This window comes from Dendrobates tinctorius, unplaced genomic scaffold, assembly GCF_039654945.1.
Source record: "Dendrobates tinctorius isolate UK_male_01 unplaced genomic scaffold, ASM3965494v1 ptg000308l, whole genome shotgun sequence".
In the NCBI taxonomy this organism is placed as follows: Eukaryota; Metazoa; Chordata; class Amphibia; order Anura; family Dendrobatidae; genus Dendrobates; species Dendrobates tinctorius.
Genome location: NW_027361975.1, coordinates 1,346,797 through 1,630,232, shown reverse-complemented (window position 1 = coordinate 1,630,232; position 283,436 = coordinate 1,346,797). Strand labels below are relative to the sequence as shown.

The 283,436-nt window shown below is 45.9% G+C and overlaps 1 protein-coding gene across 6 annotated transcripts; it reads right to left on the bottom strand.

Moving 5' to 3' along the window:
- Positions 1–56,817: 56,817 nt before the first annotated feature.
- LOC141073608 (uncharacterized) lies at positions 56,818–241,375 on the bottom strand. 6 transcript variants are annotated; one of them, XM_073560906.1, is made up of 6 exons: positions 241,276–241,375; positions 71,298–71,334; positions 64,088–64,191; positions 62,654–62,750; positions 62,463–62,489; positions 56,818–58,128 (listed from the first exon to the last, which is right to left on the bottom strand). In XM_073560906.1, exons 2-6 carry the CDS (start codon positions 71,320–71,322, stop codon positions 57,332–57,334), a joined length of 1,050 nt encoding a protein of 349 aa, XP_073417007.1. In that variant the 5' UTR covers positions 71,323–71,334; positions 241,276–241,375; the 3' UTR covers positions 56,818–57,331. The 6 variants fall into 6 exon arrangements, with proteins under 6 accessions (XP_073417007.1, XP_073417004.1, XP_073417008.1 ...); XM_073560903.1 differs by lacking the exon at positions 241,276–241,375 and adding an exon at positions 218,317–218,373; XM_073560907.1 differs by lacking the exon at positions 241,276–241,375 and adding an exon at positions 182,392–182,478.
- Between the last annotated feature and the right edge of the window lie 42,061 nt (positions 241,376–283,436).

The following is a 283,436-nucleotide window of genomic DNA, read 5'->3' as shown; positions in this document are numbered from 1 at the left end:
TCCAGCTCCACCATTGTTTCCCAACCATAATTTGTGCACGTTACTGTTACGGAGCGTTACTTCTCCTCGTCATGAGACGGTGGGAGTCTTGTACATACAACCAGACACGTGTGAAAGGGGCAGCAATCTTTAAGTTCCTCCAAGAACCGAAGGCGTCCATACTTGTCATCATTGAACATCAATAACTAGTGGGGCCGACACAATCTGCATATGGGAGATTTTCAGGCGGACTACAATGACCAGTTTTGAAGTGAAAACAGCGTGAGGAAACATTAGGGACTTTTTGAAGGAAATTTGCATAAAGTTTCATTGTAGCAGCAAAATGATTGAGATTGGTGACAGCATATTTTTTTCTTTGCGGGTTTTGACCTGCGATGTTTCTTTTTTCCAAAACCCAGCATGTCAATTATTTTAGCGTTTTTTCTGCATTTGTTAGGGTGGTTTCACATTAGCGTTTCAGGGTGCCACCGCTAAGCCCCGCCCCTGCCGTGCCTCCTCCGGTAGCTCCACCTACCAGCGCATGACGCTGCATGCATCCCCTATCTTTATTACTGGTTACACAGGCTGTGCGCAGTATGCGTTTGGCGGCTCATGCGTCCTTTTGACGGTGCGCCGAGCGCAACCAAATTGCAACAGTTAGCGTTTGGCGCTGGTCAGCACACAGTCAAAAGGACGCATGCGCCGCGAAACGCATACTGCGCACGGCCTGCGTCCCCAGTGATAAAGATAGGGGGCGCAGGGTGCATGCAGCGTCATGCGTTGGTAGGCGGAGCTACCGGAAGAGGCGCGGCAGGGGCGGGCCTTAGCGGCGGCCGTGCGCAGGCCGTCGCTGCGCCCTGAGACTCTTCAAAAACAGAGTAAAAGCGCAGTTGACAGCCAAAAGATTGTATCAAAAGCACATGTAAATTAAATGCATTTTTTTAATTGCTTTTTTGAGTAATGAGCCATTTTGATCTCAATAGGGAAAAACTACAGTAAAAACACACAGAATTGACATGTTGTGTATGCAAAAAAAATGCTCCCTAGGTCAACCTACAACTGAAAAAAATGCACTGTGTGAATGGGATTTTACAAAACTCATTCAGAAAACTGTGACAGTAAAACAAAACCTTTTTTCCACAGTATTAGATATGCATTAAAAAACTGTTAAAAACCCTATGAGTGAACAATACCTGTATTTGTTGCCAATGACAACTAACCATACATCAACTTTCAATTTTTCAGTGCAGTATAAGAAAATAAAAGCTTGGCCCTCAATGGTCGCTATTGGCAATAAAAGCAATTTTACTAACACATAGTCTTGATAAATGTGGCCCTGAGCATGTGGATAAAATGTCTTTTTGAGGAATCAAAAAATGAATATGATGCACAACAATGTCATTATGTCAAAATGAAATGTGCACATATTCCATCTTATGTCACTTCTTTTCCACACTTCAACTTTTTTTTTACACCTGTGAGGGAGACTCCATTTTGGATTTATGAATTCAGGCCCCATAGATTATCCAGAGATCTACCTCCACTCCTGAAATGTGGCCCCCACCCTTGGGAAGAGTACACAATTCCCAAAAGATCCGAACTTCACCAATTGGCCAGAGAATTACAGGCCACTTGTTAATGAAGGCAGGGAGGAGACCCCCTGCTGTCTTTTGTGCAAGTTTGCTTAGAGTACCGTTACACCTAGCGATGCACCAGCGATCCCGACCAGTGATATGACGCGGTCAGGACCGCTGGTGCATCGCTAGGTGGTCGCTAGTGAGCTGCCACACAGGCAGATCTCACCAGCGACATCGCAGGGGACGGGGATCGCTACTTACCTGTCAGACGCGGCGATCCTGCGTCCTCCCGCCCGGCTCCACACGTCGCTCGTCTCTCCACAGGAAGCCCAGCAGGAAGTGACCGACGAGAAATGATCCAGGAGCTTCTCGCGCGATCAGCGATAACCAGCGGGGGAGCCGGTCGGAGGTAAGTATCACATGCAGCGATATCGCTAGCAATATCGCTGCAACGTCACAAAATCGGTGACTTTACAGCGATATTGCTAGCGATATCGCAGTGTGTAACGGGGGCTTTACATCAAGGGAAAACGTCAGACCAAGCATCACTGACTTCTAGAGATGAATTATGAAAGTGCTGTGCATCTCAAGGTGAAATCCAATATACCACCAGATCCCTGGGAGCCCCCTGCACGCACCCCTGCATCTCATATTTCTCTAGCTATCCCGAGCTATCGAGACTGGCTCTCCAAAACCACTTAGCCGACCCAAGTTTGGACTTTCTGTATCGGACCAGCTCCAACGAACCTGTTGACACATTAGTCGTCCCATTTGTACCTCTTGCTAGGAAGTTATGATCCATCCTAGATATTGGGAATTATTTCAGCGAGGAGGTAAAGGGAGGAGAATTCAGTCCAACCCAAAGGGGCGGTGGAATATATGGGAGGGGGCGCGCTAAGGGTTAAAAGCTAGCTACACACAAATGTGTAGCCACTGTCTTTGTTCCACCATAGCAGAAACGTTACGTTACGTGTGGAGATGGACCAGAAACTAAAAAGGTGCCAGTGGATATGAGAGCGTCCTTCATCCACAAGTGATAAGAATGGTAACGTGACACATACAGCTAACTGCTATCCCCAACTTGTATCCTACTTTTATCTGTACCTCTGGCTGTAATTTCTGTATATTACTCTGTATATATTTGTTGTATCTAGTGCGCCTATCGGCAATTAAAATATCAATTAATTTTTATCTCGAAACCCGATTTCCCACGTCTGTGAGTCCGGCTAGTACTTATACGATACCTGGAGTTGGTTTGTGACCCGATATAAGCTTGTTAACGGACCAGGCTTATATCTGACGAGGAACTTGTGGCAGCATACCGTTCTGGTGATATTGGGGGATCCTGGCAGTGACGGACTGGAGGTTTTTATATATATATATATATATATATATATATATATATATATATTCCCGACCGAGGACTGGTGATATACAGGGTGGGCTATTTATATGGTTAAACCTAGGTAGGCCATTTATATGGATACACCTAAATAAAATGGGAATGGTTGGTGATATCAGCTTCCTGTTTGTGGCACATTAGTTTATGGGAGGGGGAAAACTTTTCAAGATGGGTGGTGACCATGGCGGCCATTTTATAAATGGCCCACCCAGGTGTATCCATATAAATTGCCCACTCAGGTGTATCCATATAAATGGCCCACCCTGTATATATCTCCCTCACTGCAGAGTGCCCCAATAACCAGTACATGACAGGGCAGCCTATGCGGCTACTTATCCTAGATGCAGTTCCTTGACTGACCTGAGAGTAAGGGAGGTGCCAGAGGGATGCGACTGCATAAGCTCCGTCACAAATTGGTGACGGCGGGGGGATATCCGTATCCCCCGGCTCCCCGTGTGTGTTTTCCTTACAACACCTTATTGACTGAGCCCATTTTGACCTTAATTACTGTATCAAGCCACATTTTACAATTCTGACCAGTGTCACTTTATGATGTTATAACTCTGGAATGCTTCAACGTATCCCACTGATTCTGAGACAATTTTTTCGTGACATGTAACACATGAAGTATAACATGTCACAAAAAAACGGTCTCAGAATCAGTGGGATACGTTGAAGTTATGTCTATCTAGTGCATATCGAGGTTAAACTATTTTGTGTGACATATCTATCTGATTTAAGAGCATAAGAATTAAAAGTTAGAGAACTGTTGAATTTTCTAATTGTTTGCCAAATTTTCATTTTTTTTCACAATTAAATGCAAGTCATATCGAAGAAATGTTACCACTATCATGAAGATAGTAGTAACATTTCTTCTACAGTTGTGGCCAAAAGTATTGACACCCCTGCAATTCTGTCAGATAATACTCAGTTTCTTCCTGAAAATGATTGCAAACACAAATTCTTTGGTATTATTATCTTCATTTAATTTGTCTTAAATGAAAAAACACAAAAGAGAATGAAGCAAAACATTGATGATTTCACACAAAACTCCAAAAATGGGCCAGACAAAAGTATTGGCACCCTCAGCCTAATACTTGGTTGACCAACCACTTCCGGTAACCATCAGTGAGTTTCTTACAATGCTCTGCTGGAATTTTAGACCATTCTTCTTTGGCAAACTGCTCCATGTCCCTGATATTTGAAGGGTACCTTCTCCAAACTGCCATTTTTAGATCTCTCCACAGGTGGTCTATGGGATTCAGGTCTGGACTCATTGCTGGCCACCTTAGAAGTCTCCAGTGCTTTCTCTCAAACCATTTTCTAGTGCTTTTTGAAGTGTGTTTTGGGTTATTGTCCTGCTGGAAGACCCATGACCTCTGAGGGAGACCCAGCTTTCTCACACTGGGCCCTACATTATGCTGCAAAATTTGTTGGTAGTCTTCAGACTTCATAATGCCATGCACACGGTCAAGCAGTCCAGTGCCAGAGGCAGCAAAGCAACGCCAAAGCATCCGGGAACCTCCGCCATGTTTGACTGTAGGGACCGTGTTCTTTTCTTTGAATGCCTCTTTCTTTCTCCTGTAAACTCTATGTTGATGCCTTTGCCCAAAAAGCTCTACTTTTGTCTCATCTGACCAGAGAACATTCTTCCAAAACGTTTTAGGCTTTTTCAGGTAAGTTTTGGCAAACTCCAGCCTGGCTTTTTTATGTCTCGGGGTAAGAAGTGGGGTCTTCCTGGGTCTCCTACCATACAGTCCCTTTTCATTCAGACGCCGAAGGATAGTACGGGTTGACACTGTTGTACCCTCGGACTGCAGGGAAGCTTGAACTTGTTTGGATGTTAGTCGAGGTTCTTTATCCAACATCCGCACAATCTTTCGTTGAAATCTCTTGTCAATTTTTCTTTTCCGTCCACATCTAGGGAGGTTAGCCACAGTGCCATGGGCTTTAAACTTCTTGATGACACTGCGCACGGTAGTCACAGGAACATTCTGGTCTTTGGAGATGGACTTGTAGCCTTGAGATTGCTCATGCTTCCTCACAATTTGGTTTCTCAAGTCCTCAGGCAGGTCTTTGGTCTTCTTTCTTTTCTCCATGCTCAATGTGGTACACATAAGGACACAGGACAGAGGTTGAGTCAACTTTAATCCATGTCAACTGGCTGCAAGTGTGATTTAGTTATTGCCAACATCTGTTAAGTGCCACAGGTAAGTTACAGGTGCTGTTAATTACACAAATTAGAGAAGCATCACATGATTTTTCGAACAGTGCCAATACTTTTGTCCACCCTCTTTTTTATGTTTGGTGTGGAATTATATCCAATTTGACTTTAGGACAATTCTTTTTGTGTTTTTTCATTTAAGACAAATTAAATGAAGATAATACCAAAGAATTTGTGTTTGCAATCGTTTTCAGGAAGAAACTGAGTATTATCTGACAGAATTGCAGGGGTGTCATTACTTTTGGCCACAACTGTATATGACTTGCTTTTAATTGTGGAAAAAAAGAAAATTTGTCCAAAAAATGATAAATTTCACATTTTTCTAACTTTTAATTCTTATGCTCTTAAATCATATAGATATGTCACACAAAATAGTTAATAAATAAATAAAATTTCCCACATCAGCACAAAACAGCAACACAATTTTTTAAACATAATTTTTTTGTGAGAATGGTTAAAAGCTGACCAGCGATTTGTCATTTTTCCAACAATTTTACAAAACCAAATTTTTTAGGGACAATCTCACATTTGAAGTGCGTTGTGGGGTCAATATGACAGAAAATACCCCAAAGTGACGCCACTCTAAAAACTGCACCCCTCAAGGTGCTCAAAACCACATTCAAGAAGTTTATTAACCCTTCAGGAGCTTCACTGGAACTGAAGCAATGTGGAAGGAAAGAATGAACATTTAAAGTTTTTCACAAAAACTTTTTTAGACCCAAACTTGTTTTATTTTCACAAGGGTAACAGGAAATATGGACCCCAAAATTTGTTGTGCAATTTCTTCTGAATACGCCAATACCTTATTCGTGGGAGAAATCTACAGTTTGGGCGCACGGCAGGGCTCAGAAGGGAAGGAGCACTGTTTGACTTTTTGAATGTTTTCTGGAATAATTAATGGACACCATGTCACATTTGGAGAGCCCTGGATGTGCCTAAACAGTGGAAACCCCCCACAAGTGACCCCATTTTAGAAACCACACCCCTCAAGAATTTTATCCAGGGGTATAGTGCGCATTTTTAACCAACAGGTACGATACAGAATTTGATAACATTAGGTTGTCATATTGAATATGTCATCATTAGTGTTGAACACAAGTGCTCACTACTCGAATTTGCAATGGGTGCTCAGGTATGCACCAAATATCATGGGTGCTGGGTGACATGCTTGAATCCCTGCCCCGCAAGTTCTGCGGCTGTTAGACATCCCCCCCAAAAAAAATTCAGATATCCGCAATACTCCGTGCATACCTGAGCACCCGATGCAAACTTGAGTAGCAAGCACTTGTTCTCAACACTAGGCATCAGATCGTCATTTTATTTTTTATTTTTGAAAAAACAATTCTAACCCTAACAGAAACCTAACCCAACCTAAACCCTACCCTAACCAACTGCAAAAAATGAAAAAGATAAAAATTATAATATATATATATGTAAGTGGGTGACAAAGGGGGATTTGACAATTTTTTTATTTTGATCACTGTGATAGAGTCTATCACAGTGATCAAAAGGAACCAATAGGTAAATTTTCTTATTGTTGCCGGGTATTGGACAGCAGATCTTGGAGGGAGTACTGCCCATGCGCCCACTATTTTTTTTTCCCAGGAAGATGACGCCGGGTCGGGGGACGGTTCAGGAGGGCCTTGGGATGGCAAAGTTACCAGGGTGTCTCGGGGGCATCATTTATCTCTCCTCTGACATATCATGTCAAAAGAGAGAGAAATCATTGAAACAGCAGGCACACTTTTTTTTGTGATTGGCGTTATCCAGTGAATAACGGCAATCACGTTATCGTACACCGGAAAATCCAGCCCTAATCATGTTTTGTGGGATCTCAGCTACTTCCGGTAGCTGTGACCCTGGCGATTTTCTGACTCTGGGGGACACTACAGCCTTTTTCCTAAACGCCATTTTAAAATTGCGATGAGGGAATAAGTACTCGTAGCAGCCGCTGTTTTAATGCGTATCGGCTAAGGGTTAAGTCCAAGTGGAAGATATCAGACAGTTTTCACTGTGGGCATGTACAAAAATCACAGAAAATAAATTTATTCCCCATCCAAACTTTTGAATGCACTTGTCCAACAGTTCAATGTTTCAGTATTTTTTGAATGCAAATGTTCAATGTTTCAGTACTTTTTGCACAACTTGCTGTTCTTTAACATGGAGCTTAATGGCAAAATTCACAAAAGGTGTTTTGATCCATGAATCGGTCAATAAATTTCAGTAGTCAATTAGAATTGGTATTAAACAGTCCTCCTAATCATGCTGTTCACATTTTGACATCATGAGACCAAGAAGACACCTAACTATTGATCAACAGTATGTCAACGTAATGAGGCTTCAAGCAGGATGTTCCCAGATGGAAGTGGCCACTGAGCTTAGTGTCACAGAAAGGCAGAGAAGTGGACGTCCTTTAGCCCACAATGATGATCGCTTCATTCTGAACAATGCTCTTTGGAATCGGATGATGCATGTGAAACAACTACAGGCATATTTAAGGGAGGTGAGAGTCACCCAATTGTTACATCAGACTATTTAAAACAGTTTACATCAGCGTGGTGTGTGTGCTAGATGACTTGCAAGGGTACCTAACCACCACACCAGGCCCAGGTGTCATCGTCTTACATGTGCCAGGGAGCACCATGCATCCGCCACTGTTGTGAACAAACGAGCCTTTGGTGGCAGGGTTACAGTGTGGGTAGGTGTGTCTAATCAATTCAAAACAGCCCTAAACTTTGTGAATTGAATAATGACAAGCCCCTACTACTTGAATAACATCATTAATCCTGTCATTTTGCCTCTACAAGTGTAGAGCACAGGATAAATGTGATCTGATCGAAAATGTTATGTGCCACAAAATGCTTCCAATAAAAGCTTCAACTCAACCCACAAAAACAAGCCTCCACTAATGTCTGTCATCTGTTAACAAAAATATAAAGTCTACCCATTACTGGTAGCACAAACGCTCTGAAAAAGCAACATAGCTCACACCAAAAGAAAAGCAGGGATATATGGGTATCCAAATACCCCCCCTTCCATCTGAGTGCCACAATGTGTCTAAACCACAGTTAGCGCCCATGTGTTTGGCATTACTATAGCAAGGTGAACCCACTTAATTTTATGGGTATGCTGCTCCAAAAGAACGAGCTGGGCACAATGTATTGGCACTGCAATGGAATATTTGCCTTTCTGCTCTGCAACTTCTACTGCGTGTTTGTTTCTGGAAATCACCCCAAAATCAAAACCGTTTCTCCGCCCATAGATTAATTCCCAGAAGAGGTGTTAATCCCAAAAAGCAGTCAATTGAGTGAGTTTCTGCTGTTTTTGCACTTGGGGGCTCTGCAAATGGATTCTACAAACTATTCTAGGAAAATCTGTGTCGCAAAAGTCAATTCGTTCTCCTTCCCTCCCGAGCCCTGCTGTCACATTGATACCGTGACAGAGAGGGGCCCAAAGACTGCAGTGTCTGGTTTCACCAACTCCTGCACTGGTTAGAAGTACTTCACCGTCTTATTAAGCAGTGCAGATTTTTTCCTTGCTAGCGGTGCAAGGGTTAAACTGTTCAGTTGCCGCTCCTGGAGCTTTCCTACTTGGACTGTCTCAGCTGTTCAGAGTGGGCCACTCCCCTATGCTATATATGCTCAGCTCTTGCACTTACAGATTGTCAGTGTTAGCTCTTGGCACCTGGTTCTGGAGTTGGTGGTATAGTTTGTGAATGGAATTGGAGTTGGCTTTTGGAAAGTTGTTCAAGAGATTGTAGCTAGAAGTTTGTGTGCACATCCTTATCCTCTCCTATTTAGTTTATCCTTCCCTTAACTCCCATGTGTGCCACTCTGTTATTTGGTGAGTGTATTTTGCATGGTTGGTATTTTCATTTATCCCTGTCCGTCTTCCCTTATTTGTCTGATTAGTGTTAGGTGTCGGATTCCTGCCTCTGCACAGGAGGAATCTCGAGCCTTGGCTTCTGCGGTCTCCCATTCAGTCCCAGAGGATCCTGCTCAGCAAAGACATCGTTCCCAGCATCTTGCTCAGGCTAGTGCTGTCAGGTTGGTTGCTGCTGCCACCTCTGGGTCAGCTTTGGCAATCCACATTAGCCAACAGCGAGCAGCTCAAGAGGCTAAGTCCTTTTTGCAGCCTTCTGAGCATGCCCGTGGGACGACCTCTCATTTGAGGTCGGGGGTCACACGCTCAGGTCCTCAAGCAGCACTGATTGGGCCATCAGGAAGGTCCCAGATGGATTGCACGGCCGTGCGCTAGTATAGTCTGAAATTAGTAGTGGTATGTGTGATGATGGATGCTTGTGAAACGCTGACTGACTCATTATGAAACACCTTCCCTCTGATGCGCATGTTAGTAGGGTTTAGAGTTTCAAGTCAGCTCCGAGTAGAGGCACTGCCTAGCGCCGCAGTGCTCTCAGCTCCTATCACATGTTAGCACCAGTGTGCGCCACGCTACATTAGGCACTACGGTACCGCACGTTCAGCAACTACAGAGTGGCGCCATGCGCCAATAATGCTCTTTCAAGACCAAAACTTAGGTTGGTTAGTGGCGTCTGCCAGAGCTGCGCTGTAGGTACTTTGTGCGGTATTTACCTAACAGCTGAACCCTGTGACTGTTAACAGGGCACAGTGTTCAGTAAGGGTCTATCCTTGGCGTCGCAGTTCCGGCGCCGAATGCTAGTGGGTCTAGAGGGACTCTAACCCCGTGTCCTTGGGGCAGGGTCCTGTGACCAAAACACTAGTGTTCACTCTGTGGTATCGCGGCCCTGTAAAGCAACAGGGTCCGCCTCCTATTCACCGGGTGAAGTTAACCCATGTGTGTTTGCTATACCGCCAGTTTCCATCCGCCATTACCGAGCAGCAGTCTACCATCTCTGCATGGTGGACCCCGGGCTGCGAACGCACCTCTTCACCATCTTTTATTATTTGGTGCATTCCGCCAGCCCTAATATTATACTAGCTCCAGGGTCGGGCTAGTAATGGCGGACGAACAGCGACTGCTGCAATACATCCGGCAGCTTGAGGGCAGGTTTGCGGCTCTCGAGCGTTCAGCCTCAGCTGCGGATGTTCCTGCAGTCGCTGTTCAGGCAGCCACAGAGGCTGTCTCCTGTGTGACAACTGCCATCCCCGCCCTGACTTTGTCCTGCCTCCCACTGCCCGAGAAGTTCTCTGGTGATAGTTCTTCATGTAGGGGCTTCGTGAGCCAGTGCTCTATACAGCTAGAGCTGCTGGCGGCACGATTACCCTCAGAGCAGGCTAAGGTGGGATTTGTTGTTTCCCTCTTGTTGGGCAGGGCTTTGGAGTGGTCCATACCGCTGTGGGAACGCGGTGATCAGGTGGTGCAGAGCTGTCATGATCCAGGTTGGATATGACAGATTAAATGCACAAAGTAACCTTTTTTTTTCCCTTGGCTATGTGCCAAGGTTTGTTTTTTGCCCCCGGTGGCCATTACGATTATTGCACTGTGGTGTCTTTTGTTCTAAATTTGTCCCCTGGTGGTGGTGAGCATCATTGCACTTGGTTACTTTAGTTTGTGCACGCAATTATGTAACAGGTGTGATTGCTCTATAAGAGAGTGTCAGGTGTGTCAATCACGGTTGGTGATTAGTCCTCAGTTTCAAGCAAGCCTGGGTGAAGGATGGAGCTGAAAGAGAGTCCCGGGCAGCTCAGTGAGAGTCCTGGAGTGGCAGCTATGGTGTCTGCGAGGAGGGCTGGCATGGCTTGGTGGAGTTGCAGCTATGGTGTCAGCAAGGAGTTCTTGCATGGCTTGGTGGAGTGGCAGCTATGGTGTAGAGCTGCACTCATGATGCTGGATTCGGTTGCTGAAAAGCTGGACTCAAGATGCTGGACTCTTTTGCGGAAAGCTGGATTCATATGCTGGACTCTGTTTTCTGGACAGCTGCACGCAGGTGGTGGACTCTGTTCGCTCCAAGGCTGCACTATGGTGTTGGACCCGGTCGGAGGAAAAGATGCACGCAGGTGGTGGGCTCTGTTGCTGGGAGAGTAAGCAACAGAGCAAAGCTAAGTGGTGTTCCCCTGTTTTGTCTCTTTTCCTTATGTGTGTTTAGTGCAGTGGTGGGATTAGTTTCCGCACCGACCAATTCCCTAGTGAGGGTTTAGGTGCAGGGCGAGCTAGGGTTTAAAGGTATCCTGAGCGGCGCCCAGTGCGGAACCGGCCTAGGGAACGCTAGGAGTGTAGAGACACTGACTCAGGGGAGTGCAGGAGGTCTCCGCTTCCCCGTTTCCCTATCGCAGGGCCACCATTGATATTGTTACCCAGGTTTCCCCTTTATTGTTTAAATTCGCCCAACTGGAGGCGGTGTTTCCAGGGTCACGCGTGTCATCTAAATCCTCCCTGCTGGGGGCGCTGTGTCCAGCCACGCGTGACCGTGACAAGAGCGCTTCTCAGTTCTTGGCCGCTCTGAAGCAGGTCTTCTTGGGACCGCGAGCCACCCATGATACCGTGCTCCAGCTGCTGGCACTGTCACAGGGCTCGTTCTTGGTCAGCCATTATGTCATCCGGTTCCGGACCCTGGTCTCTGAGCTGGAATGGCCAGACAAGGTCCTCATCCCAGTGTTCTGGAGAGTCGTGGCTGACCACGTGAAGGACGCCCTGTCAGCTGCACCCTGTAACTGTTAACAGGGCACAGGGTTCAGTAAGGGTCTCTCCTTGGTGTTGCAGTTGCGACGCCGAACGCTAGTGGGTCTAGAGGGACTCTAACCACGTGTCCTTGGGGCAGGGTCCTGTGACCAAAACACTAGCGTTCACTCTGCGGTATTGCGGCTGTGGTGTAATTACTACTGTGTCCGCTAGGGGGCGCTGTGTGGATGTCCCAAGAGAGAGGATGAGTGGCAGAATGCTGAGTGGCCGTTGTGTATCTCAAAGTGGGTGGCTTTGAGATGAAGGCTTGGTTATGTGCTGATCAGCAGAGCTGATCTTTTGTGCCTATGTGTTAGGGAGAAGCCTTCAGGCAGCTGGAGAGATGGGCGGGTTCTAGCTGCTTACAAATCCACCCAGGGGTGTGTCTGATAACACCTATAGTAAAAGGCTATGTGAGTATGTGAAGGACCTGTGATGAGGTCATAGCCATGTGACCCGGTGGGCGTGGCCACGGACCATATATGGTGGCCAGGGTAGGTCACATGGGTGAATGCAGGGACCTGGTTGGTCCAGAGCGGAAGGTCCCGTGCTCAGGATTGTCTCCTGGCGAACAGCCTGTGTGTGTATTGGCTGCCAGAGCTTGAGAGTTCCCTGGAGGGATATGGACATCTGCAGCGTGAATGAAGGAACCATGTGCAGACCCTGACGTGGGTGAGAAAGCCTCCTAAGCATAACCTGTATGATCACAGGCTTAACAGAGGGAAGCTCTGTAATGGACGCTATGCTGTGGTGAACTTTATGTTAATTGCTTTGGATTATGCTACGGATATGAGCTGTATGGTGCTGCTGTGGCTCTATGATGATGAATAAACCGCAAGGACTATGATTTGGTTTTATGGAAAACCCGTACCGGATGTGATTTAATTTGCTGCCAAGCAAGTGTCCCCCAACCTTGAATGACAGCGTTACCTCACACGGCCCTATGAAGCAACAGGGTCTGCCTCCTATTCACCGGGTGGAGTTAACCCGTGTGTGTTTGCTATACCGCCAGTTTCCGTCCGCCATTACCGAGCAGCAGTCTACCATCTCTGCATGGTGGACCCCGGGCTGCGAACGCACCTCATTACCATCTTTTGTTATTTGGTGCGTTTTGCCAGCCCTAACAGTTAGTGTGTTCCTATACACTGCTGCTTTCTACTGCCCTGGGTGTAGGAAGGGACACATAAGAGTTGATATAGAAGCATAGCAAGGCACGTGAATCCGGCGTCTCCACCTTCAGGAGTAATCTGGGGAACAAGCATAGACTAGGGTGCCCCTAGTTCTAGGGACCTGGTTAGTGCTATAGTCCAAAAGTCACTGCGTGACACCTGCCATGTGGCTAAACAGTACTGTACAGTTACATATATCTTGTATTATCACATTCAGGAGAAATAGTGTAATAAATTATGGGGCCTTTTTTTCCCTATTTCTCCTTGTGAAAATTATGGGGCTAAAACAACATTTTAGTAGCAAAAAATGTAATTATTATTTTGTCACCACCCAATGATATAAAATTCTGTGACACAACTGTGGTGTTAATATGCTCTCTGCATCACAAGATGTATTCCCGGAGGGATGCAGCTGGTAAAATAGGGGCACTTTTGGAGAGTTCAGCTGTTCTGGCATCCCAGGGGCTCTGCCAATGTGACATGGCACCCACAAACCATTCCAGCAAAATCTACCCTCCAATATGGTGATCCTTCCCTTCTGAGCTTTGCACTCTGCCTGAAAAGTAATTTCCGTCTACATATATGGTATTGACGAACTCAGGAGAAATTGTGTTAACAAATGTTGTGGTCCAACAACATCATTTTTCATTTCCACAGCCCAATTTTACACTACTCTGATCTGTTAATCATCTGTGGGTTTAAAATGCTCAATTCAAACCTTGATGAATTTCTCAAGAGGTGGAGTTTCCAAAATTGGTCATTTAAAGGAGGTTACTGCTGATTTGTAACCTCAGTGGCTCTTAAAATGTAAGATAACGCCCGCAGTCTATTTCTGCCAAATCTGTGTTCAAAAAGTCAAATAGCAATTCTTCCCTTCAGAGCCCTACCGTGTGCCAAAACAGTAATTTTACCCCATATATGGGGAATTGGCTTACAGAGAAGAAACTGCACAAATTAGGTGGTCTACTTTCTTCCGTTACCCTTGCAAAAATAAAAAGTTGGGGGCTAAAGCAACATTCCATTTTTGTAGAAAAAAATTTTTTGTACATTTTCCAGTCCAATGTTTTAAAATTTTGTGAAGCACATGTGAGTTTAAAGCTATGTGCACACATAAGCAGATTTTTCCTGAGCAAAACCTGACTCCTTCCCAGGAAATTGTTAGCGTGGGTAGTCTGGAGCCGGAAACTCCAGGAGTGGACCCTCTGGACCGTGGCACCGAGGGGCCCCGGGCGAGCTGCCAGGTGGAACCGACCCCTATACAGGGACCGTTAGGAGCAGGCCCAGGGGTTCGAGTACCACGGTAGCCGGTACCGAGAGGGGCGGCTCAGGAGGGACCGGAGTAGGACTGAGGGACAGAAGTATAGATGACGGAACAGGAACACTGGAGGCAGGACTGGAGTAGGACGGCAGGACTGGAGTAGGATGGAACAGGAACACTGGAGGCAGGACTGGAGAAGGACGGCAGGACTGGAGCAGGATGGAACAGGAACACTGGAGGCAGGACTGGAGTAGGATGGCAGGAACACCGGAGACAGGACTGAGAGGCTGCTGCGGAGAGCAGGCAAGAACAGAACTGCAGGAGCTGAGAGCACACGATGCAGCGAGGCCAGTGTGCTTGGAAACACAACAATCAGGCACCTCCCACAGGGGGAAGCGGCCTGATATGCTCCTATCTGGTCTGCCATTGGTCAGGGAGGTGCTTCCGGGTCAGGGCATAGCCGGAGCACAAGAGGCAGGAGGGAGGCGCGGCCTATGGCGCATGCGCAATGCATGCAGGGACGCCGCCGACCGCGCACCTGCCAGAGGCGACCTCCGTGGATGTCGGGCGGCGGGAGGCTGCGGCATGAGAGCGATGGCCGGGTGAGTACGCAGGGACGGTGTAACAGAAATTCTCATTTTTATTTTTTGCATTTTTTTTTCCGGAGCATCAACCTTCTCATTGAAATGCGAATTTTTCCGCAAAATTAATGAACATGCTGCGTTTTTTTTTGCTTAATGCGTTCTAAGAATGGGATGCTTAACCCCTTCCTGACATCTGCCGTACTATCCCGTCCACCAGGGGCGTAACTAGAACTGATTGGGCCCCATAGCAAACTTTTAAACGGGGCCCCCTCCAAGACACACCCCTCCAAGACACACACCCTTACCGATAATGCATACTAGAGTCACATTAAGTAACATAATTAGAAAGAGCAGGTAGCTGTGGGCAGCAGGTAGCTGTGGGCAGCAGTCGCCCTGCTCTCTCCGCTGCTGGCAGATTGATGGGCTGTGTCAGCGCCGGGCTGTGATCGGTGACAGGGTGAGGGGCGGGCTCTGTGGAGCGCTGTAGCTCTGCCTCTCTGCACATGCTGCTCTCTGTATAAGGCGGCAGAGGATCTGGAGGGAGCAGACTAGTGATGGGTAACATGCGTTTTTTTGGTGAGCCGGCTCTTTTGGATCGGCACACCAAAAAGAGCCGTCTCTTTTAGCTCCGAAAACGGCTCTTCATTTCCTATTACCTTTGGCTTTAAATTTGAAGCCAAATTCTGGTATGTGTTAACCCATGATTGTATACCTTTTAGTAAAAATCTACACATGTGCCAATTTATGACATGTGCCAATTTATGACATATGATTTTATATTTGCTGTAAAAACTTTAACAAACACAAAATGAACATGCAAAATAGCAACAAGATCCTAATTATCAGTGCCACATTTTAAAGCTACCTTCACACTTCGCAAGTTCGCTGTGGGCTGTCTGCTGCAAACAGTCTGCAGCAAAACTGCAGTGTCACATGTCGCATCTGCATCCAGGCGGATTTAGATAAGGAATTTGTGCCGTTGTGGGTCGGGCGGTGACAGCACGGAGCTGTGCGATCGGTCCCCGGAGGCCAATCACGGAGTTCTGTGCGCATGTCATGCGTGCGCACAGAACTGCCTGTCGCATCTCCGGCCCCGCCCCCTGAGGCAGGGGCATAAGAGAAAATGCAGCGCTGGAGCCGGGAAAGGTAAGAATTGAGCCTACCCCTTTAAACCTGATAATTTCCAAAATAACTGCGTGTGTGTTAACTTAAAAACAATCACAAGAGGGCAAGGAATGCTTGTCACAGATTGGTGGGGGGCGGGGCTGTGAGTCAGTGCTATGTGAGGCAGCAGGAGGAGCATGCATTCTTTCTCGGTCTCCTGGATAAGATCAGAGTGACTACTGCCGGGAGGGGCGGGGCAAGAGGGGACTGACTGTGGAACGTGAACTGGCAAAGAGCCGTTTAAATTTCAATTGGCTCCCTGCCAGGAGCCGGCTCATATGATTCACTATAAAGAGCCGGCTCTTAGAGCCGGCTCCTTCGGGAGCTACCCATCACTAGAGCAGACTCCAGGAGCCCGGCTCTGAGCGCACACTCCGCACCATCCTCATAGGCAGCAGTGCAAGTGCTCACCACAGACAGCCAGGGACTGCACTGGCCACACTAGCCCGGGAGCCACCGTCACTGGACACTAGTTCCATCCCCTGTGTCTGGGGCAGGAAACTCCTCTGTATCCCTGGCGAGTGCGGATATTACACCCATACCCGGAATATCACCAACATCACCCAGGACCTTACTGGCATTGTGCACAGGCTGAAGCCCAGCATTGCCCCATCTCCATGACTCAGTGGCAGTGAAGACAGACATGTGTGCCCTCACCATGGAGCTGCTGGCGCTGCTGGTTGGAGTTATTGCTCTGCACTTTTCAGGATGCTCAGTGTCAGGACAAGAAGGTAAGAGCCCAGCGGCTCGTATACAGAGCCATCCCCAGTGCGGCTGCTCTGCCTGCCTCTAGACTCTGCTGGATCTTGTCACATCTGGACTAAATCAAAGGTTTACAATCCTCCAGCGCCTTGTGCGGGGCGCTCCGTGTTGTGGAGCAGAGGATGTCTCCCCCGAGTGTTACCTAGAATCCCAAGGACCCTTAATAGCAGCATTGCAGGGCAAGCAGAGTGAGGGTGGCATGTGTGGGGCATGGGGCTGGCAGCAGTGCCCGGTGCCTGCGATCCTAGCTGCCACTCTCCATGTGCTGGCAGTCTGCTGGGGAGAGAGAGGGGAAGTGACAGCTCAGAGACCTAAATCTGCATCAGGAGAGACATACTAGAGTGCCTGTTTGCGCCTGACATCTCCAAAAGCGGAGTTCTAAGCAGGATGTGAGAGTAAAGTGGCCCTGGGTAGAAGTTGAAAGCTAGAGCTAACATTACCATTAGTAGCTCCATGTGAAGTGTTGTGATGCGGGCATAGGAGGACTGGATCGGCACCAGAGAGGAGGTGTGTGCAGACATTACTGTCCAGGCTGGATAAAGAGCAAGCCTCGGATCCCATGGCTGTGTCCCGCAGTGAAGTCCTGATGCCATAATGTGGGGTGTCCACAGCTCCATTCCGCTGCCAGCCACCCTGATCTCTGCCTTTCATTCAGCAGAACTTGTCAATAAGATTAGACCCCATTGTATGAGTGGTTGTGGGGTGAGGGTACAATAAAACAATGCACACACAGCCTGCTATCTGCACTTCACACACTCCACCCGCAGATAACATAAACCCCATGTACAGGTGTCATCAGAGCAATGCACCGCCAGGATATAGCACCGTGTTACAGGAGGGGGCACTACAAGTGTCAGCATGCCCTGCAGCCCCACTACAGGACATACACGGTACACACAGTGCAGTGATGTAACCGCCAGTGCTCACCGTCCACTCCCGTCCCGTGTTTCCCGCATTGAGATGCGACGCACAAGTCACAGGAGAGAAAAAAATTATATAAAGTAAAGGCATGTGTACTGCGCATGCGTCATCTCCTACACACTGCCCCTGAGCTTCACTGCAGTCAGAGATGGGAGGAGAGAGCTCCTCTGCTGGTGACTGGGTGTAATAGCACGGGCTCACTGCCGGCGTCTAGGAGGATTAGTGACTGAGGTGAGGGCCGGGAATTCACAGCACCGGCTGAAGCCGAGGAGCAGCCCCGTAATAACGCGCAACACGGGGGAATGGCAGCACAGCACTACCGGGTAGCGCCGATCGGAGCCGGGGACCCGTGCGGGCCCCTATATGGACTGGGCCCCAAAGCAACCATTTCGGCTGCTACCCCGGTAGTTACGCCCCTGCCGTCCATGGGACCCGGGCCCAAATGCCCATGGATGGGATAGTACGGTACGTCATAGCGATCAGCGGCACTCACGGGGGGAGGGAGCGCCGCTAATCGCGGCCGGGTGTCAGCTGTGATAATCACTTATGGCATTATGTGTCAGGGGTGGTCATGGACTGCCCCGGCACGTTAACCCCTGGCACACTGCGATCAAACATGGTCGCAGTGTACCGGGGGTTTAGGGAAGCATCGGCAGGGAGGGGGCTCCCTCCGTGCTTCCCTGAGACCCCGAAGCAGCGCGATGTGCAGCGCTGCTGCGGGGGCCTCCTTCCCTGCAGGTCCCCGGATCCAATATGGCGGCGATGCCGCTGAAAACATCATTTTGTCCCGCAAAAAACGAGCCACCACACAGCGTCATCAGCGAAAAAATAAAGTTCTAGCTCGCAAAATAAAGCGATGCAAAAATAATTATTTTTTATATAAAATTATTTTCATTGCATAAAAGCGTCTAAACATAAAAAATGACAAATGAGGTATCGCTGTAATCGTAGTGACCCGAAGAATAAAACCGCTTTATCAATTTTACCGCACGCGGAACTGTGTAAACGCACCCCCGAAAATAAATTCTTGAAATGCTGGTTTTTGTTCATTCTGTGTCCCAAAAATCGGAATAAAAAGCGATTAAAAAAAAAAAAAGTCACTTTCCCGGAAATGGTACCAATAGAAACGTCAACTCGTCCCGCAAAAAATAAGACCTCACATGACTTGGTGGGTCAAAATATGGAAAAATTATAGCTCTTAAAATGTGGTGATGCAGAAACTATTTTTACAATAATAAGCGTCTTTTAGCGTGTGACAGCTGCCAAACATAAAAACCCGCCATAAATAGTAAATCAAACCCCCCGTTATCACCCCCTTAGTTAGGGAAAAATAATACAATTAAAAAAATGTATTTATTTCCACTTTCCCATTAGGGTTAGGGGTGTGTTGGGGTTAGGGTTGGAGTTAGAATTGGGGGGGATTCCACTGTTTGGGCACATCAGGTGCTCTCCAAATGCAACATGGCGTCTGATCTCAATTCCAGCTAATTCTGCGTTGAAAAGGTCAAATGGTGCTCCTTCCCTTCCAAGCTCTGCCATGCGCCGAAACAGTGTTTTACCCCCACATATGGGGTATCAGCCTACTCAGGATAAATTTCAACTTTTCGTGTCCAATTTCTCCTGTTACCCTTAGGAAAATAAAAAATTGGCAAAAATATCATTTTTGTGGAAAAAAAAATATGATTTTTTTTATTTTCTCACAAGGGTGTTATAAACTTCTGTGAAGCACTTGGGGGTTCAAAGTGCTCACCACACATCTAGATAAGTTCCATGGGGGGGTCTAGTTTCCAAAATGGGGTCACTTGTGGGGAGTTTCAACAGTTTAGGCACATCAGAGGCTCTTCAAACGAGACATGACACCCGCAGACCATTCCATCAAAGTCTGCATTCCAAAACGTCACTACTTCCCTTCCGAGCCCCGACGTGTGCCCATACAGTAGTTTTCTCCCACATGTAGGGTATCAGCGTACTAAGGACAAATTGGACAACAACTTTTGGGGTCCAATTTCTCCTGTTACCCTTGGGAAAATAAAAAAATTGGGGACTAAAAGATCATGTTTGTGGAAAAAATGATTTTTTAATTTTCACGCCCAGGCGTTATAAACTTCTGTGAAGCCCTTGGGGGTTCAAAGTGCTCACCACACATCTAGATAAGTTCCTTGGGGGGTCTAGTTTCCAAAATGGTGTAATTTGTGGGGGATTTCCACTGTTTAGGCACATCAGGAGCTTTCCAAACGCGACATGGTGTCCAATCCCAATTCCAGCCAAAAAAGTAAAATAGCGCTGCTTCCCTTCCGAGCTTTGCCATGCGCCCAAATAGTCGTTTACACCCACATATGGGGTATCAGCGTACTCAGGACAAATTGCACAATAACTTTTAGGGTCCTGTTACCCTTGGGAAAATAAAAATTGGGGGTGAAAAGATAATTTTTGTGGAAAAAATATGATTTTTTAATTGTACGGCTGTACGTTATAAACTAATGTTAAGCCCTTGTGGGTTCAAAGTTCTCACCAGATATCTAGATAAGTTCCTTGGGGGGTCTAGTTTCCAAAATGGTGTCACTTGTGGGGGGTTTCCACTGTTTAGGTACATCAGGGGCTCTCCAAACGTGACATGGCATCCGATGTGAATTCCAGCCAATCGGCGCTCCTTCCCTTGAACTCTGCCATGCGCCGAAACAGTGGTTCCCCCCACATATCAGGTATCGGCGTACTCAGGACAAATTGCACAATAACTTTTGCAGTCCAATTTCTCCTGTTACCCTTGGTAAAATAAAAAAAATTGGACCTGAAGTAATTTTTTTGTTAAAAAAAGTTAAATGTTCATTTTTTTTTAAACAATCCAAAAATTCCTGTGAAGCACCTGAAGGGTTAATAAAACCTCTTGAATGTTGTTTTGAGCACCTTGAGGGGTGCAGTTTTTTAGAATGGTGTCACTTTTGGGTATTTTCTATCATATAGACCCCTGAAAGTGACTTCAAATGTGATGTGGTCCTTAAAAATAAAATGGTGTTGCAAAAATGAGAAATCGCTGGTCAACTTTTAACCCTTATAACTTCCTAACAAAAAAATATTTTGGTTCCCAAATTGTGCTGATGCAAAGTAAACATATGTGAAATGTTACTTATTAAGTTTTTTTGTGTGTCATATCTCTGTGATTTAAGGGCATAGAAATTCAAAGTTGGAAAATTGCGAAATGTTCAAAATTTCCGGTTTTTCACAAATAAACGCAAGTGATATCAATGAAATTTCACCACTAACATGAAGTACAATATGTCACAAGAAAACAATGTCAGAATCAGTGGGATCCATGGAAGCGTTTCAGAGTTATTACCTCATAATGGGACAGTGGTCACAATTGTAAAAATTGGCCCGGTCATGAACATGCAAACCACCCTTGGGGGTAAAGGGGTTAATGTATGCGATTTTTAAGTGTTTTTTTTGCAGGGAAAAAACCGCTTAAAAACACGAAAAAAAACGCTAACGTGTGAACACAGCCTAAGAGGCTTACTTCACCACTAGATAAATTCCTTGAGGCGTGTAGTTTCCAAATTGGGATCATTTGGGGGGTTTTCTGCTTTTTTGGTATCTTAGAGGCTCTTCAAATGCGACATGGCATCTGCAGTCTATTCCAGCTAAATCTGAGCTCAAAATGTAAAATAGCACTCCTTTCTTTCCGAACCCTGCCGTGTGCGCAAATAGTATTTTTCCCGCACATATGTATCTGTGTGATCAGGAGAAATTGCACAATTAGGACTCATACTCACTTGCAAGAAATACGGACGAGTGAAATCCGATAAAAAAATCGGATGACACTCGGACCAATGTTATTCAATAGGTGACATCTAATTTGCAAGTTTTTTCTCAGCCGAAATCGGACTGACAAAAAAATCACAGCATGCTGCGTATTGCTGCAATTCTCGGACGAGACTCGCCAATGCAAGTCAATGGGTGCGAGGAAAAAAATCGCACATCACTCGCACCATGCGAGTGCTGTCCGATTTTTACGCACTGGTATCCTTTGAAAAGCCGGCAATTCATGTGCGGCTACTGTAAAATAACACTGACAGCTCACAAAACATTACATATATACACATAGAATACATATAATCTATATATATATATATAATATATATATATATATCTCATATATGTGTAATATATAAATCTGAATGTGTGTGTGTGTGTGTATCACCAACCAGTCACGAAGCAGCAGAGTGCAACACCAACCAATCACGAAGCAGCAGAGTGGGACGCGGTTGGAGAGCAGGGCTGAGGACGGATACAGCAGGACAGTGCATGGAGAGCAGGGCTGTGAGGAAGACAGTCTTCAGGTCAGGGGCCGAATAGTGCCGGCACCCACCCAGCCCTGTCCCGGCTCAGTCGGCGCTCCCCGTCGACAACTGCGCTATTCCCCCTCTCCCCTGCAGCTTCTTGGCCTAAATTTAGTCCCCGGCTTCTACTGCGGCCTACTACAGCGTTAGGCCACGCCCCCTGCAGGCTGCCCAATCACACGCGCTGCAGCTCCGCCCACCCCCACAAGTTCCGCCCACTCCAGCCGCCCGCGCTAGGTCACGCCCCCCGCAGGCCGCCCAATCACATGCGCTGCAGCTCCGCTCTAGCTCCGCCCACTCCAGCCAAACGAACAATATGCGCACCTCTCTGTCCTGGTCCCAGTATAACTGCGTGTGGTGCATGGAGAGCGGGGCTGTGGAGGAAGGAAGACAGCGGGGCTGTAGAGGGAGAGAGCGGGAGAGCAGGGCTGTGAAGGAAGAGAACGGGGCTGTGGACGGAGAGAGCGGGAGAGCAGGGCTGTGAAGGAAGAGAACGGGGCTGTGGACGGGGAGAGCAGGGCTGTGAAGGAAGAGAACGGGGCTGTGGACAGAGAGAGCGGGTGAGCAGGGCTGTGAAGGAAGAGAACGGGGCTGTGGACGGGGAGAGCAGGGCTGTGAAGGAAAAGAACGGGTCTGTGGAAGGAGAGAGTGGGAGAGCAGGGCTGTGGAAGAAGAGAGCCAGGCTGTGGAGGGACACCGGGACATGGATGTAGAGCGCGGCTGCGGAGGGATAGAAAGGGACGGCGGGTGGAAAGCGGGGATGTTAAGGAAGACAGCGGGACCCACAGTTAGGCACTATGCCCGGGCAACGCCGGGCTCTTCAGCTAGTATAATATATATATATATATATATATATATATATATATATAGGATATATACTGTATGTAATATACATAGAATATGTACACATAAAATAATATATACGTAATACGTATACACAGTATAATATATACATATTGTGGGAATAGATAGCTCAGCTGGGATCTTTGCTTTGGCACAAGCGTGTGGCTATGGAGTCACTACAGCAGACTAGCAAGTTCCACATGGATATGGACACGGCATATTTATTGTGCACACTTGTTATTCAATGTTACACATGCCAAACATGAAATAAAACATCTAAGGCCGTCTGGCCACTAACAATAGCAGGCTAACTACAAAATAAACCTATATAACAGCAAAGAAGTCCATGTAATCTTACTGTGTCAGCTCCCAGCTCAGCAGACGAGATAGACTGAGAGATCCCAGCTCCTCCTGATTATATCAGCTGGACCAGTCAGGAAACCAAAACCTGGATTGAATTAGTGGAGGGGGAACTACCAGTCCTTTCCATGCTGATCACTAAGGAAACCAGGACTGGATTACAATGAAATAAACTGGCTTCATCATCAGTACAGGGAGACATATGAAATGAAACGGGGAGAAATATACCTGTTTTCTAGCACCTCTCCCCTTGGCACCTCACACACCCCCCTCCTCTGTTCGAGCCCGTGGGGTCGGATACGACGAGTCACCAAGCAGTGCGTTCTAGACAACGCATCTGCATTTCTGTGCGCTGTGCCCGCCCTGTGCTCAACGGAAAATTTAAACCCTTGTAATGCTAAGAACCAGCGTGTCACCCGCGCATTGCCCTCTTTTGCCCGGGACATCCACGTTAGGGGCGAATGGTTCGTCACTAGCCTAAACTGGCGACCTAGTAAATAATAGCGCAAGGTGCGCAGGGCCCATTTCACAGCCAGGGCTTCCCGCTCAACTACACTGTAGTTCTTTTCTGCTCTCGTAAGCTTTCTGCTTAGATAGGCCACTGGGTGTTCCTCGCCATTTACTTCTTGAGACAAAACCGCGCCGAGGCCCACCCCAGAGGCATCCGTTTGGATAATAAACTCCCGTTTAAAGTCTGGTGCAACCAACACTGGTTGGTCACAGAGGACTGTTTTCAATCGTTGAAAGGCCTCCTCTGCTTCTGTGTTCCACTTTATTGTGACAAATTTCGACCCCTTAGTAAGATCTGTGAGAGGAGCTGCGATGGTCGCAAAATGTTTGATGAACCGCCTATAATAACCAACGATCCCTAAAAAAGCTCCAACCTGTTTTTTGGTTACCGGTCGTGGCCAATTTTGAATAGCGTCCACTTTATTGGCTTGAGGCTTCACGACGCCTCTCCCTATGCTATATCCCAGATAGCGAGCCTCTTCCAATCCCAACGTACATTTCTTGGGATTGGCAGTCAACCCAGCTGTTTTTAGGGAGTCTAAGACGGCTTGTACTTTTGACAAATGCGTGTCCCACTCATCGCTAAAGATAATGATGTCGTCCAAGTATGCGGACGCATACTGGCCATGGGGTTTTAGGACAATATCCATTAGACGTTGGAAGGAGGCTGTGGCACCATGCAACCCAAATGGCATATCTCGGTACTGGAATAATCCCTGGGGCGTAACAAAGGCAGTTTTCTCTTTGGCTGATTCCGTGAGGGGAATCTGCCAATAACCTTTTGTTAAGTCAATAGTGGATATGTACCTGGCCGAACCCAGTCTCTCTATCAGTTCATCGACTCTTGGCATCGGGTAGGCATCGAATTTCGATACTTCATTTACTTTCCGAAAATCGTTACAAAATCGGATAGTCCCATCGGGTTTGGGCACCAGTACAATAGGGCTAGCCCAATCACTCCGGGACTCCTCAATGACCCCGAGCTCTAACATCTTCATTTCCTGGGCAATGGCTTGTCTCTGAGCCTCCGGAATTCGATATGGTTTTAGCCGTACCCGCGCCTGTGGATCAGTAACAATGTCATGTTTAATTAGGTGAGTCTGGCCAGGAAGTTCCGAGAAAACATCTGCGTTCCTCTGTATGAACGCCCTGGTCTCTCGTTTTTTGCTTTCGGATAGCGTGTCTGCAATACCCACTTCTGGCGGAGCTACCTGGGGGTCCATTACCTTAGAAGGTGGTGCCCCTCGAGGCCCATCATCAAGGGCAGCTCCTGCCACCAGACTCTCCCTGTCCCGCCAGGCCTTAAGCAAGTTTATGTGTTATATTTGTTCGGGCTTTCTCTTGTCTTGTTGGTGTATGTTATAATTTACTTCACCTATTCGTTCCAGCACTTCGTATGGTCCCTGCCATTTCGCAAGAAATTTATTTTCTACGGTAGGTACCAATACCAACACCCTGTCTCCGGGTTGAAAGACTCGTGTTTTAGCCACTCGGTTGTATACCGTGCTTTGGGCATGTTGTGCGCGCTCTTTAACACTCTTTAACTATTGGCATAACTGCTGCAATTCGGTCCTGCATAAGTGTTATGTATTCAATTGCACTGCGATAAGGAGTCACCTCTTGTTCCCAAGTCTCCTTGGCAATATCTAACAGGCCTCTAGGACACCGCCCATAAACCAACTCAAAAGGTGAAAAGCCTGTGGAGGATTGGGGTACCTCACGTATAGCGAACAGGAGGTATGGTAGTAGGGCATCCCAATCTCTCCCGTCCTTATCCACCACCCTTTTCAACATTCCTTTTAGGGTTTTGTTAAAGCGCTCCACCAAACCGTCAGTCTGAGGGTGATATACTGAGGTACGCAAATGGGAGATTTTTAGTAGTTTACATAAATCCTTAAGTATACGAGACATAAAGGGGGTCCCTTGATCCGTAAGTATTTCTTTCGGAATGCCGGTGCGGGAAAACATATTAACCAGCTCCTTTGAAATTGATTTCGCTTGGCATTCCGCAAGGGCACTGCTTCGGGATAACGCGTGGCATAATCCAATACTACCAAAATGTACTGATGACCCCTGGCAGATTTAACTAACGGACCGACTATATCCATTGCTATCCTCTCGAAGGGCACCTCTATTATTGGTAAGGGCACTAAGGGGCTTCTAAAATGTGACATAGGTGCGGTCAATTGACACGTAGGACATGACCGACAGTACTGGGTCACGTCTCCCACAAGACCCGGCCAAAAGAAAAGTTGCAGAATACGGTGTTTTGTCTTTTCTACCACCAGGTGTCCTCCCAAGGGATGTTTATGTGCCAACTCCAAAACTACCTGGCGAAAGGACTTGGGTACCATTAGTTGTTCTACCACCACTCCTCGCACCTTGTCTATGTGATACAGCATATTCTGCTGCACCGCCATGTGTGGGAACTCGTTTTGAGCCCCTGGGTACAATGGTCTTCCCTCGGAGACCTTTACGTTTTCCCACGCCCTTGCTAGAGTAGGGTCCTGGTGCTGAGCGGTCCCGAACTTACAACGGGCCACCTCAAGATCATGCATTTCTAAAACATCCTCTAGCTGGTGTGCCTCGCCTGCATACACAGCCAGAGGAGAGTCCACAGATTCTAGTACTTCCTCTGAGATGGGTTCTCTGTCATCTTGCTGCAATGGTTTCAGGGGCTAGCTCCGGAGTACCATCTTCAACTAGAGGGTTCATGCCACTTTTGAAGTTTCACAAGTCCCAAAATAAGGGAAAGTCTCTCCCCAGGATTACACTGTGTCCCATAGACTTAATGACTGCCGCCTGATGTCTTTTGGTCCCTACTGGCGTGGCAAGAGTAACCCAGGCAGTGGGGTAGTTCTTAGTATCCCCATGGATGCAACTAATGCCCACGGTTAAGTTCATTAGGGTGCTAGAGTCCACCAAACTGGCATGTACCAAAGTTACTTGACTGCCGGAATCCAAGACGGCATTCACACTATAACCGTCAACCTCGACGTGGCACACGTGTTGTTCATTTCCCGTGAGGGTCTCTGCCACACAGACTGACTGCACATATAACGAAAGACGCCTCATAGCGTTACAGTCCATTGGCTCTGTAGTCATTGGGCAGTTAGCTGCTACATGGCCAAGCCCGCGACATCGCCAACATTGTATAGACCCTTGTCTCCTCGATGGAGATCCCAGACGAGGTCTGCTGGCTTGCTGTGAGCCCGTACCACCTCCATAGTCCTTTGTAGGTCTGCTACCCTTCATTGTGACGTTCTCTTCTTTTGAAGATGAAGTAGGTTTCGCAGGACTCTCCAGCGATTTCTTGGGGAGCCAGTGGGGTGCTAACGTCCCTTGGAGTAGGCTTTCAGAAGCATTGTAGCGTTCGACCACATTCACCAACTGGTCAGCGGTAGTTGGGTCACCCTGTCCAACCCACCTCTGGATCTTAGCGGGTAAGGACCGCAGGTACTTGTCTAGAACAACGCGCTTCACCATCTGTGCGGACGTCAAAGCCTCTGGTTGCAGCCATTTTTTTACTAGATGGATGAGATCATGCATTTGTGAGCGGGCTGGCTGATGCTCCACAAAAGTCCATAAATGCACCCTCTGTGCCCGTACATACGTGTTTACTCCCAGCCTTGCCAGGATTTCGCCTTTGAGTTTGATATAGTCCATAGCATCCGCTCCACTGAGATCGTAATAGGCCTTTTGTGGATCTCCGCTCAGAAATGGAGCAACTACCTCAGCCCATCTGTCCAGCGGTAAGTGCTCACTTTCTGCAATACGTTCGAACACGGTGAGGTATGCTTCCACATCATCGTCTGCGGTCATTTTAAGCAAAGTCTTCTGTACGGCTTTCTGCGCACTAGCAGTGCTTTGTGCACGGTCTCCCTCATCTCGGGGTTGCTGAACCAAGACCTGTTTTATTGCCTCCAACTGCTCTTGCTGCATCTGGTCTTGCTGCTCCAGAGCCTTCTGGAAGCAAGTATTAGTCTGCTGTTGTTGCACATTTGCTTGCAATAACTGCTTCACTAGTTCCTCCATATTATTGGACTCTTGGCTCTTCAAAAGCGCAGAAGCTTTCAGCCAGGACATACACAGCGTTTTCTCTGCAGTCACAGTCCAGCAGCCACAGTTGCCCGCATTCGAAACACCATTTGTGGGAATAGCTCAGCTGGGATCTTTGCTTTGGCACAAGCGTGTGGCTATGGAGTCACTACAGCAGACTAGCAAGTTCCACATTGGACACGGCATATTTATTGTGCACACTTGTTATTCAATGTTACACATGCCAAACATGAAATAAAACATCTAAGGCTGTCTGGCCACTAACTAACAATAGCAGGCTAACTACAAAATAAACCTATATAACAGCAAAGAAGTCCATGTAATCTTACTGTGTCAGCTCCCAGCTCAGCAGACGAGATAGACTGAGAGATCCCAGCTCCTCCTGATTATATCAGCTGGACCAGTCAGGAAACCAAAACCTGGATTGAATTAGTGGAGGGGGAACTACCAGTCCTTTCCATGCTGATCACTAAGGAAACCAGGACTGGATTACAATGAAATAAACTGGCTTCATCATCAGTACAGGGAGACATATGAAATGAAACGGGGAGAAATATACCTTTTTTTCTAGTACCTCTCCCCTTGGCACCTCACAATAAATGTGTGTGTATATATATATATAATATATATATTAATGTATTATATATACATATAATATATTTACAGTGCCTTGCTAAAGTATTCGGCCCCCTGGAACTTTTCAACCTTTTCCCACATATCATGCTTCAAACATAAAGATACCAAATGTAAATTTTTGGTGAAGAATCAACAACAAGTGGAACACAATTGTGAAGTTGAACGAAATTTATTGGTTATTTTCAATTTTTGTGGAAATTCAAAAACTGAAAAGTGGGGCGTGCAATATTATTCGGCCCCTTTACTTTCAGTGCAGCAAACTCAATCCAGAAGTTCATTGTGGATCTCTGAATGATCCAATGTTGTCCTAAGTGACAAATGATGATAAATATAATCCACCTGTGTGTAATCAAGTCTCCGTATAAATGCACAGAGAGCATCATGAAGACCAAGGAACACAACAGGCAGGTCCGTGATACTGTTGTGGAAAAGTTTAAAGCCGGATTTGGATACAAAATGATTTACAAAACTTTAAACATCCCAAAGAGCACTGTGTAAGCGATCATATTGAAATGGAAGGAGTATCATACCACTGAAAATCTACCAAGACCCAGCCTTCCCTCTAAACTTTCATCTCCAAGGAGAAGACTGATCAGAGATACAGCCAAGAGACCCATGATAACTCTGAATGAACTGTAGAGATCTACAGCTGGGGTGGGACAGTCTGTCCATAGGACAACAATAAGTCGTACACTGCACAAATCTGGCCTTTATGGAAGAGTGGCAAGAAGAAAGCCATTTCTCAAAGATATCCATAAAAAGTGTTGTTTAAAGCTTGCAACAAGCCACCTGGGAAACTGTTACGCCGCGCTCACCAGGAGGCGGGGCTTCGGTCCCGACGTCTCTCCCTCCGGTATGGCGGTCCCTCGGGGGCTCCCGTCGGGTGCGCACGCGCAGCTCTCGTCCCCGGGGTTCCTCCCCCATGTCACGTTTGCGCTTGCGCGCTCCTGTCAGTGCTGTATAGGGGTCGGTCCTCTTTATGGTAATGGAGGACCTGACCCGGAACCTGCAATGGTCATGTGCTTTCTGGCTAGGTCCTGACCCGGAACTAGTAGGAGTCATGTGCTATATTAGGCGACCTCCCCCTAGGGGAGGTGCCTGATTATTGTGCTTCCTGGCTGGGACGTCTGTGTCTCTGCCAGGCTGTTCGCTGTACTCAGGTCCTCTGTTCCGCCTTGTGTTCTCGGTGCTCCTGGGCACCCTTTCTGAACTTCCATTCCACTCTGTCTTTGCTCAGTCGTGCCCTCTGGCATCCTCTCGGATCTTGTGCTCTGTCTCTTGCTCCGTTGTGCCTCCGGGCACTCTCTCTGTCCCTATACTCTAAGACTCCTCTTGGCACGACTGCTGCTTCATTCTGTACTCTGTCGTGCTCCTCGCACGCGTCTTGCTGGGTTTATCTCTGGGCGAATTCCTCACCACACGCCATACGTGCTCACGTCTACCTGTTTCGCACTATCCTATAATTAGCGCACTTCCGTGTACACACCTGGTGTTCCTAGTATCCAGTACCGTCCCTCACACATACCCATCCTTGTCTCCTGTGAGCCGTCCCTCTTGGTACTGGCTGTTGCGGTTCTAACCTCTGCGGTCCTGCCCCTAACGATCCCTGTTGTGAGTTCATTTTTCCCTTCACCATTGAGGTCTGATGAACTCCCTCCTCTGGTGAAGGAAGGTAGTGAGGCTGATTACCAAACACCTGGGCAGCTAGATGATGACTGGGTGGCTGGATATAAGGCAGCCGACGTCCTTCTGCCTTGCTGGTGATCCTGCTGGATTCTTGGAGACCAGTCTGATTCCTGCGTCTCAAAGCTAAGTTTTTCTGCTCTGCTTTGTACTCTTCAGTTTTGTTTTTGTTTTGCCTTGTTTTTTGGGAGTTCTGCCATCCCCGGCCGGGGATGAGCTGAATTCCATTTTTGTCTCTGATCTGTTGATCTTTTTCTCTGTCTTCAGAATATACCTGAGTGCTGATATAGTCTTTTGAAGCCTAGCGACTTCAGGGCCTGTTTTTCCTATCAGTCGGTTGGCTCATTTTGGATAGGGTTTTTGCGGATAGCAGACAGCAGCTTTCCTATCCTGTCCTATTTAGTTAGCTTGGGCCCCATCATTTGCTCAACCTATTTTTCTATCTGTGTTAGTGTTTTCATCTTGCTTCACCACCATTATATGTTGGGGGCTGCCTATTGCTTTGGGGTCTGCTCTGGGGCAGTTTAGTTTTTCCCCTTTCTGTCTTTAGGCTATGTAGTTCTCCGGCTGTGATCGAGGGGTCTAGGCTAGTATTTTGTTTTTTCCTCCTTCGGTGACTCATCATAACAGAATCACCAGCCATACCGCAGATCCTAGGGTACTCAATAGCAGGAGAGAATTGTAAAAAAAAAAAAAAAAAAGTGTGTCAATTTTTTTTTTTTGTGCATATTTTTTCCTCTATATCTCTGAGGCCGTAGGGGGAATTTTTCTCTCAATGGAGATGAAGCAATTGTCTGATCGTGTGGAGCAGCTCGCTGCTGAAGTGCGGGGAATTTCCGCCTATCTTGCTCATTCACATGCTGCTGAACCAAAGATTCCTACTCCTGATGTGTTTTTGGGGATCGGTCTAAATTCTTGAATTTCAAGAAAAATTGTAAATTATTTTTTACCTTGAAGCCTAACTCGTCGGGGAACTCTGCGCAGCAGGTTAAGATTGTCATCTCTTTGCTGCGCGGCGATCCCCAGGATAGGGCGTTTTCTTTGAAACCTGATGATCCTATTCTGAATAATGTGAATGCATTTTTTCAAGCCTTGGGTTGTTGTATGATGAACCTAATACTATTGAACAGGCTGAAAAGACCCTGTTGGCATTAAGCCAAAGTCGGGATTCGGCAGAGTTGTACTGTCAAAAATTCCGAAAGTGGGCGGTCCTTACTACCTGGAATGATGGTGCCTTGGCAGCCCTCTTTCGGAAGGGTTTGTCAGAAACTGTAAAAGATACTATGGTGGGATTTCCTGTTCCCTCTGGTCTTGACGATTCTATGTCATTAGCCATGCAGGTGGATCGGCGTTTACGTGAACGCAAAACTACACGAGAGATGTTGCCACCTGTTGAACAAATGTCTGAACCTATGCAGTGTGATAGAGTTTTGTCTAGGGCGCAACGTCAGGAGTTCAGAAGGCGTAATAAGCTGTGTTTTTTTTTTTGTGGAGATGCCTCGCATATTATTTCTGTCTGCCCTAAACGAGAGAAACGTTGTGCACACACGTTTTATGTGGGTGGTGTTCAACCGAAGTTTCTTCTGGCAATTACTCTGATCTGCTCCCTGTCCACATTTTCCGCCAAGGCTTTTGTGGATTCGGGAGCAGCTCTGAACCTGATGGACTTGGATTTTGCTAAACGGGGGGCAGTGCTCTAGAATCACTGCGTTGAGAAACACGTGATGGTGTCTCCGCAGTGTCGGATGTTGATCTCCATGAGTTCATTCATACTTCTTTTCATAGTCTTTTTACTAGGCATTGCTCCTACCAGCCAGTTTCCTACTCCACACTGATGAGGGGCAATACCCCGAAACAGCTGTATGTGGATGGATACCATGTTTTGGCATAGGTGGTTTCCTTCATTGGAGACTGCCCTTCCCGTGGTTGTTCCTTCCCGGGCAAAGACCTGGCTGGTCATTGCTTGAGTTGAGAAACACGTGATGGTGTCTCCGCGGCTTCTGTTTTGCATGTTTTACATATTTCCCATAAGGGATGGGGGCAGTGCTCTAGAATCACTGCGTTGAGAAACACGTGATGGTGTCTCCGCAGTGTCGGATGTTGATCTCCATGAGTTCATTCATCCTTCTTTTCATAGTCTTTTTACTAGGCATTGCTCCTACCAGCCAGTTTCCTACTCCACACTGATGAGGGGCAATACCCCGAAACAGCTGTATGTGGATGGATACCATGTTTTGGCATAGGTGGTTTCCTTCATTGGAGACTGCCCTTCCCGTGGTTGTTCCTTCCCGGGCAAAGACCTGGCTGGTCATTGCTTGCGTTGAGAAACACGTGATGGTGTCTCCGCGGCTTCTGTTTTGCATGAACCTATGCAGTGTGATAGAGTTTTGTCTAGGGCGCAATGTCAGGAGTTCAGAAGGCGTAATAAGCTGTGTTTTTTTTTGTGGAGATGCCTCGCATATTATTTCTGTCTGCCCTAAACGAGAGAAACGTTGTGCACACACATTTTCTGTGGGTGGTGTTCAACCTAAGTTTCTTCTGGCAATTACTCTGATCTGCTTCCTGTCCACATTTTCCGCCAAGGCTTTTTTGGATTCGGGAGCAGCTCTGAACCTGATGGACTTGGATTTTGCTAAACGTTGTGGATTTCCTATGACACCTCTGCGGACGCCTATCCCTTTGAAGGGTATTGATGCTACTCCTTTGGCGAAGAATAAACCTCAGTTTTGAACCCAGGTGGTAATGCGGGTCGCCCCAGACCATCAAGAAAATTGCAGATTTTTGGTGTTGCATAATTTGCATGATACCATTGTTCTGGGGTTTCCCTGGTTGCAAATCCATAATCCAGTTCTGGATTGGAAATCTTGGTCTGTGGTGAGTTGGGGTTGTCGGTGTGCCCTTAGTGATGCTCCTGTTTTCTCCACCTCTCCCCAGTCGCATGATGTTCCTGACTATTTGGCTGATTTTTATGATGTATTTAGTGAGAATGAGTCTGCGTCTTTGCCTCCTCATAGGAGTTATGACTGTGCAATTGAGCTGAACCCGAGGTGTAAATTCCCCAAGGGTCGGCTTTTCAATTTATCTGTACCCGAGCACGAGGCTATGCGATCCTATATTAAGGAGTCATTGGAGAAGGGTCATATTAGACCATCCTCTTAACCCTTAGGTGGTTTTTTTTTTTTCCATGGTTAAAAAGGATGGTTCATTAAGGCCTTGTATTGACTATCGTGCCCTCAACAAAATTACTGTTAAATATCAGTATCCGTTACCCCTGATTTCTGATCTATTCTCCAGAGTTAAAGGTGCTTGCTGGTTTACCAAGCTTGACCTCAGGGGGGCGTATAATCTTATTCGCATTAAGCATGGGGATGAATGGAAGACGGCGTTTAATACTCCAGAGGGACATTTTGAGTACCTGGTGATGCCTTTTGGGCTCACTAATGCCCCTTCTGTCTTCCAGTGCTTCATGAACGATATATTCCGAGACATTGTGGATAAATTTTTGATTATCTATCTGGATGATATTTTGATCTTCTCCAAGAATTGGGACTCTCATGTGGAACATGTTCGGACTGTGTTCCGGATTTTGAGGGAGAATTCCTTGTATGTCAAGGGATCGAAATGCCTTTTTGGTGTACAGAGGATTTTTTTGGGATTTATTTTGTCTCCGTCAACTATTGAAATGGACTCAGCCAAGGTACAGGCCATTTATGATTGGGTTCAGCCCACTTCTTTGAAGGCCCTCCAGAAGTTTTTGGGTTTTGCTAATTTTTATCGGAAATTTATAGCTAATTTTTCTGGTATTGCCAAGCCATTGACTGATTTGACTAGGAAGGGTGCTGATGTGCTGAATTGGTCTCCGGAAGCTGTTTCTTCCTTTCAGGAGCTAAAGTGAAGATTCACTTCTGCTCCGGTTTTGCGGCAACCTGATGTCTCACTCCCGTTTCAGGTGGAGGTGGACGCTTCTGAGATTGGTGCAGGAGCGGTGTTGTCCCAAAAAGATCCTGTGACATCTAAAATGAATCCTTGTGCTTTCTTTTCCCGAAAGTTCTCCCCATCCGAATGTAACTACGATGTGGGGAATCAGGAACTGTTGGCCATGAAATGGGCATTTGAGGAGTGGAGACATTGGTTGGAGGGAGCCAAACACCAAGTCGTGGTCCTTACTGACCACAAGAATTTGATTTACCTGGAGTCGGCCAAGCGCTTAAATCCTAGACAGGCTAGGTGGGCCTTGTTTTTCACACGTTTTGATTTTGTGGTCTCTTTTCTTCCAGGCACTAAGAATGTCAAGGCAGACACCCTCTCTAGGAGTTTCCTTGCTGATTCTCCTGTTGTGACTAAGTCTGCTACCATCTTAGGCGAGGGGGTAGTTCTTTCTGCCATCTCGCCCGATTTGAGACGTGCTCTGGAAGAGTTTCAGGAGGACAAACCTGAGCGTTGTCCCAGTGGAAAGTTGTATGTTCCTGACCAGTGGAGGAAGAGAGTGATGTCTGAAGTTCATTGCTCTGCATTGGCTGGTCATCCAGGTATTTTTGGTACTAGAGATCTGGTGAGTCGGTCTTTTTGGTGGCCCGCCTTGTCTCATGATGTCAGGAATTTTGTGCAGTCCTGTGGGACTTGCTCCCGGTCTAATCTTTGTTCTCGCTTTAGTGGCTTGTTGATGCCTTTGCCGGTGCCCAGGAGGCCATGGACCCATATTTCAATGGATTTTATCTCTGATATGCCTGTCTCTCAGAGAATGACTGTTATTTGGGTGATTTGTGATAGATTCTCTAAGATGGTCCATCTTGTACCACTCCCTAAGTTGCCATCTTCCTCTGAGTTGGTGCCCTTGTTTTTGCAACAGGTGGTTCGCTTGCACGGGATTCCTGAGAACATTGTATCTGACGGAGTTCAGTTTGTGTCTAGATTTTGGAGGACTTTCTGTTCCAAGCTGGGAATTCAGTTGTCCTTCTCCTCTGCGTTTCACCCTCAGACCAATGGGCAGACGGAGAGAACAAACCAGACTTTGGAGTCGTATTTGAGATGTTTTATTTCTGCCGATCAGGATGATTGGGTTTCATTTTTGCCTTTGGCCGAATTTGCTTTAAATAATAGAGCTAGTTCTGCCACTTTGATGTCACCTTTTTTTTGTAACTTTGGGTTTCACCCTCGATTTTCTTCAGGGCAGGTGGAGCCTTCTGCCTGCCCAGGTGTTGACACTGTGGTGGAGAGAATGCACCAGATCTGGGATCAAGTAGTGGATAAGTTGTCTCTCTCCCAGGAAAAGGCCCAGCGGTTTTCCAACCGGCGTAGGACCGTTGGTCCCCAGTTTAAGGTGGGTGATATGGTTTGGTTGTCATCAAAAAATATCGCTATGAAGGTGGCTTCTCCTAAGTTTAAGCCTAGATTTATTGGACCTTACAAGATTTTGGAGATTATTAATCCGGTCTCTTTTCGGTTGGCTCTTCCTGTCACATTTAAAATTCATAATGTGTTTCATAAGTCCTTGTTGAAGAGGTTTGTTGAACCAGTAGTTCCTGTGGTGGCACCTCCTGACCCTATATTGGTTGAAGGTAACATGGAATATGAGGTAGACAAGATACTGGATTCCCGTCTGGCTAGACGGAGACTCCAGTATTTGGTTACGTGGAAGGGTTATGGCCAGGAGGATAATTCCTGGGTCTCTGCCTCTGATATTCATGCCGAAAGATTGGTTCGTGCCTTTCATCGGGCTCACCCGGATCGCCCTGGTGGCATGGATGAGGGTTCGGTGACCCCTCCTCAAGGGGGAGGTACTGTTGTGAGTTCATTTTTCCCTTCACCATTGAGGTCTGATGAACTCCCTCCTCTGGTGAAGGAAGGTAGTGAGGCTGATTACCAAACACCCGGGCAGCTAGATGATGACTGGGTGGCTGGAATTGAGGACTGGATATAAGGCAGCCGACGCCCTTCTGCCTTGCTGGTGATCCTGCTGGATTCTTGGAGACCAGTCTGATTCCTGCGTCTCAAAGCTAAGTTTTTCTGCTCTGCTTTGTACTCTTCAGTTTTGTTTTTGTTTTGCCTTGTTTTTTGGGAGTTCTGCCATCCCCGGCCGGGGGTGAGCTGAATTCCATTTTTGTCTCTGATCTGTTGATCTTTTGCTCTGTCTTCAGAATATACCTGAGTGCTGATATAGTCTTTTGAAGCCTAGCGACTTCAGGGCCTGTTTTTCCTATCAGTCGGTTGGCTCATTTTGGATAGGGTTTTTGCGGATGGCAGACAGCAGCTTTCCTATCCTGTCCTATTTAGTTAGCTTGGGCCCCATCATTTGCTCAACCTATCTTTCTATCTGTGTTAGTGTTTTCATCTTGCTTCACCGTCATTATATGTTGGGGGCTGCCTATTGCTTTGGGGTCTGCTCTGGGGCAGTTTAGTTTTTCCCTTCTGTCTTTAGGCTATGTAGTTCTCCGGCTGTGATCGAGAGGTCTAGGGCACCGTAGGAACCCCCCACGGCTACTGCTAGTTGTTGTGGATAGGTTCAGGGGTCTGCAATCTGATAGCTGCCAACCTCTCTGGTTTTTCTGGACTTAGCTAGTATTTTGTTTTTTCCTCCTTCGGTGACTCATAATAACAGATCCCTGTAGAGGGGTCGGTCATCACCTGGCGCGCTCGGCCCAGGGGCTCCAGATCCGCGACCCAGAGGGTCCACTCTTGGACGTTGTCTGCTGCTGAACGTCACAGAAACACACCAAACATGTGGAAGAAAGTGCTCTGGTCAGATTAAATCAAAATCGAACTTTTTGGCAACAATGCCAAACGATATGTTTGGCGTAAAGGCAAAACAGCTCATCACCCTGAACACACCATCCCCACTGTCAAACATGGTTGTGGCAGCATCATGGTTTGGGGCTGCTTTTCTTCAGCAGGGACAGGGAAGATTGTTAAAATTGATGGGAAGATGGATGTAGCCAAATACAGGACCATTCTTGAAGAAAACCTGTTGTTGTCTGCAAAAGGCCTGAGACTGGGATGGAGATTTGTATTCCAACAAGACAATGATCCCAAACATAAAGCAAAATCTATAATTGAATGGTTCACAAATAAACGTATCCAGGTGTTAGAATGGCCAAGTCAAAGTCCAGACCTGAATCCAATCGAGAATCTGTGGAAAGAGCTGAAAACTGCTGTTCACAAACGATCTCCATCAAACCTCACCGAGCTCGAGCTGTTTGCCAAGGAAGAATGGGCAAGAATTTCAGTCTCTCAATGTACAAAGCTGAGAGACATATCCCAAGCGACTTGCAGCTGTAATAGCAGCAATAGGTGGCGCAACAAAGTATTAAATTAAAGGGCTGAATAATATTGCACGCCCCACTTTTCAGTTTTTGAATTTCCACAAAAATTTAAAATAACCAATAAATTTCTTTCAACTTCACAATTGTGTCCCACTTGTAGTTGATTCTTCACAAACAATTTACATTTGGTACCTTTATGTTTTAGGCATGATATGTGGGAAAAGGTTGAAAAGGTCCAGGGGGCCGAATACTTTCGCAAGGCACTGTATGTCAGTGTGTAATCGTGTTAATAGTATGTATGTGTTAAATTTTGGACCTGTATGTACTAAAAGAATGTATTCATGGAAAAAAAATTGCGTGGGCTCCCACACAATTTTCTCCAATACAATACAATAATTGTAATACAATAGCAAGGTGACATTAACCCCTTATTACCCCATATACCACCACTACACAGCAGTGGGATGAGAGAGGCTAGGTGCCAGAATTGGCGCATCATACAGATGTGCCTTTTCTGGTGTGGCTGGGGGCAGATGTTTTTAGCCGGGGGGGGGGGCAATAACCATGGTTCCTCTCTAGGCTATTAATATCTACCCTCAGTCACTGGCTTTCCCTCTCTGGCGGAGAAAATTCCACGGGAGCCCACTCAATTTTTTTCTGTGATTATATTCTTTCATTTAACACCTACAGCTCCAAAATTGTACACAAACACACTAATAACATTAGTAGTCACTGACATATATAAATCTCCCTGATATGCAATGGTTTACTATATGTAAATCATGTCTCCTATACTGTCGGCTTTTGCAATTATTTTACAAAAGCCGACAAATGAATTAAGGGCCATTCTGCTATCGATCTATCTCTCAAATATACAGCCCCTGGCAAAAATTATGGAATCACCGGCCTTGGAGGATGTTCATTCAGTTGTTTAATTTTGTAGAAAAAAAGCAGCTCACAGACATGGCACAAAACTAAAGTAATTTCAAATAGCAACTTTCTGGCTTTAAGAAACACTAAAAAATCAAGAACAAAAAATGTGGTAGTCAGTAATGACTTTTTTAAACCAGAATTGAGAGTCCTCAGTGGTTGATACCATCTTTTCAGTTAGCCATTAACAGGTAACACATTGCAAGCTTTCGAGACTACTCAGGTCTTTTCATCAGGCATAGACTAATACAAAATCTGAAGATCTTAGTCTATGCTTGATGAAGAGACCTGAGTAGTCTCGAAAGCTTGCAATGTGTTACCATCTTTTCAGTTAGCCATTAAAAGGTATCAACCACTGAGGACTCTCAATTCTGAATATTTTTCTATCTACTGGCTAACACAGTACAAAGATATACATCTTCCCTTTTTTAAACCAAGCATAGGGGAAAAATTATGGAATCACTGAATTCTGAGGAAAAAATTATGGAATCATGAAAAACAAACCAACCAAAAAAACACTCCAAGACATCACTAGTATTTTGTTGCACCACCTCTGTCTTTTATAACAGCTTGCTGTCTCTGAGGCATGGACTTAATGAGTGTCAAACAGTACTCTTCATCAATCTGGCTCCAACTTTCTCTGATTGCTGTTATCAGAAGGTTCAGTGCATTGAAGCATGTGAAATATATGACGAAAAAATGCACATAAAAGAACCAAAAGTAGATTAAAAATTGTATTTTATTGAAAAGATTATATTGAAAAATATGGAACAATTTATATGAAGCAAAAAGGGTGATCAGACTATGAAAATAAACAAACAAGTAGGACCGCAGCTCAGAGGTAAAGAGGTAAATCCAAAATGCCTATTGTGACAAGAGTTCACATACATACAAGGTAAATATCAATTCAATAATTAAGGGGAATAAAACCACATCTTACTTTTCATTTAAGTTCTTTATTTTAAAATTTAAACCACACCATTAAACACAACACCATTTCACAAATACAGCTGGCGGAGTATTGATTAGGAATTGGTCCAAGGTGAAAGGAAAGGAAAGAGGGGAGGGAAATGTGGGTAGGAAAAAGAGAGAAGGAAGGAAAGGATAAAGGGGGATACATAATAATGAACAGTATCAATAATAACAACAAAAAGTAGCCGTCGGCATGGTCACAAGCATTCGATGGGTGTATTTAAGAAAATAGCATGGGTGGACTGTTCTGTATGCACCCGTGGGATCAGGTACCCTAGTATAAAGGCCGTCAGGTCAAGTAAGACTTCAAGCGACATTAGATTTCACACCAAGAGGATTATCCTCTAGATATTTAGTCCACGGGGCCCAGGTCGACACATAAGATCTATGATTAAAAATCTCCCAGCTAGACAGCTCTTCCAGACGAGAAACCTGATTTATCTTAACGTGCCACTCCTCCAATGTGGGGGGGCAACATCTTTCCAATGTACAGCTATCAGCTGTTTTGCAGCACTTAGCATCAGTGGGAGTAGACCATGCTTTTTTGGCAAGAAATCTTTTGACGGGCATGAAAGAAGAACTTCCGTAGCCCTAAGATTAGTCTTTATTAGTTGTAATTTTTTGAGAACTAGCTCAACGCCATCCCAAAAATGTCTCAGTTTAGGACAGTCCCAGAATATATGTGAGTGATGTCCCCCAGAGTTGAGGCATCTCCAACAAGCATCATTATCAGCAAGACCCATCTGAAAGAGCTTTGCGGGACTCAAATGCCACCTGGTCAATATTTTATAAGAATTTTCCTGCAAAAGTACACACCTAGAAAATCCCCGAGCACTAGATAGCATTCTAGAAATTTGTTCCTCTGTGAACGTAGTGTTGAGTTCCATTTCCCAGGAGTAAATAAATGAGGGTTTAAAATGTGCACTCGGAGCGATAAGATGTGAGTAAATACAAGATAGAATTTTTAGCCGTGGAGGTGGAAGTTTGATCATAATATCTAACCAGGACCAATTGGATTTGGTCGGGAATTTTTTCCTAAATTGTAGAAGCGTACGTCGAATGTGCTGGCTCTGAAGAAAATTAGTTGGTTGAGTCGTTGCACTTGGTGGCCAAACCCCTCTCTGTAATATTTTATTACCATAAAAGCTACTCAATGTTTCTCTAGGGAGGGTAGACCATAAATTATATGGATCCTGAAAATCGATATCTATTAGATAGGTTATTGAGCCAATCGGCGTTAACGTCGAGGGAAAAGTGTCCCCCGGGAGTTCCCCCAACACCAATCTTTTAATACATAGTGTAGTTGAAGTTATCTTGTCTAGCCTAAGAGTGACTGGTGGTTTAGCTTTAGTCCAGAGATAAGCTAAACCCCTAGGGCCCAATAGAGCCAGGTCAACACTAATTCCCTCCACACCTTCAGCACAAGACACCACCTTAACCATCTGCTAAGATGAATTGCTTTATAATATAAAAGGGGATCTGGGACTCCCAATCCCCCAGAGGAGACTGGATAAGAAAGAAGCCTATATGACAACCTAGCCGGTTTAGATTTCCAGATAAATTTTCCTATTAGTGATTTTAACGACCCGAAAAAGGTCAGGGGTATCTGAATCGGAACCATATTCATGGCATACAATATGATAGGCATGATATACGCCTTAAACACATTAATGCGACCCATCCAGGATAAAGTGGGTAGGTTATATTTATGCATCAGGTTTGTAACCTTTTTAATTAAAGGAATGAAATTACTTTTAAATACGTTAGTGGGGTCTCTAGTTATGAATATTCCTAAATATTTAATAGACCTATTAGCCCAAGAGAAGGGAGTCTGTGTACGAATGGTGGAGAATTGAGAATGAGGGAGAGTAATATTTAACGCTTCAGATTTAGCTAAATTAATTTTAAAATTAGAGAGGAAGCCAAACTGTTGAAAAATTTGAAGGATGATCGGGAATGCCAGAGACGGGTTGGAAATGAGGAAAAGCAGATAGTCTGCGAAAGCTAGTGTTTTGAGTATCCCCCGACCCACTGACAACCCCTCTATGCGTTGTTCTTGTCTGATGCTTTGTATCAAAGTTTCTATAACTAAAATGAACAAGGATGGAGACAAAGGGCATCCCTGCCTAGTCCCGTTGTGAATCTCAAAGCTGTTTGACAGGGTGCCATTAATCCTGACCTTGGCCGTCGGTTGAGAGTAGAGAGAGAGAACTGCTGTTATATATTGAGGAGGGAAGCCAAACTCAATCAATACCTGTTCCATAAACCTCCAGCACACTCTGTCAAAAGCCTTCTCGGCATCCGTTGACAGGAGTACTAAGGGGACCTGCCGGGTCTTGGCAAATATTATAGACTGTATGGCCCTAGTGGAGTTGTCCTTCCCTTCCATACCCCTCACAAAGCCCGCTTGATCCACATGAATTAGTTTGGGTAAGAAATTACTTATTCTGCCCGCTAATATTTTAGCCCACATTTTGATGTCAGCATTAAGCAATGAGATTGGTCTGTAGCTGGTGCACAAGTTGGGATCCTTACCCTCCTTCAGGAGAACTGTGATGTATGCCTCCAGGGATTGCTTAGGGGGGAGCTGGCCCTCCAAATAGGAATTAAACAAGGACACCAGATGGGGTAAGAATGATTTTATGAACTTTTTATAGTATACAATGGGAAGACCATCTGGGCCTGGGGCCTTTCCGTTTGGAATGGTAGAGAGGGTGTCTAAAATTTCTTTAGGGGTAACCGGAGAAGTCAGTAAAGATTGGCTTTCCGGGGTTATTTTAGGGAGATTTAGTGGAATCAGGAACTCTTTGATTTTTTCTATAACTGTTATTGGGTCTTGCATGCTATCTGATATGTTTAACTTGTATAAACTGTCATAAAAGGATCTAAACTCCTCGGCAATATCTGCGGTCTCGAAAATTGAAGAGCCGTCCAGAGCGTTGAGTTGTCTAATAAACGTCTTGTCTTGCTGCTTTTTAAGTAGTGAAGACATAAGCTTACTACTTTTATTGCCGTGGAGATAGAACCTCTGTTACACTTCTCATATAAGTTTTGGCCGATTGAATATTTAAAAGATTCTTTAGTGAATTCCTTAGACCCGTCAGTTCAGTTTGTATCTTATTTACTTGAGATCTCTTGTGCAATCTTTCCAAGGAATTAATTTGGTGCGAGATAGACACAACCTGTTTTGTTCTTTCTTTTTTGAGATGGGAACTCAAAGCTATAATTTCTCCCCTCATTACCGCTTTATGTGATTCCCACACCACAGGTAAGGACGGGCCGGAGTGTAAATTTGTCTGGAAAAAGAATTCAAGAGTGCCAGTCAGTTTCGTAATGTGGGAATCAGAATCTAGTAATGTCTCGTTAAGTGACCATCATGACTTGGCTGGCCGCGGAAGAGTTACTATGCCTATGTCGAGAAAAATAGGAGCATGGTCTGAGAGAGAGATGATGTCTATAGTCGCATTTTTAACTAATGGGAGATTAGCTGTTTGTGTCAATAGATAGTCAATTCTGTGATAGCTACCGCACGGGTGGGAATAAAAAGTGTAGTCTCTGCCCAAAGGAAAGAGTGTTCTCCAGGGATCTATCAAATGCAATTCTTGTAAAGAAAGGTGTAATTTTCTCAGTGCCCTTTGAGAAAGGGTCGACTTGCCCGTTGAGGTATCTAGGGATGGGTTAAATGACACATTAAAGTCCCCCCCCCATCAACAACAAACCCTCAGAAAATAGTTTTAAGGTATTCATTGTTTTGCACAGCCATCCAATCTGATTCATATTTGGGGCATATAGGTTACACAGAGTAACTTTAGTATTGGCTATAAGGCCCTGCTCACTCCTCTAGACGCCGAACCACCCGTACTATAATACCAGGTCGGGTAACGGGATCTAGACATATCCGGGACTCTCCCCACTTTAAAATATGTCTCCTGCAGGAAGACTATACTAGCCTTTTTTGAATATAAAAGGTTCAATACCTGGCTCCTCTTACACGGGGAACGTAAGCCCTTTACGTTGTATGAAGCCACTACCATAGTGGCGAAATTAACTTTATCACCCATAGCATAATAGATGGAGCAAACAAAATAAATGAATATGTGTTCCATGCCAACGAACCACAAAAAATACAAGATAAAGTAACATATAACAATAACCAACTACCTGCCTGTGGCAGGGGTAGGGGGTCAAACATACCCCCCATAGCAGAGCAGGGAATTACATCGCCAATACACGAGTGGTATATGTTAGCTTATAAGGCAGTTAAATGAAAACAGCAACACATAGGCAGGTGCCAATCAAGGCAAACTAAAGTGATCTAAAACATTGCAGAGTTAAACAAAAATTTCCGGGTCTATATGTGAGAAAATACGGCTAGACAGAGCACAAGAGATCTCAGGGGGGTATCTCTTTCCTCGCCCCAGATTTCCCTCGTTTAGGGGGCATGCGTCTCTTCACTGAGGCCCAGTCCCCCTGACCTCCTGCATAAGAATTGATAGGGGGAGGCGTGCGAAGATCCATGTCTAAAGGTAACCATGAAGGAATATCAATAGGAGCAATGTCAAATGTGTCCCATATTTTGGTTAAATCTTCGGGGCTCCTTACTGTTATTTGTTTGCCGTCTCCATGTACAGATATTCCAAACGGAAATAGCCATTTGTAAAGGATTTTACGCAAGCGTAACACTTCCAAGAGGGGCCTTAGGATTCTTCTTTTTGCAAGGGTCGACGGCGCAATGTCTTGATAAAGTTGGATAGCAGATCCTTCATAGGAGAGATTTTTAACGTCTCTTGAGGCAGACAAAATAATATTGGTGTCCAAATAGCTCAACAAGCCGCAGATCACATCCCTCGGGGGTTCAGAAGGCTTAGGCTTGGGTCTTAGCGATCTATGGACCCTCTTTATTACAATTTGGTCGCATTTTTCTTGCGAGATTAAGAGGGTAAAGATCTCTTTCGTGGATTTTTCTAATATTTCTGTAGAGACACTTTCAGACAAGCCTTTAATCCTTATATTTTTTCTGCGACTCCGATTTTCTTGATCTTCTAAAGCCAGAAGAGAGTTGTTAAGCTGTGTTCTGTGGTAGTCCAGATGATCTCTCATGGCGTTGGAGTGGCTAATGAGAGAGGACTGAGATGATTCCAGGGACTCCACTCTATTACCAATATGTAACAAATCTGCTCTCATACCAGATATCTCCGTGACCAGAGGTTTTAAAGCTTGGGCCAGTAATTTTTTGAAGACTGATCTAGATAACTTCCCAGAGTCTGATTGGGTAATATCACTGCCCGAGGCATCGTCACTTGAGTCTGAATCCTCGACATGTTCCTCCACCTCAGCATTTGTATGCAGCTTTTTAGGTGTGGACCTAGCCGACACAGGTTTATTTTTCAGAAATTTCTCCATTTCACTCTGCCTGCCCTGATGTACATAAGTAGCCAGCGGTTTTGCACGCTCTTTATTAGATTTAACCATACTGCTTAATTAAAGCGTGCGTTTGAATCACCACTCGTGCATTCAGGAAAAGTCTACTAATGCATGTTCATAGATGAAGATAACCCCATGCATCTTGAAAGATGATGAGCTGACATAAGTGGATATCCGTGGGGATAGGGCGGTATCAGCGCTCTAATGTGGTGCACTATATAAAAAGTCTCACACTTCCGTGGCACAAGACTAGGCCGGTTTCAGCGCCTCTGAAAGGGGAGAGTGGTATCCCCAAACCCCAGGTCGCCCCAGTTCCCAGGTAGACGTCTCCCTCAGCGAGACAAGACCGTCATCAGATAAGCTCTGCGGACCCAGGCAGAGTTAATGCCCGTCACTGTGTGCAGCAGGAGCGTCCACCTCAGATTCCCCGGGCAATGTACCAGGAACACCAAGCACCGCGGTCACCCTCCGCTTACCAGCCAGGCAGAGAGCCCTTCGGGTGTCTCCAGAATCTCCACCAGTGCACGTGCGACCGGCTCACCTCCCTCTCGTCCGGTAAGCGAATCCGTTCCTTCCCTTCCTTATTATTCAGCGGTCTCTCTTCCAGCAGAGGCCACGGGCCCCCCACCACTTCCAAGGGCTCTCTGCAGACTGCTGTCCAGGCTCTGGCCGCAGGTACACTGGACACCGGACTCTGAAGTCTTCCGACGCGGCAGCCTGGGTAAACACCGCAGGAAGAAGCAGTAAAGATGGCGCCTGACCTCCGCTGGCGCCAAGGCCCACTCCCCGAGACTGTTCTGTGTCCCGGAGTCCGTGCAGAGAGCCGCGATTCTCCATCTCTTCACCGTCCATCACCCTCTCCTCTAAGCCCAGCTCTCTTTGAGGGGTATTTTGTCACTTTCGTTGGGGTCAGAAGGGGTATATTTTGTGGCTGGCAGCGGGAGCTGCAACAAAGCACGTCTTCCCTACAAGCGATTCAGGCCACGCCCCAAAACCACATCTTACTTTTATTTTCCAGCCGTCATTTCGTAGCCCTACTTTGTTGATGCCTTATGGTTCTTGGATATCTCTTTTGCAGCGCAAAGAGGAATCTTCTCTATATGGGCTATTTCACTTGGACTTTCCTATTAACTTTTTTTTTTAAATTCATTTATTAAGCAAAAGAAAATAGAATGTACACAATTGTATTAAGCAGGAAGCAGAATGTACATGTTCGTAGATCATACAAAGCATTTACAGATGGACAATAAGTTTTGCACAATAAACTAAGGTTATACAAGTTTCATGTTATTACATAAGTAATAAACCAATTAACAATTGAACAAGGAACATTGAGTATCATTCAATCTTATACATGCTCGGTAGTACACGACTCATCGGAGTTCCTTAAACTTTAACTACTATCTCGCCGCCTAACACTTTACACCGCATTGTCCCCCATGTGATGCCCTAAAATGTAAAGTTTAACATTTTACAGTGGTGTCATTACGTGTTGCTACAGTAAGATGAGAAGAGTTCCACCTATCCCAGATTCTGTCAAATTTTTCCGAACAACCACTATTCTGATATGAGGTACGCTCGTATGGAATGACCGAGTCCACCAATTCAAGGCTCTAAGAGAGGGGTGCGAGTCCCCCATCCAGCACACCTATTAAATTTTTTACTATCCATATTTTTATTTATTATAACATGTATCAATATGTGGCCATGTTTCACCTTTTTAGGTATTCTTTTTTACATATATTTATCAATGTTCACTTTTTTATCTATTTCAATATGTATTTTCAGATCACGTCCATGATTAGGCCAAGCCATTCCTTTATCTTTGCTTAATTAATGATATATTTAATAATTGCTGGCACTGCACTTTGTCACCTTGGTTGGTCTTTACATGCAATATTTTATATTTGCAAAATATATTCACTCATTTAGGGTAGTTTTTCTCCCTGAAATATTATCACTTTGCACTTCATGGATTGGTTATGCATGTTTATTCTCCTTATTTTACTCTCCTTCATTCATGACTTTTTCCTTTCTAATTCTCTTAACCTTCTGGCTCTTACTGAAACCTGGATCCAGCAGTCAGACACTACCGCTGCTGCTGCTCTTTCATATGGTGGACTAAACTTCTCTCATACCCCAAGATTAGACAATAGAGCAGGTGGAGGCGTTGGTCTGCTCCTATCACCAAAATTTACCTTTCAGGTTATCCCTCAAGTACCCTCACTTGTCTTCCCTTCTTTGAGGTCCATGCCGTCAGACTCTACACCCCCTTCTCCATGCGAGTGGCAGTGGTATATCGTCCTCCCGGCCCTTGTCAACAGTTCCTGGATCATTTTGCCACTTGGCTTCCACATTTTCTCTCCTTTGACATCCCTACCCTCATCATGGGCGATTTCAACATCCCCATTGCTCTTCCCCTCTCCCCATCTGCTTACTCACCTTTTATCTCTAACCTCCTCTTTTGGCATTTCACAGCTTACTAATTCTCCAACGCATGAAGACGGAAACTCCCTTGACTTGGTCTTCTATCGGCTTTGTGCATTGGATGATTTTGCAAACTCCCCTCTCCCGCTCTCTGACCACAACCTTCTTTCATTCTCTATCAAGAACTGCCAGGCTGCTCAGGTCACCCCCACTGTCCATATTTATAGAAACACAGGCCATTAACACCCAGAAACTTATGAAGAACTTGCAGTCTTCATTGGCCCCTATCTCCTCCCTCTCATGTCCTGATTCTGCATTGAAGCATTACAATGAAACACTTCAAAGTGCCCTGGATGAAGTTGCACCTCCTATACAAAGAACACCACAACACAGATGGCGACAACCCTGGCACACCCTGCAAACATGTTTTCTGCAGCGGTGCTCCAGGTGCGCCGAACGTCTGTGGAGAAAATCCAACCTACCCGAAGATTTCATCCATTATAAGTTTATGCTTCGAACATACAACACTGCCCTTCACCTCTCAAAACAAACCTATTTCAACACCCTCATCACCTCACTGTCCAATAACCCTAAACGTCTCTTTGACACTTTTCATTCTCTACTCAACCGCAAGAGTACAGGCCCCAACCACGGATCTTCGAGCTGATGATCAGGCCAATTACTTCAAAGAAAAAACTGACCAGATCCGACAGGAAATTATCTCCCAATCACCTCATACCATGCACTGTCCTCCCTCCCTGCATCTAGCTCACTCTCTGATTTTGAACCAGTCACAGAAGAAGTAAGCAGGCTCCTTGCATCTTCTCGCCCAACCACTTGCACCAGTGACCCATGTCCGTCACATCTACTCCAGCCCCTTTCCCCTGCTGTCACCCCTCACCTAACTAAAATATTTAACCTCTCTCTCTCTTCTGGTATCTTTCCCTCCTCATTTAAGCATGCCGTCATACATCCACTACTTAAAAAACCATCCCTCGACCAAAACTGTGCTGCTAACTATAGACCTGTCTCTAATCTTCCCTTCATCTCTAAACTCCTGGAACGCCTGGTCCACTCCTGTCTTATCCACTATCTCTCTTCTCGACCCTCTCCAATCCGGTTTCCGCTCTTTACACTCTACTGAAACTGCCCTCACTAAAGTCTCTAATGATCTACTAACAGCTAAATCAAATGGTCATTACTCCATGCTACTTCTTTTGGATCTCTCTGCAGCATTCGACACTGTGGATCATCAGCTCCTCCTCACTATGCTCCGTTCTATAGGGCTCAAGGACACCGTTCTCTCCTGGTTCTCCTCCTATCTCTCTGACCGCTCCTTTACTGTATCTTTTGCTGGCTCCTCCTCCTCTCGTCTTCCCCTTACTGTTGGGGTTCCTCAAGGATCAGTCCTAGGCCCCCTCCTCTTCTCTTTATACACTGCCCCTATTGGTAAAACAATCAGATTTGGTTTCCAGCACCATCTCTATGCTGATGACACCCAATTATACGCTTCTTCTGACATCACGCCAGCCTTTCTAGAAAACACCGGCGATTGTCTAAACGCTGTGTCTAACATCATGTCCTCACTATATCTGAAACTGAACCTGTCAAAGACTGAACTCCTTGTGTTTCCTCCCGCTACTAATGTACCTATACCCGACACTGCCATTTCCATGTGTGGTTCCACTATTACTCCCCAGCAACATGCCTGCTGTCTTGGGGTCATGCTTGACTCCGAGCTTTCCTTTGTCCCCCACATACGATCACTGGCTCGCTCTTGTTATCTGCACCTCAAAAACATTTCTAGAATTCGACCTTTTCTTACTTTTGACTCCGCAAAAACTCTTACTGTTTCTCTTATTCATTCTCGTCTCAACTATAGTAACTCTCTTCTAATCGGTCTCCCTCTTACCAAACTCTCCCTCCTCCAATCTGTCTTGAATGCTGCTGCCAGGATCATATTCCTCGCCAATTGTTACACCGATGCCTCTACCTTGTGCCAGTCATTACACTGGCTACCCATCCACTCCAGAATCCAGTACAAACTTATTACCCTCACCCACAAAGCTCTTCATGGCTCAGCACCACCCTTCATCTCCTCTCTTGTTTCAGTGTACCATCCTACCCCGCGCCCTCTGTTCTGCTAATGACCTGAGGTTAGCATCCTCAATAATCAGAACCTCCCACTCCCGTCTTCAAGACTATACACGTGCTGCGCCAATTCTTTGGAATGCACTTCCCAGGTCAATACGATTAGTCCCCAATCCCCACAATTTTAAGCGTGCCCTGAAAACTCATTTATTCAGACTGGCCTACCGCCTCAACACATTAACCTAATCTATCCCTATGTGGCACAGCCAAAAGTTTTTACCATAACCAGGTTCCCGGCATCATGTTCCCACATGCTTTATGCATCCATTAGCCCTCTGCGTCTGTACTGTTACACATTTAACATTATGGCTGGTCCATACAATCAGGGCAACTGTTACCACCCACCTTTCGTGTCTCCCTTTTTTTCCCTCATAGATTGTAAGCTTGCGAGCAGGGCCCTCATTCCTCTTGGTATCTGTTATGATCTATGCGATTATTGTTATGCTGTAATGTCTATTGTCTGTACAAGTCCCCTCAGAAATGTGAAGGCTGCGGAATATGTCGGCGCTATAGAAATAAAATTTATTATTATTGTTTATTCCCTTTCTTTTGCTAGGATTGTCCCTAGATATTTTTATCTGGTTTTATTCCTTTACCCCCTAATTCAATTATACCCATATGTGATCTCTTGGTATCTATAGGTTAAACATGCATATCCATTCTTTATATAATGGACCTAATACAGTCATATGTAAAAGTTTGGGCACCCCTATTAATGTTAACCTTTTTTCTTTATAACAATTTTGGTTTTTGCAACAGGTATTTCAGTTTCATATGTCTAATAACTGATGGGACTCCGTTATATTTCTGGATTCAAATGAGGTTTATTGTACTAACAGAAAATGTGCAATCTGCATTTAAACAAAATTTGACCGGTGCAAAAGTATGGGCACCCTTATCATTTTCTTGATTTGAACACTCCTAACTACTTTTTACTGACTTCCTGAAGCACTAAATTGGTTTTGTAACCTCATTGAGCTTTGAACTTCATAGCCAGGTGTATCAAATCATGAGAAAAGGTATTTAAAGTGGCCACTTGCAAGTAGTTCTCCTATTTGATTCTCCTATGAAGAGTGGCATCATGGGCTCCTCAAAACAACTCTCAAATGATCTGAAAACAAAGATTGTGCAATGTGACATAAAAGAATGAAGACTTACTAGTTCAAGAACTTGTTTTAGGCAAATTGTATCAGTCATGTGGCCTACTAGGGTGTGAGTTCTACCCAGGGTGGCATATAGCATTGCTGCAACCAGGCCAGATACACAGGGCCACAGTAGCTCATGTGGCAATTAGCAACTCTTTAAACTGTTTTTGCTCGGCATTATGAGGAGCTTGGGGACATAGTAACATTCTCTCAGGGTCAAACAGTGTGTCCAAAAATAATTTACAAGATACAAGAGCCCAATATCAGAAGCACAGGATGTGGGGGGGCCTACTTATAACATTTTTTGGGGATGGCAGGTAATTTGACATACATAATTTATGTGCACGTACTTATGTGCTGCTGCTCCTCACGTGGCCGATCACCAAAATCAAGGAACATTTTGCAACATATGCAGACTCCTTTCTTGCCCGGTCGGCATAATGTGCATCCCGTTGGTCCCATAATTCCGGGCGATCATGCACAAGAACAATTAGCAGCTCCGCATTCAGATTCTGGTAGGGTGCCATGATGCTGTACTCCGTGGAGGCGTACTTCCTGTATGTCTGGAGCGCTTTTTGAGATAATTTGCATGTCTAAGCTTCCTGATGATGGATTGACCCATTTCTTGTCACCAGGAAAAGTCTTGCGTATTTCTCACAAGTCACACGGGTGGTCCGTGTGTAATGCGACGTTTTTGCGCACCCATAGACTTGAATTGGCGTACTACGGTCGTAATACGCTGACAATCACAGCATGCTGCGATTGGCACAGACCGTAGAAAATACGAGAGAAAAATACGGCTGATGGGAGCTACCCCATAGAGAATCATTGGTCCATGTGCAATGCGTTGTTTTATCGCCTCTCACTCGTCCGTATTCCTCTCTAGTGTGACGCCGGCCTTAGTTTGACTGGTGTGCGACCTTAAGGGACTCCTCATAACTTTAAGCCTTTAAAGGAAAGCTGCCGGCACCACCATCAGGGGCTTATATACAGCATTCTGCAATGCTGTAGATAAGCCCCCCGATGTAACCTGAAAGATAAGAAAAACGAGTTAGATTATACTTACCGTGGCACGGGGTCGGTGGGTGTCATGGTCCGGTCCGGCAACTCCCATCTTCTAGCGATGACGTCCTCCTTCTTACTTCTTCCGCGGCTCCTGCGCAGGCGTACTTTCTCTGCCCTGTTGAGGGCAGAGTAAAGTACTGCAGTGCGCAGGCGCCAGGAAAGGTCAGAGAGGCCTGCGCACTGCAGTACTATACTCTGCCCTCAACAGGGCAGATAAAGTACGCCTGCGCCGGAGCTGCGGTAGCAGTAAGAAGGACGGTATCTCTAGAAGATGGAGGCGCCGGAAACGGACCGTGACACCCATCGGACCAGACCGGACGCCCGGGTGAGTATAATTAACTCGTTTTTCTTATCTTTCAGGTTTCATTGGGGGCTTATCTACATTATAGAATGCTGTAGAGATAAGCCCCTGATGGCTGTGCCGGCAGCTGATAGGGCTAAAAATAGGTGACAGATTTCCTTTAAGGTATGTGCACACGTTGCGGTTTCCAGTGCGGATCCACAGCGTATTTGATGCTGCGGATCTGCAGGTGTTCTCCAAGTGATTTATAGTACAATGTAAATCAATGGAAAACAAAAACCGCTGTGCACATGCTGCAGAAAAATCAGCACGGAAACACTGTGGTTTATTTTCCGCAGCATGTCAATATCTTTGTGCTGATTCCGCAGCGTTTTGACACCTATTCCACTATAAGAATCCGCAGGTGTCAAAATGCAGGGCAAATCTGCACAAAAACCGCAGAAAATCCGCAATTAATCCACAGGTAAAACGCAGGTCATTTTACCAGCAGATTCCGCACGGAAAATTCCGCACTGGAATCCGCAACGTGTGCACATACCCTTAAGCTATCATTTACACATATATAAACTTATATTTTCTCTACAATCAACGAATGTTGCACACTTCTGCTCCTTTTATATATTTTACAGCACAATTATTGCATTTTTGCACATAACCCCATAGTGACAGAGCCAATTTGGCACTTAACCCCTTTACCTCCAAGGGTGGTTTGCACATTAATGAAAAATTTTGTAATTTTCCAACTTTGAATGTTTATGCCCTTAAATCACAGAGATATGGCACACAAAAAACTTAATAAACATTTCCCACCTGTTTACTTTGCATCAGCACAATTTGGGAACCAAAATATTTTTTTGTTAGGAAGTTATAAGGGTTAAAAGATGACCAGCGATTTCTCATTTTTACTACACCATTTTATTTTTAGGGACCACATCACATTTGAAGTCACTTTGAGGGGTCTATATGACAGAAAATACCCAAAAGTGACACCATTCTAAAAACTGCACCCCTCAAGGAGCTCAAAACCTTCAGGTGCTTCACAGGAATTTTTTGAATGTTTAAAAAAAAATAAAAACGAACATTTAACTTTTTCACAAAAAAACTACTTCAGGTCCAATTTTTTTTTTTATTTTACCAAGGGTATCAGGAGAAATTGGACTGCAAAAGTTATTGTGCAATTTGTCCTGAGTACGCTGATACCTGATATGTGGGGGGGGGGGGAACCACTGTTTCAGCACATGGCAGAGCTTAGAAGGGAAGGAGCGCCATTTGACTTTTTCAACGCAACATTGGCTGCAGTTCAGATCAGATTACATGTCACGTTTGGAGAGCCCCTGATGTGCCTAAACAGTGGAAACACCCCCCAAGTGACCCCATTTTGGAAACTAGACCCCCCCAAGGAACTTGCCTAGATATGTGGTGAGAACTTTGAACCCCCAAGGGCTTCACAGAAGCTTATAACGTACAGCCGTACAATTAAAAAAATTCTTTTCACCCCCAATTTTTATTTTCCCAAGGGTAACAGGACCCCAAAAGTTATTGTGCAATTTTTCCTGAGTACGCTGATACCCGATATGGGGGGGTAAACGACTATTTGGGCGCATGGCAGAGCTCGGAAGGGAAGCAGCGCCATTTGACTTTTTGACTGGAATTGAGATCGGACGCCATGTCGCGTTTGGAAAGCCCTGATGTGCCAAAACAGTGGAAACCCCCCACAAATGACACCATTTTGGAAACTAGACGCCCCCAAGGAACTTATCTAGATGTGTGGAGAGAACTTTGAACCCCCAAGGGCTTCACAAAAGTTTATAACGCCCGGGCGTGAAAATAAAATCATTTTTTGCACAAACATGATCTTTTAGTCCCCAATTTTTTTATTTTACCAAGGGTAACAGGAGAAATTGGACCCAAAAAGTTGTTGTCCAATTTGTCCTGAGTACGCTGATACCCCATATGTGGGAGAAAACTACTGTATGGGCACACGTCGGGGCTCGGAAGGGAAGTAGTGACGTTTTGGAATGCAGACTTTGATGGAATGGTCTGCGGGTGTCATGTTGCCTTTGGAGAGCCCCTGATGTGCCTAAACTGTGGAAAACCCCCACATCTGACCCCATTTTGGAAACTAGACCCCCCAAGGAACTTATCTAGATGTGTGGTGAGCATTTTGAACCCCCAAGTGCTTCACAAAAGTTTATAACGTAGAGCCATAAAAATAAAACATTTTTTTCCACAAAAATATTTTTGCCCCCAATTTTTTTATTTTCCCAAGGGTATGTGGGGGGTAAGCCACTATTTGGGCGCATGGCAGAGCTTGGAAGGAGCACCATTTGACTTTTGCAACGCAGAATTGGCTGGAATTGACATCAGACGCCATGTTGTGTTTGGAGAGCCTCTGATGTGGCCAAACAGTGGAAACCCCCCACAATTCTAACTTCAACCCTAACCCCAACACACCCCTAACCCTAAGGATGTGTGCACACGTTGCGGATTCTGCTGCGGATCCGCAATGGATTTGGTCCTGCGGATCCGCAGCAGTTTCTGCTGCGTTGTACAGTATCTTTATATGCAATGGCATATGAAAAACGAAGTGCACATGCTGCAGATTTTTCCACGCGGATTTGCTGCGGTTTTAAATCCGCAGCATGTCACTTCTTCGTGCGGAATCTGCAGCGGTTTGACACCTGCTCCATTACCAGGTGTCAAAACGCAGGGGAAAACTGCAGGCTAATCCGCACTAAATCCGCAGGTAAAACGCAGGTCATTTGACCTGCGGATTTAGCCAATCTGCGCAGAAAAATCCACAGCAGAATCCGCATCGTGTGCACACAGCCTTACCCTAGCCCTAACGGGAAACTGGAAATAAATATTTTTTTTTATTTTATTATTTTTCCCTAACTTACGGGGTGATAAAGGGGGGTTTGATTTACTATTTATGGCGGGATTTTATGTTTGGCAGCTGTCGCACGCTAACAGACGCTTTTTATTGTAAAAATAGTTTTTGCATCACCGCATTTTGAGAGCTATAATTTTTCCATATTTTGACCAACAAAGTCATGTGAGGTCTTATTTTTTGCGGGACGAGTTGACGTTTTTATTGATACCATTTTCGGGCACGTGACATGTTTTGATCGCTTTTTATTCCGATTTTTGGGACGCAGAATGAACAAAAACCAGCATTTCAAGAATTTCTTTTGGGAGGTGCGTTTACATCGTTTCGAGTGTGGTAAAATTGATAAAGCAGTTTTATTCTTCGGGTCAGTACGGTTACAGCGATACCTCATTTATGTCTTTTTTTAATGTTTTGGCGCTTTTATGCAATGAAAACAATTTTATATAAAAAATAACTTTTGCATCGCTTTATTCTGCGAGCTATAACTTTATTTTTTCGCTGATGACACTGTGTGGCAGCTCATTTTTTGTGGGACAAGATGACGTTTTCAGCGGCACCATGGTTATTTATATCCGTCTTTTTGATCGGCGGTATGATGATAAAGCATTGATTTTTGCTTTTTTTTTTTTTGGAAGGGGTTAACCAAAGGGGTTAACTACTGGGACAGTTTCATAGGGCGGGTCATTACGAACGCGGCAATACTAGATATATGCTTTTTTTTTTATAAATTATTTTTACACTTTTTTTTTTTTTGTTTACTTTATTATATTGTCCCAGGGGGAACAACACTATAAGGTGTCAGATCACTGATCTGACACTTCACACAGCGCTGTGTCAGATCAGCCATCCGACAGGCGCTGCTGCAGGCTTCCTTCCTGTGCACCTCTCTCCTATGCCCCCGGTACACTGCGATCATGTTTGATCGCAGTGTGGCAGGGGTTAATGTGTCGGGGGCGCCGCTGATCGCTATGACGTTCTATCCCGTCCTTGGGAATTAAGTCCCAGGGCAGAAAGGCGTTAATGACCAGGCCAATTTTTACAGTACTGACCAATGTAAATTTATGAGGGTATAGCTCTGGAATGTTTCAACGTATCCCACAGATTCTGAGATTATTTTTTCATGACATATTGTTCTTCATGTTAGTGATAAAAGTTTCTTCAATATAACTTGTGTTTATTTCTGAAAAAACGGAAGTTTGGCAAAAATTTTGCAATTTTCAAACTTTTAATTTTTGTGCCCTTAAATCAAAGAGTCATATCACACAAAATAGATAATCAATAACATTTCCCACATGTCAACTTTAGGTCAGCACAATTTCGGAATTTTTTTTGTTAGGACGTTAAAAGGTTTAAAAGTTGATCAGTGATTTCCAATTTTCCCAACAAAACTTACACCAATTTTATTTTTTTTTTTTTTTTTTTTTTTTTAGAGACCACATCACATTTGAAGTGAGCTGGGGGGGGGGGGTCAATATAACAGAAAATACCCAAAAGTGACACCCCTCAAGGTGCGCAAAACCACATTCAAGATGTTTATTAACTCTTCAGGTGCTTCACAAGAAAAAAATGAACATTTTACTTTTTTCACAAAAAATTTACTTTGGAACCAAACTTTTATTTTCACAAGGGTATCAGGAGTAAATGGACTATAAATTTGTTGTGCAATTTCTCCTGAGTACGCCAATACCCCGTTATGTGGAGTCGTGGTATGTGAACGATCAACAGTGTCACAGCTGACCGAGGCTTCCTGATGCATTCAGTGAGAGAAGGTTAGCTTACATAGGCCCGTTTCACAGAAGGGCTACTGTAGCACGAATTTTCCTATATGCAAGTTGCCTCTTCAAAGAGAAAGAGGACTTGAACTCTACAGCGCCACCTGTTGGAGGTAGCGATATTATGGCAACTGTACCTTCTTCTAGAATTGGCTCCTGCCAAATTGTACAAATTGTTCCAGAATTAGTTAAAGGAACACGAAAAAGTGTTGTAGATGTTGAAAGGGTTGCGAGACCCTAATCTGAAGAAGCTTCTGTGATTTACTGGAAATGCATGTTATATCCAATAAGACTCCATCATCATGCAACTTACAGGACTTAGTACAACTTTCCTGACCTAAACCAGGACCCCAGACAGGAAATACAAGGACAAAATGTAATAATTCATTTTGTTTCCATTTATTTACACTTATAAAGCAATGACTTGCACAATTCATGTTTACAGGATCATATAGCTATTGTTTACATTATTCAGACAATTCATCAGACTGTGTCCCAGAGACTTATGGTGAATGGATCCCTCCTTTCTACATTAATAAACAGGGCATAGAAAATTACTAAATATACTGCATACAACAAGTACCATGAAATATTTTCCTATGTTATATAAATAAGTTGCCTATATACAGGGCAAATTAAAAACTACCTGCTATAGTTGATGTCTTAGCAAGGAGTATTGTGGTTCAAATAAATACTTATTATTGGCTACAGTCAATCCTTTTCATTTTGTATGAGCTCACAAGATTGATACATATAAATCTAATAAAAAAGTCAATTTCCAATACAAATATATACATATCTAAATTATATGTATTTTACATTTTATTTCCACTTCTGTTTATGCAGATGATTAAATATGTTGTTCCCAGAAATTGGTTCTTATAATTGTATTCAAAATTCTAATTTTTTTTTGTGTATTCTTTCATAATGTTTGGAAAGGCCGTCTTTTCTGGAGAATACATTTCCACAATCACCACATACAAATGGTTTGTCGTCGGTGTGGGTTAACTTATGCTTTGCGAGATTGGATTGATTGGCAAAACCCCGTCCACATACTGGGCACACATATGGTTTTTGTCCTGTGTGTATTATCCGATGAGAAATTAGGTTGGATTGATTGGCAAATGCTTTTCCACATTCGCTACAGACATAAGGCCTTTCTCCAGTGTGAAGGACCAGATGCGCGTTAAGACATGACCGGCTGGAAAAGACTTTCCCGCATTCAGTACAAGGGAAAGGCTTCTCACCTGTGTGTATTCTCATATGTTTCACCAGGGCTGGATTATTGCTAAAACATCTCCCACAGGCTGGACATTCAACAGGCTTCTCCCCAGTGTGAACTTTCTCGTGTGCTTTTAGGTTGAACTTGCTGACAAAGAGCTTTCCACATTCAGTACAAGAAAAAGGCTTTTCTCCAGTGTGAACCCGTTGATGAGTAACAAGACTGGGTTTGTAAGCAAAACATTTACCACAAAGGGCGCAGGAAAAAGGTTTCTCCCAAGAATGAGACCTCTGGTGCTTCGTCAGGTAAGAATAGAGGCTAAAACCCTTACCACACTCGGAACAAATAAATTGCTTGACTGTGGTCGTAGACTGTCCGTATTCATCCGTTTCCCAGTTTTTCTCACTGGACTTTGCTGGAGGCTGATATGCTTTTTTAGGAAGATCTTCCTCATCGGGTAAAACACCTTTACGAGAGAGTAAAATTATTGTACATTGTAGGTTCTCTATTGGGGCTATCACCCACATTTGTATTTCGTGTGCTGCTTTTTTGTACATATAACAACTTGAAAGCAGGAAAATAAAGCAATTTATCTATCTCTCAACGAGGGGGCAATGTTTTCTCCCCTCAGACACTAGTGGACACGAACCCAGAAATTGAGGAGGGGGGCTCTGGGCTTTGGCACCTGGTTGCTGTCCAAATGATATTGTAGTACATATAATATAAAATTATATATATATATTTATTATACACACACAAACATTTTCTATGTTATACCATGTTACAAAATATTCCCACAAATGTGGGCCTTTGATTGCAAACAAGATGTATTATTTTACACACCCAAAAAAAAAAAAAAAAAAAGTACAGTGGCTTGCGAAGATATCCACCCCCCTTGGCATTTTTTTGTGTCTTGCCACCTCACAATCTGGAATTTCACTGTTTTTTTCAGGGTTTGCATCAGTTAACCAATTCATGACCCAGCCTATTTTGACCTTAATGACCACCTTAATGACCAGACCATTTTTAGCAATTCTGACCAGTGTCCCTTCATGAGGTAATAATTCAGGAACGCTTCAACGCATCCTAGCGATTCTGAGATTCTTTTTTGTGACATATTGGGCTTAATGTTAGTGGTAAATTTAGGTCGATAATTTTTGCGTTTGTGAAAAAAAATCGGAAATTTGGCGAAAATTTTGAATCATTATTCTGTTAAACCAGAGAATTATGTGACACAAAATAAATAACATTTCCCACATGTCTACTTTACATCAGCACAATTTTGGAAACAAAGTTATAAGGGTTAAATAAAAGTTGACCAGCGATTTCTCATTTCTACAACAAAATTTACAAAACCATTTTTTTTTTAGGGACCACCTCACATTTGAAGTCACTTTGAGGGGGTCTATATGGCAGAAAATACCCAAAAGTGACACCATTCTAAAAACTGCACCCCTCAAGCTACTCAAAACTACATTCAAGAAGATTATTAACCTATGGAGCATAATCTATGGATCATCTTATGGGGGCATAATCTAGGGAGCAGCATATAGGGCATATTATTCTATGGCGCACCTTATGGGGCCATTATTAACCTTTGTGCAGCATTATATGGGGTGTATTTTGTACAGAGCATCTTATGGGGCCATAATGAACTGTATGGAGCATTATATGGGGCTCCTGATTCAATATGGATATTCAAAAACATTTAACCTACTGATGTCTCAATTAATTTTCCTTTTATTGGTATCTATTTTTATTTTTGAAATTTACCAGTAGCTGCTGCATTTTCCACCCTAGGCTTATACGCGAGTCAATAAGTTTTACCAGTTTTTTTGTGGCAAAATTGGGGGGGGGGGGGGTCTTATACTCGAGTATATACGGTAAATGTTTCACCTTAAACTACTCAAGTGTTGCATTAGCAGTATGCTTTGGGTCTATGTCTTGTTGCAAGGTGAACCTCTGTTCCAGTCTGAAATCACTGACAGAATGAAACAGGTTATGCTCAAGAATATCCCTGTATTTCGCACCATCCATCTTCCCTCGACTAAAACCATTTTCCCTGTCCCAGCTGCCGAAAAATATCCCCACAGCATGATGCTGCCACCAGGTTTCCCTATGGGGATGGTGTTATTGGTATAATGAGCTGTTTTGGTGACAAACATAGCATTTACCTTGGTGGCCAAAAAGTTCAATTTTGTCTCATCTGACCACAGAGCCTTGGGAGTCTTCAACATCTTTTGACAAACTCAAAACGTGTCTTACAATTTTTATTTCTAAGTAAAGCCTATTTTCTGCCCACTCTTCCTTAACCCCTTCATGACCGAAGCCTTTTTTTCGGTTTTGCGTTTTCGTTTTTCGCTCCCCATCTATCCAGAGCCATAACTTTATTTTTCTGTCAATATAGCCATGTGAAGGCTTATTTTTTGCAGGTCGAGTTGTACTTTTGAACGCCTTCATTGGTTTTAGCATGTCATACTCGAAAACTGGAAAAAAAAACTCAAGTGCGGTGAAATTGCAAAAAAAAGTGCAATCCCACACTTGTTTTTTGTTTGGCTTTTTTACTAGGTTCACTAAATGCTAAAACTGACCTGCCATTATGATTCTCCAGGTTATTATGAGTTCATAGACACCAAGCATGCCTAGGCTCTTTTTTTTATCTAAGTGGTGAAAAAAAAATTCCAAAGTTTGCTAAAAACAAAGAAAAAAAAAATTGCACTATTTTCTGATATCCATAGCATCTCCATTTTTCATGATCTGGGGTTGGGTAAGGATTTATTTTTTGCGTGCCGATCTGATGTTTTTAATGCTACCACTTTTATGCAGAAACATTCTTTTGATCGCCCGTTATTGCATTTTAATGCAATGTTGCGGCGACCAAAAAAAAACGTAATTCTGGCGTTTTGATTTTTCTCGCTATGCTGTTTAGCGATCAGGTTAATCCTTTTTTATATTGATAGATTGGGCGATTCTGAACACGGCGATACCAAATATGTGCATGTTTGATTTTTAAACTTTTATATTTTTCTTATTTTTTTAATATTTGTAAAACTATTTTTCTTTAAGTTTTGGCATGCTTCAATAGTCTCCCTGTGAGACTAGACGCTGCCACAATTTGATCAGCTCTGCTACATAGAGGCGATGCTCAGTTTGCCTCTATGTAGCAGACTTACTGCATTTCTATGAGCGCCGACCACAGGGTGGCACTCATAGCAATCCGGTATCGACCACCATAGAGGTCTCCAGGAGACCTCTGGTTGTTATGCCAACGAACAGATGACCCCCGATCGTGTGAAGGGGTCAGCGGTGCACGTATTTCCGGCATGATCGGAAGCGAGCGTCAGAGTTTGACAGCGGCATTTCACTAGTTAATACGCAAGGGTGGATCGCAATTCCACTTGCGCCTATTGCGGGCACATGTCAGCTGTTCAAAAGAGCTGACATGTTCCGTCTTTGATGCGGGCTCACATCAAAGCGAGGGTACTGCCATTGGACATACTATCCCGTCCATTTGCAGTAAGGGGTTAAAGGCCACATGTCAATTTTCAGTTTGTTTGAACCCATAAATGTAAATTTTGCCTCTGTTTCTTCTCAGTTCATTTCACCAACTTAAGACTATTTAGTGCTGATGCATCATACACAAATAGGATTACAAAAATAATTAAAAAACAGGTTGTAATGTAACAAAATAGGTAAAAAGCCAGAGGGTGAATACTTTCACAAGCCACTGTAATTACCTTACAAATTTATTTAAGACTATGGTGCAAAAATGAGTACACCCCAATGAAAATCTTGGGAGCAAAGTTAAAGTTTAGACTATAAAATCTAATTAACAAGAATTCACAGGCAAGACTAATTACTTGTTAAAAAGCTGTCCCATGGACTATGAAAGGGCATTACTTAAAGAAAACCAGCAATGGCACCACATGAAAGAAATATCACAAGACCTGATAAAGAAAATTTCTTTACACTAGAAAGATAAAGGCTACAAGAAGATCAGCAAAACTTTACTTTCTCAGAATACTTTAGCAAAAGTGCTAAAAAAAAAAAATAAAAAGATGGGCTTGCAATCATCTCATGGAGAAGTTCAGGTCAACCATGGAAGAACTAAATAGGAGTCATTTCTGATGAGAACGGTTAAAGACAATTGGTCTTCACTACGGTTAGATAAAGAAGCAGAAAGACAAATTGGGGTGAATATTTCCCATGAGAAAATAATGCGTACACTGCAGAGGAATAGCATGTATGGGTGTCATCCATGAAGGAAGCCTCTCAAAGCCCATGCACAAAAAGTCTGCCTACAATGTGCAAAGTCCCATGATGAAAAATATGAAGACTACTGGGACTCTATACTCTGGAGTGATGAGACCAAGAAACATTTTTTTGGAAAGGACATCAAAACTATACGGTGTCGCAAAAGTGAGGAGGGCAAAGAAAAATGCATGTGCCTACAGTGAGACATGGTGGTGGCATCCTTATGTGGGGCTGCATGAGTGTTGGGGGAGCGAGATTTCATTGATGATATCATTAATTCACAGATGTATTGTGGCAATAGGACTTTCCAATTGATGACCTATTTCCATATGAGATCAATGAGGGTGTAAATCTGGCCACTGATCAGCTAAAAAGTGCTCTGGCAGCATCCCAATCTAAGCAATGTACAGGCTGTACAGCATCACTGTGCATTACTTGATGGCTGTTGCAGTACAGGAGCAAAATGCACCCCATTTGTCTGAGATTGCCAGAAGGAAGATACTCCCTACAGGACAGAGAGAAGAGAATGGGATAATCTTCACTTACCGGTTCCGTATCCCAGCCAATTACTTCCTGCAGTGAAATAAAGAAACACATTGCTTTACCCATAGAGCACGATATGTACATTGGTGTGTAACTAGTGCAGATTATAGTCATACTGTCGTCTAGGTCACACGTGTGATTATACGTCTTATATTAGAGCGCTATATGGGGTGGATATTATGATTTCTAGTTACCTGCGTTACAATCGATCGGTAAATCATCAAATTCCTCCTTTTTCACTGGCAGAATGTCCTCTGTCTGCGTAGATGCATCACCACAACAATGTGCTGCCTACAGATCAAAAAGCACATCATTAAACATTCTTAACAATACAGTGGGCTGTGCCTACACACAGTTACAAAGGACTGGTAACACCCCATTGTCAGTATATGCAAACAGAGTGAAAAAGAATAATGTCCAACATGAAAACTAAGGTGAATACAAGGAAGTACTGAAACAAGCATGTCAGAAATAGTCAACAGGCCCTCTCGGAAGGATATTTATAAGATCTATATTTTAAACCAAGGTGGTTGTTTTTAACTTATTTGGGATATACATTTATTTTATCCCTCAAATAACAGCTATATGACCGAAACAAAATTCAAATTCAATTAAAGTGTTCTACATTTTCCAGATGGCCAATAATTTTAGGTGAGAGCTTCCTGTTCGGTAGAGATCACAATTCAGTAATCATCTTGATATCATCACACAGAAAACCATTTACAGATAACACAGGATCCAGCATACACATTAGGGGGTGGTCACAGCTCTCTGCACAATGACATCTGCTCAGGTCACAAACAATGCCAAGAAAATTCTCCTTTAAAAAAAGTTTCTCCACCTTCTCGCTCTACTGTAATAATCTGTGAAAGTGGAACCGCACATGGATGGTATCTGAGTGCTCACTGAGGTTTTCACGGACCCATAGGCTTGCTTTGCTGATTTTGATCTGACACTAAAATCAAGATTGGATATCTTAATCAGAACAGCATGTGAACAGCCTCATTCCCAATGGCGTATGAGAAAAACAGGAATCGCACTTGTCAAAGAAAAACAGACATGTGAATGAGGAATCATTCACAAGTCCGATTTTCTTGTACGAGTGCGCTCTCAAGTTTTCACGGATAGCACAAGTACCAGAGATAGTCTATGGGGCCATTTACATGTCTGTGATTTTTCACAAACTGAGAGCTGCGCGAAATATCGAGGTGACATGTTTGATCTTGATCTGAGGGTCGGATCAAAATGGTCAATGCAAGGCAATGAGTCTGTGAAAAAAAATTGGACCACACTCCGATGACATGGACTGTCAGAACAGAGAAACTTTGTTTTATTTTTTATTTCTCCATATAAGAGAAAAGCAGATGACAAATGGGCTACACTCTGATCAGAATAAATTGCCCCATTTTTTTCCTGCGAGGTAAAAAAAAAAGATGTATGAATGAGGTCTTAGTCTGAGCCTGTTTATTGCAATTTATGGTATATGCAGTGGTTGCATGTCATATCCCTAAATGCTGGTTACAGCAGTTCAGGCAAGATGGCAGCCTCCATAATCATGTACAGAAAAAAAAGAAGAACACTCAAAAACCGAAAAGTTTCACCAAGCCATTATTTTCACTACACAGTACCTGCTCATCTATCAAGGAATCTTCATTTTCAGCTTTAATGTTCAAAAACTGAGGGCTGGGCAACGTAGGCGTTCTCTCTAGTGTATCAGAACTGCTGGATTCCTCTGTAATAACCATGAGATGAAATTCACATTTATTAAACCCTTTATGGATATGGATGCACTAACATTTCCATCTCTCTCAATTAGGCCGGGATCACACTACCATGTCTCCGAGTCTCACACATTACACACGGTAGTGTGATCCCGGCTTCACACTCTGGAACACAGAAAATTGACACAAGCAACCAACATCGTCTGGCTGTGGTCTCAAATACATATTTATAAGATGATCACGTAATCCTTTTTTGCCAAATGCACTATTTATAGGGAACCAGCTGTGTTGTCAATGCGCATAAATGCAGATTTATCTGCATAGTGTAGAGCAAAAGCCAAGCAGAATGGTGTGTGGGAGAAAGTTCTGTATTAGAGGTGTATATTCATTGAAATTTCGGCTTTATCTGTGTTTTTCGGTCAATTGGGTGGCCTAATCAGTGGTCGACAGTCTCTCGTGTCTTTGGAAGCTTTCAATCATGAAGTAGAACCGTCCACTGGACTCAGTTATACAAACATACAAGTTATTTTGACTGTTTCAAGCTGAAGTTGAAAAGATGATGGCTTCTACAAAAATAGACTACTTCAAAAGGTGCCAGCTGAAGGTTTTACAATGGCCCTCACCGATCTGAGCATCATTGAAAATCTGTGGCTAGACCTCAAAATAGCAGTGCATGCAAGACGACCCAGGAATCACAGAACTGGAAGAATTTTCCCAGGAAGAATGGAGGAAAAACCCTCAAACAAGAACTGGAAGACGCTTGGCTGGCGACAAAAAGTGTTTACAAGCTGTGATGCTTTCAAAAGGGGGTGCTACTAGGTACTAGCCATGTCAAACTTTTGCATTGGCCCATTTTACTTTTTGTAATTTTTAAAATGTAAAGATGAAAATATTTTTTTTGCCTAAAATACAAAGGAAATGTGTCAGCTATAGCCATTTTATAGATAACTAGCTGAAGAGCCCGGCGCTGCCCGGGCATAGTAACTAACTGTGGTTAGTTATAGCAAATTATAATAATCCTCCATCCCATAGTCCCGTGCCCATATACCCATAGTCCCATGCCCATATACCCATCATACATATTCTCCATCCCATAGTCCCATGCCCATAATACATATTTTCCATCCCATAGTCCCATGCCCATATACCCATCATACATATTTGCCATTTCCATAGTCGAGTGCCCATATACCCATCACACATCCTTCACCTCATAGTCCCACGCCCATATACCCATCATACATATCCTCCATCCCAGTCCCCATATACCCATCATACATATCCGCCATCCCAGTCCCGTGCCCATATACCCGTCATACATATCCTCCATCCCATAGTCCAGTGCCCATATACCCATCACACATCCTCCATTCCATAGTCCCGTGCCCATATACATATCCGCCATCCCATAATCCCGTGCCCATATACCCATCACACATCCTCCATCCCATAGGCCCGTGCCCATATACCCATCATACATATCCTCCATCCCATAGTCCCATGCCCATATACCCATCCTTCATCTCATAGTCCCGTGCCCATATACCCATCACACATCCTTCATCTCATAGTCCCATGCCCATATACCCATCATACATATCCTCCATCCCATAGTCCCGTGCCCATATACCCATCACACATCCTCCATCCCATAGTCCCGTGCCCATATACCCGTCATACATATTCTCCATCCCATAAAAAAATTGAGCTGGGGGGTCGCATTCCTTTCAAACTTAATACACCTCATACACACACGGCTCCGCGCCGTACACCTTGTACACACGCGGCTCCGGTCCGTGCACCTCGAACACATGTGGCTCCACTCCATACACATTGTACGCACATGGCTCCACTCCATACACCTCGTACACACATGGCTCCGCTCCATATACTTTGTACACACACAACTCTGATACATGCACCCTGTAAACCCCTCCTGACCCCACACAAACTTCCCCTCATCCAGCACCATGACAACCAGCAGCGTCCTGCATATACTGAGGCCCCTGATCATGTGACCCCTGACTCCTCCCGTCCTGTGACCTCATCCCAGGTCCTGTGCAGCCATAGCGCGCTCCTGAATGTGTGCCTTCCCACTGCCTCAGGGAGTGAGAGATGTGGTGCACCGCGGGCCGCAGATGCCTCTCTCAGGGGCTTGTTTGCGTTTATTTGGACCATCATTTATTTTTCAACAGGACAATTACCCCAAACACACCTCCAGGCTGTATAAGGGCTATTTGACCAAGAAGGTGAGTGATGGGGTGCTACGCCAGATGAACTGGCCTCCACAGTCACCAGACCTGAACCCAATCGAGGTGGTTTGGGGTGAGCTGGACCGCAGAGTGAAGGCAAAAGGGCCAACAAGTTCTAAGCATCTCTGGGAACTCCTTGAAGACTGTTGGAAGACCATTTCCGGTGACTACCTCTTGAAGCTCATCAAGAGAATTCCAAGAGTGTGCAAAGCAGTAATCAAAGCAAAAGGTGGCTACTTTGAAGAACCTAGAATATAAGACATATTTTCAGTTGTTTCACACTTTTGTGTTAATTATATAAATTCCACATGTGTTAATTCAGTTTTGATGCCTTCAGAGTGAATCTACAATTTTCATCAGGGCTGTGGAGTCGGTATAAAATGGACCGACTCCTAAAATATATAATAAATTGGGTACAGTAGTTCAATGCAGAATGTGCTGAATATTTTTTCATAGGAATTTGGGAAAGTTATGAAATGTCCTATAAATGGCTGTTCTATTCCTGATCTAAGGCTACATTCACACACAGCGTTTTTGAGGTTATGTTTTTCAGCTGCAAAGAAGACAAATCAGCTTTTTAAAAAAACTGCATCACCTGAAAGGTTTTTGAGCTCATAGATAATGTTTTCAATAGCAAAAGTAGATTAGAAAAACGCTGCACCAACTGACATGCTCATTCAGCCCAAAAACGGATCCTCACAAAACGATGTGTCTGAAAGTCATATCTTGAAATCCATTGACTTTGCTGGGATGCCCAGAGTCACTGCATTTTACTGCAAAAAAACAGATCCGCAAAAACTCTGTGTGTGAATCATGGCCGTAGCCAGTGAGGGGCAGGGGGGGGGCAGCTACCCACCCCCCATAGAAGCAGGGGAACGCACCTATCAAAACTCACATGTATGCTGCAGGGCTCCTGTCCTGCACCAGCTCCAGACTGCAGGGGGCAATCTCCCCTCCTCTGTCCTGTCTTCTGCCACCAGAGAGAGGAGGGGGAGGGGTGTCTGCCCTGCACAGGATCCGATTTCTGGGCCCCGAGCTGGAGAAAGTGATAAAGTTGTGCACACGCTGCAGCTGGCAATAAGAGATAGTCTGAAAGAGGGACATGCTGGAAATCTGATTGGAAAAGTGAGAAAATTGGTTATTGTCGCCAGAACCCCTAAAATTGATTCCATCTTGAAGAGACGTGTTGGGAAAGGGGCAATTGTCGAGATCTCAGTCCCGAGATCACCATCAGCGCATGCGCCGCCCCCGGCGGCGGCCGCCATATTGCCGGAGCCAATACAGAGGGAAGCGAGAGGGAGCCCCGGGGCTCTGGCCTGTCGCAAAATGTCGGCAGAGCCCCGGGATGGAAACCGGAGACACGGCTGGCCACCCGGAGACACCCACAGCGCCGGACACCCGGACACCCCTGCGGCCTACACCCGGTAAATGTCGGCAGAGCCTTGGGCTGCTGCACAGACCCCCCTGGCAGCAGTACAGCCCCCCTGGTAGCAGCACGAGCCCCCCTGGCAGCAGCACGCTGCACATCTGAGCACCCTCTCATCCCTTCCTGCGGCCTGCCGTATCACCCCACTCCTGCCTCCTCCAGCAGCGACCCTGGGACCCCGCTTCACCGCAGCCACCACCCCGGGTAAGCAATAAGACGCCTGGATTATAAGAGGCACCACCATTTTATTAAAAAAAAACATTTTTTTCCTATTTTTCTCCTCAAAATTTGGGGTGCGTCTTATAATCCGGAGCGTCTTATAAAGCGAAAAATACTGTACATAGTTTATTACATAGTGAATATATAATATATATATATTTATTCACTATGTAATAAACTATATATGTAATCGATATTACATAGTGTATTACATATTTACAATTTATTACAGTTTTGTGTTCTAAAGTTGTATTCCAATAAATATATATTATGTTGTATCTAAATATCTTGATTATCTAATATATAGCTCAGTGTGTGTGTGTGTGTGTGTGTCCGGGATTGGCATCTGCACCGTCGCAGCTACAGCCACAAAATTTGGCACAGTCACACGTCTGGACCCCGAGAGCATCATAAGCTATGTTGGAAGGCGAAATTTGAACCCCGCGCGTTCCAATTCACCAAACAATTTTGGCCCTATCAACATAATGGGGAAAAAGTGTATGTACTGGCATCTGCACCGTCGTAGCTACAGCCACAAAATTTGGCACAGTCACACGTCTGGACCACAAGAGCGTCATAGGCTATGTTGTGAGGCGAAATTTTAACTACGCGCATTCCAATTCACCAAACAATTTTGCCCCTATCTACATAATGGGGAAAAAGTGAAAAGGAAAAGTGTTGGAGGCAAATTGACAGCTGCCAGATGTGAACAAGGGGGACTTAAAGAATGAGAGCGATGGCGCCAAACAGCATATACCGTACAGTTGCTAAGGTGGGACCCGGACATGGGATACTCACCACACACGGGGATATGAACACACACAAAATGCGCCACACACTACCACGTGCTTCAACACATATACCACCCTCAGCACACATCTCACCACACATACACCAACCTCGCCACATAAAAGTCAAAACACAAAACTCACCACACTTTCCCAGAGCTGTTTAAAAGATGAAAGCTGAGCTGTGATTGGTTGCTATCAGCAACAGTTTTCTTTGTAGACAGTTGTGGTAACTGAGGCCTATTATTCTTATCATTTCTATGGTGTTATCGTCCTTCTGTAAAGCTGGAAATAACACAATTTATTACCGTGCCAACACAGACCACCCTCTGACACAGACTGCAGGGGGAGCCCAGTATCACACAGGATAGGATTAGATACACGGCTGAGCAGACGGTATCACACAGGATAGGATTAGATACACAGCTCAGCAGAAAGTGTCACAGGATAGGATTAGATACACGGCTGAGCAGACGGTATCACACAGGATAGGATTAGATACACAGCTCAGCAGAAAGTGTCACACAGGATAGGATTAGATACACGGCTGAGCAGACAGTATCACACAGGATAGGATTATATACACGGCTGAGCAGACGGTATCACACAGGATAGGATTAGATACACAGCTCAGCAGTGAGTATCACACAGGATAGGATTAGATACACGGCTCAGCAGGCAGTATCACACAGGATAGGATTATATACACGGCTGAGCAGACGGTATCACACAGGATAGGATTAGATACACGGCTCAGCAGACATTATCACACAGAATAGGATTAGATACACGGCTCAGCAGTATCACACAGAATAGGATTAGATACACGGCTCAGCAGTATCACACAGAATAGGATTAGATACACGGCTCAGCAGTATCACACAGGATAGGATTAGATACACGGCTGAGCAGACGGTATCACACAGGATAGGATTAGATACACGGCTCAGCCCACAGTATCACACAGGATAGGATTAGACACATGGCTCAGCAGACGGTATCACAGAGGATAGGATTAGATACACGGCTCAGCAGACAGTATCACACAGAATAGGATTAGATACACGGCTCAGCAGTATCACACAGAATAGGATTAGATACACGGCTCAGCAGTATCACACAGAATAGGATTAGATACACGGCTCAGCAGTATCACACAGAATAGGATTAGATACACGGCTCAGCAGTATCAGACAGGATAGGATTAGATGCACGTTTTTTATTTGCAATATAATCATTATAATTTGTTATAACTAACCACAGTTGGTTACTGTGCCCAGGCAACACCGGTCTCTTCAGCTAGTTGTATCATAAAAATGATTAAATGTCTGATGTTCACATTGTACTACAATAAATTTTTCACTTAAATATAAGCAATATATGTGGGAGGTGGAGTCGGTGTAAGGGAAATTGAGGAGTCGGAGTCGCAGTTTTGTCTTACTGACTCCACAGCCCTGATTTTCATAGTCATGAAAGTAAAGAAAACTCTTTGAATGAGAAGGTGTGTCCAAACTTTTGGTCTGTACTGTATTTATACCAACAAACAAAATAAATAAATGCACATTATACATGTGATCATGCTGCAGGTGATTTTTTCCTAATATATATAATATTCAGTATGTAAACAAGGGGGCAGGTCACTGCGGGATTAGTGACCTGTCTGCATTATGAATATCTAAGCAGAGCACCATGTGAAGACCCCCGGCCACAACCCCACCAGCGCAAGCATATCATTAACTCAAAACCGAAAATAAAGATTTAACAACCACAAAATGGATTTCGCCAACCAAGGTGTGAATGTAATCAGGATATTGGCGCCAACTGGACAGTGTGTGTAGGTTACTCAGCACAATCCTGCTGACAGGTTCCGTTTAAATGGTGGGTGCATCTTTAAGGGGTTGTCCGGCCTTGCAGTATAAGTGTGCAGTCACTCACAATGTGGCGCGCAGTGAAAATTCTCTGGTGCTGGGAGCGAGCAGGCGCATGACAGCAAGTATGCGATTACATACACGCGGTCACATGCAGACTAGACATGTGTGGCCTGACTGAATACAAGTGTTTTGCGAGAGGTTGGACACATCTAGTCAGAATGTGGCTGGGAGTGCACAAATCGCACACTTGAGGTCACACACCTGCCGTCTCTGGCGCCGGATGATCCTAGCAGCGTCACAGGGTAAGGGAGATAAAGATGAGAGCTGCCCTCAGCACCCGGGAACAGCGAACTGTACTGCTTTTCCCAGGTGCCTACGCTTGTCATGGTGATGACGCAGATGTCAGTGTGTGGAACGCAATTTGACCGTGCTGTGTGAAAAAAAGGATACGTGTGCGGGTTTTTTGCAAGGATACACAGTCCGTGTGAAAAACCTGACATGCGACACCACCAGTGAATACAATGGGACCCAACAGAGGCTGACGGCCAGCTATGCCCTTACCTGCTGCGCGCCGCTGCTCCTGCATCTTCTGAGAGGTCTGTAGGGGAGACAGGGAAGAATTAGACAGGACATGACTGACAACAATTAACATGTGCCCAAGCTGCAGCAGACACACGGCAGTAACTTGGCATCAGTCTACCAGGGGGCAGACCACCAAAAGTGGGCACACAAAATAGCTGCCATGAGGACTGGCGGCACAGTATAGGCAGAACACAGCCACCCACCTCCCAGCCTGCCCGCCCGGAGCCTGCAGCTCCACAGCAGCCAGCTATGCTAAGCGTCAACCAGAGGAGCCGGATGTGAGCAGACGTGCCTGCGATGACGTCACATCCTATAGCCTACGGACGCTGGGAAATGTAGTTCTCTTTCTCAAGTTCTCCCAACTCCAAAGTGCTACCGCTAGAGGGCGTGCGTCAACGCTGTGCGCCGCGATCCTGCAGGTCACATGACACGTGTCGCGTTTACTTACAGCGCTGATCATCCGTGTGCGGGTGGTTGTGTTCACATTGTACGTGCCAGTGTCTGCCAGGCACGTTTCCTGAGGGCTGATGGCTTGCAGAAGAGCCTCCTGGATTCACCCACAGCTATTTGCAGAATAGTCTTTTAGCAGGCAGCCATTCATGGCAGGACTGGGGGATATCGGTGGGGCTCATGGCGGACCCTTCTTCCCTCTGTAAAACTAAGCGCCACATTGAGCTCTGGTCGTTTCCAGCACCGCTCCTAGTCTTCTAGGTACCCGCCGCGGCCCCAGTATGGCTCCTGCAGGTCGGGACCAGTGATTGCTGGCCGAGCAGGAGGTCGCCCCTCTATGGGAGTCTATGGGAACCGCGCTCTGGCTCAGAGACTTCCATTGCGAGCTTGTGACTGCTGGCTCCGGTCAGTCAGACGTTGTGGTGACAAGATGGTAGTGTGACCCAAGCGGCGTTGCCAAAAGGTGAAGCATCTAAGAACAAGACAACGTTCAGGGACCGTGGATTAGAAGCAAGGCACTGGAGTGGTGTTTTATGGGGTTACATTGGTGGAATTGGAGTAGAACACCTGGCACCAGCCAGCTCCTAATCCAGAGTCATCACTGCACATAAGCGAATAACCCCTCGCCATCGGCTGAAAGGGGTTTTCCAGTAATGACAAGGCAGCACCTATCCGCAGGCTACCGAGTTACCGCTGGGACCCGCGGTGATGGGGCAGAATGGCCAATCTTTATCCCCTTTAGAATGGAGCAGTATGTTAGATGCCTGACCTCCGCTCCTTTCATTCTCTACAGGATTGACGCTAAGGCTATGTGCCCACGTTAGCGTTTTAAAACGCTCAAAAAAACCGGACTCCTTCCCAGAAAACACGCATTTTGTTTCCGCACGTTTTTTGCCCGATTTTTGCACAAAAACCACGCGTTTTTGATGCGTTTCTGGAAAGCTTGGAAACATCTAAAAACGCGGACCTATGCGGAAATGAATGAGCATGCTGCGTTTTTAGCCACTAATGAGCGGAAAAAAACGCATGCATTGGCACAAAAAGCCCAAAATGCATTAAATTGAATGGGAAGCTTCTTTTAAGCGTTTCTGAAGCGTCTGATCCGGCACAAACGCTTCAAAAAATGCAACATGGGCACACAGCCTAATAGCCACAGCCCCTTCAGAAATGAATGAAGCACGGGTCACACACGCACTCTGCCGCTCCTTTCTAAGAAGGTCAAAAGTTCCCCGCTCTGCCCAGCAGTCGGACTCCCACCAAGTCACCTGTGGACTACCCCTTTATCTATCTTTCTGCCATGTGATGACATGGCAGAAAGAGGTACGTCTAATTGCAGCTGCACAGACATGACCGCTGCAGCCAATCACAGGCCATAGTGGTGATTTGCTGTTCACTGCTGCAGAAATCTGTGGCCATGATGAAAGTAGAGCTTTGGATACCGGTAGGGGACCAGAAGGTCAATATATGTGATTTTTTGCAAAGCTGGTGAATTTTTTTCCGAAAAAAGTACTTTACAACCCATTTACTATATATTCTCCTACTCATTAGATTAATAGTAAAGACACTAAGGGTGGTTTAACACTTACCACATTTTTTGCCCCAAAAAATGCTTGTGGATCGCTGTTTTTTTCCCCCAATACTATGGAAATAGTATTGGAGAAAAAAAACGGTGTTCCGCAAAACCAGAAGTGACGGCGCACTGCAAAAACAAACTTCCGGTTTGTTTTTGCTGTTTGTTTTTTCATGGCGGTATATACGGCCCTCACAGCCGTATGGCACACCATTGAATTTGTGCAGGCCGATTTTGCGGCCCCATAGAAAGCTATTGGGGCCACAAAATCGGCTCGCAAAAATACTGTAAGTGTATAACCAGTCAAAAGATTAGCGAACACAAAAATATAGACACGTATATAAAGGCAGAAATCTGTAAGACACGACGCAATACAGGAGCCTCAACATGGTGCAGTGCTACGCTGAGGCCATGTGCACACGGTGCGGATTCTGCTGCGGATCCGCAGCGTTCAGGCTCTGCGGGTCCGCAGCAGATTTAGGTGCGTTGTACAGTTCCTTTGTTTTCAATGGTAAACTGAAAAACGCTGTGCACATGCGGATTTTTCCGCGGGTTCAAATCATGTCAATTCTTTGTGCGGATTCCGCTTTGATTTAACACCTCCATTGTAGAGGTGTGAAACCGCAGGGCTAAACCACAGGCTAATCCGCAGGTAAACTGCAGGTCTTTTAACCTGTTACCTGCGGATTTTTCCAAATCCGCGCTGAAAAATCCACAGGACCCAAAACTACATGTGCACATAGCCTTACAGAGTGCTGCCATGCCCTCTCTCCATCCCTCTATATGATGTTCCCAGAAACTCAGGCTATGGAGTATGTGCTGCATGCAATGTACCGTAAGTAATCCTCAGTAAGAACTCAGCTGCACTTATCTATGGGACACGCAGGTGGGATCCCCTGAGGGCCCAAACCCAAAATCATGGAATGGACAAAATGCCAGAAAAACACACAAAAAAACAAACATTGTACTACATTCAAAAACATCACAAAAACTGCTATGAAAAAAGGTTCTAATTTACGGCGATAATAGTACAAATTAAATAATTTTGGATTGGACTTTTGCAGATGCAGCAATAACAGATATGATTCTGTTATCTCACTGATTCTGAGAATGCTTGTTTGTGACATATTGTACTTCATGATAGTGGTAACGTTTGGTTGAAATTATTTGCATTTATTTATGAAAATATAAATAATTTGTGCACATGCGCCACCCCCCGGCAGCCATTTTCCCAGAGTCCACCACATCGGAAACCATGGGACTGCGGGGGGCTCCGGCTTTTCACAAAATTTTGGCAGAGACCCCCACAGCAGGACCGGACACCCGTAGCAGCGCCCCAATAAGGTATATCCGCATTATAAGACGCATCATTTCCCCCCCCCTAATTTTGGGGGTAAAAAAGTGCGTCTTATAATCCGAAAAATACGGTATAATCTTTACCACAAAAAAATTTTTAGGTCCAAATTTTTGCATTTACAGAGAGTTAAAAGAGAAAATGCACCATACATTTTCTTTTTTAAACAACTGACCTCGTTTGGAAACTACAACCCTCAAAGATTTTATCCAGGGGTGTAGTGAGGATTTTGAACCTACAGGTGCTACACACAATTTGATACCGTTAGGTCGTCATATAGAAATATTTCAATTGTTTTCACAAAAATGTTGTTTTAGTCCCAATTTTTTCACTTTTGCAAGAGATTACAAGAGAAAATGGGCCACTCAGTTTGTTACCCACTTTCACCTGAGCACAGCAATACTCCAGATGTTGTCAAAAACCACTGTTTGGACAACAGCAGGGATCTGAATGGAAGGAGCAATATTTGAATTTTGGAACAAAAATTTGGCTGAAATAGGCTTCTTGACATGCCAAAACTGCAGAAACTCCACAATTGACCCCATTTTCTAAACTGCATCCCCTTAAGAATTCATTTCTGAATGTAATGAGTCTCTTAAGCCCACATTTATTAAAGGATTTAGTTCAAAATGAGTGTGAAAAATATATTTTTTTTTTCACATTTTTAGAACAACTTTTTAATACATAGTAGTCAGGGCCGGTTTTAGGCAAAGTGGGGCCCTAGGCAAAGTTTAAAATGGGGCCCCAAATGCTAACATATTGCACATCACACAGAAGCATTTCGATTGTATTTACATGTGCTGAGTTCAGGCCGCTAAATGATCGACAAAATTGAAGAAGTCGTTCAGTACTTGTTTCCCGGCCTCTTTCCACCGTCTGAGAAGGAATGATGGGAACAGAGCAATCACTAATGGATCACCAAGGGTGTGTGCACACTTTGCGGTTTTTGCTGCTGATCCGCAGTGGATTTGGTCCTGCGGATCCGCAACAGTTTCGATGCGGTTTACAGTACCATGTAATCCTATGGAAAACAAAATCCGCCGTGCACATGCTGCGGAAAATTCAGCGCAGATTTGCTGCGGTTTATTTTCCGCAGCATGTTACTTCTTTTTTGTGGAACCGCAGCTGCAATGTACGTTCCGGGACATACAAATCAATCAATCTCTTATCCGCACTGCCAAACCTCACTAGAACCTGCATCAAATCTGCTGTACACATGCTGGGAATCCGCAGGAAAAATGCATGTGTTTTACCCTGCGGTTTCTGCCAAGAGATATGGATTCTCTGCAGAAAAAGCCGCAGACTAATCCGCAATGTGTGCACACACCCTAACAGATCACCATACAGTATCATGTTATTAGCAGCACATCTACAGTTTACACCCCATAGTCCTCCATACAATATAATCTGCCCCATAGTCCTCCATATAGTATAATACACTCCTCAGTACTCCATATAGTATAATACACTCCTCAAAACCCTACATATATTAAAATACTCTGCTCAGTCCTCCATATAGTATAATACACTCCCCATAGTCCTCCATATAGTATAATACACTCCTCAGTCCTCCATATAGTATAATACACTCCCCATAGTCCTCCATATAGTATAATACACTCCTCAGTCCTCCATATAGTATAATACACTCCTCATAGTTCTCCATATAGTATAATGCACTTCCATAGTCACCCATGTAGTACAATTCACTTCCCATAGCATAATGCACTCCATAGTTCTTCATATAATCTATTCCCCATAGTCCTCAATACAGTATAATGCAGCCCACATATAGTATAATGCAGCCACCCAATAGAGCATAATGCAGCCACCCCACACAGAATAATGCAGCCCCGCCATACAATATAATGTAACCCCCATAGAATATAATGCAGCCCCCCGCTTATAGTATAATGCAGCCACCCCTTAGAGAATAATGCAGCTACCCCAGAGTATAATGCAGCCACTCCACAGAATATAATGTAACCCTCCATAGAATTTAATGCAGCCCCACCCCCCATATAGTATAATGCAGCCCCTCCATAGAATATATGGCAACCCCCTCATAGGATATAATGCAGCTCCTTATATAATATAATGTAGCCCCTCCATAGAATACAATGTAGCTCTCCTCATATAGTATAATGCAGCCCCCATCGAATATAATAAATATAATACAACCCTCCATAGAATATAATGAATCCCCAAATAGAATATAATACAGCCCACCTCCCCATAGAATATAATGTAGCCCCCATGTTATATAACACAGCCTCCCCCTATAGAATATAATGTAAAATGTACCCCCCATGGTATATAACACAGCCGCAGAGTATATAGCCCAGCACCACATGGTATATAGCCCAGCCCACCATGGTATACAGCACAGCCTACCATGGTATACAGCACAGCATGGTATATAGCCCTCCATGGTATAATACAGCCCACCATGGTATACTGTTATGATTGGGTCACCGAGGAGGAAAACAAAACCAAGCTAAGTCACAGAAAACCAGAGAGGTTGGTAACTACGCGGATTGCAGACCCCTGATCCTAATCACACAACTAACAGCAGCCGTGGAGCGTACCTACGATGATTCTAGACGCATCATCACAGCCAGAGGACTAAATAAGCCTAAAGCAAGAAAAGGGGAAATCTAAACTGCCCCAGAGCAGACCCCAAAGGAATAGACAGCCCCCACTGTTATGAACGGGTCACAGAGGAGGAAAAAAAACAAGCTAAGTCTCAGAAAACCAGAGAGATTGGTAACTATGCAGATTGCAGATCCCTGATCTTAACCACACAGCTAGCAGCAGTCGTGGAGCGTTCCTACGATGGTCCTAGACGCCTCGTCACAACCGGAGAGCTACATAAGCCTAAAGCAGGAAAAGAGGAAAACTAACTGCCCCAGAGCAGACCCCAAAGGAAAGACAGCCCCCCACATGTATTGACGGTGAAGAAAGATGAAAACACAAACAAAGGCAGGAAAATAGGCTGAGCAAACGATGGGGCCCGACTAACTAGAAAGGACAGGAAAGGAAAGCCACTATCTGCAATCTGCCAAAAAACCCTACCAAAATAATGTCCAACATGTCTGATAGCAAAATTAACCCTGAAGTCACTAGACGACTTCTCCCACTATATCAGCACTCTGAAATATTCTGAAACAGAGCAAAAAGAGGCCAATCTAATAAGGGACAAAAAGGCAAATTGGCAAATACAGATAAATAGGAGTGGAAGTTCAGCATAGCCCCAGCAGGGGCAAGCTGACCATACAAGAAACTGAATTGACCAACAAGCGCAAGTGTGAACATTAGCAAAAAACAAACTTAACTTGAGAAGACTGGAAGAGAGCTGAAGTCCAAGACCTGAGAAGCAGACTGAATCACCAGGATAGGGTGTCGGCTGTCTTATATCCAGTCTGATACTCCAGAGATCCAGTCGTTATCCTCCTCATCAGGTGGCAGATCACTACCACTTAAACCAACCTCACTACCTCCTGTCATCACCAGAGGGAGAACGGAAGGAGAACTCTCAACTGGTGGAGCAGAAAATGAGCTCATAACACCCCACACATGTATTGACGGTGAAACAAGATGAAAGCACAAACAGGTAGAAAAATAGGCTGAGCAAATGATGGGTTCCACACTAACTAGAAAGGACAGGAAAGGAAAGATACTGTCTGCAATCACGCCAAAAAACCCTGCAAAAAATGTCCAACACTTCTGATAGCAAAAAAAAACCCTGAAGTCACTAGACTTCACCCACTATATCAGCACTCTGGCATATTCTGAGAACAGAGCAAAAAGAGGCCAATCTAATAGAGGACAAAAAGCAAACTGGCACATACAGTAACATAAGAGTGGAAATTCAGCACAGCCCCAGCCGGGGCTGGCTGACCACACAAACACTGAATAGACAAAACCAAATCAAATGTGAACATTAGTAGAGAAAACTTAGCTTGAGAAGGCAGGAACTGAGCTGGAAACCAAGACCTCAGGAGGCAGGAAAAAATCACCAGCATGGGAATAGGGAGTCGGCTGTCTTAAATCCAGTCTGAGACTCCAGATGTCCAATCGTCATCCTCATTATCAGGTGGCAGGTCTCTGTTAATTAGATCAGCTTCATTACCTCCTGCGACCACCAGAGGGAGCCCGGAAAGAGAACTCACAACTCCTCTGTCAACACAAAGAGTTCCCTCACCAGAAACCAGAGGCAGACCAGAAAATAAGTTCACAACAGTATACAGGCTGTATACCATGCTGGGCTGTATACCATGGTGGGCTGTATAATACAGCCCACCATGGTATAATACAGCCCAGCATGGTATATAGCCCCCCAGAATGGTATAATACAGCCCAGTATGGTATAATACAGCCCAGCATTGTATATAGCCCCCCCAGAATGGCATAATACAGCCCAGCATGGTATATAGCCCCCCCAGAATGGTATAATAAAGCCCAGCATGGTATAATACAGCCTAGCATGATATATACCCCCCCCAGAATGGTGTAATACAGCCCAGCACGGTATAATACAGCCCAGCATGGTATATAGCCCCCCAGAATGGTATAATACAGCCCACCATGGTATATAGCCTCCCCAGAATGGTATAATACAGCCCAGCATGGTATAATACAGCCTAATATGGTATATAGCCTGTTATGATTGAGTCACCATAGGAGGCAAAAACAAAAATGCTAGCTAAGTCCAGAAAACCAGAGAGGTTGGCAGCTATTGGATTGCAGACCCCTGATCCTATCACAACAACTAACAGTAGCCGTGGGGGGTTCCTACGATGCCCTAGACCCCTCGATCACAGCCGGAGAATTAAATAGGCCTAAAGAAAGAAAGGGGAAATCTAAACTGCCCCAGAGCAGACCCCAAAGCAATAGGCAGCCCCCAACATATAATGACGGTGAAGCAAGATGAAAACACTAACACAGACAGAAAGATAGACTGAGCAAAGACGGGGCCCAAACTACCTAGATAGGAAAGGACAGGAAGGCTGCTGTCTGCAATCTGTGAAAAACCCTATGAAAATAAGAGCCAACAGACTGACAGTGAAAAAGGCCCTGAAGACGCTAGGCTTCAAAAAAGCTATGTCAGTACTCAGGAATATTCTGAAGACAGAGCAACCGGCAAAAGGAGATTCAGCTCATCCCAGCAGGGAACGGCAGAATCCAGAAAAGCAAGGAAAACAAACACAAAACATAAATGCAAACAGGCAAAGCAGAAAACTTAGCTTTGGGGAAGCAGGAATCAGACTGGTGTCCTAGAAGTCCACAGAGAAATCACCCGCAGGGCAGAAGGGCGTCGGCAGCCTTATATCCAGTCAGTGACTCCACTCAGCCAGTCATCCTCATTAGGCTCAGGTGCCTGATAATCAGGCTCATTACCTTCCTTTACCAGAATAGGGATTTCACCAGACCTCAGTGACGAAGGGGAAAATGAACTCACAACAGTACCTCCCCCTTGAGGAGGGGTCACCGAACCCTCAACCACGCCACCAGGGTGAGCCCGCTGAAAGGCACGCACCAATCTTTTGGCATGAATATCAGAGGCAGAGACCCAGGAATTATCCTCCTGACCATAACCCTTCCACTTAACCAAATACTGGAGTCTCCGTCTATCCAGACGGGAATCCAGTATTTTCTCTACCTCATATTCCATGTTACCTTCAACCAATACAGGGTCTGGAGGTGCCACCCCAGGAACAACTGGTTCAACAAACCTCTTTAACAAGGACTTATGGAACACATTATGGATTTTAAATGTGACAGGAAGAGCCAAACAAAAAGAGACCGGATTAATAATCTCCAAAATCTTGTAAGGTCCAATAAATCTAGGCTTAAACTTAGGAGAAGCCACCTTCATAGCAATATTTTTTGATGATAACCACACCATATCACCAATCTTAAACTGGGGACCAATGGTCCTATGTCGATTGGAAAACCGCTGGGCCTTTTCCTGGGAGAGAGATAACTTATCCACCACTTGGTCCCAGATCTGGTGCATTCTCTCCACCACAGTGTCAACACCTGGGCAGGCAGAAGGCTCCACCTGCCCTGAAGAAAATCGAGGATGAAACCCAAAGTTACAAAAAAAAGGTGACATCAAAGTGGCAGAACTAGCTCTATTATTTAAAGCAAATTCTGCCAAGGGCAAAAATGAAACCCAATCATCCTGATCATCGTAAATAAAACATCTCAAATACGACTCCAAGGTCTGGTTTGTTCTCTCTGTCTGCCCATTGGTCTGAGGGTGAAAAGCAGAGGAGAAGGACAACTGAATTCCCAGCTTGGAACAGAAAGTCCTCCAAAATCTAGACACAAACCGAACTCCTCTGTCAGATACAATGTTCTCAGGAATCCCGTGCAAGCGAACCACCTGTTGCAAAAACAGGGGCACCAACTCAGAGGAAGAGTGGTACAAGATGAACCATCTTAGAGAACCTATCACAAATCACCCAAATAAGTCATTCTTTGAGAGACCGGCATATCAGAGATGAAATCCATTGAAATATGGGTCCATGGCCTCCTGGGGACCGGCAAAGGCATCAACAACCCACTAGAGCGAGAACAAGATTTAGACCGGGAGCAAGTCCCACAGGACTGAACAAAATTCCTGACATCATGAGACAAGGTGGGCCACCAAAAAGAGCGACTCACCAGATCTCTAGTACCAAAAATACCTGGATGACCAGCCAATGCAGAGCAATGAACTTCAGACATCACTCTCTTCTTCCACTGGTCAGGAACATACAACTTTCCACTGGGACAACGCTCAGGTTTGTCCTCCTGGAACTCTTGCAGAGCAAGTCTCAAATCGGGCGAGATGGCAGAAAGAACTACCCCTTCGCCTAAGATGGTAGCAGGCTTGGTCACCACAGGAGAATCAGCAAAGAAACTCCTAGAGAGGGCGTCTGCCTTGACATTCTTAGTTCCAGGAAGAAAAGAGACCACAAAATCAAAATGTGTAAAAAACAAGGCCCACCTAGCCTGTCTAGGGTTCAAGCGTTTAGCCGACTCTAGGTAAATCAAATTCTTGTGGTCAGTGAGGACCACAACTTGATGTTTAGCTCCCTCCAACCAATGTCTCCACTCCTCAAATGCCCATTTCATGGCCAACAGTTCCCGATTCTCCACATCATAGTTACGTTCAGATGGAGAGAACTTTCGGGAAAAGAAAGCACAGGGATTCATTTTAGATGTTACAGGATCCTTTTGGGACAAAACAGCTCCTGCACCAATCTCAGAAGCATCCACCTCTACCTGGAACGGGAGTGAGACATCCGGTTGCCGCAAAACCGGGGCGGAGGTAAATCTTCGCTTCAGCTCCTGAAAGGAAGCAACAGCCTCCGGAGACCAAATCAACACATCAGCACCCTTCTTAGTCAGATCAGTCAATGGCTTGGCAATACTAGAAAATTTTGCTATAAATTTCAGATAAAAATTAGCAAAACCCAAAAACTTCTGGAGGGCCTTCAAAGAAGTGGGCTGAACCCAATCATAAATGGCCTGTACCTTGGCCAGGTCCATTTTCAATAGTTGACGGAGACAAAATAAATCCCAAAAATGAAATCCTCTGTACTCCAAAAAGGCATTTCGATCCTTTGACATACAGGGAATTCTCCCTCAAGATCCGGAACACAGTCCGAACATGTTCCACATGAGAATCCCAATCCTTGGAGAAGATCAAAATATCATCCAGATAATCAAAAATTTATCGACAAAGTCTCGGAAAATATCGTTCATGAAGCACTGGAAGACAGAAGGGGCATTAGTGAGCCCAAAAGGCATCACCAGGTACTCAAAATGTCCCTCTGGAGAATTAAACGCCATCTTCCATTCATCCCCCTGCTTAATGCGGATAAGATTATACGCCCCCCTGAGGTCAAGCTTGGTAAACCAGCAAGCACCTCTAACTCTAGAGAATAGATCCGAAATCAGGGGTAACGGATACTGATATTTAATAGTAATTTTATTGAGGGCACGATAATCAATACAAGGCCTTAAAGAACCATCCTTTTTGGCCACAAAAAAAAACCCGGCACCTAAGGGTGAAGAGGATGGTCTAATATGACCCTTCTCCAACGCCTCCTTAATATAGGACCGCATAGCCTCGTGCTCGGGTACAGATAAATTGAAGAGCCGACCCTTGGGAAATTTACACCCCAGGCTTAGTTCAATTGCACAGTCATAACTCCTATGAGGAGGCAAGGACGCAGACTCATTCTCACTAAATACATCATAAAAGTCCGCCAAATAGTCAGGAACATCATGCGACTGAGGAGAGGTGGAAAAAACCGGAGCCTCACTAAAGGCACACCGACAACCCCAACTCACCACAGACACAGACTTCCAATCCAAAACTGGATTATGAATTTGCAACCAGGGAAACCCCAGAACAACGGCATCATGCAGACCATGCAACACCAAAAATCTGCAATTTTCTTGATGGTCTGGGGCGACCCGCATGACCACCTGGGTCCAAAACTGAGGTTTATTTTTAGCCAAAGGAGTAGCATCAATCCCCCTCAAAGGGATAGGCGTCTGCAGAGGTGTCATCGGAAAACCACAACGTTTAGCAAAATCCAAGTCCATTAGGTTTAGCGCTGCTCCCGAATCCACAAAAGCCTTGGCGGAAAATGTGGACAGGGAGCAGATCAGAGTAATTGCCAGAAGAAACTTAGGTTGAACACCACCAACAGAAAACGTGAGTGCAAAACGTTTCTCTCGTTTAGGACAAACAGAAATAATATGCGAGGCATCTCCACAGAAAAAACACAGCTTATTACGCCTTCTGAACTCCTGACGTTGCGCCTTAGACAAAACTCTATCACATTGCATAGGTTCAGACGTCAGTTCAACCGGTGGCAACACCTCTCGTGCAATCCTGCGTTCATGTAAACGCCGATCAACCTGAATGGCTAATGACATAGAATCGTCCAGACCAGAGGGAACAGGAAATCCCACCATAGTATCTTTTACGGCTTCTGACAAACCCTTCCGAAAGAGAGCAGCCAAGGCATTATCATTCCAGGTAGTAAGGACCGCCCACTTTCGGAACTTTTGACAGTACAACTCTGCAGAATCTCGACCCTGGTTTAATGCCAACAGGGTCTTTTCAGCCTGATCAATAGCATTAGGTTCGTCATACAACAACCCCAAAGCTTGAAAGAATGCGTTCACATTAGTCAGAATAGGATCATCTGGTTTCAAAGAAAACGCCCAATCCTGGGGATCGCCACGCAGCAAAGAGATGACAATTTTAACCTGCTGCGTGGAGCTCCCTGACGAGTTAGGCTTCAAGGCAAAAAATAATTTACAATTATTTTTGAAACTCAATAATTTAGATCGATCCCCAAAAAATACATCAGGTGTAGGGATCTTTGGTTCAACAGCATGCGAACGAGCAAGGTAGGCGGAAATTCCCAGCACTTCCGCAGCGAGCTGCTCCACACGATCAGACAGTTGCTTCATCTCCATTGAGAGAAAAAAAAATTCCCCCTACGGCCTCAGAGATATAGAGGAAAGAATATACACACACTTTTTTTTTTTTTTTAAACACAATTCTTTCCTGCTATTGAGTACCCTAGGATCTGCGGTATGGCGGGTGATTCTGTTATGATTGAGTCACCATAGGAGGCAAAAACAAAAATGCTAGCTAAGTCCAGAAAACCAGAGAGGTTGGCAGCTATCGGATTGCAGACTCCTGATCCTATCACAATAACTAACAGTAGCCGTGGGGGGTTCCTACGATGCCCTAGACCCCTCGATCACAGCCGGAGAATTAAATAGGCCTAAAGAAAGAAAGGGGAAATCTAAACTGCCCCAGAGCAGACCCCAAAGCAATAGGCAGCCCCCAACATATAATGACGGTGAAGCAAGATGAAAACACTAACACAGACAGAAAGATAGACTGAGCAAAGACGGGGCCCAAACTACCTAGATAGGAAAGGACAGGAAGGCTGCTGTCTGCAATCTGTGAAAAACCCTATGAAAATAAGAGCCAACAGACTGACAGTGAAAAAGGCCCTGAAGACGCTAGGCTTCAAAAAAGCTATGTCAGTACTCAGGAATATTCTGAAGACAGAGCAACCGGCAAAAGGAGATTCAGCTCATCCCAGCAGGGAACGGCAGAATCCAGAAAAGCAAGGAAAACAAACACAAAACATAAATGCAAACAGGCAAAGCAGAAAACTTAGCTTTGGGGAAGCAGGAATCAGACTGGTGTCCTAGAAGTCCACAGAGAAATCACCCGCAGGGCAGAAGGGCGTCGGCAGCCTTATATCCAGTCAGTGACTCCACTCAGCCAGTCATCCTCATTAGGCTCAGGTGCCTGATAATCAGGCTCATTACCTTCCTTTACCAGAATAGGGAGTTCACCAGACCTCAGTGACGAAGGGGAAAATGAACTCAACAATAGCCCCCCAGAATGGAATAATACAGCCCAGTATGGTATAATACAGCCCAGCATGGTATATAGCCCCCCCAGAATGGTATAATACAGCCCAGCATGGTATATAGCTCCCCCAGAGTGGTATAATACAGCCCAGCATGGTATATAGCCCCCCCAGAATGGTATAATACAGCCCAGAATGCCATGGTATAATACAGCCCAGCATGGTATAATACAGCCCAGCATGGTATATAGCCCCCCCAGAATGGTATAATACAGTCCAGCATGGTATAATACAACCCAGCATGGTATATTGCCCCCCCAGAATGGTATAATACAGCCCAGCACGTATAATACAGTCCAGCATGGTATATAGCCCTCCCAGAATGGTATAATACAGCCCAGCACGGTATAATATAGCACAGCCTGGTATATTGCCCCCCAGAATGGTGTAATACAGCCCAGCATGGTATATGGCCCCCCAGATTGGTATAATATGGCCCAGCATGGTATATAGTCCCCCCAGCATAGTATGATACAGCCCAGCATGGTATATAGCCCCCAGAATGGTGTAATACAGCCCAGCATGGTATATAGCTCCCCAGCATGGTATATAGTCCCCCCAGAGTGGCCCCACAGTCCAGTACTCACACTGATTAAAAAAAAAAAAAAAACACTCCACTTTCTCCTCGTGCCTGCGCTGCTGGCTGCTCCTGTCTCCTCCTGCTCTGTCTGGCACACAGTGAGAGCGAGATGACGTCATCGCACCCCCGCTGTGTCAGAAGCAGAGCGGTAAATGATGGGAGAGGGAGCGTCAGCTGACGCTCTCTCCTCCATCACTGCCTCCTTCAGTGTGGCGGCGGCGGGAGTCGGCGCTGGGGGCAGGCGGGCCCCCCTGCCTCACAGGGGCCCCATAGCGGCTGTGTGATGTGCCGCTGGCTAGGGCCCCTGGAGGAGCGGGGGGCCCTAGGCAGCTGCCTCGTCTGCCTGCCCATAACGCTGGTCCTGATAGTAGTGAGAGGTGAGGAAATGGACCTCAAAATTTATAGAATTATTCCTCCTGTGCTCAAACATAAACCTATTAGTATAGTTTGAGTCAACAATCGGGCCCAAAAGGGATTGGCACCCTGTTTTTTTTTAGGTCATACAGTCATATACAGTTGTGTGAAAAAGTGCCCCCTTCCTGATTTCCTATTCTTTTGCATGTTTGTCATACTCAATGTTTGAGATCTCCAAAGTTAAGTATTAGACAAAGATAACACAAGTGAACACAAAATGTAGTTTTTAAATTAAGGTATTTATTATTAACTCCTTAAGGACCAAGCCACTTTGTAAATAATGACCAGGCCTCATTGATTAAATCTGACCACAGTCCCTTTATGAGGTAATAATGGATCCCACTGTTTCTGAGATTGTTTTTTCGTGACATATTGTACTTCATAATAATAGTAAAATTTATTCGATAAGACTTGGGTTTATTTGCAAAAAAAAATGTTGTAAATTTTTAAACTTTTAATTTTTATGTCCTGAAATCAGAGATATATGTCACGCAAAACAGTTAATTAATAACATTTCCCACATGTCTACTTTACATCAGCACAATTTTGGAAACATAATTTGTATTTGTTAGGATGTTATAAGGGTTAATTGTTGACCAGCGATTTCTCATTTTTACAACAAAATTTACAATACCATTTTTTTTTAGGGACCACCTCACATTTGAAGTGAGTTTGGGGGGTCAATATAACAGAAAATACCCAAAAGTGACACCATTCTAAAAACTACTGTGATATTACTGTACGCGGCAGATGAATTGCCTGCTTTCGGTTTGATCGGTGTGTAAAAATTGGAAAATTTTATTTATTAACTATTTTGTGTGACATGTCTCTGTGATTTAAGGGCACAAAAATTCAAAGTTTGAAAATTGTAAAATTTTCTACATTTTTGCCAAACTTCCGTTTTTTTCATAAATAAGCGCACTTTATATCGAATAAATTTTACCACTATTGTTCTGCCTTCATACACATTGACACGGTGTGCACTCTAGCATACAGCATAAACCACTGCTCTGTTGTTATGATTGGGTCACCGAGGAGGAAAAACAAGACCAAGCTAAGCCACAGAAAACCAGAGAGGTTGGTAATTAAGCGGATTGCAGACCCCTGATCCTATCCACACAGCTAGCAGTAGCCGTGGAGCGTACCTACGATGATTCTAGATGCCTCGACACAGCCGGAGGACTAAATAAGCCTAAAGCAAGAAAAGGGGAAATCTAAACTGCCCCAGAGCAGACCCCAAAGGAATAGATAGCCCCCAAACACACATTGTTGGTGAGACAAGATGAAAACACAAACACATAGGAAAATAGGCTGAGCAAACGATGGGGCCCACACTAACTAGAAAGGACAGGAAAGGAAAGATACTGTCTGCAATCACGCCAAAAAACCCTGCAAAAATGTCCAAGACTTCTGATAGCAAAAAAAACCCTGAAGTCACTAGACTTCACCCACTATATCAGCACTCTGGCATATTCTGAAAACAGAGCAAAAAGAAGCCAATCTAATAAGGGACAAAAAGCAAACTGGCACAAACAGTAACATAACAATGGAAATTCAGCACAGTCCCAGCCGGGGCTGGCTGACCACACAAAACTGAATAGACAAAACCAAATCAAATGTGAATAGCAAAGAACACTTAGCTTCAGAAGGCAGGGACTGAACTGGAAACTAAGACCTCAGGAGGCAGGAAAAATCACCATCAAGGATAGAGGGAGTTGGCTGTCTTAAATCCAGTCAGAGACTCCAGATGTCCAATCGTCGTCCTCATTATCAGGTGGCAGGTCTCTGTTAATTAGATCAGCTTCATTACCTCCTGCAACCACCAGAGGGAGCCCGGAAAGAGAACTCATGACTCCTCTGTCAATACAACCAGCTCCACCACCCTCACCAGCAACCAGAGGTAGACCAGAAAGTGAATTCACAACATTTGTCTTCCAAATAAGCAGACTGTTCTCTGTAGTCTAACTTGTTTATTGATGAAGAGTATAGAACATGTGGTAAAACTATAAAGAATACATGACGTGTCTGATTTGAGATATCTAGGATTACAAGCTTGTTTTGTCCCTCACAATGTTGTATCTTACCTGTCTGTATATTCTGATGTATTCATATGTATATCATCTTTCTGGATTGTTGTATCTTATTTTGAAAAGTTTAATAAACACATTTATGGAAAAAAAAACTAAAGAATACAAACGACATGGGTAAGTATTGGGCAGATGATAACACAGCTAACACAATAACAGGAAGTATAACAGTGTGATGCAACTTTACATAGAAACACACAGGTGTCTAATTACATCTACTGAGCACTGGCTGCTGTAAAGTTAAACATCTCTGTAACACTGCATTGCAAGAAAGATAGTTAATCTTACCAGATATGCTTTACCCGGATAACGAACTCAAGTAGGGAGTTAACAGGAGGACAAGTAAACAACGTGTGTCCTTATGAGATAGACAGAATTAAATGGCATCTTCTTTATCCAGGAATACACTGCCTCATTCCTCAATGCAATGCTTCAATCCCACATGCATTGCTTCTGTTAAAGAAACAGGCTGTAAATGCTATTTAGACACAGCTATAAATTCAGCCACCACTAGATGGTGCTATAACTAAACCAGCACATAATACAAACACATTTGCCCTATTCAGAGGGCAGAACACTCCCCGCTTGGCATTAACTAATGCCACTTCATTTTCCAGGTTTGGAGCGGTAAAGGTGTGCTTGCAGTGGTGCCAACCTTTACAAGACTTCTGACTGGTGGGTGATGTTGATTTGTAAGACTGAGCCACATGTATTAAACAAGCAATGGCATGAACAAGTGAGTTCCAGGTTGAAAACCTGCTGAAATGGTGGGATTTGAGGTGATTGTCTGAAGTCACCGTACTTAGAATGGATACCTGAGGGCAGATTTCTTCATCTGCATCTGGATCTACCAGTTCAAAGGTGTCTGATTCATTACTGTAACGCGTTGAACGGTATAGGAATGCAGGGCCCGTAAACCAGGTTGTGTCCTTGAGGTGTCTAGATTCAACAAATCTAGTTGCGTGGTCCGCAGGATTGAGGTGTGTGGACACATAGTGCCACTGTTTAGGGCAAGTTGATCTCCTGATCCTTAGCACCCGATTGCTGACGTAAAAGCGTTGAGTTTCATTGCAAATGTACCCAGCACTGTCTTGCTGTCTGAGTAGAACTCAATGTCCTTGATTTCCAGGTCAATTTCTGTCGAGGTAAGTTCAGCTAACTCTACTGCTAGCACAGCCGCATAGAGTTCCAGTCTGGGTATTGTGTGCTCCTGGACTGGCACTTTGGTTGAGGCATCATAGAAGATACAGAGCCTTTGCGTCTTGACTTCTGTTGATGGCACGGAAGCGTATGGTCGTGCCACGTAAAGATCTGACAAGGCTTCTAAAGATTTCTTCCATCTTACCCACAAATCTATCTTCTCCATGGCAAGCGGATCATCCCATTTAGACATCTCTTGGGTGAAGTCTCAACATCTTTTTACCTTGGATAGTTACTGGGTTTACAAATCCTAGAGGATCGTACAGTATCACGGACAGGACGCCTCTACGTGTGAAAGGTTTTTCTTCTTCGTTAATCCGAAAGGTAAATGCATCTCTCTTCAAATCCCAGAGTAAACCAACGCTTTGTTGCTTGTGAAGGGAGTCTTTGTTTAAATCCAAGTCTTTTAAATCAGTTGAGTAATCTTGAGAGGGAAAAGCTGCCATCATTTTTTGGCTGTTGGAAGCAATTTTGTGCAGCCTTAAATTGGACAAAGCGAGCATTTCTTGTGTCCTCTTTAGGAGATTAACTGCCGATTCATCTGTAGGTGTGGATTTCAAGCAGTCGTCCACGTTGAAATCCTTCTCCACAAACGATCTAACATCTGACCCGTACTTTGCTTCACCCTCTGTGGCTGAATGTCTAAGACCATAGATGGCGACAGCAGGGGAAGGGCCGTTCCCAAAGATGTGTACTTTCATCCGATACTCCACAATGTCTTTGTAGGGGTCGTTATTGCGGTACCAGAAAAACCTCAAAAAGTTTCTATGTTCTTTTTTTGACAAGGAAGCAATGAAACATCTGTTTTATGTCAGCCATGAATGCCACTGCATCTTTGCGGAAGCAAAGAAGTACTCCTAGAAGTCTGTTATTGAGGTCTGGGCAAGGCAAAAAGACATCATTTAGCAAGACACCTTTATATCTGGCGCTTGAGTTAAATACTACTCTTATCTGACCAGGTTTATTAGGATGATACATGCCAAAAATGGGTAGATACCAACATTCCTTGGAATCTTGAAGTACAGGTGCAAATTCTGCATGGCCATTCTGAAGCATTTTCTCCATGAAGGCAAAGAAGTTCTCTCTCATTTCAGGTGCCTTCTGAAATTTGTGTTTGAGGGAGACAAATCGACTGTAGACAGGTTCTCTGTTGGGTAAGCGTTGCCTCTGGGGTTTAAACGGTAGAGGGGCCATCCAACTCTTTGACTCATCTCTTACCATCTCTCGATCCATGATGTCCAAAAACAGTCTGTCTTCTATGCACATTCTACCTTGTTGTCTTCTCTTATTCTGTGGAAAACTGTGCACCCTATGTGATCTTGGTCGCCGTCACATGTGTGGTCTTCACAGGAAGGCTAATGGACAAGGTAGAGGAGCATTGTGTGGCAACTCTTTTACCAGGAAGCTACTCTTACATGGTTGGAAGAGAGACGGACGTCCATTTTCAAGAGTATTGGTAAGCATACTGTCGACTAAGGCTGGCATGTGTGCTCCTCCTAGGCAGATATCTCCTATGATGATCCATCCAAGGTCGTGCCTCTGTGCGTACGGAGCGTTCCTGGAGCCGTTTATACATTCTCTAGCCTTGTGGACTTGTAGTATATCTCTTCCCAGAAGTAGAGTTATTGGGGTTCCTGGATCCATCTCAGGTATCAGGTTGGCTATACGCTTTAGACTGGGGTGATGTGTCGCCACTTCCTGTGAAGGTATTTCTGACCTGTTGTCAGGAATCTGGTTGCACTCCAGGATGGTCGGTAATGATAGGCAGGTTTGGCCATCTATGGACTCCACCTTGTATCCGGTAGCTTTTCTCCCTGCCGTTTCAACAGTACCTGAACACGTCTTCAGGGTGTAGGGAGAACCAGGGACTACAATGCTGAAGTTGTCAAAGAAGATGGACCTGGCTAGAGACCTGTTACTTTGGTCATCCAGAACTGTGTATATCTTGAGGGCTTTGTCCTTGCGGCATGCAGGATAGACTCGGACAAGGCAGATTTTTGAACAGGACCGTCCTCTTGTGAGTCCCGTACAGATCTCCATACATTTAGAGCTGACCCCAGGGGTGTCTTCGTCGGTGTCTTTCTGCTTCTCATCGTGCTCCTCTGCTCGTGACAACACTCGTGGACTTGATCCAGGGTGCATAGCTGTATTATGATCTGTGCTGCTGCCTTCTGCACATTTCACTCTAGTTTCACAGTTCCTAGCGAAGTGAAAGGTTGTGGCGCAACATTTGAAGCAGATGTTGTTCTTCTTGAGGAAACCTTTGCGATCCTCTAAAGACTTCTCCCTGAAGGCACTGCATTTTAGTAGAGGATGTGGTTTCTTGTGTAGAGGACAATGTTTACTGACATCCTGAGGCTTGCTCTCGTCCAGAGGAGGTTTATTCACATTGTGAGGAGGGCCTGTGGAAACAATGTTAGTTTTGTGGACTGCCACGGGTGTCCTACTGGGTTTGACATCGGGGGCAGAGGAACATGACAGAGTAAAGTCAAAACTGGGTCATTTCTAATCCTAGATTGTTTGGTGACAAAAGCAACAAATACAGTGATAGGAGGGAATGATACATTATGATTTTGTTTATACTGTGAACCACGTGTAATCCACTTTTCTTGTAGGTTGTAAGGAAGTTTCTGTACTATCGGATTGACACCCTTAGCGATGTCTAAGAATGCCAATCCGGGCAAGTCTCCTTCCTTCTGGGCAACCTGTAACTCATTCAATAAATCATTCAGTTCTCTAAGCTTTAGATACCCTTTAGGTCTTATCTTAGGAAAATCATCAATTCTTTTATATAAAGCATTCTCTATGACTTCTGTCCCATAGCATTCATCAAGTCTTTCCCACACTTTATGTAGGGCTGTGCGAGGATACTTTACATTAATGTCTCTCAGTCTTTTGGCATGCTCGACTGACTCACTTCCGAGCCACTTTAACAGGAGATCTAACTCCTCACTACAAGAAAGGTCCAGACCATGAATGGCATTCTGAACGAGGCTTGCCATGACCAATAGTTCTCGGGTTTGTCAGTGAACTTTACAAGTCCTTTTGTAACCAGTCCTCGGCGGGCAAAGAACTTTGCAAAGTCCATGGTGGCCCGGTCAGTGCTGGCATGAGCTGGTGTGTTATAGTCATGTCTAGTGTGGGGTGTATCACCATACCTGTAAGACGCTTCTGACTCCGGATAGTTTGTGCGGTACCTTCTCGGAGAAGAAGGTGGCTCTTTAAGGCGGGATGGGAGCAGTACCTTCTGCTCAGTGGAATGGTAGCTGTGGTCGACATCTCTGTGCTGGACGTCTCCTCACCTATGGTAATGAAGCTTGGGGTTGGGTCGCTGGTAATCGGCATAGGCTGATCGATATGATGCATCAGGGCTGTCATCCACTCCAGAATGATGACGGACGTACTCTGCGACGTGCTGGATCTTGCTGCTCTAGATCTGGTCCGGGATTGCTGCTGCGTCTCTCAGAATCAGGATTCTTCATATCTTCCAAACACTCAGCCTTAGCTATTGCAGCTGCTGTCTCTTTGCCGCAAGTCTTTCTCTCTCTGCCTGCAAACGTCGGCTTCCAACTCTTGCTCTGTTTGTCTCAGCTTTAGATGCATCTCTCATTCAGCGAAGGAGGATCTTGCTTTGGCCGCTTCAGCCTCGGCACGAGCAATAGCAGTGCACTCTGCTATTGATGACTTGCCAGAACTTGCTTGTGACCTCATTTTGAGTGAGGATGTGCTGCTTCGAGACATTGTGTGTTTGGCTGCGTACTGCTGAGTATACTGGCGGGAAACTGAGTCTATGCTTGGCGGGAAAGATGAAGCACTTGTTGGCGGGCTGCACTCTCGGTACTTGTGACTGTATGGCGGCTGCTGCAGTATCCGCAGGCAGTGCGGTGTGGGTACAAGTGGCTCCTTAAGTCGTATTCACTATCTCAAGCGTCTAGCTTCTGTTTTACTGGGCCCTGGACTCTTGTCCCCTGCAGCTGTATGGCGGCTGCTATAGTACCCATATGCGGAGCAGTCTTGGTGATAGCGGTCCCTTACAGCCTGAATTCACTATCGCAGGTGTCTAGCATCTGTTTTACTGTTCTGCCTTCATACACGTTGACACGGTGTGCACTCTAGCATACAGCATAAACCACTGCTATGTCTTCCAAATAATCAGACTGTTCTCTGTGGTCTAACTTGTTTATTGGTGAAGAGTATAGAACATGCGGTAAAACTATAAAACAAACGACATGGGTGAGTATTGGGCAGATGATCACACAGCTAACACAATTACAGGAAGTATAACAGTGTGATGCAACTTTACATAGAAACACACAGGTGTCTAATTACATCTACTGAGCACTGGCTGCTGTAAAGTTAATAACATCTTTGTAACACTGCATTGCAAGAAAGATAGGTAACCTTACCAGATATGCTTTACCCGGATAACAAACTCAAGTAGGGAGTTAACAGGAGGACAAGTAAACAACGTGTGTCCTTATGAGATACACAGAATTAAATGGCATCTTCTTTATCCCAGAATACACTGCTTCATTCCACAATGCATTGCTTCTGTTAAAGAAACAGGCTGTAAATGCTATTTAGACACAGCTATAAATTCAGCCACCGCTAGATGGTGCTATAACTAAACCAGCACTTAATACAAACACATTTGCCCTATTCAGAGGGCAGAACAACTATCATGAAGTACAATATGTCACAAAGAAAACAATCTCAGAATCACCAGGATCCGTTGAAGTGTTCCAGAGTTATTACCTCATAAAGTGACAGTGATCAGAATTGTAAAAATTGGCCTGGTCATTAAGCTGCAAATTGGCTCTGTCACTAAGGGGTTAATAAAGGCCTTCATTTATAAACTGCATTTTTTGTTTATTTGTGTTATCTTTGCCTAATATTTAAATTTGCTGATCTGAAACATGTAAGTGTGACAAACATGCAAAATAAGAGGAAATCAGGAAGGGGCAAACACTTTTTCACACAACTGTATATATATATATGAGGTATAATGTCCCCAGCATCATATTTGCCAGTAAATAAGACTATACTGTGCTGGCAAAGCATAGCACTGTAATTTCATTAGAGATTGAAAAATTTGCATTGAAATGAAAGGCAACATGTTTCAAAATGGAGGAGTGGAACAATGTTGAAAAGCAGAGCAGTTTACAAGGTAATAGAGCATCCAGGGCTACTGCCACTCTTTTTTAACCCTTTAATGACCGGAGCTTTTTCATTTTTCGCTCTCCTTTCCAGAGCCATAACTTTTTTATTTTTCCGTCAATATAGCCATGTGAGGGCTTATTTTTTGCACAACGAGTTGTACTTTTGAATGACGCCATTGGTTTTACCATGTCATGTACTCAAAAATGGGAAAAAAATTCCAAGTGCTGTGAAATTGCAAAAAAAGTGCAATCCCACATTGTTTCTTTGCTTGACTTTTTTGCTAGGTTCATTTAATGCTAAAACTGACCTGCCATTATGATTATCCAGGTCATTACGAGTTCATAGACACCAAACATGTCTAGGTTCCCTTTTATCTAAGTGGTGAAAAAAAATTCCAAAGTTTGCTAAAAAAAAAAGCACAATTTTTTCGAGACCCGTAACGTCTCCATTTTTCGTGATCTGGGGTCGGTTGAGGGTTTATTTTTTGCATGCCAGGATGACGTTTTTAATGCTACCACTTTTGTGCAAGTTTGTTCTTTTGATCGCCCGTTATTGCATTTTAATGCAATGTCGCGGCGACAAAAAACCCCCCGTAATTCTGGGGTCTTGATTTTTTTCTCACTACGCCGTTTAGCGATCAGGTTAATCCTTTTTTTATTGATAGATCGCTCGATTCTGAACACGGTGATACCAAATATGTGTATGTGTGATTTTTTTTTTTTTTTTATTGTTTTATTTTGATTGGGGCGAAAGGGGGGCAATTTAATAATAATAATAATAATCTTTATTTATATAGCGCCAACATATTCCGCAGCACTTTACAGTTTAACAGTTTCAAAACGCAAGTCATAAGTAACAACGTTAACAATACAATAATCAAAGCAAAATAAGACGACCCTGCTCGTGAGAGCTTACAATCTACAATGAGGTGGGGGAGATACAAAGTACAGGTGTGTATTTACAGTGATGGTCCAGGGATGGATGGAGATAGTGAATGGGCTACACACGCACACTTACACATAGAATGACTTTGATTAGTGAACGTGATAGGCCGCTCTGAACAAATGTGTTTTGAGGGAGCGCCTGAAACTATGCAAATTGTGGATAGTCCTGATTTCTTGGTGTAGAGCATTCCAGAGGATAGGCGATTTGAACTTTTAGGCTTTTTTTAATTTTTAAACACTTTTTTTAACTTTTGGCATGCTTCAATAGTCTCCATGGGAGGCTAGAAGCATGCCATACTTGATCGGCTCTGCTACATATAGGCGATGCTCAGATTGCCTATATCAAGCAGATTTACAGCATTGCTATGGTGCTCATAGCAATGTGCCGACAAGAACCATAGAGGTCTCTATGAGACCTCTGGTTGTCAGTGCAACGCGTTGCTGACCCCCGATCACGTGACGGGGGTCAGCGATGCGCTCATTTCCGGCCCGGCGGCCGGAAGCGGTAGTTAAATGCCCGCTGTCGGCGTTTCACAGCGGGATTTAAATAGTTAATAGGCGCGGGCGGATCGCGATTCAGCTTGCGCCTATGGCGGGCACGTCAGCTGTTTATAACAGCTGACATGTCGCAGCTTTTTGGTGGGCTCACTGCTGGAGCCCACCTCAAAGCAGGGGACACCGACCGCTGACGCACATGCTGCGGATTCTGCTGCGGATCCGCAACGGATTTGGCTGCTGCGGATCCGCAGCAGTTTCTGCTGCGTTGTACAGTACCTTTATACCCTATGGAAAAAAAAACACTGTGCAGACGCTGCGGAATTTTCCGTGCGGATTTGCTGCGGTTTCAAAACCGCAGAAAGAATTGACATGTCAATTCTTTCTGCGGATTCCGCTGTGGTTTGCCATCTCCTCCATTGTGGAGATGAAAAACCGCAGGGCAAAACCGCAGGCCAATCCGCAGGTAAAACTGCAGGTCTTTGACCTGCAGATTTACCTGCGGATCCGCGCAGCCAAATCCGCAGAGCATTCCGCAGCGTGTGCACATACCCTAACAGATTTTATAATACCTGAATAAAATCAGAAAGCCCATTCTTTATAGACCTGGAACAGCTCGTGTGCTAGTTATCTTCCATGAAAAACCACCATAAGCATGTCTATATCACCAAACAGTAGAGAGGTTCAGAATGACTGCTTTAGATGGCACGGAATAGTCAAACTGGCGGAAAACTAAAAAGGTATGCTAGTTCAGCAAATTCGCATTACAGTATTCATCTAGGGGTATAGTGAGCAGTAACATTTTCATTTTGTTTGTTTTTTTGTATTCCAATTTATAAATGAGCGATGAAGGAATAGAAAGTGAATAAAGAGAAAATGGCAGAAGGTGGCAAGGGAACAAACAAAAACATAAATCCAGTATGGTAGTGATGGAAACATTCCCTAATGCAGAGGCCAGACTTATCAAGACACGTGTCACACTGGTAGGCTATGTGCACATGTACTTTTGAGAGCTGCGGATTTGTCCCAGCGGATTTGTAAAAAAAACGCAGGTAAATCCGCAGGTCAAAAATCCTGCGGTTTAGCCCTGCGGTTTCACACCTCATAATGGATAAGGTGTGAAACCGCAGTGGATTCCGCACAAAGAATTGAAATGCTGCGGTTTGTAACCCGCAGCAAATCCGCGCGGAAAAATCCGCAGCATGTGCACAGCGTTTTTTGTTTTACCATTGAAAACAATGGTACTGTACAATGCAGCAGAAACTGCTGCAGACCCGCAGGGCCAGAAACGCTGAAGATCCGCAGCAGAATCCACACCGTGTGCACATAGCCGTAATTGGTTTCCCTCGTAACTCCAGCTTTGTAACATACCCTGCATCTCTTTTGGGGTAGGCCTTTTTTGGTTGTCGGCAGCACTTGTGAGGGAAAATGCTGACCAGGGATTATTCTGCTGACCTCGCCATTTTTTTATAAAATTAAAAAAATATGAAAGTTCAAATTACCCCCCATTTGCCCCCTTGAAAATAAAATAAAGAAAAAAATACACATATTTGGTATTGCCACATTCAGAATCACCCGATCTATCAATATATAAAAAGAATTAATACGAACGGTAAACGGCGTAACGAGAAAAAAAGTTAAAATGCCAGAATTACGTTTTTTTGGTCACCGTAGCATTGCATTAAAATGCAGTAACGGACGATCAAAAGACCATGTCTACACCAAAATGGTATCAATAAAAATAGCTATGGGTCTCGGAACATGGTGACTTTTTTTTTATTTTTTAGAAACTTTGGATTTTTATCACCTAGACATGTTTGGTAGCTGAACTCGTAATGACCTGGAGAATCATAAAGGCAGGCCAGTTTTAGCATTTTGTGAACATGGTAAAATAGCAAAACAAAAACAATTGTGGAATTGCCCTTTTTTGCAATTTCACCGCACTTTGAATTATTTTCCCATTTTCCAGTACACTATATTGCAAAACCAATGGTGTCGTTCAACAGTACAACTCATCCCGCAAAAAACAAGCTCTCAGGTGGCCATAATGATGGAAAAATCAAAAAGTTATGGCTTTGGGAATAAGAGGAGCAAAAAACAAACTCAAAAATGGATTAAAACAAGGTTGCGAAGGGGTTACATTTAGTAATTCTTCAGATAAGAAATTTTATAAAAAATCAACTTCCCTAAAACCTGTAGTGTCCACATGGACGCTTGTGGCAGAAATAAAATATGGCCTGCACGGAGTGTAGGATTCCGTGGGCACCCAATCACTTAGAGCAGCAGTAGCGCTAGCATGATCTCGCCCGCTGCGCTGTTGCTGAGACTCATCATCACTAGAACTAGCAGACGAGGATGACAACAGCAAAATCTGTTCGTCTGTCTCACTGGCGTGGTCTGTATTTGAACAGATCATGGTATAAGCCTCATCTTCCATATACATAAGCGCAGTCATTTCAATATATACAGTATATGTGTGTATAAATACAGCTCTGGCAAAAATTAAGAGATCACCACAGTTTTATAAAAGTCAGCTTCTCTACATGTCTGACAGCCATTCCATTCCAGTGTCAGTTGAATTCCAACCAGAGTACATCCCATTCTACTTCATGTGCTTCTGATTAGGTGATCACCTGAACCAAATCTTATTTAACGAAGGAAAGTTTAAAAAACCCTGCTGTGGTGTTCACAATCCTCTTGCAATAGGACAAGCTGGATGGCAAAACAAGTGCTAGTAATATCCCAAAAGTAATAGGAATGAAAAAATAACTTTTAATCATGCTAAACGAGTTGAAAAGTCTTGAGTGAGGAAAAGAAGGGCTTAATTCTGGCTTTACTAGCAGAGGGATACAGTGAGCAGGGCCGTATCTGCCACTAGGCACTTGAGGGCACGTGCCTAGGGCGCCAGGCTGCAGGGGGGCGGCACCTAAGCAAGATTGTTTTTTTTTTAAGTCGTACCCTCCGAGTGTCCCCCTCCTCTCATGCCCGGTGTCTCCCTCATTCTGTGGCCGCTGCTCTCCTATGACTTCTCCTCATAGACCCCCGCTCCTGTATATGATCTGCCCTGCATACCCTCGGCTGTATCCCAGAAGCCTCAGGTTTCGGGGCCGCACCGGTGTGGACTCCGGCATTATCATTTCTGCTTGGACACGTAGTGCAGGAGGATAAGACAGGAAGACAAGCCACAAGTGCAGGCGGCAGTGTCCCGGGTTGGTCGCAGGAGCGGGCATCACTGGGGTGAGTGACCCGCAGGCGGGGAGGCCGGACCTGGCGGCTGCAGACTCGGCCGACAAACTTGGTAGTTGTGGAGTGTGAGGAATCCGTGCAGGGTGAAGAGGTGCAAGTGTCCTTCTGTCAAGTATATGCACAGGGTAGGGTGGGCATGGTATCTGCAGCATGCACACAGGGACGTGGATGAGTGGGGGTTTCCTCCTTTCAACATTTGGGGGTCTCCTTGACCTATTGTGGGGGTCACCTGCTTTCAGCATTTGGGGGTCTCCTTGCCCTATTGTGGGGGTCTCCTTGCCCTACTGTGGGGGTCTTCTGCTTTCAGCATTTGGGGGTCTCCTTACCCTATTGTGGGGGTCTCCTGCTTTCAGCATTTGGGGGTCTCCTTGCCCTATTGTGGGGGTCTTCTGCTTTCAGCATTTGGGGGTCCCCTTGCCCTATTGTGGGGGTCTTCTGCTTTCAGCATTTGGGGGTTTCCTGCTTTCAGCATTTGGGGGTCTTCCTGCCCTATTGTGGGGGTCTCCTGCTTTCAGCATTTGGGGTCTCCCTGCCCTATTGTGGGGATCTCCTGCTTTCAGCATTTGGGGATCTCCTTGCCCTATTGTGGGGGTCTCCTGCTTTCAGCATTTGGGGGTCTTCTTGCCCTATTGTGGGGGGCTCCTGCTTTCAGCATTTTGGGGTCTCCTTGCTCTATTGTGGGGGTCTCCTGCTTTCGGCATTTGGGGTCTCCTTGTCCTATTTTTTTTTTCTATCTTCAGCCAGAGCAGACTTGTTTTGCATCTTTGCACTATGCAGTGACTGTCGGGGTGTGAGCTCCCTTAACCCTAAGGTGAGCCCCCTTAATCCTAAGGGTATGTGCACGCGCTGCGGATTTAGATGCGGATCCTCATTGTTTTTAGAAGTGCGGAATTGCATCAAATCCGCAGTGTTATTCTATGTGAATTTGAGGTTTGGTGTTCACATGCTGCGGAAAAGTACGTGCAGATTTGCAGAGTTTTTATTTCCGCAGCATGTTAATTCTTTCTGCAGATCTGCAGCCTTTCTGCACCCTTTGACTTGCATTGAGTCAGTCAAAGATGCAGCAAAACCACAGGTTTAGAAAGATCTGCAGATTTGCTGCGGATGTGCGTGTGAGAAACGCTGCAGATAGGGAGGATGAGTGTGTGGGGCGAAGACTGTGTGCGGTGAATATGTGCGTGTTTCTGTATCTGTGTGTCTGCAGGTCTGAGTCTAGGCAGGCATCGTCCAAAGGGACTACTAGTCCCATACGGCTATGTCTGCTACAGTGACATCAGTAGCCGATGATGGGACAGTAGTAGTCCCATCATCCAGCTACTGTGTTGAATAGTAAAAAAAAAAAACCACATACACACATAGAGTTCCATACTACAAATCCCCAATGCCCTCGATCCCCTGTAAAGAAAAATAAATAAAAAAATAATCTCAACCGTATACTCCCTGTTCCGACGTAATCCATATAATTACTGTCCCACGACATTGGCAGATGTGATAGCTCTCCTGGGGCTTCCGGTGATACAATGAGGAAGGTATCCTTCCGCAGTGTATCACTCCGCCGTCAGGTCACAGGAGTTCGTCCTGTCACTTGCGGCAACGCTGCGTGGGAAAATTCTCACACAGAATTGTCGTCAAGTGAGAGGATGAACTCCAGTGAGACCTCAGTGATAACACTGCAAGAGCCATTGTCTCCTGTCAGTGTGTCACTGGATGCCCTGTAGAGCGGTCACATCTCCAGATGTGACAGCTCTATAGGGGAGATCGTCGTGGGACACTTGTTATTACATGGATTACGTCGGAACAGGGAGTATACGATTGAGTTTATTATTTTATTTTTTTGGCAGGTGAATGAGGGCGTCGCAAGAATTAGGTGTATAATAAAGATGGGAAAAGGTGTTGTGTTTTATTTCATTAAAATACTTTATTCTGGCTGTGTGTTTATTTTACCCATCTACAACTATAGGATTAGTAATGAATAGGCGTCTTATTGATGCCTCTCCATTACTAACCGAGCTTGATGTCACCTTACAATACAAAAGTGACATCAACCCCCTATTACCCCATGTGCCACCGCTACAGAGCAGTGGGAAGAGAGAGGCCAAGTTCCAGAATTGGCGCATCTTAGAGATGCGCCATTTCTGGGCAGCTGCAGGCTAGTGTTTGTAGCCGGGGAGGCAATATCCATGGCTCCTTCCTAGGCTATTAATATCAGCCCGCAGCTGTCTGCATAGCCTTTCTGGCTATTAATTATAGGGGGACCCCACATCATTTTTTTGGGGGTCCCCCTATTTTAATAGCCAGTAAAGGCTAAATATACAGCTGCGGGCTGATATTCATAGACTGGGAAGATCCATGGTTATTACCCGCTTCCCAGGCTATAAACATTGGCCCCCAGTCACTGGCTTTCCCTCTCTGGGGCAGAAAATTGTGCGGGAGCCCACGCCATTTTTTCTTCCCTTTTTTAAATTAAACAGATATTGCATTTAAGGCCGGGTCACACTTGCGAGAAACTCGCACGAGTCTCGCACCTCAATACCCGGCACTGTCGCCGACACTCGGGACTGGAGTGTGTGTCTGCATGTATTTCTATGCAGCTGAATGCTTCGGTCCGAGTGCCAGCGGCAGTGCCGGGTATTGAGGTACGAGACTCGTGCTATTTTCTCGCAAGCGTGACACCGGCCTAACGCAGATTTTTTCTGTGTATAGATATTCAGTTATATTTGTTTTGTGTGTAAACATTACTTTAGAACATGGTATGTGATGATATTATGCTGCTCAATGGAGTATATAAAAGAAGAGGTTGGACAAAGAAATTACATAACATTTCTTTTTTTGTTAACCCCTTTCTGACTGCTGACGGGATAGTATGTCAGCAGTCAGACTCCCCTACTTTGAGGTGGGCTCCAGCGGTGATCCCACCTCAAAGCCGCGACATGTCAGCTGTTATGAACAGCTGACATGTGCCCACAATAGGTGCGGGTGGAATAGCCATCCGCCAGCGCCTATTAACTAGTTAAATCCCACTGTCAAGTGCTGACAGCGGGCATTTAACTAGAGCTTCTGGCCGCCGGTCCGGAAGTGAGCTCATCGCCGACCCCCGTCACGTGATCGGGGGTCGGCGACACATTGCCTGGACAATCAGAGGTCTCCTAGAGTCCTCTTTGGTGTTGCAGTCGGATTGCTTTGAGTGCTGCCCGGTGGCCAGCGCTCAAAGCACTGCAGTAAATCTTCTACATATGGGCGATCTGCTCATTGCCCATATGTAGCAGAGCCGATCGGCTTGTGCATGCTTCAAGCCTCCTATGGAGGTTATTGAAGCATGCCAAAAGTAAAAAAAATGTTTAAAAAAAAAAAAAAAAAGTTCTGTAATGATCCCAGTGCAGGTTTTTGAGCTGCATGTCAGGGGTTAATGTCTGTAGCTCAGTGCAGGTTTTGACCTGCACACCTCGGGTTAATTATTGTGGCCTCTTTTTGGTTCTGGGAAAGCTTCTTAAACCCCTGGGAAGCTCCAGTCCCTGCCAGTTATACTTTTGCCTTTGGCCGAGTGTGCTGACCTCTGTGTGCCTGTTTGTTGCTATAGCTTGTTTATATGGTTCTGACCCGGTTCTGTTTCCCGTTGTGAGTTTGCCTGTTGATTCTGTACTGTGCTATCCTCTCTGTGTATGACTCATTGCCTGTGATCTGACTACTCTCTGCTCGCCCCTCTTGTACCTTGCAGCTATCTCTGTGTATGACTCATTGGCTACGTCCTGACTATCCTCCCTGTCTATGCCCCTTGGTAACTTTGTCTCGCAGTTACCCTGCTAGGAGTTCTCTTGCAGCTCCTAGCTCTCTGGAGTTTAGTCCACGCCCCTAGCAGTCACGTGCTTCAGGTCCTGCGGCTCTGAAGTACGCATCTACTCGGCTGCTGCCCGCTCCACAGTTTGCTTTACTCAGGACACGCGCACTGGCTCAGTGAGCAAGTTCAGTGCGGTGTTTCTGACAAGTTCAAATCAACCCCCTTTCAACCCCAATCAAAATAAAGCTATTAAAAAAACCACACATACACATATTAGGTATTGCCGCGTTCAGAATCGCCCGATCTATCAATAAAAAAAAAAGCATTAACCTGATCACTAAACGGCATAGCGAGAAAAAAATTCAAAACGTAAGAATTGGGGAGTGACCTGAGCTGGCGATTGTGTAACACGCACGGCTCAGGATCTCTGAGGAGGCATCTCCTAAAGTGACAAATAAAGCAAAATAAAATCGCTCTCTTCGATAACCCACGGAAGGATTGTTTTCTCGTTACTCAGAGGTACATTCTGATACCCCTTGTCTGAGCTTTGGACATTTAAAAAGACATTTTTGAAATCTGAGGCCTTTTCCCGCCATTTTACTGCAAGGTGACACCATTTTGAACCGTGAGTGAAAAAATCCTTTCCCTGCTCCCTCCATTACCCACCGGCTGTCCTTGTCCTCAGAAAAAGTATCTCCACGCTTGTCTACCACATTTTAAACATTTTTATTGTCTTTTGGAGATATTTTTTTACAAAAATCCTGTCAGCTGATTTGGCGGAAGGATACAAAATAGTCCCCACCCTGTGCCTAATCTGACAGGATTTCTCTCGTTGCATAATTAAGACATTGACTTTTTTTGGAATCTCCTCTTGTCTGTTTTAGACCCTTTGGAAGTCCCATGGTGTCCTAATTTAGCTATATTCCCCTGCTTTGTGCGAGGCTGCGGGAGCTATAACGGCTGCGGAGGGATCTCTTTCATCTCAACGTCCTATCTCAAGTACACCATTTTCCTGTCATAACAGATCTGTGAGGCGGAAGGACACAAAATAGTTCTTGATTTGTGGCTATTTCTATGTTACCTTCGCTCCCCACCGCTCCTGTGCGGCTCCATTGGGGTGATCTGCCTTTCTTCAGCGGTGCCGTGTATCAGCTGCCGGCTCCCCTGTTGCATATTTTATGAGTGGTGACTGACGTCACTGAGCCCTGTGTGAAGACTAGCCGCCTGTCACGGCTGCATTTAAAGTCACAGGGAGTGCGTCTATATCGGCGCGCAGTTAATAAAGGATTTTACTGTATGCATCATACAATATTAAAAGTGCCATCTGATTCTGTGGTGTATCTCATTCCTCACGGTCCCTTTTATAAAAAGGCATAGAAAGACTTAGAATTTTCTATATTTTTAACATTTATTCAGTATAAACATCACCAATAATATCAATTCTCTCTAATATAATCCCTGCGAGGCAGGATTCAAAAAAGGGCACAAGATGAGTCACAAGGCTACTCCAGTGTCCAAATCAACGAAAGTGTCTAATACGACTCCTCAAAAAGCACGAAAATTTCAGGATTCTTACAATCCTCACTTTAAAGATCAAGTGGATATCGTTAACGCATTTAAGGCCAGATCTCCTCAGAAAGAGGTCATGGATACATCTCTCTCATCAAAAAGGAAAAATCCTGGTAAAACTTCTGAAAAATTCACATCGCCAGCTGACGCTTCAAGTCCTGAGTCTGGAGATAATTCACCAAACTTTTCGCCGGAAAGGTCAAAATTTAAGATGGATAACACCAATCCTTCTCTTACCCAAAATCTGGATGTTATATCCATACACTCTTACATGGATACTCTCGCCCAGAAAATCACGTCCAGTATGTCTCAATCATTTGAAAACCAAAATAAAATTTTACAGTCCACCTTGGATAAACTTAGCAGCAGGTTAGACAACCACGAAAAACGGCTAACTGTAGTGGAAGAACACACTGATGATTTATCAAAAGACACCCATGACCTCAAATCAGAATTTCACAAACTTAAAATTAAAGTTGCGGATATAGAAGACAGGAACAGACGAAACAACTTGAAAATAAGAGGAATACAAGAATCTATCTCACCGGATAAACTAGAAGACTTTGTCAAGACAGTTTTCAAAAAATTACTACCGACTCTTACAGACCAAGATCTCATCATAGATAGGATCCACAGACTTCCCAAACCACGGAATATCGATAAAGATCTACCTAGAGAGATACCATCTTAAGGGTACACAGTCGGTTAAAGATCTAGGAGGTTTTCCAGAACCCTATGCTCACCTTCAGCTATTTACGGATCTTTCAAAGGAAACGATTGAAGGAAGAAAGTCTTTTAAGCCAGTCACTTCCACCTTGAGGGAAAATAATATCCCCTATAAATGGGGCATTCCCACTTTAACTTTTGATAATCTACAAAGGAAAGACAACCGTCCTATTCTCATCTAAAGAAGGAAGAGATTTCCTGCCCTACTGTCATGATCCATGCTGGATCATGGCAGATAAAAGCACATTTAACCTTTTTTTTTCCCTTAAGCTTGTGCTTAAGTTTTGTTTTTGCACCCGGTGGCCATTAGGATTATTACACAGTGGTGTCTTTTGTTCTAGTTTGCCCCCGATGGTGGTTAGCATCATTGCACTCTGGTTTCTTTAGTGCACGATTATAAAGCAGGTGTGATTGCTCTGGCTCTGCTATAAAAGAGTGTCAGGTGTTGCAATCACTGTTGGTGGTGATAGTGTTCATTTCAACCATCCTTGGTGGAGGAAGGATCTAGAGAGAGGTCCTGGCAGCTCAGTCAGAGCCCTATTGTGGAAGGAGTCAGAGGGGATTTCCTTGCAGCTCTGACAGAGCTTGGTGGCAGCTATTCAGGAGGAAAGCTGCATTCTGGTGGTGGACTCTGTTGCTGGGAGCAAGAGCAACAGAGCAAAGCTAAGTGGTGTTACCCCGGTTTTGTGACTTCCCTTGTGTGTGTTTCAGTGCAGTGGTGGGATTAGTTTCCGCACCGTCCATTGCACTAGTGAGGGATAGGTGCAGGGCGAGCTAGGGTTTAAAGGTTTCCTGGGTGGCGCCCGGTGCGGAACAGGCCTAGGGATCGATAGGAGTGTAGAGACACTGACTCAGGGGCATGCAGAAGATCTCCACATCCCCGTTCCCTATCGCAGGGCCCACCGTTGTAACTGTTTCCCCTTCCCCCGTGTCTTGTTGTTTTAGTTACCGGCCTGTGGGCCATGTCACACAGGACAGTTTCTCGTGCCGTGTCTTGTTGTTTCAGTTACCGGCCTGCTGGTCGCGTCACACAGGATGGGTCCACGTGACATTATCACCAACCGCAACATTTTTTTCTCTCTGATGAGCCATGGGCCAAGTTCAGACCAGTGAGCAGTTGTTGTTGGCCCTCACTGAGATTAGTGAGGAGCTGAATGGTGCGGTTCAGCAGCATCTGCAGCGGAATTATGGGTCTGAGGCCTATCCTCTGCCTCAACTAGAGGGTCTATATACGGCTTTGGCGAGGATGTGCCGTGGAGTCCCTGCTGGGGAGCAGGACTTGCTTATACAGGCGTACGTACCCAGGCAGGTGGGTGGAGTCGGTGTCCCCATGGTACTGCCTGGTGTTCCTCAAGGTGAAGGGGTACGTCCCTGTAGTGAGCAGACTAATGATTTAGTCCTGGGCACTGACGCTGAAAATTCTGTACTGTCAGAGAAGCCGTGCCCCCCTGGTCGTGTGGAGGAGGATGACCTGGGAGTGTATATTTCCTCCTTGCCCTCAGAAGGTACTATGTCAGCAGAGGTGATGGTTGGCGAGGTACCTGAGGGCATACCGGTGCTTGTGAACAGTGGAGCTGAAGTCAGTCTGGTGGATGCTCAGTTTGTCCAGACTCATGGTCTGAGGTGTGAGACGCCGGACAGAACCATAAGCGTCCAGACTATTAACTCTGTCCCACTGAGCCAGGGGGGTTAAACCAAGTCGTAGAAGACATTGAGCTGCATAGCGGACATCAGGATGTGTCCCAGCCATACTACGTCTTGGAGGGAAATCCAGCGCCTATCGTTGTGGGCCCCCCTTGGTCTAAAAAACACACCCTGGTTTTAGATTGGCGCATGAGGGAAGTAGTCAGCTGGGAGCAGTCGTGTGAGGGCTGCTGCCTAGGGGCTACTGTCCCTGCCGTCTCTCTTCAAGCATCCCCTTCCTCTCCAGTGGGAGCAGTGGAGGTGCTGCAGGAGAGTAGGGGCAAGTCTCAACCCTCGCCATTAGCCAACCCTGGGAGGCGGAGACCTCATGGTGGAAGGGGTTGGAGGGTGGTGTTTCCCTTGGTGAATTGCAGGGCTGTGAGTGTGAAGACACAGGGGGACGCCTCTGCTGTCAGTGCCAGAAAGAGTTCACCCTATTTTGACAAATGAATGTGTGGCAATAAACGTTCAGGTCCGGACCTGTGAGTGAACGAGCATGTATGGGTGGCCACCAAAAACATCCAGTGGAAGTGTGTTGCGGGGGTCTGGAATTCTCAGGTGATCGGGCCGTATCTGGTGTCGGTTGTCCAGGTCCCGGAGACTTACCAGCTGGAGTTGCCCACATACTTGCCCATACACCTCTCTACTGTGAGTTCATTTTTCCCTTCACCATTGAGGTCTGATGAACTCCCTCCTCTGGTGAAGGAAGGTAGTGAGACTGATTACCAAACACCTGGGCAGCTAGATGATAACTGGGTGGCTGGAATTGAGGACTGGATATAAGGCTGCCGACGCCCTTCTTCCTGGCTGGTGATTTTCCTGCTGGATTCTTGGAGACCAGTCTGATTCCTACGTCTCAAAGCTAAGTTTTTTCTGCTCTGCTTTGTACTCTTCAGTTTTGGTTTTGTTTTGCCTTGTTTTTTGGGAGTTCTGCCATCCCCGGCCGGGGGTGAGCTGAATTCCATTTTTGTCTCTGATCTGTTGATCTTCTGCTCTGTCTTCAGAATATACCTGAGTGCTGATATAGTCTTTTGAAGCCTAGCGACTTCAGGGCCTGTTTTTCCTATCAGTCGGTTGGCTCATTTTGATAGGGAATTTGCGTATGGCAGATAGCGGCTTTCCTATCTTGTCCTATGTAGTTAGCTTGGGCCCCATCATTTGCTCAACCTATCTTTCTATCTGTGTTAGTGTTTTCATCTTGCTTCACCGTCATTATATGTTGGGGGCTGCCTATTGCTTTGGGGTCTGCTCTGGGGCAGTTTAGTTTTTCCCCCTTTCTGTCTTTAGGCTATGTAGCTCTCCGGCTGTGATCGAGGGGTCTAGGGCACCGTAGGAACCCCCCACGGCTACTGCTAGTTGTTGTCGATAGGTTCAGGGGTCTGCAATCCGATAGCTGCCAACCTCTCTGGTTTTCTGGACTTATCTGGTATTTTGTTTTTTCCTCCTTCGGTGACTCATCATAACAGAATCACCAGCCATACCGCAGATCCTAGGGTACCCAATAGCACGAGAGAATTGTAAAAGAAAAAAAAAGGAGAAAAAAAAAAAAAGCGTCAGAATTTTTTTTTTTTTGTGTGTGCATATTTTTCCTCTATATCTCTGAGGCTGTAGGGGGAATTTTTCTCTCAATGGAGATGAAGCAATTGTCTGATCGTGTGGAGCAGCTCGCTGCTGAAGTGCGGGGAATTTCCGCCTATCTTGCTCATTCACATGCTGCTGAACCAAAGATTCCTACTCCTGATGTGTTTTTTGGGGATCGGTCTAAATTCTTGAATTTCAAGAATAATTGTAAATTATTTTTTGCCTTGAAGCCTAACTCGTCGGGGAACTCCACGCAGCAGGTTAAAATTGTCATCTCTTTGCTGCGCGGCGATCCCCAGGATTGGGCGTTTTCTTTGAAACCTGATGATCCTATTCTAAATAATGTGAACGCATTTTTTCAAGCCTTGGGGTTGTTGTATGATGAACCTAATGCTATTGATCAGGCTGAAAAGACCCTGTTGGCATTAAGCCAGGGTCGGGATTCGGCAGAGTTGTACTGTCAAAAATTCCGAAAGTGGGCGGTCCTAACTACCTGGAATGATGGTGCCTTGGCAGCCCTCTTTCGGAAGGGATTGTCAGAAACTGTAAAAGATACTATGGTGGGATTTCCTGTTCCCTCTGGTCTTGACGATTCTATGTCATTAGCCATTCAGGTGGATCGGCGTTTACGTGAACGCAAAACTACACGAGAGATGTTGCCACCTGTTGAACAAATGTCTGAACCTATGCAATGTGATAGAGTTTTGTCTAGGGTGCAACGTCAGGAGTTCAGAAGGCGTAATAAGCTGTGTTTTTTTTGTGGAGATGCCTCGCATATTATTTCTGTCTGCCCTAAACGAGAGAAACGTTGTGCACACACGTTTTCTGTGGGTGGTGTTCAACCTAAGTTTCTTCTGGCAATTACTCTGATCTGCTCCCTGTCCACATTTTCCGCCAAGGCTTTTGTGGATTCAGGAACAGCTCTGAACCTGATGGACTTGGATTTTGCTAAACGTTGTGGATTTCCTATGACACCTCTGCGGACGCCTATCCCTTTGAGGGGTATTGATGCTACTCCTTTGGCGAAGAATAAACCTCAGTTTTGGACCCAGGTGGTAATGTGGGTCGCCCCAGACCATCAAGAAAATTGCAGATTTTTGGTGTTGCATAATTTGCATGATACCATTGTTCTGGGGTTTCCCTGGTTGCAAATCCATAATCCAGTTCTGGATTGAAAATCTTTGTCTGTGGTGAGTTGGGGTTGTCGGTGTGCCCTTAGTGATGCTCCTGTTTTCTCCACCTCTCCCCAGTCGCATGATGTTCCTGACTATTTGGCTGACTTTTATGATGTATTTAGTGAGAATGAGTCTGCGTCTTTGTCTCCTCATAGGAGTTATGACTGTGCAATTGAGCTGAACCCGGGGTGTAAATTCCCCAAGGGTCGGCTTTTCAATTTATCTGTACCCGAGCACGAGGCTATGCGATCCTATATTAAGGAGGCATTGGAGAAGGGTCATATTAGACCATCCTCTTCACCCTTAGGTGCTGGGGTTTTTTTTGTGGCTAAAAAGGATGGTTCATTAAGGCCTTGTATTGACTATCGTGCCCTCAACAAAATTACTGTTAAATATCAGTATCCGTTACCCCTGATTTCTGATCTATTCTCCAGAGTTAAAGGTGCTTGCTGGTTTACCAAGCTTGACCTCAGGGGGGCGTATAATCTTATTCGCATTAAGCATGGGGATGAATGGAAGACGGCGTTTAATACTCCGGAGGGACATTTTGAGTACCTGGTGATGCCTTTTGGGCTCACTAATGCCCCTTCTGTCTTCCAGTGCTTCATGAACGATATATTCTGAGACTTTGTGGATAAATTTTTGATTATCTATCTGGATGATATTTTGATCTTCTCCAAGAATTGGGACTCTCATGTGGAACATGTTCGGACTGTGTTCCGGATTTTGAGGGAGAATTCCCTGTATGTCAAGGGATCAAAATGCCTTTTTGGGGTACAGAGGGTTTCATTTTTGGGATTTATTTTGTCTCCGTCAATTATTGAAATGGACCCGGCCAAGGTACAGGCCATTTATGATTGGGTTCAGCCCACTTCTTTGAAGGCCCTCCAGAAGTTTTTGGGTTTTGCTAATTTTTATCGGAAATTTATAGCTAATTTTTCTGGTATTGCCAAGCCATTGATGGATTTGACTAGGAAGGGTGCTGATGTGCTGAATTGGTCTCTGGAGGCTGTTTCTTCCTTTCAGGAGCTGAAGCGAAGATTCACTTCTGCTCCGGTTTTGCGGCAACCTGATGTCTCACTCCCGTTTCAGGTGGAGGTGGACGCTTCTGAGATTGGTGCAGGAGCGGTGTTGTTCCAAAAAGATCCTGTGACATCTAAAATGAATCCTTGTGCTTTCTTTTCCCGAAAGTTCTCCCCATCCGAACGTAACTATGATGTGGGGAATCGGGAACTGTTGGCCATGAAATGGGCATTTGAGGAGTGGAGACATTGGTTGGAGGGAGCCAAACACCAAGTCGTGGTCCTTACTGACCACAAGAATTTGATTTACCTGGAGTCGGCCAAGCACTTGAATCCTAGACAGGCTAGGTGGGCCTTGTTTTTCACATGTTTTGATTTTGTGGTCTCTTTTCTTCCGGGCACTAAGAATGTCAAGGCAGACGCCCTCTCTAGGAGTTTTCTTGCTGATTCTCCTGTTGTGACTAAGCCTGCTACCATCTTAGGCGAGGGGGTAGTTCTTTCTGCCATCTTGCCCGATTTGAGACGTGCTCTGGAAGAGTTTCAGGAGGACAAACCTGAGCGTTGTCCCAGTGGAAAGTTGTATGTTCCTGACCAGTGGAGGAAGAGAGTGATGTCTGAAGTTCATTGCTCTGCATTGGCTGGTCATCCAGGTATTTTTGGTACTAGAGATCTGGTGAGTCGGTTTTTTGTGGCCCGCCCTGTCTCGTGATGTCAGGAATTTTGTGCAGTCCTGTGGGACTTGCTCCCGGTCTAAACCTTGTTCTCGCTCTAGTGGCTTGTTGATGCCTTTGCCGGTGCCCAGGAGGCCATGGACCCATATTTCAATGGATTTTATCTCTGATATGCCTGTCTCTCAGAGAATGACTGTTATTTTGGTGATTTGTGATAGATTCTCTAAGATGGTCCATCTTGTACCACTCCCTAAGTTGCCATCTTCCTCTGAGTTGGTGCCCTTGTTTTTGCAACAGGTGGTTCGCTTGCATGGGATTCCTGAGAACATTTTATCTGACAGAGGAGTTCAGTTTGTGTCTAGATTTTGGAGGACTTTCTGTTCCAAGCTGGGAATTCAGTTGTCCTTCTCCTCTGCGTTTCACCCTCAGACCAATGGGCAGACGGAGAGAACAAACCAGACTTTGGATTCGTATTTGAGATGTTTTATTTCTGCCGATCAGGATGATTGGGTTTCATTTTTGCCCTTGGCCGAATTTGCTTTAAATAATAGAGCTAGTTCTGCCACTTTGATGTCACCTTTTTTTGTAACTTTGGTTTTCACCCTCGATTTTCTTCAGGGCAGGTGGAGCCTTCTGCCTGCCCAGGTGTTGACACTGTGGTGGAGAGAATGCACCAGATCTGGGACCAAGTAGTGGATAAGTTGTCTCTCTCCCAGGAAAAGGCCCAGCGGTTTTCCAACCGGCGTAGGACCGTTGGTCCCCAGTTTAAGGTGGGTGTTATGGTTTGTTTGTCATCAAAAATATCGCTATGAAGGTGGCTTCTCCTAAGTTTAAGCCTAGATTTATTGGACCTTACAAGATTTGAGATTATTAATCCGGTCTCTTTTCGGTTGGCTCTTCCTGTCACAGTTAAAATTCATAATGTGTTTCATAAGTCCTTGTTGAAGAGGTTTGTTGAACCAGTAGTTCCTGTGGTGGCACCTCCTGACCCTATATTGGTTGAAGGTAACATGGAATATGAGGTAGAGAAGATACTGGATTCCCGTCTGGCTAGATGGAGACTCCAGTATTTGGTTAAGTGGAAGGGTTATGGTCAGGAGGATAATTCCTGGGTCTCTGCCTCTGATATTCATGCCGAAAGATTTATGCGTGCCTTTCATCGGGCTCACCTGGATCGCCCTGGTGGCATGGATGAGGGTTCGGTGACCCCTCCTCAAGGGGGAGGTACTGTTGTGAGTTCATTTTTCCCTTCACCATTGAGGTCTGATGAACTCCCTCCTCTGGTGAAGGAAGGTAGTGAGACTGATTACCAAACACCTGGGCAGCTAGATGATAACTGGGTGGCTGGAATTGAGGTCTGGATATAAGGCTGCCGACGCCCTTCTTCCTGGCTGGTGATTTTCCTGCTGGATTCTTGGAGACCAGTCTGATTCTTGCGTCTCAAAGCTAAGTTTTTTCTGCTCTGCTTTGTACTCTTCAGTTTTGTTTTTGTTTTGCCTTGTTTTTTGGGAGTTCTGCCATCCCCGGCTGGGGATGAGCTGAATTCCATTTTTGTCTCTGATCTGTTGATCTTCTGCTCTGTCTTCAGAATATACCTGAGTGCTGATATAGTCTTTTGAAGCCTAGCGACTTCAGGGCCTGTTTTTCCTATCAGTCGGTTGGCTCATTTTGATAGGGAATTTGTGGATGGCAGACAGCAGCTTTCCTATCCTGTCTTATGTAGTTAGCTTGGGCCCCATCATTTGCTCAACCTATCTTTCTATCTGTGTTAGTGTTTTCATCTTGCTTCACCGTCATTATATGTTGGGGGCTGCCTATTGCTTTGGGGTCTGCTCTGGGGCAGTTTAGTTTTTCCCCTTTCTGTCTTTAGGCTATGTAGCTCTCCGGCTGTGATCGAGGGGTCTAGGGAACCGTAGGAACCCCCCACGCCTACTGCTAGTTGTTGTGGGTAGGTTCAGGGGTCTGCAATCCGATAGCTGCCAACCTCTCTGGTTTTCTGGACTTATCTGGTATTTTGTTTTTTCCTCCTTCAGTGACTCATCATAACACCCCTCGTTCCCCAGATTGGTGCTTTGGAGCTGGGTGGTGCCCCTGGAACATACATTGCCAATACCAGCGGTGCTCGTTTTTCATAAACCAGAAGTGGAGGTAGTTGCTGGGTGAACTCTGGACCGGGGCGTCCCCGCTCTAGTTGGTTCCTTGATGAGGAGCGGTCTTGAGGGTCCAGAGGCCCCTCATTAAGGGAAGGGTACTGTCATCACCCATGCTGGATCATGACAGATAAAAGCACATGTAACCTTTTTTTTTCCTTAAGCTTGTGCTTAAGTTTTGGTTTTACCCCCGGTGGCCATTAGAATTATTACACAGTGGTGTCATTTGTTCTAGTTTGCCCCCGGTGGTGGTGAGCCTCATTGCACTCTGGTTTCTTTAGTTTAGTGCATGATTATAAAGCAGGTGTGATTGCTCTGGCTCTGCTATAAAAGAGTGTCAGGTGTTGCAATCACTGTTGGTGATAGTGTTCATTTCAACCATCCTTGGTGGAGGAAGGATCTAGAGAGAGGTCCTGGCAGCTCAGTCAGACCCCTGTTGTGGAAGGAGTCAGAGGGGATTTCCTTGCAGCTCTGACAGAGCTTGGTGGCAGCTATTCAGGAGGAAAGCTGCATTCTGGTGGTGGACTCTGTTGCTGGGAGCAAGAGCAACAGAGCAAAGCTAAGTGGTGTTACCCCGGTTTTGTGACTTCCCTTGTGTGTTTCAGTGCAGTGGTGGAATTAGTTTCCGCACCGTCCATTGCACTAGTGAGGGGTAGGTGCAGGGCGAGCTAGGGTTTAAAGGTATCCTGGGCGGCGCCTGGTGCGGAACCGGCCTAGGGATCGGTAGGAGTGTAGAGACACTGACTCAGGGGAGTGCAGGAGGTCTCCACGTCCCCCTTCCCTATCGCAGGACCCACCGTTGTAACTGTTTCCCCTTCCCCCGTGTCTTGTTTTAGTTACCGGCCTGCGGGCCGCGTCACACAGGACAGTTTCACGTGCCGTGTCTTGTTGTTTCAGTTACCGGCCTGCTGGTCGCATCACACAGGACGGGTCCACGTGACACCTACTACAGGATACCTGACCGCCATAGTATCTCCAACTCTCAAGACCCTGGGCCCTCGTCAGAGAAGGGATGATCCAACGGAGAGACCTGGCCAATATATTTTCTCACCTTGTTATAAGGCCTCTCTACACTTCTTGATTATTTGGTCAATGTATTGTACTGTACTGCTTATTATTCTTCTTTCCACAGGTTTTCTCACTTCTCTACTACTTTACGGACTCATATATCCCATGAGATTATCTTCCTTCCGGGAATAGTGTTGTTATGCCAAGGGATGCCTCCAATGGGATCCATACACAAACTTTCCCCACTAAGGAATTAGAGCCTTCCGGATCGGCTCTTGCTGAAGGACAATTTTGTTCTTATTGTTTTTGTGTATCTTTTGTTTTTGGTTTCAAATAGGTATATAGTTTGAGGTTTTTGGACAACTAAGTTCTACAAAGGTAGGTGCACTCTGGTTTCTGCATTTCCTCTACCCCACTTCATACGAACCCAGCTATTCTTGTAACATGAAAATAAAATTCGTATCATACAGTGTCAGGGGGCTAAATAGCCCTTGGAAGAGATTTTCCATTGGTAGGGAGATTAACGGGATGCATCCTGAGGTTGTATGCCTTCAAGAAACCAAGTTCAAAAAAGACAGCCACCCTTCTATAAATCTCAAAAATTTCCCATTTGTATTTGAATCTTGCGGCCCACGAAAGAAAGCTGGGGTTTTAACCCTGACTAGTAACTCAATTTCCTTTGAATTGCTTTCTGAAGTAAAAGACGAAAAAGGACATTATCATATTCTACTGTGCAAATTGAACGGCCAAACCTTCACAATAGTTAATACCTATGTTCCCACCATCAGACAAATTAGCTTCCTGAATAAGCTAATGAAAAAATTAGACACCTTACTATCAGGAACCCTACTTTTGTTAGGGGACTTTAATATGGTGCCAGATGGTGTACTAGACTCCACCCCTCCCAGCAGACAAAAAACGCAATCCTTGAAAAGCTGGATTTATAATCACGAGCTATTCGACTCATTCCGCTGTTTGAACACCACATCTAGAGAATTTACTCATTTTTCTGATGGCCATCAGTCGGCATCTAGAATAGATCTGATACTCACAGATGTCTTCTCCTTGCCAAGGTTCTCCTCCAGCTCCATACTTAATAAATCTATTTCAGATCATTCCCCGGTAACTGCAGAACTGATGATGGGGTCCCCAATTCATGTGGAAATTCAACTCCTCTCTGCTTCATAACCCCACCATCAAATCTGAAATCAGCTCAGCCTTACAAAATTATTTTAGTGAAAATGAATCAAACCTCCTCAATCCGTTTACCTATTGGAATGCTCACAAGGCGGTGTTGAGGGGAGTCTTGATTCAAATTTCCTCCAGACAAAAAAAAAATAATAGGGATAAAATCCTTACTCTACAACAGTCTATTATATCTAAAGAAGAGGAACTATGTCGATCCTCTGTTTCCTCTAACAAACAAGCTGTATTATCAGAACTTACTGATCTCAGGTTGCAGTTGAGGAAAATCATATTCAATTTTTACGACTCAGCTATTAGATCAGAAAAATGCAAACATTACTTATCTATAAATCGCCCTTCAAAATACATGTCAAACAGAACTAAGAATATACGGAAACGGAGTAGAATTGACAGTATAACTTCCTCTAATGTCTAATGGTAAATCCCTGGTCCACCCTAAAGATATTGTAGGAGCTTTTGCCAATTATTACAAAAATCTGTACAATATCAACCAAGACAGCCACAATATGCAGCCATCTACCTCAGAGATTGGATGAACCTTCCAAAGCTTAACCCTGAAGACTTATCATTTTTGTCTTCTCTCTTCAATGAACAAGAAGTCCTAGATACCATAAACAAACTTAAAACATTCAAATCATCCGGCCCAGACGGGTTTAGTAATGATTATTTCAAGTCTTTTAGTAATATATTAACCCCCCACCTTGTCAAAGTATTTAACTCAGCTTTCCAAACAGGTTAATTTCCTAAAGAGATGCTGGAAGCGACATTATCGTAATGCCAAAACCAAATTCTGACACTAGCCAAATTTTTAATTATAGACCTATATCCCTCATCAAGACAGACGTAAAAATTTATGCAAAGATCCTGGCCAATAGACTAAATCAATTCCTCAGAGTTTAATTTCCAATGATCAGATAGGCTTCATCAAAGGAAGACAATCCATAGATGGTACAAGAAGACTCATTAACATAATTAAGCTTATTTCCTCGAACAAACTCAGGGCCATTGTTATCTCTCTTGATGCTGAGAAAGCGTTCCACCGCCTTAATTGGTCATATCTTGAAGCAACTCTCAAAAAATTTGGAATGGCTTCTCAGATCACGAGAGGTATTATGGCTTTGTACTCCGGCCCTGGTGCGAGGGTTTATTCCAACAATCATCTTTCCTCTACGTTTAATATAGCTAATGGGACCAGACAGGGTTGCCCATTGTCACCATTGCTTTTTGCATTAGCTATTGAACCTCTGGCCCAACTAATCACGAACAGCACAAAGATCTCGGGAATCAAAACTTTGCACAGAGATTTTAAAATAGCGTTGTATGCAGACGATATTATTCTTACCCTCACAGATCCAAGCAACTCTATCTCTGCCTTACAAACCTTAATCCAGACTTCTGCTAAAATCTCTTATTTTAAAATAAACGACTCAAAATCCAAAATACTTGGCTTTACCCTTGGGGATGGGCCACTGATGGGCTGACATATCTAGGCCTAAAATTAGTCAAAAGCGTAAACTCTCTAATAAAAATAAACTTAGAGCTGCTTACTAAAAAGCTTTTTAATGAATTCCGTACATCTAGAGATGATGGGCTTTCTTGGTGGGGAAGAATCATGATGGTCAAGTCATATATTTTCCCAAAAATCCTATACCTACTTCGCTCACTGCCTTTAAAAATACCCACTTCCTCTCTCACAAACCTTCAAGCCTCATTAAACTCCTTTATATGGAATAACAAAAGACCCAGAATAGCAAAAAATATTCTATACAACCATAAATCTTATGGTGGAGCTGGTTCCCCAAATATTACGGCCTATTACATTGCATATTTAGTCAAACAAAGCTCATACTGATGGCCTCATGATACGACACAAGCTTGGCATGAACTAGAACTGTTCTTTAATAATTATAAACCTCTTCACCTACCAATTCTGAACCAACTCCTTCATAAAAAATTAATTACAAATTCTCATCCAATTTTTCAAGCTATTTCTGAAGCTTGGAAAAAATTTTCTGCTCCAAAAAGAGGCTCTAACAAAGAAGTCACAATAAAAAAATCTGGCTCTATCAGTTATCTTTCAAGCGTCTAATCAGACCATTGACCCCATTTGGTCTGAACTTGGACTTAAAAAATTAAAGATTTATACGATGGTGTTACTTGTACACCTTACAATAAACTCAAGGAAAGATTTCAATCTACTACCCCTCCTTTCTTACAATATGTTATCCTCAAAGACATAATCCATGAGTTCCTTACTATCTACCCGAGAATCTCTGAACCAGCAGTTAACCTTATTTGTAATATAGATCATAATATTTTTTGGAGTTTTGAATACACGTACAAATGGTGTAACAATAGCTTTGAAGCGGTAAAGACTCAAAATATTGACAAATGGCAAACCGAATTGCATGCGACAATTGACCCTTCTGACCTTGAACAGGCATGTACCCTCTCGTATGCCTCTTCCATTTCCTTATCACTACAAGAGACCCACTTCAAGCTTTTAACGAGATGGTATTATACCCCCGTTAGACTTCATAGAATCAACCCTGACAATTCTCCGCTCTGTTGGAGGGGGTGTGGAAGGCCAGGAAATATCTTGCATATATTTTGGCAATGTCCCAAAATTGTTCCCTTTTGGAGAAAGATTTCTAACCTTATCGATTTTATCCTAGGAGCACAACTTATTTTGTCTCCTCGTCTGGCCCTTCTTTCTCTGGACGCAGACAAAATTGATACTTCTAACAGGCTATTGATTATGCACATTTTATTAGTCTCCAAACATAGTATTGCCTTTCTTTGGAAAGACCCAAAACCGCCACAAATTAATTAAATTATAGACAAACTTAGCCTTCATCATTCTTTTGAATTGAAATTTGCGAATGTGCATGATCAATTTGCTAAATATTCTAGGAAATGGTCTAGATGGCTGGAGTTGTTCTCTTAAGTCTTCACCCATAGTGCACCTGCCTAAGGCCCCTTGTGTTTGGGTCTTTGGAACATACAGTATATATTAATATATGCTTAAATACCTACCTTTGTAATAATTCACTGCATAATATGCTTCTGCATTAACTTGTTTCATTTTATGTCTTCTTTATATTTGGACTTTATTGTCCTTCCTTTTTCCTTCTTTCTCTTTACATTTTTCCCTCCTCCCCTTTTTTTCCCCATCTTTCCTCCCCCATCCTCCCCATTTATTGAAACTCAAATAAAACATTTAGAAAACAAAACGTAAGAATTACGGTTTTTTGGTCGCCACAACATTGCATTAAAATGCAATAACGGGCGATCAACAGATTGTATCTGCACATAAGTGACATCATAAAAGCTTCACCCTTCACCTCGGCCTGCAAAAAATAAGCCCTCACTCGACCCCAGATCACGAAAAATGAAGACACTACGGGTCTCAGAAAATTGCGCATTTTCTTTTTTTTTTTTTTATTTAGCAAACTTTGGAATTTTTTTTCACCACTTAGATAAAAGAGAACATAGACATATTTGGTGTCTATGAACTTGTAATGACCTATAGAATCATAGTGGCAGGTTATTTTTTGCATTTATTGAACCTAGCAAAAAAGCCACTTTTTTTGCAATTTCACCGAACTTGGAATTTTTTTCCCATTTTTGAGTACACAACATGCTAAAATCAATGATGTTGTTCAAAAGTACAACTCATCCTGCAAAAAATAAGCCCTCACATGGCCATATTGATGGAAAAATAAAAAAGTTATGGCTCTGGGAAGGAGGGGAGCAAAAATGAAAACGAAAAATCGAAAAAAGCTCTGGTCATTAAGGGGTTAAATAACATATCTATTTAGCTTATAAAACCGCATGAAAATCCGCATGAAAATCCGCATCAAAAACGCGTGGATTTTTACCTGCGGTTTCTGCCAAGAGAGGAAAAATCTGCGCAAAAAATTCCACAGGCAAATCTGCAACGTGTGCACATACCCTAAACCTGCCAGTGTTGAGACGTTTGAGCTCTCAGGCACATGTGCTGGCTGCACCTGGGGGGCTGTGTAGGAGCATCCCCTATAACGACCAATAATCACCCACTTATATCACATCTTAGAAATGAAAACTAGTGTCCGTCTCTAATTAATGTATTATCTTGAAAATAAAATCCCATATTATAGACTATTTTATAGGTCATTTTATTACTTTTAAAACTTTTATTGGACACATCTCGTCACTTCCACGTCCCTGATGATGGTATCTTTAATTGTTCTTTGTGCATTATGTACCTGAACCTGTCGGCCTGATAAGATGGATATAACCCTTGTTGATTCCAGTCCCCATTGGATATTTTGCATCCTTTTTAGGGATGAACTAGCAAGGTGCAGGGACAGGTAGTGATGGCTACTTGCGGATATATACGGCACTTGCGGTTTTGCACCTGCGGTGAGACAAAAAAACATTGCTAGCAATGTTTTTTTTCTGTTGCTGCAAGTACCGTATTTGCCAGGTTGCGGCAAAACTGTAAGTTCCGCACATATCCGCAAGTCCCAGAGGGATTGAATGAGGCCGAACACAGTGATCTGTTACACTGCAGATGCGGAAAAACTGCTGGATCTGCCGCAAATGGCAAAAATCGCTGATGTGACAATAGCCTAAGTTACTGCCAACTGTGTCTGCAGTAGTCATACTCACCAATGGGGGAGGCAGCACGAAAAGTGCCTAGGGCAGCACAAACTCTAAATACGGACCTGACAGTGAGCGTCATGTTGCCTCCATCCTTAAAATTTCTTAGACGGCAGTCCATTACAACAAGGTCAAGCAGCAGACATTGGGGACAACAAAGCTACAGACCGGCAGTGGGCGAAAACAACTCTCCACTGACTAGGATAACCGTCATCTTAATCGAATGTCACTCAGCAACCGCAGTATGACATCAAGTGACCTACAAAAGGAATGGCAAATGGCAGCAGGGGTGAAATGCACTGCAAGAACAGATCGTAACAGGCTCTGGATCGCCCTCCCAGAGCTGTGGGGTACTCGGAGCTGGGCCCGGTGGATTTCAATGGGAGTCGTCACAGTAGCGGTGACCCAGTCCGTGGCCCTGGGTGTCCATTGTAAAAGCGGGATGTTGAGTGTGCGAATACTGATTAAAGTTTATGGGTGAATGATTCGTGACGCCACCTGTTTTGTTCAGCAATGAAGGTGTTAAGCCGACGCTGCAGACAGATCCTCTGGGACAGATGGTGGGGGTGCAGCAATGATGGTGTAGCCCTCCACAGGCAGGGTTGTAGTCCCAGGGCAGTGTAGGTGAGGAGAGAGGGAGGAGATGTAGATGGTGCGGTGCCAAGCACAGCGATGTAGCAGTGCTGAGCGGGTTGGTGCAGGAATAAGTGGAGGACACCAGGGCATGTAGTTCCAAAGCTTTACTCACAGTCTGTTGTGCATACAGGTGCCCGCATCCATGCTGTGTCCTCCAGGTCAGGAGCTCAGTCAACCCCCAGGCAAGATGAAGTACTCCGTTCCAACACTCCGCCAACATAAGTGCCTTTTCTGAATGTCTCCCTTTTGCGCCTATATTGAAGTACTCTCAGTACTGAGTTACACTGGAGTTCCTCCTGTCAGATATTCTTATGAACTCTACTTGTACGGCAGACAGCTGTAGCCTGCTTCGGGGACTCCTTGCTACCAAGTCCCGGCTCACTATTGTTGCTGTTGTGCCCCCAAGTCTTGTGTGGGAATAAAGTGGTGACAACTTCTATTCCTCCGATGTCTGCTGCAGGACCATTAGTATCCATACAACCTTGGGGACCGGACCCCGGCCTTGCGCTGTGAACTTGGGAAGGGTTCTGCTCTAACCCTAATCCTTAGTCCTCCTTTCCTTACATTCCGTACTAATCCTTCTTTCTTATGGAGAGAGTCAGGCTTCCCATCAATGTCTCTTTCCTGTGCCAGCGGACCCAGGTCACTGTGGTCGGCTGCAGCACTTCCTTCATCCATCCCACTCAGGGGATCTTCACTCCTAGACTCTCTGAGTCAGACTCCCCAAATCCTAAACTCTTCCCGCTCTTTTGTTGCCAACTAACTCCACCCGCCTCCCAGCACGCTTCGTGTTCCAAGCGGGGAGCCACCAAAGGGTGCTTTGCTACACTACTATGTTGTGTGGAATGCAGGTGTTGGAGCGTGGTCAGGTGTCTCCACCTTACCTGGATGGTGGGGTACTACACCTCAGGAGGAGTTGCAGTACCTCTGTGGCGACTGAACCCTCAGGGGCGCCACAGCTCCTAGAGGTAGGGCTCAAGTCATGTAAAGCTAGAAAAAAGCCTTTCATCAATGAGAAGCAAAGGAGAGCCAGGCTGAAGTTTGCCAAAGACCATAAGGATTGGACCATAGAGGACTGGAGTAAGGTAATCTTCTCTGATGAGCCTAATTTTCAGCTTTGGCCAACACCTACTCATCTAATGGTTAGACGGAGTCCTGGAGGGGCTTACAAGCCACAGTGCCTTGCACCACTGTGAAATTTGGTGGAGGATCAGTGATGATCTAGGGATGCTCAGCAAGGCTGGAATTGGGCAGGTTAATCTTTGCGAAGGACATACGAATCAAGCCGCATACAAGGTTATCCTGGAAAAACAGTTGATTCTTTCTGCCCAGGCAATGTTCCCCAACTCTGAGGACTGGTTTTTCCAGCAGGACAATGCGCCATGCCACACAGCTAAATCAATCAATGTGTGGATGAAGGACCACCACATCAAATCCCTGTCATGGCCAGCCCAATCTCCAGACCTGAACCCCTTTGAAAACCTCTGGAATGTAATCAATAGGAAGATGGATAGTCACAAGTCATCAAACAAAGAAAAACTGCTTAAATTTTTGTACCAGCAGTGTGAAAGACTGGTGGAAAGCATGCCAAGACGCATGAAAGCTGTGATTTAAAATCATGGTTATTCCACAAAATATTGATTTCTGAACTCTTCATGAGTTAAAACATTAGTATTGTTGTTTCTAAATGATCATAAACTTGTTTTCTTAGAATTATTTGAGGTCTGCGAGCACTACTTTTTTGTTATTTTGACCATTTCTCATTTTCTAAAAATAAATACAAAATTAAGTGCTTGGGAATTCGAAGACATGTTGCCAGTAGTTTATAGAATAAAAGAGCAATTTACATTTTACTAAAAAATATACCTATAAAGAGAAAAATCAGGCAAACTGAACATTTGGAAGTGGTCTATTAATTTTTGACAGAGCTGTATATACTGTAGGTAGACCACAACTATGAGAGTCAAATGAGAAAACAAATCCATAAAATTACCTTGTCTGATTTGGCAAGATTTATTTTTCAAATTATGGTGGAAAATAAGTATTTGGTCATTAACAAAAGTTCATCTTAATATTTTGTTATATATCATTTGTTGGCAAAGACAGAGGTCAAATGTTTTCTGTAAGTGTTCACAAGGTGGGTACACACTGTTGGTGGTATTTTGGCCCATTCCTCCAAGCAGATCTCTAGAGCAGTGATGTCTTGGGCCTGTCACTGAGCAACACAGATTTTCAAATCCCTCCAAAGGTTTTCTATGGAGTTGAGATCTTGAGACTGGCTAGGCCACTCCAAGACCTTCATATGCTTCTTACGAAGCCACTCATTCGTTGCCCTGGCGGTGTGCTTGGGATCATTATCATGCCAAGGCTGGGGTCACACTGTGTTATGGCAGTCCGTTAGATGGACTGTGTTACGCCGCAATGTAACAGTCCGTTAACGCTATTAACCCCTATTATCGGGTGCATAGCCAATGCATTCCATAATATGCATGCCATAATCGGCATGCGCTAGCGATGTGCCGTCATTCAGTGACGGACCCTCGGACGTGGGCTGCAGCATCTGTGGGTCCATCACCGCTAGCGCAGATGAAGCATCTGCGCTAGCGGTATAGCATAACACCATCGCGTTATGGTATAGCGTTAACGAAGCCCGTCATGAACCTGGCCTGAAAGACCATCCACGTTTCATCTTCAATGCCCTTGCTGATGGAAGGAGGTTTGCACTCAAAATCTCATGATACATGGCCCCATTCATTCTTTCATGTACACAGATCAGTCATCCTGGTCCCTTTGCAGAGAAACAGCCCCAAGGCATGATGTTGCCACCCACATGCTTCATAGTAGGTATGGTGTTCTTTGGATGCAACTCCGCATTCTGCCTCCTGCAAACACGATGAGTTTTGTTTGTACCAAACAATTGTACTTTGGTTTCATCAGACCATATGACATTCTTCCAATACTCTTCTGGATAATCCAAATGCTCTGTAGCAAACTTCAGATGGGCCCAGACATGTAGTGGCATAAGCAGGGGGACACATCTGGCAGTGCAGGATCTGAGTCCCTGGCGGCATAGTGTGTCACTGATGGTAGCCTTTGTTATGGTGGTCCCAGTTCTATGCAGGTCATTCACTAGGTCCCCCCATGTGGTTTGGGGATTTTTGCTCACAGTTCTTGTGATCATTTTGACCCCATGGGGTGAGATCTTGCGTAGAGCCCCAGATCGAGGGAGATTAATCAGTGGTCTTGTATGTCTTCGATTTTCTTATTATTGGAGGACAGAGGAGTCTCCCAAAGAAGAAGTTAGAGGTCTGTGAGAGCCAGAAATCTTTCATGTTTTAGGTGACCAAATACTTATTTTCCACCATAATTTGAAAAATAAATCTTGCCAAAATCAGACAAGTTGATCTTCTGGATTTGTTTTCTCATTTTGACTTTCATAGTTGTGGTCTACCTATGATGTAAATTAACAGCCTCTCTCATCTTTTTAAGTGGGAGAACTTGCACGATTGGTGGCTGACTAAATACTTTTTTCCCCACTGTATGTATGTGTATCTATAATATAACCGTGGGAGCGTCACTGTCTGAAGCCTTTATAGACTGCGCAAGCGCGAAGTGCCTGCGCAGTCTGGCTCCAGACAGAATGAGGCATCCAGCGGTGAGGAGTGTGTATGGCGCTGGAGATGACGGTACTGTACACACTGCATACCGCAATTTCCGGTGCCATACTTGCATATTTACCTGACCGGGAGGCGCGTTGCCGGAGAACGGGGCTAGAGTACGTCTGAGTATCGCGCATGTGCATAGCGCTATCCGGCACCATTTCACTGAAGAGACATTTGCAGTGTGTCGTCAGCAATATGGCGCCAGACCGCACGGTATGGGCATGCGCGTACTCCAGCGCCGCACTCCTCCCCTGGCCTCCAGCAGAATGTGACAGCGCTGGAACACAGGGAAGAAAGGTGAATATAATTTTTTTGGTATGTGTTCAGTTTAATAGGGGTGAGGGGACCATGCAGAGCAGAAAAGGGGGGTGAGAGGACCATGCATACCAGGAAAAGGGGGGATGAGGGGACCATGCCATGCATACCAGGAAATGGGTGGTGAGAGGACCATGCATACCAGGAAAGGGGGGGTGAGCGGACCATGCATACCAGGAAAGGGGGGGTCAGAGGACCATGCATACCAAGATTTGGGGGGTGAGGGGACCATGCATACCAGGAAAGGGGGTGAGGGGACCATGCATGCCAGGATTGAGGGGTGAGGGGACCATGCATACCAGGATTGGGGGGTGAGGGGGCCATACATACCAGTATTGGGAGATGAGGGGTACCATGCATGCCAGGATAGGGGGGTGAGAGGACCATACATACCAGGATAGGGGGGGCGAGAGGACCATGCACACCAGGATTGGGGGGCGAGGGGACCATGCATACCAGGATTGGGGGGCGAGGGGACCATGCATTCCAGGATAGGGGGGTGAAGGGACCATGCATACCGGGGTTTGGGGACCATGCATACCAGGATAGGGGGTGAGGGGACCATGCATACCAGGATAGGGGGGTTCGGGAACCATGCATACCAGGATAGGGGGGTGAGAGGACCATGCATATCTGGATAGGGGGCTGAGGGGACCATGCATTCCAGGATAGGGGGGTTCGGGGACCATGCATACCAGGATAGGGGGGTGGGGGGACCATGCATTCCAGGATTAGGTGGTGAGGGGACCATGCATACCAGGATAAGGGGGTGAGGGGACCATGCATACCAGGATAGGGGGATGAGGGGACCATGCATACCAGGATAGGGGGGTTCGGGGACCATGCATACCAGGATAGGTGGGCAAGAGGACCATGCATACCAGGATGGGGGGCGAGAGGACCATGCATACCAGGAAAGGGGGGTGAGGGGACCATGCATACCAGGATAGGGGGGTGAGAGGACCATGCATACCAGGAAAGGGGGGTGAGGACCATGCATACCAGGATAAGGGGGTGAGGGGACCATGCATACCAGGATGTGGGGGTGAGAGGACCATGCATACCAAGAAAGGGGGGTGAGGACCATGCATACCAGGATAGGGGGGTATGGGGACCATGCATACCAGGATGGCGGGTTGAGAGGACCATGCATACCAGGATTGGGGGGTGAGGGAAACATACATACCAGGATTGGGGGGGTGAGGGGACCATGCATTCCAGGATAAGGGGGTGAGGGGACCATGCATACCAGGAAAGGGGGGGTGAGGACCATGCATACCAGGATAGGGGGGTATGGGGACCATGCATACCAGGATGGCGGGTTGAGAGGACCATGCATACCAGGATTGGGGGGTGAGGGGACCATACATACCAGGATTGGGGGGGTGAGGGGACCATACATACCAGGATAAGGGGATGAGGGGGCCATGCATACCAGGATAGGGGAGTGATGGGACCATACATACCAGGATTGAGGGGTGAGGTGACCATACATACCAGGATTGGGGGTTGAGGGGACCATACATACCAGGATTGGGAGGTGAGGGGACCATACATACCAGGATAGGGGAGTGAGGGGACCATGCCTACCAGGATAGGGGGGGTGAGGGGGACCATGCATACCAGGATAGGGGAGTGAGGGGACCATACATACCAGGATTGAGTGAGGGGACCATACATACCAGGATTGAGTGAGGGGACCATACAAACCAGGATTGGGGGGTGAGGGAACCATGCATACCAGGATAGGAGGGGGGCAGCACATACCAGGATAGGAGACCATGTACCAATAAAAATGCTCGCCAACCAGGCGTAGAACGGGTTCATAGCTAGTATATATATATATTTAGATAGATATATAGATATATAGACACACACGCACAAAGTACGCGTATATATATATTTGTATGTATGAATCTATATATATGTATATATTTTTAATGAAAAAAAGATATTAGAGCAGCACAGCGAAAAATAGAGAAATCCGAGTGCAGAGCCCCCCAGACAAAAACCAAACCTTTAATGCAGAAAATCCAGTAATCAGAGCAGCGCACCGTTCTTAGAATAAAAAAAGGAGCTATTTTATTCAGCTCATCATGGCTGTTAGGCGTCAGGTTTCTGCATCTGCTCTGCAGAAATCCAGAGCCTCACATTCTGCGGTCTCCTGCTGTCTATCTACGGCAGAGGAGATTGCTTTGCAGCAGATCGCTCCAGAGACTAAGTCCCTCTGTTCTCCTACTGGACAAGCTCACGAGACGATCTCCCATTGGAGATCGGGAGTCATGTGCCCAGGTCCTGCTCCAGATCTCATTGGTCCATCTCGGAGATCTGGAAGCTTCCGGAAGGTCCCGGCTATAAAAAGCGCGCATGACCGTTTGGCCATGCGCTAGTATAGTCTCTAGTTGCTACTGTGTGAATGATGATGGATATATGAGCCTGTGAATGACTCATTAAGATCCCCTTCCTTTAATATTACAAATGTGTACAGGGACTTAGATTAGAGTCAGCGACAGCGCGTGGCAAGCCTCAAGCCACTATAGCATCATCCACAGTGCTAGCGTCCGACATTGCGCCTGCTCCCTTGCTTTGTCGACTAGCGGCAGTGTTCTACGCCACGCTGCAGCCCTCCTTGGCGTCCGCAGTAGCGACGCCGCACGCACGGTAGGTCTAGACGGACGCAGCTCCTCTGTCTTGGGTCCTGCTCCTGTGACCAGATACCGTGTGTGCATTTACCTGAGTCCTGTGACACTAACAGGCTCAGCCTTTTGTGTTTACCTCTGCTGATATCTCTGTGAGCAAACAGAGATTGCTTACTGCACTTGGGTGACGTTCAACCCGTGCGCGATATACCACCATATTGTGCGTCTGCCATTACCTAGCAGTGGTGTAACACCTACTGCACGGTGGACCCCGATCGGCGAACGCACTTTATTATTTATTTTTATTTAGTGCGTTCCGCCGTTCCTAACAATGGCGATGGGCCACTTTTAACTCTGCTAAGCTGTGACTGTTCAGTCTTTATAGCTACAAGCTGAGTGTAATCATGGCCACTGCACTCTGTAACGCTACTCTTATGATTTCAAGGGACGATTTATTATTCTGGAATCATCCGCAATTTCTCATGAACTCCCCTTCATGGAGCATGAATGCTAATTCAACAATTGAGTACATAAAATCCATTACTTCTGTGAAACCTGTGGAGGTGTACTGCAAGAGAGGTAGGAGAGGAGGCGTCCTGGCACGCCTTCGGAGGAGAGGGTTCAGAACAGCTCTTCCTTCACTCCACTTGGCTAATGTCCGTTCCTTATCTAACAAAATGGAGGATCTGAGCTTACTTTGTAACATGAGATCTGATATGGCCAATTCAGCTGCTCTTTGTTTTACTGAGACCTGGTTGAATGAGACCATCCCTGATTGTAGTCTGGATCTACCTGGTTTTGTTATCTACAGAGCTGACCGTGATTGTGTAGCTTCAGGTAAACAAAGGGGGGGTGGGGTATGTCTCTACATCAACACTAGCTGGTGCTGTGATGTTAACATACTGGGAAAAGGTTGCTCTCCAGATCTAGAGTACCTTGCACTCAATTGTAGACCATTTTACTCTCCAAGAGAGTTTTCATCTATGGTTCTGGTTGCAGTATATATTCCCCCTCAAGCATCTGTTAAAGCTGCTATTGGTGAATTAGCTTGCAAAATATCAGAATGGGAGAAAGGATCTCCAGAAGCATTTGTGATCATAATGGGGGACTTTAACAAAGGAAAACTCAACCTGGATCTCCCCAAATTCACTCAACATATAAACTGCTTCACGAGAGAGAACAATACGCTTGATCACTGCTATACAGTCATAAAAGGGGCCTACAGGGCAGTGAGGAGAGCAGCAGTGGGCTTTTCAGATCATTGTCAAATTCATTTAATTCCAGCCTACAGGCAAAGGTTGAAAACATCCAAACCTAAAGTTTATACAAAGAAGACATGGTCTGAGGAGGCAAAATTGCAACTACAAGCATGCTTTGAATGCACAGACTGGGAGGTATTCCAGGAAACATGCTCGGGTCAGGATGAATGGGTTGATGCAATGTCCTCATATATCCGTTTTTGTGAAGACACGTTTATTCCATCCAAATCTGTCCACTTTCAGGGAAACAACAAGCCGTGGTTTACAAATAAAGTCAGGTTGATCCGTAAGAGAAAAGAGGAGGCTTATAAAGCAGGCGATATTACTGAATTCAAGAAACTTAGGAACTCGCTATCTAAAGAGATCAAGTTAGCCAAACACGAGTATGCAAAGATTCTGGAGGAAAGGTTCTCATCAAAAGATACTAGATCTGCATGGAGAGGATTAAGAGAGGTCACCAATTATAAAAGCCACCCCACTATAGTGAACCCCAGCAGAAGTCTGGCAGCAGAGTTAAATGAATTCTACTGCAGATTTGAGGCAAGCTCTACACACAGTGGCTATTCATCTCTAAGCTCCTCAGTCTGTTCATATAAAGATCATTCATTGTGCAACACCCAAGTAGTGATCTCTGAGGCAGAGGTGATACGCATCCTGAAGGGACTTAAGGTCAAAAAGGCACCTGGCCCTGATGGTGTATCTCCAATGTGTCTGAAAGTATGTGCTACCCAGCTTGCCCCTATACTGACAAATATATACAATGTGTCACTGAAAGAGTGCGTTGTACCTCAGTGTTGGAAAAGTTCCACAATTATCCCTGTCCCCAAGAAAGTGGGATCCTCTGAGTTGAACGACTATAGACCAGTAGCACTCACATCTGTAGCTATGAAAGTCTTCGAAAGAATTATGATGTCCCACCTGATAAAATTCACGCAGAAGCTATGGGACCCGCTTCAGTTTGCCTATAAGGAGAATCGTTCGGCAAACGACACTGTCAATCTGGCACTGAAGTACATTTTGGATCATACAGATGAACTGCACTCATATGTCTGGATTCTTTTCATGGACTTTAGCTCAGCGTTCAATACCATTGATCCGAATTTACTTCATAAGAAAATGGTAGCTCTTGGAGTCCCTCTCAACTTATGCTTGTGGATTTATAACTTCCTGACAGCCAGGATACAGAGTGTAAAAGTTGGACCATTCACTTCGGACACCTTGGTCACAAACATCGGGGCACCTCAGGGGTGTGTTTTGTCCCCGTTACTGTTTTCTCTCTATACGAATGATTGCATCTCTTCAGCAGACTCAGTAAAAATCTTGAAATTTGCAGAAGATATGACACTGATTGGTCTCATCAGGGGAAATGCTGAAGACTTGTATCGGAGTGAGGTGAAAAGAATATGTGACTGGTGTAAAGCCAATAATCTTGTACTCAACACTAAAAAAACTACTGAGATGGTTGTGGATTTTAGGAAAGATCAACATGAGATACTTCCAATCTACATCCATGACGAAGTGGTTCTTAGGGTCACAGAGACCAAATTCCTTGGTGTTATCATCTCTCATGATCTTAAATAGGGGAAAAACGTGGATGCTGTTATAAGAAAAGCACAACAGAGGATGTTCATCCTGCGTCAGCTGAAAAGATATGGTTTGTCTAAGAATCTGCTGATCTTATTCTTTAATGCTGTCATCAGATCTGTGATTTGTTCCTCTCTGATAGTCTGGTATGGGGGAGCCACTGCGCATGACAAACTCCGCTTACAAAGGACTTTCAGAACAGCAGAGAGAATTATAGGTTCCCCCGCCTAAAATCCAGGATCTTTATGATAAGAGTATTCGATCCCACGCATTGAAAATTTCATCCGATCCCTCTCACCCGGGACACTCCTCATTCCAACTACTCCCTTCAGGACGTCGCTTCAGAGTCCCCAAATGCAGCACCAACCGCCATATGAACAGCTTCTATCCACTCTCTGTTCAACAATTAAATCGTCATGTGTAGACTATATACTGTATCTGTCTTGTTAGATGTTACTTGTTGTATCTGTTGTTATATATTATGTTGCCTCTTTGCCACAAAGAATTCCTTGTATATATGTAATATGTACTTGGCGATAATAAATTTGATTGATTGATGAGCTGAATAAAATGGCTTTTTTTTCACTCTAAGAACGGTGTGCTGCTCTGATTACTGGATTTTCTATATACCGTATATATATATATATATATATATATATATATATATATATATATATATATATATATATATATATATATATATACACATACATACATCTCTGGGAAAAATTAAGAGACCATTTTCAAATGTTCAGTTTGTCTGATTTAGCTCTTTATAGCTATATGTTTGAGTAAAATGTAAATTGTTCTTTTAGTCTCCAAACTTCTGACAACATATCTCCTAATTTCCAAGTGTTCCACCGTTCCTAATATTACACTAGCGCCAGCGTCTGGCTAGTAATGGCAGATCAGCAGCAACTCCTACAGTACATTCGGCAGCTAGAGGGCCGGTTGGCTACTCTTGAGAGTGCTATCTCAGCTGCAAAGTCTACTGAGGCTGCTGTACAGGCAATCGCAGAGGCGGTTTCACGTATGTCCACGTCCTCCCACGCACCGACAGTTTCCCACCTCCCGTTGCCCGATAAATTTTCTGGTGATTATGCCTCCTGTAGGGGTTTCATGAGCCAGTGCTCTATCCAGCTGGAGTTACTGGCTGCGCGATTCCCTACGGAATGGGCTAAGGTGGGGTTTATTGTTTCCCTACTGTTTTGGGCAGGGCGTTGGAGTGGGCCACGCCACAATGGGAGCGTGGTGACCCAGAGGTTCGGACCGCTCCTCAGTTCTTAACATCTATCAAGCAGGTCTTCCTGGGACCACGGGTCACGCACGATACCTCTCTTCAGCTACTTGCATTAACTCAGGGATCTCTCTCGGTTAGCCTGTATGCTGTTCTTTTTCGGACACTGGCTTCCGAGCTGGAGTGGTCTGATAAAGCCCTTATCCCTGTGTTTTAGAGAGGTTTAGTGGAGCATGTTAAGGATGCTCTGTCTACCAGAGAGGTGCCTGTAAGTCTGGAGGAGCTGATTGCCATTGCCACCCGCATTGATCTCTGTTTTTCGGAGCGCGGGCTGGAGCGTGCTCAAACCAGACGGAAGGTTACTTCGGCTCCCAATCTTTTTGAACCTCCGGAATTACCCGAGCCAGAGTGTTCACTCCCAGAGCCCATGGAGGTGTCGCCTGCCAGTCTCGAGGCGCATCTGGCACTAGGCTCCACTCGCGGTTACCACTGTCAGCACTCGGTTCCCCAGGATAACGGGGCCCTGCAATGGCCAAACTCTATGCTGCCGGGCAAGACCTTTGTCCCCCCTTGCCTTCGGCCAAAGGATCTCGCTTGGGCACATGCGTCAAGGGCGGGTGGTCACTGTGGCTACATGCAGACCACAAGACTCCTGGCAGGGTCTTATTGGTGGCCGCACAGGGCTCGGGACACTAAAAAATATATTCGGGCATGTGCCTCTTGTGCTCGGAATAGCTTCCTTAAACAGAGAGTGATGATGCCCGCCGACACACTGTGGCGTTCCACTACTACTTCTGCTCCTGGCAATTTTTCCGCTCCCGTTGTCTCCCACGTGTCCCTTCTTAAACCTGACGATCTTGTCGCCTCTGATACCTTCCACGTGTCTCGGTTTTCCGTGTCACCTGCCAGGACATCAGACTTGCCTTCGGATGAGTCTGAGGCCTTTGCCTCTGATGGGCGCAAGGTGGTGTGTTGTGAACTCATTTTCTGGTTTACCTCTGGCTTCTAGTGAGGGTGATGGAGCTGGATGTGTTGACAGAGGAGTCGTGAGTTCTCCATCCGGGCTCCCTCTAGTGGTAACAATAGGTAATGAAGCTGATCTAAATGGCAGAGACCTGCCACCTGAGGAGGAGGACTGTGAGTGGACATCAGGAGTCTCTGACTGGATTTAAGACAGCCGACTCCCTAATTTTGTGCTGGTGATTTTTTCCTGCCCTGAGGTTCTGGTTTCCAGTTCTGTTCCTGCCTTCTCAAGCTAAGTGTGCTCTGCAATTTTTTCACATGAGATTTGGTCTTGTTTACTCAGTTTTTGTGGTCAGCCAGCCCCTGCTGGGGCTGTGCTGAATTTCCATTCTTATGTCTCTGTTTATGCCAGTTTTCTTTTTGTCCCTGATCAGATTAATCTCTTTTTGCTCTGTCTTCAGAATATACCAGAGTGCTGATATAGGGAATTGAAGTCTAGTGACTTCATGGTTTTTGTTATCAGAAAGTGTTGGACATTTTTTGGCAGGGTTTTATGCGTGATTGCAGTCAGCATCTTTCCTTTCCTGTCCTTTCTAGTTAGTGTGGGCCCCATCGTTTGCTCAGCCTATTTTTCTATCTGTGTTTGTGTTTTCATCTTGTCTCACCGACAAAACATGTTTGGGGGCTGTCTATTGCTTTGGGGTCTGCTCTGGGGCAGTTTAGATTTCCCCTTTTCTTGCTTTAGGTTTATTTAGTTCTCCATCTGTGACAAGGCATCTAGGATCATCATAGGTACGCTCCACGGCTACTGCTAGTTGTGTGGATAGGATCAGGGGTCTGCAATCCGCTTAGTTACCTGTTATGATGAGTCACCGAAGGAGGAAAAAACAAAATACCAGCTAAGTCCAGAAAAACCAGAGAGGTTGGCAGCTATCGGATTGCAGACCCCTGAACCTATCCACAACAACTAGCAGCAGCCGTGGGGGGTTCCTACGGTGCCCTAGACCCCTCGATCACAGCCGGAGAGCTGCATAGCCTAAAGACAGAAAAGGGAAAAACTAAACTGCCCCAGAGCAGACCCCAAAGCAATAGGCAGCCCCCAACATATAATGACGGTGAAGCAAGATGAAAACACTAACACAGATAGAAAGATAGCTTGGGCCCCATCATTTGCTCAACCTAACTACATTGGACAGGATAGGAAAGCTGCTGACTGCCATCCGCAAAAATCCTATCAAAATGAGCCAACCGACTGATAGGAAAAACAGGCCCTGAAGTCGCTAGGCTTCAAAAGACTATATCAGCACTCAGGTATATTCTGAAGACAGAGCAAAAGATCAACAGATCAGATACAAAAATGGAATTCAGCTCACCCCCGGCCGGGAATGGCAGAACTCCCAAAAAACAAGGCAAAACAAAAGCAAAACTGAAGAATACAAAGCAGAGCAGAAAAACTTAGCTTTGAGATGGAGGAATCAGACTGGTCTCCAAGAATCCAGCAGGAAAATCACCAGCCAGGAAGAAGGGCGTCGGCAGCCTTATATCCAGTCCTCAATTCCAGCCACCCAGTTATCATCTAGCTGCCCAGGTGTTTGGTAATCAGTCTCACTACCTTCCTTCACCAGAGGAGGGATTTCATCAGACCTCAATGGTGAAGGGAAAAATGAACTCACAACAGTACCTCCCCCTTGAGGAGGGGTCACCGAACCCTCATCCATGCCAACAGGGCGATCCGGGTGAGCCCGATGAAAGGCACGCACCAATCTTTCGGCATGAATATCAGAGGCAGAGACCCAGGAATTATCCTCCTGACCATAACCCTTCCACTTAACCAAATACTGGAGTCTCCGTCTAGCCAGACGGGAATCCTGTATCTTCTCTACCTCATATTCCATGTTACCTTCAACAAATATAGGGTCAGGAGGTGCCACCACAGGAACTACTGGTTCAACAAACCTCTTCAACAGGGACTTATGAAACACATTATGAATTTTAAATGTGACAGGAAGAGCCAACCGAAAAGAGACCAGATTAATAATCTCCAAAATCTTGTAAGGTCCAATAAATCTAGGCTTAAACTTAGGAGAAGCCACCTTCATAGCGATATTTTTTTGATGACAACCAAACCATATCACCCACCTTAAACTGGGGACCAACGGTCCTATGCCGGTTGGAAAACCGCTGGGCTTTTTCCTGGGAGAGAGACAACTTATCCACTACTTGGTCCCAGATCTGGTGCATTCTCTCCACCACAGTGTCAACACCTGGGCAGGCAGAAGGCTCCACCTGCCCTGAAGAAAATCGAGGGTGAAAACCAAAGTTACAAAAAAAAGCTGACATCAAAGTGGCAGAACTAGCTCTATTATTTAAAGCAAATTCAGCCAAGGGCAAAAATGAAACCCAATCATCCTGATCGGCAGAAATAAAACATCTCAAATACGACTCCAAAGTCTGGTTTGTTCTCTCCGTCTGCCCATTTGTCTGAGGGTGAAACGCAGAGGAGAAGGACAACTGAATTCCCAGCTTGGAACAGAAAGTCCTCCAAAATCTAGACACAAACTGAACTCCTCTGTCAGATACAATGTTCTCAGGAATCCCGTGCAAGCGAACCACCTGTTGCAAAAACAAGGGCACCAACTCAGAGGAAGATGGCAACTTAGGCAGTGGTACAAGATGGACCATCTTAGAGAATCTATCACAGATCACCCAAATGACAGTCATTCTCTGAGAGACAGGCATATCAGAGATAAAATCCATTGAAATATGGGTCCATGGCCTCCTGGGCACCGGCAAAGGCATCAACTAGCCACTAGAGCGAGAACAAGGTTTAGACCGGGAGCAAGTCCCACAGGACTGCACAAAATTCCTGACATCACGAGACAAGGCGGGCCACCAAAAAGACCAACTCACCAGATCTCTAGTACCAAAAATACCTGGATGACCAGCCAATGCAGAGCAATGAACTTCAGACATCACTCTCTTCCTCCACTGGTCAGGAACATACAACTTTCCACTAGGACAAGGCTCAGGTTTGTCCTCCTGAAACTCTTCCAGAGCACGTCTCAAATCGGGCAAGATGGCAGAAAGAACTACCCCCTCGCCTAAGATGGTAGCAGGCTTAGTCACAACAGGAGAATCAGCAAGGAAACTCCTAGAGAGGGCGTCTGCCTTGACATTCTTAGTGCCCGGAAGAAAAGAGACCACAAAATCAAAACATGTGAAAAACAAGGCCCACCTAGCCTGTCTAGGACTCAAGCGCTTGGTGACTCCAGGTAAATCAAATTCTTGTGGTCAGTAAGGACCACGACTTGGTGTTTGGCTCCCTCCAACCAATGTCTGCACTCCTCAAATGCCCATTTCATGGCCAACAGTTCCCGATTCCCCACATCATAGTTACGTTCGGATGGGGAGAACTTTCGGGAAAAGAAAGCACAACGATTCATTTTAGATATCACAGGATCTTTTTGGGACAACACCGCTCCTGCACCAATCTCAGAAGCATCCACCTCCACCTGAAACGGGAGTGAGACATCAGGTTGCAGCAAAACCGGGGCAGAAGTGGATCTTCGCTTCAGCTCCTGAAAGGAAGAAACAGCCTCCGGAGGCCAATTCAGCACATCAGCACCCTTCCTAGTCAAATCCGTCAATGGCTTGGCAATACCAGAAAAATTAGCTATAAATTTCCGATAAAAATTAGCAAAACCCCAAAACTTCTGGAGGGCCTTCAAAGAAGTGGGCTGAACCCAATCATAAATGGCCTGTACCTTGGCCGGGTCCATTTCAATAGTTGACGGAGACAAAATAAATCCCAAAAATGAAACCCTCTGTACCCCAAAAAGGCATTTTGATCCCTTGACATACAGGGAATTCTCCCTCAAAATCCGGAACACAGTCCGAACATGTTCCACATGAGAGTCCCAATTCTTGGAGAAGATCAAAATATCATCCAGATAGATAATCAAAAATGTAGCCACAAAGTCTCGGAATATATCGTTCATGAAGCACTGGAAGACAGAAGGGGCATTAGTGAGCCCAAAAGGCATCACCAGGTACTCAAAATGTACCTCTGGAGAATTAAACGCCGTCTTCCATTCATCCCCATGCTTAATGCAAATAAGATTATACGCCCCCCTGAGGTCAAGCTTGGTAAACCAGCAAGCACCTTTAACTCTGGAGAATAGATCAGAAATCAGGGGTAACGGATACTGATATTTAACAGTAATTTTGTTGAGGGCACGATAGTCAATACAAGGCCTTAATGAACCATCCTTTTTAGCCACAAAAAAACCCCCAGCACCTAAGGGTGAAGAGGATGGTCTAATATGACCCTTCTCCAATGCCTCCTTAATATAGGATCGCATAGCCTCGTGCTTGGGTACAGATAAATTGAAAAGCCGACCCTTGGGGAATTTACACCCCGGGTTCAGCTCAATTGCACAGTCATAACTCCTATGAGGAGGCAAAGACGCAGACTCATTCTCACTAAATACATCATAAAAGTCAGCCAAATAGTCAGGAACATCGTGCGACTGGGGAGAGGTGGAGAAAACAGGAGCATCACTAATGGCACACCGACAACCCCAACTCACCACAGACACAGATTTCCAATCCAAAACTGGATTATGGATTTGCAACCAGGGAAACCCCAGAACAATGGTATCATGCAAATTATGCAACACCAAAAATCTGCAATTTTCTTGATGGTCTGGGGCGACCCGCATTACCACCTGGGTCCAAAACTGAGGTTTATTCTTCGCCAAAGGAGTAGCATCAATACCCCTCAAAGGGATAGGCGTCCGCAGAGGTGTCATAGGAAATCCACAACGTTTAGCAAAATCCAAGTCCATCAGGTTCAGAGCTGCTCCTGAATCCACAAAAGCCTTGGCGGAAAATGTGGACAGGGAGCAGATCAGAGTAATTGCCAGAAGAAACTTAGGTTGAACACCACCCACAGAAAATGTGTGTGCACAACGTTTCTCTCGTTTAGGGCAGACAGAAATAATATGCGAGGCATCTCCACAAAAAAAACACAGCTTATTACGCCTTCTGAACTCCTGATGTTGCACCCTAGACAAAACTCTATCACATTGCATAGGTTCAGACATTTATTCAACAGGTGGCAACATCTCTCGTGTAGTTTTGTGTTCATGTAAACGCCGATCCACCTGAATGGCTAATGACATAGAATCGTCAAGACCAGAGGGAACAGGAAATCCCACCATAGTATCTTTTACAGTTTCTGACAAACCCTTCCGAAAGAGGGCTGCCAAGGCACCATCATTCCAGGTAGTAAGGACCGCCCACTTTCGGAATTTTTGACAGTACAACTCTGCCGAATCCCGACCCTGGCTTAATGCCAACAGGGTCTTTTCAGCCTGATCAATAGCATTAGGTTCATCATACAACAACCCCAAGACTTGAAAAAATGCGTTCACATTATTCAGAATAGGATCATCAGGTTTCAAAGAAAACGCCCAATCCTGGGGATCGCCGCGCAGCAAAGAGATGACAATTTTAACCTGCTGCACGGAGTTCCCCGATGAGTTAGGCTTCAAGGCAAAAAATAATTTACAATTATTCTTGAAATTCAAGAATTTAGACCGATCCCCAAAAAACACATCAGGAGTAAGAATCTTTGGTTCAGCAGCATGTGAATGAGCAAGATAGGCGGAAATTCCTCGCACTTCAGCAGCGAGCTGCTCCACACGATCAGACAATTGCTTCATCTCCATTGAGAGAAAAATTCCCCCTACGGCCTCAGAGATATAGAGGAAAAAATATGCACACAAAAAAAAAAATAAAAAAAAATTCTGACACTTTTTTTTCTTTTTTACAATTCTCTCCTGCTATTGAGTACCCTAGGATCTGCGGTATGGCTGGTGATTCTGTTATGATGAGTCACCGAAGGAGGAAAAAACAAAATACCAGCTAAGTCCAGAAAAACCAGAGAGGTTGGCAGCTATCGGATTGCAGACCCCTGAACCTATCCACAACAACTAGCAGTAGCCGTGGGGGGTTCCTACGGTGCCCTAGACCCCTCGATCACAGCCGGAGAGCTACATAGCCTAAAGACAGAAGGGAAAAACTAAACTGCCCCAGAGCAGACCCCAAAGCAATAGGCAGCCCCCAACATATAATGACGGTGAAGCAAGATGAAAACACTAACACAGATAGAAAGATAGGTTGAGCAAATGATGGGGCCCAAGCTAACTACATAGGACAGGATAGGAAAGCTGCTGTCTGCCATCCGCAAAAATCGTATCAAAATGAGCCAACCGACTGATAGGAAAAACAGGCCCTGAAGTCGCTAGGCTTCAAAAGACTATATCAGCACTCAGGTATATTCTGAAGACAGAGCAAAAGATCAAAAGATCAGATACAAAAATGGAATTCAGCTCACCCCCGGCCGGGAATGGCAGAACTCCCAAAAAACAAGACAAAACAAAAGCAAAACTGAAGAGTACAAAGCAGAGCAGAAAAACTTAGCTTTGAGACGCAGGAATCAGACTGGTCTCCAAGAATCCAGCAGGAAAATCACCAGCCAGGAAGAAGGGCGTCAGCAGCCTTATATCCAGTCCTCAATTCCAGCCACCCAGTTATCATCTAGTAACAGCTGCCCAGGTGTTTGGTAATCAGTCTCACTATCTTCCTTCACCAGAGGAGGGATTTCATGAGACCTCAATGGTGAAGGGAAAAATGAACTCACAACAGTTACCAATCTCTCTGGTTTTCTGTGGCTTAGCTTGTTTTTGTTTTTCCTCCTCGGTGACTCATTCATAACAGTGGTGGATTGGAAGGCTCAGAGGGGAGGGGGCCCTAGGAGGGGGGTAATGTTAGGCGTCAGGTTTCTGCATCTGCTTTGCCGAAATCCAGAGCCTCACATTCTGCGGTCTCCTGCTGTCTATCTACCGCAGAGGAGATTGCTTTGCAGCAGATCGCTCCAGAGACTAAGTCCCTCTGTTTTCCTACTGGGCATGCTCACGAGACGATCTCCCATTGGAGATCGGGAGTCATGTGCCCAGGTCCTGCTCCAGATCTCATTGGTCCATCTCGGATATCTGGAAGCTTCTGGAAGGTCCCGGCTATAAAAAGCGCGCTTGACCGTTTGGCCATGCGCTATTATAGTCTCTAGATGCTACTGTGTGAATGATGATGGGTGTATGAACCTGCGAATGACTCATTAAGATCCCCTTCTTTTGATATTACAAATGTGTACAGGGACTTAGATTAGAGTCAGCGCCAGCGCGTGGCAAGCCTCAAGCCACTATAGCATCATCCACAGTGCTAGCGTCCGACATTGCGCCTGCTTCCTTGCTTTGTCGACTAGCGGCAGTGTTCTACGCCGCGCTGCAGTTGCAGCCCTTTTTGGTGTCCGCAGTAGCGACGCCGCACGCACGGTAGGTCTCGACGGACACAGCTCCTCTGTCTTGGGTCCTGCTCCTGTGACCAGATACCGTGTGTGCATTTACCTGAGTCCTGTGACACTAACAGGCTCAGCCTTTTGTGTTTACCTCTGCTGATATCTGTGAGCAAACAGAGATTGCTTACCGCACTTGGGTGACGTTCAACTCGTGCGCGATATACCGCTATATTGTGCGTCTGCCATTACCTAGCAGCGGTGTAACACCTACTGCACGGTGGACCTCGAGCGGCGAACGCACTTTATTATTTATTTTATTTAGTGCGTTCCGCCGTTCCTAACAATGGCGATGGGCCATGATGAGCTGAATAAAATGGCTTTTTTTTCACTCTAAGAACGGTGTGCTGCTCTGATTACTGGATTTTCTATATACCGTATATATACAGTATATATGTATATATACACATACATACATGTCTGGGAAAAATTAAGAGACCATTTTCAAATGTTCAGTTTGTCTGATTTAGCTCTTTATAGCTATATGTTTGAGTAAAATGTAAATTGTTCTTTTAGTCTCCAAACTTCTGACAACATATCTCCTAATTTCCAAGCGTTCCGCCGTTCCTAATATTACACTAGCGCCAGCGTCTGGCTAGTAATGGCAGATCAGCAGCAACTCCTACAGTACATTCGGCAGCTAGAGGGCCGGTTGGCTACTCTTGAGAGTGCTATCTCAGCTGCAAAGTCTACTGAGGCTGCTGTACAGGCAATCGCAGAGGCGGTTTCACGTATGTCCACGTCCTCCCCCGCACCGACAGTTTCCCACCTCCCGTTGCCCGATAAATTTTCTGGCGATTGTGCCTCCTGTAGGGGTTTCATGAGCCAGTGCTCTATCCAGCTGGAGTTACTGGCTGCGCGATTCCCTACGGAACGGGCTAAGGTGGGGTTTATTGTTTCCCTACTGTTTTGGGCAGGGCGTTGGAGTGGGCCACGCCACTATGGGAGCGTGGTGACCCAGAGGTTCGGACCGCTCCTCAGTTCTTAACATCTTAACAAGGAGAAGTGGTCAAAATTAAAAAAAGCCTGTCACGGGGTTACCGCAACAGAACAGAGCAGGAAGACTGCAGCGTCTGACGGCTCCTGCTTTGCTGTTGAGATGAAGCACTTCTCCGGCATATTAAGGGTGTTTGTTTTCTTCCAGCAGGACTGACGGGGGTTAATCTGCCATGTGGAAATTCCTGCTACCAGCTGTGCTTGGTTAACCACTCCTCTCTCCTATATAAGCTAGGTCTGCTGGCCAGATCTTTGTCTGAGTTAGCATTTGCTACAAAGATCTGGAGGAGAAGCTGGTGGTTGGAGTGCTGGAGGAGTTTATTGTGCGACTGGTGCTTGGTTTGTACGCTTGGAAATTCCTCATCCCATCCTGCTTTATTTTCTTCCCCTGTCCTTCACACCCTGGTGTATACCTCTGCTGTTTCTGAGAGTATTATTTGTGAGTGGAATTTTCTTTTACCCTTGTCTCGTTCCCCTGTCTGTCGGGTTTGTGTACTTCGGTGCACAGTAGCACCTCTCTTCCCTGGGTGGGGGTAAGGGGACAGACTCAGGGCTGAAGCTAGGAGACAGGGCTAGGGCGGAGGCCCCGACATCCTCGCCATCTGAGGTATCCTGGGGAACAGGGCGAGTTAGGGTGCCCCCTAGTGTCAGGGCCAGGAAAGATGCCCCTGGTCCCAGTTTACTCGCCAGCCTTCCGTCACCACTGTGCCACCTGTGGTAGCCTCACTGCTGTGCTGTAGGCCAGCTCTGTTTAGGTGCAGCCCTGTTTCCACGCTACTGCCATCTAGTGGAGCCTGCACCTACCTACATTTTAGCAGCGTGACAAAGCCCAAGTGCTTCCAGACCTCAGATAATCCAAAGAAAACAAGTTCATAATCATTTAGAAACAACAATACTAATGTTTTAACTCAGGAGGAGTTCAGAAATCAATATTTTGTGGAATAACCATGATTTTTAAAAACAGCTTTCATGCGTCTTGGCATGCTTTCCACCAGTCTTTCACACTGGTTCTGGCGCAAAAATGTAAGCAGTTCTTTGCTTGATGGCTTGTTACTATCCATCATCCTCTTGATTACATTTCAGAGGTTTCAATTGGGTTCAGGTCTGGAGAATGGGCTGCCCATGACAGGGTTTTGATGTAGTTATTTCTTAATTTTTGCCAGAGCTGTAATATATATACACTGCTCAAAAAAAAAAATAAAGGGTATTCTCAAATAACACATCCTAGATCTAAATGAATGAAATATACTCATTGAATACTTTGTTCTGTACAAAGTTGAATGTGCTGTCAACATAATCACACAAAAATCATCAATGGAAATCAAATTTTTGAACCAATGGAGGCCTAGATTTGGAGAGACCCCCAAAGTGAAAGTGGAAACAAGTCAAAATGAAAATCAAAACAAGACAGAATTAAAGTGGAAGCAAGTCAAAATGATGCTCAGTATTGTGTGTGGCCTCCACGTGCCTGTATGACCTCCCTACAACACCTGGGCATGCTCCTGATGAGGTTGCGGATGTTCTCCTGAGGGATCTCCTCCCAAAAATGGACTAAAGCATCCATCAACTCCTGGACAGTCTGTGAAGCAACGTGACGTTGGTGGATGGAGTGAGACATGCTGTCCCAGATGTGCTCAATCGGATTCAGGTCTGGGGAACGGGCAGGCTAGTCCATAGCTTCAATGCCTTCGTCTTGCAGGAACTGCTGACACACTCCAGCCACATGAGGTCTGACATTGTCCTGCATTAGGAGGAACCCAGGGCCAGCCGCACCAGCATATGGTCTCAAGGGGGGGTCTAAGGATCTCATCTTGGTACCTAATGACAGCCAGGCTACCTCTGGTGAGCACATGGAGGGCTGTGTGGCCCTCCAAAGAAATGCCACCCCACACCATTACTGACCCACTGCCAAACCGGTCATGCTGAAGGATGTTGCAGGCAGCAGGTTCACACTCAGCACATGTGACAGACGTGACAGAGTCTGGCGACGCCGTGGAGAGCGATCTGCTGCCTGCAACATTCTTTAGCATGTGGTATTTTAGTGTTCCTTTTATTTTTTTGAGCAGTGTATATTGTTAATTTTACTTTTTAGTCTTCTTTGTGGATATGTTTGTCAAACATCACCAGTAATGGATAAGCATTTCTTCATATGGCTTTGTACAAAACAATTGAAAGATGATTACACTTTGGCCAATAGAACAATGATACCTTGATAATTGATGTAACAGAATAATTGAGGCGCCAAAAAAACTGACATTTAAAGGGGAATTTACACTGTAAAATAATCATGAATGAGCGATGTTAAAGACAATAATTTCAGCATTATCTTGGGTAATCAGGCTGTCTATCACCCGACGAATGAACAAAAAGCTTGTTCATTGGGTGAAATGATCATTTATGTAGCAATTATAGATTGCTCAGTGTCCTTCGTTTATTTTGGTCTGCCTGAGTAAACAGGCAGTTAAACAACTGCCAAAAGGTGAAAGTTTGCTGATCGTCAGAAGTATCGTGCTGCAGGTCGGTCCATCTAAATGCAACCTTAGGGCTGCTGGTTTTAAACCGCACCATACACATTGGATGACTGTTGGCCAAAAGATGCTTCAGCCAGCAGCCATGTCGGTCATCTCTCCCATACACAGAACCGCTCGCTCGGCCGTGCTCTCGTGTTCTCTATGCGAGCCACTGGAGCGCCCCACGGGGCCTGGGGGTACTCGGTACCGGGCCCTTCGACTTCCATGGGGGACAGTGTCGCGGTGGTGACCCGGTCCGTGGCCCAGAGGCGTCCCGTAATAAAATAGGGGAGCGTTGTGGTAAAGATGTTTATAGATGGTGAAATACGTGACGCCACCTGTGGTATTCTAGTCAGAGGTGACCAGCGCTGCGGTGTTGCTTCTCTGGGATGAATGTTGGGCGCAGCTATGATGTTGTAGCCCTCCACAGGTAGGGCTGTAGTCCCAGGGCAAAGATGTTAAATAAATAGTAAAAGTGGCTGTAAACGTTGGGGTGCAGAGAAATGAGAGAAGGACACAGAGAGGTGCAGTTTCTGTCACGATCACGTGTGTCTGGACGCAGTGAGTACCACAAGGCGAACCCATATGACACACGTGACCCTGGATTTACCGCCTCCTGTGGGGCGAATTTAAATAATAAACACGTGCAGCTGGATACACCGCCTCCAACTGGTGAATTTAGACATTACACGTATATACAAGTCTGGAAACCCCGCCTCCAGTAAGGCGAATTTAAATAATAAAGGGAAACATTAACAATGGTGGGCCCTGCGATAAGGAATAGGGAAGTGGAGACCTCCTGAGCTCCCCTGTGCCAGTGTCCCTGCACTTCTAACGTTCCCTATGCCGGTTCCGCACGGGCGCGCACAGGAACCTAAAAACACTAGCTCACCCTGACCTAAACCCTCACTAGGGAATTGGTCGGTGCGGAAACTAATCCCACCACTCCACTAAAACACACATGAGGAAAGATGACAAAACAGGGGAAACACCACTTAGCTTTGCTCTGTTGCGTACGCTCCTAGCAACAGAGCCCACCACCTGCGTGCATCTTCTCCTCCACCTGGATCCATCACCATAACCGGATCCTTCACCATAGTGCAGCCTTGGAGCAGAGTCCACCATCAATTGCAGAAGTCCAGTAACAGAGTCCCAAAGATGAGTTCAGCTCCTGCCCAAAAAGTCAAGCATGCTTGAGTCCAGCTCTCAGCAACCAAGTCCCGCATGCTGAGTGCAACTCTCTCCATAGTCGCCACTCCACCAAGCCATGCAAGCACTTCCTGCCGACACCATAAACTGTGACTCCACCATGCCATGCCAGCCCTTCTTGCAGACCACATAGCTGCCACTCGTCCCCTCTGGCTGGGCTGCGCAGGACTCATGTTCAGCTCCTTCCTCACCCAGGCTTACTTCCCAAATGAACACACAATATCACCAACAGTGATTGAACCTGACACTCTCTTATAGAGCGTCACACCTGCTTTAATTAACGTGCACTTTAAAACTAAAGTGTGATACCACTAACCACCACCGGGCAACTTAGAATGAAACACCACGTGTAATAATTCTAATGGCCACCGCGGGCAATCAACCCAATTTGGCACAAGGCCAAAGGAAAAAAAGTTCACTTTATCCATTTAAACTGTCAGATCCAAACTGGATCACGACAGTTTCTTTACCTTTTACTGGTAATTGGTTGTAGTCCGGAGTACCACATACAGGTGATGGAATGAGTCCGGCTCGCCTGGAGGCATTCAGGTGATGCACCTTGCCAGGTGGGTATTTAGGACCTTCCTTTCTGCGCTTTGTGTGTGGGTCTCCACTGTATATAACTATGCTGCGACCCTCTATTCGTGATGGTTTCACTAACCTGTATGGCTGTCAGTGTGAGCCTATTCCACGGGTACCGTTCTCTTCACCGTCGGCCCCAGGCTCCTTATCCGCTGCCGTGCCCTCAGGTGTTCAATGCGCACAGGAATTTACAATCCCCTGTACTTTCAGATTCGGCTATCAGGGTGTACAGTTCCTGTCAGCCTAGGAATCTGATGTCCCTTTTCTCTTTATTAGCGCTTCACTCAGGGGTCTGCTATATGCAGTATTTTAGCTTCCCTAGAGTCTCTCCGTCTCTTCTCTTGTCCTATTCCTTCTTCACAGATCAGCTCCCTGTCTTCATCTGACAGGATCTTCCAGAAAGATCTTGTTACCTCACATCCTCATGTTTAACTGTCATCATTTCTCCTCACAGCTGTTTCGTTTCCATGACAACTCCCTCAGCTCACCTCTAGCTGACTTACCAACCCCCTCTGCTGGCCAGAATTTATAAGGCATCTCCCTTTTCTGTCAAGCAGCAGGAAATTGTGATTAAATCTATGCTGCCTGGCATGGGGGTCCCCTTTCTGCCTCCAAGAATGACTTTACCCATTAGAGGGGTAATTAATGAAAATCTACAAAGTATTAAAGGTGTAAAAATTATCAAAAACCAGACAAGAAAAAAAAATAGCACAGTTACTGCAGCAACCAGTCCTTACACTGCTGTCCAGGAATTGTCTTTGTGCTTGTACCTGGAGTTTGGTTGGTGGGAACCGCCTTAACCCACTTTGTGTGTCGTCCCTGGGCATGGCTACAGGGCGCTCTGTAGATGAGCCTGTTTTTCGGCCACGCTGGCGGCTTATTTCCAAGGCCTTTTTGGAGTAACTATTTACAAATACAGTTCTGACCACACATAGTCCTGTGGCCCAATTGTGCTTTAACTGGTTATTGCGAATACTTTAAAAGGTTCTTACAGTAAGTCTCTGTAGGCTCTCACGCTTAACGTTTACTACTATACATTCTTATTACTTTATTTACATTACGTAATCTCTGTAACGGGCAGGGATCTGACCTCTAGTACTACAAGTGGATCTACGCAGTATAGGTGTTTCTGATGACCTGACCTGTTCTCTGATGTCTACTGTTGGTGTATTAGTCACTACGCTATAAGTATACTTGTGTAGGATAGGTATTTTAGACTGCCTTCTCTCTACTCCTAAACTCACCATGAGATTGACAGTTTCGCTGTTAGCAGGGGACAGATTTCTGCATTCCTCTGCAGATGTGGTATCTTTTACTGGAGCCATTTCATTTAGAGTCTCTTCTTCATCTGGTGCAGTAGGCTGATGAAAGGTTAGTACTGGTACTACTATTGCCTGATTTACTTGTGTCCACGTCCGAGGAAATTCTCCACGTATAGTTTGAATCTTTTCTTCCACCTCTACTATGGGTTGTGGAGTGTCTTGGACTTCTTTCTTGTCCTTCAATTAATCAGGGCACATCTTTAGATGATCTCTTGAGACTGCTTCGAAGGTTTCTCCTCCATCTTTGCTGATGATACATACTTTGGTGTTATTAAAGACTGAAGGTATCACGGTGTATGGGTCTGTTTCCCACTGGTCATCTAGTTTGTGAATTCTTCTTTTTTTTTTGAGTACTTGTTCTCCTGGTGTCAAGGGAACTGCAGGGGCGTGTTGGTTGTAATTCCTTTCCTGCCTCCGTCTTGCTTGGGACAAACTTTTCTCCACACATTCTTGCACTTTGCGGTATTGTTGCTGCCGCTCTGTATCCCAGTCTGCATCTGGTGATGTCTCAGGTGTTAAGACTCCCATGTCTAAATCAATAGGTAACTTGCCAGGTCTCGCTCTCATCAAGTAGGCCAGAGTGCAGTTTGTGGAGTTTACCGATATATGATTATATAGATCTACCAGATCTGGGAACTTCCCTGGCCACTGGTTTCGTTCTTCCAGAGGTAACGTCTTCAATAAGTCAATGACCACCTGGTTCATCTTCTCACACATGCCATTTGTCTGTGGATGGTACGGCGTCGTTCTGATTTTCTTGCAACCGTACATGTTACAGAACTCCTGGAACACTTCTGCCTCAAAGGCTGAACCTTGGTCGGTGAGCACTTGTTCAGGGTATCCGTGCGATCGACAAAAGTGCTGCTGAAATGCCTTGGCTGCTGCCTTCGCTGTTTGGTCTTTAATAGGCACAACTACCAAGAACCTTGAGGAATGGTCCACGATGGTCAAAGCATAGGTGTAGCCATTCCTACTCGGAGTTAACTTCACGTAATCCAAGGCTACCAGTTCAAGCGGCTGTTTGGTGATGATCGGCTGTAATGGGGCTCGCTGGCTGTTTCGGTCTTTTCTGCGCAGGTTGCATGGGCCACATTCTCGGCACCACTTCTCAATGGAACTCCTCATGCCAACCCAGTAGAACCTTTCACGAAGTACAATTTCCAACTTCTTCCAGCCGAAGTGTCCTGCTCCATTGTGGTACGCCTCTAAGACCATTGGCGCATCCCTCTTTGGGACTACCACCTGCCAGACCAGTTCGTGTGTGCGCGAGTTGATGTTCCTCTGACACAGTTTACCCTCGTAGATGAACAGCTTGCCTCTCTCCTTCCATCGTTGCTGTGCTTCCTGTGGGTCATCTGGACCAGGCTGTGCATCAGCTTGTGCCAGCCACTCCTTTACTAGGCGAACAGCTGGGTCACCACTATCTTGTGTCTCTGCCCACTCATGATGGGGTAATGGGTTCAACGTTACCTCTCGTACGATAAAGCGCTTATTCCTTACTCCTTGAGAGCGCTGGGCTGCAAATGGATGGTGGAAGGCTGGTAACTCGATTTCTTCGAGTTCTTTTGGATCTTTTCCCCCGTCTGGTGAATTGGGCATCTTGGACAACGCATCCGCATTAGCGTTCTTATGTCCTGCTCTGTACTTGATGGTGAACTCATAGTTGGACAGCCGGGCCATCCATCGCTCCTCAAGTGCCCCAAGCTTTGCCGTTTCAAGGTGGGTTAGCGGATTATTGTCCGTGTAGATGGTGAACTTTGCGGAAGCCAAGTAGTGCTTGAAGCGTCTGTTACTGCCCAGACTATGGTGAGGAACTCCAGCTTAAAAGAACTGTAGTTGTCGGGGTTCCTCTCAGTGGGACGAAGCTTCCTGCTGGCATAGGCAATCACTCTCTCTGCCTTTCTGCACTTGTGACAGCACTGCTCCCAATCCCACATTGCTGGCGTCAGTGTAAAGTACAAACGGTTGGTCATAGTCAGGGTAGGCCAGGACCTCATCTCCCGTGAGGGCCAGTTTCAACTTGGTGAAGGACTCTTCTATCCTTGTGTTCCACTCGAATGGAAGATTTTTGTTCTTGGCCTTCTTGGATTGGCCTACTAGAAGATCTTGCAGCGGTGCTGCTATCTAGGTGAAGTTCTTGATAAATCTTCGGTAGTAGCCTACTAACCCAAGAAATTGCCTCACTTCATGGATAGTGCTGGGTCTTTTCCAGTCCCGGATAACGGTGACTTTGTCAGGATAGGGTGCCACACCTTCCGTGCTCACCACATGGCCTAGTGTTATGAATGAGTCACCGTAGGAGGCAAAAACAGAAATACTAGCTAAGTCCAGAAAAACAGAGAAGTTGGCAGCTATTGGATTGCAGACCCCTGAACCTATCAACAACAACTAGCAGTAGCCGTGGGGGGTTCCTACTTTGCCCTAGACCCCTCGATCACAGCCGGAGAACTGAATAGCCTAAAGACAGAAAGGGAAATCTAAACTGCCCCAGAGCAGACCCCAAAGCAATAGGCAGCCCCCAACATATAATGACGGTGAAGCAAGATGAAAAAACACTCACAGAGATAGAAAGATAGGCTGAGCAAATGATGGGGCCCAAGCTAACTAAATAGGAAAGGATAGAAAAGCTGCTGTCTGCAATCCGCCAAAACCCTATCAATACAAGAGCCAACAGACTGATAGGGAAAAATGCCCTGAAGACGCTAGGCTTCAAAAAGACTATATCAGTACTCAGGTATTTTCTGAAGACAGAGCAAAAAGGAATTCAGCTCACCCAGCAGGGAATGGCAGAAATCCAGAAAAACAAGGCAAAACAAAACCAAAACACAAATGCAAAAAGCAGAGCAGAAAACTTAGCTTTTGAGGAGCAGGAATCAGACTGGTCTCCTAGAATCCCTCAGAGAGATCACCAGCAAGGCAGAAGGGCATCGGCTGCCTTATATCCAGTCAGCAATTCCAGTCACCCAGTCATCATCATCCTGCACAGGTGCTTGGTAATCAGCCTCACTACCTTCCTTCACCAGAAGAGGGAGTTCATCAGACCTCAATGGTGAAGGGGAAAATGAACTCACAACAGCCTAGGTACTGCACCTTGGGTTTCAAATGGTGATATTTGGACGGTTTTATTTTCAGGCCAAAGTTTGACAGGGGTTCGAATACCTCGGCTAGGTGCTTCAAATGGTCTTCGTAGGTTTTGGAGAAGACTATGATGTCATCCAGGTACAGCAGAACGGTTTCAAAGTTTTTATGTCCAAGGCAGCATTCCATTAACCGCTGAAATGTTCCTGGTGCATTGCTGAGCCAGAACGGCATGTAGTTAAACTCACAGAGGCCCATTGGTGTTGTAAACGCTGTCTTCTCTTTGTCTGCCTCTGCTACAGTAACCTGCCAATACCCACTGGTGAGATTTAAGGTAGAGAATTAGTTAGCAGTTTTCAGGGCAGCTAATGATTCCTCAATTCTAGGCAATGGGTATGCGTCTTTATGTGTAATGCTGTTAATCCGCCTGTAGTCTACACACATTCTCATAGTACCGTCTTTCTTCTTAATGAAGACTAATGGAGCTGCCCAGGGGCTACAACTATCTCTGATTACCCCAGCCTCCTTCATCTCTCGTAACATACTCTTGGCACATTGATAGTGTGCTGGGGGTACAGGCCAGTGTCTCTCTTTAATGGGTGGATGATCTCCGGTGGGGATATGATGTTGAACCCCTTTTGCCTGCCCAAAATCTAGAGGATGCTTGCTGAAGACTCGTTCAAATTCTCGAGCCACCCGGTAATCCCCATGCTTTTGGTGTGAAGGGGTGGAGTCAGGGCCTACGTGTAACTGCTGACACCAATCCTCCTGTTGCCCTTCAGAGCCATTCTCTTCCACCTTGTCAGACGAAAGCAAGGGTTCTAGTGTCTCGATTGCATTGTTACTGACAGTGAACAATTTAGCAAGGGTGGCATACCGGGGTAACTGGACCTCTCTCTCCCCACAATTTAAGATTTGTATCGGTACTCTCCCCTTGCGGACATCTGCTACCCCTCTGGCTGTCAGGATAGTGGGCCTACTATCAGAATACATGGGTTCTACCAGGGCTTGGTAATCTTGATCCCTTAGGCCTATTGCTGCCCGACACCAAATTAACATTTCACTTCTGGGAGGTACTGCAATGGGGAAAGGATCACTTACTCTGACACTGCCGACTTCTCCACCAGACAGCTCTACCTGTTGTCTCTGCATCAGGGCTCTGATCTCCTTTTGCAGGACCCATTGCTGACTGGAGATGGCGGTCTCGGCTACCTGTTGTAACAAAACAATTTCTCCAAGATAATTTTCAATTACATTAGTGCCTAAAGTGATCATAGTATGGCATTGTCGTTTGGCAATATTAACTATTATTAAACCTTGCGATTGCAATTCTACTCTGCCAATCTTGATGGTCATCTCTTTATATCCCATCTGAGGCAAGGGCTGACCATTGCTGGCAAGAATGGCAAGGTCTTTATCTGGGATATGAGTAATTTCTGAATCTGCCCAGTACTGCTTAAAAAGAACATATGGTATCGTTGCCACCTGGGAACCGGTGTCCAGTAAAGCGTTCATCGGAAAACCGTCAATCACAACATGCAATACTGGTCGTCCTCCTACGTACTTGTCTCGCCAATTTGGTGGGCCTGGTCATCTTACTCCTGGGGGTTGGCCCTTTGCCCCAGGGGTTGCTTGTTTAAGTGACAGTATCTTGCTAGGTGTCCTGCCTTGTTGCAGCGGTGACAGATGGGCTGTCCGTCCTCGTCGTAACGATCACTGTTTCTCCCTCTGGTCGGCGGGATCCTCTTCTGCTGTCAACACGGGACGTCTTCTGGACTGGAGGCTAGCTAGATCTTCTTCTTTGGAATCACTTGCAGGGACTGCACAGTTTTTGTGAGTGTAGCCACACTTTTAGTTAGGTCCTTGACTTGGAGACGTAAGTCTGCAGCAGAATCATCATCTTGGGACAGCTTGTCAGTCTCAATAGGGGTCTTTGGAAAGGATGCTGCCTCCTGCTGGTATGTAATTGCATGATGCTGAGAGGGCTCTGTGCTGCTAGGGTTCGGTTCACGCAGCACTCTGATGACTCTATCCTTAAAGTGTGCAAAGTCTAATTCAGGATTTTGTAGAGCCAATAAGTGCAGCTGTGTCCTTTGATTGTTAGACTGGAGTCCCTCTATGAACTGCTCTGTTAATAATCTATCTTCATCTTGCAAGCTCTCAGGATCAACCTGCTTTACGGCCCGTAGTGCCTCCTGAAGATTAAGGGCATAGTCTCGTATACTGTCCTGCACTCTCTGTTTGCACCCAAAAAATCTCATTTTTATCTCTGTTGCAGTACGGGTATCAAAAGTGTCTTTCAGTCTGGCTAAGATTTGTTTGACAGTTCTTTTATCAGTGTCTGGCCAGGACTTTACTTCCCTCTGAGCCGCACCAGTTAACTGGCCAATGAGGATACTGACTTTTTGGCTTTCTGACAGGGGGTACACTTGGAATAAACTACATAGTCTTTCTTTAAAATCACTCAGGGTGTGCGACTCCCCTGAGTACTGTGGTAACCAGGCTGCTCCTGGTATATATGGCATTGATAGCGGCATTATGGAGGCTGCAGCTGCGACCGCTGCTGAATCTTCACCCACGTTGAGCATTTTCTTCCTGCTTTTTCACTTGCTCACTAACATCAAAGCACGGGCAGGGGGCTTTGTGTCGTGCTTTATTCCTGGCTCTGTCCACAATTGCACGTCCCTCTCTGCTCGCACGCACTGTATGACGCAGTTATAGCGGTTATTTGAAAGCTCATTAAAGTCTTTAGCACTCAATTTAATAAAGTCTATGGCACACAGTACCCAGCTTTGCCAGGCTCCTTTTTACCCAGCTTGACTAGGCTCGCTAAATCCTGTGCCAGTTGGAGCGCCCCGCGGGGCATGGGGGTACTCGGTACCAGGCCTGTCAACTTCCAAGGGGGACGGTGTCACGGCGGCGGCGACCCGGTCTGTGGCCCAGAGGCGTCCAGTAATAAAATAGGGGAGAGTTGTGTTATATTTATGTGGTAAAAATAAAGATAATGTTTATAGATTGTGAAATACGTGACGCCACCTGTGGTGTTCTAGTCAGAGGTCACCAGCGCTGCAGTGTTGCTTCTCTGGGATGGATGTTGGGCGCAGCTATGATGTTGTAGCCCTCCACAGGTAGGGCTATGGTCCCAGGGCAAAGATGTTAAATAAATAGTAAAAGTGGCTGTAAACATTGGGGTGCAGAGAAATGAGAGAAAGACACAGAGAGGTGCAGTTTCTTTACCTTTTACTGGTAATAGGTTGCAGTCCGGAGTACCACATGCAGGTGATGGAATGAGTCCAGCTTGCCTGGAGGCATTCAGGGGATGCACCTTGCCAGGTGGGTATTTAGGTCCTTCCTTTCTGCACTTTGTGTGTGGGTCTCCGCTGTATATAACTATGCTGCGACCCTCTATTCGTGATGGTTTCACTAACCTGTATGGCTGTCAGTGTGAGTCTATTCCACGGGTACCGTTCTCTTCACCGTCGGCCCCAGGCTCCTTTTCTGCTGCCGTGCCCTCAGGTGTTCAATGCGCACAGGAATTTACAATCCCCTGTACTTTCAGATTTGGCTATCAGGGCGTACAGTTACTGTCAGCCTAGGACTCTGATGTCCCTTTTCTCTTTATTATCGCTTCACTCAGAGGTCTGCTATATGCAGTATTTTAGCTTCCCTAGAGGCCCTCAGTCTCTGCTCTTGTCCTATTCCTTCTTCACAGATCAGCTCCCTGTCTTCATCTGACAGGATCTTCCAGAAAGATCTTGTTACCTCACATCCTCATGTTTAACTGTCATCATTTCTCCTCACAGCTGTTTCGTTTCCATGACAACTCCCTCAGCTCACCTCTAGCTGACTCACCATCCCCCTCTGCTGGCCAGAATTTATAAGGCATCTCCCTTTTCTGACAAGCAGCAGGAAATTGTGATTAAATCTATGCTGCCTGGCATGGGGGTCCCCTCTCTGCCTCCAAGCATGACTTTACCCATTAGAGGGAGGTAATGTCACTGTGACAACCGGACACTGGGGTGTCACACCACCGTCAGACATCTTTGATGGTTCCTTATCCAAAGAAGTGTATGGACAGTGGACTGTGCTGTTGCTTTCCTGCCGTTCAAGGCACCAATTGCGTTGTGTGTATATTATGTTGTACGCATTTTGTAAATACTGTGAATTGTAATGTATTGTGAGAGTGGGTTAAGTATTTTTAGTATGGTATATAGTAATGTAATGGGTAGTGTTATAAGATAGTGTGGGATGTAGATAGTTGACAATAGGATAAGTTAGGATAAAGTTAATGTTTGGTACTAGCCCATAGTGGAAAAGGGCTTAATGTTAGGGAATAATAATAATCTTTATTTTTATATAGCGCTAACATATTCCGCAGCGCTTTACAGTTTTTGCACACATTTTCATCACTGTCCCCGATGGGGCTCACAATCTAAATTTGAAAGGGAAAAGAGATTGCTTCCTGTAGTTGAAGTTTCAGTTCAAGTGCAAGTGAGCAGAGCTGCCTTTAGTGTCATCTGAAATGAGAGGAGACTAAGGATAGGGGATAGCCTGATAGCCTGAAGTAACTGATGAGACAGAGTGGCCTTCCGGAAAAGGGTCCTTGGATAAGATGAGTCATAAAAACTTTAGGTAATGGACCTAAACAGGACTGAGTTATTGGGACTAGTGGGGGTCCAGCATAATAGATCCAGGGCGCCTGTAATGGAAGAAATAGGACACGAAATTGCTGAGCAAATAGAGTGACCTGCTGATCAGCACTGTGGCATTGAAGCTGTGCTGTGACAAAGTAGGGCGAAACAATGTGCCTCGTAAGCCTTGGAGTAGATTACAGAGTAAAGCTTCTGTTTGAATCAAAATGCTTTGTACAGTAAAGGAAACGTCCATAAGACGTTGTACCCACTATGCTTGTATGTAACCCTTACCAAGTTACCGTTCGGTAAAGACTTTATTTTTGAATGGTGGTCTCTTTTATCAAATGTATAGCATTCTGGGGTATAAAAGGAGATGAGTGCCTCACCAGCAGCTACCGCTGTGCAGTCTACTGGAAAACAAAATGATTAGCAGTCTGAAATCATACATGCCCGATTGACATCTTCCAATGCAATCAATTATCCTAAGCCATTATACACATTATGAGACTAAAAAAAAAGGGAAACGGATCATAAATGTTCGAGTTCCCTCGGCTGATGATTCGTGGCTGATAGACAGCCTGTTTGTTAGGCAATCCCATGCATGTGTTGCGGCTGTCTAACAGCTGCAAAACATGCAACCGCAGTAACTTGAATATATTATTTTAGCATGCCCCAGATACTCGGATAACACTCGAGCATGCTCGGATAACACGCTATTCAAGCATGTTCACTTATCACTAATCATAAACTAGGTATACCCACAGTAGAAAAAAATAAATAAATGAGCAAAGGAATACATATTAGATGTATAAATCTTTAAAAACCACATACAAAAAAATCTCTGACCATGTACCACAAGGAAGAATAGCAATGGGTCGAAAGGTAACTAGTTAATAGCTCATGTAAGAGCCACTGAAGATATCTATTGCTGCAGCAGTATGTGGTCATATAGAACTTAACTTTTAATCTCTAAATGTAAAATAATGACAAAACCATAGAATTTACATACAAATGTAAGGGACACAAAGGAATGTCCGTACGTGTACAGATATATACATGTGCATATATATATATATATATATATATATATATTACAGTGTATGTATATATATATATATATATATATACTAGCTGAAGATCCCGGCGCTGCCCGGGCATAGTAACTAACTGTGGTTAGTTATAGAAAATTATAATTATCCTCCATCCCATAGTCCCGTGCCCATATACCCATCATACATATCCACGATCCCGTGCCCATATACCCATCATACATATCCTCCATCCCATAGTCGAGTGCCCATATACCCATCACACATCCTCCATCCCATAGTCCCATGCCCATATACCCATCATACATATTCTTCATCCCATAGTCCCATGCCCATATACCCATCATACATATTCTCCATCCCATAGTCCCATACCCATATACCCATCATACATATTCGACATCCCATAGTCGAGTGCCCATATACCCATCACACATCCTTCATCTCATAGTCCCATGCCCATATACCCATCATACATATCCTCCATCCCATAGTCCCGTGCCCATATAGCCATCATACATATCCGCCATCTCATAGTCCCGTGCCCATATACCCGTCATACATATCCTCCATCCTATAGTCCAGTGCCCATATACCTATCACACATCCTCCATCCCATAGTCCCATGCCCATATACATATCCTCCATCCCATAGTCCAGTGCCCATATACCCATCACACATCCTCCATCCCATAGTCCCGTGCCCATATACCCATCATAGATATCTTCCATCCCATAGTCCGGTGCCCATATACCCATCACACATCCTCCATCCCATAGTCCCATGCCCATATACCCATCATACATATTCTCCGTCCCTTAGTCCCATGCCCATGTACCCATTATACATATTCTCCATCCCATAGTCCCATGCCCATATACCATCATACATATTCGCCATCCCATAGTCGAGTGCCCATATACCCATCACACATCCTCCATCCCATAGTCCAGTGCCCATATACCCATCACACATCCTCCATCCCATAGTCCCGTGCCCATATACCCATCATACATATCCTCCATCCCATAGTCGAGTGCCCATATACCCATCACATTCTCCATCCCATAGTCCCATGCCCATATACCCATCACACATCCTCCATCCCATAGTCCCATGCCCATATACCCATCATACATATCCTCCATCCCATAGTGCCGTGCCCATATACCCATCATACATATCCGCAATCTCATAGTCCCGTGCCCATATACCCGTCATACATATCCTCCATCCCATAGTCCAGTGCCCATATACCCATCACACATCCTCCAGCCCATAGTCCCGTGCCCATATACATATCCACCATCCCATAGTCCCGTGCCCATATACCCGTCATACATATCCTCCATTCCATAGTCCGGTGCCCATATACCCATCACACATCCTCCATCCCATAGTCAACCATTATGACATCATAATGAGCGGCGGCAGGGCTTGCAACCTATGATGACATCAGCGTCGCCATGGCAACCATTGTGACATCATAATTAGGGGCGGGGCTTGATACGCACACACTGCTTCCCCAGTATGCAAATAGGGGCATTATGACATCATAATGAGGGGCGGGGCTTGACGCGCACACACTTTTTCCCCCAGTATGTAGACAGGGGCAAAATTGCTTGGTGAATTGGAACGCGCGGGATTAAAATTTCGCCTCACAACATAGCTTAGGACGCTCTCGGGGTCCAGACGTGTGACTGTGCCAAATTTTGTGGCTGTAGCTGCGACGGTGCCGGACATACACACATACACACACACACACATACACACTTTGAGCTTTATATATTAGATATACATATATATATACAGTACAGACCAAAAGTTTGGACACACCTTCTCATTCAAACATTCAAAAAGTTTTCTTTATTTTCATGACTATGAAAATTGTAAATTTCGCTCTGAAGGCATCAAAACTATGAATTAACACATGTGGAATTATGTAATTAACAAAAAAGTGTGAAACAACTGAATATATGTCTTATATTCTAGGTTCTTCAAAGTAGCCACCTTTTGCTTTGTTGCAAAAACAAGGGCACCAACTCTGAGGAAGATGGCAACTTAGGGAGTGGTATAAGATGGACCATCTTAGAGAATCTATCACAAATCACCCAAATAACAGTCATTCTCTGAGAGACAGTCATATCAGAGATAAAATCCATTGAAATATGGGTCCATGGCCTCCTGGGCACCGGCAAAGGCATCAACAACCCACTAGAGCGAGAACAAGGTTTAGACCGAGAGCAAGTCCCACAGGACTGCACAAAATTCCTGACATCACGAGACAAGGCGGGCCACCAAAAAGACCGACTCACCAAATCTCTAGTACCAAAAATACCTGGATGACCAGCCAATGCAGAGCAATGAACTTCAGACATCACTCTCTTCCTCCACTGGTCAGGAACATGCAATTTTCCAATGGGACAACGCTCAGGTTTGTCCTCCTGAAACTCTTCCAGAGCACGTCTCAAATCGGGCGAGATGGCAGAAAGAACTACCCCCTCACCTAAGATAGTAGCAGGCTTGGTCACAACAGGAGAATCAGCAAAGAAACTCCTAGAGAGGGCATCAGCCTTGACATTCTTAGTGCCTGGAAGAAAAGAGACCACAAAATCAAAACGTGTGAAAAACAAGGCCCACCTAGCCTGTCTAGGATTCAAGCGTTTGGTCGACTCCAGGTAAATCAAATTCTTGTGGTCAGTAAGGACCACGACTTGATGTTTAGCTCCCTCCAACCAATGTCTCCCCCCTCAAATGCCCATTTCATGGCTAACAGTTCCCGATTCCCCACATCATAGTTACGTTCGGATGGGGAGAACTTTCAGGAAAAGAAAGCACAGGGATTCATTTTAGATGTTACAGGATCTTTTTGGGACAAAACAACTCCTGCACCAATCTCAGAAGCGTCCACCTCTACCTGAAACGGGAGTGAGACATCAAGTTGCCGCAAAACCGAAGCAGAAGTGAACCTTCGCTTCAGCTCCTGAAAGGAAGAAACAGCCTCCGGAGACCAATTCAGCACATCAGCACCCTTCTTAGTCAAATCAGTCAATGGTTTGGCAATACCAGAAAAATTAGCTATAAATTTACGCTAAAAATTAGCAAAACCCAAAAATTTCTGGAGGGCCTTCAAAGAAGTGGGCTGAACCCAATCATAAATGGCCTGTACCTTGGCTGGGTCCATTTCAATAGTTGACGGAGACAAAATAAATCCCAAAGATGAAATCCTCTGTACACCAAAAAGGCATTTTGATCCCTTGACATACAGGGAATTCTCCCTCAAAATCCGGAACACAGTCCGAACATGTTCCACATGAGAGTCCCAATCCTTGGAAAGGATCAAAATATCATCCAGATAGATGATCAAAAATGTATCCACCAAGTCTCGGAAAATATCATTCATGAAGCACTGGAAGACAGAAGGGGCATTAGTGAGCCCAAAAGGCATTACCAGGTACTCAAAATGTCCCTCAGGAGTATTAAATGCCATCTTCCATTCATCCCCATGCTTAATGCGAATAAGATTATACGCCCCCCTGAGGTCAAGCTTTGTAAACCAGTAAGCACCTTTAACTCTGGAGAATAGGTCACAAATCAGGGGTAACGGATACTGATATTTAACAGTAATTTTGTTGAGGGAACGATAGTCAATACAAGGCCTTAATGACCCATCCTTCTTAGCCACGAAAAAAAACCCAGCACCTAAGGGTGAAGAGGATGGTCTAATATGACCCTTCTCCAACGACTCCTTAATATAGGATCGCATAGCCTCGTGCTCGGGTACAGATAAATTGAAAAGTCGACCCTTGGGAAATTTACACCCAGGGCTCAGCTCAATTGCACAGTCATAACTCCTATGAGGAGGCAAAGATGCAGACTCATTCTCACTAAATACATCATAATAATCAGCCAAATAGTCAGGAACATCATGCGACTGGGGAGAGGTGGAGAAAACAGGAGCATCACTAATGGCACACCGACAACCCCAACTCACCACAGACACAGATTTCCAATCCAAAACTGGATTATGGATTTGCAACCAGGGAAACCCCAGAACAATGGTATCATGCAAATTATGCAACACCAAAAATCTGCAATTCTCTTGATGGTCTGGGGCGACCCGCATTACCACCTGGGTCCAAAACTGAGGTTTATTCTTTGCCAAAGGAGTAGCATCAATACCCCTCAAAGGGATAGGCATCCGCAGAGGTGTCATAGGAAATCCACAACGTTTGGCAAAATCCAAGTCCATCAGGTTCAAAGCTGCTCCCGAATCCACAAAAGCCTTAGCGGAAAATGTGGACAGGGAGCAGATCAGAGTAATTGCCAGAAGAAACTTAGGTTGAACACCACCCACAGCAAATGTGTGTGCAAAACGTTTGTCTCGTTTAGGGCAGACAGAAATAATATGCAAGGCATCACCACAAAAGAAACACAGCTTATTACACCTTCTGAACTCCTGACGTTGCGCCCTAGACAAAACTCTATCACATTGCATAGGTTCAGACATTTGTTCAACAGGTGGCAACACCTCTCGTGCAGTTTTGCGTTCACGCAAACGCCGATCAACCTGAATGGCTAATGACATAGAATCGTCAAGACCAGAGGGAACAGGAAATCCCACCATAGTATCTTTTACGGTTTCTGACAAACCCTTCCGAAAGAGAGCTGCCAAGGCACCATCATTCCAGGTAGTAAGGACCACCCACTTTCGGAATTTTTGACAGTACAACTCTGCAGAATCCCGACCCTGGCTCAATGCCAACAGGGCCTTTTCAGCCTGATCAATAGAATTAGGTTCATCATACAACAACCCCAAGGATTGAAAAAATGCATTCACATTAGTAAGAATAGGATCATCAGGTTTCAAAGAAAACGCCCAATCCTGGGGATCGCCGTGCAGCAAAGAGATGACAATTTTAACCTGCTGCGTGGAGCTCACCGACGAGTTAGGCTTCAAGGCAAAAAATAATTTACAATTATTCTTAAAATTCAAAAATTTAGACCGATCCCCAAAAAACACATCAGGAGTAGGGATCTTTGGTTCAGCAGCATGTGAATGAGCAAGATAGGCGGAAATTCCCCGCACTTCAGCAGTGAGCTGCTCCACATGATCAGACAATTGCTACGGCCTCAGAGACATAGAGGAAAAATATACACAAAAAAAAATTCTGACAAACTCTTTTTTTTTTTTTTTACAATTCTTTCCTGCTATTGAGTACCCTAGGATCTACGGTATGGCTGGTGATTCTGTTGTGAATGAGTCACCGAAGGAGGAAAAATCAAAAATACAAGCTAAGTCCAGAAAACCGGAGAGGTTGGTAGCTATCGGATTGCAGACCCCTGATCCTATCCACAACAACTAACAGTAGCCGTGGGGGGTTCCTACGATGCCCTAGACCCCTCGATCACAGCCAGAGAACTAAATAGGCCTAAAGAAAGATAGGGGAAATCTAAACTGCCCCAGAGCAGACCCCAAAGCAATATGCAGCCCCCAACAAATAATGATGGTGAAGCAAGATGAAAACACTAACACAGATAGAAAGATAGGTTGAGCAAACGATGGGGCCCAAGCTAACTTAAAAGGACAGGATAGAAAAGCTGCTGTCTGCAATCCGTAAAAAACCCTACCAAAAATGACCCAACCGTCTGGTCTGATAGGAAAAACAGGCCCTGAAGTCGCTAGGACTTCAAAAAGACTATATCAGCACTCAGGTAAATTCTGAAGACAGAGCAAAGAGACAAACTGATCAGAGACAAAAATGGAACTCAGCACACCCCCGACCGGGGATGGCTGAACTCCAAAAAAACAAGGTAAACAAAACAAAACTAATAAGTTCAATAGCAGAGCAAAAACTTATCTTTGGGAAGCAGGAATCAGACTGGTCTCCAAGAATCCAGCAGAGAAATCACCAGCGACTCAGAAGGGCATCGGCTGCCTTATATCCAGTCAGAATTTCCTGTTACCCAGTCATCATCTACCAGATCAGGTGTTTGGTAATCAGCCTCACTACCTTCCTTCACCAGAAGAGGGAGTTCATCAGACATCGACGGTGAAGGGGAAAATTAACTCACAACAATCATCGCTAGAAAATGAGGCGCCGGACCAGACCACGACACCCATTGGACCCGGACTGCCCCTGGGTGAGTATAAACTAACTTTTTTCTTATCTTTCAGGTTACATCAGGGGCTTATCTACAGCTTTACAGAATGCTGTAGATCAGCCCCTGATGGCGGTGGCCGCATCTTATATGCGAAAAAATAGGTGACAGATTCCCTTTAATATAAATTCTTTAGGGGTGTCTAGTGAACTAAGGAGGGGGCCCATCCCACCATAATGGTACCAAGAGACCTCTGGTCTTGTGCCTTAATACCACAGTGTGGTGCAGTAAAGCATCACGCAGTCTACATATTCAAAAGCTGGCAAAACCAAAGGAAAAAACAATGTGTGTATATACCCTAATGAAAATAAATAAGTAAAAAAGCAAGTGCATTAAATAATTAACATAGGGTACTTGGTAAACACTGTTTTGATCAAAAAAGTATAAAGCTGTCCCACCACGGTACACCTTTTACAAATGGATAATGATCCTAAACACACATCAAAATCCACAATAGACTACCTCAAAAGGTGCAAGTTGCAGGTTTTACAATGGCTCTCAGTCCCCTGAACTGAACTTCAATGAAAATCTGTGGCTAGATCTCAAAATAGCAGTGCATACAAGACGACCCAGGAATCTCACAGAACTGGAAAAATTTTCCAAGGAAAAATTGATAAAAATCCGTCAAACAAAAATTTATAGACTCTTGTCTAGCTACAAAAAGCATTTGCAAGCTGTGATACTTTCAAAAGGGGGTTCTAATAGGTACTAGCCATGCAGGGAGCCCAAACATTTGCATCATCAACCCATTTTCCTTTTTGTAATTTTTTTTAAATGTAAAAGATGAAAATATACAGTATATATATTTTTTGTGCCTAAAATATAAAGGAAATGTGTCAGCTTTGACTTTAGGTCTTTTAGAGATCATTTAATATTTAACTTGCTTAATTGTTCACAATAGCAGTAATTTTGACAAGGGGTGCGCAAAGTTTTACATGTCACTGTACTGTAAAATGGACTTTGGAGAATGGAAAGATAGACTTGGAAAATTGAAATCTAGCACTACCGTTCAGGGGAGTAAAGAATGTCAGATAGTATGTACAGTATGTGCTTTGCTTATAATAAAGATTATAAAGAACAAACTGCAATAATAGAATATGGCTGCAAGGAGTTGTCTAATACTAGGATAACCTCTTCTCAATCACCATTTATTCTCCATGAAAAATAACAGCTGTACTCACCTCCGGTGGCGGTGACTTTTCCAACTATGTAGATGCCTGCTCTCCTCCTCGTGTGACATTATGTCACATGAGCCCTGCAGCCAATCAGTGGCTGTCAATGGGCCAATTGACTCTCACTTTTTCCAGATAAAACATACCCAGAAGAAGTGAGAACTGCTGCTTGTCTCAGACCTTCTCCGACGTTTAGTTATGTCCGAAGAAGTGAGAATAAAGCTGCGCAGATTGGCTGTAGGTGTCACGCAGTGTGGGAAGACTAAGTGCAGTTCAAAGAGATGAGGGGAAGGGAGCCCAACACTAGGGAAGAGTGGAGTGGGGACCCCTATGGAGATCTAAAGTCACCCTGTCTGCCCTAAACGTCCCTATATACGTTCTGCACCTATTGCCGAGCAGGAACCTGCCTGACCCTGGCAATAAGCCCTGCTTAGAGAAGGACGGAGGTGAGCACTATTCAATCCCCACTACAACTAAAGACAGCTGGGATAGACAAACAAGAGGAACACTTATCTTGAGTAAACTCGGAGAGATAACACAGACGTCTTCCAATAGCACCAAAGAGGAAGATAGCCAACTGCTATAGCTTCAAGCCTCAACAGGGGGAAATGGAAACATCGCCGGCGATTCCCAGAAGTAGACAGGAAGTCTATAAACACCCAGGACCAAGTGTGTCAATTAGAGCCAGGGGAAGGTTGCCACTGGGTCCAAGAGTCAGAAGGACTAGTAAGGCAGCTACAAAGCCAACCGCAGAGATCTGCAGCCAGATGCTGTGCGACTGCAGCCTCTGACACACCCGAGACAGTACCCTCCCTTCTACGAGTGGCCTCCAGACACTCAAGACTAGACTTCTCGGGACAAGAGGTGTGAAATGAACAAACCAGTGAAGGCGAATTCACCTCTGATGCCGAGACCCACATTCTTTCCTCTGGGACATAATCCTTCCAGTGCACCAAGTATTGTAGGGAACGATATTGGAGGCGAGACTCTACAATCCTCATAATCTGAAAAGCTAGGTTTCCATCAACCATTATTGGGGAGGCGGTAGGGGTGACGGCTCAAGAGGTTCCTCATATTTTTTAAGCAAAGACCGTTATCTCAAGACGAAATGCTGCTGGATTTATGGTGGCAGTTATTTTATAGGGACCAATAAATCTAGGTCCCAACTTCCAGGAAGGAACCTTCAACCTGATATTTCTGATAGACAACCACACAGAGTCATTCATATTCAGGTCTGGACCTGACAAGCGTTTTTTGTCAGGCATACATTTGTACCTGTTTCCCATAATCTTCAAATTACTCAGAGCAGCCCACGACACCGAGGAGAGTGATAAAGCACTAAAGATACCAAACTGTGGATGCTAACCTTATGCACCAAAGAACGTTGACCTGCCAGTAGATTCTTGACGTTGATTATTGATAGCAAATTCTGCAAGTGGTAAGTAGGATGCCTAATCCTACTGATATTTGGAGATAAAACATCTGAGGTGGGTCTCCAAATTCTGGTTAACACACTCGGTCTGTCCATTCGACTAGTGATCGAAGGCAGAGGAAAAGGACAGCTGCACCCTCAATCGAGAACAGGACGCCCTCCAGAACTTGGAAACAAACTGGGTCCCTCGATCTGATACCACATCGGAGAGAACCCCGTGGAACTTCACCATCGCATTTATAAACACCTGAGCAAGAGTCTTAGCATTCGAAAGTGCGGGTAATGCAACAAAATGAACCATTTTACTGAACCTATCTACAACAACCAAAACCACATTCTTGCCTGGAAATACTGTTAGGTCAGTAATAAAATCCATGGACAAATGTGTCCGTGGTCTACTAGGAATAGGTAGCGGAAGAACAGTACCAGACAAATGGATATGCGATACTTTAGAACGTGTGCAGATACTACTGAAGGGCAGCTTAATTGTCTCCTCTCCAAATCGCACCTCACAACCTGTGCACTCGACCCCATCCCATCCCAACTCCTTCCCAACCTCACCACCACTCTTATCCCATCCCTAACCCACCTTTTCCACCTATCACTAACTTCAGGTACCTTCCCTTCTGCTTTCAAACATACCACAATCACGCCTATCCTTAAAAAGCCAACGCTGGACCCAAATACTATGTCCAGCTATCACCCAATATCGCTGCTCTCATTTGCTTCCAAACTTCTGGAGCAACACGTCCATGCTGAACTTTCCTCCCACCTCTCATCTAACTTGCTCTTTGACAATCTACAATCTGGTTTCTGCCCCCATCACTCCACTGAGACAGCCCTGACCAAAATTACTAACGACCTACTTACAGCCAAAGCTAACGGACAATACTCTGTACTCCTCCTTCCAGACCTGTCCTCTGCTTTCGACACAGTTGACCTCCTTTGGCATCAAAGACCTTGCCCTATCCTGGATCTCCTCATACTTTTCCAACCACACATTCAGCGTCTCCCACTCCCACACTACCTCCTCATCCCACCTGCTATCTGTTGGCGTCCCCAAGGCTCTGTTCTAGGACCCCTACTCTTCTCCATCTATACACTTGGCCTGGGGCAACTCAAAGTCCCATGGATTCCAGTACCACCTTTATGCTGATGACACTTAGATGTACCTCTCTGGCCCAGACATCAGCCCTCTGCTGTCCAGAATCCCGGAGTGTCTATCAGCCATATCCTACTTCTTCTCCTCTCGCTTCCTCAAACTCAATGTGGACAAATCTGAAATCATCTTTCCCCCATCTCACAGATCTTCCTTATCTGACCTATCTATCACAATTAATGACATCACGCTTTCCCCCGTACCAGAAGTCTGCTGCCTCGGAGTAACCCTTGACTCTGCCCTGTCCTTCAAACCGCACATCCAAGCTCTTTCTACCTTCTGTCGCCTCCAGCTCAAAAATATTTTCAGAATCCGTCCTTTCCTCAACACTCAGTCTACTAAAATGCTTGTGCATGCCCTCATCAGCTCCCTCCTTGACTACTGCAACATCATTTTCTGTGGCATCCCTGCTAACACCCTCGCACCTCTCCAGTCCATCCATAACGCTGCTGCCCGACTAATTCATCTCTCTCCTCGCTACTCCTCTGCTTCTCCACTCTGCAAATGTCTTCACTGGCTCCCATATCCTCAGCGTATTCAGTTCAAATTACTAATACTTGTCATGATCTCAGTGCGGGTTTGACTCGCACACATGGGGTTAATGTCTGGAACCAGTGCTGATGACTGGCATTTCTGGGGTTAAAGGTTGTGATCCCAGTGCAGGCTTACCTGCACACCTGGGGCTATGATTGTGGCTTCTCCCTGGTTCTGGGAGAGGCTTCTTATAGCCTCAGGACGCTTCCATCCCCGTCAGTTATACTTTTGCCCTTGGCATTGTGTGGTGACCCCTGAGTGTGTGTGTGCTGTGTTCTGGTTGGTTGATTCTCTGTGTACGACTCGGTCTGTTCTCTGGATATTGCTTTGGATTCTGCTTGGTACCTTCTATGTCTGTTTGGTTTTGACTTCTGCTTGGCCCTGACTATCCATTCTGTCTCATCCCTGGTACTTTACTGATATCTCTGTGTATGACCTCCGTTATGACCGTAGGTCCTGTGACTGCTTGCTAAACTTCAGCATCCACAGGTCCTGTGTATCTGTACTTTCCGGTTGTACCTGACCCCAGGCCCCCCTACAGTGCGGGTGAGTCCCTGCTCAGCGGAGGCTGCACGCCGGCTCTGACAGGATCCTGACAATACTGACCTACAAGGCCATCTATAACCTGTCTCCTGCATATGTCTCTGAACTAATCTCCCCATATCTTCCCTCACGTAATCTCCAGTCCTCCCAAGACCTCCTTCTCTCCTTCACACTTATTCGCTCCTCACCCAACCGTCTCCAAGATTTCTCCTGAATATCCCCCATCCTCTGGAATTCTTTGCCCCAAAACATCCAACTATCAACCATATTCAGATCCTTCAGACGGAACTTGAAAACCCACCTCTTCAGGAAAGCTTACAGTCTGCCATTACCCCTCTGCCTCCTCACCACTACCGGAGCTACTGCCTCATCAACACCGGAGCTGCTGCAACCCCCCAACCTACTGTCTCCTTCCCTACCATCCTGTAGAATGTAAGCCTACAAGGACAGGGTCCTCTCCCCTGTGTACCAGTCTGTCATTGTTAGTTTGTTTACTGTAAGTGATATCTGTAATTTGTATGTAACCCCTTCTCATGTGCAGCACCATGGAATCAATAGTGCTCTAGAAATAAATAATAATAATAATAATAACTTAATTTCCTTCTTTGACAGAATCACTGATTGGGTGGATCAGGGAAATGCTGTAGATATAGTGTATCTTGACTTCAGCAAAGCATTTGACAAAGTATCTCACACAATCCTTATTGATAAAATGGCTAAGAATGGATTGAGAAGGCAACTGTTAGGTGGATTCATAATTGGCTTAGTGATCCGACCCAAAGAGTGGTCATAAATGGTTGCACATCCAGTTGGAAGAATGTCTCAAGTGGGGTACCACAGGGCTCTGTCCTGGGCCCTGTATGATTCAACATCTTTATCAACTATTTAGATGAAGGAATTGAGGGTAAACTGATTAAATTTGCTGATGACACAAAGCTAGGAGGGATAGCTAATACTAGAGAGGAGAGAGAGAGGATTCAAAGAGATGTAAATAAACTGAAGCAATGGGCAGCAACTAACAGAATGGTTTTTAATAGGGAAAAACGCAAAGTACTACATCTGGGCAATAAAAATGAAAAAAGCATATAAAGAATGGGAGGAATAGGGCTAAGCAACAGCACATGTGAAAAAGACTTGGGTATACTAATAGATCACAGACTAAATATGAGTCAACAGTGTGATGCAGCAGCAAAAAAGGCAAATGCAATTTTAGGATGTATTAACAGACGCATACAGTCTAGATCACGTGAAGTCATAATTGCCCTCTACTCCTCTTTAGTTAGACCTCATCTTGAATACTGTGTCCAGTTTTGGGCACCACATTTTAAAAAAGACATCAACAAACTGGAGCAAGTTCAGAAAAGAGTGACCAGAATGGTGACCAGTCTGCAAACTCTGTCTTATGAGGAAAGGTTGCAAGATTTGGGAATGTTTAACTTGCAGAAGAGAAGACTGAGAGGAGACTTAATTGTTGTGAATTCCCTGGCTCAGACTTCTGAGCCAAAGCTCCCCCTGCTCCGGTGGTTACTGGAGGTAGTGGAGCTGGCCAGATTGACAGAGATCTGCCACCTGATGATGATGATGATGACGATTGGAGATCTGGGGTTACGGATTGGAGTATTTAAGTCTGCAGACTTCCTGCAATCCCTGCTGGTGATTGATTTCTGTGCATTCAGAGGTCAGATGTCTCCTGCCCTGTTCCTGCATTGTTCAGCTAAGTTATTCATTTGCTAATCCTTTGCATCTGATCTGGATTTGTCTATCTCTGCTTGTGGTGCGGGTTCAGCTTTCTCCTGCTGGGGGCAGTGCTGGACCCCACTCCATATGTTACTGCTTGTGTCAGTTTGTTCAGTCCCCTGTTATATTGGTCTCTTTTGCTGTGCTTCCAGTTAATACCGGAGTGCTGATATAGTGGGGGCGGAGTCGTGTGACTTCAGTGTTTTTTGTACATGAGATGTGTTGGATTTTTCAGGGTTTTTGCGTAATTGCAGGCAGTGTCTTTCCTTTCCTATCCTGTCTAGTCAGTTTGGGCCCCATCATTTGCTCAGTCTATTTTTCTGCCTGCGTTTGTGTTTCACCTTGTGTCACCGACAATATATGTTTGGGGGCTATCTATTCCTTTGGGGTCTGCTCCGGGGCAGTTTAGATTTCACCTTTCTTGCTTTAGGCTTAGTTAGCTCTCTGGCTGTGCCGAGGCGTCTAGGGCATCATAGGTACGCTCCACGGCTACTGCTAGTTGTGTGGATAGGATCAGGGGTCTGCAATCCGTTTAGTTACCAACCTCTCTGATTTTCTGGTGGCTTAGCCTGTTCCTGCCATCCTTTTCGGTGACCCATTCATAACACTTAATAGCTGTCTACAAATATCTAAAGGGCTGTCACATTGTAGAAGGATCATCTTTATTCTCATTTGCACAAGTAAAGACTAGAAGCAATGGGATGAAACTGAATGGGAGGAGACACAGATTAGATATTAGAAAAAACTTTTTGACAGAGTGATCAATGAATGGAACAGGCTGCCAGGAGAGGTGGTGAGTTCTCCTTCAATAGAAGTCTTCAAACAGAGGCTGGACAGACATCTGTCTGGGATGATTTAGAGAATCCTGCTTTGAGCAGGGGGTTGGACCAGATGGCCCAGGAGGTCCCTTCCAACTCTACAATTCTATGATTCTTAATACTACAAGCAGCTGCTTGTTCAACCACATCACAATGCAACCCCGGCCACCAAAAATGACAAGAAAGGAGGTCCATGGTTGCCTTACCACCTGGATGACCAGCAAGCACAGAGTTGTGCTGTTTCTCAATTACCTTGCGGTGCAGATTTGGGGCACAAATAATCTTCCTGGAGGGCAGTAGTCTGGGGCGTCCCCCGTGGCCTCCAACACCTCACCCTCCAGCTTGGGGTACAATGCTGAAATGACTACCCTCTTCTACAAAATCGGGGCAGGGTCCTTATGGTCACGAACCAGGGAAGCTCTGGGAGAAAGCATCAACCTTGACCTTCTGCAGCCAGATGCTGTGTGACTGTCTGCGGCCTCTGACACACCTGTCACAATAGGGCTCAAGTGATATAACAGCATCATGCAAGCTTCTGGAGAGCAGGGGTCAAAATGTTTGGAACAGCACCCATATCAGAGGTGAGTATAGTTGTTATTTTACATAGGGTAATATAGTTATTGAAAAGTGGACAACCCCTTTAAATTATGATATACATTTATTGAGATGGTCCACCCGACAAATGCCTAAATAGAAGCCTCCAATGCAGATATGCGCTTAGCTGCAATGCTTAGAACCAGAGACGCAAGACAGTTGAACAAACAACCTCATATTAGAATTCATGTTGTATTTCGGAATGGATTGTAGCTTTGACACTAAACTTTGAACATTAACTTCGTCACTGTTTTGGCCAATCCATGACCATTTTCATTGATTTGTGAGCAACGTGTGACAAATCCTAGAGTGGACCCTCAGGTCGTGATACCAAACCAACCCTGAGTGAGCTGACCTAGAGGGGCCAACCCCTATACAGGGAGCATGAGGGACAGGCCCAGAGGGGGTCGATACCACAACAGCCGATACAAAGGGGTGGCTCGTACGAGAGGGTAGGGACAAGAGTAGCACGGTGGAGACAGAGAAAATGGAGGGGAAAGAGAGTCAGGACGCGGAGCAAGTAGAGATGCTGGATCCCGGAAGGGAAGACCGGGTGAGGGGAACTGGATCCAAGCACCTGAGGTGAGGAAACTGACCATATCCTAAGGACCACCAGGGACCAGAGAGAACACTTGTCCAAAAATACAACACAGGAAAGGCAAGTGAGCCAAGACGTACTAACGGGGGATACTAGACACACAGACGATTGTTATGAATGAGTCACCGTAGGAGGCAAAAACAGAAATACTAGCTAAGTCCAGAAAAACAGAGAAGTTGGCAGCTATCAGATTACAGACCCCTGAACCTATCAACAACAACTAGCAGTAGCCGTGGGGGTTCCTACGGTGCCCTAGACCCCTCGATCACAGCCGGAGAACTACATAGCCTAAAGACAGAAAGGGAAATCTAAACTGCCCCAGAGCAGACCCCAAAGCAATAGGCAGCCCCCAACATATAATGACGGTGAAGCAAGATGAAAAAACACTCACACAGATAGAAAGATAGGCTGAGCAAACGATGGGGCCCAAGCTAACTACATAGGACAGGATAGAAAAGCTGCTGTCTGTAATCCGCCAAAACCCTATCAAAACAAGAGCCAACAGCTGATAGGGAAAAAAGTCCTGAAGACGCTAGGCTTCAAAAAGACTATATCAGTACTCAGGTTGAACCTCTTCAACAAGGACTTATGGAACACATTATGGATTTTAAATGTGACAGGAAGAGCCAAACGAAAAGAGACCGGATTAATAATCTCCAAAATCTTGTAAGGTCCAATAAATCTAGGCTTAAACTTAGGAGAAGCCACCTTCATAGCGATATTTTTTGATGATAGCCTTTTCCTGGGAGAGAGATAACTTATCCACCACTTGGTCCCAGATCTGGTGCATTCTCTCCACCACAGTGTCAACACCTAGGCAGGCAGAAGGCTCCACCTGCCCTGAAGAAAATCGAGGATGAAACCCAAAGTTACAAAAAAAAGGTGACATCAAAGTGGCAGAACTAGCTCTATTATTTAAAGCAAATTCGGCCAAGGGCAAAAATGAAACCCAATCATCCTGATCAGAGGAAATAACGACTCCAAGGTCTGGTTTGTTCTCTCCGTCTGCCCATTGGTCTGAGGGTGAAAAGCAGAGGAGAAGGACAACTGAATTCCCAGCTTGGAACAGAAAGTCCTCCAAAATCTAGACACAAACTGAACTCCTCTGTCAGATACAATGTTCTCAGGAATCCCGTGCAAGCGAACCACCTGTTGCAAAAACAGGGGCACCAACTCAGAGGAAGATGGCAACTTAGGGAGTGGTACAAGATGAACCATCTTAGAGAACCTATCACAAATCAACCAAATAACAGTCATTCTCTGAGAGACAGGCATATCAGAGATGACATCCATTGAAATATGGGTCCATGGCCTCCTGGGGACTGGCAAAGGCATCAACAACCCACTAGAGCGAGAACAAGGTTTAGACCGGGAGCAAGTCTCACAGGACTGCACAAAATTCCTGACATCACGAGACAAGGTGGGCCACCAAAAAGACTGACTCACCAGATCTCTAGTACCAAAAATACCTGGATGACCAGCCAATGCAGAGCAATGAACTTCAGACATCAATCTATTCTTCCACTGGTCAGGAACATACAACTTCTCACTGGGACAACGCTCAGGTTTGTCCTCCTGGAACTCTTCCAGAGCACGTCTCAAATCGGGCGAGATGGCAGAAAGAACTACCCCTTCGCCTAAGATGGTAGCAGGCTTGGTCACCACAGGAGAATCAGCAAAGAAGCTCCTAGACAGCGCATCAGCCTTGACATTCTTAGTGCCAGGAAGAAAAGAGACCACAAAATCAAAACGTGTAAAAAACAAGGCCCACCTAGCCTGTCAAGGGTTCAAGCGTTTGGCCGACTCCAGGTAAATCAAATTCTTGTGGTCAGTGAGGACCACGACTTGATGTTTAGCTCCCTCCAACCAATGTCTCCACTCCTCAAATGCTCATTTCATGGCTAACAGTTCCCGATTCCCTACATCATAGTTACGTTCAGATGGAGAGAACTTTCGGGAAAAGAAAGCACAGGGATTCATTTTAGATGTTACAGGATCCTTTTGGGACAAAACAGCTCCTGCACCAATCTCAGAAGCGTCCACTTCTACCTGGAACGGGAGTGAGACATCAGGTTGCCGCAAAACCGGGGCAGAAGTGAATCTTTGCTTCAGCTCCTGAAAGGAAGAAACAGCCTCCGGAGACCAATTCAACACATCAGCACCCTTCTTAGTCAGCTCAGTCAATGGCTTGGCAATACTAGAAAATTTTGCTATAAATTTCCGATAAAAATTAGCAAAACCCAAAAACTTCTGGAGGGCCTTCAAAGAAGTGGGCTGAACCCAATCATAAATGGCCTGTACCTTGGCCGGGTCCATTTCAATAGTTGACGGAGACAAATTAAATCCCAAAAAAGAAATCCTCTGTACCCCAAAAAGGCATTTCGATCCTTTGACATACAGGAAATTCTCCCTCAAGATCCGGAACACAGTCCGAACATGTTCCACATGAGAATCCCAATCCTTGGAGAAGATCAAAATATCATCCAGATAGATAATCAAAAATTTATCCACAAAGTCTCGGAAAATATCGTTCATGAAGCACTGGAAGACAGAAGGGGCATTAGTGAGCCCAAAAGGCATCACCAGGTACTCAAAATGTCCCTCCGGAGTATTAAACGCCATCTTCCATTCATCCCCATGCTTAATGCGGATAAGATTATACGCCCCCCTGAGGTCAAGCTTGGTAAACCAGCAAGCACCTTTAACTCTGGAGAATAGATCTGAAATCAGGGGTAACGGATACTGATATTTAATAGTAATTTTGTTGAGGGCACGATAATCAATACAAGGCCTTAATGAACCATCCTTTTTGGCCACGAAAAAAACCCCAGCACCTAAGGGTGAAGAGGATGGTCTAATATGACCCTTCTCCAACGCCTCCTTAATATAGGATCGCATAGCCTCGTGCTCGGGTACAGATAAACTGAAGAGCCGACCCTTGGGAAATTTACACCCCGGGCTCAGTTCAATTGCACAGTCATAACTCCTATGAGGAGGCAAAGACGCAGACTCATTCTCACTAAATACATCATAAAAATCCGCCAAATAGTCAGGAACATCATGCGACTGTGGTGAGTTGGAAAAAACTGGAGCCTCACTAAGGGCACACCGACAACCCCAACTCACCACAGACACAGATTTCCAATCCAAAACTGGATTATGAATTTGCAACCTTGGAAACCCCAGAACAATGGTATCATGCAAATTATGCAGCACCAAATATCTGCAATTTTCTTGATGGTCTGGGGCGACCCGCATTACCACCTGGGTCCAAAACTGAGGTTTATTTTTCGCCAAAGGAGTAGCATCAATCCCCCTCAAAGGGATAGGCATCCGCAGAGGTGTCATCGGAAATCCACAACGTTTAGCAAAATCCAAGTCCATTAGGTTCAGGGCTGCTCCCGAATCCACAAAAGCCTTGGTGGAAAATGTGGACAGGGAGCAGATAAGAGTAATTGCGAGAAGAAACTTAGGTTGATCACCACCCACAGAAAACGTGTGTGCAAAATGTTTCTCTCGTTTAGGACAGACAGAAATAATATGCGAGGCATCTCCACAAAAAAACACAGCTTATTATGCCTTCTGAACTCCTGACGTTGCTCCCTGGACAAAACTCTATCACATTGCATAGGTTCAGACACTTGTTCAACAGGTGGCAACACCTCTCGTGCAGTCCTGCGTTCACGTAAACGCCGATCAACCTGAATGGCTAATGACATAGAATTGTCAAGACCAGAGGGAGCAGGAAATCCCACCATAGTATCTTTTACGGCTTCTGACAAACCCTTCCGAAAGAGAGCTGCCAAGGCATTATCATTCCAGGTAGTAAGGACCGCCCACTTTCGGAATTTTTGACAGTACAATTCTGCAGAATCTCGACCCTGGCTCAATGCCAACAGGGTCTTTTCAGCCTGATCAATAGTATTAGGTTCGTCATACAACAACCCCAAGGCTTGAAAAATGCGTTCACATTAGTCAGATTAGGATCATCAGGTTTCAAAGAAAATGGCCAATCCTGGGCATCGCCACGCAGCAAAGAGAGGACAATTTTAACCTGCTGCGCGGAGCTCCCTGACAAGTTAGGCTTCAAGGCAAAAAATAATTTACAATTATTTTTGAAATTCAAAAATTTAGACCGATCCCCAAAAAATACATCAGGTGTAGGAATCTTTGGTTCAGCAGCATGTGAATGAGCAAGGTAGGCGGAAATTCCCCGCACTTCCGCAGCGAGCTGCTCCACACGATCAGACAATTGCTTTATCTCCATTGAGAGAAAAAAAAATTCCCCCTACGGCCTCAGAAATATAGAGGAAAAAATATACACACTTTTTTTTCTTTTTTTTTTTTTTTTTTACACAATTCTTTCCTGCTATTGAGTACCCTAGGATCTGTGGTATGGCTGGTGATTCTGCTATTAATGAGTCACCGTAGGAGGCAAAAACAGAAATACTAGCTAAGTCCAGAAAAACAGAGAAGTTGGCAGCTATCGGATTACAGACCCCTGAACCTATCAACAACAACTAGCAGTAGCCGTGGGAGGTTCCTACGGTGCCCTAGACCCCTCGATCACAGCCGGAGAACTACATAGCCTAAAGACAGAAAGGGAAATCTAAACTGCCGCAGAGCAGACCCCAAAGCAATAGGCAGCCCCCAACATATAATGACGATGAAGCAAGATGAAAAAACACTCACACAGATAGAAAGATAGGCTGAGCAAACGATGGGGCCCAAGCTAACTACATAGGACAGGATAGAAAAGCTGCTGTCTGTAATCCGCCAAAACCCTATCAAAACAAGAGCCAACAGCTGATAGGGAAAAAAGCCCTGAAGACGCTAGGCTTCAAAAAGACTATATCAGTACTCAGGTATTTTCTGAAGACAGAGCAAAAAGGAATTCAGCACACCCCAGCAGGGAATGGCAGAAATCCAGAAAAACAAGGAAAAACAAATGCAAAAAACAGAGCAGGAATCAGACTGGTCTCCTAGAATCCCTCAGAGAGATCACCAGCAAGGCAGAAGGGCGTCGGCTGCCTTTTATCCAGTCAGCAATTCCCGTCACCCAGTGATCATCATCCTGCCCAGATGCTTGGTAATCAGCCTCACCACCTTCCTTCACCAGAAGAGGGAGTTCATCAGACCTCAATGGTGAAGGGGAAAATGAACTCACAACAGACGATACAGGAAGGGATAGTGGAGCAAGCTATAGGAAGGGAGGGCAAATACCCAGACAGATACAGGCTGGGCAGACCCAGGCATCACTAAAGGCAGGGAAGTTAGTCGTACAGACAGCACAGGGAACGTGAGAAACACCAGCACCAGGACTGGTACAAGAGGAATAATCAGGCGCCTGATATACCTGGCACCAGACGTAGAGGATGATGGCACATCTGGGTCAATACTCAGGCTGCGGCATAAGGTGAGCGGCAAGCGCGTGGCCGAGGCCTAATGTGCACAGGAAGCATGTGCGGTCAGCGCCAGTCCCGCGAGACCGGAAGCACAGAGGAGCCGCGGTGTGATCTCATCCCACCAGCCCATCGGGACCTAGGAGCGCGGAGAGCTCAGTGCGCAGCGAGGGACTGGGCGGCCATGGCGGTAACACAATGTCATTAGTCTTCATTCTTCATCCACTGCCCTAAAACACTACCTGTAGTTACCAGGTCACCCCCTCCCTTACGCCCCTCCTTCTTAAGACCGGAGAGGAACTTCTCAAGAATACAGGGTGCATGAATGTTCTCCCGGGGCTCCCATGATCTCTCTTCAGGACCAAAACCTCTCCAATCGATCAAAAAGAAGGTTCTCTCTCTAACCTTCTTCTTGGCAAGTATATCCCTCACCTCAAAGATGTCCTCGGTGCTAATGGGTAGAGGGATGTGACTGGAGGAAGCATGGAAGCGTTTAAGCACCACAGGTTTTAGGAGGGATACATGCAAGGCATTAGGAATACGGAGCGAGGCAGGCAAATTCAGCTTGTAGGTAACATCATTAACTTGTTTCAGAATTTCAAAGGGACCAATGTATCGGGGGCCCAATTTGTAGGACGGAATTTTAAGTCTGATATACTTGGATGCGAGCCAAACCCTCTCATCCGGAAGATAAGGAGTGGAATCCAAGCTCCTCTTACCTGCATGTCTCTTCATCTTGCTGGAAGCCTTTTCAAGTGCATTCTTAGTCTCCTCCCAGATCTGGGATATTCCTTCAACATAGAGTCGGCTGCTGGAACACCCAAGGGGAACCGGGAGGCATGTTGGGATGTTGCCCAGAGACGATGTAAAAAGGAGACTTGGCGGAAGATTCACTGCGAACTCTGCCCAGGGAAGTAGACTGGCCCAATCATCCTGATGGATGAAAAGTGCCGAAGGTACGAAGTTAGGACCTGGTTAATTCGTTCCCCCTGGCAATTAGTCTGCGGGTGATAGGCCGAGGAAAAGTCCAAAGTTACATTCATGTGTCTGCAGAGAGCTCTCCAGAACCAGGAGGTAAATTGCACTCCTCTGTCAGACACAATGTGCTGAGGGAATCCATGAAGTCTAAAAATATGGCTAATGAAGATCTTCGCCAACTCTGGAGCAGGACAAGCAGGGTAAAGGAATAAAATGAGCCATTTTAGAAAAACGATCCACGACGACAAGGATGAGAGTACAACCTGAGGAACGTGGCAGGTCAGTAATAAAATCCATGGCTATATGCTGCCAGGGTGCCGAAGATGGCGCAGGAGTCCGGAGGGAAGTAAATCCTCCACATCTCGACAGAGAGAGGGCCACCAATAGTAGCGAGAGATGAAGGAAGTAGTCTTCTTGACCCCAGCATGGCCAGCCAATTTAGAGGAATGACCCCAGCTTAATATCCTTACTCTGTCATTCTCTGCCACGAATGTCTTAATCGGTGGTAAGGTAGTAAATCTTAGTGGAGCCACAGTGATCATCCTGGAAGGATTGATGATGTGTGAAGGTTCCTCCTCAGCATCTGCCGACTGGGTGGACCTGGACAAAGCATCCGCCTTAGCATTCTTATTGCCCAGCCGGAAATAAAGTTCAAAGTCAAAGCGAGCGAAAAACAATGACCATCTGACTTGTCGAGGGTTGAGCCTTTGAGCGGACCGAATGTACGTTAGATTCTTGTGGTCGGTGTAGATGATAAAAGGGTGTATAGCTCCCTCAAGAAGATACCGCCACTCCTCCAATGCCAATTTTATGGCCAACAGTTCCCTGTCTCCGATGGAATAGTTGCGTTCAGAAGTAGAAAACGCCTTGGGAGAAAAAAATGCAGGAGACTAGACGACCGGAAGAAGACTTCTGGGAGAGCACAGCACCGGCTCCTGTGGATGAGGCGTCTACCTCGAGAAATGGTCTACTGGCTTCAGGATGATGTAATACAAGAGCAGCTGCAAACGCCTGCTTCAAGGTTAAAAAGGCGCTCTCAGCCTCTGATGACCAAGCACAGGAGTTGGATCCTTTAGGGATAAGGGACGAGATGGGTTTGGATAATGAGAAATAAATTGTCTGTAATAGTTTGCGAAGCCAAGAAAACGTTGAATAGCCTCAATTCCCTGAGGTTGTGGCCAGTTGAGGATGGCAGACACTTTCTCGGAATCCATCATTAGGCCAGAATCGGAGATAATATATCCCAAAAACGGTAAGGATGTCTGTTCTAAGATGCACTTCTTGAACTTGGCATAGAGATGATTCTCTCTTAATCGTAGCAAGACTTGACGAACGTTCCTCCTGTGAGAAGGCAGGTCCGGGAGAAAACTAGGATGTCATCCAAGTAAACCACCACACTGGAGTATGAGATCCCGGAAAATATAATTAACAAATTCCTGAAACACCACGGGAGCGTTGCAGAGACCGAAGGGCATGACCATATACTCAAAATGTCCGTCCTGGGTGTTAAACGCAGTCTTCCACTCGACCCCGGGGCGAATACGGACCAGATTGCAGGCCCCACGAAGATCAAGCAACCAAGATGTGAACACTTAATCTAAAGAGTAAATTAACTACATAGAAATAAGGTCACCATAAAAGGATGTTAATTAATAGTACAAAATGTATTAGAAAAATACTTACAGTATATTTAATAATAGATCATTATAATAATTGTGAGGGCTGATACATAATATGAGACAACATAACAGAAGCAACTGGGACTACAAAATAGGAGCATGAACCTACTGGGGTTCAATAGAAAGACAGTGCAATATGACTGGTTTGCTAATACACAATTCCATATAATAAAACAACCAGATCAAATCCCCCAGACACCAATGCTATCCCAAAATTTTTTTTATGATGCCAGAAAAATACAGCATATCAGATGGATAGTCAGGTTAAATGGTAATATGGTTACCACAAAAATTTTATGTGAAACAATTAGCCTACTCTCACTTAATAGGTGGTAACCTATGCTATAGTGCAAAAAAAACCTTTTAGAAAAGGGGAAAAGGTATACCTGAAGTCATGGTGTTAGCAGGTGAAGGTAGGTGCCCCTACTGGAGTCCCACTCAGCAGCCTCGACGTACGTTTCGCCAAAAGCAGCTTCGTCAGGAGGCGCCCCATGAAGATCAAGTTTAGTGAAAATTTGTGCTCCTCGCAAACGATCAAAGAGCTCTGGGATGAGCAGCAAAGGGTACTGGTTCTTAATTGTAATATCATTAAAACCTCTATAGTCGATACAAGGATGAAGAGAGCCATCTTTCTTTTTGACAAAGAAGAATCCTGCGCCTGCGGGAAAAGAGGACTTCTAAGATAAAGTCTTTGACCAGATTCTCCTGGACATAATCCGACATGGCCCGAGTCTTAGCTGGAGAAAGTGGATAGATTCTACCCCTGGGAGGGGTAGAACCAGGAATGAGCTCAACTGGACAGTCATATGGTCGATGCGGGCGAAGACTCTCAGCCTCGTTCTTGCTGAAGACATCCGCAAAAGACCAATACGGGGCTGGTAACCCAGCGGGCGCGGAAGAGGGTCGTGAATACCCAACAGGGCAGAACTGACCCCACCAAAGAACATCCCCAGACCGCCAGTCTAGGATGGGATCATGCCCCCTTAGCCAGGGAAGCCCGAGGAGAATTGCATGAGACAGATTAGGCAACACGTAGAACACTGTCCTCTCACGATGCAGGGCTCCTACCTGCTACTCCACTTCTTCAGTAATCTTAGTGGCAGTCTCTCCCAAGGGCCACCCACCTACTGAGGAAATCAGCCGTGGAGTCTCCAAAACCTTGACTGGAATCTGACATTTATTAACCTCCTCGAGCCCTATGAAGTTCCCTGCCGCGCCTGAATCCACATAAGCCACCTCCGAGTAACGCCTCTGACCCAAAATTATCTGGACCGACAAAGTTAGGGGTAGAGAGGGATCATACACACCTAGGGAGGCCTCTCTTAAGTGTCCTAGGTGGAAGAGTTTCCTGGCTGCTCGGGACAGGAACGGAGTAAATGCGAGGCACTACCGCAGTAGAAACAAATACCTTGTGTGATTCACTCTCTGCGACGCTGATTTGCCAATTTGACCTGATTCACTTGCATAGGTTCAGGTGCTGAAGCGGAGGAGGACACCATTGGCCGTGGGCTGAGAGGCCTATAAAGGGAAGGAAAGGGACGATGAGACCTTCTTTCTTGAGCAGACTCACGAGAACACTCCTGGAAACGCAGATCGATACGTGTGGCCAGAGAGATTAAATCCTCTAGTGAGGTTGGAGTATCTCGGCCAGCGCATTCATCCTTGATTCGGCCCGGCAGGCCTCGCCATAAGGCTCCGACCAGCACTTCGTTATTCCACCCCAACTCCGAGGACAGAGTGCGAAAATGAATGGCATATTGGCCGACAGTGAGGGAACCCTGGTGGAGATTAAAGAGAGACTCAGTAGCCGAGGCTACGCGGCCAGGCTCGTCAAACAAAGGTGAAAGGTCATCAAAAAAATTGCCAACTGTGAAGTTATGGGATCATCACGCTACCACAGGAGATTAACCCAAGCCAAAGCCTCTCCCTCTAAATGTGAGACCACAAAAGCCACCTTAGCCCAATCGGTGGGATATTGCTGCAGCAATAATTCAAAGTGTAGGTGACACTGATTAAAAAAAACCTGCACAGCTTGGGATCGCCATTATACCGGGGCGGTTTACCCAGGCGAGGTGGAGGGTGAGGAGAAGAATCAAGGTCACGGGCCAGGGCCTGCACAGAAGTCGAGGTGGCAGACTGGAGGGAAAGCATCCACAGAGGCCATATAACTTAATATGTGGGCTTGTGTGTCAGGCTTCTGATCAAGCTCCTTTTGGAGACTTGCGAGTTGAGTGGCATTTCCTGGGTCAGAGGCCTGTAAGGCAGACAACCGAGATTCCATGGTCTCCATGAAGAACATAATGCGACTTTGATTCTCCCACAAAAATACCAACTCTTTCTGAGCAGCAGCAGAGGCACCAGCGGGGTCCATGGCCTGATTATTCTGTGACAACTCCTAAAGTGGACCCTCAGATCGTGATACCAAACAACCCCTGAGTGAGCTGACCTAGTGAGGCCACCCCCTATACAGGGAGCGTCAGGGGCAGGCCTAGGGGTGTCTATATCACAACAGCCAGTACCAAGGGGTGGCTCGTAGGAGAGGATAGTGACAAGAGTAGCACGGTGGGGGCAGAGAGAATGGAGGGGACAGGGAGTCAGGACGCAGAGTAAGCAGAGATGCTGAATCCCAGAAGGGAAGGCCGGGTGAGGGGAATTGGATTCAAGGACCTGAGGTGAGGAGACTGACCATATCCTAAGGACCACCAGGGACCAGAGAGAACACTTGTCCTAAAATACAACACAGGAAAGGCAAGTGAGCCAAGACTTACTAACGGGGGATACTAGACACACAGACGACACAGGAAGGGGTAGTGGAGCAAGCTACAGGAAGGGAGGGCAAATACCCAGACAGCTACAGGCTGGGCAGAGCAAGGCAACACTAAAGACAGGGAAGCTAGGCATACAGACAGCACGAGGGACCTGAGAACACCGGGGCGGTACAAGAGGAATAATCAGGTGCCTCCACAAGGTGGAAATGACCTGATATACTTGGCACCATACGCAGAGGATGACGGCTCTTCCGGGTCTATACTCAGGCTGCGGCATAAGGTGAGCAGCGAGCGCGCGGCCGAGGCCTAATGTGCACAGGGAGCATTGCGCGGTCAACACAAGTCCCGCAAGACCAGAAGCACAGAGGAGCCGCTGTGCAATCCCATCCCACCAGCCCATCGGGGAGCATGGCGCACTGCGAGGGACCGGGCGGCCATGGCAGTAACACAATGTCATTAGAATTCATTCTTCATCCACTGCCCTAAAAGACTAGCTATAGTTACCAGGTCACCCACTCAAGCCAACAATTTCTTTTGTGGGCAGATCCCATTGGTTTCAATAGATTTTTATACAATCCTGCTTTTGCACATCCCACCAGGTCCAAAGGAGAGAGAGGATTTTGGCCATTATTCGTGTTCTCCGCGGTAGATGGCAATGTAGCATTCATCTTAAATGTAAACATAGTCTTAAAAAATGTAAATTTTTGGAAATCTCAACAATTGTTAGAAAAATAACATATTAACATTTGAGAGTCCTCAGTGGTTGATACCTTTTAATGCCTAACTGAAAAGATGGTAACAAATAGCAAGCTTTCAAAGCTGTTAAGATCTCTACATCAGGGATAGTCTGCCTGAGTATTCTCGAAAGCTTACTATGTGATAACCATTTTTTCAATTAGTATCAACCACTAAGGACTCTCAAATTTAATATTTTTCTATCTACTGCCTAACATTGCACAAAGATATATTTTTCCTGCAACAATTGTTATATCAATTTTATTATCTCAAACCCATAAAACTGCATAGTATACTAGGTGTGATCCAACTAGTGATTTAGGTAAATTTATGTATAGGAATGATCCTGGCTCAGGATCACGTAAAGAAAGTAATGTAATGGATCTCATTGCCTTTACAACAAAATGAATTCAATAATGTATTTAAGCAATATAGGCAGGCTGAAGTGCAGCAATGAGCTGGGACAAGATAAGACTAGTAGAAGACTCACCTCTCAGCGCCTAGCGATGATTGCCGATTCCTGCTCCCAGGCAAGTGGAGACAGATTTGCTTAGCTGTCTGGTTATGAAGCAGTGTGCTAGGAAGAGGGAGTAGCTCAGATTACCAATTTAGGAACTTTTACAATGTTTTAGTGTAACCCTGTACAAGATGATAGGCTGAAAAGATTCATAACCTACTTTGGAGCACATAAAAAGCCATCTTCGTTTATGGATTAATGAGATTCTGTTACAACAGACTGCTGTATATGTCCATAGCATTTAGTTTGGTGGAGATACTGTATCATTTAGGCTCTGAGAATTTAGCATACTTGCCAGCCTTTAGAAATCATCTCTAAGGTGTGGAAAAAATGCTGCAAACTAAGAATGTTTTTAAAAATAGAAATGTTAGTAGTTTATTTTTATCAATTAACAAAATGCAAAGTAAATGAACAAAAGAGAAATCTAATTAAAATCAATATTTGGGTTACCGTCATCAGTTCTTCTGGGTGCAATTACATGCAATTTTTTAAGGAACTTTGCAGCGAGGTTGTTTAAACAACTTAGAGAACTAACCACATATCTTCTGTGGATGTCACTTGTGCAAATTCTTCTGTCTCTTCATGGAATCCCTGCAAGACTCTATTACCTTGAGATCAGGGCCAAATCATCACTTCTAGGACTCCTTGCTCTTTTTTTACACTGAAGATAGTTCTTAAAGGGTACCTGTCAGCAGGATTGTGCACAGTAACCTACAGACAGTGTCAGCTTGGTGCCGTTATACTGATTAAAATCATACCTTGGTTGATGAAATCCGTCTTGTGATTGTTGTTTATTCTTTATTTTCAATTTTGAGTTAATGATATGCCCGTGCTTCGATCACAGCATGATTGTGCTGGAGGTGCTGAAATATCAGCACCTTCCAACTAATCCCCACAGGACCTGGGCGCTGCTACTTATTAACCCCCCCAAAAGCTGCGATCGAGAGGAATTGCAACATTTAGAAGTGTCAGAAGCTCCCTTTGACTTCCGATCGGCGCCCTAGCGGTTTCATTGCCGAGGCCTGATTGTTGCCATGGTGATCCCCGAGACACCAATCTATGGAAAGTTTCTGAGACCATGCTGGTGTATGGCAATGCATTATACCTGCGATCAAAGTAAAAAGAGGACTAAGACAAAAAGTTAAAAAAAAAAAAAAACAAAGCATAATAATAATAAAAAATAAATATTACACTTATAAATACACATTTTTATGAAAAAAAAAAACTACACACATTTGGTATTGCCGAGTCCAGAACGACCCGATCTAAATAAGGGTCACTAGTTAAGCCCTTCAGTGAACGACGTAAAAAAAATGTGGAAAACTATGCTTTCTCATCATACCACTGGGAAAAAAGTGGAATAAAACAAAATAAAAAGACGAATGGACGAATGTAAATAAAAATGGTATTTCTGAAAACATCATCTTGTCCTGTAAAAAACCCACAATACAGTTCCATCAGAGTGATACCTCTCAGAATATAGCAATGCAAAAATTATACTTTTTTCTATAAAAGTTTTTATTGTATAAAAGCTCAAAAACATTAAAAAATTACATAAATGAAGCATCACTGTAATCGTACTGACCCAAAAATAAAGCTGTCTTATCAATTTTACCACATGCAGAACTGCATTAAAAAAACAATTCCTGAATTGCTGTTTTTTTGTTTATTCTGTCTCCCAAAAATTGGAATAGAAAGCGATCAAAAAATGTCATGTGCCCAAAAATGTCATGTGCCCAAAAATGGTATCAATAAAAATGTCAACTCATTATGCAAAATAAAAAAAAATCCAAACACATGAGTCTTTCGGAAAAAATATAGAAAAATCATAGCTCTCAAAATATGACTATGCAAATGCAAACAAAAAAGAGTCTTTTAGGCCTCCTTCACACGTGGTTATTTTGATACTAAAAAAAAACAGTACTGGTGAGACCCATGGTCAGAGTTCGTGTGCCATCCATGTGTACATATGTGACATCTGTGTGTCCATGCTCTGTCAGTGTGACAAGTATGGAATGAAATGCAGCATAGAAATTAAACAGTGTTACTTATGACTTGTGGTGGTGGATTCAAACCATAAATTTGATACATTTTCCAGTGTTTTTCTGTACTGCACATTAAGGCATTCTGGTTCACTCTCCTCAGTCCCACAAGGTCATTGCCTCGGGGTAACCCTTGACTCTTATCTTTCCGAAACGTTTCTTTGACTTTTTTCATTCCGTACTTAACCCAAGAGTGTAGGCCCCAACCACGGATCTCTATGCTGACGATCTGGCTAATTATTTAAAAAGAAAAAACTGACCATATCTGACAGGAAATTATCTCCCAATCACCTCATACCATGCACTGTCCTCCCTCCGCCAATGCATCTAGCTCACTCTCTGATTTTGAACCAGTCACAGAAGATGAAGTAATGAGGCTCCTTGCATCTTTTCACCCTACCACTTGCACCAGTGACCCCATCCCATCACATCTCCTCCAGTCCCTTTCCCCTGCTGTCACCACTCACCTAACAAAAATATTCAACCTCTCACTCTCTTCTGGTATCTTTCCTTCCTCATCTAAGCATGCCATCATACAGCCATTACTTAAAAAACCATCCCTTGACCAAAACTGTGCCGCGAACTATAGACCTGTTTCTAATCTTCCCTTGATCTCTAAACTCCTGAGGTTAACATCCTCATTAATCAGAACCTCCCACTCCCGTCTCCAAGACTTTTCACGAGCCGTGCCAATTCTTTGGAATGCGCTACCCAGGCTAGTACGATTAATCCCCAAACCCCACAGTTTTAAGCGTGCCTTAAAAACTCATTTGTTCAGACTGGCCTATCGCCTCAACGCATTAGCGTAACTATCCCTGTGTGGCTCATTTCTAAATTTTTTAACACAACCAGGTTCCTGGCATCATGTTCTCACATGCTTTTTGCATTTAATAGCCCTCTGTGTCTGTACTGTTACATATTTCGACTTGTGAGAATCATGTGGGAATAGTGGATGAGGGCAGGTATATCTCGCCCAGATTCCTTTCCTATGTGGCCTAGTCTGGTCAGTATCGCACCTGCTTGCTAATGAATAATGGGAGGTGGATATAAAAGGATGCCAGGTGGTTGTGTGAGTGTCTCAGCCTGGGAACACAGAGAGCTTGTCTGTGTGAGAGACACACGTGAGTGGAAGCAGTGCCCACTGCAACTGTGGTTTGGCTGGACGGGAGAAGCCCGCCAGTTGGTAGTTAGGTTGTACTTTGTTTAGTTAGTGCCGGACAGGCAAGGATTTGTTTTATGTTTTATTTCTTTATGCATTGCTTTCACCATTAATAAACCTGACCCAGGGTCAGTTATACCCGAATCCCAGCTCTGCACCTGAGTTTCATGCTGAACGCACGTGACCTTTGACCCCAGCAAAGGCGATCCCGGAGTGTTTTATCACATTGTGGTGGAGAATGCGGGCATCACGTTGCAAGCATGAGCATGGAGGACGTGGTGAAAGCGCTGGTACAGTCCACCGCCGTCCAGCAAGAAGCTAATCGGGTGATGATGGCCCAGCTGAAGGAGTTGGTGAACATGACAGTTACCGATCGTTCGCTTCTCCAGCAGGTGGCGCAGCGCTTGGCAAGCTTACCTGAGCTTAACCTGGAAGCCGAGTCGAGAGTGATTCACGTGAGTCGGTATTGGCAGAAGATGACGACCGAAGATGACGTCGAGGCATACCTGACCACGTTTGAACGGACGGCGGTGCGAGAAAAATGGCCGAAGGCACGATGGGCCGGCCTGATTGCCCCGTTTCTTTCCGGTGAGGCCCAAAAGGCTTATTATGACTTAGAGCCTGAAGCCGCGCAGGACTTTGACAAATTGAAAGCCGAGATCTTGGCCCGGCTGGGAGTGACGACCGCTGTCCGTGCACAGAGAGTGCATCAATGGACTTATCAGCCGGATAAACCACCGCGGTCACAGATGTTCGACCTGATCCACGTGACGAAGAAGTGGCTACAACCCGAGGTGCTGACAGCGCCAGAGATAATCCAGAGAGTCGTCATGGACAAGTACCTGAGAGCTCTACCGCCAGCCCTGAGGAAGTGGGTAAGCCATGGAAATCCTACGACGGCAGATCAACTGGTGGATCTGGTTGAACGTTACTCCGTGGCGGAAGGACTCCGAGACGACGTTACCCCACCTCGTTCTTCATCATCTCCCCGTGGAACCGGTAAGACTGTTCCAGGGAGTAGGGGAGATGGAAAAATCCCTAAGACAGTGGGGGAGGAAAATGGGACTGCCCGCACTGCGAGGCCGAGAGTAACGAACTATGGTCTAAGCAAGGGGCCCATTAGGTGTTTCCGCTGCCAAGAGATGGGACATATTGCTGCGAACTGTCCGGTCACTACTGAACCCATGCAGTGCGACGTCACAGACTCTTAAAACCGCATGTCTATGGTTGCACGGGTAGTGAGTGTGAATGCCGGTCAAAAGGATGCGGAAAAACACTTGTGTGATTTAACTGTTGATGGCAAAAATGTGGTGGCATTGTTAGACTCGGGAAGTGTGGTGACTCTGGTGAAGGCCAGTCTGGTGTCAGCCCCGACTGGACCATCAGACAAATTTTCTGTAACGTGTGTGCATGGAGACACCTGTTCGTACCTCACCACGGTCATATGCATTACTACTTCCTATGGGTCTGTGCAACATAAAGTGGGACTCGTCCCGGCGTTATTGCATGATGTTATCCTGGGCCGGGATTTTCCCCACTTCTGGCAATTGTGGGATAATCAGTTGATGCCCTTGGGTAATCGTGTACATGATTCTTCTCCCAGGGAGCGTGGGGGTCCCGAACCCCTGGAAGAGGTCTCCCCGGAAGACTCGGGGGAAGAGTCTGCGGGAAATGACCTGCCGTTCCCGTTTTCAGTCATGGCGGGTGATACGGAGGAGACCGGGGAAGAGGAGGAGGCCGACAGCCGTCCACCTCCCCGTTTGCCGGATTTGGAAGTTCAGAAAGATGACTTCCAAAGCGAGCAAATAAAGGATCCTACCCTTTCTCAGGCTAGGACAAATGTAAAAGTGATAAACGGGGTACCCGTAGAACCTGGCTCTAGGCTGGCATATCCTTACATGGTTCTGGAGAATGATTTACTCTATCAGATAGAGAAAAAGGGGGAAGGTACGGTGCAACTATTAGTCGTGCCAAAACCCTACCGGCGGCAGGTGCTGGACCTGGCCCACGGACATGTGATGGGAGGTCACCTGGGAGTCCAGAAAACCACCGAAAGGATATTACACTGTTTTGTTTGGCCAGGCATGCATCACGATATTCGTGTATATTGTGAGTCTTGTCCTGACTGCCAAGCCTCTGCACCTAAGCCCCGGTTCTGTAGCCCTTTGGTACCCCTACCTATTATTGAAGTCCCGTTTGAGAGGATTGGGATGGATTTAGTTGGGCCCCTTCCACGGTCTGCACGTGGACACCAACATATCCTGGTCATCTTGGATTATGCCACTCGTTACCCGGAGGCCATCCCTTTGCGTAACACGGCCACCAAGACGATTGCCAAGGAACTGGTGCATGTGTTTAGTCGGGTCGGTATACCAAAACAGATACTCACCGACCAGGGGACCCCCTTTATGTCCAGGGTAATGAAGGAGCTCTGCCTATTGTTACAAATCGAACCGTTACGCACATCCGTGTATCATCCTCAAACAGACGGGTTGGTCGAACGGTTCAATAAAACTCTGAAGCAGATGCTGAGAAAGGTGATAGACAAGGATGGGAAGAACTGGGACTATTTACTTCCGTATTTGCTTTTTGCCATCAGGGAAGTACCCCAGTCTTCCACGGGATTCTCGCCTTTCGAGTTATTGTACGCCCGACGTCCTCGCGGACTGTTAGACATTGCAAAAGAAACCTGGGAGGGTCAGGTCACTCCGTTTAAAACGGTGATAGATCACGTCACACAAATGCAGGACCGTATTGCGGCTGTTATGCCTATAGTCAAAGAACACATGATGCAGGCTCAAGGAGCCCAAAAAAGAATCTATGATAGGGGCGCCAAGATCCGTACGTTTGCACCCGGAGATAGGGTGTTGATCCTGGTCCCCACGGTGGACAGTAAGTTCCTGGCAAAGTGGCAGGGCCCCTTTGAGATCAAGGAAAGAGTTGGTGAAGTAAACTACAAAGTATACCAGGCAGGTAAACGGAAACCTGAACAGATTTATCATGTAAATCTGATAAAGCCCTGGAAGGATCGGTCTGCCTTATCAGCGGAGCTGGCCCGTCCTGTCTGCCCGCATACCGTGCCGGAGGTACGGGTTGCAGAGACTCTCTCGGAGCGGCAAAAGACTGAGGTCAGGCAGTTTCTACTTCACAACCAAAAGTTTTTCTCAGGAAAACCCGGGCAGACTATGCTAATGAAACATGACATCGTAACGGAACCTGGTGTCACAGTTCACGTAAAGCCCTACCGAATCCCGGAAGCGCGCCGTGAAGCCGTTTCCCGAGAAGTGAAGGCAATGTTAGAGTTAGGAGTCATTGAGGAATCGCACAGTGCGTGGTCCAGCCCGATTGTGCTAATTCCTAAACCGGACGGCACCATCCAGTTCTGCAATGACTTCAGGAAACTGAATGCGGTCTCAAAATTTGATGCCTATCCTATGCCCCGGGTCGACGAGTTAATAGATCGGTTAGGAAAAGCCCGGTATATTACGACCCTAGAGCTAACAAAGGGGTATTGGCAGATCCCTCTGGCTGAGGCGGCCAGAGAAAAGACGGCATTTGCTACGCCGGAAGGTTTATTTCAGTATGTGTATATGCCGTTTGGACTGCACGGGGCACCGGCGACCTTCCAGAGACTGATGGATCGAGTCTTGAGGCCACATAGGCGGTACGCTTCGGTCTATTTGGACGACATTGTCATTTACAGCTTGGACTGGGAGACTCATCTCCAGAAAGTACAAGCTGTGATTGACGACCTGTGGGAGGCAGGTCTAACCGCGAACCCCAAGAAATGTCACATCGGGCTAGAAGAAGCCCGGTATTTGGGGTATGTAATTGGGAGGGGTGTTGTTAAACCCCAGGTTGATAAGATTCAGGCAGTTCAGGACTGGCCGCAACCTGTCAACAAGAAGCAGGTACAAGCCTTCCTGGGGATCGCCGGCTATTATCACCGGTTCATACCCAATATTGCAGCCATCGCTACCCCCCTGATGGATCTTACAAAAGGGAAAGACTCCGTCATGATTAAATGGAGTTTAGCGGCTGAAGAAGCCTTCCATAGCCTAAAACGGGGACTTTACTTTCAGCCCGTACTGGTGACTCCGGACTTCTGCAGCGAGTTTGTGGTACAAACAGATGCCTCTGATACCGGTATCGGGGCTGTACTCTCACAAGTGAGGGACGGAGTGGAACACCCAGTCCTCTATCTCAGCAGGAAGCTGAATAAACACGAGCAAAGGTATGCAGTCGTAGAAAAAGAGTGCCTCACCATTAAGTGGGCTCTAGAGGCCCTCAAATATTACCTGGTGGGCCGAAAGTTCAGGCTGATCACTGACCATGCCCCTCTCAAGTGGATGCACTTGAACAAGGAACGGAATAGCCGGGTGACCCGGTGGTTCCTTGCCCTGCAGGCCTACACTTTTACGGTGGAGCACCGCCCAGGGGTACAGATGGGAAATGCAGATGCCCTGTCCCGAGTGCACTGTTTGGCGGGTTTCATTGCTTGACCGGAGTGGTCTGAGCAGAGGGGGGGGGGGATATGTGAGAATCATGAGGGAATAGTGGATGAGGGCAGGTATATCTCGCCCAGATTCCTTTCCTATGTGGCCTAGTCTGGTCAGTATCGCACCTGCTTGCTAATGAATAATGGGAGGTGGATATAAAAGGATGCCAGGTGGTTGTGTGAGTGTCTCAGCCTGGGAACACAGAGAGCTTGTCTGTGTGAGAGACACACGTGAGTGGAAGCAGTGCCCACTGCAACTGTGGTTTGGCTGGACGGGAGAAGCCCGCCAGTTGGTAGTTAGGTTGTACTTTGTTTAGTTAGTGCCGGACAGGCAAGGATTTGTTTTATGTTTTATTTATTTATGCATTGCTTTCACCATTAATAAACCTGACCCAGGGTCAGTTATACCCGAATCCCAGCTCTGCGCCTGAGTTTCATGCTGAACGCACGTGACCTTTGACCCCAGCAAAGGCGATCCCGGAGTGTTTTATCACAGACTGTTAACTGGTTCATGCAGCAACAGGAACACCCGATTCTTAAAGTAGGGAAGGTCCAAACCATAAAAACAATAAAAGCAATTGTTACCATCCACCTTTCATGTCTCCCCTTTTCCCTTATAGATTGTAAGCATGCAAGCAGGGCCTTCATTCCTCTTGGTATCTGTTTTGATCTATGTGTTTATTGCTATGCTATGCTGTAATATCTATTGTCTGTACAAGTCCCCTCTATAATGTAAAGTGCTGTGGAATATGTTGGCACTATAGAAATAAAATTATTATTATTATTATTATTATTATTAAAGCACATATTCAAGCTGTTTCCACTTCCTGCCGACTCCAACTCAAAAACATTTAACTGATTCGTACATTTCTTAACCAAGAATCTGCAAAAACCACTAGTGCATGCCCTCTTCATCTCCCGCCTCGACTACTGAAACCTCCTGCTCTGTGGCCTCCCTTCTAACACTCCTGCACCCCTCCAATCTATCCTTAACTCTACTTCCTGACTAATCCACCTGTCCCCCTGCTATTCTCCAGCCTCTCCCCTCTATCAATCCCTGCACTGGCTCCATATTACCCAGAGACTCCAGTTCAAAACCCTAACCATGACATACAAAGCCATCCACCACCTGTCTCCTTTATACATCTGTGACAGAGTCTCCCAGTACTTACCTGTATGCAACCTCTGATCGTCACAAGGTCTCTTTCTCTACTCCCCTCTCTCTCCTTTTCCCACAATTGCATACAAGATTTCTCCTGTACATCTCCCCTTACTCTGGAACTCTCTTCAACAAAAATATTTGACACTTGCTTATAGTGGAAATCTTCAAAAGGAACCTGAAGACCTATGTTTCCGACAAGCCTACAACCTGCAGTAACCATCGCTCCACCAGACTGCTACACAACCAGCTCCACCCTCATCTACTGTAACCTCACCCATCCCTTGTAAACTGTGAACCCTCATGGGCGGGGTCCTGTTGTGAGTTCATTTTTCCCTTCACCATTGAGGTCTGATGAACTCCCTCCTCTGGTGAAGGAAGGTAGTGAGGCTGATTACCAAACACCTGGGCAGCTAGATGATGACTGGGTGGCTGGAATTGAGAACTGGATATAAGGCTGCCGACGCCCTTCTTCCTGGCTGGTGATTTTCCTGCTGGATTCTTGGAGACCAGTCTGATTCCTGCATCTCAAAGCTAAGTTTTTCTGCTCTGCTTTGTACTCTTCAGTTTTGTTTTTGTTTTGCCTTGTTTTCTGGGAGTTCTGCCATCCCCGGCCGGGGGTGAGCTGAATTCCATTTTTGTCTCTGATCTGTTGATCTTTTGCTCTGTCTTCAGAATATACCTGAGTGCTGATATAGTCTTTTGAAGCCTAGCGACTTCAGGGCCAGTTTTTCCTATCAGTCGGTTGGCCCATTTTGATAGGGTTTTTGCGGATGGCAGACAGCAGCTTTCCTATCCTGTCCTATGTAGTTAGCTTGGGCCCCATCATTTGCTCAACCTATCTTTCTATCTGTGTTAGTGTCTTCATCTTGCTTCACCGTCATTATATGTTGGGGGCTGCCTATTGCTTTGGGGTCTGCTCTGGGGCAGTTTAGTTTTTCCCCTTTCTGTCTTTAGGCTATGTAGTTCTCCGGCTGTGATCGAGGGGTCTAGGGCACCGTAGGAACCCCCCACGGCTACTGCTAGTTGTTGTGGATAGGTCCAGGGGTCTGCAATCCGATAGCTGCCAACCTCTCTGGTTTTCCTGAACTTAGCTGGTAATTTGTTTTTTCCTCCTTCGGTGACTTATCATAACAGAATCACCAGCCATACCGCAGATCCTAGGGTACTCAATAGCAGGAAAGAATTGTTAAAAAAAAAAAAAATGGGAAAAAAAAAAGTGTCAGAATTTTTTTTTTGTGTGTGCATATTTTTTCCTCTATATCTCTGAGGCCGTAGGGGCAATTTTTCTCTCAATGGAGATGAAGCAATTGTCTGATCATGTGGAGCAGCTCGCTGCTGAACTGCGGGGAATTTCTGCCTATCTTGCTCATTCACATGCTGCTGAACCAAAGATTCCCACTCCTGTTGTGTTTTTTGGGGATCGGTCTAAATTCTTGAATTTCAAGAATAATTGTAAATTATTTTTTGCCTTGAAGCCTAACTCATCGGGGAACTCCGTGCAGCAGGTTAAAATTGTCATCTCTTTGCTGCGCGGCGATCCCCGGGATTGGGCGTTTTCTTTGAAACCTGATGATCCTATTCTGAATAATGTGAACGCATTTTTTCAAGCCTTGGGGTTGTTGTATGATGAACTTAATGTTATTGATCAGGCTGAAAAGACCCTGTAGGCATTAAGTCAGGGTCGGGATTCGGCAGAGTTGTACTGTCAAAAATTCCGAAAGTGGGCGGTCCTTACTACCTGGAATGGTGGTGCCTTGGCAGCCCTCTTTTGGCGGGGTTTGTCAGAAACTGTAAAAGATACTATGGTGGGATTTCCTGTTCCCTCTGGTCTTGACGATTCTATGTCATTAGCCATTCAGGTGGATCGGCGTTTACGTGAACGCCAAACTCCACGAGAGATGTTGCCATCTGTTCAACAAATGTCTGAACCTATGCAATGTGATAGAGTTTTGTCTAGGGCGCAACGTCAGGAGTTCAGAAGGCGTAATAAGCTGTGTTTTTTTGTGGAGATGCCTCGCATATTATTTCTGTCTGCCCTAAACGAGAGAAACGTTGTGCACACACGTTTTCTGTGGGTGGTGTTCAACCTAAGTTTCTTCTGGCAATTACTCTGATCTGCTCCCTGTCCACATTTTCCGCCAAGGCTTTTGTGGATTCAGGAGCAGCTCTTAAAATGATGGACTTGGATTTTGCTAAACGTTGTGGATTTCCTATGACACCTCTCCCTTTGAGGGGTATTGATGCTACTCCTTTGGCGAAGAATAAACCTCAGTTTTGGACCCAGGTGGCAATGTGGGTCGCCCCAGACCATCAAGAAAATTGCAAATTTTTGGTGTGGCATAATTTGCATGATACCATTGTTCTGGGGTTTCCCTGGTTGCAAATCCATAATCCAGTTCTGGATTGGAAATCTGTTATGATTGAGTCACCGTAGGAGGCAAAAATAGAAATGCTATCTAAGTCCAGAAAACCAGAGAAGTTGGCAGCTATCGGATTGCAGACCCCTGAACCTATCAACACAACTAGCAGTAGCCGTGGGGGGCTCCTACGATGCCCTAGGCCCCTCGATCACAGCCGGAGGACTACATAGCCTAAAGACAGAAAGGGAAATCTAAACTGCCCCAGAGCAGACCCCAAAGCAAAAGGCAGCCCCCAACATATAATGACGGTGAAGCAAGAAGAAAGAACAAAACACAGACAGAAAGATAGACTGAGCAAAGATGGGGCCCCAGCTAGCTTAGATTGGAAAGGACAGGAAGGCTGCTGTCTGCAATCCGTGAAAAACCCTATGAAAATAAGAGCCAACAACTGACAGTAAAAAAGGCCCTGAAGACGCTAGGCTTCAAAAAAGGCTATGTCAGTACTCAGGAATATTCTGAAGACAGAGCAACAGGCAAAAGGAGATTCAGCTCACCCCAGCAGGGAATGGCAGAATCCAGAAAAGCAAGGAAAACAAAACACTAATGCAAAAAGGCAAAGCACAAATCTTAGCTTTAGATGAGCAGGAATCAGACTGGTTTCCTAGAAGTCCAAAGAGAAATCACCCGCAGGCCAGAAGGGCGTCGGCAGCCTTATATCCAGTCATTAACTCCATTCACCCAGTCATCATCATCAGCCCCAGGTGTTTGAAAATCAGGCTCACTACCTTTCTTCACCAGAAGAGGGAGTTCCTCGGGCCTCAGTAGTGAAGGGGAAAATGAACTCACAACAGTACCTCCCCCTTGAGGAGGGGTCACCGAACCCTCAACCACGCCACCAGGGCGATCAGGGTGAGCCCGATGAAAGGCACGCACCAATCTTTTGGCATGAATATCAGAGGCAGAGACCCAGGAATTATCCTCCTGACCATAACCCTTCCACTTAACCAAATACTGGTGTCTCCGTCTAGCCAGACGGGAATCCAGTACTTCCTCTACCTCATATTCCATGTTACCTTCAACCAATACAGGGTCTGGAGGTGCAACCCCCGGAACAACAGGTTCAACAAACCTCTTCAACAAAGATTTATGGAACACATTATGGATTTTAAATGTGACAGGAAGAGCCAACCGAAAAGAGACCGGATTAATAATCTCCAAAATCTTGTAAGGTCCAATAAATCTAGGCTTAAACTTAGGAGAAGCCACCTTCATAGCAATATTTTTTGATGATAACCACACCATATCACCAACCTTAAACTGGGGACCAATGGTCCTATGTCGGTTGGAAAACCGCTGGGCCTTTTCCTGGGAGAGAGATAACTTATCCACCACTTGGTCCCAGATCTGGTGCATTCTCTCCACCACAGTGTCAACACCTGGGCAGGCAGAGGGCTCCACCTGCCCTGAAGAAAATCGAGGATGAAACCCAAAGTTACAAAAAAAAGGTGACATCAAAGTGGCAGAACTAGCTCTATTATTTAAAGCAAATTCGGCCAAGGGCAAAAATGAAACCCAATCATCCTGATCAGCAGAAATAAAACATCTCAAATATGACTCCAAGGTCTGGTTTGTTCTGTCTGCCCATTGGTCTGAGGGTGAAAAGCAAAGGAGAAGGACAACTGAATTCCCAGCTTGGAACAGAAAGTTCTCCAAAATCTAGACACAAACTGGACTCCTCTGTCAGATACAATGTTCTCAGGAATCCCGTGCAAGCGAACCACCTGTTGTAAAAACAGGGGCACCAATTCAGAGGAAGACGGCAACTTAGGGAGTGGTACAAGATGAACCATCTTAGAGAACCTATCACAAATCACCCAAATAACAGTCATCCTTTGAGAGACAGGCATATCAGAGATGAAATCCATTGAAATATGGGTCCATGGCCTCTTGGGGACAGGCAAAGGCATCAACAACCCACTAGAGCGAGAACACGATTTAGACCGGGAGCACGTCCCACAGGACTGCACAAAATTCCTGACATCACAAGACAAGGAGGGCCACCAAAAAGACCGACTCACCAGATCTCTAGTACCAAAAATACCTGGATGACCAGCCAAAGCAGAGCAATGAACTTCAGACATCACTCTCTTCTTCCACTGGTCAGGAACATACAACTTTCCACTGGGACAACGCTCAGGTTTGTCCTCCTGGAACTCTTCCAGAGCACGTCTCAAATCGGGCGAGATGGCAGAAAGAACTACCCCTTCGCCTAAGATGGTAGCAGGCTTGGTCACCACAGGAGAATCAGCAAAGAAGCTCCTAGAGAGGGCGTCAGCCTTGACATTCTTAGTTCCAGGAAGAAAAGAAAACACAAAATCAAAACGTGTAAAAAACAAGGCCCACCTAGCCTGTCTAGGGTTCAAGCGCTTAGCCGACTCTAGGTAAATCAAAGTCTTGTGGTCAGTGAGGACCACGACTTGATGCTTAGCTCCCTCCAACCAATGTCTCCACTCCTCAAATGCCCATTTCATGGCTAACAGTTCCCGATTCCCCACATCATAGTTACGTTCAGATGGAGAGAACTTTCGGGAAAAGAAAGCACAGGGATTCATTTTAGATGTTACAGGATCCTTTTGGGACAAAACAGCTCCTGCACCAATCTCAGAAGCATCCACCTCTACCTGGAACGGAAGTGAGACATCAGGTTGCCGCAAAACCGGGGCGGAGGTGAATCTTCGCTTCAGCTCCTGAAAGGAAGAAACAGCCTCCGGAGACCAATTTAACACATCAGCACCCTTCTTAGTCAAATCAGTCAATGGCTTGGCAATACTAGAAAATTTTGCTATAAATTTCCGATAAAAATTAGCAAAACCCAAAAACTTCTGGAGGGCCTTCAACGAAGTGGGCTGAACCCAATCGTAAATGGCCTGTACCTTGGCCGGGTCCATTTCAATAGTTGACGGGGACAAAATAAATCCCAAAAAAGAAATCCTCTGTACTCCAAAAAGGCATTTAGATCCTTTGACATACAGGGAATTCTCCCTCAAGATCCGGAACACAGTCCGAACATGTTCCACATGAGAATCCCAATCCTTGGAGAAGATCAAAATATCATCCAGATAGATAATCAAAAATTTATCGACAAAATAATAATAATAATAATCTTTATTTATATAGCGCCAACATATTCCGCAGCGCTTTACAGTTGAACAGTTTCAAACACAACAGTCATAAGTAACAAAGTTAACAATACATAATATTAAAGCGAAATAAGACGACCCTGCTCGTGGGAGCTTACAATCTACAATGAGGTGGGGGAGATACAAAGCACAGGTTTGTATTTACAATGATGTATTTACAATGATGGTCCAGTCATCTTCAGGGGGTGGGGGTTAGATGGAGATAGTGAATGGGCTACACACACACACAAACATAACATGACTTTGATTACTGAATGTGATAGGCCGCTCTGAACAAATGTGTTTTGAGCGAGCGCCTAAAACTATGCAAATTGTGGATGGTCCTAATATCTTGGGGTAGAGCATTCCAGAGAATTGACGCAGCACGGGAGAAGTCTTGCAGTCGGGAGTGGGAGGTATGGATTAGGGCAGAGGTTAGTCGAAAGTCATTTGCAGAGCGCAGCGGTCGATTAGGCCGATAGACAGAAATGTGGGAGGAGATGTAAAGGGGTGCCGCACTGTGGAGAGCTGTGTGGGTGAGAACAAGTACTTTGAATTGTACCCTGTAATGAATTGGCAGCCAGTGTAACGACTGGCGAAGAGCGGACGCGTCTGAGTAACGATTAGCCAGATGGACAACCCTGGCTGCTGCATTAAGGATAGACTGGAGAGGGGAGAGTCGAGTGAGAGGGAGGCCAATTAATAGAGCATTACAGTAGTCCAGGCGGGAGTGGATCAGGGCGACAGTGAGAGTTTTTGTTGTTTCCATGGTGAGAAAAGGGCGGATTCTAGAGATGTTCTTTAGGTGTAAGCGTAAGGTGTAAGACAAAATCTCGGAAAATATCGTTCATGAAGCACTGGAAGACAGAAGGGGCATTAGTGAGCCCAAAAGGCATCACCAGGTACTCAAAATGTCCCTCCGGAGTATTAAACGCCGTCTTCCATTCATCCCCATGCTTAATGCGAATAAAATTATACGCCCCCCTGAGGTCAAGCTTGGTAAACCAGCAAGCACCTTTAACTCTGGAGAATAGATCAGAAATCAGGGGTAACGGATACTGATATTTAACAGTAATTTTGTTGAGAGCACGATAATCAATACAAGGTCTTAATGATCCATCCTTTTTGGCTTCAAAAAAAAAACCAGCACCTAAGGGTGACGAGGATGGTCTAATATGACCCTTCTCCAACGCCTCCTTAATATAGGATCGCATAGCCTCGTGCTCGGGTACAGATAAATTGAAGAGCCGACCCTTGGGAAATTTACACCCCGGGCTCAGTTCAATTGCACAGTCATAACTCCTATGAGGAGGCAGAGACGCAGACTCATTCTCACTAAATACATCATAAAAGTCCGCCAAATAATCAGGAACATCATGCGACTGAGGAGAGGTGGAAAACACCGGAGCCTCACTAAAGGCACACCGACAACCCCAACTCACCACAGCCACAGATTTCCAATCCAAAACTGGATTATGAATTTGTAACCAGGGAAACCCCAGAACAATAGTATCATGCAGATTATGTAACACCAAAAACCTGCAATTTTCTTGATGGTCTGGGGCGACCCGCATTACCACCTGGGTCCAAAACTGAGGTTTATTTTTAGCCAAAGGAGTAGCATCAATCCCCCTCAAAGGGATAGGCGTCTGCAGAGGTGTCATCGGAAATCCACAACGTTTAGCAAAATCCAAGTCCATTAGGTTTAGAGCTGCTCCCGAATCCACAAAAGCCTTGGCGGAAAATGTGGACAGGGAGCAGATCAGAGTAATAGCCAGAAGAAACTTAGGTTGAACACCACCAACAGAAAACGTGTGTGCAAGGCGTTTCTCGCGTTTAGGACAGACAGAAATAATATGCGAGGCATCGCCACAGAAAAAACACAACTTATTACGCCTTCTGAACTCCTGACTCTGCTCTCTGGAAAAAACTCTATCACATTGCATAGGTTCAGACATCTGTTCAACAGGTGGCAACACCTCTCGTGCAGCTCTGCGTTCGCGCAAACGCCGATCAACCTGAATGGCTAAAGACATAGAATCGTCAAGACCAGAGGGAACAGGAAATCCCACCATAGTATCTTTTACGGCTTCTGACAACCCCTTCCGAAAGAGAGCAGCCAAGGCATTATCATTCCAGGTAGTAAGTACTGCCCACTTTCGGAATTTTTGACAGTACAATTCTGCAGAATCACGACCCTGGTTCAATGCCAGCAGGGTCTTTTCAGCCTGATCAATGGCATTAGGTTCGTCATACAACAACCCCAAGGCCTGAAAAAATGCGTTCACATTAGTCAGAATAGGATCATCTGGTTTCAAAGAAAACGCCCAATCCTGGGGATCGCCATGCAGCAAAGAGATGACAATTTTAACCTGCTGCGCGGAGCTCCCTGACAAGTTAGGCTTCAAGGCAAAAAATAATTTACAATTATTTTTGAAATTCAAAAATTTAGACCGATCCCAAAAAATACATCAGGTGTAGGAATCTTTGGTTCAGCAGCATGTGAATGAGCAAGGTAGGCGGAAATTCCCCGCACTTCCGCAGCGAGCTGCTCCACACGATCAGACAATTGCTTTATCTCCATTGAGAGAAAAAAAAATTCCCCCTACGGCCTCAGAGATATAGAGGAAAAAATATACACATTTTTTTTTTTTTTTTTTATACAATTCTTTCCTGCAATTGAGTACCCTAGGATCTGCGGTATGGCGGGTGATTCTGTTATGATTGAGTCACCGTAGGAGGCAAAAATAGAAATGCTAGCTAAGTCCAGAAAACCAGAGAAGTTGGCGCAGCTATCGGATTGCAGACCCCTGAACCTATCAACACAACTAGCAGTAGCCGTGGGGGGCTCCTACGATGCCCTAGGCCCCTCGATCACAGCCGGAGGACTACATAGCCTAAAGACAGAAAGGGAAATCTAAACTGCCCCAGAGCAGACCCCAAAGCAAAAGGCAGCCCCCAACATATAATGACGGTGAAGCAAGAAGAAAGAACAAAACACAGACAGAAAGATAGACTGAGCAAAGATGGGGCCCCAGCTAGCTTAGATAGGAAAGGATAGGAAGGCTGCTGTCTGCAATCCGTGAAAAACCCTATGAAAATAAGAGCCAACAACTGACAGTAAAAAAGGCCCTGAAGACGCTAGGCTTCAAAAAAGGCTATGTCAGTACTCAGGAATATTCTGAAGACAGAGCAACAGGCAAAAGGAGATTCAGCTCACCCCAGCAGGGAATGGCAGAATCCAGAAAAGCAAGGAAAACAAAACACTAATGCAAAAAGGCAAAGCACAAATCTTAGCTTTAGATGAGCAGGAATCAGACTGGTTTCCTAGAAGTCCAAAGAGAAATCACCCGTAGGCCAGAAGGGCGTCGGCAGCCTTATATCCAGTCATTAACTCCACTCAGCCAGTCATCATCATCAGCCCCAGGTGTTTGACAATCAGGCTCACTACCTTTCTTCACCAGAAGAGGGAGTTCCTCGCGCCTCAGTAGTGAAGGGGAAAATGAACTCACAACAGAAATCTTTGTGGTGAGTTGGGGTTATCGGTGTGCCCTTAGTGATGCTCCTGTTTTCTCCACCTCTCCCCAGTCGTATGATGTTCCTGACCAGTGGAGGAAGAGAGTGATGTCTGAAGTTTATTGCTCTGCATTGGCTGGTCATCCAGGTATTTTTGGTACTAGAGATCTGGTGAGTCGGTCTTTTTGGTGGCCCGCCTTGTCTCATGATGTCAGGAATTTTGTGCAGTCCTGTGGGACTTGCTCCCGGTCTAAACCTTGTTCTCGCTCTAGTGGCTTGTTGATGCCTTTGCCGGTGCCCAGGAGGCCATGGACCCATATTTCAATGGATTTTATCTCTGATATGCCTGTCTCTCAGAGAATGACTGTTATTTGGGTGATTTGTGATAGATTCTCTAAGATGGTCCATCTTGTACCACTCCCTAAGTTGCCATCTTCCTCTGAGTTGGTGCCCTTGTTTTTGCAACAGGTGGTTCGCTGGCACGGGATTCCTGAGAACATTGCATCTGACAGAGGAGTTGTCAGAGACACCGCACTGAACTTGCTCACTGAGCCAGTGCGCGTGCCCCGAGTAAGCGAAAGCGTGCTCAAAGCTACCTGTGGAGCGGGCAGCAACCGAATAGATGCGTACTTCAGAGCTGCAGGGCCTGAAGCACGTGACTGCTAGAGGCGTGGCTTAAACTCCACAGAGCTAGGAGCTGCAAGACAATTCCTAGCAGAGTAACTGTGAGACAAAGTTACCAAGGGGCATAGACAGGGAGAATAGTCAGAACGTAGCCAATGAGTCACACACAGAGATAGCTGCAAGGTACCAGAGGGGTGAGCAGAGAGTGGTCAGGTCACAGGCAATGGGTCATACACAGATAATAACGCAGTACAAAATCAACAGGCAAACTCACAACGGGAAACAGAATCGGGTCAGAACCATATAAACAAGCTATAGCAATAAACAGGCACACGGGGGTCAGCACACTAGACCAAAAGTAAAAGTATAACTGGCAGGGATTGAAGCTACCCAGAGGTTTATGAAGCTCTCCCAGAACCAGAAAGAGGCCACAATCATTAACCCCAAGTGTGCAGGTCAAAACCTGCACAGAGCTCCAGACATTAACCCCCGGTGTGCAGCTCAAAAACCTGCATTGGGATCATGACAGGAGTTCAGTTTGTGTCTAGATTTTGTAGGACTTTCTGTTCCAAGCTGGGAATTCAGTTGTCCTTCTCCTCTGCGTTTCACCCTCAGACCAATGGGCAGACGGAGAGAACAAACCAGACTTTGGAGTCGTATTTGAGATGTTTTATTTCTGCCGATCAGGATGATTGGGTTTCATTTTTGCCCTTGGCCGAATTTGCTTTAAATAATAGAGCTAGTTCTGCCACTTTGATGTCACCTTTTTTTTGTAACTTTGGTTTTCACCCTCGATTTTCTTCAGGGCAGGTGGAACCTTCTGCCTGCCCAGGTGTTGACAATGTGGTGGAGAGAATGCACCAGATCTGGGACCAAGTAGTGGATAAGTTGTCTCTCTCCCAGGAAAAGGCCCAGCGGTTTTCCAACCGCCGTAGGACCATTGGTCCCCAGTTTAAGGTGGGTGATATGGTTTGGTTGTCATCAAAAAATATTGCTATGAAGGTGGCTTCTCCTAAGTTTAAGCCTAGATTTATTAGACCTTACAAGATTTTGGAGATTATTAATCCGGTCTCTTTTCGGTTGGCTCTTCCTGTCACATTTAAAATTCATAGTGTGTTTCATAAGTCCTTGTTGAAGAGGTTTGTTGAACCAGTAGTTCCTGTGGTGGCACCTCCTGACCCTATATTGGTTGAAGGTAACATGGAATATGAGGTAGAGAAGATACTGGATTCCTGTCTGGCTAGACGGAGACTCCACTATTTGGTTAAGTGGAAGGGTTATGGTCAGGAGGATAATTCCTGGGTCTCTGCCTCTGATATTCATGCCGAAAGATTGGTGCGTGCCTTTCATCGGGCTCACCCGGATCGCCCTGGTGGCATGGATGAGGGTTCGGTGACCCCTCCTCAAGGGGGAGGTACTGTTGTGAGTTCATTTTTCCCTTCACCATTGAGGTCTGATGAACTCCCTCCTCTGGTGAAGGAAGGTAGTGAGGCTGATTACCAAACACCTGGGCAGCTAGATGATGACTGGGTGGCTAGAATTGAGGACTGGATATAAGGCTGCCGACGCCCTTCTTCCTGGCTGGTGATTTTCCTGCTGGATTCTTGGAGACCAGTCTGATTCCTGCATCTCAAAGCTGTTTTTCTGCTCTGCTTTGTACTCTTCAGTTTTGGTTTTGTTTTGCCTTGTTTTTTGGGAGTTCTGCCATCCCCGGCCGGGGGTGAGCTGAATTCCATTTTTGTCTCTGATCTGTTGATCTTTTGCTCTGTCTTCAGAATATACCTGAGTGCTGATATAGTCTTTTGAAGCCTAGTGACTTCAGGGCCTGTTTTTCCTATCAGTCGGTTGGCCCATTTTGATAGGGTTTTTGCGGATGGCAGACAGCAGCTTTCCTATCCTGTCCTATGTAGTTAGCTTGGGCCCCATCATTTGCTCAACCTATCTTTCTATCTGTGTTTTCATCTTGCTTCACCGTCATTATATGTTGGGGGCTGCCTATTGCTTTGGGGTATGCTCTGGGGCAGTTTAGTTTTTCCCCTTTCTGTCTTTAGGCTATGTAGTTCTCCGGCTGTGATCGAGGGGTCTAGGGCACCGTAGGAACCCCCCACGGCTACTGCTAGTTGTTGTGGATAGGTCCAGGGGTCTGCAATCCGATAGCTGCCAACCTCTCTGGTTTTCCTAAACTTAGCTGGTATTTTGTTTTTTCCTCCTTCGGTGACTCATCATAACAAGGTCCTCTCTCCTCCTGTACCAGTCTGTGACTCATTTTGTTCAAGATTATTGTACTTGTTTTTTATTATAATCAACATGATCTATTATGGTAAGGTATATGTGTAGGTGGGCACGAACAATATAACATAAATGCAGGAGCTGGGTGCAACACTGTGCCAGAGAGATTAAATGAAAAAAAAGGAGAAAAGAGACACAGGATAACATGCACACAACAGCAGAATATCCATGTGAAGAAAGGCTTTTATTTGACATACAATAGCCAGGAAGGTCCAAGAGTACAATAAAAACAATTAAAAACCACAAATAGAACAAAAGTGGGCAGGTGAAGAAGTCATGCAGTATACAGAAAGAGAAATAAGACTTCCCCTGACGAAGCTGCAGGCAAGCAGCGACACGCGTTGGGCATTGTGGGCAGTGTGAGTATACTTGGGTGATTTTCATGTGATCCAGCAATTGCCTTTCCTCATCTATGGGCTTGCATGGTAATCATTTGGATTGTTCATATACCTACCATTTGTCACTATTTGTGTATTTTCCTCATTATTCAAGTGACTAGTAGGTTGATCAGTTTTTGCTGTTGCAATTTGTCCATATCTTTATACTAAACATTCTATGCATATTATATGGTGATAGATGGCATTGTTGTGAATGCATACTTGAAATATGTAATGATATAATTATTTCTCTTGATTGTATCACCCTTTATTAACCTGCACCTGTCCCCCATTCCTTGCTGGACAACAGTGTTAATCCGCTTGAGTTCTGTCTTGGAGCTTTGCTTTGCCTTCTGTGTGTTTAATTAGTGCAGTGCTGGGACCTCTGGTTCTGCTAGTCTTAGCTTCTGTTTTCAGTTTGTTTCTGCAGCCTTCTCTTTGTTGTCTAATAGGAGGTGACCCATTTTTGTACCCAGTCCTTAGATCTTGCAGGGATCCCCCTTTCCCTATCTATAGATCTTCGCTTGAGATTAACCTAGGATCGTCAGTGGGTCTATTCACAAGGAATGGGTCGCCCACTCCATTGTAGGGTATCATCCTAGTCGCAGTGCAGGGTCAGTTTTCCCCCCTCCTACCCTAGTCCTGTGCTGCAGTATCATAACAATAAAGCCAATTTAAGTAGGGCAAAGAGAAGCCTCCAATGGTGAGGAAGAAAGCAGCAAGTTGATAGCATAAAAAATGCACTGTCAGCAGGTGGAGGATGAGAGTGAAGCAGAAAATAAAAATGAAAAATCCTTGTGTTTGATATCTCCTATGAGGGATTAAACATAGTGATGAACGAACAAGGTCGCCACCACTCGGTACTCGCCCAATTACCACTGTGCTCGGTGTACTTATCAAGCACTGAGTATTTCTGGGATTACTTGGCGGGAACTCGTGTCTCCACCCAGCATTTTTGGTGGACTTTAGATACCCAATCACGGTGCAGGAATTGTCTGCCAGGCCATGAAACGCCGCAGCCATCTTTGTTGTGGTCGTGCAGTGATTGGCTGGCCGCACAGCATCATCAGGGGTATAAGAGACCGGATGCCGCCCTGCTCGGCGCATTCAGCTCTGTTGTTAGAGAGTGTAGGGAGAACGGCTGCCTTGATAGGGTCAGAATTGGGTATTTATTAGTTAGTGTGGGGTCTACCATCCTAAATACTCGCATCCAGCTAAAACCAACAGTCCTTCTAAGGACTAATTCCGAAGTATATAGGTTCCAGTGTTAGGCAGGCAGGGTAGTGTACGTTGCTGTATACACATCAGTGCAAGGCCTGCAGTCACTGTATGTGTGTATAAGTATATAGAGGATTGCATATATCATATCTGTGCATGCTGAAATTTTGGCCAGTTTACAGCTTTTTTTCTCTTTTTTGCCTGTCTGTCAGTTTTGGTAAAATACAGCAGTATTTAGTCCAAAAAAAACAACATACAGGCCACACGTTTTTTGGTACGGTATCTCCGTGCCAACTCATATCTGTGCGTGTGAAATAACGTGCAGGTGCTGAGTATGTCACCATGGAACAGAGACAGACCAAAAGTTAAAGGATTTATTTATAGGGGACAGTATCTCCTCGCAGGGAGAAGCAGTGGGGGTTTAACTGACAAGGTAATAGTGATTTACCGGTATACGGAAACTAGGCAAGCAGAACAACGATAATTAACAAGTATTCTTGCAACTTATCAGTCTGATGAGATCTTGATTGAATGGTCGTCTACTCTAACGTAGGCACCATCAACAGCGGCACTTGTAGTCTCTGTAGTCTCTGTAAGCTCTGTAGTCTCTGTCAGAAGGTAACGGGACCTCTGGGGTTAAAGCGGGAGGCAGGGGGGATGCTGGGCAACTGGGTCTCCTCTGCTCTGAGTCTCTGCTTTCAAACTAACAGTCTCTCCGCAGGAACGATGTTCCGTCCTTTGTTAAGTCTCTCAGCCACAATCAGGGGCTCTGACCTGTTGCCGCGGGCACTGAGGCTGCGTGCGCGGGTCAGTGTCTCTGCACTGTCAGGAGGACGTATTCCTCTGGTCAATTGGGACTCTGCATCCATGTACTCACAGATAGCATTATCTATGTCACGTCCTTCTGTCTGAGCCCTCTGACCGGGAGTCCTCTCTCTTTTGGAGTGCGCGGCTGCGACCTGCTCTCTCTGCGGCACAAGCTGCTCTGACACATGCACACTCTGCTTTCGAGCCCTCAGCCTGCACTGTTTCCTGTCCACCGCCTCTTCACCTTCCCCACTGCTTCTGACAGACACATGATACAGTCGATCCGGGTCTAAAAGTCTTCCCTCGGTAACTCTGCTGCCCAGCTATGTGGTTCCGGACATGGAGCAGAGGTGGTAACCCCTTTCTGATTCTTCCTGTGCTTCACCCCCTTCCATTCTCCCTCTCTTTTTGCTCGCCATTCATGGGCAAAAGTTTCTGAAGTTCTCGTTGACAGTCTTCCAATCCCTGCACAATCTGCTGCCAGACGAACTGAACTTGGTTATAGTGAATGGGAGTACACCTGCCGTTGAACGTTCAGAGCGTCACAAATCAGAAGGAGCAGCTGTGTCAGCTGTTGCGGGAGGAACGGGAGTTGGGGTCACTCCCGGCATGTTGGTAGTTTCAGGCACCAGCCTGTTATGAGCTCATTTTCTCCTTCACCTTTGATGTCCGATGAACTCCCTCTGCTGGTGAAAGGAGGTAGTGAAATCGATTTGGATGGGAAAAACCTGTCATCTGAACAGGTGGAGTGTGATTGGACATCCGGAGTCTCTGAGTGGATATAAGGCCGCCGACGCTCTGCTGGGTTGCTGGTTATCCTCTCTGCTCTGAGCTCTGGCCTCCAGTTTAGTCCTGTCTACTAAAGCTAAGTTTTTGCTCTGCTATTGTTCCATGAGATTTTGTCTGGTTTACTTAGTGTTTGTGTTCAGCCAGCCCTGGTTGGGACTGGCTGAACTCCATTTTTTGTCTCTGATCAGTTGATCTCTTTGCTCTGTTTTCAGAATATACCTGAGTGCTGATATAGTGATTTGGAAGTCTAGTGACTTCAGGGCCTTTTCTATCAGACGTGTTGGACATTATTTTTGGCAGGGTTTTTGCGTGATTGCAGACAGTTGCTTTTCTTTCCTGTCCTATCTAGTTAGTGAGGGCCCCATCATTTGCTCAGCCTGTCTTTCTGTCTGTGTTTGTTTTCATCTGTTTTCACCGTCAATACATGTTGGGGGCTGTCTATTGCTTTGGGGTCTGCTCTGGGGCAGTTTAGATTTCCCCTTTCTTTCTTTAGGTTTATTTAGTTCTCCGGCTGTGAACGAGGTGTCTAGGACCACTGTAGGAACACCCCACGGCTACTGTTAGTTGTTGTGAATAGGATCAGGGGTCTGCAATCCGCTAGCTACCAACCTCTCCAGTTTTCTGGACCTAGCTTGTATTTTTGTTTTTTCCTCCTCCGGTGACTCATTCATAACACCAGCCCTGTATCTGTATCTTCCGGGGGAAGTTGGGAGTCTTCCTCATATTCAACATCAACATCTACCACTGGAACGGCCTGTGGGGGCTCTGGTACCACTTGCACTGGTTCAGGATCTCGAGACAAACATGGTCGCAACATATTTTGATGCAGTGTGCGAGTGGAGGCCCCTTCCTCCGTTTCTGGCTGAACCTCATAGACGAGACATTTGTTACCAAGTCGCCGCTTCACCCTGTACGGGCTCTTCTCCCACCGGTACTCCGATTTGTTGTGTGGGCGTTTTTTCTCTCACCAAGACTCAGTCTCCAGTTCATATAGCTGCCCCCTTTAGAGGAGTGACTTGAGGATGTTCCAACTCCTGTAGCCAGTTCTGCATTAGTCGATGGAGAGTCAGTAGCCGACGACGGTGTTCTCGAACCCAGGAGTACACCCCCATCTGTGGGTAGTCCTCCTCGGGCTCTAACTCCAACTCCGCCAACTCTTTCCCGGGCCGTCCGAAGAAGAGACAGTAGAGTGTGATGCCGGTGATGCTGTGTTTCCGTTATACACCCACACCAATTCAGGGATGAATTCAGTCAATCGTGCCTTCTGATCCTCTTCCAGGGTTCGTGGCATTTGGATCAGGGTGCAATTAAATCTCTCACAAGCTCCGTTCCCCTGTGGGTGACAGGGAGTTGTCCGGGACTTATTGATCTTATACAGCTGGTGCAGCTCCTCCATCACCTTTCCGAGGAAACAGGCCCCCTGATCAGAGTGGATACGTTTGGGGCACCCATACACCTGTATGAAATGCTTGCAGATTGCGTGAGCAGCAGACTCAGCTGCCTTGTCCTGTGTAGGTGTCACTACAGCAAATTTAGTAAAGTGGTCTATCATCACTAAACAGTCCTCGTAGCCTTGATGCGCTGGCCTGACCGTCAGGTAATCTATGGCCAGCAGATCCAAAGGTCCAGCTGCCTTCACTGTCTCTGTGGGAGCCCGCTGTTCGGGTGGTTTGACCAGTTCACAACTCCGGCACTGCTGGCAGACTCTTTCCACGACGTTCCTCAAATTAGGATTGTTAGAATCTATTTTGTTTTGACCATCCGCCATCTTGTTGTGGTTTTCAGGCTGCTGTTTTTTTCCTCTGGTGCTGGGTTTGTCTTAGGTCAGGTAATTGTATCATCCTTTATTACCCTGTACCTGCCTCCTACTTCTTGCTGGACAACAGTGTTAATCTGCTAGTGTTCTGGCAAGGTGCCTTGTTTGCTTTCTGTATGTGTTCTGTATGTTCAGTTCTGGGATCTGAGTTGCAGATTCGTAACAGGGATGATAAAACAAGTGCTGCAACCATTGAAAGGTTTTTCCCGGATCAAAATGTGCTCCTTTTTCATGTGCTTCCGTAGCTGCCTGGTCTACGAAGGATGAGGGAATCAGCGTCTGCCAGACAAGGCTGAGTTCCGATTAGAGGAACATCTTCCAATACAGGATGCCATCTCGCAACCAAAGCCTTTCCCATTGACGCAGCATTCTCAGCATACCAGGTGATGCAGAGCTCCTCTCGTGATGGCTGGGCACCTGTTTAGACACGACCCACCGTCTCAACTGGGCTATCTCCTGATCCTCCTGCTGCATTCGGACCCACTCATCGCGGGGTTGCTCCAGTAACCTCACACGGGTCTCGTCCTGATCTGTTTCCCACTTAGCCACCACAGTCCTGGCAGTTTCTTCAAACTCTGGGACTTCCACAGCCTCCAAGCTCTTCATCCCGACTGGGCGCTGGCTTGCGGTAATTCACTTGAGAAAGGGCATCAGCATGAGTATTCTCTGCTCCTCTCTTATAGGAGATCCTGTATCGGAACTTTGCCATCCGGGCTACCCAGCATTATTCAAGGTCCCCTAACTTTGCGGTCTCTAGATGAGCCAACGGATTGTTATGGGTACGCACGTAAACTTCTGAGCCTGCCAGATACTTTGCAAACTTCTCAGTCATCGCCCACACCAGCACCAACAACTCCAGCTTGAATGGACTGTAGTTATCTGGATTATTTTCCAAGTCATGTAAGGACCGACTGGCATATGCTATGACACACTCTTTCCTGTCCTGCATCTGCGATAGCACTGCCCCGAGCCCCTGTAGACTCCCGTCGGTATGCAAAATGAACGGCTGCGTGAAGTCAGCAAAGGTCAGCACAGGGGCCTCCGTTAAAGCTTTCTTCAGGGCTAGGAATGCTTCTTCCTGACGCTCTCCCCATTGTATGTTCCTGTTTTTTGCACAAGAGGACACTCCTCTCAACAGCTCCAGAAGGGGATTTGCGATGCGGGTAAAGTCTTTTATGAAGCGCCGGAAGTATCTTGTGAGTCCCAGAAATGCACGCACATCTTTCACGGTCTTTGGGGTCGGCCACTCTTGTACTGCGGCGATTTTCTCCTGAGAGGGCCTCACTCCTTCACGGAGACAAAGTACCCCAAGTATTCAATCTGGGTACGGAATAGGTGACACTTTTGGGGTTTCACTTTCTTCCTGTACTTCTGTAGCCGACTCAGAACCTGCTCCAGTCTCTGCAGATGATCATCAAAGGTGGGGGCAAAGACAATGATATCGTCCAGGTAAATCAAAATGGCTTCAAAGATCAGGTCTTCCAGACATCTCTCCATGAGACGTTGAAACATTCCCGGGGCATTGGCTAGACTGAAGGGCATGCGGTCGAACTCATATAATCCCATCGGAAGGATGAAAGCTGTCTTGGCTCGTTCTTGTTCGGACTTTGTTACCTGCCAGTGACCGCTGGCCAGATCTAGCATGGAAAAGTACCTGGCATTCCCTAGCATAGACAGGGACTCCTCTATCCTTGGCAATGGATACAAGTTTCGCACCGTACAAGCATTTAACCGGCGGTAGTCCACACAGAAGCGTAAGGATCCGTCCTTCTTCCGCACCAAGACTATGGGGGCAGCCCACAGGCTCTGACTCTCACGAATCATTCCTTTCTTCAACATCTGTGACAGCATCCCCTTTACCTCCTAATACATCTGTGGGGGTATCTGGCGATACCATTCCTGGATTGGTGCCGCATCCCCAGTTGGTATCTCATGGGTGATGACCATAGTGCGCCCAAAGTCATCTTCGTCTTTGGAGAACACTTCCTGGTATTTTCCTTAACAAGGCTTCCACCCAGGGGACCTGCTGAGAAGTCATCTCTGAGAGTTCCAGTATCCGTCACCCGTCCTGTAGCAATCTGGGGTCTGGGGCTGCCTCTGCCTTGACAGTCACCAGCCACGGGTCTTCTGACTTTACAGTCAGCTGTACTGTCTCAGATGGGACTAGCTCGTCCAGCATATCAAGGATATGGGCAACTTCACTCCTGGGAGGCAAAGTTACATTGGTCTCCCCCAAATTTACACAGCGTACGAGGACAGTGCTATCCCGCACAATAGCCAAGGTCCGTGCGACCAATATTCCCGACGGCAGCTGGTCGGCTTTCCTGGGTTCAACTTATACCTCCACCCCTACAGGGGAATACTAGCTCGGACAGGCAAGGGGAGCACGGTCTGTCCAGGGGGCAACACTCGATTGACGGAGGCGGGTGTGATGACTTTGCCGAGTTCCATCCCGTCGCTGTATGTTTCCCGGACCTGGGCTGTCCGTATCAGTTGCTAGAAGAACCTTCTTTAAGGGGTTTGGTTGCACCATTGTTGCAGGAACTGTTCTGGGGACTCGTTGAAGAGAAGGCTCCCGAGATCTTTAAGAACATTCATGCCCATGGTTACGGTATGGTCCATAGCTGCTTCTCCATCCACCAGCACTACTCCTCTTCTCCCCACATCTTTACCGCAGACCTCTATGTTCATCCATACCACCCTTGTGACCGGGATGGGTAAGTGGTTGGCTGCCGAGAGTTTGATCACTGGGCCCCATTTTGGCCGTAGTGGCTCCGTGAAGTGTAGGTGGAAATATTCTTCAGGCATGGTGGTTACTTGTGAGCTGGTGTCTGCCAGGCACTGCACTGCTCTTCCATTGATTTTGGCCCAGACCATGGGGCACGTGGAAACAAGGCTGGTGGGACTTCTGGTACTCCTCCAATTTTCACTCTCCGGGCGGCGTCCTCCGGGCTCGGAGCCACCTAGGTTAATGGATGGCGTGGGGATGGTCGGCTCCACCGGGTAATGTTACCGGGTTCTCCGCAGGTATAACACGTAGGTGAGCTTCTCTTCCGAGTAGCACCAGTCTCATGTTGGGGGGCAACTTCCCTATCTCATACCAAAGAGCCGGACTCTACCGCCGGGGTTCTTTTTGATGCCACCATTTCTTCACGGACCTGTCTAATTTCCTTCTTCAGGTCTTCCACCCATTGACGGATAGTGTCCATGGTGGCAGTTACCTCCCCGCTCCATACCTTCCCCACTGGCACTGTCACTCCCTACTCTTGCTCTCGCGCGCACCTCACTGCCGACTTCAGAGAAAGTCATATCTGGCTTTACCCGCATGCGCTTTGCAGGGCCTGTTTCATCAACATGTCGCGCAAATCCGTCACCATCTGGTCTCGTAGCACAACATCAATTGACCTTACACCTACGCCATCCTTCCGTATGATGGCAGTATGGAGCTCTTGCAGGGCATTCATAAATTGCGTCACGGTCTCCCCCTCTCTTTGCACCCGGTGAAACATTCGCATGCGCAGTCCCCTACGTCAGTAGGATCCCCATGCGTTTCCTCAAGTATACAAGTATATGTATAACTTTGTCCATGGTTTCTCTCGCCTGGGGGGGCCTAAGCATAAAGGAGTCCCGTGCCTCCCCCTCCAGGGCCATCACCGCAATCTCTGCCTCCAGGGCCGGTGTCATGGGCTGCATCCGCATCATTCCCCGAATGCGCTCCGTCCAACTCCACAACATCACATTGCTGCCAGAAATCTTTGGCAAATTATTTAACATGGCTCCCAGGGAAATGCTAGACCTGGGGCCTCCCCCAACTGCTTGGTCTGCCCCCTCTGCGATATCGTGTGACATCCTACCAACTGCGCCAAATGTAATAACGTGCAGCTGCTGAGTATGTCACCACGGAACACAGACAGACCAAAAGTTAAAGGGTTTATTTACAGAGGACAGTATCTCTTCGCAGGGAGAAGCAGTGGGGGTTTAACTGACAAGGTAATAGTGATTTAACGGTTTGCGGAAACTAGGCAAGGTTATCAAGCAGAACAACAATAATTAACTTATCAGTCTGATGAGATCTTGACTGAAGGGTCGTCTTCTCCAACATAGGCACAATCAACAGCTGCACTCTCTGTATTCTCTGTAAGCTCTGTAGTCTCTGTTAGAAGGTAACCAGGACCTAAGGGTTAAATCGGGAGGCAGGGGGTATGCTGGGTAACTGGGTCTCCCCTGCTCTGAGTCTCTGCTTTCAAACTAACAGTCTCTCCGCAGGAACGATGTTTCGTCCTTTGTTAAGTCTCTCAGCCACAATCAGGGGCTCTGTCCTGTTGCCGCGGGCACTGGGGCTGCGTGCGCGCCTCACTGTCTCTTCACTGTCAGGAGAACGTACTCCTCTGGCCAATGGGGACTCCGTGTTCACGTACTCACAGACAGCACTATCTATGTCACGTCCTTCTGTCTGAGCCCTCTGACCGGGAGTCCTCTCTTTTGGAGCTCGCGGCAGCGACCTGCTCTCTGCGGCACACGCTGCTATGACACACACATGTTCTGCTTTCGCGCCCTCAGCCTGCACTGTTTCCTGCCCACCGCCCCTTTACCTTCCCCACTGCTTCTGACAGACACATGATGCAGTCGGTCCAGGTCTAAAAGTCTTGCCCCCGGCAACCCTGCTGCCCAGCTATGTGGTTCCGGACACGGATCAGAGGAGGTAACCCCTTTCTGATTCTTTTTGTGATTCACCCCCTTACATGTGCTGAAATTTTGGCCATTTTACGGCTTTTTTCTCTCTTTTGCCTGGCTGTCAGTTTTGGTTAAATAAAGCAGTATTTAGGCCAAAAAAACATACATTTTTTGGTGCGGTATCTCCGTGCCAGCTCATATCTATGCGTGCTGAAATTTTGGCCAGTTTATGGCTTTTTTCTCTTTTTTGCCTGGCTGTCAGTTTTGGTTAAATAAAGCAGTATTTAGGCCCCCATAAAACCATATAGGCCACACATTTTTTGGTTTGGTTTCTCTGTGCCAGCTCATATCCTTGTGTGCTGAAATTTTGCTCAGCTTATGGCTTTTTTCTCTTTTTTGCCTGGCTGTCAGTTTTGGTTAAATAAAGCAGTATTTAGGCCCCCAAAAACCATATAGGTCACACATTTTTTGGTGTGGTTTCTCCGTGCCAGCTCATATCTGTGCATGCTGAAATTTTGGCCAGTTTACGGCTTTTTTCTCATTTTTGCCTGGCTGTCAGTTTTGGTTAAATAAAGCAGTATTTAGTCCCCCCAAAAAAACCATACAGGCCATATATTTTTTTGTTGTGGTATCTCTGTGCCAGCTTTTTTTTCCCTTTTTTTTGGCCTGGCTGTCACAGGCGATATATCCAGCAGTCTTTTGTATCCACAAAATACCAAAAAAATTATCTGTTATCTCTGGCTGAGGCCTGGTGTATGTGTGGTGGAAAATTCTTTGTTTTGCAGGCATACTTATCACATCTAATTTTTCTCCCAAGAAATCCATTTGTATTGAGCTTTTAAAATATTTCAGTAGTCCATTTACAATGGGCAAGGCAAGAGGCAAGGGACGGGAAAGTGGACATGATGCTGATGGTGCATGCAGAGGATGAGTCTGTGGTCATGCTGAAAGTGGGCCACAGCAAAGACCCACATCTTCGCGCTCGACCTTCCTGTCGCAGTTTCTAGGAGACCGCACCACACCACTATTGAATCCAGAGTAGTGTGAAACGGTTGTTGGTTGGATAGCAGATAATGCTTCCAGTCACTTAGCAACCACCATCACCACCATGTCTTCCACACGGTCAAGTCTGAGTTAGCATGGGTGTGGACCGGATGTTACTCACCCTGATTGTCCTTCCTCCTACCATGCCGAGTGCCCTGAGACAACTGATACCACACTCGGACACTCCGGAGAACTGTTCAGTTACCCATTTGGAGATTCGTGCCTCTTGCCCACTCCACTTGAAGCGGGGCAAGATGATATTCCATGTAGCGATGCACAAATCTTTGAGCAGCCACGGTCACCTGAGGTGGATGATGATGAGACCCAATTGCCGGAAAGTCAGGAGGTGGTGGATGACATAGTGACTAACCCAATCTGGCAGGAGGACATGCAGAGTGAGGACAGCAGCACACATGGGGAAGGAGGCATATCACCCCAACAGGCAGGAAGAAGCACTGTGGTGGCCCCAGACAGAAGGCGTGCATCCGTTCCCCATAACACCAACAGGACGGAAGTTGCCATTCCTTCTGTTAGATCTTCCCGAGTCTGGTTATTTTTTAAAGACTGCTGATAACCCCAAACAGGCCATTTGCAGCACTTGCCATGCCCGCATCAGCAGGGGTAGCAAAACTACCAGCCTGACCACCACCAGCATGATTAGGCACATGACAGCAAAGCACCCAACTTTGTGGGCCGAACCCCAGGCTCCAGGAACACTGTCTGCAGGTGACAACACTGCTTCTTCCACTGTTTTGCGTCCAAGCCAATCCCCAGTTCACCATGCCTGTGAAGATGCTTCGGGCCCTGTACCTGTTGCTGCCCACAGTCAACCAGCACCATCATCAAGCCCGTCCACGTCCTTGTCCCAGCCCAGCCTTCAGTTATCTATACCCCAGTCATTGGAACACAAGCGGAAATACCCAACCAATGCCCCATAAGCCACAGTACTTAATTCGCACATTTCTGCTTGCGCTCGAAATGTTGCCTTTTAGGCTCGTTGCGCTCGAAATGTTGCCTTTTAGGCTTGTTGAGACAGAAGCTTTCTGCAACCTGATGGCGGCAGCCATTCCAAGGTAGTCGATCCCCTGTCGCCACTATTTCTCCCATTGTGCCATACTGGCATTACACCAGCATGTGTCCTACAACATTGCCTGTGCCCTCAACAATGCTGTTACTGGGAAAGTCCACTTAACCACAGACACGTGGACAAGTGCCTGTGGGCAGGGACAGTACATCTCAGTGACGGCACACTGGGTTAACATAGTAGAAGCCGGGACCCAGTTGGAACTTGGGATGGAACACATCCTCCCCACACCGAGGATTGTGGGTTCTACGTCAATCAGGGTTGCCTCCACAGTCTACAGCTCCTGCACCTCCACCTCTTCCAGGAATGGTCATGTGTGACAATGGCTGGAACCTGGTGGTGGCTCTGAGGCAAGGTGAGCTCACACACGTACCTTGCCTGGCTCATGTGCTTAACCACGTGGTTCAACGGTTTCTCAAAAGCTACCCGTAGCTGCCGGATCTGCTAGTGAACGTACGCCATCTGTCTGCCCATTTTAGAAAGTCAGCTACAGCTTCAGCCACACTTGCCAGACTTCAGCAGTGTTTGCATCTTCCGGCTCACCGACTGGTGTATGATGTCCCCACGCATTGGAACTTTACATTGCATATGTTGGAAAGGATTTGTGAGCAGAAGAGGGCAGTTGTTGACTACTAGCATCAACAAAGCTGTCGATATTCAGTTGCGACTCCACACATAAGACCTCAGGAGAGGACATGGATGTCAAACATATGTACCATCCTCCAGAACTTTGAGGACTGCACCAAGATGTTGAGCGATGATGACGCCATAATTGGACCTGAAGTAATTTTTTGGGGAAAAAAAGTTAAATGTTTATTTTTTTTAAACATTCAAAAAATTCCTGTGAAGCACCTGAAGGGTTAATAAACTTGTTGAATCTGGTTTTGAGCACCTTGAGGGGTGCAGTTTTTAGAATGGTGTCACTTTTGGGTATTTTCTATCATATAGACCCCTCAAAGTGACTTCAAATGTGATGTGGTCCGTAAAAATAAAATGGTGTTGTAAAAATGAGAAATCGCTGGTCAACTTTTAACCCTTATAACTTCCTAACAAAAAAAAATGTTGGTTCCAAAATTGTGCTGATGTAAAGTAGATATGTGGGAAATGTTATTTAGTAACTATTTTGTGTCATATAACTCTCTGGTTTAACAGAATAAAAATTCGAATTTTGAAAATTGCGAAATGTTCTAAATTTTCGCCAAACTTCTGATTTTTTCACAAATAAACGCAAAAATTATCGACCTAAACTTACCACTATCATGAAGCCCAATATGTCATGAAAAAACAGTCTCAGAATCGCTAGGATTCGTTGAAGCCTTCCTGAGTTATTACCTCATAAAGGGACACTGGTCAGAATTGCAAAAAATGGCCTGGTCATTAAGGTCAAAATAGGCTTGGTCATGAAGGGGTTAAACATATTAACAAGGGACCCAGTGAGCACTGTAAGGAACACTGTAACTGTTATTCAAGTAGGAGATACTTGCTTAGCCGCCACAAAACCAGATCCGGCACGGGTTTTCCATAAAACAATTATTGTCCATGCGGTTTATTCAGCATCATAAACCCACAGCAGTAACATAAAATTCATCACATCAGCATAGCGTCCATGACAGAGTTCAGCTCTGTAACCCCTGTGGTTCCTCCGTCTCCCCAGCTACCTGGAGAATTCTCCCGGACACATTGAAACAGCACCTCAGCAGTATCACTGCTGATCAACACACACATAAGTCTCCATCTCAAGGCCACCCACCTTGAGATGCACAACGGTCATTCAGTATTCTGCCATTCATCCTCTCTCCTAGGACATCCACACAGCGCCCCCTAGCGGACACAGTAGTCACTACACCACATGCCTCCCCCCTCTCTTCAAACCTGTGGGGTTGAACACACAGCATAACCCCAGGATCTTGAGACCGGGCACTCACTACACCTTGCCCCACAGGTCGAGAGAACCGTCCCTGTCTGTCATACGGCCTCATTCCTACGTTAGGCCTCCCCCTCCCCCAGCGGTCAGAATATCGGCCCTGATCTTTGGCCCTCCAGTCATCGCCTGTCTGCGTCACCAGACACTGTTTAGTCACCACATTCCTCTCCCCGTTTGTTCCGTTCCCCGACCAGCTCCCCCGGTCAGTATGGTCATAAGTCTTAGTTAAGCCTACTGTCTGGCTTGAGTCTGACTCATTCAGCGTCTCATAGGAACTACGGTCTCTCAACGTCGTCCTGCCAGTCGAACTACCACTTGCTGACATTCTTCGGCCATCTGCCATGTCACTTCTTGGAGGAACCGTTCGGGTCCTTACATCTTAGGTTGAAGGCGGCCGCCCAGGGCTGCCACTAGGAATTTCGGGGCCCCATACTGCCAAAATTTTCGGGGCCCCCTTTAGCCTCCACCCAGGCTCCATCCTGCCCCGCCTCCACCCCTCGAACTGTCCACAGTTCTACCGCTCTCTCTTGGAAAAACTCCACTTCTCACCTATCACACATTAACAGTTCCCATCACCAGGTCACACATATAGCCAGCAGCTTTTGCTTTGGCCAAAAGATTGTTTTAAGCTGCCACCATAACAGGGTAGACACTTTTGGCCAGGCCCTACTCTACTGTAACCTATTAAATATTTGTTAAAATATGCAATACAATTTAGGTATATTTTTATTTATTTTTCAATTTTTTAAAATGACCAATAATATCACATACAAGGAACAAATACCACCGCACCATGTCCAGACCACAACTTACCACCACATACAAGGAACAAATACCGCTACACCATGTCCAGACCACATATTACCACCACATAGTGACCTATAATAAGACATACAAGGAACAAATACAGCCATACCATGACCAGACCACATATTACTACCATAGTGACCGAATAATATCACATACAAGGAACAAATACCACCGCACCATGAACAGACCGCAAATTACCACCACAAAGTCAAATAATAGAATATACAAGGGACAAATACCACTGCACCACGCCCAGACCACATATTACCACCACATGGAGACTGAATACTACAATACAGACATTAATAAAAAAAACATAATACTATGACCATAAGAGACATTATACACACTATACACACAAGATCTGTACTTAGTATGCAGTGTCTGTGTACAGGTAATATAGTGATCAATGACATTATACACAGGAGCTCTGTATATAATGTACAGGTAACACAGAGATCACCGGTGACATTATACACAGGACCTCAGTATATAGTGTCAGTGTACAGGTAACACACTAACTCACCAGTGATGTCTCTAGGTGAAGTCCTTCATCTTTGGTTTTCATCTTTCATCCAGCACAGATCGCCATCACGTCTTCCAGCCAGGACTTGTCTCTGCAGGAAATAACACAGTTATTTAGAGCTCCGCTTGCAGAACACATTACTTATTTTTTCCCAACTTCTACATTACACCACATGAAGAAAAAAAGGCGACATAGTATCACTCTACACAGTAACAGGACCGCCCCCCATTTACAACAGTATCCTCAAGAAAATAAAATAAATACATCACTGCAGTAATAATATCCATTAATTAGCCCCTATGGTAATAATATCCCCCATCCTGACCCCCGTGTGTCTCATTCCTGGCTTCAGCCATATGTTCTCCCATCCCACCCTCATCAGTATCCATTCTGCCCCATATGATCTCCCCTCCTGAGCAATCTGTCTAAATCATATCCATCCTGCCCCTTGACCCTGCCCCATCTGTCTCCAATCATGCCCGGTGTCTCACATTCTGCCCCCTCCTGTGTCTCACTGTCACATTCTGCCCCCTCCTGTGTCTCACTGTCACATTCTGCCCCCATGTCCAGCATTCTGCCCCAGTGTCTTGCATTCTACCCCCAGCGTCCAGCATTCTGCCTGCAGCGTCCAGCATTCTGCCCCAGCTCACAGCCTGCCCCCATGTCCAGCATTCTGCCCCCAGCGTCCAGCATTCTGCCTCAGTCTCCAGCATTCTGCCCCAGCTTCGAGCATTCTGCCCCATGTCCAGAATTCTGCCCCAGCGTCCAGCATTCTTCTGCCCCATATCCAGCATTCTGACCCGTCTCACAGTCTGCCCTCATATCCAGCATTCTGCCCCCAGTGTCCAGCATTCTGCCCCCAGCGTCCAGCATTCTGCCCCATATCCATTCTGCCCCCAGTGTCCAGCATTATGCCCCATGTCCAGCAATCTGCCCACAGCATCCAGCATTCTGCCCCATGTCCATTCTGTCCCCAGTGTCCAGCATTATGCCCCAAGTCCAGCATTCTGCCTCAGCGTCCAGCATTCTGCCCCATGTCCATTCTGCCCCCAGCATTCTGCCCCCAGCGTCCAGCATTCTGCCCCCAGCATTCTGCCCCCAGCGTCCAGCATTCTGCCCCCAGCATTCTGCCCCCAACGTCCAGCATTCTGCCCCCAGCGTCCTGCCCCCAGCGTCCAGCATTCTGCCCCCAGCATTCTGCCCCCAGCGTCCTGCCCCCAGCGTCCAGCATTCTGCCCCCAGCGTCCAGCATTCTGCCCCCTGAATTCTGCCCCCAGCATTCTGCCCCGGGCCCCATGGATAGCCGCTCTCAAAAAAAAAAAAAAAAATTCTTCTTACCTTGTTATCTGGCTGTGCTCCAGCGGCGAAGCTCCCTCCCTCTCCCAGTCCCACGTGGCACACTGACTGAATGAGGAAGTGGAGGAGCAGAGCAGTGTGTGACGTCAGGTGAGGGCGGAGCTGTGGCTGGACCATTGTGCAGGGGGGGGATTTCGGCGCTGGCTGGACCATGGTGCGGGGGGGGGCCTGCCCGAGGGGCCCGGGGGGCGCTGAGTCTGAATTTAAAATAAAGCTGCAGAAGCCTGAATAAAATGTAGGGGGGACCCAGCGCGGATCGGGCTGCCAGCGTGGTCGGGCCCCCCTAATCACCGGGCCCCATACACATGTAAGGCCTGTCATGCCCTGATGGCAGCCCTGCGGCCGCCACCTGGTGTTCCATACCTCTTTATTGATTCGCCGACGGTCCAGCCTCAACTGCTCAATCTCTTGCAGGTACCCCACTCGATACTCCAATAGCATCCGAAAGTTTGGGAATCCTACCCTCTTCACTGGATATCTGGTCTTCATCATCAGGAGAGATCCTCACCCTCACCACACCGGAGATATTCACAAGGTCTTGCATTACCTTCCCAGACCTTTGGGAACCGGAACTACATCTTTCGGCAAACCCAGCCGATCCATAGCCTCCCTTGCTAACTCTAGGCGTCGAGCAGCTTTCATATTACTCCGCCTAACCAGCTGTTTGGCGTGAAGACATTGCAGATGCATTTCTTTCAGGACAGCTACTCGGTTTAATGTATCTTCTCTGGCTGATATTATCACCAACTGCCGAGTCTCAGGCGTCCAGTGCACCTTACACGCTTTGACCGCCTCTTTGAAAGCCTCATGCACACCTTCCTCAGCACAGGCTTCTTGCATGTTTTCAGGTACCTCGACTACAGATTTGAAGGTCGTGGTCTTTCTCTCTTCCTGGACAGAAGACTCTGGCTTTACCACGGACACTTCCCTCACTACTGTTGACCTGACCGGGTGACTGTCTTCTTCAGTTCGTTGCTCCCCAACTTCACAAGATTTTATCTCTTTGTGACCCTTTGCCATGATTGGTACTGGCAGTTCTGTCTTGTTGTCACTTGGGCCCGGCCGCTGTACATCTTCATCCAAGCTCTTCTCCCACAGAAGACCTCTTACAGTTTCTTTGAGCTCCACGACTTCTTTCTCGAGTTGCTCGACCCTGTGCTAGGTCGTTTGTCTTAGGACTCTTTCCCCTTTTCATATGTTCTTCCATCTCCTCCCTAAGGGTCTTGTTCACGTCTTGACACGTTGACAGGTGACCTCTGAGCTCAGAGACATCCTTCTCTAGCCCTTCTATTCTGTGCTCCCTTTCTCTCTCAGAGCCACAGTCACCCCCAAGAGTCTGCGTCACCCCGACATGCCGAGCAATCCCTCCAGTTAACCATTAACCATGCCAATACTCCAGCCGTCTTATCAACCAGGTCAACGTCAGTCCGGTCACGAGATGTCAGGTCCGTCCGTTGGGCAGACGTACCCCTTTTCCCGGTCACTTCTACCTCTGACCTCTCCATGTCAGGAGCCGTCACCGTCTTAATATCGGTTAGGCCAACAGTAGGACCGTCTCCAACCTCCTGACATATGTCATCAAACCTGACAAAGTTCTGGCCCCACTCCAAGGCATACACTATGTCTGGTGGTATACTGCCACCTTGGCACTCACTGCCTCCAAACCCCTCAAACATTACTCTGTCTACCGCATAGTTCACCGTGACCCCATGTTTACAGCAAACCTGGACCATTTTCTCGGTCAGACAGAAAGTGGGAGGAGTTCCTGTCAGAGTCACCTGACTCTTTGAGTCCAACCATCCCGAGATTCCTTCCCGGTGCAGCATCACGGTACACATTTGCGGCCAGTCATCATCCGGAAAGAATATCCCACATTCTGGAAACAAGAAACACGAACACTGCGGTTCCTCTTTTGCCACACCGGCCCCTTTCTGGACCACCACCCCAATTTGGGTCACCGCCCCCCTCTGGGACTCCACCCCCTTTTGGGCTACCACCCTGATTTGGGCCACCTCCCCCTTTCGGGATTTCCCCATGTCCATTATACCAGTCTTCTCAGACCACAGTTCACACCACACAGTTTATGTCTCTTACGATACCACACAAGTCCTTGTTGGCACCACCACAGCTCCTGCTGTCACCGATCTTCGACACCACCGGCTGCCATTCACACACAGCTGCTGGTGTCACCTTCGTAACCCCACCGAGTTATCAGAAGCCGCTTGTCCCCTTCGTAACCCCGCCGAGTTACAGGAAGCCGCTTGTCCCCTTCGTAACCCTGCCGAGTTACAGGAAGCCACTTGTCACCTTCTTGACTCCCACTGAGCCACCATAGGCTGAGTTGAGAAAAGAGAGAAAAAACACACCACACAAAACTCATGTGTCCTGTCTGTGTGCTATTCAGGATGTTCCGTCTCCACCTGAGACCGTCCAATACACAGGGCGCACCGGGTGCTATTCAGGGAGCCAACCCTCCTCCCAGGGTCTCCCATCACACAGGCCTCACCAGGTCCAGGGGCTCAGCGGGTGCTCTTCAGGACATCCATTTCCTCCTGAGACTGCCCAACACTCACTCCTCACCGGCTCTCCCAGCTCAGCATTGCCAGCACTGCACCATGTGCCTTTGGAAACCGTTGCCCTTAGCAACCGAACTTTGCAGTTCTCTTCCATTGCTCCTAGCAACAAGGCTACAACAATGCCCATAGCTTTCTCCACCAATTGTAAGGTAGCGATGTTATTCAAGTAGGGGATACTCGCTTAGCCTCCACAAAACCAGATACGGCACGGGTTTTCCATAAAACAATTATAGTCCATGCGGTTTATTCAGCATCATAAACCCACTGCAGTAACATAAAGTTCATCACATCAGCATAGCGTCCATGACAGAGTTCAGCTCTGTAACCCCTGTGGTCACACAGGTAAGGCATACACAGGCTCTTCAGCCTCAGTTATCTCACCCACGTCAGGGTTTCCTCATGACTGCTTCACCTCATCATGCTGCATACGTCCATTCCCTCCAGGGAATCATCAGGCATGTGCAGCCATTCAACACAGCATTCCTTGCTGTCAGGAAGACAGCCCCCATCTCTCCCAGACGGGGCCTTCCAAAATGGACCAACCAGGTCCCAGCATTCACCCATGTGACCTACCCTGGCCACCTTATATGTTCCGTAGCCACGCCCACCGGGTCACATGGCTATGCCCTCATCACAGGTCCTTGAACCATTCTCACACTCTACAATATCGTTCTTAACCACACCCCTGGGTGGATTTGTGGGTAACTAGTCCTGCCCGTCTCCCCAGCTACCTGGAGACTTCTCCTGGACACATTAAAACAGCACCTCAGCAGTATCACTGCTGATCAACACACACATAAGTCTCCATCTTAAGGCCACCCACCTTGAGATACACAACAGTCATTCAGTATTCTGCCACTCATCATCTCTTGTTATGATTGAGTCACCGTAGGAGGCAAAAACAGAAATGCTAGCTAAGTCCTGAAAACCAGAGAAGTTTGCAACTATCAGATTGCAGACCCCTGAACCTATCAACACAACTAGCAGTAGCCGTGGGGGGGTCCTACGATGACCTAGACCCCTCGATCACAGCCGGAGAGATACATAGGCCTAAAGAAGGAAAGGGGAAATCTAACTGCCCCAGAGCAGACCCCAAAGCAATAGGCAGCCCCCCACATATAATGACGGTGAAGCAAGATGAAAACACTTACACAGACAGAAAGACAGGCTGAGCAGACGGGGCCCAAAAACTACCTAGATAGAAACGGATAGGAAGGCTGCTGTCTGCAATCTGCCAAAACCCTATCAGAGACAAAGCCAACAAGCTGATATAAAAATGGCCCTGAAGCAACTAAGCTTCAAAAACTAAATCAGCACTCAGGTACCTTCAGAAGACAGAGCTCACGGAACACTGCACACTCCAGCAGGGAGGGGCAGAATCCAAAAAGCAAGAAAAACAAAAACAAATCTTAGATGCAAAAAGGCAAAACAGAAAACTTAGCTTTAGGAGAGCAGGAATCAGACTGGTGTCCAAGAGTCCACAGAGAAATCACCCGCAGGGCAGAAAGGGCGTAGGCTGCCTTAAATCCAGTCAGTGACTCCACTCAGCCAATCGTCTTCATTAGTCCCAGGTGTCTGATAATCAGGCTCACTACCTTCCTTCACTAGAATAGGGAGTTCACCAGGCCTCAGTGACGGAGGGGAAAATGAACTCACAACAGTACCCCCCCCTTGAGGAGGGGTCACCGAACCCTCAAAAATGCTACCAGGGCGATCAGGGTGAGCCCGATGAAAGGCACGCACCAATCTTTTGGCATGAATATCAGAGGCAGAGACCCAGGAATTATCCTCCTGACCATAACCCTTCCACTTAACCAAATACTGGAGTCTCCGTCTAGCCAGATGGGAATCCAGAATTTTCTTTACCTCATATTCCAAGTTACCTTCAACCAATACAGGGTCCGGAGGTGCCACCTCAGGCACAACTGGCTCAACAAACCTCTTCAACAAGGACTTATGGAACACATTATGGATCTTAAATGTGACAGGAAGAGCCAAACGAAAAGAGACCGGATTAATAATCTCCAAAATCTTGTAAGGTCCAATAAATCTAGGCTTAAACTTAGGAGAAGCCACCTTCATAGCAATATTTTTTGATGATAACCACACCATATCACCAATCTTAAACTGGGGACCAATGGTCCTATGTCGATTGGAAAACCGCTGGGCCTTTTCCTGGGAGAGAGATAACTTATCCACCACTCGGTCCCAGATCTGGTGCATTCTCTCCACCACAGTATCAACACCTGGGCAGGCAGAAGGCTCCACCTGTCCTGAAGAAAATCGAGGATGAAAACCAAAGTTACAAAAAAAAGGTGACATCAAAGTGGCAGAACTAGCTCTATTATTTAAAGCAAATTCGGCCAAGGGCAAAAATGAAACCCAATCATCCTGATCAGCGGAAATAAAACATCTCAAATACGACTCCAAGGTCTGGTTTGTTCTCTCTGTCTGCCCATTGGTCTGAGGGTGAAAAGCAGAGGAGAAGGACAACTGAATTCCCAACTTGGAACAGAACGTCCTCCAAAATTTAGACACAAATTGAACTCCTCTGTCAGATACAATGTTCTCAGGAATCCCGTGCAAGCGAACCACCTGTTGCAAAAACAGAGGCACCAACTCAGAGGAAGATGGCAACTTAGGGAGTGGTACAAGATGAACCATCTTAGAGAACCTATCACAAATCACCCAAATAACAGTCATTCTTTGAGAGACCGGCATATCAGAGATGAAATCCATTGAAATATGGGTCCATGGCCTCCTGGAGACCGGCAAAGGCATCAACAACCCACTAGAGCAAGAACAAGATTTAGACCGGGAGCAAGTCCCACAGGACTGCACAAAATCCCTGACATCATGAGACAAGGTGGGCCACCAAAAAAAGCGACTCACCAGATCTCTAGTACCAAAAATACCTGGATGACCAGCCAATGCAGAGCAATGAACTTCAGACATCACTCTCTTCTTCCACTGGTCAGGAACATACAACTTTCCACTGGGACAACGCTCAGGTTTGTCCTCCTGGAACTCTTGCAGAGCAAGTCTCAAATCGGGCGAGATGGCGGAAAGAACTACCCCTTCGCCTAAGATGGTGGCAGGCTTGGTCACCACAGGAGAATCAGCAAGGAAACTCCTAGAGAGGGCGTCTGCCTTGACATTCTTAGTTCCAGGAAGGAAAGAGACCACAAAATCAAAACGTGTAAAAAACAAGGCCCACCTAGCCTGTCTAGGGTTCAAGCGTTTAGCCGACTCTAGGTAAATCAAATTTTTGTGGTCAGTGAGGACCACAACTTGATGTTTGGCTCCCTCCAACCAATGTCTCCACTCCTCAAATGCCAATTTCATGGCCAACAGTTCCTGATTCCCCACATCATAGTTACGTTCAGATGAAGAGAACTTACGGGAAAAGAAAGCACAGGGATTCATTTTAGATGTTACCGGATCCTTTTGGGACAACACCGCTCCTGCACCAATCTCAGAAGCATCCACCTCTACCTGGAACGGGAGTGAGACATCAGGTTGCCGCAGAACCGGGGCGGAGGTAAATCTACGCTTCAGTTCCTGAAAGGAAGCAACCGCCTCCGGAGACCAATTCAACACATCCGCACCCTTCCTGGTCAGGTCAGTCAATGGTTTGGCAATACTAGAAAATTTTGCTATAAATTTCTGATAAAAATTAGCAAAACCCAAAAACTTCTGGAGGGCCTTCAAAGAAGTGGGCTGAACCCAATCATAAATGGCCTGTACCTTGGCCGGGTCCATTTCAATAGTTGACGGAGACAAAATAAATCCCAAAAAAGAAATTCTCTGTACTCCAAAAAGGCATTTTGATCCTTTGACATACAGAGAATTCTCTCTCAAGATCCGGAACACAGTCCGAACATGTTCCACATGAGAATCCCAATCCTTGGAGAAGATCAAAATATCATCCAGATAGATAATCAAAAATTTATCGGCAAAGTCTCGGAAAATATCGTTCATGAAGCACTGGATGACAGAAGGGGCATTAGTGAGCCCAAAAGGCATCACCAGGTACTCAAAATGTCCCTCCGGAGTATTAAACGCCGTCTTCCATTCATCCCCCTGCTTAATGCGGATAAGATTATACGCCCCCCTGAGGTCAAGCTTGGTAAACCAGCAAGCACCTCTGACTCTAGAGAATAGATCCGAAATCAGGGGTAACGGATACTGATATTTAATAGTAATTTTATTGAGGGCACGATAATCAATACAAGGCCTTAAAGAACCATCCTTCTTGGCCACAAAAAAAAAACCGGCACCTAAGGGTGAAGAAGATGGTCTTCAATTCAGGAATTGGTGTAGGAAAGAGGGGTTTGGGTTCCTGCAGAACTGGGCCGACTTCTCAGTTGGCTACAGGTTCTACGCTAGGGACGGGCTGCACCTCAATGGGGAGGGTGCAGCTGTGCTGGGGGAGAAAATGGCTAGAAGGTTGGAGGAGTGTTTAAACTAGGGATGGGGGGGAGGGTATTCCTTTTATAGGAGGGGAAGACAGTGCAGATAGAGACCTGGGCACAAATAATGACATTGGGGTGGAGGTGGCATGGGGGGTGGGGTTAGAACAGTTAATAATTTAAGAAAGAATAGAGGTACAGAGAGATACATAAAGTGCATGTATACTAATGCCAGAAGTCTCGCCAACAAAATGGAGGAATTGGAGTTAATGTTGTTGGAACATAATTATGACATGGTGGGGATATCTGAGACATGGCTGGATGAGAGCCATGACTGGGCTGTTAATTTACAGGGCTATAGTCTGTTCAGAAATGACCGTACAAATAAGCGAGGGGGAGGCGTGTGTTTATATGTAAAATCATCCTTAAAACCCATCCTTCGTGATAATATATATGAATCTAATGAAAATGTAGAGTCCCTGTGGGTAGAGATAAGGGGAGGGGGGAAAAATAATAAATTACTGATAGGGGTTTGTTATAAATCTCCAAAAATAATGGAAGCTACAGAGAATATCCTCATAAAGCAAATAGATGAAGCAGCGACTCAAGGAGAAGTCATTATTATGGGGGACTTCAACTACCCTGAAATACATTGGGGAACCGAAACCTGCAGTTCCAGCAAAGGTAATAGGTTTCTGACAACGATGAGAGACAATTACCTTTCACAACTGGTTCAGGACCCAACAAGAGGGGGGGCACTGCTAGACCTAATATTAACCAACAGGCCAGACCGCATATCAAATGTAAGGGTTGAGGGTCACTTGGGTAATAGTGATCACAAATTAATAAGTTTTTATGTATCCTTTAATAAGATGTGTAGTAGAGGGGTTACAAGGACACTAAACTTCAGGAAGGCAAATTTCCACCGGATGAGAGATGATCTTGGTGCAATTAACTGGGACGATATCCTGAGACATAAAAATACACAAAGAAAATGGGAGACGTTTATTAGCATCCTGAATAGGACCTGTGCACAATATATACCGTATGGGAATAAACATGCGAGAAATAGGAGGAAACCACTATGGCTAAATAGAGCTGTAAGGGGCGCAATAAGAGATAAAAATAAAGCATTTAGAGAATTAAAGCAAGTAGGTAGTGATGAGGCATTAAATAAATACAGAAGATTAAATAAATTCTGTAAAAAGCAAATCAAGACAGCAAAGATTGAGACAGAGACACTCATTGCCAGAGAAAGTAAAAATAATCCCAAAATATTCTTTAACTACATAAATAGTAAGAAGCTAAAAAATGATAGTGTTGGCCCCCTTAAAAATAGCCTGGATGAAATGGTGGATGAGGATGAGGAAAAAGCCAATATGCTAAATGACTTTTTTCAACAGTATTTACACAAGAAAATCCCATGACGGATAACATGATCAGGGTTAAAAATTCTCCATTAAATGTCACCTGCTTAACCCAGCAGGAAGTATGGCGGCGTCTACAAATCACTAAAATTGACAAATCCCCGGGCCCGGATGGGATACACCCCCGAGTACTGCAGGAATTAAGCACAGTCATAGATAGACCACTATTTTTAATCTTTAGAGATTCCATAATAACAGGGTCTGTACCACAGGACTGGCGTATAGCAAATGTGGTGCCAATATTCAAAAAGGGGACAAAAACTGAACTTGGAAATTATAGGCCAGTAAGTTTAACCTCAACTGTGGGTAAAATCCTGGAGGGTTTTCTAAGAGATACTATACTGGAGTATCTGGAGAAGAATAACCTTATGACCCAATATCAACATGGGTTTACAAGAGACCGTTCCTGTCAGACTAATCTGATAAGCTTTTATGAAGAGGTAAGTTCCGGACTGGACCAAGGGAATGCAGTGGACGTGGTGTACATGGACTTTTCAAAAGCTTTTGATACGGTGCCACACAAAAGGTTGATACATAAAATGAGAACAATGGGGATAGGGGAAAATATGTGTAGGTGGGTTAAGAGCTGGCTCAGGGATAGGAAACAAAGGGTGGTTATTAATGGAGCACACTCGGACTGGGTCACGGTTAGCAGTGGGGTACCACAAGGGTCAGTTTTGGGCCCGCTTCTTTTTAACATATTTATTAATGACCTTGTAGGGAGCATAGAGAGTAGAATTTCAATATTTGCAGATGACACTAAACTCTGCAGGGTAATTAATACAGAGGAGGACAATTTTATATTACAGGAGGATTTATGTAAACTAGAAGCTTGGGCTGATAAATGGCAAATGAGCTTTAATTGGGAAAAATGTAAGGTCATGCACTTGGGTAGAACGAACAAGTTGTATAATTATGTGCTTAATTGTAAAACACTGGGCAAAACAGTCACTGAAAAAGACCTGGGTGTATGGGTGGACGACAAACTCACATTTAGTGGCCAGAGTCAAGCAGCTGCTGCAAAGGCAAATAAAATAATGGGATGCATTAAAAGAGGCATAGATGCTCATGAGGAGAACATAATTTTACCTCTATGTAAGTCACTAGTGCGACCACACTTAGAATACTGTGTACAGTTCTGGTCTCCGGTGTATAAGAAAGACATAGCTGAACTGGAGCGGGTGCAGAGAAGAGCGACCAAGGTTATTAGGGAACTAGGGGGTCTGCAATACCAAGACAGGTTATTACACTTGGGGTTATTTAGTTTGGAGAATCGAAGGCTTAGGGGTGATCTTATTACAATGTATAAATATATGCGGGGACAATACAAAGACCTTTCTAATGATCTTTTTACTCTTAGACCTGTGACGGGGACAAGGGGGCATCCTCTACGTCTGGAGGAAAGAAGGTTTAAGCATACTCACAGACGCGGATTCTTTACTGTAAGAGCAGTGAGACTATGGAACTCTCTGCCATATGATGTTGTAATGAGTGATTCACTACTAAAATTTAAGAAGGGACTGGATGCCTTTCTTGAAAAGTATAATATTACAGGGTATATACACTAGTCTCCTTAATATTGCGTTGATCCAGGGAGCTAGTCTGATTGCCGTATGTGGAGTCGGGAAGGAATTTTTTTCCCCAATGTGAAGCTTACTGTTGCCACATGGGTTTTTTTTGCCTTCCTCTGGATCAACATGTTAGGGCAAGTTAGGATAGGATATGGGTTGAACTAGATGGACTTAAAGTCTCCCTTCAACCTTAATAACTATGTTACTATGTTATGTTAATATGACCCTTCTCCAACGCCTCCTTAATATAGGACCGCATAGCCTCGTGCTCGGGTTCTGTTATGATTGAGTCACCGTAGGAGGCAAAAACAGAAATGCTAGCTAAGTCCTGAAAACCAGAGAAGTTGGCAACTATCAGATTGCAGACCCCTGACCCTATCAACACAACTAGCAGTAGCCGTGGGGGGTTCCTACGATGACCTAGACCCCTCGATCACAGCCGGAGAGATACATAGGCCTAAAGAAGGAAAGGGGAAATCTAACTGCCCCAGAGCAGACCCCAAAGCAATAGGCAGCCCCCCACATATAATGACGGTGAAGCAAGATGAAAACACTTACACAGACAGAAAGACAGGCTGAGCAAAGACGGGGCCCAAAAACTACCTAGATAGAAACGGATAGGAAGGCTGCTGTCTGCAATCTGCCAAAACCCTATCAGAGACAAAGCCAACAAGCTGATATAAAAATGGCCCTGAAGCAACTAAGCTTCAAAAACTAAATCAGCACTCAGGTACCTTCAGAAGACAGAGCTCACGGAACACTGCACACTCCAGCAGGGAGGGGCAGAATCCAAAAAGCAAGAAAAACAAAAACAAATCTTAGATGCAAAAAGGCAAAACAGAAAACTTAGCTTTAGGAGAGCAGGAATCAGACTGGTGTCCAAGAGTCCACAGAGAAATCACCCGCAGGGCAGAAAGGGCGTAGGCTGCCTTAAATCCAGTCAGTGACTCCACTCAGCCAATCGCCTTCATTAGTCCCAGGTGTCTGATAATCAGGCTCACTACCTTCCTTCACTAGAATAGGGAGTTCACCAGGCCTCAGTAACGGAGGGGAAAATGAACTCACAACAATCTCTCCTAGGACATCCACACAGCGCCCCCTAGGGGACACAGTGGACACTACACCACAGCACCAAAAGTTGCTTTGAATGAACTGAGTTTTGCAAGTGCAATGCTAAATGAATCGTTATGGATAAACGGAGCCCAGAAAGAATAAATGTAAACTTGTTATATATTGTAGTGCAGCGGTGGCACACTTACTCAGTGATGAGGCAGAAACCCACAAATTTCAAACACAAAGTCTCTTTAATGTGTTACTTCACACATTAAATGTCCAATTCACACACAAGTGCATATAACGTTAGTGTCCATTTCATAGCACTACATACTACACAGCTTTAGATTAGTCCCTGAACATGCTGAACCTCCCTTTGTCCATTAACCGTGGGCAACTGCAGCGCCGTATTAAAATCTCTACTCACAGCTTTATTCGTTTAGTTTGCAATCACTACACATGCCAGTCCTCCTTTGGGCACAGGACAGGCTAACGCCGGTTCACATCTGGGCACAAGACCTGTCCACATCTGATACCAGTTACCACGGGTGATTGCACCACTGTGGTAGTGTCTTTTTACTCACACAGCCGTACACAGTCCTTGATATCCTCCGAATCGCAGCCGGGCACCATATCCACCTGTTTGCAGCCATTATACACGCCAGTCCTCCTCTGAACAGATACCGTAGACGGCAGCACCACTGTGTACGCTGTGGGTGCCAGGTCTATTGGCTCCGCTCTGTCCTATATTGCTTTACACAGGCCGTGCTATGCAACACCAACTGCTCTGCACAGTTACAAGCACTAACTCACTCTGGCCCTGACACTGGACCTGACACACCCATACCCTTTCCTGCAGGGCTTTTAACAAAAGAACCTGTGGTCTTTAGCCACTTGGAAAACCTGGGCCTGGAGTGAAATGGACTGTACAACTAGATCTATATTTAGACCATCCTAACAGGACAAAGTCACACATACTGTAGATGTACACCACCATTAAACTTGGAATGCAATATAGAACAAGAGAAGATATGTGTAACAAAAATTTAATCTTTATTCCATTAATTAAAATTAATTTATTATAGAAAACATGTACATACATCAATTAGATGTATATTGGTTCATGATATCAAACACGAACCACTAATCCCCTAAGTAGACAAATTGAAAAAATTGTAGCTGGTGTAAAGGGATTTTGCCCATTGTCCCCATTGGTCACAATATATAAGATGTACGCCATTAGGCATACCTATAAGTCTACTATTTCTATGGCCTTGCAGGAGTCCTTTTATAAAGTAATGAATAGATGGTACTATACGCCTATACGGCTATCCCATATTAATCAGGAGATCTCATCCCAATGTTGGAGAGGATTTGGAAACCCTGGCAATTTATATCATATCTTTTGGAGCTGTCCAAAACTAAAAATCCTCTGGAAGGAAGTCAAAATCCATATTAATACTTTACATGATAGTGAAATTACTGTAACCCCGCAGATGGTACTTCTCTCTTTAGATCTGGAGAGTATCAATCCTTCAACCAAATATATAATGATTCACATCTTTCTAACTATAAAAAATTCATTAGCATTTTTTTGGAAAAAATCAGATATCCCTTCCTTCTCAGATATTCTAGACACATTACGTTTCCATAGCTCTACAGAAGAAAGATTTGCTTTTAATAGCAACTCTTTGAATAAATACCACACAAAGTGGGCTCCGTGGAACTCAAAATTTTTGTAGTTACAATAAGCTGCTTATGGTTCCTACAGGAATGCGACTCAGGTTAAGCTTTAAGTCTGGATTGGTAGTAGTGTTAGGTTAGTTTATTCTTTAGTTTAATACTATTAAGATAAATACAACAGTAAAATGTTTAATGTTTACGAAGTATATTGTATGACATGTTTTGCAAAGCATCTATTATAAAAGAGTTCTCTAAGTTTTATATTATTCCCTTTTCTTTTTTGTTCACCCTTCCTTCCCTTATGAAAAATTAATAAAAATTATTTGAAAAACTATATAAGATGAATAAAGTTGCAAAAGGAGAAGCATATGTCATAAATTATATACTAATATTAATTAGCTCATTCCATGTAGTTAATCGACCACATAAAAATTTATTAAGTTAAAGTATGCCTTCATCAATATTAGTCATACCTCAACTTGTATTCTTTGTTGGGAAGTGAGATTAGCTATGTGACAAAGCATTGTGAGATGAGTGATCGCTATGCAAAATTAGCCATTACTGGCATAAGAATTATCTTGCCGATAATATTAAATATATTCACTCATCCACTAGGCAAGAGTTGTCTTTCATTGCATGTTCACACACATTATATGTGGATCAGGATGATCCACATGGTGAGTTATTAATTGACTAGCCAGCACCGCTCTTGTATGTTACAGTGTCCACGTTGTGCAGTGTATAAGCTGCTCTGCATTAAAAATGCGACCATCCCAAATGAAAAATAGCTTGCACCGGTTGTTATACACTCTGAGTTAATATCTGGTCAGTACCGCTGCTATGTGTTGCAGCAGCAGTGTATTGTGTGTGTCACTCCATATTTAAACTGCAATCATCTCGTTGGGCAGCATGCATCAGCTGGTATGGGCACACTGATTCATTCTCTAGCTAACAGTACTGGTATGAGTAGCGGCGGCAGTGTTATATATGCCGCTCTACATTCAAGGTGCCAGCCCATCGCCTAGTTCAGTGTGCTGCTTGATCAGCTGCTGTCAGGACCCTGAATCACATGTTGGATTTTTCATGTGACCACAGCTGTAGCAGTGTGATACGGTAGGATATGGAGCGCACACCAGCTATGGAATTACCGGAGCTTTGAGCTACTAATATCTATGAATTGCTAAATGGCATTGTTGTCGTAATTTCTACCTTGAGGCATATGTCCCTAAAGATGATGGCACCTTGAATGTAGAGAGGCATATGTAACACTGCCACCGCTACTCATACCAGCACTCTCAACAATTGGAATCTCATGTGCGGATTGCACATGAGATTCCAATTGCCGGATATCTAGTCGTCACTAAGACAAAGGCCAGGCTAGCCCGGCAATTCTACTGACCAAAGATGGGAGCAGATGTGGCTGCCTACTGCCGTTCGTGTGACATCTGTCAGAGAGTGGGGAAGGCTGGGAGTTGCACAAAGCCCCACTGGTAACTCTGGTAACGCTACCCACTATCGAAGAGTCTTTCAGGAGGATGGCTATGGATCTTGTTGGACTGCTGTCCATTCCCAGCAGCTCTGGGAAATGCTTTGTATTGACGGTAGTAGATTATGCCACGCGGTACCCGGAACTGATAGACTTGTCATCCATTTGAGCAGACAAGGTTGCTACCATCTTACTGGAGATTTTCCCTGAGTGTGTTTTCCCCAGGAAATGCACACCTACCAGGGAACCCAGTTCATATCGCAGCTGATGGATTCCCTCCGTGTGCAGATACAGGTGCAACATCTGGTGACCAGCTGGTACCACCCACAGAGGAATGGCCTGTGTGAATGGTTCAATGGCACCCTGAAGCATATGCTTAATATGTACCATCTTTATGCTGACGACACTCAGATCTACCGCTCTGGCCCAGACGTCACCTCTCTGCTGCCCAGAATCCTGGAGTGTATATCAGCCATATCCTCCTTCTTCTCCTCTCGCTTCCTCAAGCTCAATGTGGACAAATCTGAACTCATCATCTTTCCTCCATCTCACAGATCTTCCTTACCTGACCAATCTATCACAATTAATGACATCAAGGTTTCCCAGTACCGAAAGTCCGCTGCCTCGGAGTAACCCTTGACTCTGCCCTGTCCTTCAAACTGTACATCCAAGCTCTTTCTACCTTCTGTCACCTCCAGCTCAAAAATATTTTCAGAATCCGTCCTTTCCTCAACCCTCAACCTACTAAAATGCTTGTGCATGCCCTCATCAGGTCCCGCCTCGACTACTGCAACATCATTTTCTGTGGCATCCCTGCTAACACCCTCGCACCTCTCCAGTCCATCCTTAACGCTCTGCCCGACTAATTCATCTCTCTCCTCGCTACTCCTCTGCTTCTCTCCTCTGCAAATCTCTTCACTGGCTCCCATTCCCTCAGCATATCCAGTTCAAATTACTAATACTCACCTACCAGGCCATCTATAACCTGTCTCCTCCATATGTCTCTGAACTAATCTCCCGATACCTTCCCTCACGTAATCTCCGGTCATCCCAAGACCTCCTTCTCTCCTCCACACTTATTCGTTCCTCACCCAACCGCCTCCAAGACTTCTCCCGAATAGCCCCCATCCTCTGGAATTCTTTGCCCCAACATGTCCAACTATCAACCACATTTGGATCCTTCAGACGGAACCTGAAAACCCACCTCTTCAAGAAAGCCTACAGGTCCTCTCCCCTCTGTATCAGTCTGTCATTGTAAGTTTGTTTTCTGTAAGTGATATCTGTAATTTTTATGTAACCCCTTCTTATGTACAGCACCATGGAATCAATGGTGCTATATAAATAATAATAATAATAATAATAATAATAATAATAATAATAATAATAATAATATGTGGGGCGATTCCCATGTGCTTGACTGGAAGTGGTACCTCCCACACCTGCTATTTGCCTACCAGGAGGTTCCACAGGCCTCAACGGTGTTCTCCCCCTTTGAGCTACTGTACGGGCGATGTGTGCTGGGGGACCCTGGCTGTGGTGAAAGATGCCTTGGATGGAAACTTAGCGTCCCCTGGAGTGTCAGTCATCGAGTATATCGTACGCTTCTGGGACAAGATGCAGGCCTTGACGCGGCTGGTGCACGATAATATGGCGTGGACCAGAAGCGATTGTATGACGAAAATTGCTTGCACCCCTGTAGGGGGTATGATATATTACGGTAATACCTTTGCCTTTCTCTTTCGTCCCGGTGCCATATATTATCAGTGTATGTATATTTGCTAACATATGATGGTACTGCTACGTGAGTTAGTGTATTACCATTCCTATACAATGGTACTGCTACACTGTTATGTGTATTACCGTGTCTTGCTAAATGTATACATGTTTAATGTTATACCGTTGTAATGCTGCTATGTATAGATGGAGGCATTATAGTGTACAGAGCTTTCAGCTAGTATATAGTGTAGGAAAGGGTTAACTATAGAAGGGGCTACTGCGTGGTAAGCTAGGAACGTTCCCTTAGGTGGTCAGAAGGGCCCGAATAGTCCACATGGGCTTTGTCACGTCACCGCTTCCTTCTGCCGTGCCACCGCTTCCTTCTGCCGTGCCACCGCTCCCTGTGCCCCGTCAGACTCACCAGATGGCAGCTTCCCGGCGCGTCCCCATCTGTTCCCCTGCTCTGACGACAGCGCTTGCTTCCTCCCGGGCGCGCTCCCCGCAGCTCTCTCCATGCACGAGCACTTCCTCCTCTCTGAGCCGGTCACTCTTCCTGGTCCTCTCTATGGTCAGGAGGACCCTGACCCGGGATCTCCTCCCCATGCTCCCATATCAAGCCGTCGCTCCCTAGTGACGCTGCCTGATCGTCACTTGCCTTCCCTTGTGATTCTGGCCCCTCTTGCTGGCGTTCGCCGCCGCTACCTCCACGTCTCGTCCCCTGGCTTGCTCTCTCACATTTGTTACCTGTTCTCTTCTATGTTCCAGTGTCCCTGCCTTGCCAGCCCACAGCTCCAGTCTCCAGTGTTCCCGCCGCCCTACCCTGGTCCAGTCTCCTGGTTCCTGCCTCTCTACCCTGGTCCAGTCTCCTGGTTCCTGCCTCTCTACCCTGGTCCAATCTCCTGTGTTCCTGCCGCTCTACCCTGGTCCAGTATCCTGTGTTCCTGCCGCTCTACCCTGGTCCAGTCTCCTGCGTTCCTGCCGCTCTACCCCGGTCCAGTCTCTTGTGTTCCTGCCGTTCTACTCCGGTCCAGTCTTCTGCCCTAGGTACCAGCTGCAGCGGTAATAGTTTCCCCTGGGCCTGTCCTTAACACTCCCTGTACTGTATAGGGGGTGGTCCAACTGGTCCGCTCGCCCAGGGGAGGTTCGTTGCCGTGGTCCAGTGGGTTCACCTTCAGGGTTCCTAACAGGCTTTAGGCCCAGGACACCAGAGACCAGAGCAGTCACGCAACGTTTAAGAAGAAACGGAGCTCAGCCATTCGGAGTCTATAGGACAGAAGTATAGTATCAAGTAGTCCGGAACAGTACAGGGCACAGATTGTACAATGTTGAGCAGATTATTGCATAGGCTGATGCTCTCAGACTAGGGCGAAATGGACCAGAGAATCCGCAAGCACAGTGAGTCTGAACAGGGAGAACATTGCTGTACCGCCTAAGGCGCTATTACTCCGTAATGTTGAAGCGATGGCCGGGGGACCACCACAATGCAGGGAGACTACGGTACACAAGATGAGGTGCAAACAACAAAAGGTTAATTTATTGACAGGCAAGGAATGCAGTGTTAGGGAAGTGCACAAAACAGGGGTATGCAATGAAAACAGGCAATTTTACAAGAGTGATATTCTTTAGCTGAGCCGTCACAATGCACGGTGCACCATCTATCACAGATCAGGGTATTTATCCAACAAGCAAAACAACACAGTAAAGTACAGTATGATGCTACTCTAACTAGGCATCTAGCCTCTGCTACACCGGCCACATGGCTGCCGTGCTCTGTCTATTGCAGCCTATCCTAAACCCTAGCATGTGCACAGAAGGGGTTAACACAGTAGCTTGGTATCTCTGTCTATCCCAGGGGCCCCTGCAGCTTTGCAAGATGGTGCGCACTTCTTCCTGGAAGCTCTGTGCAACGTGGTCTTCTCCTTGTGTGAGGATCCAGAGATGCTCCTAGTAACGGTGGATTCCCTCCTCTGGATTCCTTTCTTGTATTTCTTCATGGCTCCTCACGGCAACATGGGAAAGCCACCTTGTTATCCCCAGAAGAGTTCACAAAGTCACGCAATTCAGTCAGTCTCAAGCTGTACGTTCTTTTCCTCACAGCTCCAGGCACATCAGCCTCCTGCAGAAATCTCGGCTCTCAACACACACACGCACACAGAAAAGCAGCCCCTCCCCTCTCCAGTGCTGGCAGAACAAACCACACAGTCTTTTCTGCAGGGGAGAGCAGAATATCCCATTGTTCTAACCAAGGGGAAGTGCTGTCTCTTAAAGTGGCAGCTTGTCTCTACTGTCCATAGCAATGCACCCCCTACATGCTCCCTACTTAAAGATGGTCGTCCTCGACCATCACAGCATCAAGGATGCAGTAGGATAAAGAAACTTGCAATGTGGAACAGCACCTATAGAGGAGATAACACAAGCAAAAAAACAGACAGATAACACTGTTCTACGTATCGGCCAGGTGGAACCCCTGCAGTAGACCTCTGGGATCTCTGGAGGTCTTGACTATCTTCCAGAGGAATACTTGCTGCAGGAGTTGTAGTAGGCTCTTGTCTGGACTCGTCACGTGGCGGTAGTGATACCTCCAGAAGATCACCATCTCTGTCTGGCCGAGGACCCCCACGGTGTCAGAGCCGATCCACCATTCATCATTGATTTCACCAGCAGGCAAGACAGGTTCAGGAAGTGGAGCAACATCCTCAAGCGGAACTGGTACAGGACGGGCCTCCGACCGGCATGGCCGCAGCAGATTCCTGTGGAACACTCTAGGGGCGGACGCCCCATCTCAACCTGCACCTTGTAGATCGGGCCGTCAGCATACACTCGCTCGATTACTTTGTAAGGCTGTATTTCCCATCTCTCGCTTAGTTTACCCTTGGGGCGTTTCTGACTAATACTCGGTTCCCGGGTCCGGAGAGGTATCTCTTGAATCAGTTTATGGCCCGTATGTTTTTTCCTGTAGCTGCTGACCCACCAATCGCCGTATTGTTTGCAATCGTTGCCGATGTTCTTTCACCCATGAAGTGACTGTTCGCTCCATCAGCTCCTCTGGCTGTTCCAACTTCAACTCAATGATCCCTCGTCCAACTCTTCCAAACAGCAGCAGATATGGGGTGTAACCCGTGGTGGAATGGACCGATTGTTGTAGGTCCTGACCAACTCTGGCAGGTAGTCTGTCCAGCATGTCTTCTTATCCTCTTCCAACGTTCTCAGCATTTGAAGCAAGGTTCGGTTGAAGCGTTCACATGCTCCATTGCCTTGAGGTTGGTAAGGGGTGGTCCGGGACCGCTTGATGCCATACAAACGATACAGTTCTTCCATCAACTTGCCTTGGAAACATGCACGTTGGTCAGAGTGGATGCGCTTTGGGCACCCATACACTCGGATGAAGTCTTGACAAATGGCCTGCACCGCAAACTCGGCAGTCTGATCTCTAGTTGGGGTGACTACCGCGAACTTGGAGAAATGGTCGGTCATCACCAAACAGTACTGTGGCCCCCAGGCTGAGTGTCCCATGAGGAGATAGTCAATCATCAAGACTTCCAGTGGTTCCTTAGCATGTATGGCCTGGATGGGTGCCCTTTGTTCAGTACTCTTAACGAGGTCACATACCCGACATTGCTGGCAAACCTCTTCTACCATGGACTCCAACCGGGGGCAGTACAGGTAGTGCTGTAACCTCTGATAGGTCTTTGTGGACTCGAAGTGTGCTCCAAATTCATGGGCTTCTTTAGACACTTCTTGGGCCATTCCACCTGGGATGACCACCTGCCACCTTACTTCAGTGTTTTTTGGCTGTTGTCTCTTGCGATATAGCACCGATTCTCGCACCTCCAGCCTATCCCACTGGTGTAAGACACTCTTCATCCCAGCATCCAGACTATCTCTCTCTTGTTTGCCTTGCTTCCACTCTTGCGCTACCCAGCATTTCTTCTGTCTCAGCCCTTCGTCTTCGTCTTGAACATATCCCCATTCTTCATTGGTTCTCCTCAGAGATCGGGGTAGTGCGCAGGCCTCCCTACTTGACTGGACCGCAACCACAGGGGTCCTGAACTTATGGAAGTCTGGGGTTTCTTCCTCTTCGAATTGTTCATCGAGATCCCCCACTGGAGTTTCCACCGTCGGGCTGAGGAGGACTCTGCAGCCGCAGAATCCGTGGGTTGCAAAGATGCAGTGGAGGCAGCGTGAGGTAGAAAGAAATGGGCTCTCTGCTGCCTGTACAGACAAAGAGACGCTCAACGTTCCACTTTCCGGAACACATGACAGAGGAACAGACCAACCCTCTCAAAGATTTAGTACAGGCTTATCCCCTACTTCCGGAAACTGCGACCTCCCTGGAGGAGCCCGCGCTGGTCTCTCGGTCTCCGACTCCCAGCATTTTAGTTCCGGCTTCCAATGGAAAAATCTCATCTCCCTGCGTGGCGGCTTCTGTTGACGAGTTCCGGCTCTGGGGGGTGTCACAACCTTGGCTCCGCAAGAGGAAATTCTGACCCCCATTGATGTTCCTATAGAAGACATCCCGGCTCACGCTCTCCCAGATTGCCGACCTGCTCCGGTACATATTGTCATGTGCAGCTGCACACAGGCCTCTGTTCTGGGCCCCAGCCATTCCAGAGTGGGATCTTTTCCAGCCGCTCCACCCATTTTCTGATAACTTGCTGTAGGGGTGAGTGTTTCCCTTTCTTCAGCGTTCCCACTAGGTGCGAGCCAGGGGTTGTTGACAGCAATCTGTTGGTGCCATTGCTGCACCGTCACGCCCAAGAAAGGTGTCATTACCGTCCTTTTTGGCACCAAAGTCCTCCATCTTCATGGCTGCCATCTTGTCACTCACTTTGTCAGACTCAATCACAGTCTTTTTCACATTTAGTCCTTCAGTCACATCCGGTAATTTACTCACAATTGCAGTATCTTCAACCCACACTCTTCGGGTCAAATTTGTCACATCCAATTTCTCTTCAGCATCTTCTTTTATCTCCTCACTGGTCACACTTGAATCTCCATCCCTTCCTGTGGTTCCTCCGCATTGTAAGTTGTCCGTATCCTGTCGACTACACCAATTGTAAACAGGTAGATTGCACAGCCAATTAACAAAATCAGCACATTAGTGAAACCACCAATGACCCTCATGGTTGCAAATGATCAGCTGATCCCGTACGCCATGATAGCAGGATAGTCGCCAACCAAGACAAAGATAGAGAGGAAAACCTCAAAACACGACCAAAACAGTCCACAATTCACTATAAACAGATTTTATTAAATAGACAGACAAATATGCAGGGACAGAAGGGTGGTGAGCAGAGAGTGCAGTAAATCCACATCACATGAGATGTAACGAAAGGTGCAAAGACTAATACTACCTATGTCTCGCATATAGTAAAATGTAATTACAGAATCAAGCGAATAAGCCGAGGAGGAACAAAAGAAATGAGGCCAATCACAGTACAATGGTACAACATGTGAAGCATTAGCATACATTAACATCAATGGGCAAGTGTAAACAAATGTTGCTAAGGGGCAATGGAAAAATTAACATTCATATCAGAGTCAATTATATGGGTATAATGACCATTCCCCAGTATCAGTAAAGCAACAAATAAAATGTATCACAAACTAACACCCATTAATGTATGTACTCCTAGGACGGCCAGCATAGTAAACGCTATAAACAGGCATTCATGTTACCTCCAAATCGGCAGGGAGACACAGGAATAAAAGTCAGGCACCCACCCCAACGCACGTTTCGGATCTTTAGATACTTCCTCAGGGGGCATGGGAAGTCAAATGAAGGTAAAATACATATACCGTTAAAACCGGAAGTGACCAGCCCGCGAAACCGGAAGTGACGCATCCGTCACCGCAGCAACCAGCGATGCAGAGCGGCGTCGGTCTCAAGAGGAGAGGAGGAGCCAGGACTGAGTCCTGACAAGCCAGACCTCATATAGACACCGAGAGAAGCTCAGCAGCGCGGTGTGAAGTGTGCATGCGTCAGGTCTGACGGCACAGTCACAATATGAGAGGGAAAAAAATGGAGGGGGCAAGGAATATGAGAAGTATATATAAAAGATGTAAATAGACAAATATGAATGGACATCTGTGTATATAAACACACATAATAGGTAACAATCAGTACAATACTGGTGGTACATCATATTAAATTGTAATAATGGTCATAACACTCCATAACAATAGATTTTACAAAAATATATAACCATGAATGGCACAATCGCATGATTACAATATTACACTATATATGTGATACACAGTAATTTATTTGAGACAAAAACAGCCGAATGTTCCACCATTCCAGTCACAAGCCGAGGACAACCGGTACATCAAGTGCAAAAATGAAGCTATGCCTAAAAAAATATTAAAAAAGTATATATATTAAAACAACGGTACATCAAATGAGAATATGGATCAAGAGCACAAGCTACAACAGTTGGAGATCACAAATATGGGACAAAGCTCAAATTTTCATTGAGACTATTCGGGTGGACCGTGTTCAACGTCCAGATCCAACGCGTTTCAAGTTCTGCGAGCCTTTGAGAAATTTTTCCCCCCCGTATCCCAACATTTAGTACATCAATACCCCTCACCCTTAGTCCCTTACTATCACATTGGTGATAGAGTTTGAAATGTCGCGGAAGCGTCTTCAACATCGACGCATCCTCCTGCGTAGCCGCTGCCTGAATGCCAAACACATGCTCCCTGACACGAACTTTAAGTTGGCGTGTTGTCAATCCAATATAGATCAGGGAGCATGGACAAGTAGCGTAGTAGATCACATTTTTTGTGGAGCATGAAATCAATTTCATTGACCCATTGCCACGGCTCGTACCATATGATTAGGGTGGGACGAGGTTGCATGTAGCAACATTTTTTGTTGCAGATGGTTTCCTATATATATCCATCTGAACTGCTCCAAGGGGGTCTCTCCTCAAGAGTACATCAAGGAATTCAATCTGATCCTCAGCATACTTGAAGGTCAAATGTATATTACGGTCATTGTTGTTAAGTTCAAGAAAAAAATCAATAAGAGAACTAGAAGTGCCCTGCCAGATCAAGAGAATATCGTTGATGTAGTGCGCCCTAAGGAAGGCACACTCCTTCGACTCCTGTTGACCTGACAGGAAAAGGTCCCTCTCTCACAGCCCCAGGAACAGATTAGCATAGGCCGGCGGAAAGGCCGCGCACATTGCTGTCCCCTGGAGCTGTAGGAAGAAGGACCCCTTGAACACAAAAAAATTATGTGATAACGTAAATTCCAAAAGTTCGAGGAAAAGGGCCCTCATCCCCGAACTCAAATTGGAAGTTCCAAGAAAAAAATCCCACAGCACGAAAGCCATCACTGTGCCTTATATTTGTGTCAAGCGACTCAACGTCTGCCGTAACAAAAAGGTTCCCCGGGTCAACTGAAAGGATGGACCCGCTACATCGACTATATTCTCTTTATTTAGCAGGGTACTTCTAGTTCTCTTATTGATTTTTTTCTTGAACTTAACAACAATGACCATCATATACATTTGACCTTTAAGTATGCTGAGGATCAGATTGAATTCCTTGATGTACTCTTGAGGAGAAATCCCCTTGGAGCAGTTCAGACGGATATATATAGGAAACCATCTGCAACAAATATGTTGCTACATGCAACCTCGTCCCACCCTAATCATATGGTACGAGCCGTGGCAATGGGTCAATTCTTTCGGATTCGACGGGTCTGTTCTTCGGACACGGATTTTGAAAAACAAGCATTAGATCTTAAAAGTCGACTCCGTGCTCGGGGTTACAGTAACCGTGTCATTAAAAGGGCCTATCATAGGGCCAAATATAGTCCCAGGAATCAGCTCTTTTATAAGGATAACATGAATACCAACACCTCGGAACCTGTCAGGTTCATTACCACGTTTCATTCACAAACTGATAGGATGTATAAGGCCTTATTAAAATCTTGGCCTATTCTAATGACGGATCCAACTTTGGCTAAAATCTTACCAGCCAGACCTTTAATTACATACCGTAGAAGTCGCAATCTTCGTGACTTCTTAGTTCACAGCCATCATTCCCCAGACCCTATCCCTATTTTTTCCAATCGGATTAGTACAAAATGTGGATGCATCCCCTGCGGCCGCTGCGTGGCATGTACCAATATTCACCGTTGCGAGTCATTTGTGGACTCTACTTCATCCCGTGAATATAAAATACGGAAATTGATTTCATGCTCCACAAAAAATGTGATCTACTACGCTACTTGTCCATGCTCCCTGATCTATATTGGATTGACAACACGCCAACTTAAAGTTCGTGTCAGGGAGCATGTGCTTGGCATTCAGGCAGCGGCTACGCAGGAGCATGCGTCGATGTTGAAGACGCTTCCGTGACATTTCAAACTCTATCACCAATGTGATAGTAAGGGACTAAGGGTGAGGGGTATTGATGTACTAAATGTTGGGATACGGGGGGGAAAAATTTCTCAAAGGCTCGCACAACTTGAAACGCGTTGGACCTGAACGTTGAACACGGTCCACCCGAATGGTCTCAATGAAAATTTGAGCTTTGTCCCATATTTGTGATCTCCAACTGTTGTAGCTTGTGCTCTTGATCCATATTCTCATTTGATGTACCGTTGTTTTAATCTATATTTTTTTTAGGCATAGCCACATTTTTGCACTTGATGTACTGGTTGTCCTTGGCATATGACTGGAATGGTGGAACATTCGGCTGTTTTTGTCTCAAATAAATTACTGTGTATCACATATATAGTGTAAAATTGTAATCATGCGATTGTGCCATTCATGGTTATATATTTTTGTAAAATCTATTGTTATGGAGTGTTATGACCATTATTACAATTTAATTTGATGTACCACCAGTATTGTACTGATTGTTAATGTCATGATCTCAGTGCGGGTTTGACTCGCACACGTGGGGTTAATGTCTGGAACCAGTGCTGATGACTGGCATTTCTGGGGTTAAAGGTTGTGATCCCGGTGAAGGCTTACCTGCACACCTGGGGCTATGATTGTGACCTGGTTCTGGGAGAGGCTTCTTATAGCCTCAGGACGCTCCCATCCCTGTCAGTTATACTCTTTCCCTTCGCATAGTGTGGTGACCCCTGAGTGTGTTTTTGCTGTGTTCTGGTTGCTTGATAATCTGTGTATGACTCGGTCTGTTCTCTGGATATTGCTTTGGATTCTGCTTGGTACCTTCTATGTCTGTTTGGTTTTGACTGCTGCTTGGCCCTGACTATCCGCTCTGTCTCATCCTTGGTACGTTACGGCTATCTCTGTGTATGAACCCCGTTTTGCCTGACTCTGAGTAATTCTGTATAGTGTCTTTGCATCTCACTAAGCTGGAAGCTAAGCCCCACCCCCTTGCAGTCACATGACCGTAGGTCCTGTGTCTGCTTGCTAAAGTTCAGCATCCACAGGTCCTGTGCATCGGTACTTTCTGGCTGTACCTGACCCCGGTACCCCTACAGTGCGGGTGAGTCCCTGCTCAGCAGAGGCTGCACGCCGGCGCTGACAGGATCCTGACACTCAGGACACGCGCACTGGCTCAGTGAGCAAGTACAGTGCGGTGTTCCTGACATTATAACTGACCATTAAGTTTTTGGTTTGTTTTTTTTTCTCTGCTGAGAAATATGGATCCCATACAATCTCTTACTGAGCAAATTAAAAATCTGAGTCAGATGTTTCAGGGTTTATCTCTGGAGCAGCAAGCTCTGGCTCATTCTCAGCAGCAGGTTTCTGAGACAGTGCGGGGGGCTTTAGCTGCTGGGTCTCTGGGGGCTGGGGCAAGTGATGTTGTTTTGGTGTTCCCAGAACCACCTGTTAAACTGCCTGATTTTTTTTCTGGGAACAAAAAGGAGTTCAGGGTCTTCATGGAAGGGTGCAAACTCTTCTTTAGTTTGAGGCCACGTTCCTCTGGGGACGAAAGTCAGAAGGTAGGGGTCATTATGTCTCTGTTAAGAGGGTCCCCACAAGCTTGGGCTTTCTCCCTTCCTCCCACTGCCCCTGAGAGAGTGTCTGTGAATGCGTTTTTTGAGGCCCTCGGGCACATATATGATGAGCCGGACCGAGTGCGATTGGCAGAGGACATGGTGATGAGTGTCTGTCAGGGGAAACACTCGGCTGAGTGGTTTTGTAGAGAATTCCGCCGCTGGGCCGCAGAGGTCTCTTGGGACGACGACGCACTCCGAGGACTCTTTCGCAAAGGCTTGTCCTAGCGGTTACAGGATGCCTTGGCATTACATCCCCCACCTAACTCACTCGAGGACGCTATGACCCAGGCCGTCCGGATGGACCGCAGGCTGCGGGCCAGGGGGGTGATGCAGGCAGAGACTCCATTGTTCCCTAGTGGAAAAGAGACTGTTTCTGTGCCCATAGACGTAGGGGCTCTCTCCCTGAAGGAAAAGGAGAGACAACGCCGGAGAGAAAAGCAGTTATGCTTCTACTGTGGTAAAACGGGACATTGGAAAAGGGAGTGTCATGATTGTCCATCCTCAACCCGGTCGACGGGAAACGACTAGGTCTGGGTAGTCAGCAGGGAGACTACTCAGACCCTCAGGTACCCTTTTCCTCGTTTTCTAAGGTGTTGCTTCATGTGGAACTGTTAGTGGATGATTGTTGTTTTCCCTCTACAGCTTTCGTGGACTGCGGATCATCCATCAATCTCATTGACTCCCAATTGGTCACACGCTGTAAGATAGGGACAGTTGGACTTAAGGTTCCGATCAAAGTGGTGACCATTGACTCCTCCCCCCTCACTAAAGAGGGAATTCTCTTAATGTCTGACTTGTTTTCACTCAAAGTGGGCGCTACCCATGTGGAAAAATTAAGTTGTTTGGTTCTGGACAATCTACCAGCAGGATTGGTGTTGGGCATGCCCTGGTTACGCCATAACCCAGTCATTAACTGGAAAACGAGGGAAATTGTTCAGTGGGGGTTTAATGATTCGATGTTATGTGATAAGTCTGCACTATTGGTTGAACCTGTTAAATCTGTATCTGTGTCATCTGTCGAGCTGGAAGATATTCCGGAGTACCTGAAAGAATTCAAAGATGTGTTCTCTGAAAGCGAGGCCGAGACGTTGCCACCACATAGACCCTTTGACTGTACTATCGAGTTAGTCCCTGGGGCTAAATTGCCTAAAGCCGGTCTGTTTAATTTATCTGGCCCTGAGCGCTTGGCCATGAAAGATCACATTGCTGAGAGTCTTCGCAAAGGACACATATGTCCCTCAGTCTCACCTGTGGCGGCAGGGTTTTTTTTTGTTAAGAAAAAAGATGGTGGTTTATGTCATTGCCTCGATTTTCGTGAGCTGAACAAGATTACTGTACGAAATACGTACCCCCTTCCGTTGATTCCCGATTTGTGTAACCAACTTTCAGGGGCAAAATGGTTCTCCAAACTGGATCTTCGGGGGGATATAATTTGATAAGGGTCCGGGAGGGGGATGAATGGAAAACGGCGTTCCTCACGACTGTTTGATAATTTAGTCATGCCGTTTGGTCTTACCAATGCCCCAGCCATATTTCAGAATTTCATCAACGTGGTATTCTCGGATCTCATTGGTCGTTTTGTTGTCATTTACTTAGACAATATTCTGATATACTCACACGACAGTCAATCTCATCTGAATCATGTACGAACCGTTCTCCAAAGACTGAGGGAAAATCGTCTGCATGCCAAATTGGAGAAATATGTGTTTTTTGTTCAAGAATTGTCTTTTTTGGGATTAATTGTGTCCTGTGAGGGTTTTCGCATGGACCCCAAGAAGGTGCAGGCCATTGCGGATTGGGTGCAACCCCGAGACCTAAAGGGTCTTCAGCGCTTCTTGGGGTTCGCCAATTATTACCGCAAATCTATTCGGGGGTTTTCACAGGTGGTCAAACCACTCACAGATCTTACTTGTAAAGGTGCAGATGTGAGAAACTGGTCCTCGCTTGCAAAAGAGGCCTTTGCGACCCTGAAAAGAAGCTTTATGTCTGCTCCTGTGTTAGTACAGCTAGATCCGTCCAAACCATTCGTCATGGAAGTGGACGCCTCTGAGGTGGGGGTGGGGGCGGTGTTGTCCCAAGGGCCTGCCACTCTAACCAACCTCAGGCCATGTGCTTTCTTTTCCAAGAAGTTCTCTGCTGCGGAAAGAAATTACAACGTAGGCAATAGAGAGCTTCTTGCGGTCAAATTGGCGTTTGAAGAATGAAGGCACTTTTTGGAGGGGGCCAGTCACCCGGTTACGGTGATCACGGATCACAAAAATTTGTCATACATTGAGTCTGCTAAAAGACTAACGCCCAGACAGGCCCGTTGGTCACTTTTTTTCCCCGTTTTTAGTTTACGATTACATTTCGTCCAGGGTCTAAGAATGTCAAGGCTGATGCCTTATCGCGCAGTTTTCAGCCGGTGTCGCCCCCTGAGCCACCGTCCTCCATTCTTCACCCTAGGGTTGTGATAGCAGAGGTCTCATATGAATTGGAACGGGAGATTCAGGGGGCCCAGTCACGGGCCCCGGCGGCCAAGCCGGAGGGGAAGTTGTTTGTCCCAGAGCAACTTCGCCTGAAACTCTTGCAGGAGTTCCATGAATCCAAGCTGAGTGCTCACCCTGGTATGTCAGCCACACGTCTGGCGGTGGCTATGATCTTTTGGTGGTCTACCCTTGGTTCGGACATAAAAAAATTCATTGCTGGTTGTGGGGTCTGCGCTCATTCTAAAAGCTCTCATAGCCGGCCGGCAGGGGAGCTGATGCCCTTGGCAGTGCCCGAAAGACCGTGGACTCACTTATCCATGGATTTTGTTACCAATCTCCCTCCATCTAAGGGTAATACAGTGGTATGGGTAGTGGTGGACAGGCTTTCTAAGCAGAGGAGGATGAATGAACTCATGGAGATCAACATCCGACACTGCGGAGACACCATCACGTGTTTCTCAACGCAGTGATTCTAGAGCACTGCCCCCATCCCTTATGGGAAATATGCAAAACATGCAAAACAGAAGCCGCGGAGACACCATCACGTGTTTCTCAACGCAAGCAATGACCAGCCAGGTCTTTGTCCGGGAAGGAACAACCACGGGAAGGGCAGTCTCCAATGAAGGAAACCACCTATGCCAAAACATGGTATCCATCCACATACAGCTATTTCGGGGTATTGCCCCTCATCAGTGTGGAGTAGGAAACTGGCTGGTAGGAGCAATGCCTAGTAAAAAGACTATGGTTGTCCGTGGTTGTTCCTTCCCGGGCAAAGACCTGGCTGGTCATTGCTTGCGTTGAGAAACACGTGATGGTGTCTCCGCGGCTTCTGTTTTGCATATTTCCCATAAGGGATGGGGGCAGTGCTCTAGAATCACTGCGTTGAGAAACACGTGATGGTGTCTCCGCAGTGTCGGATGTTGATCTCCATGAGTTCATTCATCCTCCTCTTCATAGTCTTTTTACTAGGCATTGCTCCTACCAGCCAGTTTCCTACTCCACACTGATGAGGGGCAATACCCCGAAACAGCTGTATGTGGATGGATACCATGTTTTGGCATAGGTGGTTTCCTTCATTGGAGACTGCCCTTCCCGTGGTTGTTCCTTCCCGGACAAAGACCTGGCTGGTCATTGCTTGCGTTGAGAAACACGTGATGGTGTCTCCGCGGCTTCTGTTTTGCAGGCTTTCTAAGCAGGCTCATTTTGTACCCCTGTCCGCACTACCGTCAGCTGAGACGTTGTCCAGGTTGTTTGTGCAGCATGTGATCCGGTTGCATGGGATACCCCTGAATGTGGTGTCTGATCGTGGTGTGCAGTTTGTCGCTAAGTTTTGGCGTGCTTTCTGCAAAAAATTAGGGATGTCTCTGTCCTTTTCGTCTGCATACCATCCTGAGAGCAATGGTCAGACGGAGCACACTAACCAGTCCCTGGAACAGATCCTCAGGTGTCTAACCTCTGCTAGACAGAATGACTGGTGCGATGCACTGTCGTTGGCTGAATTTGCCTTCAATAGTCGGGTGAGTCAATCCACGGGTATGACTCCTTTTTTGATCAATTATGGGTTCAGTCCTCATTTTGGTGAGTTTTCTCGTCTGGACTCGGGGTGTCCCGGGGCTGAGGGCTCTGTTCAGCGATTACAGAATACGTGGGCAGAAGTTCAGCGGAGTATATCTAGGTCTCAGGGCAGGTATAAGTATTTCGCGGACAGGAAACGAACACTAGGGCCCATGTTTCAGGTTGGAGACAAGGTTTGGCTCTCCACTCGAAACATTAAGTTGAAGGTTCCTTCAGCCAAGTTGGGGCCCAAATTCATTGGCCCATACAAGATTGTGGAAAAAATCAATCCAGTGGCGTATAGGCTGTGCCTTCCACCCTCTTTCAAGATCCCTAACGTCTTCCACAAATCTCTACTGAAACCTTATGAAGCAGTCCGGGGAGACTCCGAGTCTGCTGCTTCTCCTGTTTTGGTCGAGGGGCAGTTGGAGTACGAGGTTGGTCATATCGTAGACTCCAGGTTGGTACGGCGGTCGGAACAGTACCTGGTTCATTGGAAGGGGTATGGACTGGAAGACAGGTCCTGGGTACCGGCCCGGTTGATGTATGCTGATCGCCTGGTGCGGGCTTTCCATGCTAAGTACCCGGGCAAGCCTGGGGGTCCAGAGGTCCCCCGTTGAGAGGGGGGTACTGTCATGATCTCAGTGCGGGTTTGACTCGCACACATGGGGTTAATGTCTGGAACCAGTGCTGATGACTGGCATTTCTGGGGTTAAAGGTTGTGATCCCGGTGCAGGCTTACCTGCACACCTGGGGCTATGATTGTGGCCTCTCCCTGGTTCTGGGAGAGGCTTCTCATAGCCTCAGGATGCTTCCATCCCTGTCAGTTATTCTCTTGCCCTTGGCATAGTGTGGTGACCCCTGAGTGTGTTTTTGCTGTGTTCTGGTTGCTTGATAATCTGTGTATGACTCGGTCTGTTCTCTGGATATTGCTTTGGATTCTGCTTGGTACCTTCTATGTCTGTTTGGTTTTGACTGCTGCTTGGCCCTGACTATCCACTCTGTCTCATCCTTGGTACGTTACGGCTATAATGGGTACCACATAATGCTCCATACAGTATAATGAGCCACATGTATTGCTCCAAACTGAATAATGAGTCCCATGTATTGCTCCACTCAGAATAATGAGCCCCATACCTTGATTCATACAGAAAGAGCCCCATATAATGCTCCATACAGAATATGACGGGCCCTATATAATGCTCCTAACTCCAAACAGAATGGGCCCCATATAATGCTCCATACAGTATATGATGGACCCCATATATTGCTACAAACTCCAAACAGAATGGTGACTTGCGCACATGTGCGGCACTTGCAGTTTTGCCGCCATCACAGCAAGTGCAAAACTGCAAGTGCCGAACATGTTCGCAAGTCCCATAGGGAATGCGTAAGTGGTCCGAATCTGTGTATGCCCATGTAGCTCTTTCAAAGACAATTCCAGCAATATTTTTACATGTTCAGTCTATTCATCTGAAATCGGTTTGCATACATATGCAAATGAGGGAGTAGATCTGTTACTCCAGCTCTATACCCGCTCGCTGCCACCTCTTCCAGCTCTTTTTTCCAGAAGGAAGCACATCATAGAGGCTGTCAGTGAAGGAGGTGGCACTCTGTGGGAAATAGAGCTGGAGTGATGGAGGGATAAGATCCACCATAGTCGTTATGCATTATTTATATATAATAATAATAATAATAATAATAAATTTTATTTTTATAGCGCCGACATATTCCGCAGCACTTTACATTTCAGAGGGGATTTGTACAGACAATAGACATTACAGCATAACAATAATCACATACAGTAGATTATAACAAATACCAAGAGGAAAGAGGGCCCTGCTCGCAAGCTTACAGTCTATGAGGAAAGAGGGAGACACGAAAGGTGGGTGGTAACAGTTACCCTGATTGTATGGACCAGTCATAATGTTAAGTGTGTAACAGTACAGACACAGAGGGCTAATGGAGGCATAAAGCATGTGGGAACATGATGCGGGGAACCTGGTTATGGTAAAACTTTTGGCTCTGCCACACAGGGATAGATTAGGTTAATGTGTTGGGGTGGTATATATCAATTGAAATGCTGATTTCTCAGTACAGCAGAACGGATCTGGTTCACAGATCTGTTTTTTTCACGGATCAGTACAAATCCATTTCCATAGACATCCATGTTATTTGACTCAGAAAGCTACGGATCCACGTCTGTCCATTTGTGTCAGCGTTTTTCAAGGCAGCCCAAAACCAGAGCAGTCTCCGATCCTGGGTGCATGAAAAAAACTGACACAAATGGATCAGAGAAAATGAATAGAATAAAATGAATAACAAAGAATAGACACAGATCAGAAATTTAGCAGTGTGAAAGCCGCTAAGATGTTTTTGATTGAAAAAGCATTTGAATTCAGTAAATGTGGCCTCAGACTGAAAACACAAGGTGTGAGATGCATGCGAGATACTTGTACGAGTATTACATAACTCACCTGGGACGGTGGCAGGAGGGAGCATGTCAGCTGTATGAGTTTCTATGCAGCTGATGCACTCACATCCAGAGAGCCTGCAGCTGTCCCGGGTGAGTCATGCGACACTCATGCGAGTATCTCGTATGCCTCTTGGTCCGTGTTGGTCCTTAATGCTGCAAAATGAACAAATGACCATTGGAACCTAGTGTATAAGTATGGTAAAATAGCTGTCATTATTCCATGAAGCGCTACAACGCCTTCAGGCAACTGATCAGGGCTGGTGTCAATATTGATGGCCTATTATAAGGATAGGATATCAATATTACATCCTCAAATAAATAAATCAAAACAGATGTGTAGTGCATATGATGAGCATAGAAAGAGCTAATACACAATGCTGCCAGAAAAAATATTCTTTCATAGCTATTATGGCAGCACGGTGGCTCAGTGGTTGGCACTGTACGCGGTGGCTCTGTGGTTAGCACTGTATATGGTGGCTTAGTGCTTAGCACTGTATGTAGTGGCTCAGTAGTCAGCGCAACAGCTTTGTGGGTCTGGGGTTCAAATCCCATCAAGGATGACATCTGCAAAGAGTTTATATGTTCTACCCGTGTTTGTGTGGGTTTCCTACCACACTCACAAGACCTACAAATAGGATGTTTAGATTGTGAGCCCCATTGGGGACAGTGTTGATGATGTATGTAAAGCGCTGTGGATTTAATAGCGCAATATCAATGAATAAACTATCCCCATACTATGTCCAGCAGACATTGGAGGATTACCCATATATTCTCGTGTATAAGCCGACCAGTGTATAAGCCGACTCCCTTAATTTTGCCACAAAAAAATGGGAAAATTTATTGACAAGTTTCCATATTGGGAGTCACCCAGGTATGGTGATGGGGGGAGGATGAACAGCTGAGGTGCGTCAATCGTCGGCCATGCACAGGAGCAGGTCCTTGGCTCGGACGGTGAGTAGAGCAGGAAACAAAAAAAGTGGGATATACAGCACTGGGGTGACAAGCATTGCCGGGGAGGCACATAGATCACAGGGTGAGGCTCATAGATCACTGGGGGGACACAGATCACCGAGGGTGGCACGAAGATCACATGAGGTACAGAGATCATAGGGGGAGCACAAAGATCACAGGGGGCAAATAGATCAAATGGGGTGGCACAAAGATCACAGGGGGGATACAGAGATCACAGGGGGAGCACATAGCTGGAGGACACAGATCACAGAGGGGCACATAGCAGGGGGGCACAGAGATCACATGAGGCACAGAGATCACATGGAAGCACATATCACAGGGGGTACATAGCAGGGGGGCACATGGATCACAGGGGGTACACAGCAGGGGAGCACAGAGATCACAGGGGGGCATATAGATCACAGGGGGGCAGAAAGCTGGGGGCCACAGAGATCACAGGGATGCACATAGCTGGAGGGCACAGATCACAGGGGGGCATATAGTTGGGGGCACAAAGATTATATTGGGGCACATAGCTGAGGGGGGCACAGACACAGCAGAAAGTCACAGAAATTACCAGCAGACAGGCACTGAGCTGCCTGCACAGAGATCGCTCTGGATTCTCTGGCACTGCAGCAGCTCCTCTTCCGGGACAGGAGGACGGGAAAGCATTCGGCGCTAACCCCGCCCACCTTAGCACTAACCCCAACTACCCCGATTACATCATTTTTCATGTGCAGGCAGCATTCTGAAATGAATGCTGCATGCACTTTGGGGTTAAATGACCGGCAGCTGGCAGGGCTGCAGCGAGAGCATTGCAGACTCTGGGGACCTGGAGGTTCCTCACCCTTTTAAAGGGCCGGCGATGACAGCCCACTTTGTATTACAGAGCCGCCAGCCCACTGGGCATCTGCCCAGCTGAGCAGATTAGCAATCTGGCCTTGGTCTCTCCCCTCTTTTTTGAGGTACAGCAGAAAAAATTTCAACTTCAGTTGCTTATGCATGCAGGGCACCGACTTTATAGACAAGATATCTGCGCAACAACTAAGAAAAGCACAGTTTAAATCACTGAGTATTTCAGTCAAATCAGATCACAGTTCTCAATAAAGCAGCCAATGGGATGTGTACAGTCCAACAACAGCTGAGGTGTAGTACAAGCTCTTTACAGCAGTAAAGACTGACACTTTCTGAGCAAGTTTTCTCTTCAACTTCCCTCAATATCAGCAATATTTATTTGCTCAGTCTTCAATAAATACAGTGGGGAAAAAAAGTATTTAGTCAGTCAGCAATAGTGCAAGTTCCACCACTTAAAAAGATGAGAGGCGTCTGTAATTTACATCATAGGTAGACCTCAACTATGGGAGACAAACTGAGAAAAAAAAATCCAGAAAATCACATTGTCTGTTTTTTTTTCATTTTATTTGCATATTATGGTGGAAAATAAGTATTTGGTCAGAAACAAAATTTCATCTCAATACTTTGTGATATATCCTTTGTTGGCAATGACAGAGGTCAAACGTTTTCTGTAAGTCTTCACAAGGTTGCCACACACTGTTGTTGGTATGTTGGCCCATTCCTCCATGCAGATCTCCTCTAGAGCAGTGATGTTTTTGGCTTTTCGCTTGGCAACAAGGACTTTCAACTCCCTCCAAAGGTTTTCTATAGGGTTGAGATCTGGAGACTGGCTAGGCCACTCCAGGACCTTGAAATGCTTCTTACGAAGCCACTCCTTCGTTGCCCTGGCGGTGTGCTTTGGATCATTGTCATGTTGAAAGACCCAGCCACGTTTCATCTTCAATGCCCTTGCTGATGGAAGGAGGTTTGCACTCAAAATCTGACGATACATGGCCCCATTCATTCTTTCATGTACCCGGATCAGTCGTCCTGGCCCCTTTGCAGAGAAACAGCCCCAAAGCATGATGTTTCCACCACCATGCTTTACAGTAGGTATGGTGTTTGATGGATGCAACTCAGTATTCTTTTTCCTCCAAACACGACAAGTTGTGTTTCTACCAAACAGTTCCAGTTTGGTTTCATCAGACCATAGGACATTCTCCCAAAACTCCTCTGGATCATCCAAATGCTCTCTAGCAAACTTCAGATGGGCCCGGACATGTACAGGCTTAAGCAGTGGGACACGTCTGGCACTGCAGGATCTGAGTCCATGGTGGCGTAGTGTGTTACTTATGGTAGGCCTTGTTACATTGGTCCCAGCTCTCTGCAGTTCATTCACTAGGTCCCCCCGCGTGGTTCTGGGATTTTTGCTCACCGTTCTTGTGATCATTCTGACCCCACGGGGTGGGATTTTGCGTGGAGCACCAGATCGAGGGAGATTATCAGTGGTCTTGTATGTCTTCCATTTTCTAATTATTGCTCCCACAGTTGATTTCTTCACTCCAAGCTGGTTGGCTATTGCAGATTCAGTCTTCCCAGCCTGGTGCAGGGCTACAATTTTGTTTCTGGTGTCCTTTGACAGCTCTTTGGTCTTCACCATAGTGGAGTTTGGAGTCAGACTGCTTGAGGGTGTGCACAGGTGTCTTTTTATACTGATAACAAGTTTAAACAGGTGCCATTACTACAGGTAATGAGTGGAGGAAAGAGGAGACTCTTAAAGAAGAAGTTACAGGTCTGTGAGAGCCAGAAATCTTGATTGCTTGTTTCTGACCAAATACTTATTTTCCACCATAATATGCAAATAAAATGAAAAAAAAACAGACAATGTGATTTTCTGGATTTTTTTTTCTCAGTTCGTCTCCCATAGTTGAGGTCTACCTATGATGTAAATTACAGATGCCTCTCATCTTTTTAAGTGGTGGAACTTACACTATTGCTGACTGACTAAATACTTTTTTTCCCCACTGTATAAGGTTCAGAGGATTCATCCTGTTTGTGACACCAAATTCTTGAGTCGTTCTCATGTGGTGTATGAATGAGGGTTGTACTCCTGACATGGTATGATGTATCTTACGGTGGCCAAGCTTTCTATCAGGAGAAAAATCTTTCCTTCTCAGATTACACGCACACAGGAAACTCCACAATACAATGTTTGCACAGTAACTGCCTCTAGGCAGAAGATGATGATGGTGGTAGTAGTAAGTGCATTTGAGCCCCAGTCATGAAGAATTTGAAACATAAGTCTTTTTACTGTAGGTAATGGGGAAAATTATTTTTTACAAACGCATGAAGATGGAAACTCCCTTGACTTGGTCTTCTCTCGGCTTTGTGCAGTGGATGATTTTGCAAACTCCCCTCTCCCGCTCTCTGACCACAATCTTCTTTCATTCTCTATCAAGAACTGCCAGGCTGCTCAGGTCACCCCCACTGTCCATACTTATAGAAACATACAGGCCATTAACACCCAGAAACTTATGAAGAACTTGCAGTCTTCATTGGCCCCTATCTCCTCCCTCTCATGTCCTGATTCTGCATTGAAGCATTACAATGAAACACTTCAAAGTGCCCTGGATGAATTTGCACCCCCTATAAATAGAACACCACAACGCAGACGGCGTCAACCCTGGCACACTGTGCAAACACGTTTCCTGCAAGCGGTGCTCCAGGTGCGCCGAACGTCTGTAGAGAAAATCCAATCTACACGAAGATTTCATCCATTATAAGTTTATGCTTAGAACATACAACACTGCCCTTCACCTCTCCAAACAAACCTATTTCAACACCCTCATCACCTCACTGTCCAATAACCTGAAACATCTCTTTGACACTTTTCATTCTCTTCTCAACCCAAGAGTACAGGCCCCAACCACGGAGCTCCGAGCTGACGATCTGGCCAATTACTTCAAAGAAAAAATTGACCAGATTCGACAGGAAATTATCTCCCAATCACCTCATACCATGCACCGTCCTCCCTCCCCCACTGCATCTAGCTCACTCTCTGATTTTGAACCAGTCACAGAAGACAAAGTAAGCAGGCTCCTTGCATCTTCTCGCCCAACCACTTGCACCAGTGACCCATTTCCGTATCTTCTCCTCCACGCCCTTTCCCCTGCTGTCACCCCTCACATAACTAAAATATTTAATCTCTCTCTCTTCTGGTATCTTTCCCTCCTCATTTAAGCATGCCATCATACATCCACTACTTAAAAAACCATCCCTCGACCAAAACTGTGCCGCTAACTATAGACCTGTCTCTAATCTTCCCTTCATCTCTAAACTCCTGGAACGCCTGGTCCACTCCCGTCTTATCCGCTATCTCTTTGATAACTGTCTTCTCGACCCTCTCCAATCCGGTTTCCGCTCTTTACACTCTACTAATACTGCCCTCACTAAAGTCTCTTATGATCTACTAACAGCTAAATCAAATGGTCATTACTCCATGCTAATTCTCTTGGATCTCTCTGCAGCATTCGACACTGTGGATCATCAGCTCCTCCTCACTATGCTCTGTTCCATTGGCCTCAAGGACACCGTTCTCTCCTGGTTCTCCTCCTATCTCTCTGACCGCTTCTTTACTGTATCTTTTGCCGGTTCCTCCTCCTCTCACCTTCCCCTTACTGTTGGGGTTCCTCAAGGATCGGTTCTAGGCCCCCTCCTCTTCTCCTTGTACACTTCCCCTATTGGTCAAACAATCAGTAGATTTGGTTTCCAGTACCATCTCTATGCTGATGACACCCAATTATACGCTTCTTCTCCTGACATCACGCCAGCCTTTCTAGAAAACACCGGCGATTGTCTAAACGCTGTGTCTAACATCATGTCCTCACTATATCTGAAACTGAACCTGTCAAAGACTGAACTCCTTGTGTTTCCTCCCGCTACTAATGTACCTATACCCGACATTGCCATTTCTATGAGTGGTTCCACTATTACTCCCCAGCAACATGCCCGCTGTCTTGGGGTCATACTTGACTCCGAGCTTTCCTTTGCCCACCACATTTGATCACTGGCTCACACTTGTCATCTGCACCTCAAAAACATTTCTAGAATTCGACCTTTTCTTACTTTTGACTCTGAAAAAACTCTTACTGTTTCTCTTATTCATTCTCGTCTCGACTATTGTAACTCTCTTCTAATCGGTCTCCCTCTTACCAAACTCTCCCCTCTCCAATCTGTCTTGAATGCTGCAGCCAGGATCATATTCCTCACCAATCGTTACAGCGATACCTCTACCTTGTGCCAGTCATTACACTGGATACCCATCCACTCCAGAATTCAGTATAAACTTATAACCCTCACCCACAAAGCCCTCCATGGCTCAGCACCACCCTACATCTCCTCCCTTGTTTCGGTATACCACCCTACCCACGCCCTCCGTTCTGCTGATGACCTGAGGTTAGCATCCTCAATAATCAGAACCTCCCACTCCTGTCTCCAAGACTTTACACGTGCTGCTCCAATTCTTTGCAATGCACTTCCCAGGTCAATACGATTAGTCCCCAATCCCCACAATTTTAAGCGTGCCCTGAAAATGCATTTATTCAGACTGGCCTATCGCCTCAACTCATTAAGCTAATCTATCCCTGTGTGGCACAGCCAAAAGTTTTACCATAATCAGGTTCCCCGCATCATGTTCCCACATGCTTTATGCATCCATTAGCCCTCTGTGTCTGTACTGTTACACACTTAACATTATGGCTGGTCCATACAATCAGGGCAACTGTTACCACCCACCTTTCGGGTCTACCTTTTTCCTCTTAGATTGTAAGCTTGCAAGCAGGGCCCTCATTCCTCTTGGTATTTGTTATAATCTATGTGATTATTGTTATGCTGTAATGTCTATTGTCTGTACAAGTCCCCTCTGAAGTGTAAAGTGCTGCGGAATATGTCGGCGCTATAGAAATAAAATTTATTATTATTATTATTATAGCAGTAAACTGAGGTACAGTTGTGGCCAAAAGTATTGACACCCTGCAATTCTGTCAGATAATACTCAGTTTCTTCCTGAAAATGATTGCAAACACAAATTCTTTGGTATTATTATCTTCATTTAATTTGTCTTAAATGAAAAAACACAAAAAGAATTGTCCTAAAGCCAAATTGGATATAGTTCCACACCAAACATAAAAAAGAGGGTGGACAAAAGTATTGGCACTGTTCGAAAAATCATGTGATGCTTCTCTAATTTGTGTAATTAACAGCACCTGTAACTTACCTGTGGCATCTAACAGGTGTTGGCAATAACTAAATCACACTTGCAGCCAGTTGACATGGATTAAAGTTGACTCAACCTCTGTCCTGTGTCCTTGTGTGTACCACATTGAGCATGGAGAAAAGAAAGAAGACCAAAGAATTGTCTGAGGACTTGAGAAACCAAATTGTGAGGAAGCATGAGCAATCTCAAGGCTACAAGTCCATCTCCAAAGACCTGAATGTTCCTGTGTCTACCGTGCGCAGTGTCATCAAGAAGTTTAAAGCCCATGGCACTGTGGCTAACCTCCCTAGATGTGGACGGAAAAGAAAAATTGACAAGAGATTTCAACACAAGATTGTGCGGAAGTTGGATAAAGAACCTTGACTAACATCCAAACAAGTTCAAGCTGCCCTGCAGTCCGAGGGTACAACAGTGTCAACCCGTACTATCCGTCGGCGTCTGAATGAAAAGCGACTGTATGGTAGGAGACCCAGGAAGACCCCACTTCTTACCCAGAGACATAAAAAAGCCAGGCTGGAGTTTGCCAAATCTTACCTGAAAAAGCCTAAAACGTTTTGGAAGAATGTTCTCTGGTCAGATGAGACAAAAGTAGAGCTTTTTGGGCAAAGGCATCAACATAGAGTTTACAGGAGAAAAAAAGAGGCATTCAAAGAAAAGAACACGGTCCCTACAGTCAAACATGGCGGAGGTTCCCTGATATTTTGGGGTTGCTTTGCTGCCTCTGGCACTGGACTGCTTGACCGTGTGCATGGCATTATGAAGTCTGAAGACTACCAACAAATTTTGCAGCATAATGTAGGGCCCAGTGTGAGAAAGCTGGGTCTCCCTCAGAGGTCATGGGTCTTCCAGCAGGACAATGACCCAAAACACACTTCAAAAAGCACTAGAATGGTTTGAAAGAAAGCACTGGAGACTTCTAAGGTGGCCAGCAATGATTCCAGACCTGAATCCCATAGAACACCTGTGGAGAGATCTAAAAATGGCAGTTTGGAGAAGGCACCCTTCAAATATCAGGGACCTGGAGCAGTTTGCCAAAGAAGAATGGTCTAAAATTCCAGCAGAGTATTGTAAGAAACTCCGGAAGCGGTTGGTCGCAGTTATTTTGGCTAAAGGTTGTGCAACCAAGTATTAGGCTGAGGGTGCCAATACTTTTGTCTGGCCCATTTTTGGAGTTTTGTTTGAAATGATCAATGTTTTGCTTTTTGCTTCATTCTCTTTTGTGTTTTTTCATTTAAGACAAATTAAATGAAGAAAATAATACCAAAGAATTTGTGTTTGCAATCATTTTCAGGAAGAAATTGAGTATTATTTGACAGAATTGCAGGGGTGTCAATACTTTTGGCCACAACTGTACAGGATTACACTAACGGTTGATGACTGCTGTGTACCTGCAGACAGGCAGATTATTATTATATATTTTATTAATTCCATGGTACTGTACATGAGAAGGGGGTTATATACAAAGTTATGAATATCACTAACAGTAAACAAATTTACAATGACAGACTGGTACAGAGGGGAGAGGACCCTGTCCTTACAGACTTAGTGCCCCGTCACACATAGCGACTCACCAGCAATCCCGACAACGATATGAACTTGTCAGGATCACTGGTGTGTCGCTACATGATCGCTGGTGAGCAGCCAAACAGGCAGATCTCAACAGCGATCAGCACCAGCGACAACGAGCGCGCGTGTCGCAATGTACCTTAGATACCAGCACGCTTGGGCAGGGAGCTCGTATCCAAGGTAAACAGCGGGTTTCTAAGCGCCGTGCGGCGCTTAGTAACCCGCTGTTTACCTTGGTTACCAGCTCCCTGCACCAGCACGCTGGTATCTAAGGCAACTCCCAGGCTAGGTAAAGTACACCTTTCCAGCACTCCTCCAACATGTGCCTTCTCTGAACATCTCCACACTAGCGCCTAATCTGAAGTACTTGTAGTTGCGTATTAAACTCAAGTTCCTCCTTCTTGATGTTACTTAGAACACTACTTGTAAGGCAGACAGCTGTAGCCTGCTTCGGGGACTCCTTGCTATCATGTCCCAGCTCACCCTGTTGCTGTTGTGCCCCCAAGTATTAGATGGGAATAAAGTGGGGACGACTTCTATTCCTCTGGTTTCTGCTGCAGGAACATCAGTATCCATACAACCTCGGGGACCGGACCCCGGCCATGTGCTTCAAACTTGAGGAAGGGCTCTGCTCTGACCCTAGTCCTTAGTTCTCTTCTCCTTACGCTCCTCACTAATCTTTCTTCCCTCTGAAGAATCAGACTTTCTATGGCTCTTGCTTGTGCCAGCAGCTCCAGGTCACAGGAGTCTGCTGCAGCACTTCCTTCACTCCATCCCTCTCAGGGTAACTTCTCTCTAGTGATGTGTCGTTCATGAACGATCCGATTCAAAGAGCCGGCTCCCAGCTGAGAACGAAATGAGCCGGCTCTGCACTGTGAACGAGCCGGTTCTTTTTTTTTTTTTTTTTTTTCTGGCGCCAGGCAGTGGCAGTGACTCATCTGGGAGGAGGCGGAGCTGTCAGGAGACAGAGAGAAATGTGTGCTGTCTGTGCTGGAGTGAGTGGAAATATTGAAAGTGATACACTCCTCCTAGCTTCAGACATGCATGCATGGCATACAGTATATGGCATGTGACTGTAGAGGGGTTAAACTCAAGTGACTCAGCAAATTGGTCTCATGTAGACTCTCACGTATACTATTAGTTAAAGTCCCCCGACTCAGCAGTGCAGCACTGAGTGAGGCCGGTTTCACATTTGCGCTTTATGGTGCAGCGACGGACTGCGCACGGCCGCCGCTAAGCACCGCCCCCTCCCGGCTCCCTGCCCGCCCCTTCCGGTCATTGCCGCCTACTAGCGCACATGGACGCTTGCGATCTGCGCACCCTAAATTTAGCATAGGGTGCGCAGATCGTGCGCTGGCCATGCCCTAGCAGGATTTTGCCGTGCACTGTGCACTTTTGAAGGTGCGCCGTGCGCGCCGAAATGCAACATGCTTCATCTTGCTGCAGATGGTGTCACTGTTCATCGGTCAACAATACAGCGCACTTTGCACAAGGAGAAGCTGTATGGGAGAGTGATGCGAAAGAAGCAGTTTCTGCAAGCACGCCACAAACAGTCGCCTGAGGTATGCAAAAGCCCATTTGGACAAGCCAGTTACATTTTGGAAGAAGGTCCTGTGGACTGATGAAACAAAGATTGAGTTGTTTGGTCATACAAAAAGGCGTTATGCATGCGCTGTATTGTTGACCGATGCACAGTGACACCATCTGCAGCAAGATGATGCTGCAGGTCTTTGGAGGTGGTCTGTGGATTGTCCTTGACTGTTCTCACCATTCTTCTTCTCTGCCTTTCTGATATTTTTCTTGGCCTGCCACTTCTGGGCTTAACAAGAACTGTACCTGTGTTCTTCCATTTCCTTACTATGTTCCTCACAGTGGAAACTGACAGGATAAATCTCTGAGACAACTTTTTGAATCCTTCCCCTGAAAAGCTATGTTGAATAATCTTTGTTTTCAGATCATTTGAGAGTTGTTTTGAGGAGCCCATGATGCCACTCTTCATAGGAGAATCAAATAGGAGAACTACTTGCAAGTGGCCACTTTAAATACCTTTTCTCATGATTTGATACACCTGGCTATGAAGTTCAAAGCTCAATGAGGTTACAAAACCAATTTTGTGCTTCAGGAAGTCAGTAAAAAGTAGTTAGGAGTGTTCAAATCAAGAAAATGATAAGGGTGCCCATACTTTTGCACCGGTCAAATTTTGTTTAAATGCAGATTGCACATTTTCTGTTAGTACAATAAACCTCATTTGAATCCAGAAATATAACTGAGTCCATCAGTTATTAGATATATGAAACTGAAATACCTGTTACAAAAACCAAAATTGTTATAAAGAAAAAAGGTTAACATTAATAGGGGTGCCCAAACTTTTACATATGACTGTATGTATTCTATGTGTCTATATCTATTCTTTCGTTTCTTTATTAAAACTGTCAGTGTGAGTTTACTGTATCGCGCAATGAATTGCCGGCTTTGCTAAAAGACACCTGGTGCGTATTTCTCGCAAGTCATATGTGTGGTCCGTGTGAAATCCGTATTTTTTGCGCACCCATAGACATGCATTGGCGTACTACGGCCGTAGTACGCTGACAATCGCAGCATGCTGCGAGTGGCACGGAGCGTAGGATACGGATGAGAAATATACGGCTGGTGCGAGGGACCCCATAGAGAATCATTGGTCCGTGTCTAATGCGTGCTTTTAGCGTCTCTCACTCGGCCGTATTCCTCGCCAGTGTGACCCCGGCCTTATACTCTTATACAGCGCCAACACGGATTGCAGCACTTACTAATCCAGACAGAACATGTACAAAAAACGCCACAGATTAGAAAGGAATACATGGTAAGACTGTCTGCAACCGAGGAGCCGGGGCCTGATCACAAGAGCTGACAATCTGAGGACACAGCAATGCTGAATAACAGTCTACACTGCGTCACTAGAGCCTTATACAGGGGTATAATGAGGCCCTCACTTTCCAGGCAAAGACCTGGAACGAGGACTGTGGAAAACGGATTAATATTAAAAAAAGAGCCGTTAAAAGAGCCAAAAGAGCCGGCTCTTTATGGTGAGCGGAGCTGAATAAGCCGGATCGCCAAAAAGAGCCGAACTTCCCATCACTACTTCTCTCACAGACTGACCTCTTCCTAATATTCTCCCGCTCTTTTGTGCAGTCTAAGCTCCACGCACCTCCCAGCCCGCTTCGTTTTCCAAGCAGGGAGCCACAAAGGTTGCTCTGCTACACTACTGGTGTGCGTGTGGGATGTGAGTGTTGGAGTCAGGGCCGCCATCAGGGCATTACTGCCCTGACTGGCGTATAGGGCCCGGAGGGCAGAGGGGACTCGCATCGGGCCCCATCTCATCTGCTCACCGGGCCCCTACCGGCATGCTAAACTGGGCCCTTAGTGGCACTGCGGCACTGAATGCTATTGACATGAGAGCCCGTCGGCCCACACGTCAATAGTTAACAGCCGCCAGCCAATCGGAGGCTGGCAGCTGACGTCAGCCGCAGCACGTCCGTCGCCGGCATCTGACGTCATGTTCAGTCGCCGGTGAGTGTGCGCTTCAGCAGCGTGGAGGGAGCGCGAGCGTCTCCGCTGGAGCGCGGCCAGGTAAGGAAGAACTTTTTTTTTTTTTATTGAAAGTGGCGATCCGGGGGGCCCGGGGCAGACTGCTGGACATGATGGCAGAATGCTGGACATGATGGGGCAGATTGCTGGACAAGATGGGGCAGAATGCTGGACATGATGGGGCAGAATGCTGGACATAATGGGGGCAGAATGCTGGACATAATGGTGTGACGCTTAGGAGCCGGCAACGTCCGAGAGTGGACCCTCTGGGTCGCGGATCTGGAGTCCCTGGGCCAAGCGCGCCAGGTGATGACCGACCCCTGTACAGGGATCGTTAGGGACAAGACCACAGAGGTCAGAACCGCAACAGCCGGTACCAAGAGGGACGGCTCGAAGGACAAGCTAGGCAAAAGGCAGGACAGGGATAACGGACAGCGTCAAGGGTACCAGAGCAGAGGGTATCAGAGGAGGAAGGAACCAGGCAGCAATACCCGTAGGGGCAGCAGGAGAAGGGCAAGAAGGCGAGAGAGTGTAGACGAGGAACCCCAGGGGGAAATGTAACAAAGGACGGGCAGAGGACCGGAACCCCAGGAGAGGAAGGAGATGGACCAGGGGACACGTACACCAGACGGTAGGCAGGGAGAACACAGAGTGGGAAGTACAGACAGGAGAAGGCCGAGGCAGACAGGGAGGACGGCGAGAGAGCAGAAACAAGGACGGACACCAGATAAGAGTGCTATAGAGGAACTATACGGGCCAGAACAGGCGGTGCCACACAATCACCAGGCGTCTTCCCCATAGGGAGGATGCCTGAAATGCCTTACTGCCAGGAAGTGCGTCCCAAGCCCTGCCCTTCAGTAACGCCCACCGCCAGATGAAGAGAGCGGCCGGGCGCGCGCCCGTGACCTAAGGCTGGGGCGCGTGGCCGCAGCAGGATGGAAGACCGGGCGGAAGGGCGCACGGATGGAGGAGAGCAGGTGAAGAGAGGCTGCGGCGGGTGCCGCTGCTGAAGGGTCATCGGCGGGCACGGCCGCCGATGTCACAAATGGGGGCAGATTGCAGACATAATGGGGGCAGAATGCTGGACATGATGGGGGCAGAATGCTGGACATGATGGGGGCAGAATGCTGGACATAATGGGGCAGAATGCTGGACATAATGGGGGCAGAATGCTGGACATGATGGGGCAGATTGCTGGACATGATGGGGCAGAATGCTGGACATGATGGGGCAGATTGTTGGACATGATGGGGCAGATTGCTGGACATGATTGGGCAGATTGCTGAACATAATGGGGGCAGAATGCTGGACATGATGGGGCAGATTGCTGGACATGATGGGGCAGATTGCTGGACATGATGGGGCAGATTGCTGGACATGATGGCAGAATGCTGGACATGATGGGGCAGATTGCTGTACATGATGGGGCAGATTGCTGGACATGATGGGGCAGAATGCTGGACATGATTGGGCAGAATGCTGGACATGATGGGGCAGATTGCTGGACATGATGGGGCAGATTGCTGGACATGATGGCAGAATGCTGGACATGATGGGGTAGATTGCTGGACATGATGGGGCAGATTGCTGGACATAATGGCAGAATGCTGGACATGATGGGGCAGATTGCTGTACATGATGGGAAAGATTGCTGTACATGATGGGGCAGATTGCTGTACATGATGGGGCAGATTGCTGGACATGATGGGGCAGATTTCTGGACATGATGGGGGCAGATTGCTGGACATGATGGGGGCAGATTGCTGGACATGATGGGGGCAGATTGCTGGACATGATGGGGGCAGATTGCTGGACATGATGGGGGCAGATTGCTGGACATGATGGGGGCAGATTGCTGGACATGATGGGGGCAGATTGCTGGACATGATGGGGGCAGATTGCTGGACATGATGGGGCAGATTGCTGGACATGATGGGGCAGATTGCTGGACATGATGGGGCAGAATGCTGGACATGATGGGGCAGAATGCTGGACATGATGGGGCACAATGCTGGACATGATGGGGTAGAATGCTGGACATGATGGGGCAGATTGCTGTACATGATGGGGCAGATTGCTGGACATGATGGGGCAGAATGCTGGACATGATGGGGCACAATGCTGGACATGATGGGGCACAATTCTGGACATGATGGGGTAGAATGCTGGACATGATGGGGCAGATTGCTGTACATGATGGGGCAGATTGCTGGACATGATGGGGCAGAATGCTGGACATGATTGGGCAGAATGCTGGACATGATGGGGCAGATTGCTGGACATGATGGGGCAGATTGCTGGACATGATGGCAGAATGCTGGACATGATGGGGCAGATTGCTGGACATGATGGGGCAGATTGCTGGACGTAATGGCAGAATGCTGGACATGATGGGGCAGATTGCTGTACATGATGGGGCAGATTGCTGTACATGATGGGGCAGATTGCTGTACATGATGGGGCAGATTGCTGGACATGATGGGGGCAGATTGCTGGACATGATGGCGGCAGATTGCTGGACATGATGGGGGCAGATTGCTGGACATGATGGGGGCAGATTGCTGGACATGATGGGGGCAGATTGCTGGACATGATGGGGGCAGATTGCTGGACATGATGGGGCAGATTGCTGGACATGATGGGGCAGATTGCTGGACATGATGGGGCAGAATGCTGGACATGATGGGGCAGAATGCTGGACATGATGGGGCACAATGCTGGACATGATGGGGTAGAATGCTGGACATGATGGGGCAGAATGCTGGACATAATGGGGACAGAATGCTGGACATAATGGGGGCAGATTGCAGGACATAATGGGGGCAGATTGCAGACATAATGGGGGCAGAATGCTGGACATGATGGCAGAATGCTGGACATGATGGGGCAGAATGCTGGACATAATGGGGGGCAGAATGTTGGACATGATGGGCCAGATTGCTGGACATGATGGGGCAGAATGCTGGACATGATGGGGCAGATTGCTGGACATGATGGGGCAGATTGCTGGACATAATGGCAGAATGCTGGACATGATGGGGCAGATTGCTGTACATGATGGGGCAGATTGCTGGACATGATGGGGCAGAATGCTGGACATGATTGGGCAGAATGCTGGACATGATGGGGGGCAGAATGCTGGACATAATGAGGGTAGAATGCAGACATAATGGGGGCAAAATGCTGGACTTGATGGCGCAGATTGCTGGACATGATGGGGGCAGAATGCTGGACATGATGGGGGTAGAATGCTGGACATGATGGGGCAGAATGCTGGACATGATGGGGCAGATTGCAGACATGATGGCAGAATGCTGGACATGATGGGGCAGATTGCTGGACATGATGGGGCAGATTGCAGACATAATGGGGGCAGAATGCTGGACATGATGGGGCAGAATGCTGGACATGATGGGGCAGATTGCTGGACATGATGGGTCAGAATGCTGGACATAATAGGGGCAGAATGCTGGACATAATAGGGGCAGAATGCTGGACATGATGGGGCCGATTGCTGGACATGATGGGGCAGATTGCTGGACATGATGGGGGCAGATTGCTGGACATGATGGGGCAGAATGCTGAATATGATGGGGGCAGAATGCTGGACATGATGGGGAAGAATGCAGACATGGGGACAGAATGTGACAGTGAGACACAGGAGGTGGCAGAATGTGAGGCACTGGGGCAAAATGTGGCAGTAAGACACAAGAGGGGCCAGAATGTGGCAGTAAGACACAGGAAGGGTGCAGGATCATGGGGCAGGATGGATACGATGGAGACAGGTGGGGGATCATATGGGGCACAATGGATACTCATGAGGGTGGGATGGGAGAACATATGGCTAAAGCCAGGAATGAGACATACGGGAGCCAGGATGGGGAATATTATTACCATAGGGGCTAATTAAGGGGTATTATTACTGCAGTGATGTCTTTATTTTATTTTTTGAGTATACTGTTTTAAATGGGGGGATGGTCCTGTTACTGTGTAGAGTGACACTATGTCACCTTTTTTTCTTCATGTGATGTAATGTAGAAGTTGGGAAAAAAATAAGTAATGTGTTCTGCAAGTGGAGCTCTAGATAACTGTGTTATTTCCTGCGGAGACGAGTCCTGGCTGGAAGATGTGATGGCGGTCTGTGCTGGATGAAAGATGAAAAGCAAAGATGAAGGACTTCACCTAGATACATCACTGGTGAGTTAGTGTGTTACCTATACACTGACACTATATACTGTATACTACAGAGGTCCTGTGTATAATGTCACCAGTAATCACTGTATTACCTGTACATTATATACAGAGCTCCTGTGTATAATGTCATTGATCACTGTATTACCTGTACACAGACACTGCATACTAAGTACAGATCTCCTGTGTATAATGGCACTTATGGTGATGGTATTGTGTTTTTTTTTTATTACTGATCAGCATTGTAGTATTCAGTCACTATGTGGTGGTAATATGTGGTCTGGACATAGTGTTGTGGTATTTGTCCCTTGTATGTGCTATTATTAGGTCACTTTGTGGTGGTAATATATGGTCTGGTCATGGTGCGGTGGTATTTGTTCCTTATATGTGATATTATTCGGTCACTATGGTAGTAATATGTGGTCTGGTCATGGTGAGGCGGTATTTGTTCCTTGTATGTGGTATTATAGGTCGCTATGTGGTGGTAATATGTGGTCTGGACATGGTGCTATGGTATTTGTCTCTTGTATGTGATATTATTGGTCATTTTAAAAATTGAAAAATAAATAAAAATATACTGTAACTAGTGTTGAGCATTCCGATACCGCAAGTATCGGGTATCGGCCGATACTTGCTGTATCGGAATTCCGATACCGACTTCCGATATTTTTTCAATATCGGAATTCGGCATCGGAATCGGAAGTTCAAAGTTGATTGACAGACTGACGTCATCATGATGCGCGGTGTGTGCGCATCATGATGCGCCGTCATTTCGGGCCTTCCGGGGGTCTCTGCCGGCCTGCCGGGGGGCTGTGTGGACTGCCCGGGGTCTGTACCGGCCTGCCGGGGGGCTGTGCCGGCCTGCCGGTGGTCTGTGCACCCTGTGGGGGTCTGTACCGGCCTGCCGGGGGGCTGTGCCGGCCTGCCGGTGGTCTGTGCACCCTGTGGGGGTCTGTACCGGCCTGCCGGGGGGCTGTGCCGGCCTGCCGGGGGGCTGTGCACCCTGTGGGGGTCTGTACCGGCCTGCCGGGGGGCTGTGCCGGCCTGCCGGGGGGCTGTGCTGATGTCCGGGGGTCTGTGCAAGCATCGTCCGATGGGACTACAAGTCCCATCGGGCGATGCCTGCTACCATGACAGTGATTGACACATTAGCCAATGATGGGACAGTAGTAGTCCCATCATCCGGCTAATGTGTTAAATGTTAAAAAAAAAAAAAAAAATACTACATGCATGCTACATACATACTACATATATACTACATACATACTACATACATGCTACATACATACTACATGCATGCTACATACATGCTACATGCTACATGCTACATACATACCACATACATACTACATACATACTACATACATACTACATACATACTACATACATACTACATGCATGCTACATACATACTACATACATACTACATGCATGCTACATACATACTACATGCATGCTACATACATGCTACATGCTACATACATACCACATACATACTACATACATACTACATACATACTACATACATACTACATGCATGCTACATACATACTACATACATACTACATGCATGCTACATACATACTACATGCTACATACATACTACATATATACTACATACATACTACATACATACTACATGCTACATACATACTACATACATGCTACATACATACTACATATATACTACATGCATGCTACATACATACTACATACATACTACACGCATGCTACATACATACTACATGCATGCTACATACATACTACATACATACTACACGCATGCTACATACATACTACATGCATGCTACATACATACTACATACATACTACACGCATGCTACATACATACTACATGCATGCTACATACATACTACATACATACTACACGCATGCTACATACATACTACATGCATGCTACATACATACTACATGCTACATATATACTACATACATACTACATACATACTACATGCTACATACATACTACATACATGCTACATACATACATGCTACATACATACTACATATATACTACATGCATGCTACATACATACTACATATATACTACATGCATGCTACATACATACTGCATGCTACATGCATGCTACATACATACTACATACATACTACATGCTACATACATACCACATATATACTACATACATACAATACATTCATACAATACATACATAGACATACAGTACATATAACATAGAGTAACATACTTACCAATACTTGTCACATTGTTCCCCGAAGCCATTGTCTTTTCCGGGATAAATATTAACATAACAAACCACAAAAATACTCACCCACGATCCGAAGCAGTCCACGAGTGTGTCCCACGACGATCTTGGGTAGAGAACTGCAGCATCAGATGATGCTGCCGCTCTCTACGGGCTGCAGGAATCCAATGACGGAAGGTAGGTATCCTTCCGCACTGTATTCCTCCGCCACTTAAAAAAAAAAAAGTCCCTAGTCTCACTTTATGCCATTGCTGCGTGGGAAATTCCCACACAGCAATGGCATAAAGTGAGACTAGGGACTTTTTTTTTTTTTAAGTGGCGGAGGAATACAGTGCGGAAGGATACCTACCTTCCGTCATTGGATTCCTGCAGCCCGTAGAGAACGGCAGCATCATCTGATGCTGCAGTTCTCTACCCAAGATCGTCGTGGGACACACTCGTGGACTGCTTCGGATCGTGGGTGAGTATTTTTGTGGTTTGTTATGTTAATATTTATTCCGTAGACGACAATGGCTTCGGGGAACAATGTGACAAGTATTGGTAAGTATGTTACTCTATGTTATATGTACTGTATGTCTATGTATGTATTGTATGAATGTATTGTATGTATGTAGTATATATGTGGTATGTATGTAGCATGTAGTATGTATGTAGTATGTATGTAGCATGCAGTATGTATGTAGCATGCATGTAGTATGTATGTAGTATGTATGTAGCATGTAGTATGTATGTAGTATGTATGTAGCATGCATGTAGTATATATGTAGTATGTATGTAGCATGTAGTATGTATGTAGCATGCATGTAGTATATATGTAGTATGTATGTAGCATGTAGTATGTATGTAGCATGCATGTAGTATATATGTAGTATGTATGTAGCATGTAGTATGTATGTAGCATGTAGTATGTATGTAGCATGCATGTAGTATATATGTAGTATGTATCATGTAGTATGTATGTAGCATGCATGTAGTATATATGTAGTATGTAGCATGTAGTATGTATGTAGCATGCATGTAGTATGTATGTAGCATGCATGTAGTATGTATGTGGTATGTATGTAGCATGTAGTATGTATGTAGCATGCATGTAGTATATATGTAGTATGTATGTAGTATATATGTAGTATGTATGTTGCATGTAGTATTTATGTAGTATGAATGTAGCATGTATGTAGTATGTAGTATGAATGTAGCATGTAATTTTTTTTTTTTTTTTTTTTTTTTACATTTAACACATTAGCCGGATGATGGGACTACTACTGTCCCATCATTGGCTAATGTGTCAATCACTGTCATGGTAGCAGGCATCGCCCGATGGGACTTGTAGTCCCATCGGACGATGCCTGCACAGCCCCCCGAAGCCTGCACAGCCCCCCGGCAGGCCGGCACAGCCCCCCGGAGCCTGCACAGCCCCCCGGCAGGCCGGCACAGCCCCCCGGCAGGCCGGCACAGCCCCCCGGAGTCTGCACAGCCCCCCGGCAGGCCGGCACAGCCCCCCGGCAGGCCGGCACAGCCCACCGGAGCCTGCACAGCCCCCCGGCAGGCCGGCACAGACCACCGGAGCCTGCACAGACCCCCTGGCAGGCCGGCACAGCCCCCGGAAAGGCCCGTACAGACCCCAGAGAGGCTGTACAAGGGCAGGAAAGGGTTTTTCTTATTCCGATACCGGAAGTCCCATAGACTTGAATGGGACTTCCGGTATCGGAATCGGCGATACCGATACTTTTTTTAAAGATCGGCCGATACCATCCGATACGATACTTTGAAGTATCGGACGGTATCGCTCAACTCTAACTGTAACTAAATTGTATTGCATATTTTAACAAATATTTAATAGGTTACAGTAGAGTAGGGCTCGGCCAAGAGTCTACAGTGTTGTGGTGGTGGCTTAAAAAATCTTTTGTCCAAAGCAAAAGCTGACGGCTATATGTGTGATCTGGTGATGGGAACTGTTATGATTGAGTCACCGTAGGAGGCAAAAACAGACATGCTAGCTAAGTCCAGAAAACCAGAGAAGTTGGCAGCTATCGGATTGCAGACCCCTGAACCTATCAACACAACTAGCAGTAGCCGTGGGGATTCCTACAATGCCCTAGACCCCTTGATCACAGCCGGAGAATTAAATAGGCCTAAAGAAAGAAAGGGGAAATCTAAACTGCCCCAGAGCAGACCCCAAAGCAATAGGCAGCCCCCAACATATAATGACGGTGAAGCAAGATGAAAACACTAACAAAGACAGAAAGATAGACTGAGCAAAGACGGGGCCCAAGCTAACTACACAGGAAAGGACAGGAAGGCTGCTGTCTGCAATCCGTGAAAAACCCTATGAAAATAAGAGCCAACAGACTGACAGTGAAAAAGGCCCTGAAGACGCTAGGCTTCAAAAAGCTATGTCAGTACTCAGGAATATTCTGAAGACAGAGCAACAGGCAAAAGGAGATCCAGCTCACCCCAGCAGGGAATGGCAGAATCCAGAAAAGCAAGGAAAACAAAAACAAAACACAAATGCAACAGGCAAAGCAAAAAACGTAGCTTTAGGGGAGCAGGAATCAGACTGGTGTCCTAGAAGTCCACAGAGAAATCACCCGCAGGGCAGAAGGGCGTCGGCAGCCTTATATCCAGTCCGTGACTCCACTCAGCCAGTCATCCTCATTAGACTCAGGTGCCTGATAATCAGGCTCATTACCTTCCTTTACCAGAATAGGGAGTTCACAAGACCTCAGTGACGAAGGGGAAAATGAACTCACAACAAGGAACTGTTAATGTGTGATTGGTGAGAAGTGGAGTTTTTCCAAGAGAGCGGTGGGACTGTGGACAGTTTGAGGAGTGGAGGCGGGGCTGGGGTGGAGCCTGGGCGGAGTCTAAAGGGGGCCCCGAAAATTTTGCCAGTATGGGTCCCCGAAATTCCTAGTGGCAGCCCTGGTTGGAGTGTGGTCAGGTGTCTTCACCTTACCTGGATAGTGGGGTACCACACCTCAGGAGGAGGTGCAGTACCTCTGTGGCGACTGAACCCTCAGGGGCGCCACAGATACGAGCTGGGAGCTCACTGATCATTGCTCTCCCGCCTGCCACACGCAGCGATGCGTGCTGGCCAGCGGGAGACCAACGATCAAAAAGAAGTCCAGGGCTTTTGAGCAGGATCAGCGATACCCGGCAGGGGGGCCGGTCGCTGATACCTGTCACACACAGCGATATCGCTGGTGAGATCGCTGTTGCGTCACAAAACTTGTGACTCAGCAACGATCTTGCTAGCGATCTCGCTGTGTGTGACGGGGGTTTTACATTCTATGGGATAGTGTGGAAGAGACAGATCTTAGTAACGTCTGGTTTTATTAAGTCTGAATATCTCTTCAGCACTGTGCTCTGTTTCTGTGCAATGGTAGTCTCCCTCATATGAAGATTATTAACTCCCCTTTTTGTGCCAGTCCCCTTTTTTTTGGGCTGAAAGTTCCCCTCTTGACTTATACACGAGTCATATACCTAGGGGTTGGCGAAGGAGGGGGAGTGGGGGGGTGATGGTGTGATATGCTATATGGATATCATTTTGTGTATATTGCTATTTCACTGATTTGCATTGTGTTAATCTTGATTCCTTGTATGTCTGCAGCCTGACTTTTATCTATGACTCTTGATGACCCCCTGTAGTGTCATAATCCCCCAGGCACCTTTTGTCAAGTCTGGGAGGCCTGAAAACCACCCCAACCGGTTTGACTCTCCTTGGACATAAAGAGGGGGCTGGGGAGGACAGGGGCTGTGCAAGTGAGTTGCTGTGTGCAGAGCATGGTGTGAAGACAGGACTTCGGAGAGAAAGAAGAATATATGGAACATGTTATCACTGTCAGCTGGATTTTGGACTCTCATCTCCCTGGACATGTTATACTGTTACTGAACTGCATTCTTATTCTGGACTATCTTATCCTTTGTGTGGTGGACTGAATATGGACCTTTTCGTATTTTTGCCTGAATAAACGTCTTGGAATTGTTCACTCTTCACTTGCTCTGTTGATTGTGTGATACCAGAGAAGGACCCCGTAACAACTGGTGGCAGCAGTGGGATCAACAGAGCGTAACCCAATGGAGAACCACCCACAGAGTGAGTACAGAAATTGGACTGTATGCAGTTTACAGGAGAGAGCCAAAGACCTGGGCCTGAACAACCAGGAACTGACTAAAGAGGCCTTAATCGATCTACTGGTGGGCGCTAGCCCGGCCACCTCCTCCCAGATGTCTGAAGGACGAGCACTGGAGACAGGGATCCCCACCCCCAAAAGCCAGTGAGTGGTGTGGTACGAAGAAGAGATGGCGGTTCTGGGCCCCGGAGTCTCTCAGGAGTATAAGGAAGAAGCTATCCGCCGTGCACAGCGGAGACAAGAAGCAATGGAGCTTGAAAGAGGAAGTAATGCAATGTGGAGTGTAACCCCAACAATCCGGGAGCCTGTACGGATCACCCGGACAGAGTTTAAGCCATTTGATGAGGCTTCTGGAGATGTGGAGGGGTTCTTCAAAGACTTTGAGCAGCAGTGTGCTGTGATGGAGGTGCCCCACTCTAGCTGGATGCGTTTGTTAGTGGGGCTCCTGAACGGAAGCATGGCGGAGGCTTACCGAACCATTGATGCACTGCGGAATCGTGATTATAACATTGTAAAGCGGAGTATCCTGGATTACCATGCTATCACCCCTGACTCTTACAGGGCCAAGTTCCGAGACCTCCCATGCACCACGGGGGGATCGTTTAGGATGTATGCACATAAGATGTCCGAGGCATATCGGAGATGGCTGGAAGCAGAAAACGCCTTTACTGTGGAAGATGTTATACAGGCGTTCCTTATAGAACAATTTCTTGCCAAGTTCCCCGCAGAGGTACGGGAATGGGTACGGGAGCGCACGCCGTGTACCATGGATAAAGCTGCAGTCCTGGCCGATGAAGCCCTTACTATCCGACCGCAATGGAGGAGGCTTCTGGACAATGAACCACGGCCTGCTCCCTCGCCCCGTCCCCCTCAGATTATATCTGCCCTTCCACCTAGTCACAAGCCGCTGACTATCATGCCTCCCAATCCTGGACCCCAACAGTTCCAACCACGACCTGGGGGTATCACAGAGAGGAGATGTTATGTGTGTGGGCAACCTGGACATTTGCAGTTTGGATGTCCCTCAAGGATTCTGAGGGAGCCCCACGCAGCCCCACCTCGTCCAGTGCATCTGGTGCACTCCATCCCGCCTGAGGAAGAGCTACCACCATCCCCACCAGAGTGGACCACCTACCACGGCACCATAGATACTCCTCCTGGAGTGTACGGACTTCAGCCTCTGTCCTTTGGCTACCCAGAGCAACGGCAATGCCACCTGCAGGATGTCTTAATTGATGGATACAAAGTGTCAGGATTTAGAGACACGGGGGCATTTCTGACTATCGCTGACACCCGTGTGGTTCGACCCGAGGCAATTCACCAGGGTGCAGGAATTCCCATTGTCTTGGCGGGGGGTGTCCGCAAATTTATACAGCGAGTTTTGGTGCGTTTGGATTATGGTTTTGGAGAAAAACTGTGCTGGATTGGAGTTATGGGAGGACTTCCGGCAGATATCCTCCTTGGGAACGACATTGGGGAGTTACAGTGTCATTTTGTGGGAGCAGTCACCCGAATACAGGCCCTTCAAGCACCACAACATCCGGACCCCACTGAGGAGCAATCTGTTTGGCCAGAAGGTCCGTGGGCCTCTCATTCTTCTGAAAGAACAATTGGAGGGAGATATCGCAGACATTGGAATGCCCATCATTCTCTACATTCTAGAGTTTAGAGTTCAGAGATCGTCTCGCCCAGCTAGTGGCTAATGATCAACAGCAAATGGCCCAGTCCAGTCAAGAAACCTGGTATGACCGTAACGCCAGGACCCGGGAATTTATGGAAGGACATCAAGTGCTTATAATTATTGCAACCCCTGCCACTGTACAAGGAACTATAAACGATTGAGCAATGTGGACTATAGTGAGCAGGCCAGAGGTCTGTGTAGACCTCATAGCGTGCTCACTTATTATGAGGGGGGAGAGGTTGTGATGGTGTGATATGCTATATAGATATCATTTTGTGTATATTGCTATTTCACTGATTTGCAGTGTGTTAATCTTGATGCCTTGTATGTCTGAAGCCTGACTTTTATCTATGAGTCTTGATGACCCCCTGTAGTGTCATAATCCCCCAGGCACCTTTTGTCAAGTCTGAGAGGCCTGAAAACCGCCCCAACCGGTTTGACTCTCCTTGGACATAAAGAGGGGGCTGGGGAGGACAGGGGCTGGGCAAGTGAGTTGCTGTGTACAGAGCATGGTGTGAAGACAGGACTTCGGAGAGAAAGAAGAATATATGGAACATGTTATCACTGTCAGCTGGATTTTGGACTCTCATCTCCCTGGACATGTTATACTGTTACTGAACTGCATTCTTATTCTGGACTATCTTATCCTTTGTGTGGTGGACTGAATATGGACCTTTTCATATTTTTGCCTGAATAAAGGTCTTGGAATTGTTCACTCTTCGCTTGCTCTGTTGATTGTGTGATACCAGAGAAGGACCCCGTGACAGGGGGTGTCAGAGATCATACCTACCCCCCTGGCGCAATCTCTGCAGCCCCCTCGCTTCTCCACGGTATCCCTTCCTGCCTTCAGCGGTCACGTGGTACCGCTCATTAAACTCATGAATATGCACATATTCATGAATGTAATGAGCGGTATCACGTGACCGCTGAAGGCAGGAAGGGAGACCAAGGAGAAGCGGGGCTGCAGAGACCGCGCCAAGAGGGGGTAAGTATAGCGATATTCACCTGTCCGGGGTCCATCGCTGCTCACCGCTGTCTGCTGTGTCCTGTGTCAGTGACATTTAGGCAGCAGAGGGCACGGTGACATGGTTAGTGTGCGCTGTGCCCTCTGCTGGCTGAACAGTCACTGACACAGGAAGCGCAGACAGCGGTAAGCAGCGATGGACCCCGGACAGGTGAATATCTCAGGTGCCGGGTTCTGAGCAGGAGAGGTGAGTATGGCTTTTTTTTGCAGCAGCATATGGGGGCATAATATATGGAGCATCTTATGGGGGCAGCATATGGGGGCATATTCTATGGTGCAGCATATGGGGGCATATTCTATGGGGCAGCATATGGGGCATAGTCTATGGGGCAGCATACGGGGGCATAATCTATGGAGCAGCATATGGGGGCATAGTCTATGGGGCAGTATATGGGGGCATAGTCTATGAAGCAGCATATGGAGGCATATTCTATGGAGCAGCATATGGTGGCATAATCTATGGAGCAGCATATGGGGGCATAGTCTATGGAGCAGCATATGGGGGCATATTCTATGGAGCAGCATATGGGGGCTTATTTTATGGGGCAGCATATGAGGGCATAATCTATGGAGCATTTTATGGGGGCATAATCTATGGAGCATTTTATGGGGCCATAATCTATGGAGCATCTTATGGGGGAATAATCTATGGAGCATCTTATGGGGGCATTATCTATGGAGCATCTTATGGGGGCATAATCTATGGAGCATCTTATGGGGCCATAACCTTTATGAAGCATCTTATGGGGCATATTATTCTATGGAGCATCTTATGGGGGCATTATTAACCTTTGTGCAGCATTATATGGGTTGTATTTTGTATGGCGCATCTTATGGGGCCCATCATGAACTGTGTTGAGCATTATATGGGGCTCCTGATTCAATATGGATATTCAAAAACATTTAACCTACTGATGTCTTAATTAATTTTACTTTTATTGGTATCTATTTTTAATTTAGTAATTTACCAGTAGCTGCTGCATTTTCCACCCTAGGCTTATACGCGAGTCAATAAGTTTTCCCTGTTTTTTGTGGCAAAATTAGGGGGGGTCGGCTTATACACAAGTATATACGGTAATTCCTTCACCTACAAAATGTCTTCCTCTTCTCAAGATGTCCGACCACCAACTGCTACTTCAAATTTAAAACAATTCCACAGGACTTGGCTACTCCCTCTTCTATATGACTGTAGAGCTGCAGTCACTGGCTGACTGCCCTGAGTTGTTTTTACAGAACCTTCTGCATATTAACACAGAGCTGGGTCACCTGATCAAGCCTGGGAGGGGAAGATTATTTTGTGCTGCCTGTCAGCAGGTCTTACAATGTATTCAAAATGCACAGTCCACATAAAAATTCACAGCATTTATATGAACACACTATATATCCGGTATCCCATAGAAATAGCCACTTTGTGGGATACCACATATGCATGCCTCTCCAATCCCTGTCATTGTATGCATGCCTGTTTGCGTGGCACCCCAGTCCCATCCCTGTATGCATGGCTCCCTGGTCCCTCCTTGTATATGTGGCTCCTCCATCCAGTCCCTGTATGCATGGCTCCCTGGTCCGTCCGTGTATATGTGGCTCCCCCATCCAGTCCCTGTATGCATGGCTCCTTATCCCCTATCCCTGTTTGCATGTTTCCTATTGAAAAAAAAACCAAACATCCTGTTCACCTACCTGCACGCCCTGGGTGCTGGCACTGCATCTCGCTCCAGCCGCCGGCGCCTGCAGCTCTTCCTGCTGAGAGGTCACGAGGCCCCGCTCATTAAGGTAATGAATATGCGCTCCACGCCTATGGGAGTGGAGAGCAGTGCATATTCATTACCTTATGAGCAGGGCCACGTGACCGCTCGGCAAGAAGAGCTGCAGGCGCCGGCGGCCGGAACGAGATGCTGTGACAGCACCCAGGGCATGCAGGTAGGTGAGTATGATGTCTGTGTACTGGAAGCCGGCGGCTGCTGCTGGCACTGTGCGCTATTACAGCAGCGGCACAGGCTTTAGCTACATCCGCCGACTCCTGCCTCTGTGACCCGCCGCTCCCCTCCCCCAGCTGGCTTTCTGGGGGGCGTTTTCAGCACAACTAAACGTGTTGAAAAACTCGGCTTATACAAGAGTATATAAGGTAAATTTTAAAACTATCATGAAGTACAATATGTCACGTAAAAAAAACAATTGCAGAACTGGTGGGATCCGTTGAAGAGTTCCAGATTTATTACCTCATAAATTGACACCGGTAAGGATTGTAAAATTTGGCATGGTCATGAAGGTGAAAAAAGTCTTGGGGGCTGAAGGTGTTAATATACAAAAAGTATAATGCTTACTAAAAGTTAAAAAATATGAAATACAAAAACATACACAAAGGCAAAAACAGTATAAAATAAAAGGGATAAAACACAGATAAGTCTTGCGAATTAGATCCATGGGAGCTTCTGGGAAAAAAATTACCGCAGGAAATATGGACAGATCGGCAATACCCATTGCTTCTCCTGAGTCTGACACTGATAATAAGTAAATGAGATGATAATGCATGTAAAGAGCTGCGGAATAAGATAGCGCTATATAAGTAAAGCATCATAAATAAATAATAATAAATAATCAATGTTATAAGGATTCTCACCAAATTCCTAACTCATCCCTTAGTTGAGGCAAGAGGAGGATGGCTGATTCGATACTAATTAAGTTTTAGGCAATATTTCTGCTGTTGGCTATGATTTCCCTCAGGCAGCTACTGGAGAAGCAATATGGCCATCATCTTACTGAACATCCTTCATGCATTCTATACATACCACACATGAATATGATATTTCCATAAGTCAGGGAGATATGGTGATCTAGTGGATTACCAAACTTTTGCAATTTTTTCCCACAGATGCAAATATGTTCCCTCGTCATGGATATATCCATGGATTGTGTCAAATTCAGATTTTATAGATATGGCATGGAAAATAAACCGGATTACTTACCGGTAATACTCTTTTGTAGAGTCCACGACAGCACCCACTGAGAGAGGGGATCCGCCCCTAGGAACAGGAAACCTACAGAGAGATAAATGGGGCAGTCCCCCTCGCTCCCTCAGTTTGGATTACAGAGAACAAGGAGGAGCCGCCATGTTTTAGTCAATTTTGCCTATATACATATTTATAAATATCTATACATATATGTACTTTTTCTATTATATTTATATACTAATTCTTAAATCTTGTTTTCCGCCACCAAGGAGAACCACGTGTACTACTCTTTAATTTTAAGGGAGGGAAGTGAACGGGTGCTGTCGTGGACTCTACAAAAGAGTATTACCGGTAAGTAATCCGTTTTTTTCTCTTCGCCACAACAGCACCCTCTGAGAGATTTTCAGAGATAATCACTTAGGAGGGCACACCGTGCTAAGGACCGATCTACCAAAACTTAAGTCATCTGAGGAAGATAGGTCTAGTCTATAGTGGCTATAAAATGTAGATGGAGATGACCAAGTTGCGGCCTTGCATATTAGCTCTATTGGGACGTTCGCTCTTTCTGCCCAGGAGGATGATATGGCTTGAGTAGAGTGCGCCTTTATACCCCGTGGGGGGGTCTTCTCCTTTCGCTGAAGATGCCATCATGATCGCGTCTCTGATCCACCGGGACATCGTGCCTCTGGTAACTTTAGACCCCTTCTTGTTACCCTGGAAGGAGATAAAAAGAGCCCTGCTCTGCCTCCAGGGACTGGTTCTATCTATGCAGGCTAGAACTTCTCTCTTCACATCTAATGTATGGAATCTAACCTCCTCTGGCGTTACCAGGTTCTCATAGAACGAGGTAAGGCACACCTCCTGGGATCTATGAAAGGTAGAAACGCGCTTAGGAAGATAAGACGGGTCTGTCTTTAACACTAGCTTGTCCTGGTTAATTAACAGGAATGGGGGGTCCACTGACAAGGCTTGGAGATCTCCTACTCTCCTTGCCGAGACTAGGGCTACTAGTAGAGCCGTCTTTAATGAAAGGCATTTTATTGATGCCAAGTGTATGGGTTCAAATGGAGCCTGAGTGAAGGCGTCCAAGACCAAGCTAAGGTTCCATGTTGGTAGCTGAGGGATGTGGACTGGTGTTGCTCGTTGACAGGCTGAAATAAATCTGGCAACCCATCTATTTCCTGCCACATTGTGGTTATATAAGGCTCCTAGAGCCGATACATGAACTTTAAGGGTGTTCACCGAAAGTTTCAACTCTCGGCCCTTCTGCAGGAATTCTAGAATAGCTCTAATGGGTACCTCGCTGGAAAATTTTGCCGTGTGAAAGGCTAAAAACTTTTTCCATATTTTCACATAAATCTTTGTTGTGGATTGCTTCCTACTCTGAAGTAGCGTGTTGATAAGATTATTTGAAAATCCTCTAAACTTCAGTAACCCCCTTTCAAATTCCATGCTGCTAGGTGCAGGGATCTGACCCGGGGATGATGGTCCCTGTGTGGGGACTTTAAGGAAGTCAATAGGAAGGAGTTCGGTGGATACCGAATAAACTCTAGCCTTAGGCCTGATGACACAATCTTAATGGCCCAGGAGTTGGACGTTATTTTTCCCCATTGGTGGCTGTATCTTAATAACCTGCCACCTACCGGTGCTTTATCTTTACCGAAACCTGTCCCCCGACCTAAAGAGGCGTTTCCAAAATAAGTTGCCTCTCTGCTTGGGATCTTTATTGCCCCAGCGGTCTTGTCTGAAATCCTTCTTTTTACTATATGGAGGCTTCCTGAAGGCTCTCCTGTTGAAGGGAATATATGGGTTAGGGAATCCCTTCTGTCTTTCTCCTGCTTTCGTTAGGATCTCGTCCAACTGTGCGCCAAACAGGTACTTACCCTAACAAGGCATAATGCATAACTTAGTCTTTGTCTTAGTCTTGCGTTGGTTTACCCTGCTGCTCTGGCAGATAGACGGAGGGAGTCAGCTGAGGCGTCTGATAAAAAGGCGGCTGCGCCCTTGATCAGGGGTTTAGAGGTCTGGAGCCTTTCTCTGGATGCTCCGCTTTTTATCTTCTCCTCTAATTCATCTAGTCATATTACCATGAACCTTGCCGTGCATGTGGCTGCTATAGCCGGTTTGAAGGCACCTGCACGTCTCCCAAGACCATTGGAGGAAGGTATCCGCCTTACGGTCCAGTGGATCCAATAATGTCCCTGTATCCTCTACAGGCAGGGAAGATCGCCGGGAGGTGGAGGCCACTGCCGCATCTACCTTAGGGGCTCTTGACCAAGATGCTAACTCAACATCATCGAACGGATATTTCCGTTTGGACGCCAAGGGAATAAAGGTTCTCTGCCCCTGCTTCTCCCACTCCCTTTTTACCAGATCTTTAATTGTTGGTACTACTGGGAAGGCTTTGACTTTCTTTTGGAGATACCCGCAAACATAATCTCCTGCGGGGTCTTGGGCTCCTTAACTTTGGATCGCCCCATGGTATTTCGTACAGACTTAACTAGATTATTCACACTGTCCATGGGAAAGCAAGCCTGCTCTTCCTCATCTGAGGTTAGGTACTCTTGAGACCTATCCAAGTCCGAATCCCCAACTTCCGAGGGTGATCCTGAGGCTGGTGAGGTTATCCCTCAAACGGGGTTCTGAACCTTTTGAGTACTGGGCTCCCCTAGGGCCCACAACTCTTCCCTGATTATTGCCCGGATATCCTCTTTTTCACCCGGGGATTCCTCTCGCACCGTCTGTTGAATACAGGTTTTACACAACCTCTTAGGGTGACCATCTGGGAGGGGCTGGGAGCATAATGCACATTCCCTGTTTTTAGTTTTCTCCGTTCTCTTAGCCTAAGGGTACATAAACAGACAAAGACAGGACGCCATCAGCTAGGAGCTTGACTCCAACACTCACTCGTGCAGTTCGTCAGCTTAAT

Bases quoted from the DNA above. Each gene is read 5' to 3' on its own strand.
- LOC141073608 (XM_073560903.1), bottom strand. From the start codon at position 218,358: ATGAAAACCAAAGATGAAGGACTTCACCTAGAGACATCACTG. The intron at 64,192-71,297 runs GTAAGGGCATAG...TGGTTATTACAG, and splicing joins GGAGCAGCGGCGCGCAGCAG to AGGAATCCAGCAGTTCTGAT. The intron at 62,751-64,087 runs GTACTGTGTAGT...TTTGATCTGTAG, and splicing joins ATTCCTTGATAGATGAGCAG to GCAGCACATTGTTGTGGTGA.